We start from the raw sequence: 229,334 nt of genomic DNA, 5'->3' as shown, positions 1-229,334 counted from the left end.
AGGAGGTACACACAATCAAGGGAACATTTTCGTGCAGATCTTCCAATGTGGTGTATCTGATCATGTGTGTGCGATGTCCCACTACAGGCCTCTATGTGGGGGAAACAGGGCAGAGACTGAGTCAACATATGAACTCACACCGATTTACTATTAACAACGGCCGGACAGATCTCCCTGTGGCTGCACATTTCTCTGGAGAGGGACACACAGTAGAAGACCTGCGGGTTACAGTATTAATGGGACATTTTAAGACACAAAGAGAAAGAAGGGAATGGGAATATAAACTAATGCTCAAATTTAAAACTTTGCAACATGGTCTCAATATCCATGCCAGCTTCATGTCGGCCTATGTGTGACCTGTTCTGGCTATAAAGACCATTAATTACTATTAGGCCATTAATCTGACAACAATCAGATAGCAACAAGAGCTTACCATCCTCTTGTCACGCCTCATGAGCTATAGTTTATGGACCTGTTGTAAATAGCAGACCCTGTGTATATATTACATTTTGTTAATTCCAAAGTTTCCTAAAATCCTTTGATGAGTTCTGTTTAGTGTGTATATAAGTCTGTGATTTTTTTCAGTTCTGTATAACATCTTGTCTGACGAAGGGAGCTAGACTCTCGAAAGCTTACACTCAAATATACTCAGTTAGCCTCCAAAAGGTATCGCCTGATTTCTTCTCTATTCTACTGATTTCTACGGCTAACACGGTACAACAATACTCTACTAGCAACCATGGGTAAAAGGAGCAATTAATAAAGAGTTAAAAAAAAAAAGAATTGTTATTGGCTTCCAGGCCAAGAGTGGCAGTATTTCAGAAAGTGAGTAGTTTGTGAGCATCTCCTCCACCTGTGGTGAAAGTATAGAATTGAGTGGGTAAATGGCACCATTGCGATTAAGTCATGTGGAAACTGCAGAACACCACATGTCAGGGATGTGGGAGTGAAGTTCGGCTACAAATGCAACACTGCAGACCCTAGAGTGGAGCAGCTTACTACTAATACGAACCGGGAACTACCAGATGTCTCTAAATCAAGAGTTCTATGAATCCCACTGCATTTGGGGCTCCAAAAGCAGATGGATGGTCATGGCATCGGCTAAAAAGACAATTTCAGAATTGTACCTCCGTGAGGCTGCATTCACATGTTCTGTGTTCTGCAAGGCAATACAATACAAACATACAAAATGTAACATGCTCACAGCTGATGTGCCTCTCACATCCGGACGCCCAAGTACGTCCTCCTCGCGGACGTTTCGGAGGATACAGACTCCTCCTTCCTCATGCGCAAGGACACAAAGAACAGGACGGAATTATAAAGAATCGGCATTTAACCCTTTACATGTCACTATATTAGCAGTATACATATCTATAACACCTATGCTACAAATTCATTATAATACGCATGATAATTGGGTGAGATATAAGATATAAACATAACGTGCTTAAACTCACAAAATGCACTAAAACTGCACACTTCATTAAGACCATTAGGATTCAGTGTTTCTAATTTGGAAATCCAATAAGTCTCAGTGCGGAGTAACCTTTTACGGTTCTCCTCTCTATCCGCACGAATCTAAACCTGCTCCACTATTTGCCATCGTAAATCACATACATTATGGCGATTTTCAGCAAAACGTCTCGCAACTGTAGTCTCACCAAATGATTTCTGCGACTGGTGAGACTACAGTTGCGAGACAATTTGCTGAAAATCGCCATAATGTATGTGATTTACGATGGCAAATAGTGGATCTGTGAACCTAACAATGTAGATGCCAGCGTGGATCGGAGTCACAGTTTCAGAAGCAGTGGTTATATTAGTATTCAGTGTTGAATTGGCCCACCAGAGGACCGGAGGATCCTCAGACAGGCCCCTAGCTTTAGAACCTGCTCTAACACTGACTGACATGTTATTTCTCACTGGTTATTCATTGGTGGGCCCCAAGGATCATTTCCTCTGGTGGGCCCCAGTAGTAGTGGATCATAATAGGTCCATTTTGGGCAGCAGCCCGGGGCCCTAAGCTCCTGGGGGGCCCATGGCCACCCAAACAGACTTATCCTTTCATTGGTGTATTGTCTCCTGGCTAAAGTTCTGCCATGATTTGCAAACAATCCCTGCTTTTTTACCTTGATTTTGCACAAATCAGGGCATCTATTCTGTACTATGAACACCAAGCTAGTGCTGCTCTAGTTACAGTGGGGTGGGGGGCCCAGGCTTGGTGAACAGCCCAGGGCCTATGGTAAAGTTAATCCGCCCCTGGGCCCCAGATACCCCAGTCCAACACTGTTAGGCTACATTCACACATCCGTAGTACAGCCCGTGACCATGGACCCGGGGCCCGCACTATGAATGTGCACCTGTAGTGCTCCGTGCTTCATTAGCGTAGCGATCTGTGACGCAAAATGCGCTCCACATTACAGCATGTCCTTTTTTTTGCAGCACGGATTGCAGCCCTGTAGACACATGTACAGACATGTGAACAGGATTATTGAATACCATTGAGTCCCGCAATTGCGGACAGAACAACAAACATGTAAATATAGCCTTAGTATTTGACTTTCTTTTTTTTTTTCTCTTTTTTTTTTTTTTAACGAATGTCTCCCTTACGCATAATTGCTAAACAATACCCAAACGCTCATCAGATAAGCGGCCTGGACAAGTTTTAGGTACTTTCTGAAGGGATTCTCCCCACCTACCACACAGATTAAAACGATGATTGCAGAAAATTGAGTTTTAACACCAGGGTTCTCATATAGCACATATTGGAAGGTGATGGAAGATATCATGTTCTCAAAGAGTTGGTTAAAAAGCTAAACATATCTACCTTGCTGGCAGGTGTTGTGTGCATGAGGTTACAATGCAAAGTGCCGGGACTGTTCTAAAGAATGAATGCGTATAATGCGTTATACATACAGCGCTTGTGTTCATTTACTATGGATGGAACGTGATATTGTCTGCCTTTGTCCCAGGGGCAGGGAACAAACTGCTGCAGTTCCCTATGTTTGTTAAAGACTAAGGTGTGCTGGAGTCAGCGATGCCTGCATCCTGCCAAATGTACAAAGCTAGCATTGTATGTGACCAATTTAATTCTTTCTGCATTTCAGATGAGCCACATGATATCACGTGTGGCTCTATCACTAAAGCATGCACCCCCATGTTTGGCTTGGCATTTTAACTATCCTTTCTTTTTAAACATGAATTATTGCTTGGTCTGTCTGCTCTTCTGATAGTTGATCTTTAAGGGGTTTTCCTAAAAAATTTATTTTTAATCACTCCGCAATACACATTTATAGACATTTTGAATTCACTCCTGTTTGACCCCTAAAGGACCGATGACGTACCCGTACATCATTGCGCCCTGAGGGGAAGTCAGAGAGAGGGTTGTGCTTTAACCTTGCTTTGAACCCACGTGGCTCGGGACTGCGACCATTAGCGGGCATGGGCCAATTGCCACACCGAGCTAATTAGCCATTTAAATGCAGCTGTCAAAACTGTAATTGCTACTAATTCCCGATCCATGGTGGTCTAGTGGACAGATCCGCCCCCTCCCCGACGATGTGATCAGGGAGGGGCGATCCATGCTTCTGTCCGGGCCGCAATGATGCTGATCCCAGTTCGGCACTCGATTGCTATGGGCTTCAAAAGCCCATGTTAATAGAGCACTGATCTCATAGTACAGTATTGCCCAAACTATTAATTTATCACATTCATGATCTTGAAATGTAAATGGTGTAAGTGCAAAAAAACCCAAATAGCTAAATTGCGGATTTTTAGTCACTTCAAATCCAGAAAAATTGTAAGAAAAAAAAATACGCAAGCAAGGTACCGATAGAAAGTACAGATCATGGCGGAAAAAAATTACACCTCACATGGTGTCATAGACCAAAAAATAACAGAGTTATAAGGATGGGAATAGAGCAATTTTAAGAACATTTTCTTTTTTTCAAAAAGTTTTTTTTTTCACAGCATATTTTATGGAAAAATTAAGTCCGTCGTTGCAAAGTACAATTGGTGTCGGAAAAAATAAGGACTCATGTGGATCTGTATTTGAAAAAATCCATTCGCTATGGCCTTTTAAACACGAGGAGAAAAAAATGAAAGTGCAAAAGCAAAAATTGTGTCAGTGTTAGACAGCTAAGAAATTGAGTAGGACACGCTGAAAGATTGCACACTAAAGAATATGAACAAGGTAGGGCCTACTTATTACAGAGCATTAGGGCCAGTTCATAAGGAGTAAAACTGGCAGAATTCTGCAGCGGAACTCTCCGCCGCAGAATCCCGCCTGCCTCCATGTGAACTGGCTCTTACACAAAGTTCTGAACCCCTTGGGAAACAACAAACTTTAAACTATATGATGAAGTAATAAATGCTGCGATCAGATATTTGTTAGGCCTGGTTCACATCAAGATTTTGCTATTTGTTTAATTTATCCATTCTATGAAAAAAAAAGGATGCTGTTGTATGCCGTTTTGATCTGTTTTTTTTTGTTTTGTTTTGTTTTTTATAATGTAAGTCAATGGAAAACAGATGGATTGCAAAATCGTTATGTGAATCTAGCCTTACCTGCTTTATTTGCCTTTTTCAGAGCTCATTATGGTCAGTCCATTATAGCCAAAGGCCTATCATGCATTTTCCATGCCTGTTTGGAGCTGGCGGGAAGTGAGAGAAAGCAATAACTACATTATTGGGAAGATTAAGGCTGGGTTCACATGACGATTTTGCAATCCGTCTCACTTTATCCGTTTTGAAAAACGCGGTCAACCACGATTTTGTGTACGTTACGTTTCATAGAACGGATACATTAAACAGATAGCAAAATCGTCTTGTGAACCTAGTGAATGTGTAGTAATGAGAGGAATGATATATTTATTAGGAGTATCATGTGCGGCTTTGTGGCTGACTGGCCCTGGAGATCTCCTTTGTGAAGCCTCAATACCTTGGGGGAGATTTATCAAACATGGTGTATAGTGAAACTGGCTCAGTTGCCCCTAGCAACCAATCAGATTCCACCTTCCATTCCTCACAGACTCTTTGGAAAATGAAAGGTGGAATCTGATTGGTTGCTAGGGGCAACTGAGCCAGTTCTACTTTACACCATGTTTGATGAATCTCCCCCAAGGTGTTGAGGCTTCACAAAGGAGATCTCCAGGGCCAGTCAGCCACAAAGCTGCACATGATACTCCTAATAAATATATCATTCCTCTCATTACTACACATTCACTAGGTTAGGGCATAGATATTCTAAGCCCCGGCCGTTGGGCACGTTGCTGCAAGTTGCTGCAAGTTTAAAAGTTGTTTTTTAGGACAATAACCATATCACCTGCCGAACAGATCCCAGGACAGACCTTAGATTAAAAGCAGCTATCCGAAGGTACAAGTGGTTTGGGGGAGTCAAATTGTGGGTACAGAGTCACTTTAAAGATACCTTACCAGTAAGTGCCTGAATCATGGGAAAATATGGAGCTGGGTAGGTGAGAAATACCTTCATGGTTGCTATGCGGTGTCCAGACTGTTTCATCAGTTTGTCTCTGCGCTATTTCTTTTCATGTACAAAGTGCTCCGGGCCCATTACCCTACCTCATGTTACAGTATAATAGCCCTGCTGTGGCCTGCTGCCAGACAGACTTATGTCACCACATACTATTCTCAATTTTTTTTATTCTTTTATAAAAATGCTTACTTCATAGGGAATGCATTCATAAAATCAGCCAGGTTTAGATTATTCACCTCCGTGGTAATGTAACTGTTCCATGATAGCTGTCAGTGCAGTTTGGTTTTGGACCAAGACTTGATCTCATTTTGTTTTAATAACTGCTATCGCTTTACTTTGCTATAAATGAACCAAGAACAAATTATGAATGGAAGCTTCCTAATGCAAACTACCAGCGACTGTGGTACTATACCCATCAAAACAGAAACCTGCACTGATTCACAGTTTGAAATGCACCTTGTTAGGCTATGTTCGCACAATGTCTTTTTCTTGGCCATTTTGCTGCTGTTTTTTTTGGACGGCCATCATTTGGCACCAAAAAGTCAGTCAGTGTTATGCAAATGAGTGCCATCATTTGCATGAACAGCTATGTTTTGGCGCCAAAATGATAGCAATCCAAAAAAACTTCAGCCAAATGGCCAAGAAAAAGACATTGTGTGAACATAGCCTTAAGGGGACATGAGATTTACTAGTTATCATGTACAATATACTACTACTCAGAAGGAATCACTGAGAAATTTGATTAAAAAACAAACACTGTTGGTAAAATAGTGTGAAATTAAGCCATTGTTGGTACTATAAATGACTATTATAAGTAGAGACATAGGCCTAAGTTCACCATCCATCTAAGGGTCCTATTAGATGGCCCGATGATGGCCAAATAAATTATTCTGCTATATTGGCGCTCATTTACTGAGCCTATTACAAGGCTCCATCTTCATTTAGCAAGGGCTGCGCGAACATCGTTACAGATGTATGTGCAGCCCTTGCCCTAAACTGGTATAAATTACCTCTCCACATTCCCATTGTTCTTCTGCCCTCTGCTCGCTTCCCGTGGCGGTCCTGGCCAGTGATTGGCCCCTCAGTTCAGAGACCCACTCTAAGCTACAGCGATCTGTCAGTAGGTTTATGCTGCCTTATTTAAGGTTAGCATAAACTATTGATAGAGTAGCTGAACATAATGATGTATCACTTACAGTACATTGTTCTGTACAGCTGATTCTGAGATATCTTTCTGAACAACATGGACAATAACAAGTCCTCTCCATTATGTGTGTGGGCTCAGTAGTCCTGGATATTCATGAGCACCAGCATAGTTTGGTAGTTGGTATCTAGTTGTCTATACCTGGTAGTTGTCTATGTATACTGTGTATGGGCAGACAGCTGTCAAACAGCCACTGGGAGGCGGAGTTAATGGCTCAGCCTAAAGCCCACTCTCTTGCATATCAGGAGAGCGGCTAAAGAGAATGATTGTTCTGTTCAGCATTTCCGTCATAGGTTTATGCTGCCTTCATTTAAGGCAGCATAAACTTAGTGATGAATTCCCTTCGAGGTCTCTTTGCAAGATTGGGCAGGATATTGGTGATATCAATGTTCCCTTTATGAAATCAGCTGGGAATCTGCATGGAAAATTATATCAAAGGAAAAGCCAAAATCTGCAATAAATCTAACATTTTCCACCAAAATCAGTTCTCCAAATGATAGAAAAACCTAACAAAATAGAATTTTAAATAGGAACAATGTAAGAATAAATATAAAAGATACATTGTTGTAAATTAGTTACTAGAATAAAAATTGTGACATGTACAGGCTTACTTATATATACCTTCAGTTTAACGTATATTTCCTTCTTTAATGTTCTATGCAACATCTGTTTTGTAGCCTTAAAATAGAAGGATGCAGATAGTCAAGCCAAACACATTACAAATGACACATGTAAGTAAAAATAAGGAGGAATAGTAATATTTTTATTGGTAAAATATATGAATCCTAGAAACCAATAATTAAAAATCTTCTATTCCCAAAGGATAAATGGAATTTGATGTCTGTTCAATAAAACTATAATCAGCCAGGTGTTTTCCATATGTGAGTTTCCAACTAATGCCGCATTTAAAATACATTTATGCCTAACACATTTTGACAGGACACAGAACATTGACTATGTACTTACATCATTGGAGTGCTGATAAGTGCTGACCTGTGAGCTGGGGGGCTGGGGGGCGGGGATGCTTAGTATTGTAAATTATAAATGGGTGTTCCCAACATTCAAAGTTTTCCCCTATCCCCCTATCCACAGTTATAACAGTAATAACAGGCTGCTTATTAGATCTTGAACAGAGCAAATGAGTATTCCATTCATTCTCTATCAGGCTCCCAAAAAAGTTGCGCTCCATTCATTTAGGAGACTATTTTTCTTCTATTCTTGTGATTGGAAGGGGTCTGACCACTGGGACCCCCAGCAATCATGAAAATGGTGGAAACCGCCTGTGGATAGAGGACAAATGTAATTTAGGAAAAATACCCCATGGAGCCTCATTTAAGAGTCTTAAAACACAGGACTAGCCAGATATCGATCCGGGAAGGACCCAGCCAAGGGGCAGCTCCTGTAGGGAAACCACCAAAACCACCATATTAAGTGGCCCTATAAGTCAATGTATCGACAAGGGAAAAGCCAAGGCCAGGTATCCATCCACATACAGCTGTTCCGGGGTGTTGCCCCTCATTAGGGTTCTCCCTAGGTGGGAGCAATGCCTAGTAGAGCCATACGGGAAATAGATTACTGATCTCAGGCAGACCAACCAAAGATAACACTGTCCGCTGCCGGCTAAAGCGATAAATAGTATTTCACTGCACTGAGCACTTTAGCCGGCAGTGGACAGTGTTATCTTTGGTTGGACTGCCTGAGATCAGTGATCTGTTTCCTGTATAAGGCCCCATTCACACTGAGCAAAAACGGAGGCTTCCTCCCCTCTCTGCTTAAAGAGTTGACATGTCATTTCTTTGAGCGGAGAGTGGCAGGAGCGGAAGCGCACGCGCCCTCCCATTCACTCATTGCAGGACACTGAGCACGGCAATATTCCGCTGTTTTTGCTCAGTGTGAACTTGGCCTGACTGTAATTAGCATAGCATAGATCAGCACAATGGGCAATCTGTACATAGTCTGTCTTAGAGCAGACCTTATTCACAGATTGCCAATCCAACAGGACAGAGGTAAGTGGCCCCCCCCGCCTGTCGGTACAAGTGATCAATCGGTCAGTGACAGGTGCTGTCACTGACTTCCTTTAAGGGGTTAATGACGGGACTGCAGCTATCTATCATTATCTCTGGCCCTGGCTACCCTGAATGCTCGCATTGGAGCAGCCTACTGCACGGGGTATGTACAGTAGGAACGTACATATAGAGTACGTATTACTGACGTGAAGGGATTAAACAAGGTGTGAGGATGAGGTCAATGGCATAAACAACCCAGCCTTTTGCCTTTTACTGATGTCCTGGTAAGCTTGCGGTGAGCTTATAATCATTTAACTTACAGTAAGAACCAATCACAGCTCAGCCTCCAAATATTCATGAGCCGTGGTAAAATGAAAGCTGAGCTGCGATCATTCTTAATGCAGGAATGTTTGATACCCCCCTCCCCCCCATTCTTTCTACATGTCCCTACTTATGTCCTGATTCCATTAGTTTGTCTATTGACATTTATTAGGTATTGTTTCAACTTTTTCTGCCAAAATAGAAAGTGATCCTGATGCCTCAAGACCAATTCAATAATCCATCATGGATAAGCCAAAGTATTCTGCCTCCAGGGAAATGCATTCTTATGAGGTTGATTTCATTTTAAACATATGTATTACTTGAAACTCTTGGTTTACTTTCAGATCCACTTTAATTAGGCTGGGTTCACACTACGTATATTTCAGTCAGTATTGTGGTCCTCATATTGCAACCAAAACCAGGAGTGGATTGAAAACACAGAAAGGCTCTGTTCACACAATGTTGAAGTTTAGTTGATGGCTGTCATTTAATGGCAAATATTTGCTGTTATTTTAAAACAACGGCTGTTATATTGAAATAATGGCCGTTATTTACTGTTATATGGCGGGGCATCCACTCAATTGCAACATTGTGTGAACAGATCCTTTCTGTGTTTTTAATCCACTCCTGGTTTTGGTTGCAATATGAGGACCACAATACTGACTGAAATATACGTAGTGTGAACGCAGCTTAAAGGGGTACTCCGGCAAAAACAAATTTCTTTTAAATCAACTGGGGTCATAAAGTTATATAGATTTGCAATTTACTTCTATTTAAAAATCTCAAGTTTTCCAGTACTTATCCGCTGCTGTATGTCCTGCAGGATGTGGTGTATTATTTTTAGTTTGACATGTGCTCTCTGCTGCCACCTCTGACCATGACAGGAACTGTCCAGAGCAGTAGCAAATCCCTGTAGAAAACCTCTACTGCTCTGGACAGTTCTTGTCACAGACAGAGGTGTTAGCAGAGAGCACAGTGTCAGACTGGAAAGAATACGCCACTTCCTGCAGGACATACCGCAGCTGATAAGTACTGGAAGACAGTAGATTTTAAAGTAGACGTAAATTACAAGTTCCATCTTTGTCCATTTGTTTTTTTCTATATGAAAATAAAAGTCTGCATAAAGACTACATCGGTGAGTGCAACTCTTTCTACTTGTGTTGTTTTGAAACACATACTAACACACAGCACCAAATACTGCCATAGGCTATGTTCACGCAACGTCAAAAATAAAGAAAAGGCGGCCGTTTTTGCTATTTAAAATAACGTCCCTTTTTGCAATTCAACTGACTGCAATGGCAATGCATTGAAGTCAATGGGAAGATGGACGCCCCAATGCAAACAAAGTATTGAATAACGGACATTTTTACCGCGGACGTCAAAATAATGAGCATGAACTTTATTTTTAAACGGCTAAAAGACTCAAAATGAAGGACGTCATTTTAGACGGAGCTGAAAAAAACATTGTGTGAACACAACTTGACTATTTTTCAATAAAAATAAATTACACATTTCTGGCTCTTTCTGACACCATTTGATTTAAAAAAGAAAAAAAAATACTGGAGTTGCCCTTTAAGATAATGGGAACTTTATTCCATCATGAACTGCCAAAGTCCCTAAGGTTGGAGATGCATCAGGCCTTTGATCTTCGAGTGGTTAATAGCTGAAGAGGCAAAGCAGGTGTGTCTCTACAGAACACACAATGCGATCATGATGGTGCCACATACTTCCAAAATACATTTATGTGCAAGATTGTTATTTAGGATGTGTCAGTGCTAGACACTCTGGATTACACAAGTTACCTCATCGCAGGTGCTATCCGGTGCTGTGGGCCACACGCCAGTGCTAACAATGGAACACGCACTACCTTTTTTTTTTTACTAAATAACACAGCCTGGATCTGGAAAGGCTATTAATCTGAGGTAAAGTTGCTGATGGCCTCATTTAGAGAATCCCTGCCAATGTTATATAGTGCAGAAACAGTCAGCCTGGGACGCTAATTACATGCATTTAAATGAACCATCTTGGAAGGAAGGGGGGAGAAGGGGAAGAAGGAGAGACACACAGTTTTTTGTGTTTTTAGCAGTAAGCAGCAGACTCAGAAATGGGGGAAGGAGACTGAAAAGATAATAACATGTATGGAATGAATTGTTAGTCTTCAGGAGGGGGGATGGATTAACATATTGACTCCATGGCCTCAATGATGTAACTATGATCTTGTGTACCTGTCTTTTCTGGACATGGGCTGATGAAAACAAATCGATTAAGAATACTTCTCGTTATATATTTGGACTCCGTAATCTTCTTTAGTAGTGCACTTTATTCCCTAGAAAAAGGCTTTTATACAACGGAACTATTCCTAATGTTCTTGTAAGGAGTGATAAAGGGGTTATCCAGTGCTACAAAAACATGGCCACTTTCTTTCAGAGACAACATGACTCTTGTCTCCAGTTCAGGTGCGGTTTGCAATTAAGCTCCATTCACTTCAATGGAACTGAGCAAGAAAACCCTGCCCAAGCTGGAGACAAGAGTGGGGCTGTCTCTGGAAGAAAGTGCTCATGTTTTTGTAGCACTGGATAATCCCTTTAAGTAATTACCAAAGAACTGTAATGAAATTGTCATTGTAGTATAATGACACCCATCAGATACAAAACAATCATCCTATCATTCCATCTCATTACATTAATAGCTACATTGCCTCTGTACCATTGACAGTGTGGAACCATGGTGCCTTAATACAGTGTCAGTCACTCCATTGCCAATGATGGTGCTGCCCACATTACAGTAATAGCCACACAATATTCTTATGCCTCCCATGCTCATATAATTCTGTTCTACTTAAAGGGAATCTGTCACTTATTTCACCTTAAAACAGGGCAGCATAAACTAGTGACAGAAATACTGAACAGATCTGTGTTTTATTTACATCATTTTGTTCAGCCGTTCTCCTAATATGCAGCAGAATAGGATTCCCTCCAGCTCCTGACAGTTGACTGCCTATACACAGCATGGATAGATAACCAATCAGCAGCTAGTGGGCGGAGTTTTCTGCCTCTCATGAATATTAAAGACTGCTGGTCTCACACACATAATGGAGAGGACTATTTATTGTCCTTGTTATTCAGGAGGATATCTCTGGATCTGCTGCACAGAACAATATAAATGATACATTGTTCTGTTAAGCTTCTCTGTGACTAGTTTATGCTAGCCTGAAATAGGACAGCATAAACCTTCTGACAGAGTCTCTTTAAAGGGAACATGTCACCATGAAAATGCTACCTAAGCCATGGGCATCATGTTATAGAGCAGAAAGAGATATATTCTGAACTTTATGGGAAAAGATTCAGTAAAACTTGTAATTTATTGAATGAAGTTCCTGAGCCTTCCCTGCTAAGGAGTCCAGTGAGTGGTACTATCATTAAGTGACACTGTTCACTGGACTCTTTAAAGCGACTCTACAATCTGCCCCCTTCCCCCCCAAACTGCTTGTACTGTCAGATAGCTGCTTTTAATCCAAGATCTGTCCAGGGGTCCCTTCGGCAAATGATGCAGTTATTGTCATAAAAACTTGTAGCCTTGTGTCAAATTGGCGTGGCCTAGAGTGTCTATGCCCTAGGCTTGCATTGCCCCTCCATCCCTCTTCCCCGCCCTCTTTACCATTATGAACGCCCCTGGCAGGATTTCTCCTATTCATCACTTGTCTGAACACTGCACATGTGCTGGATCGTTAAGGCACCAGTGCAGTGTTCAGACAAGTGAGGATTAGGAAAGATCCTGCCTGTGGCATACCTAATTATGAAGAGGGCACAGAGGAGGGACGGAGGGGTGGTGCAAGGCTGGGGCCCAGACACTCTAGGCCACGCCAATTTGACACAGGGCTGCAGGACTGATCTTGGATTTAAAGCAGCTATCTGATGGTACAAGCTGTTTGGGGGGCAGATTGTGGGTACAGAGTCACTTTAACACAGAATGAGCAGGGATTTCAGTTTCACTTTCACTTCACTTACAAGTTACACAAATTTTTTCCCCACAAAGATGTATATGAATGCTCAGTTCTTCCTGCTCCATAACATGATGTCTACAGATAAGATAGCATTGTCTCGGTGACAGGTTCCCTTTAAACAGGAAAAGTATAATACAAAACACTTTGCCTACCCCTATACACAGCCTCTTTCCATAAACTTTGGTCACTGAATATCTGGCTGTGACTAATGGAATTCCCTGCCTGTTTCTTAAATAAACAGGATTTTCTTTCTATGGAACCACAGGGCAATTGGGCTGTAGATCATACTGGAACAGCAACAGAATCAGTGGTCTTATTAGACTTTGCTCCAAAACACTATATTTTTTTAAGTGTTAGCCATCATTTTTCTGTCTGTGAAATTAGTGTAACTACTACTACTACTACTACTACTACTGTACTGTTTGCACTGTATATTGACTTCCACCTGTCAAAATCTTCACATATTGAGGTATGTACACAGCAGGGTTGTGTGCTTAATTCCAGTGGCTGTACTGAAGAGCTGTACAGTATATAATTAATGTGGCAATACCATAGTTGCCAACATTTGGAGGAAAAAAAAAATCCAGGAATGCTTTGACAATAAGAAATGTGGCTTATTAAAGTGTGGTTTGCAGGGTAGCATATTGTAGGTGTGGTCTGGGTGTGGCTTGTTACTGATGTTTTTTCTTCTCAGAATCTTCCCTATACTGTCCTCATGGTATGAACCTTACAATTAGGACATTATAACGGAAACATATTTATGACCCGAGTATCGAACTGCCAGCATACACTATATCGACTTTAGTATCAGCTGCCTGCTGGCAGTGACATAGAAAATAGGGAGAGGAGGACAAACTCTTCTTGCTTCCAGTGATAATCAGTTAACGTATGTGGACAGAGAAGGTAACTCTGTTTGCTCACAGTAGCATAGTAAAGGATATAGGGAGAATGAAGAGGATGATCTCTGAAGCTGCTTGCTGCCAGTCATAATAAATTATGTGGACAGATAAGATAACTCTGTGTGTTAAACTGATTAAGATAAAAGATTACAGTGCAGTTACATCCAGTGACTCACAGGGGGGCATCTTCTTTAAGTGACTAACAGAAATGCGTTACTCACTTTTCCTTTTCTACTTGATCTGGCCCAGCCTTCATGAAGACTTCTACTGGTCACAACTTATTTCTGCAGAAACTACCTAATATTTTTGGCTCCTTGCTGCAGCATTCTCCTCACCTCTATACAAAGTGCCTATCTCTATTGATCCACACTGAAAATGTGCCCACTTTGTTGGTGTATGCCACTGAAAAAGGCCAAAATCTGTGCCTTTTCCATGGTATACGCTAGTGGTGCATTTTAATAAATGTTCCCCCAAGTGTTTTATGAGCCCTGGATAGGTCAGTTCTGGCAACGTCCTGGGTTAAGTGATGTTGGGCTTCAAGGACATCAATAGAGGTTAGGGGGGTGCTAGGCTCAAACCCTGGAGAGACCACTATCAGACCTTAAACAATGGTGGTTAAATAATTGTGAAATGTCGGGCCTTTCGTGAAGCCTAACATTTCTTAGATATAAGTGACTGTACAGATGAAACAAGAGGAGACCTTCTCATAGTATGTAATGTTTATATCCATATGTTTTATTTTTGTAACCTTAACCTCCACTGTCTAATAATACCAGTTCAGGGTGGATGGGGGATCACACATTGCTGACAGCTGTTGCACTGTAGTGTGATACTTGATCACGTGCCTATAAGGAAAATATATTTTTTAGTAACCTTCCAAGAAGTAGAAGTAATAAGAGCGGGGAGTTCTTTATCTGAACCCCAGCATTTCCATAGAAACATGTGGAAGATATAATGTTGATAGAAATTCATTAGGTGTAACTGGAAGGGAATGATTTTGGTTGGGGAATATTTCATGCTGATTGTGTAAAGAATTTTGGGCTGTTTCCAACAAAATTTTAAGGACTTTAAAATACACAGATATACAGTTCAGAACTTGCTGTATATAGATGTTCATTTTGGTTTATTTAAAGGGGTAATTTAGGCTTATGAAAATGGACGCTCTCTTCCTATTCCACATTTAGGTATATTTCAATACCTAAAAAAAAATCACATATAGGCTATGTTCACACTTAGTAAAAAAAAAAAGGAAAAAGGCATTTTTTTTTAAGTCTGTTATTGCATCAATTCAATTGATCTCTATGAATTGCATTGAAGGCTACGAAATAACGTATGTCATTTGCACACAGTGAATTAAATGACGGACGTCTTTTGAGGCGGACCTCAAATAATGCTCATGACAATAATTTTCTGACGTCTTTTGCTAACCATTGTTATTTTTTAGTTGTTCACACACAGTTCTTTTTTTACCGTCCTTTCACCGTTTTTACTATTAAATTCAATGGACTTGTCAATTAAAGACACACTGAAACACCAATCACTCCACCTAAACTAGAATAATTTACACACATCCGTGATTGCACTGACCGACGGCCAAATCGCAAAATGACAGACTTTGTTTTGGACTATCATTTTTTTTATTATTATTTTTAAAAAACGTAGTGGAAACATTGCCATATAATGCATAATACATAGGAACTTTATTGAGTTGTGTAATGTATTTCTTATTTGCAAAATATCATTATTTAAAAAATTCTGTGTTGCTTAATTTTCTTTTCTTTTTTTGGGGGGTCAAACATTTTTATTGAATTTTTGGCATTTTGACTAATATATCTGCTTAGTCCATGGTGCTTCATTTTGTAAAGTATCACTGTCATTGTAACTTTCAAAATCTAAATCAGCAGTAGATAGTGATATAAAGCAAGTTTGCAATTTACATAATTTTTTTTTTTTAGTTATCATGCTTTACAACAGAGCTATACTTACTTGTATCCGGGTCCAGTCTCCTGAAGGCTTGACGCCGAAACGTCCTGTTGCTGCTGTATTTTCTGATGAATTTTCTTAAATAAAAAGTTGTTTTTTTGAAGCATGAAAATGGTGAGTGCCGAGAATGGACTTTCATAATGCTATGGGAATTTTTTTCTACTATGAGCACCACCCCTGACACAGACATGCCACCTAAAAAAACTTTTGCAGTCTCCTGAAGGCAGCTTTTTAGACTTCTGGTTAAAAAAAAAGACCAAGCGCAGGAAGTCCCCGTCATCTGAGCGCTCACAGAGAGAAGACAGTCATGTGATTGATGGACACATTGAGCGGTGACTCTCTGTACTGTCCAGGACTTCTTGTGTTTGGTCTCGTTTTTTCCACCAGCACAAGACTAAAAAGCTGCCTTCAGGAGACTGGACCTGAATACAAGTAAGTATAGCATTCTTGTAAAGCGTGATAACTAAAAAAATAAAAAAATTATGTAAATTGCAAACATGCCTTATATGCCATCCCCTGTTGATTTAGAATTTGAAAGTTATATTGACAGTGTATTGACACATTTTAAAAACTACCTCTACTATTTCCTACACATAAAATTTCTCCTTTCCTTGAAAAACATTCAACTTATAATATATAGTTGGATTGGAGGAGATGGACGATTATGATGTAAAACGCCATGATCCTGGATACTGTAATTAGGAAGGGAACAGATTGCTCTCATTGCTTCTATATGAGCATATTTGTACATACTTCCTGTTCCACATTCTGTGAAGAGTTTCTGCAGGCAAGTTTACAATAACGCATACTTATTGCTCATTTGCATGATTCCGTCTTTAAGTAGCCAAGGATTAAGTCACAGGGGAAAGTAATGCTGCTGAAATAGCATCTAGTAATATTATATCCGTCTATTCATTTTATGGCAGTGTTAACATGCCGCTAAATTTAGGAAACCACAATTCCAGTATGCTTTGTGGGTTCTATCCAAACACACTAAATACGATGCAGCCCAGATAAGTAGGATTAGCACCAGCTGAGAAGACTATTATATGGCTCAGTGCTGATCAATAAACCAGTAACTCATCTGCTCGCCCTTTGAAGTAATTAATGGTGTTATTCATACTAGAGTTAATTATCCCATTGGGGCAGACTTCCTCTAACTTCTCCTAGAAGCTTCCGTCTAATTGATACTCAATATGATCTAGTTATGAAGGTATAGTAGGTGAGACAATTTGAAATGGTCTTCACTCCTAAAAGACGAACCCCGAAAAAAGGTTGCAGCAAAATCGGCATCCTTTATCAAGAGCTAAAAGATTATCAACCGCAGCGTGAAATGCGTCTGGTGAACTTCACTCTGTTACCTATAACTGGATATTGGGTGGATAGAAGTAAAGGGATTTGAATAATGATGCAGGAATCCTTTCTTTTCCTCTGGTATACAATTCTAAATATACACTTAGCTTTTTTCCATTGATAAAAAAAAAATGTTTATAGTGCTGAAATGTGCACTATAATCATTTTTACAAATCGTTTTGTATCTAAATATTTGCATGCTGCCAGCTACTCACAATTAAAAGGTAGAGGCGGAGATTGTTATCAAGGTTCTCCCCTGGTGTACGTCAGGGAGAAGGAGAAGGTTCTTGCCTTCTCCCTGACATATGCCAGATACACTCACCGGCCACTTTATTAGGTACACCATGCTAGTAACGGGTTGGACCCCCTTTTGCCTTCAGAACTGCCTCAATTCTTCGTGGCATAGATACAACAAGGTGCTGGAAGCATTCCTCAGAGATTTTGGTCCATATTGACATGATGGCATCACACAGTTGCCGCAGATTTGTCGGCTGCACATCCATGATGCGAATCTCCCGTTCCACCACATCCCAAAGATGCTCTATTGGATTGAGATCTGGTGACTGTGGAGGCCATTTGAGTACAGTGAACTCATTGTCATGTTCAAGAAACCAGTCTGAGATGATTCTAGCTTTATGACATTGCGCATTATCCTGCTGAAAGTAGCCATCAGATGTTGGGTACATTGTGGTCATAAAGGGATGGACATGGTCAGCAACAATACTCAGGTAGGCTGTGGTGTTGCAACGATGCTCAATTGGTACCAAGGGGCCCAAAGAGTGCCAAGAAAATATTCCCCACACCATGACACCACCACCACCAGCCTGAACCGTTGATACAAGGCAGGATGGATCCATGCTTTCATGTTGTTGACGCCAAATTCTGACCCTACCATCCGAATGTCGCAGCAGAAATCGAGACTCATCAGACCAGGCAATGTTTTCCCAATCTTCTACTGTCCAATTTCGATGAGCTTGTGCAAATTGTAGCCTCAGTTTCCTGTTCTTAGCTGAAAGGAGTGGCACCCGGTGTGGTCTTCTGCTGCTGTAGCCCATCTGCCTCAAAGTTGGACGTACTGTGCGTTCAGAGATGCTCTTCTGCCTACCTTGGTTGTAACGGTTGGCTATTTGAGTCACTGTTGCCTTTCTATCAGCTCGAACCAGTCTGCCCATTCTCCTCTTACCTCTGGCATCAACAAGGCATTTCTGCCCACAGAACTGCCGCTCACTGGATGTTTTTTCTTTTTCAGACCATTCTCTGTAAACCCTAGAGATGGTTGTGCGTGAAAATCCCAGTAGATCAGCAGTTTCTGAAATACTCAGACCAGCCCTTCTGGCACCAACAACCATGCCACGTTCAAAGGCACTCAAATCACCTTTCTTCCCCATACTGATGCTCAGTTTGAACTGCAGGAGATTGTCTTGACCATGTCTACATGCCTAAATGCACTGAGTTGCCGCCATGTGATTGGCTGATTAGAAATTAAGTGGTGACGTGCAGTTGGACAGGTGTATCTAATAAAGTGGCCGGTGAGTGTATATTCCCCACTCACCTGAAGGGTGGGCAAGTCAGGGAGGAGGTGTGGCAAGTGTAGATTTGGCGCAGGGCTGTCCGGCTTTACTAAGAGGTATACGCCTCTTAGTGAATCCGGTTGGGGAAAAGGGGGTAGGGCTTTATTTAAAGGGAACCTGTCATCCCCCATGCCGGGGCAGAGCCCGGCAGACCCCCTGCATGAAGTCCCCCTTATACTTACCCCATGCACGAAGTCCCGCTCCTGGACCCGCTCCTGTTGCCGAGCGCAGAGATGAGTCCGATGCTCATAGAGAATGACGGCTCCATTCATTCTCTATGAATGTCACTTCCGACGGCGATATCTCTGCAATGGGAGCAGGTCCAGGAGCTGGACTTTGTGCATGGGGTAAGTATAAGGGTCTCCACCGGGGGGTCGGCCGGGCTCTGCTCTGGCACTGGGGAGACAGGTCCTCTTTAAGACTTGAATACTCATATGCCAGTCTTCATAGATATCCCCAGGAGTGTTCTACTCCTTAGTATGGGACCGAGTGCTGTAGAAAGTAACGTAATTCCACCATGCTAGATCCTATACTGGAGACAGGAGCTAAGGTGACAGAGCAGGATGCTTTTGGACTTCTCCTTTTAAGGAAAACTGACAGCAGATTAGAAGACTCCAACCTGCTGTTATGTTCCCATTGGGCATGGGACGCTGAGGAAGAATGTCGTTTTCTAACATTTATTGTAGTTGTCATAAAATCTTCAGTTTAATAAATATGTAATTTTGGTGATTTGGCGCACTGGGGGCTGGACTACAAACCTCAGTCCACCGATCTGCCTTGTGCGCCATATGAACATTGAGGCGGCGCTCTGCAGTGACATCACTCTGGCTAATCAATAGTGCAAATGAATAGTACAGACAACATAAGAACGGTTTCCAATAAGTTCATGTGCAACATAGTGTTAATTCATCTTTGCTGAAAACAATGTCTTGACCGTCTGGAGTTCTGTAAGACTTTACCACAGCTCGAATCAAATAAGTTAGCAGAAATGAAAAGCCATCTGTCATCACATTCAGACACCACAGAGCAAGCCGGGGCCTGTCATGCTTCAAGCTTCTAATTACGAATCATGACAGATCTCTCGAGCTAACTTCAATGTGAAGACCAAGTTAGTAATTTTACGGATATCTACATGCTTGATTGTAAACAAAGGACAAGCAAAGAGCAAAGGAGAATTCATTGGTCACGGTAAATAAAGACATCAGTACACTCAGACAACGATCAGACTTCGTGGGTCCTGGCTGATACTAGAGAAAGAACAAAGCTGAGCTGGGTAAGGTGCAATGTTCAATAGAAGTTTATAGAAATATCCTAGTGGGGAGGTGCAATTTTTTTTTATGGGGTAGTTCATTTAAAAAAAATATTCTTTCAAATCCACTGCTGCCAAAAAGTGCCAGAGATTTGTAATTTACTTCTATTAAAAAATCTCACGTCTTCCAGTATTTATCAGCAGCTGTATGTCTTGCAGGAAGTGTGACACAGTGCTCTCTGCTGCCACCTCTGTCCATGTCAGGAACTGTGTAGAGCATCAGCAAATCCCCATAGAAAACCTCTGCTGCTCTCCAAACTGGAAAAAATTGCCCTAATAATTGGTTGTGGAACCAGTAGAAGTACGGCCAAGTGTCCCAAGAACCTTTTTTTAACTACTACAACTATGCCAGGCCAATGTGTGCGGCCAGTATGGCTCAAACATGCTACTATGGTCTGCAGTGTTTCTGGACTCCCATGAAGCACACCATTGGTCAGCAACTGCAAAGGGAGCTGCCAGCAATGGATCTTCCATTCAGCATGGCAGAAAATTCTTTAGACAGCCACTCACTGATAGCATGCCAAGGTTTCTAAGTGCTTGTATTTCTGCGTGTGGCATTCATACTCAATAATGAATAAAGATGTTTTTAATATTTTATGTCCAATTTTACATCATTTGCATAACTTGTCTATCAAATCTGTAATTTCCATAACCCTGCAACTTTTCTTTGTTGCAATTTTAATGTTGAGCTGTGTAGACCAAGATATATACTATAAATCGCTATGTTGACATGACTTTTTTCCTATGCGTTTACTATGTGTGCGTGTGTGGGGTTATAAGATTTTTTTTTTTTTTTAACACTTTTAAAAACAATTTCTTTTTAATTATACTTTTTTTTTTTACACTTTTATCTTACTATTAAACATGCAATCATTAGATTGCATATACTGATCTATGCTGTGCCATAGCATAGCATAGATCAGTGCTATCTGCGATCTGTCCATAGAGTCTGAATCTATGCTCAGATCGCCCATCCTACAGGATGGAGGAAAGTGTTTTACCCCCACCTGTTGGTACAAGTGATTGGGACCCCCGCATTATGGCTGTAGGGTCCTGATTAGAGATGAGCGAACCTGGTTGGGGTTCGAGTCTATTTGAACCCGAACGTTCGGCATTTTTTTAGTAGTGGCTGCTGAACTTGGATAAAGCTCTAAGGTTGTCTGGAAAACGTGGATGCAGCCAATGACTATATCCATGTTTTCCACATAGCCTTAGGGCTTTATCCAAGTTCAGCAGCCACCGCTAATGAAATGCCGAATGTTCGGGTTCGGATCGACTTAAGCATGCTCGAGGTTCGCTCATCTCTAGTCCTGATCCGTCAATGACAGGTGCTTAACCTGTCACTGGCTTCCTTAAAGGCTGTAATCGCTATGCTTCGCAGCATTAAAGGGGTTGATAACATTATCATTATCCTGGGTTCCAGGCACCTCTGACAATCAGGAACGTATATTTATATATACCTATAGCTGACGCAAAGGGGTTAATACACTGTGTGCATTGGATGTCCATCATTCCATTGAGTTTAATGCATTCCATTGGGGTAAATCAAATCACGGTAATAAGGGACGGCATTTTAAAAAGAAAAAGCGGGCGCCTTTTCTCTTTCTCTTAGTGTGAACATAGCCAATATATGAAAAGATCTGATCAATATAAATTGACAAATATGACCGAGAGAGATTGGTGAGAAGATGTTAGCTACCTTCCATAGATTTTCTCTCTTTATTTTTTCCGTACACCATTGATTCTATTTTGTTTTTAGTTTAATTCTATTTCCATCATACAAATTTTTAAAACACCCTTTATTGCATCTGTTTCACGTGACCCTACTGTCACATGATGTCACAACTGCTGGCAAAACACAAAAGGGAACATCAAAGAAACAGTCCAAATGGAACTGTTCAGAAAACGGCTAATTCTTTCTGAAGTGCGGGTCTATGTGGTATGGCTCAAGCTAATATAGCCAGGAACACAGTGTGCACATTTGCATACCCACTGTTGTCAGCACTGGGCGACTTGTGAATAGTCATAGGATTCTGTGTGATTTCCTACTGTTAAACAGAATGTGTCTTCACCGATACCAGTTTCATACAGAAGGTCGCAGTCTAGCAAGGACTGTATGAGTTAGCTACCAAGGCCTGGAGGAACCTCTGCAGTCTATGCTGGCACACACCACACTGGTTAAAAGCCAGACAGAAACTTCTAGAATAATATAATGAAAATTTATTAGTAACTGATTATTCTTTCCCATAGTGACAAATAGGGATGAGCGAAAGAGTCGGAAATTAGTTTCGCCAGCTTCACAAATGTTTGGGGAAACTCGGTAAGGTTTGTGAATCGAATCTTAACTAATTTAATTAAAACAGCCCAAACTATAGTAGCTACAATAGTTAGTGGGACTATTACAGAAGGGAGAATTTGTAAAAGCATGTTGTTGTAAAAGTGTAAAAAATTGGAAAATCACAATTTAAAAAAATGTCAATGAACCAGTCAATCATCCCATTTACAACATTCCTCTCCTAAATTGCTCTGTTAGGGCCCTTGCACACTATGGAAATCCTGTGGATAAGCTCTGCTGTAGTCCGTGTGCTCGCCGCCCCCCTTCTTCCCCCCCCCATCCTGCGTTCCTGCTTGAAGATCTGCCCATCCCATAGGCTCCATTCTGTTCAAGCAGATTCCGCTATCCGCCCAAAAAAGATTTGTAATGGAGCCTATGGGATGGCCAGATGTTCAAACGGGAGCATGCACAGAATCCACTGGAGCTTATCCGTGCAATTTCCGTAGTGTGCAAGAGCCCTAAGTCTCTCCCTGCTCTGCTGTAACTGCCTGCTGCCATCCTGCTCTCTCCTTCACACACAGCTGACTGGCCACTTCCGTTATTGAACCTCCTTATATAGAGGGAAGGTGCTGACACCACCCACAATCAGCCCTCCTATCCTCTCCTCTCTGTCCCTATATCACTCTGTTAGTCTCACCCTCTCTGCTCTAACTGCCTGATGCCACCCTGCTCTCTCCTTCACACACAGCTGACTGGCCACCTCCATTACCGAACCTCCATATACAGAGGGGGAGGTGCTGACATCACAGAGGGGCCTGCAGCTGATTGGACGGGCGTTAGGGATTATGGTTATCCCTATGATGCTCCAGAAAGTATGTGCGGCCGCCATTTTTTTTTAACTAGTGAATTCGCTTTAGAGAACTAAGTAAATTGACAGCGCAGATTTGCCAGATTCGCCTTGCTCATCTCTAGTGACAAACCTGGATTCTTGGAAGTCATGCTGGAAATGTAGGTTTCTACTCGGTAAACGGAACAGCAGTGATGCCCAGCAGTTCATAAACAGGATTATACTTATGACCCATTCCTGGCCAAGCAAATAGATAGCACATAGTCAAATAGACAATTTACCATCTCTATGACCCCAAAGGTCATGTTTTAGGCCATGATAATCCTGTAATGCTTTGATGAGTTAAAATTGTTCAACTATGCAAAAGTGACAAGTGTCCTAGGACCATCCCAATGCATCTTCATGGTTCTTATATTGCAGCAGCTTGATCTTTGATCTGACATTTTTACTGTTGGCACCGAGATAAATAACACTGCATTGAGTTGTCTCCAAAGGCTGTGAACTAAGTCTGCACCCCATAATGAGCTTGCCAGACATCATTGCTGGACTAAGCATTTACACATGCTGGGCCACATAAATAGTCACGGCTTGGACCAATTTATCACCTATCTTTTTATATTATATTAATTTTATCCTATATACAAAGACAGTCTAATGCATACGGATTACTATCTGTTTATGTGAAGGTCTCTGCATTGAGTACAACTACAGATGCACATCCATGGTGTGATCCACAATTGGGGGCCACATAGTAAATGTGTGAGTGAGGCCTTACATGTTATGGTTGCTATGGGCAACTAAGTCAGTTTTAGTATTAGACAGTTTTTGATTGTATACAGATTTTACATGTAAGGATTTTTTTGCTGTATAGTTGACATGCGGTGGTGTACCAAAAATTCTATAGGTCCTTAAGCAAACATTGGACCACCCCACCCATCCATTTACACCCTATTCCCCAGTATACGGTCAGCTGGCAGCACTAAGAAAAATTTTATTTATAAGAATGATCATTGGCTTCACTGGGGTACTCCAGTGAAAAACTTTATTTTACTATTTAACACATAGGGAAGGGGGCCATTCACTTAAATAACAAACATTATAATGTTGTATAACTTTGTAATGTGTGTTATTTAGTGAAATAACATTTTTCACCGGAGTACTCCTTTCAAAATGTTTTGCTAGATATTTAGCATTAAAGGTCTGAAAAGTAAACATAGAGGATAGTGACACATGGAGGGACATTTATCAAAAATGCCCTCCTGACCTACACCACAGAAAAGGCGCAGATTCTACCTTTTTCTTAGCGTATTCCAGCCGTAAGTCAGCAAAGGCTGGGAGGAAGCATGGCCTCCTGCAGCACCTAATGTATCATGGCTTTACTTAGAGGTGTGCGCCTCTTAGAAAATCTGCATAGGTAAATGGGGACAGGAGGCTTTATTTAAGACTGGAGTATGAGTGATAAACGTCCCCCATGATGTCTACGTGTATGTAAACATGTAGACACAACTCTGTATAAAACATATACACAAGGCACTAAGGCTGCTGTCTTATTCTGTTATATAGTCAAGGAGACTTTCAATATTGTTAAAATATATGAACTATATAATTATTTATAATAGTAATGAAAATTATTTTAGTTATATTACGGCAACATATCCCTGGACTCCTCCCATCAGAGCTGGGACAAGGGGCAGGTAGGGTAGCCACCCACCTAGGGCATCACCGCTGTATAATCATGCCTATCACCTGATATTCAATCATTACAAAAATACTACAAAATTGACCTGGCGCTGCCCGTTTGTTCATTAAATTTGTTTTGAGAGTGCACAGTCTAGACTCTAGGCCAATCTATGCCCTCATTTTTTTTGTTTACAGAGAAATCACCAGGAGCCCAATATACCCTGACAGTTACCTTTGGGGTTTCAGCTCCCTAGCAGCAGCACAATGCATCTGATCAGCTTGCTGTCTGGCCTGAGTTTCCTGAGGTGTTTCAGAAGCTTGGGCAGTAGCATGGTGCATCTGATCAGCTTTTAGTTGTGCCTGAGTTTGCTGAGGAGTCTCTGCAACTCGTGATGCAGTTTCCCTCATGGCCATGCGAGATCTCCTGCCAAATAAGCAAGTTTTCTTTAGAGGCATTTTGCCTTCTTAATGTTGGACCCTGAAGATGTAGTGTGGTCTTAAAAGCCAAGTACAATACACTTTACAAATGTAACATCAAAATCTCACAAACGGATTGGCTGTACGTCAGTACTGACCTTGGTTTAAGAGGATGTACCACCAGGTACATCCTCTTTTTGCTGAACCCATGGATCGAACGGCGCCGTCACGGGGAAGCCGATGCCGCAGTCCAGTCCGCACTGGAGGTAGGCCGGGCCACCCCCAGTGGGAGGGAATTCCCTCCCCTGTATGACGTGGCTCCCTTCGAATGAATGGAGCCGCGTCATACAGGGAAGGGAATTCCCTCCCACTGGTCAGTAACATCAGCTGTAGGTTGTCACCCCTCCTGGAGTAAGTGCCCAAAGAGCAGAAGATAGTATGGGAGATGAGGCAGTCGCCCCTAGCAACCAATCAGATTCCAGCTCACGTTGAAAAGGAAAATAGTATATATATTATATATATATATATATATAAAAAATCATATTGGTGTGTGTGTATAGGTGGTGGTGGTGGTGGGTGTCGGACACTGTGAGCTCTCACCAGGCCTGGCTGTCATATCTGTGATTGTGAAGCTTTGGATCTGCACATTCATGTCTCTATAGCCCTGGCTGAGGCTGAGGGTATGTCCACACTACGCCCCTGCTCGCGGCTGCCCACATCTCCGCTAGTCCTCCGTCCTCCCAAAGAATGAACCCACTTATTCTTCCGGAGAATCTGGAAAACCATGGAATGATGCCTATGGGACCAGCGGAGATGTGGGCAGCTGCGAGCAGGGGGAAGCTGCGGAATCCGCGAAGGGTGATCTTCTGGGATTTCGTAGTGTGGACATACCCTCAGCCCCTCCTCACCTGTGCATTGCTGGGGAGACATTGAGCTCTAATAATGCCACCTATGTGTGCAGTATGGAGATTCTCCCATTAATTTCAATGGGGCGGTCTTCCCAATCCCTCTCCTCTTCTGTACATCTGGCAAGGACAGGACCTTCCCAGGCACCCAATCTCTTGTCTATTTCGAATCCACATTTTGCGGACAATATAGATGCCAAAAGCTTACAGTCCGTAAAAAATGAAGGATCCCATTGACTTCTATTGGAGACTCTCACGACATCCTCCTATCTGCTTCTCTGATTCTTTGTATCTCTCAGCATGATACTCAGTCAGAACGAATGAACTCTCCACTATACTCCTATCACAGAACTGGATCCTGTATTATCAAGTGTACTACCGAGTGTATTATCAAGGGTTTTATCAAGAGAAACAGCTGTATATTCTGCTGTATGCCAGAACTTTCGAAGTAATCAGGAGCTTATTTATGGTAAAGAGACTCTGTGATTCTTCGCCCTACACCAACACAGTGTACACTGCATCCTTGGGACATTTCCCCTTTCTGTGGGTGGCGGTACACCACTCTGGCCCACTGTGATAACAACCCAAGGACCCCGTAGCAACCCAGCAGGTCACTGACGACAGGGGAACAAGGTGTAACCGGACCTTTAAAATAAAAGCAGGTGTGCCACGATACCTGTGTGTCCAACCGGCACTGGCGTAACTACACAACATCTCAGGGTCCGGCTACATCTCGGCCAACCACCAAGTGGCATTACACCTCACCACCTAGAAAGTGACCATCCATTCCTCCGCCATAGCACCTCCGGAGGCCACCCCATAAGGATAAAAAGTTGTTAGAGAAAACAATGCATGGTAAAAAGAGACTGTAGACTATAGAGAAACCTTTTTTGTTGTTAATTTATCAATCACAGTACAGTAGCTGTAACCAATTGCCAACATTTACAGGAGCTCCCTAAACTGCAAATACTTGCCATGCCTACAGGACTAATCTGACACCTGATCCTTGTGGGAAAATAAAGAGGGTAAACTTTTAATCCCTTAAGTAAGATATTAGCGGTTTCGTTCTCAGCTTACTGCGGATGGTCCTGTGGCTTTCAGAGTAAGATAGGCAGGATATCTGTGCGCTTGTGCATGCTATAGTATAAGAAAGCCATATGGTTACATTAATAATATTTAGCCATAGGATAGTCTGACCTCTTTGTTTAATAAATGGCGTGAACACATGGTCAGTCTGGAGCGCTCTCATAATACGGCTTCTAGAATATCTTAATTATCAGTAGTTTGCACCTGTCTTGCAATCCCATCTGCATCAAGTGGCAACTGCAACAGCTATTTAAAGGAGAGATTTTTAGGAATATCCTATCCTATGTTCCTATATTAGGGAAGGGATTCTCTTGTCAGCAAACCGTTCAAGCCCTTTATGTGCATTTCATTACATCCAGGGTAAATATAAGGCTCCATTTACATCAGGCTAAATGCTTCCTACACAACGTTCTTAGAGCGCTCCAACAATAATCTTATGCATTTGGGTTACTTCAGGTGCACTCATCAAAGGCTTAAAAATAAAGGGGTACTACGGCAAAAATCTTTTTCTTTCAAATCAACTGGTTTCAGAAAGTAATATAGATTTGCAATTTACTTTTATTTAAAAATCATAAGCCTTCCAGTACTTATCAGCTGCTGTGTGTACTGCATAAAGTTTTGTTTTCTTTTCAGTCTGACACAGTGCTCTCTGCTGCCACCTCTGTCCGAGACAGGAACTGTCCAGAGCAGTAGCAAATCCCCATAGAAAACCTCTCCTGTTCTGGACAGTCCCTGAGAAGAGAAGAGAAAAACGCCACAGAAAAAAACACTATGTATGTATGTATGTTATTTCATAAAATTCCACAGATTAAAAACTAACATCTGGCCACAGGTTTTTTGCTCAAAAAAACACCATGGCGGTTTATTTATTTATTTATTTATTTGGGGGGGGGAGGTCATTGTCAAGCAAAACCAGGAGTGGGTTGAAAACACGGAAAGTGTACAAATTTTGTATTATTTTGCCCTGTCAGCTCCGCTTCTGGTTTTGGTTGAAAAATATCTTCCCATTAGGTAAAAATAAGGGTAAATAAGCCGTTATTAATGATCATGATCATTAATAAGGATTCTTTTACACGGAGAGATTTATCTGATAGATTTTTGAAGCCAAAGCAAGGAACAGACTATAAACAGGGGAAATCTCAGTCTTTCCTTAATAACCTGTTCTCTATTTATAGTCTGTTCCATGCTTTGGCTTCAAAAATCTGTCAGATAATCCATCAAATAATCCTAACTGATGTTGTTTTGCAACAATAGCCGTTGTTTGCCCTCATTTTTAGTGGGAACATAGCCTAAGGGTATGTTCACACTGAAGAATAGGCAAGGAATTTCAAGTGGAATCTGTGTTTCATTTTACGTGTATTCTGCTTGAAATTCCGCCTGTAAAATATGTACAGAGCAATGTCCCATTCTGTCCAATGGGATTTGTGCTCTTTTGTTCACACAGCAGAATTGATGGCAAATTTATGTAATTATTTGGCAGATTCCGCTAGAGAAACTCCATAGCAGACATTGGGGCTTTTAATTTCTACATTGCATTCCGCTTGAATTCCGCGACTATTCCGACAGAGCTAAAAAACACGAAATTTCAGACAAAATTTTTTTTTCCTCTTTAAGGCTATATGCACACAGAGTAAATGTCGCTCCCCCTCCGCGCTCCCACTTGGAGTTCTGCCGATCACATAGGCTCCATTCTATGCTCAGGCGGATTCCGTCGTCTGCCCAAAGAATTGACATTCTTTGGGCGGACAGCGGAATGCGCCTGACCATAGAGTGGAGTCTATGGGACGGGCGGAGAGCCAAGTGGAAGCGTGCGCGTGCGGGGGCGGGGGGTGGGGGGTGTTATGGCGAGCAGCAGAATCCACCTGTAGTTATCCATGACATTTACTCTGTGCATATACCCTTAACCCTTTTGCCTATTCCTCAGTGTGAACATACCCTACAAGTGTAAAGTAAGCAACACAAGAGGTGGTGTAAGTAAATTCTTCTGCATCTCTGTTCCAGGTTTATGCTGTCTTTATTTTAGACCAGATTTATAAATCTGATCCAGTATTTATAATCAAATAATGACAAACTGCACACATTTCAAGTACTGTCACTTTAAAAGATACTGGAAGCTTAGGTCAGTTGAGGTTAATATTCTCCCAATTATGTCTGAGTAAACTGAGACCTGAGGAGCTAAATCTCATTGCCTGGGGTCACAGTGCGTGAATGGCAGGAAATCTTGTAATAGAGAAACCTGAACTCACCTGGTACAGCCTGTCCAATGGACCAGATCTCCTGATGGGGAAAACAAATAACACCATTTAATCTAAGCTATGCATGTAGGGTTGTGTAGGATCTTGGTGCAAGTATGTCATACAATACTCACAGAATATAGGAAGCGAATGGGTCTTTCAGCATTTAAAGGGGTTATCCAGAGAAAATCTTTTTCTTTCAAATCAACTGGTTTCAGAAAGTTATAAAGATTTGTGATTTACTTCTATTTGAAAATCTCAAGTCTTCCCATAGTTATCAGCTGCTGTATGTTCGAAAGGAAATGTTTTCTTTTCAGTCTGACACAATGTTCTCTGCTGCCACCTCTGTCCGAGACAGGAACTGTCCAGAGCAAGAGAGGTTTTCTGCTGCTCTGGACAGTTCCTGTCTCAGACAGTGGTGGCAGCAGAGAGCACTGTGTCAGACTGGAAAGAATAAATCACTTCCTGCAGGGCATACAGCAGCTGATAAGTACTGGAAGACTTGAGATTTTTAAATAGAAGTAAATTACAAATCTATATCACTTTCTGAAACCAGTTTAAGGAGTTAATGACAGGCTGCAGCACGATAGCTGCAGCCTGTCATTAACGGTAAGGCCTGGCTGCTGAATGCTATGAAGTGCACTCCGCTTGGGAGCGTGCTTCATAACCCAGGACGTACCTGTACGCCCAGGGTCGTCTGGTTACAGGCAGCCAGGGAGTACTGGTACTGTCCTAGGTCGTCTAGTGGTTGATAGCAGAAGACATCAATAAGCATTTGTAATTGAGGTGAATGTCCAGTGCGTAGTGCTACATAATAGTAACAGAATACTAAACTATATAGCAGTGCTTCTCAATTCCAGACCTCATGGCCCACCAACTCGTCATGTTTAGAGGATCTCAGATACAAAGAACACCTGTGATAGCAATTCACATTCATTGTCAAGTAACTGTTTCCGGGATGGAAAGTGGAGGTAAATGACTTCTGATACAAGAATTCTGAGAAGAATCTGTAAAAATTTACTGAACAGTCTATATGTAGCAATATAGGCAAAAACATTGAAGATGACGCAAGCTACACAATTTGTTTGGAGGCAGGAATCATTGCAGCAAGCTGTCAATCGAGCATGGATGGGGCTATGAGGGGGAGCGGGGAGGTGTTACAGCCCTCAGCACTTCAGGGTCTTGGAAAAGCTTCTTTTAGTGATGCGGAATCTATTGGCGCTATGTATAAATATATATTAATAAAAATTACCAGAAAATGGAAGCATTTTTCTATGTTCTGGAAGCACAGACAGATATATAAAAGGACACACAATGGCTTAATTATTTTTGTTTTGCTGCATTGATCTTGTTTCAAGTAACTGCCCTGCACATTTTAGAGAGGTTCCTGGCATGGACACAGTGTTCCCTGTTTGGCTTCTCTACCCTTTGTAGAGCTTAGCACTGCATATATATATATATATATATATATATATATATATATATTAGGGATGGTCCGAACCGAGTTCGGTTCGGGTTCGTACGAACCCGAACCATCCGCAATGATTACCGCTGTCTGCCCGCTCCGTGCAGCCATAGGCTGTATCCCAGTTTTCCAGGCGTTCCTCCCGCTGTATCCGCCCGCTCCACGGAGCTGGCAGACAGCGGGAATCTGATGCCGAGCGTTCGGGTTCATATCTCGGCACGTTCGGACCATCCCTAATATATATATATATATGTGTTATATATAGGACTGTCTCTCCATAAGAGGCACACTTGGGAGGTATGTATGAGTAAGGTCACTATACTGTTCAAATGTGGTAGTCATATTTATAGGCTGACTGAATGGATGTTTAAATAATCTACAATAGAGAGGATTATTAACCCATGTGTGCATGGGTGAGCTGAGTTCTAGGAGTTTTGCAGTACACTTGGTTGTAACAATTCACTTTAAGGGCATGAAAGGTTTGCTGCTTACAGTATACCTTAGGTGGCATTATATTTTAGAACACAAATATAACAGCCCTTTAAGCCAATAAACTTTGACTCCATGCAGGTCAATGTTAGACAAACAAAGCCCTCAGGTAGGTGTTATTCACACATACATCCTCTAATTGTCACAGTTAAATGTCAATTGTCAATATAGCTTGCTCAGCATGACCATTTGTTTTATCTAACAGGAGTAGGGTTACCCTCCACACCTATGGCTATTCGTGAGGATTCTTCTTGTGTGAACCCTTCCTACTGTAGGTTGGTCTCATTATCCCTCTAAGGCCCCATTCCCACTGAGCAAAAGTAGCAGAATTCCGCGGCGGAATTGTCCGCCGCGGAATGCCGTTAGCCTCCCGCTCATAATGGGAGTCTATGGGAGGCACGCGCTCCTGCCCTGTCCACGCTGAAGAATGAACATATCCGGGTGATTGCTAGATGGTCGGGGCAGCCCATAGCATACAGCAGCGGTCTGCTGCCGCCACTCCTATTCCTCAGAGCAATGGCATCAGATCGTTGCTGTATGAGTCATTTGTCTTTCAACATGTTTGAAAGACAAACGACGCAACGATCAACCGACATGAAAGATGTCGGCTGATCGTTGCCTTCTATTCCACGGGACAATTATCGGCCGATAATCGTTCCGTGGAATAGGGCCTTTAGACCTACTCATAGCCTTTCCCAAAGGTTGAAGTCACGTACTGTTGCGGATACCAGCTGTATCCAAGTGATTGTCTACCTGCTCTTGATCGGATAATGGAAAAGGTGTACGTGTACATGGAAGAATTAAGCCCTTATTACACAGGGAGACTGTGAGGACCAAACGAGCGCTGTCACGACACGCGGCAGCAGCGAGCGAGTAAGAGCCAGAGGGAGCCGCCCGGGTGATCGCTTGATCATCCGGGCAGCTAATAGCATATAGCAGCAGTCTGCTGCCACCACTCCTTTTCCACAGAGCGCAGGCAGCAGATCGCTGCTATATGAGTCATTTGTCTTTCAACATGTTGAACAGTAGATGTAAAATAAAGCAAATTTGTAATATCCATTCAATGTTTTTGTTGTTGTTATCATGTGAAACAAAGCTAAACTTACCAGAAGTCCAGGTCCAGTCTCCTGGAGGCAGATTTTCTGACTTGTGCTGGTTGAAAAACAGAGTCCACGCAATTCATCTTTAGATTCGCCAAAAAAATGAGCAGGAAACCTACTCCAGCTCTCAGCTGGCGTAGGTTTCCTGCGGGATTTAAGTCATTTCGCCTCTACATAAATCTCCGTAGTGCAGGAACTGCGGGGACATTTTTAAGTCCGGTGCAGAAAATGCCGGACTTAATAAATGTCCCCCATAGTCTGCTCCTGTTTAATAAATCTGGTTCATCATTGAGTTCAGATCAACTATGTGTCTCAGCTGCACTGCCCTCTAACCCCGTCATGGCCTCACTTCCTTCTGGCTGGGTGGTAGGAAACACTCAGCCGAGCAGATCTGAGCACAAGGAACAGGTTTCTACACAAAACATAGCCGGGCCCATGGATGCACACAATAGGCGTCTGCAGGGGAGCAGGGCCTAAGGCTGGAACTACTTCAGCTCTAATAACAATCCAGTCCCAGCTGCAGGGCGTCCTTTTTGCTGTGGGTACTGGCTTCTGGATGTCAATACATATATATATACACATATATAGTACTAGTTTGCATAGATTTGATCTGTGATCTTTGCGGACGTCACGGATGTGACATCCGTAAAAAAAAAAAAATAGACTCATAGACTTCTACTGGTAATTCGTACCGCAGTCACAATTCGCACCAGGACATGTCCTTTTTTTTTTTTACGGAACAGATTAAGAATCATAATTAACACGAATTGTGTGAAAAGTCCAATATAAATCAATGTGCTCTAAGTTGAATCGTGGTTAAGGATCTGCAATTATGCACAACTTTACGGGACGTGTCAATAAGGCCTAAGGGTGGGTTCACACTGTGGAATCTGCCCGGAGAAGTTTCTGCGGATTCTGTCTCTCCTCCCCCCCCCAGGCACATCTCCACCTGTGCCATAGACTGCATTCTATGCACAGGCGGATTCTGCCGTCCGCAGAAAGAATTGCCATGTCAATTCTTTCGGCGGCCATCGGAATTTGCCCAACCATAGAATTGTGCCTATCGGATGGGCAGAAGTGCGTGCGAGTGTGAGCAGAGACAAGCAACGGAATCTGCTGGAACTTCTCTGCACGGATTACTCAGCGTGAACCCACCCTAAGGATAGTATTACACCAGGCCAATGGAGGCCCGATAACTGTAAATAATCTGCCTATTACACGGCCCAATAATCGTTTAACAAGGGTTGCATGGACATCATTACCGTTGTCCTTGCAGCCCTTACTTAAACTGTATACATTACCTGTCCATGCTGCAGGGCTCCTCTTGCGCTCTGCTTCTCACCGGGTCCCGCACGCTCCAGCTTCAGAGCAGCCTGTCTGAGCTGACAGGCAGCACAGCCAATCCCTGGCCGCTTCGGTCCCGGCCAGTGATTGGCTGAGCGGCCTGTCAGCTCAGACAGGCTGCTCTGAAGCTGGAGCGCGCAGGACCTGGTGAGAAGCAGAGCGCAAGGGAAGCCCTGGAGCGTGGATAGGTAATGTATGCACTTTGCATATCGTCAGCCGCAGGCCGCGCACCGCTATTACACGTAGCGATGTGCGGTCGCCACCCGACAATTATAACTCCAATCCTGTATCAATGATCAGCCGATGATCGTTGTCATCGGCTGATCGTTGTGTTTATTACACGGAGTGCTAATCGTCTGGATAGGGCCCATTTGGCCGATTATCGTTCCGTGTAATGGAACCCTAAGAGTAAAAGACTCCTTGGACCCCTTCAAGCACAATGTTTGGGTATAACATGCAACCTTTGCTTTCTCTATAGCTACATCCTAGCAGCAAATGTGTATTCATGCTAAGCATAGCTGACATATCAATAAGCCACCTGGTGCCGTATTTATTTACCAAAAAACACTAGAGAAGTAGAACAAATGAAAATTTTTAATTACTAAAAAAAAAATTAAATAGCCAAAAAAAAAAAGAGAGAGAAATCTCTAATGAGGTCAATAAGAATCCACATGTACATAACAAAAGTCTTAGTGTGTCTGCTATGTGTTGAGAGGGCTGCGAATGATCATGATGGAGGCATTTGATAAAAAGGAAATGATGAGGATAAACATCAGTTTAGTGTTTCAGTATTTGCAATGCCACACCCGCTCCACTTGAAGAGGCAGGATGGCCCGGGGCTCTAGGTTTCTGACCTTTTCCCAGCAAGGACTTTGCTTTAATTTGTCCTCTCCTTTGGCTCGCTCCATACTAATTAGGCACTTGTGGTTTTACATAAAATCAAGATAAACTGACAGAATCCTGAGCCTTTAGGACAGACACTGTTAACCTGTTCCTGGGTGGATGACCACTATGTAAAGCATGCTGCTAGAGCACACAGCACACTTTCCATACATGTTTCTATATACTGCCTGCCTCATCGTGTAATCCATAAAGTAACTTTATAAAACTGGCGCCCGGTATGCAAATTGCCTCAGGTAGTCACCTGGGCGGTGTTCGGCTAGATGGTAGTCACGGTCAGTCCGGGTCCCCTAAGCGTTCTTCGGCGGTAATCACGCCGCTCTGGGCGTGATTAAAATCACCCAGTAGCTCTGACATCACTTGGGAGCGCGCCTACGTTCTTACGCCACCGCGCATGCGCAGTACTCCCGCTTCCATTCACGCTGTACTGCGCCTGTGCAGAATAGCCTCGAACTCAGTGTGAGTCGGAGTTCGAGGCTATTCTGCAGAGGTGTAGTACAGCCAGAATGGAAGCGGGTGTACTGCGCATGTGCGACAGTGTAAGAACGTAGGCGCGCCGACATCGTGCATGGCGCACTCCTGAGTGACGTTGGAGCTACTGGATGATTTGAATCACGCCCAGAAGGGCGTGATTACAACCGAGGAACGCCCAGGGGACCCGGACTGACCGTGACTACCATCTAGCCGAACACCGCCCAGGTGACTACCTGAGGCAATTTGCATACCGGGCGCCAGTTTTATAAAGTTACTTTATGGATTACACGGGGGAGGTAGGGAGTGTAACGCCTGGAGTAGTGGATCCACTGGACCATCACCAGCGATGGCACTAACCTCACCAGGGAGCGGAGTCTAAGGGGCCGCTGGTATTCACCAGAGCCCGCCGCAAGGCGGGATGGACTTGCTGCGGCAGGCGACCCCCAGGTCGCTACCCCTGGCTTGGTTGCTAGTGAAGGCAGGCGAGGCGTGGCAGGAGCAGTAGGCAGGAGATAGTGCTGGCAGAGGTCTGTAGGCGTAACCGCAGGTGACAGGCTGGACACAGGAGCAATGGAGAGACAGGGGAGCAGGAACCAGGAACAAGGACTAGGGACCAGGTAGCGGATAGGTATCAGGAACAACAGGGGGCTGGGCCAAACGCTATGGGAAGCATGTAGAGGCTCCAACACAAGGGACAGGGCATGCTGGGATTTATAGGGAGTGATAGGTGCAATTAACCAATTAAGGGCAGACTGGCCCTTTAAATCTGAGACAGCCGGCGCGCGCGCGCCCAAGGAGGCGGGGACGCGCGCGCCGGCCGGCACAGACGGAGACAGGAGCGGAGGAGAGGTGAGGAGCCCCCAGGGGCCGAACTAGCAGCAGCGCCGGGTCCCTGCACAAGGACCCCGGCGGCTGCATGGGGCAGGAGGAGGTCGCGGCGGCGGCCCGGAACACGGGACGCCGCCGCGGCCGTGACAGTACCCCCCCCCTTTGGCCTCCCACTCTTTCTTGCCTGCAGAAGGAGGCATCAGGCAAATCTTGGTATTCCGCCGGTAGGCCGGACAAAGGCTTGGCGGGCTCGGGTGACAACCTAGAATGCTTGGGCTGAGGTGACCTCAGACACTGGTTGGAACAGTCCTGACCCCAACTGAGAATCTTCCCGGTTCTCCAGTCCAGCTTAGGGGCATGTAATTGCAGCCAAGGGAGTCCCAGGAGGATGGTGGAAGAAGAATGGGGCAGGACGTAGAAGGAGATCTTTTCCAGATGTGAAGTGCCCACCTGGAGGACTAGAGGTGCGGTCTGGTAGTGCACATGGTCGGTAAGAATCTCGCCCGTGACCGAGGAGATAGTCAGGGGTCTGGCTAGTGGGGTCACGGGTAGCCGCCATCTCTGGACCAATGTAGCTGCAATAAAATTGCCTGCTGACCCGGAATCGAGAAAGGCAGTAGTCCGGTGAGTTTGTCCTGAGGGTATCTGGATGGAAACTGGCACAGACAAACTTGGAGAGGTGGCATTCACACTTAGGGAGACCTCTCCCACCGGGCCTAGGTGCTGGCGTTTCCCGGACACTTGAGGACGTTGGGGACATCTCAGCCGAAAGTGATCCGAACCACCGCAGTAGAGGCAGAGATTCAGCTCCAGACGACGAATTCTTTCATCAGGCGTCAGGTGAACCCGTTCCACCTGCATAGGAATCTCAGGAGTCGACTGGGACTCCGGAACGTCAGGATTCTGGAAGACCGGCGCCAGCTGGTGATGGCGATGAGACAGGCCTAGTCGCCGTTCATGCCAGACCTCCTCCTCTCTCTCAGAAAAACGAGTATCGACCCTGGTGGCCGGTAGGATGAGTTCGTTCAGAGAGGTAGGTAGATCTCGGGCGGAAAGCACGTCTCTCACCCGACTGGACAGACCCCTCTTGAAGGTGGCTATTAGAGCGGCCTCATTCCAGTCTAATTCTGCCGCCAGGGTGCGGAACTGGATGGCGTAGTCACCAACAGAGGAGCTCCCTTGAGAGAGGTTGAGGAGAGCAGTTTCAGCTGAAGAGGCACGGGCAGGTTCCTCAAAAACGGAGCGAAACTCGACTAGGAAGGTTCGGAGATTGGCAGCAACAGGATCATCTCGGTCCCACAGCGGCGTGGCCCAGGCCAGAGCTCTACCCTCCAATAGGCTGATGATGAAAGCCACTTTAGAGCGCTCGGTGGGAAACTGACTAATTAAAAGTTCAATATGCATGGTGCATTGAGTCAGGAATCCTCTGCACAACTTGGAGTCACCAGAGTATTTGCTTGGGAGAGCCAGTCGGAGTGTAGAAAAAGCAGCAGGAGGTGGTGTGCGCTGGGCTGTAGTATGCTGCTGTAAGGCAGCAGTGAGTTGCTGGATCTGCTGCGACTGTTTCTGGATTTGTTGCGCCTGTAGGGCGACCACTCGGGCTACTTCGCGGATATCAGGCACCTCGCCGGGATCCATGGTTGGAGCCTACTGTAACGCCTGGAGTAGTGGATCCACTGGACCGTCACCAGCGATGGCACTAACCTCACCAGGGAGCGGAGTCTAAGGGGCCGCTGGTATTCACCAGAGCCCGCCGCAAGGCGGGATGGACTTGCTGCGGCAGGCGACCCCCAGGTCGCTACCCCTGGCTTGGTTGCTAGTGACGGCAGGCGAGGCGTGGCAGGAGCAGTAGGCAGGAGATAGTGCTGGCAGAGGTCTGTAGGCGTAACCACAGGTGACAGGCTGAACACAGGAGCAATGGAGAGACAGGGGAGCAGGAACCAGGAACAAGGACTAGGGACCAGGTAGCGGATAGGTATCAGGAACAACAGGGGGCTGGGCCAAACGCTATGGGAAGCATGTAGAGGCTCCAACACAAGGGACAGGGCATGCTGGGATTTATAGGGAGTGATTGGTGCAACTAACCAATTAAGGGCGGACTGGCCCTTTAAATCTGAGACAGCAGGCGCGCGCGCGCACTAGGAGGCTGGGAAGCGCGCGCCGGCCGGCACAGACGGAGACAGGAGCGGAGGAGAGGTGAGGCTCCCCCAGGGGCCGAACTAGCAGCAGCGCCGGGTCCCTGCACAAGGACCCCGGCGGCTGCATGAGGCAGGAGGAGGTCGCGGCGGCGGCCCGGTACACGGGACGCCGCCGCGGCCGTGACAGGGAGTATATAGAAACATGTATATAAAGTGTGCTGTGTGCTCTAACAGCACATTTAAAAAGCTCTATATGCGTTTTTGGTGATTGGTTCCCTTTAAAGCGAATGTTCCATCCGATACATCGCTTTAAAGTTTTTACTTGGCAATAGACTGGAAACTGGTGCGGCATAAGTCTATTCCCACTGGCCCAGCCTGAAGCACTGAAGACTGTGTAAACCTGCATATGGTTGTGTTCGGACTGACCTATAGAGTAATGGTATCATGACGCTTTTACCTTATAGTACATTATGTAGTCACAGGAACCCCCTAAAAGTTATCATATTGCATTCTTTTCTTACGATTTCACCTATTTATATCTTCATAAATAATATTTAAATAATTAAATAATAATTAAATAATCATACATGTTATGTTAAAATGAAAGACGCCATTACAAAGTACAACTATTCCTGTAAAAAAACGTCTCCTTACATGGCCCTGTAGATAGAAAACTGAAAATGCTAGAGCTCTTAGAAGGGGAGGAGGAAAAACAAAAACGCAAAAATGAAAATTTGTGCGGCCCACTGGGTCATTTTGGGCTTGGTCTTTAAAGGGTTAAAGGGGCACTCCAGAGAACAAAAATAGTTTTTATATGAACGTGTGTTAAAAATTTACTTGTATTTGAAAATCTCCAGTCTTCCAGTACCTATCAGCTGCATTATGTCCTGCAGTAAGTTGTGTATTCTTTCCAGTCTGACACTGTGCTCTCTGCTGCCACCTCTGTCTGTGACAGGAACTGTCCAGAACAGCAGCAAATCCCCTCCTGGTTCCTGTTTTGTCACGGTTGTGGGGGAAAAAAAAAAAAACATTTGTTGATTCTTAAGAATGGAGAGTCGAGTTTTACCTTGCAGTGAAGAAATGGGTTGTACATGTGCGCTGCTGCTCCATTCATTGTCTATGGAGCTGCTGGAGATTAGAGTACAGATCTCCAGCAGTTCCATAAACAATGAAGTTGTAATTCTTTTAAATTTTTTTTTTTTTTCTACATTATTATGAGGGCTGCCAATTTTAACAGCATGACACGTATTAAAGCACGCCCCACGGGCCTTAAGTACAATAGACAGGACCTGTCATATTCAGATTAATGAGAAAAGCTTTCAGGCATGCTCAGTGACCTTTATTGAGGCAACAGCTATTGTGTGTCTATATACTGGTGTCACCTGTCACTGTACTCCTCCTGTCTGTGTTAAAATGAGGGCTGCTGGGAAATGATCTATACACTAGTGGAGAGAAAGAATCCTGCAAGGCATGAATGTACCTGGCCCTTTAAGAGCAGATCATGATAGTGTCCTCATACTACTTACCCTATGTGCTGTGATAAGCATTTACACATATCCTGGGTCTGATAAATCATTGTTTAGCAATGTCTGAAAGGGCCAGTAAATGCTAGGAAATTGCAGCAGTGAACTAAATGGTTATTTGAAAATGAATGAAATTGTTTGAAAATACTGTTAAAATGTCATGTTCCTACACGCAGACTATTACTCAGAACACAGAAACAGCGCTGACATCCTAAGTATACTGCTACAAGTGCCTTTATTTGCACAGAGTAAATTGTACGTGCCTGATTTCAGAAATATTAAGGGTTTTTTTTCTAGATAAGAAAAAGCATGCTTACTTTTTTGCAAAAACAGCACCACACCTGTCGCCAAGGTTGTGTGCGGTATTGCAATTCAGCTCCATTCATTTAAAAGGAACTGTAAAGGTGCTGTTTCTGGAAGAACGCTGCTATGTTTTTCTAAGCCTGGATAACCCCTTTACATAATGGAAAGTTAGAAAAACATAACCACAAATTGGTAGAAAATATACTTAAAGCGAATGTACCATCAGGTACATTTGCTTTAACATGACCCACGGACAGATCGGTGCCATCGCAGGTAGGGATGGTCCGAACCGAGTTCGGTTCGGGTTCGTACGAACCCGAACCCTCGGTAATGATTCCCGCTGTCTGGGGCGGATCCAGCGGGAGGACCGCCTGGAAAACTGGGATACAGCCATAGCCATAGGCTGTATCCCAGTTTTCCAGGCGTTACTCCCGCTGGATCCGCCCACTCCACGGAGCGGGCAGACAGCGGGAATCTGCTGCCGAGCGTTTGGGTTCATACGAACCCGAACCTCGGCAGGTTCAGACCATCCCTAATCGCAGGTACCGGGTAGGGCTGAAGCACTGGAGGCAGGCCGGGCCGCCCCCAGTGGGAGGAATCCCCCGCCCCTCTATGACGAGGCTCCATTGATTCTAATGGAGCCGCTCCTTATCTCCGTCCTGTCGGATCGGCCATCCATGTATAGAGTCTGCTCTATACATAGATCGCCGATAACACTAATCTATGCTATGGCATAGCATAAATCAGTATATGCAATCTATTAATTGCATCTTTTACAGGGTAAAAAAAAAAGTAATAAATAAAAGTATTAAAAACCCCTTATAAACCTCCCTCCCAATAAAAGTTTAAAATACCCCCTTGCCCTTTGTAAAAATAAAAATATAAAAAAAATAAAATTAAATAAACATAATACATATCGTAGCATGCGAAATTGTCCGTTCTATTAAAATATAACATTATTGTTCCCGCACGGTGAACGGTGTAAACGGAAAAAAAAAACGCACCAGAATTAATGATTTTATTAAATTATATATCAGAAAAAAAATAATTTCCTGCTACACCATTATGATATTAATAAAAACTAGGGATCATGGCACAAAAAAATGACACCCCAACTAGCCCTGTAGGTGAAAAAATAAAAGCGCTATGGCTCTTAGAAGGCGGTGAGGAACATTGCATTAATTCGGGCATCAAAGGGGTTAAATAACCGGCCATTGACAAAGTCTGACCAATATTATAAAGACATCCTTAACATCCTATCAATACACTCTAAATGCAGTTATATAATATTATTTTAATTAAAATGACATGATGTAAACCAAGCCTGAGGTCTACCCTGTCCCTCTCCCTCTGTAATAGCTGCTTGTCATTTTACAGGCACTGTTTCCAAAGACCACACAAAGAAGGCAAGCACTGAAGATGTCAGCTTCTATCTATCTAAACCCTTCCCACTAGATATGGGTGAGTGGGCACTGGAAAATACTTTGTTTCCCAATACCTCCTGGGCAGAAGGAGGAGGGTTTGAGCTTTGAACGGTCAAAGCTTGTAAATATGAGATGTCTCCCAGCAAGGATTACATCATTGGGATTGTAAATGGTGAAAGCTCTGTACTGGGGAATTATGTGACACTATTTATAGCAAATATTTCAAGGTGCAGTTACAGTAATTAGCATGTCTTGTTGATAGAAGAAGATTGCTTTGACAAGACAGGTTCAGATAGAGAACGTTTTACGGATTAAATAAATCTTTGAGAGATTTATTTTGGTGAAATGTCAGGCTTTCTTTTTAAACCCTAAGTGAACAAGTCACTGCTGTTCACTAACAATGTAGCTCTAATAAGTATAGGTGGATATTGCGTCTACTAACAACAACAGAACTATAGGAGCAACTAATAGGCAGTGTGTATAATGTGGGTTACATAGAATAAGTTGTCCCAGATGATTGAGATCAACAATACCAGGACAAAAACAAGGTTAGAAACAATTCACTAGCTACTAGAGATGAGCGAACCTGGAGCATGCTCGAGTCCATCCGAACCCAAACTTTCGGCATGTGATTAGCGGTAACTGCTGAAGTTGGATAAAGCCCTAAGGCTATGTAGAAAACATGGATATAGTCATTGACTGTATCCATGTTTTCCAGACAACCTTAGAGCTTTATCCAAGTTCTGCAGCGCCAGCTAATCAAATGCCGAACGTTCGGGTTCGGATCGACTCAAGCATGCTCGAGGTTCACTCATCTCTACTAGCTACTAATAATATTGATAAGTGTATTTAAACAGTTCCAGTAACTTAAAGGGGTTATCCAGCATTTCATTTTTTATATATTATGCTGGCCTGTTGGTAAACATAATAAACATTTTATTCTTACCTTTCTGTGCTCTCTTGGTGTCCTGATGCAGCCTCTCTGGTGTCCCCCACTGACTGCAGCTCCCCTGCTTGTGAGACGAACTCGGGAGGGAAAGCCTGCTCAGCCAATCACTGGTCGCAGGGCTGTCCCATCTCAGCCAGTGATTGGCTGAGCAGGCTGTCACTCCCGAGACAGGGATACCGGTGACACTGCATCAGGACACCGGGGGAGTGTGTAGAGGTAAGCATAACATGTTTTTTTATGTTTACCAACAGGCCAGCGATATATTAAAACCCCTTAAATGGGAATGTAGTGTAGTGAAGAACGGGTGGTTCTTCTATCTCTACACACCCAGGTAAAACTAGTTCTTTCAGGTGCCACAGTTAGTGCAGTTAGCTGCTGTGCCCTACTTCAGCCACTAGGTGTCTCACTCCCTCTGTGCACAGCTGCAGTGTAGGAAGGAAGGTTAGCCTGCTACACACACACACACACACACAAACACACACACACACAAACACACACACACACACTTACTGTGTAGCTCAGTTAGTTGTGGGTTAGCTAAGGAAGAGAAACGCAAAGTTAAGCAGTGTTTGAGTGGGTCATCTCTGTTGCCGCACCCTGCACCTCACACTAGTTCTACCAAAGGTCCGATGCCTGTGTGCCTGGGGGTGGGTATTACCACTCCTGGGCACCGTGACAAGTCGCCGCAAAACACCAGAGTCCTCTGGCTGGTTCAACACCAGTAGCCAGCGCCCGGGCCACGGCAGCAACCTTTCCGAAACAGGTATAGCTTCCTTTTACAAAACCAGCAATAGTTTACTCTAAAACGCTATGATGAGCTGGGAATGGGGTAAAAAGTCAAGAAGGTGGTTCTCCACCAGCTACTCTCTGCCTCTCTGGGCTTGATTGACAGGTCTCTCTCTATGTATTCAAATGGTACTTTGTATGGATTCTAATGCCGCACTTGCAAAATTCTGCATGGTCCATATACATTTGTATATTTTCTAGACAGGTACCTATGAGTTCTGTGTAAGGCTGAAAAAATACATCCATCTATCCATCCAGTCCAGCCTATTACCCTGCATTGTTAATCCAGAAAAAGGGAAGAAAAAAAAAACATGAGGCGGAAGACAATTTTCCTCATTGGGGGAAGAATAATTTCTTTGTGTCTCTAAATCTGGCAATCTGAATAAATCCCTGGATCACTGACCCCTCTCCAGAATCTAGTGACTATAACCTGTAATATTATTGCACTGCTGAAATGTATTCATTGAAATATAATGAGTTCACCATGACCTCTTCCTCTGGATAGAGTTCTATAGCCTCACTGCTTTTACAGTAAAGAATCTTCTATGTTGTTGTAGAAATCTTCTTTCCTCTAGGTGTAGAGGATGTCCCCTTGTTATAGATACTGTCTATTACATAAATAGATGATGGGAGAGATTGTTGCATTGACCCTTTATATATACATAGTTATCAGGTCCCTCCTCAGTTTTCTTTTCTATAAACCAGGCATGTCAAACTCTGGCCCAGAATTTTTAGCCCACTGAGAAAATCAGTAGATTTCCTTAATCTGGCCCTCAGGACGTCACAGCGGATTATAATAAATTCTTCTAAACTGCAGGCAGTTTTAAGCCTGCGGCCTAGAGGTGAGTTACGTCCTGGTGCAGACAGCATCACACACGTCCTGCACCAGACACATCCTGCAGCCATAGGAGCCGCATCGTAAGAGCCAGGGTGTCCAAAATGTAATTGTAATAAATAGTCCAAACATGAGGAGGTGGATCCCCTGAATTACTGAGGAGTGCAGGCATTTCTTCCCCAAGGAGCGAAGTCTGAGGAGCTCCTGGTTTTCCCGTCGCAAGGCAGGATGGTTTTCACTGTGGGAAACTGTCAGGTCGCTAACCTCAGGGAAGGACCTCGGAGATCACCGACTGAAGAACTAAAGGAGTGCTGGATTCTGGGACTAAGTACTCTTCCACTGTGGTAGAAGTGCAGGATGCAACGTTAGGACATAGTTCAGACTGAAGCTGAGCTAGAACTGGGAATGGACTGAAATACAAATAGCTAGAAGATTGCAAGGAAGTGGCGTAAAGCCAGGGAGTACAGAAGTGGTTTCTGAATGACAAACAACTGAGCAAAGAGGTGAGCAGGTGAAGACTATGTATACCCTCAGGAGAACATGCCAGAAGACTCCGGAGCCTATGGGCCAAGCTTATAAATACAGGTGGACAGGTGCATGCCTAGGGCAATAAAAAGATTTGTTAAGGGAACTAATACCCCATGGGAATTATTACCATTGGTAACTATGCATGGGAAGCTTGTATATAGGTGAGTACTAGCATGCTAGGCCGCAGCCCAGCCATCCCCATAGGATAACGGTACGTGTGTTATGGGCAGTACGTGTAGCAGTGACGTAGAAGCTTCCCTCCCTAAGGCTGCATTCACACGTTCAGTGATTTTCCTGGTCCGTGATTGTGGTCTGCTAGCTACCTCCATGATCCATGCAAAACAGTCCGTTTCGTCATGCCTTTTGCATTTGAAATTATATTGATTACATCACATCCATGTTTTTCGCGGATGAAGACGGATGTCACATGCGTGTACATCTGTGAAAAGCACGGATCTCTTTGATTTTTATGGGGAATCCTTTCCGTGCATCCGTTCCGAGTAATGACATGTCCAATTTCTAAACAGCACGGATCACGGATCCGTGAAATCACGGATGGTCTGAATAGCCCAATAGAAAGCAATGGGCTGTAAAGTTGACAACTTCACGGAACGTGTGAATGCAGCCTTAGTTTTCCTTCACCCTGTCTTCTAACTCCCTGTTCTTGTCAGGCCATAACAATATAGCATACCATAGCAAAGATGTATGCCGCTTTCACAGTGCCAGGAACATTGAATGTGCCCTTCAGTAGATTTTCAGGTGGGCCCATGACTTTGTACAAGTTTATTTTTTTGGCCCACTGTGTATTTCAGTTTGATACCCCTAAGTCACTTTATAAATAAATATACCTGCTTGTTACCCCTATCTTTTATATAGCGCTCTGAAATTAAGGACACTTTATAAATAAATAATAATAATTATAATACCACTCTGCAACGAAAACTGCACAGAACTGACCCGTGTGAACCTGTCCTTATGAATTGCTTTGTACCAAGACACTACAGTAATGTATTTTTGGTGTAGAAAGAGATCTTGCATACAAGTTTGTTTTGAATGAAACCTTCTCCAAATGTAATCAATATATTAATTATATTTAAATAATTATTCTATCATTATATAATTATATCATAAAATAACCAAATATTACTCACTCTATGTTAATGTTCTGTTGATGATAAGTACAGATGAATACTGGTGCCAGAAAGTGCCAGAGATTTGTAATTTACTTCTACTAAAAAACCTCAAGTCGTCCAGTACTTATCAGCTGCTGTATGTCCTGCTGGAAGTGGTGTTTACTTTCCGGTCTGGAGAGCAAGAGAGGTTTTCTATGTGGATTTGCTCCTGCTCTGGACAGTTCCTGACATGGACAGAGGTGGCAGACGAGAGCACTGTATCAGACTGGAAAGAATACACCACTTCCTGCAGGACATACAGCAGCTGATAAGTAATGGAAGACTTGAGATTTTTTTTAAAGAAGTAATTTACAAATCTCTGCCACTTTCTGGCGCTAATTGATTTGAAATATTTATTTTTTTGCTGAACTACCCCTTTAATTCACAAATCTTGGAAAATGAATAGGAATATAAATGGTATTTGTATTTTGTGATATAGCTGTTCTATTGCTTCTTCCTTCCAAATGAATGTCCTGACTTATAACAAAAAATAAATCATAATGTTATTGATACTGTAAAATCTATATCTCAAGTTTATCCTGGATCTGCATAAGCACCCATGCACTCAAAGCTAAAGAGAAATAGCTGAAGTGGAGTTCTCTTTCCAGTCTGACACAATGCTCTCTGCTGCCACCTCTGTCAGTGACAGGAACTGTCCAGAGCAGGAGAGGATTTCTATAGGGATTTGCTTCTGCAAATAAACCACTTCCTGAAGAGCATACAGCAACTGGTAAGTACTGGAAGGGTTAAGATTTTTTTTTAATACAGTAGAAGTAATTTACACACCTGCATAACTTTCTGAAGTTGATTTGAAAACACTTTTTTCTCCCTGGAGTGCCCCTTTTAAACTAGATGGATAAAAGAGAGTTATTTCTCTCTTCTATCCACTCTTGTCATAGTCTCCACTCTAATAGCTTCCTCTTTCCTACAATAAATTGATGCCAGAAAAAGATCACCTGGTTTATGTAGTCTACCCTTATATGATTTACTTCCTTAGGATAGGTACATGTTTATCCCAGTTATGTTTACATTCACTTTACATGTACCAGCCACATCTGCTGGAAATTTCCAAGTATCTACTACTCTTTCAGTAAAATAGTATGTCCCTTTACTGCTCTAAATCCCTCAAATTGTGGGATCTATTCCTATTTCTTATGGATGCTGTTTACAAGCTTCTAATATTGTTACAATAGTGATAGATGACAAAAATACCTATATCTGTATTTTCTTCTGCATATAAATGATTAGAAGACATGTGTGAGTGTAAATGTACCTTTATTATACTGGGCGATGCAGACATGCTTAGTGACCTGTAGGTGGTGCTACAGAGATCCCCATCATTCTGGAAATCAGAGGTGGTCTGAGATTACATACTGCAACAATGTCATCTTCTCACATGTATTTATGACATAGCAGAAGATCATTGACTGGATTTACCCTTTAAGAATATTGTAGAAGTTCTGTAACTTCCTGTTGGCATGGGAGAGGAAGAAGAAATTACAGCTACACAATAGAAGGATGGTTAGATTGAAGATATTTCTCACATACTTACCTACCTGTGTAAATTCTATTTAAGGCTATGTTCACACTGCGTATGAGTCCGGCCGTAGTGCGAACCGCGAATATATGCACGTAGTATACGAAAGTATACGATATAAGGCCGCACAATGCACACTACGTATGAGCTTACGGCCGGATCGTATACGGCGCCGTGAAAAATGAAGACCATTGTTTGAGGACGGAAATGTTCCAACTCACGGCCTTGGATTACCATGCAGTCCCGTACGGATTACTTATTTCAGCCAAATGGAACGTGATTTTTCGATCCAAAAGGTTCTGTGTGCTTTATTGGGCTGGGCGAAGATTTCCAAGTAAATGACCTGCCTCAGATCGCTTTGAAACAAGCTAGGGAAGCATAACTGTACTACGGGCGTATGTTCGCGGTTTGTACGCATCCGGCCGCATGTCGATTTTTCCCACGCCCGTAGTTCCGTAGTTTCAGCCGCACATGTACGGCGGCGTACGAAATGCGGCCGGACTCATACGCAGTGTGAACATAGCCTAAAAGTGTTTGACTTTTTATTCATTTTGCATACAATCTGACATATCAGAAGTTCATGAAAAGAAATTATATAAACGAGATTTATAAAATTCAGAAAAAGTGAATGTTCCTATCTGAATGGATGTGTTACATGTCGGCGTGCAGGTTCCCATGACCTGGACAGGAATGTTCTAGCATTGGTTCTGTTTCATACTAAACCAGCAGCTTGCAGGTTAATGAATCCACATATTTCCCAGCACACAGATTGACTGGTTTTAAATGTACCATGCCATTCAGTCTCCGGCACTCCTGTCTGTGTATTCTGTAAACCTTGATTTTTTTGCATCTGGAATCTGGGATATAAAACCAGAAGTAGAATTGTATGGCCGTGGGTAGCATGAAGCAGCTCTGGAAGTTGCCAGGCGATTAGCTGCAGAATGTCTTGCTGGAGAGGAGAGCCCTTCAGTGACTCCATGTGGTCGAGGAAGGCAGTGTCTTGCGTGAAAAAAGTCTGATTCCTCCCCTTGGATTCTCAACACCACCTCCTCCCCCCCCCCCTCCCTGTCTCTTTCTAATTCCTCCTCCCCATTCAAACATCTCTGTGATCCTGCCTCCAGGTTTTCAGTCTGCCTCACTCTGGCATGGTGAAAGCAGAGAGAGAGGCAGAGAAAATACATCCAAAAAGCAACTGGATGATCGGAGGGAAGCACGGATCCAGGGAAGCAGTGCACCACTGCCATACTTCCCACATTGTCACACATGGAGTGCTAACCATGGCTATGATCATCGCCAGCTACCAACAATTGGGAACTGCCAGGGGTTAAAGAGAGATCGGTGAATTTAACAATAATTGGACCTGTCCAGGAGTGGCACACTGGGTTTTTGGATTGCTACAGTATCGATTGCTTCCGCTCGGTGGATTCTCAGAGAGCTTGATCCTTTTCTGGGATATTTTTTATGTTGTTTCCTTAAGATTGGATAGCAAGGGATTTATCGTTGGTTAACGTGAAGGGCGGTCTGCAATGCCCTTTGCCAAGCGGATTGTTGAGCCCCAGTGGCTGTATAGGCATGCTGTCACCCAGGTAGAGGGAAGCTGTTGCCGGGACCAGGGAGAAGAGCAAAAGCAGCAGCAGCACCCCCGAGGAAATGCCAGGGAAGAATTGGTGGTTAGCACCGCACAGGTGCCCTCGGATGAGAGGGACCCTGTGCCCGTGGATGCCAAGGAAAAAGATGTGGCCACTCTGGATTTGGGCGCTATCAACAATGTTGCAATGTCACGGATTTTACGCCAACTCTCGGATGTAGCGCGGCATGCCTGCTCCATTTTCCACGAGCTGGAGGCAGATATTCAGGTTACCGCCCGGCGCGTCCGGGCGCTGCAAGGGAAAATTGGTTCTGTCCAGCAGGTTGTCAGCAGCTTGGATCCAAAGCAGGAGACAGTGCGTGAGTACCACATCTTGGATGGAATTTGCTGCATTTTTTTTTTTGTATTTAGCATCTGTCTTCCTTACCGTGTGCTCAGGCATAAGCGGCCAGGATTGGTACAGGCCCTTTAAAAGGCTAAATAAAAGAAAGCAAAAGAAACAAACAATTGTTCCAGAGCCGCCAATTTCCTTGCCTTTCTTTTGACCTCCTGGTTGTATGTATCACATTGCTTATCTTATGCTAACAAGTCCCCAAATGTTTCATTCTCACCTCAGATGCTACTAGAGAAGGGAGGGAAATCTGCAGTGCTGCTCCGACAGCAAAAGGAGACAGCAGCTGCTAATTGTGAAGAGCAAAGACGAGGGACTTCTCCCTCCTCCTCTGTCACCTCCAAATGTTGCCCATGATAAAGCAAAACCAAGTGTCCTAGAAGGAGAATACGCAACTTACTAATACAAGGTGTATAGGCCTCTAACCTTATCTGGAATTCTCCCTCATATGCATTATAGACATTGTAGCTATTGTTCGCGTAGTCTTATGCCTTAATACTATGTGATCTTGTCCTGTTAATGACTGCAATGCCAGCATGTGTATAGAGGGATTATACCATTAATAACCGTCCTTTGCGTGACTGGGTGTCATGGATTTCCCTAGTTGTATCCTTGCTCCAGCTACCGTAGCCATATGCAGTATCTTTCCATAAGTAGTCACAGCCTGGTCCATCCTTTTATTACCACAGTTGCCGGTTTCAGAAGCAGAACTGGTGGTGGATGTGGTTTTGGATGAGGCTATTGGTTTCAATGGGTTCACTTCGATTTGACAATGATTATAAAGGACGAGGAGCTATAGCCGTGTGCAACGTGCTGCCATAGATTTACATTAACCTTCCCTGTCACAGATGACAAATGCAACACTGAGACCTGCCCCCCCCCCTTCTCTCCTGTATTCTTTGGTGGTTATCATGGTCGGGATTGTCAATGATAGTTGGCTGTATGGGGGGTAAGTTTGGTGAAGCTGCTGCCGCCATGGTGAGGCAGAGGTGATGTCAGTGGTGTGTGACTTACATAAGAAACCTTCCCGAGGCTTCAGATTTTGCGGAATCACTGGGCAGATGCTGAGGACTGAAATCTCAGCAACATTGAGGTGGCAACGCTGAATGATCATTCATGCTCCTAAGCAACAGGAAGGAAGAGGGAATGGTTTACATGATGATAGGCTGGGAGCAGCCAATCACAAGGCGCTGCAATCCTGGTAATTCTGATATTAAAAGCAGTGCACTGATAATACAACATCCTGGGCGCTCACCAAAATAGAAAAGAGCAACCTGATCCTTGGCAGAAATTTTTTTGCACCATCACTTTCGTACAACTATTTTACTGCAGCACCCATGGACATTATGGCATGCTAATGTATGTCTGTGCACGGTATACTGTGCATGTAAATGCTGCCTAATACTGCAGTCCAGCCCTTGAATTGTGAGTAAGGGAGGCATGAAGCGTTGTCATCCTCTGGCTCCTAACATGTGACTGTAGCATCTTCAGAAATAGCTATACAATAACTCAGGAAAGGAATAGGCATTGAAGGATATTTGCTCATTGTAACATGACCTTGGAAATCTTACAAACATGGTGTAGTGGATGTGACATGATGTGCTGCTATGCACTGAGATATAAGGCTGCTTATAAATGGACTGGAGGAGGGGAGTTTTCACTGCAGTGTTCACAATGAGGGCAGTGGCCAGAGGCAGATCTCTTTCTATCGGCCATGTGCCGGACATGTGCACTGGTGTCTCGTGTAATATTACTCTGTTCTCACAGAAGGTTTGAGACAGGTTGATTGCAGACAGGTGATTCCAGCCTGGGACATGTCTTCTATCTGAATCTTGGTTGTAAAATTGATTGGAATTATCAGTAGTGATTTAAAGGGATTCTGTCAGCAATTCTGAGCCCTAGAATCTGCTGACATCACTAAAGCGAAGACGGGGAGAGCAGTAAAAAACATATTTTCAGTTATGGTCGTGCACATTGTATGACAGAGACGATCATGTTTTCATTTTCTTGCTGTTGCAATTGCTTTTGCCCATGACATGTTTTTTTTTTATTAAGGGATTCAGCTTTGAGTGCTTCCCTGGCCCTGCCTCTCAGCTTTGATTGATAGCTATAGTATCCAATCAGGAGATGACCAGAGCTTGGAGAAGAGGCCAAGGAACTTAGCGCTCAGTGCAAAGGAATCCCATCCCCCAAACAGTGGATACCGTCCGTTTTATGAGAATAAGTCCTTCCCTGTTGTGTCAATGAAAATGCGCCCGGTGCCTTGGTTAGGGTAAAAAAGTATACTTTTATCTACAGTAGCCAAGTCAATGTGGCATGGCCTACAGTGTCTGTGCCCTAGGCCTGTTACGCCTCTTCTTTCCCTGCCCCCCTCATCATTAGGAATGCCCTTGCAGGATTTCTCCTATTCATTGCTTGCTTAAACAATGCATATGTGCCGCTTTGGTTCATTAAAGGGTTATCCAGCGCTACAAAAACATGGCCACTTTTCCCCCTCTCTTGTCTCCAGATTGGGTGGGGTTTTAAAAAAAGTTCCATTGAAATGAATGGAGCTTAATTGCAAACCACACCTGAACTGGAAACAAGAGAGGGGGAAAGTGGCCATGTTTTTGTAGCACTGGATAACCCCTTTAAAGCACATGTGTACTGGTTAGGCAAGGAATGAATAAGAGAAATCCAGCTAGGGGTGTTCCTAATGTAAGGAGAATGGGGAGGAAGAAAAGAGAGGTGTCTTAGGCCTAGGGCACAGACACTGACTGGCCACGCCATATTAATTCAGCTGCTGCAGATTAAAAAATAATTTTTTACCCTAACCAAGGCACTGGGAACATTTTAAAAGACACTACTGGGAAGGACTTTAATCAAATGGATGGTACTTGCAGAATAGGGGAGTGGGTCGGTAAGTACAGTTTCACTTTAAATGGATACTGTTGTTTCAGACAACTTCTTTCCATTTAATAGCCAATATGAATTATAGCATACTTGTATATTACTTAATTTACCAAAAATGACTCTAAAAGTCTTTAGAAAAGCCCTGAAAGTCTTGGCCACTAGTGGTCACCCTTTTTTGCAATCTGCTGTCCACTGCCAGTTAGTGGATTTCTGTGTCTATCATTGGAGTGCCCTGAGACAAAACACAGAAAGTGAGGGTGGGGGTTATCTGCTGCTATGTGCAGGATAGGGAGAAAGCCTTAGAAAGCTGGGTCTGTATACCTGTAAGCTGAGCCTGTCTGCCTGCTAAAGATGATCCACATAGTTTCTCAAAGGTAAATCAAGGTATTGCTCTCTTGCATCTCTGGCCACCCATGATAAACCATCTCTGATTTGTAGCCATCGCTCATATGATGGATCTTTGTAGTTTACTGTACACAGCTAATATCTGATTTATTTGGATGTACTGGTAGTTTGGTGTCATTATCCCTTGTGTACAGCTGTACATATTAGTGGCTCATGGATGTACCATACTTACCAGTCTGACAAGTAGAAATTACTTTGCCAATCAAAACACGGAATGCTTTGTAACAATGGTCATTGTATATCAAACCAAGTCAGTTGCTTTAAAATATTTCCCAATACAGTCGACGCCTTCAATGACAATACATTCAAGACATTATTACTGCATATGTTATATGGCAGATCTATGGCAGCATTATGCAACATTGGTTATTTAATAAATAAGACGAGGATCCTACTGCACATGGACACTACATTTAGCTTATGTAATTAAAAATTCTCCCAGCACATATGTCTAGAAGCCGGCAATATCCAAAGATAATGGTGTGCTGAAATGGCCGATATGGGCTTTTTGGCCCATCATGGTCTGTAAATTATAAGATGCCAATTGTTCAATCAAAGTCTCTTATGTATAGCCAGACTATAAGTGGCCTTTTGGTTGGGATTGGTATACTTTTCCTCAACTGTAAAAAAAAAAAAGTAGTTGAACAAACTTTATGCAAAAGCCCCCTACTCTTCATACTATATATTATTTTTTCCAGTTGAGGTTAATGGCAGACCTATAACTGTGGAGAAACATCTGGGGCATACATTTGGTTGAATATTTGATCTCCGAGCCTAAGATGAAATAAATACAGATTAAGTAACTGAGACCGCTCTCTTGTCCATCAGTTATAAGGCGTATTGGAGCACTTTGAGTAAAGTGATGACATCATGGAATTAGGTCATAGGGCATTTTAGTCTGTGCACACCCAAATCTGTTTCTCTTTCCTCTCAGAATGTGGGACGTTTCTTTTTGCATTGTCTAAGACCAGTTTTTTAAACATCACTCTCTTTCCAAAAATAAGATATTCGTCTATTGTTCCCAGCTGCATCAACAGACCGAGCGCAGAGACAGAGCATTCTCAGGCAGCTTTGATTTATTTCAAATACAACGGTTCAAAGAAGCAAATACCTAGTTAAAGAATTGCCCAGGATAATTTTTCACCAGGGTGGAGATCACAGCGGAGAACGACTTCTCCAGAATTTCTTATGAAATGTTGACTTTGGTAGATGGGGGGGGGGGGGGGTATTTCTATTGTCAATGTGTCTTGTAAATAGGTTACTTTTATAATTAGAAGTCAGGATTGCTTTTCAGGTTTCATCAAAATTTCATTTGCACTTCAGGTGTTGTAAGAAATAACAGCTTTTATGCCAAGATGCAGGAACATAATCTGTTTTAAATGAGGTAGAAAAAACTCTATAGAACGACGTCTGAAAAGATGTGGAATTGGGTTTCACTTTTTTAAAAGTTGAAGAATTGATGTAGGGCTGTGGTCAGGGGTGTGCACGTTCACCCAGTCATGGAAGCACTAAGAATACTAAAGTATAGCTAACTTGGAGCCGCTTTATAGAACATATTGAAGAATGTCATTATAGGTAATTGCTTAATAACATAGTATTATTTTTATTAGAATCATAAGAAGGAACGGTCCAAATAATAACCCTCAATGTTGTGCTTTCCATTGTAATAATACAAGCTGCCATAAACAGCGTTTGAAAACCATGGACTGTGCCAGGAAATCAGGATTCTGTAGTACAGCAAAGGTATCATCAGAATTATACCTACCGTATTTTTCCAGCATACTGGGTGTATAAGACGATCCCCAACTTTTCCAGTTAAAAGTTTGGGATATATTCGCCGTATAAGACTAACCCTCTTCGAATGGACACTAAATAAAAATTTATAAAAAACATCAGATCTGAGAGGCAGAGAAGGAGTTACAGTAATACACGGGCAGCCAGACGGGTAAAAAAGGCGTGTTTTTCTGGGCACAGGACCACTCTACCGTATACCTTTTTTTCCATATATTTCCAGATATTCTTGGTGTTATCTCTGCATACTGCAAAAATAATAGCAAAAGACACTACTTATTTCTTTATCAATTTTTACTAGAAATGCCAAGTGGTGCTGCGGCAGTGGCTTTGGTTTTGCAGTTGTTGATGTGATATTTGCTATGTTTCTGGCAGGGTCTCAGGCCAGTGCTTTGTATTGACCATGTACAATAGCCCCTGGCCTAGCTGAATAGAATGGCACCTGGGTATGAGCAGTAGTCCTGGAATTGCCCTATTCTGCTATAAGGCCCCTTTATTAGCCAAACAGGTCAGGTCACTATTGACCCATGGAATAGTGCATCGTTTAAGCAGGTTTAGAAATCATCATTCATTGCCTGGACCTCTTACTATGACTTATGCTATGACTTACTTCTATGACTTATGCTTATACTTACAGCATGGATCAGTTGTGACCTTGCTTAAGGCTGATCCTAGTTGTGTACTGTAGTAACCCATTATCTCCTACATTGCTTGCTCCATTTCTGGGCAAGCAATGCCTAAAAGGACAGGCCGCTGAAACCATGGGCATCATGAAACAGAGACAAGCTCTCTTATTATAATGAACTGTCATTCTCTCTGATATGCTTTGACATGACAAAGAAATCATATGTGTACAAACAGCCGAGAATGGGACTTTAAACCAGCTTTATTTAGATCTGTCAATAAAGCACAACATGGCAAATAAAAGCTTAGTGTTACTGCCCATGTCACTCAATGCCCCATTTCTGTCTGGTTTCAAACTAGGATTCCTCTAAAGGCCGTATTACACGAAATTCTTATCGGCTGTCACGGACGATAATCGTCTGGTGTAATGGAAGACAACGATCAGCCGACATTAACAATGTCGGCTAATTGTTGTCTGTCGTTGTCTTTCAATATGTTGAAAGACAAACTACCTAGAGAGCAGGGATCTGCTGCCGTCGCTCAATGGAATAGGAGCGGCGGCAGCAGGCCGCTGCTATCTGCTATAGAGAGCTGCGGAGGGGCTGCCTGGGTGATCGCTTGATTGTCCAGGCAGCCCCCCCCCCCCCCCCCGCAGCTCCCCCTGCTCTTACCAGTTTGCTACCGACGCATGTAATAGCTGACAGCGCTTGTTTGCTCCTCTCCATCGCCCTGTGTAATAGGGGCTTAAAGCACTGCAGCGTGGTTCAGGCAACATGAAACTTTTGATAGGTTCCCTTTAAAGGGAACCTATCACCGGGGACGTGGGCACAGAGCCCGCCCGACCCCCTGGTGCAGACCCCGATACGTACCCTTTCCGACGAGTCTCGTTCCTGGAGCCGGTCCCGGGACGAAGATATCTGCGGCCGAAGCCGTGCGTGCGACACTGAGTGGAGCCATCATTCTCTATGGGCATCGGACTCATCTCAGCAGCACGCATGATAGGAGTTGTTGTTTTGCAACAGCTGGAGAGCCAAGATTCCCTATCCCTGCCTTTACTAAGGTACATTCCTAAGCAATACCATACACAGAACTTCAAGGACAAAGGGTGTGCCTAAACATTGTGCTGCCTGGGGCCAAAACAGATACCGTGCCCTCATCACTTCTTACCCAAACATACATGGTCCTGTCCCTGTGGCATAGGACATGCTGCAATTTAGAGAGCCTGAAAATGTGGCTCATATTTTACATTATTTCAGCAAGTAAATGGAGAATCCATCAATTCATCATTCCATCGTATAGCTATAGATACTCTATGTTTATGCCTATATGTCTCTTTCATTGTGTGCCTTGTTTTATACTAACCATAAAAAAGTGCCTTTTAATGACTTGTGATGAACATGTTTGTACGTTTGTACGAACATGACGCTAATTGTTTGTGTTCGCCGATCACAATTTATTCAATGATCGGAATGGTTATAACGATAATTTTCAAACATATTCGAATATGCGATCGGTTACCTTGCGATGCACGCAACTGTGCAATTTACGTTTTACACCTGATAATCTGTACGCACGTGGATAACTCTAGACTGAAACGAACGCAGCTGTGTAATTTACGCTTTGCACCTGATAACCTGTATGCATGTGCGTAGACCGAAACTTATGCTTTTACTCTACGTTCGTTATTTTTTGGTGAATGTTCGGCGAACACGAACCGATCTTTTTTTTTTTATGTTAGTGTTTGAGATCCCAACCAAGCATCAGGATTTTTACTCATCACTAATAATGGCATAAAAGAGATAGCAATAGTCGTTTCACATAAAAAAACAGAAGTGGCCTACTTCGGTGCAATGTACTATGTTATGACCAGGTTCACACCTTATGTTGGTCATCTGGTCCTCATTCACTATGATTATGACCTGATCCTGGGGATGACATGGTGACCTCTGAGTAACAATGCGATGAGGTAGACAGCAACAGCCTGCAGTAAGTAATATTCTGTCTCTTGTATCCTATGTAGCTGCCACCTGAATCAACCCTTTTGTGAATCATCAGATTTCACCCAATATCTCAAGGACTCGGCAGTTCCGAGCAAGGGAGAGGGTCATAAAAGATGCCGTTATTTCACAGCTTGTAACAATGAGCCGAATGTTATCAAAATCCTCAATAACACTGGATTTATTATTTGTGTTGCAAAATGAGAACGAGATGTTCTTCTCCTGAATGAAAAAAAAAAATAAAAATCAGCATTCAGTAAGAGTTGTAGACTAGAAATACGGAAGTTCATTTTTCATGGCATTTTAATTGCTTGTTTATGTCAAATTATTGATACATTGTTTTTCTTTTTTTTTAATGGGTTTTAAAGGTTTCTTTTTTTTTTTTTTTTTTTAATTCAGCATGATCTGGGTATGCCATTTTTTGTTCTTTTTTTCCCATAGCCTTTTTTTAGGACTGTCATCTACATAACTAGTGTATGTGAATAGAACTAAAGCTGTGACGCCATTTGGTGGAGAAGTCAGTGTTGACTTTACCTGACCTAGGGCAAGGCTGTCCGGAATAATGGCAGATTTCTGCACTGATAACATTTCATCAGGGGACCGTCCATAGATGACATTTCCATTATCTGCCTTCTCTGTGTGTATACTACAGTGGTCATTGTGCACAGACTATAATATGGTCACTTCTCCAGATGCAAAGCATTGGCTACTCATAATAATGGACTCTGGTGTTGAAGAGTTACCCTTGCATGGTGTCACTTTGAGAGGTACAATGGCAGAAGCCTTATTGTGATGAGAACAGTAGAGTAAGGTCAGTGAGTTGCACTCTCCCCTTTATCGTTAAATCGCATGAATGTAAACACTAATCGTCCTGTGTAATTGCAGGCAAAGATTGAAAAATCGGTTATGTGTGGTTGATCGTTGATTTAGATCTGACCCCTAAAATCATTGTTAATCGTTCTCTGTAATTCCACATTCGTTCACTAATCGTTCAGTGTAATTCCAAATCGATCATTCTTTTGCTGGGATCAGATGGAGTAAACCATTGTACTAACGATCGTAGTAACGATCGAAACTAACGACTATTGTTCTGTGTAGTATGGTGAACAATTTCAGGTTAACAGTCTCGTTTGCAATAGTTTTATCGTTAAAAATCGCTTCGTCTAATAGGACCCTAACTATGTAGATGTGAGATCACAATGAATAAATGTTATGGAATAAGTGGAGGGAGAGTAGTGCCGCCCATTTACAATAACCACAACTTTATATTGTTACTGTTTTGTTAGCATTGCATTGACTGCATTGATTACAATATTGTATAGAACATCATAGGATGGCATTATAGTTGTTACCAATAACCTGTATGTCAAACCAAGGCTGCAAATGGTGAATTTGTATAAATTGTCTATGTGTACTGTACATGGGTTATTACTAAATATTACACGTTTCATACACAGTCGGAAATATACTTTTTTTTTTATATATTTCTGGATAGACGGGACAATCCCCTATAGACAGCAAGGAGACTTGTTCTGAAATAGTTTGTCTCCCAGCTGCTGTATTCCCATTTGGTTCTCCCATAGCATTGGAATCCGTCTATGACCTGTACTCCTTTAAGACTTCAATGATGCCTTTTGTATCCTTTGCACCCAACCTTTGTAGCCAGCTTTACAGTAGATAACAACAGAAGTTCAGCTTCTCACAGTTGGTGTGGGAAAGAGAAGCAAACACAACAATAGTGCCAGCTATGTGGGACGAAAGAGGAAGGAAATATAGGCAAAGCCGAGAGACGTATTGTTATTCTGTACAAAAATCACCATTCTGTATATTTATAGCTATTTCTAGACAGCCCGAAGATCATGTCAAACTATTAGGAGTTAAACATTTTCTTATACGGAACTTTTTTTCCCCATTAGATAATAGCTAATCCTGTGCCTTTTACTACATAGGGCGGACAAGAACTAAGAAATGTAATGGTAAAACAATTGGAATCATTATCTGACCAGTACAAAAATTCTCTGATATAATTGCTATTATATCTACCATGTGTACATGGTGCTGGCACAGAGAACCTTATATTCTATATTGAATAGAAGGAATTTATTTTGCTACGATAGCCCATATTTTATCCTATTTTCTTCCCTGCAGAATTTTCCTGTATACTGAGTAGGTTAGGATACGATATGTTATTCTGAAGCAGTATAGTCAAGAAAATGTTTATGTTTCCAAAGATCTAAATCTTTTTGAATTTTGGAACGTTCACGCCATGAACCATACACTTTGATAATATAATATTTAAATTTATATATTTTAACCATATTTTTTACACATTTTTTTTTAAAAGAGGAAGGGGGGGGGCTATAAAATTTTATTATGGAATTGATTTATTTATATTTAAAAAAAAATTAAAAAAACATATCTGAAGCCCCCCTTTAAAAGCAATAACTTGATTGCTAATAGATATTACATAGTTACATAGTTAATACGGTTGAAAAAAGACACATGTCCATCAAGTTCAACCAAGGAGAGATCAATGCTGTACCTATATACTGCACTGATCCATCATCTATAAGGCCTAACAGAGGCTGCTTCCATACACTGCCAGAGAGTTCTGGCTGCAGTGATTTTCCATCACATCCGACCCGTCTCCACCGACATCATTTGCTGATGGGCAGTCAGAAGACAGACAGATATACGATATACTGACAGCCAAATTGACTGTGAGCAGCTGGTACGGCTAACAAAAGTATGAGTTGTATGGAGACCTTAAAGTATATGTGAAGTATATATGATGTCGGTGGAGATAGGGGTCAGAGCTCTCAGAGAAATAAGCTGCTGCTGGAGTTGTCTTGCTGTGGCTTACCCCTCCCCATAGAGAACACATAAACGTTTGGCACACGTATATGGAGAGGACAGGAGAGATAACTGTCATCAGTTATTGAAGGTGTACAGGCACCTTGGAGGGGCTAAAAGGAAGTTTTCAGCTAAAAGCTGTTGAATATGTATAGGCACCACAGATCTGCACATAGATATCTTATGTTTATGTCCAGTTTAAGGACAATGAAGGTGTTAAAAGATGTAAAATAATTGCAGTTGTGGCACATGTCAGCCCTTCATTAGGAGGTGTCCTTTGTTTGTCTTTATCTTCTTGGAGGATAGCTGCAAAATGACCTTAACTCTTTCCGTGCCGGGCCAGCTTCCTGTGATGTGCCATCAGAATGCTGCCTGTTCTGGGGAGATCAAAGCCCTGAGAAGGATGAATAGCTCATTCAGACATTTATTGTTAGACAAGCATTGTGTCATTAGATATTACAGGAAAGTGGGTGTGGGATGATGGACATTTCTGTGGAACATTAATGTTTTTCTGCAATTTCTTTAAATACCAGAGTAGCGGAGAAGGGGTAATTTTAAAATAGTGAAATTCTTTGTACAGGTCTCCTTTTATGTTGCTTATTACCCTGGGGCATTTTATTGGGTAAGCACAAAATACCCATCTTTTATCCATCGTGTACAGTAAATTACTGTGTCAGAGGATTTACCTTTCTCTTTGATGACTCTCCACCCAAGCGGCCTAGTATAAACTTCTTAAAGCTGTAGTAACCAATTTGAATTCCTCCTCCGAGACATGCTGACAGTATGACGGAAAGATTTGAAAAGCCCGTATAATAGCACCTTTAGGACTAATTCAAAGCTTTTGATCACAGTGTACTGAGAGTTAACGGGGTATTCCATTAAAATGTTGCTGCCCATGGTGAGACTAACCATTCATTCCATCCATGTTATTATCTTTACAGTCTCCTTCCCCCAGTTCTGAGCTGCTGCTTTCTGCTGAAGACACAAAAAACTGTGGGAGAGCCTTTCTCTCTTTCTCTCTCCTCCTCCCCCTCCCTTTTGAGATGGCTGATGTAAACACGTCTATGCAACTTCGTAGCAACTGCAAAACTAGGAGGGTTAATCTGAGGTCAAGTTACTGATGAACTCACTGTGTTATCCCTTCCGGTATTACAAAGTTGTGAAAAAAAAAGTTGCAGATAAAGACAGCCAGGGACTTGTTTACAACTGCTGTCTCAGACGGAAGGGGGGGGGGGGACAGAGAGAAAAGCCCACACACTGTTTTTGTGTCATTAGCGGAAAGCAGCAGCTCAGGACTGGGAAAAGGAGACTAGATAATAGCAAGTATGGAGCGAACTGTTAGTCTCACCATGGGCAGCAACATATGGAAAGTTATGTTTGAGCGGAATACCCCTTTAAATGCAAAGATTGGTCACTAAACTGGGAGTCTGCAGCACACAACCTGCAAAAGAAACTCTGTAGGAGCATTTAGTAATATGTGCTGACAAATTACATATTCCACAAAAAAGAAGTGGTTGATTTTTGGCAGAAATGACCTGTGCTACCAGCATACCATGTAAACATTACCTATAACACAGTACAGCATATGCATTTCATTACTTTAGATGGACAGTTGTCCTTCCCAATTATTCCAGTCATTCTTCTAGAGAAAACTGAATAAACACTAGTTATCCTGTTACCTGATCTAATACCATGTACCGTAATACTCCAGATCTGCTTTCACGATTCTGCATGCTTCAAAGTTAAAACCTGAAAAAAAGATGATGTCAGAGAGAAGGAGCGGGCGCACTACCTGTATCTATTGTTCTTCAACAATGATAAGCTGCCACCAGAGGAGTTTGATAGTAGCGTACCCCTCTAGCATATGAACGCTCGGCTGAGCCAAGTGTTTATGTGTGTGGAGGGATTGGGACAAATGAATTTTTGGCCGACAGCTATCACATGTGTATGGATACCTGAAGATACTCGTGGTCCCAATGTAGGGGCTCAATGCTTACGTTAAGATTTCTGCTCTCTCTCCATTGCCTGCTGCAGTAGTCTATAAATGAGAATACACTGATGCAAATATACGATTCCATTTGTATTACTTTCTGCAGGTTGTTGCTGCATGCTCTCCTGTAATGAACTGTCTGTGACCTATCAGCAGAGATCCTGGATTAGCAAACGTTCTTCGGCCGGTCACAAGCTGATCTTATTTCATTTGCAATTGGCAGAGTGTTCTCAAGAAAAGAAAATAAAGAACATCTTTATTGTGAAAATCAGGCTTGGACATCTCTAACTTCAGCTTTCCTGGGGCAGATTATTCTGATCACTTTGCTGTGGTAATCTATGGAAAAGTGATACACACTGGGCCTATACCAGGTTTGAACAAATGAGATACTTAAAGTGAATGTACTACTAGGTACATCGCTTTTACTGAGCACTGTCGGGGTATGACGCACTGAATGCAGGCCTGCCTGCCCCCAGTGTGACGTTCTCCCATCTGTGACGTGGCTCCATTGATTCTTATGGAGCTGCATCACAGCGGGGAGGGGGTTTCATCACACTGGGGGCCAGTGGCCTGGTGCTCAGTGCCCAGCCACAGGGAAAGGGCGGCGATTCTAAAAAGGACCACAGTATCGTCATCCCTGCGCCAGTCTGTTCATGTAAAAAACAAAAAAAACGATGAACCTGGTAGTACGCAGCTCAAACCCACTCACGGCCGCACCTGTCCCATAGATTCCATTCTATGCACAGGCAGATTCTGCCGAATGAACCCATTTATTCTTCAGGTGGACGGCGGAATCTGCCTGACTATAGAATGGCATCTATGGCACAGATGGAGATGAATGCAGCCGCGAGCGGGGGTGAGCTGCGGAATACACGCTGGGTAATCTGCCCGGGTTTCATAGTGTGCACACACCCTAATAAGAAGAGTTTCACATTTTTAGCAATCTAGCTAATTAAATGAGGGTCATGGAAGATATCCCAAATACAGAACCTTTAGGCTATGTTCACGCTGGCCGTTTGACATCTGTCTTAGGACGGCCATCATTTTGAGGCCAAGTAACGGCCATTATTTCATAATGACAGCTATTATTTGTATAATCATGGGAGCCAGCTCGCTAAACCAGGTTCCTATACCACTGTTGTGAGTGGTGAGCACCTGGTGTTTCCCCACCATCCGCCTCCTGCTCTTTTGCTGGTATTCCGGTCCCAGTTTAGTGAGAGGAGGAGACAGCACAGTGATATCACTAACCTGTGGTTGTCAGTCCCTTTGAGAAGATGAAAAAACTGGTCACTGAAAATCTATGGCACACGATGGTGTTTGTTTTTGTTTTTTAAAGAACCCAATGCCAAGTTACAAAGGTATTGTCATCTACATGACTGCCTCCGAGGGGCATTCTAGATATGATTTTATAGACTTTTATTGCTTATCAACTTAAATAAAAAAAAAAAAATCATATGACAGTCATTTTATTGGACAACTACTGTTCAGTAACTTTGTAAGATATACCAAACAGCTAACACAGAAAGTATATAATGTCCTACGAGTTTCCATGGATTATGCATATGTGGTATTTTCATATAATTCCGCAGTCTTGTGGCGTGCCACCCATTTAGTTTTTAATGACACAATACTGCTTACTTACGCTGAAATTAGATCTTTTTTGAAAGGTTTTCACATGGTTTCTGCATTCTTTCTGGTTTCCTTAGTTATATACCTTTGAGCTAATAACATTTTGTGGTTCCAACCATATACCATATAATCAGTGTTCTCCTGGGTGGGAATATATGACATGCTATAGCACTCCTAGACCTGTTCTGTTGCCACTGTTAATCTTTTTGTAGGACGTTTCACTACTTTCTCGACACTTTACTTTGAAATCAGCAACTGGACAGATTTTCTAACCAATGTATTATGCAACTTTCCATTATTTGCTGTATAGGAATGACGAAAAGCTTTTCCTAATGCTAATATAACTTAAGCCTCTATTACTCTGGGCCATATCGGGGAACAATGAGCGCAACCTGTCAGGTCAGCGCTTACTTTCTCCTCGTTCCCCGCTTGCTGCCAGCTCTATTAGACTTGTTAACAGAGAGCGGGTAAGTGCGGTTAGGGGGTGTGGGGAAGTGCAGGAGGGGCTTCTCAACCGATCTTCAGATTGTCTGGGGAGCCCAATGGAGATAGCGGTGGTCTGCTGCTGCCACTCCTATTGTGTGGGGCGACGGCAGCAGATTGTTGCTATACTAATCGTTTGTGTTGCAACACGTTGAAAGACATCGTGCATATCTGCTGATCGTTGCCTTTTATTATACTAAGCGATTATCTGCCGTAATGGTCACCAAATACCACCAATAATCGTTTTGTGTAAGGTTGGGTTTACACTATGGAATCCGCACTAAAATGTTCCTGCGGATTCTGTCACTTGTACCTGCTCGTGGACATTCTTTCGGTGGAAAGCAGAATCGGGCCGGCCATAGAATGGTGTCTATAGCACGGGTGAAGATGCGCACTTCCACGAGCGGGTACGAGCAACGGAATCCGCTAGACCTTATCCATGCGGTTTCCATAGTGTGAACCCACCCTAATAGGGCCTTTAGGCATACAGGAGTTCCGGTGGGGGAGAAAGCGACTGTGAGATTTTATAAATGTCAAAGTTTTCTGTACGGGGCTTTGTCTGGGTTACTATACATAGGGTGTGAACACGGTTTTGAGTTGCTCTTTGCTCCTATAAAAAATTAGGTTGATATATACCATGGATTAAAGGATTTGCCTGTTTTATATTAGAAGACATGATACCAAATTCTGAAAAAGTTTCAGATGATATTTTCGCGTACACTAGAAATCACCGTAATCTACCATTCTCCGTGAACATGTCTCACCAGGTTTTACAATGTCACCAGATTCGAGGATCACAGACAGAAAAATAAGAGAATAAATTGTGAATGCAGCGCTGGCTGGTTGGGAGTGCACCATTGTAATGGAAAGTGTGGGAGGTGGGGTCTACTGCAATTCAATGCCATAATGTCTATCGGCAGAGAAAGAAAAGAAGCTTATAGAATGTTGTACATTAGCATTCTGAAAAGTAAGCCGGAGTCAGCTGAAAAGCATTGTAGTCACAGCCTATTTACACGGTGACCTGTAAGTGACCTGTGAAATGCTATAGACCATACACCTACTGCTCTAAAATGACAGAAAAATGGGAATGATGCTTAAAAGGCCAGTCAACGATACTTATAAAAAGATGTGTACAATGTGCGAGAAATACCTTCAAGTTGCAGCTTTTCAGTGTTCACTCCATACGATCAAGGAGAATACTCACACAGATGCAGACTTTTGCGTTATTTTTATTTTTCATTACACCGGTATCTCGTACAGGACTAAATCCAATGCTCACAGGCTGGCGTGTTCCAATCTCAGTCCAAACCATCCAACCTCGCGGCGGACGTTTCGGAGGACAGGCTCCTCCTTCCTCATGCGGGGACACGATCTACCACCCCAGTAAGGGGACAAAAATAGATGTAAGAGGATTTTTTACATGCAACGATCGCAATTTAATTTACCTGCTTAAATGCCCATGTGGGCTTGGCTATGTCGGCCAAACAAGCAGACAAATTAAAATTCGCTTGAATGAGCATAAGTCAGCAATTAGGAAGTTCAGCGACAATAAGGATAAAAAAGATACTAAGGAATTCGGAGAAACTACTGTGGCACGTCATTTCTTTGAAAATCGCCACAATGTATGTGACCTTAGATGGCAAATATTGGAACAACTTGAGTCTTGTAGCGATGTGGAGGAGAATCGTAAGCGATTGCTCCGGAGGGAAACATGGTGGATTCTGAAGCTGGAGACTCTCAGTCCTGTTGGACTGAATGAGGTATGCAGCTTCAGAGCATTTCTTTAATGCGCATGCGTATATCTTATAAAGCTCAGTATTTTCCTCCATTATGCATCATGCGTCTGTATTATGTATATTATCATAAAGTTGTATACATATATTGGGTATTTCACCTGTAATGATCCAGGTAGTGTTGGATCACATGATCTTTGTCTAAGTCTTAAGGCGTTCCTCACCTGTACGTCCTCGCGCATGAGGAAGGAGGAGCCTGTCCTCCGAAACGTCCGCCGCGAGGTTGGATGGTTTGGACTGAGATTGGAACACGCCAGCCTGTGAGCATTGGATTTAGTCCTGTACGAGATACCGGTGTAATGAAAAATAAAAATAACGCAAAAGTCTGCATCTGTGTGAGTATTCTCCTTGATCGTATGGAGTGAACACTGAAAAGCTGCAACTTGAAGGTATTTCTCGCACATTGTACACATCTTTTTATAAGTATCGTTGCTATATAACGGATTTGGTGGAATCCGCTTGATGTGCATGGACTATTATATTACTCGAGGAGTGCGGTGTTGGTTATTCATTGTTAAAAGGCCAGTCAATGCATGTATGTTCTGCCTACCTGCTGGCTTTATTCACAGGAGATCTGGCTATTAAGATTTAATATTCATAGGTGCAAAGCAAAGGTTTATGGGGGATCTAAATCCCCCATAAAAGACACCCCCACTATGATGGAGGACCAACAATGTGATATGTAGCAAGCGTTATATAATATACCGTAAGATATTTAAAATCCATTAGAATTTCTTAGAATCTCTGGAGATCATTATGTATAGAGTTCTCAATTTTTCCACAGCAGGTTGGAGAATAGCATGATTTGTCACATTTTACCTGCACTACTTCTTAGATGTGACGAGCCATCAGTACATTATTTTTATCTTTTAACACAGCCTGGCCACTTATTAATTAAATAAGTTAAAGGGGTATTCCAGTCAAACATTACTTTTGATATGTTGCTGCCCATGGTGAGACTAACAATTCCTTCCATCATTGTTATTATATATTCAGTCTCCTTCTCCCAGTTCTGAGCTGCTGCTTTCCGTTGAAGACACAGAAATCTGTGTGTGAGCTTTTCTCTTGGTCTCCCCCTCCCTTCTGAGACAGATAATGTAAACAAGTTCCTGGCTGGCTTTATCTGCAACATTGTAGCTGCTTTCTAATGCTGGGATGGATAGTCACAGTGAGTTCATCAGCAACTTGACCTCGGGTTAACCCTCCCAGCATTACAGAAAAGCTACAATGTTGCAGATAAAGCCAGTCATGGACTTGTTTACATCAGCTTTCTCAGAAGGGGCATAAAATCAGGGCATAAACATGTGTTCCACAAACACAGAGCGACGTCTGTTTCACATCATTACGCTACTTCTGGCTCACATGTGAAAGAAGCCTTAAAGGGGTTGTCTGGTCTTTTCTGCCTGGTCCCCTTCCCCCCACCTCTTTCTGGTCCCTGCCTTTACATAAGGAATTGCCCCTTCAAACAATAACTAGCTGAGGTAGGTCACTTCTATGACCAGTGACTGGCAGAGCGGACCAGGGACCAGGAATCGGTGAGCAGCAGGGACTTGGCACTATCAGAATGTAAATGGCAGGGAATCACTCCAATACAAGTTCCTTGCCAAAAAACTCAGTCTATCTCCTGGGGCTTCTGTGAGTGTCTCATGGGGGGAGAGGGAGTCAAATACTGCAGTCACACCTGATTTACCATGGTATGTTTGCAGTTAAAGTAACCACAAACCAAGGACAGCTTCATTGTCTATTCCTATGTCATGCAGTTTATTGCCGGACAGTATTGCGAAACGTAAATGAAATGATATTATGAGATTCTTGCTGTATTTACCCAGGTGAGTGGCCAGTGATATTTACCTAAGTGAGTGGTCGGGGATCTGTACAGTAGCAGGTGATTGGTGGAGGCTGCTGGTGGTTAGCATAGTGGCTATTTGGCTCCGTGAATGGATCTTTGCAAAACCAGAAGACATTAGGGCCCTATTACACAGGACGATTATCGTGCAAAAAATCGTTATATCGTTCAAATTTACACGATAATCGTTCTGTGTATTTACAGGTAACGATCGAAAAATCGTTCCTATGTCGTTGATCGTTGATTTAGATCTAAACCTAAAATTGTCGTTAATCGTTCGCTAATAGTTCACTGTAATTCCACATTCGTCCCACTCAAGTTCCGCATTTTCCACTAATCGTTCTGTGTAATTGCTTATTGTTCATTGTTTTGCTGGAATCAGAAGGAGTAAATGATCATAGTAACGATTGCAATAAAGATCATAGTAACAATCGTTTCTAACGACCATCGTTCTGTGTAATATGGTGAACGATTTCAGGTTAACGATAAACAATCTTGTGTGCGATCGTTTATCGTTAGTCCTTATTCGTTAAAAAACGCTCCGTGGAAAAGGACCCTTAGGGCCCTATTCCACCAGATGAGCAGGACCCGATCAACGATAGGCGCTCGCTTACTGGGCCTATTCCACGGCCCCGATGATCGTGAAACAAGGGCTGCAGGGACATCGTTACCGATGTCCTTGCAGCCCTTGCTTCATACATTACCTGTCTTCTTCTCCCAGTCCCGCGAGCCAGTGATTGGCCAGTGATTGGCCAGTGTTTGGCTTAGCGGTCTGTCAGTTCAGACAGCCCCGCTCCGAAGCCGATGCTGCCGCGCGGGACCGTGAGAAGAAGACCTGCGGCCCTGACAGGTAATGTATGGTTCTGCTTAAATCATTGGTCGCCGCACACCGCTATTCAACCATAGCGATGCGCTGGTGGCGAACCACGATTTTAGGTCTGAACCTAAATAAACGATCGGTCGATGACACGATCATCGGCTGATAGTTCTTTCTATTCCACGGAGCGACAATCGGCCGAATCGGGCCGAATGGGGCCGATTCGGCCAATTATCGCTCCTGTAGAATAGGCCTCTAAGGGCCCTATTTCACTGTACGATTATCGTTCGCATAATCGTTAACGATTAACGATCTCAATTGACCGCTATTGCAAAAGACCTGAAAATGTTCACTCATTTCCATAGAACGATAATCGTTACTTATGATCGTATTTGCGATCGTTTTTTCTTCGCTATTTCTTCGCTATTGCGTTTGTATCTACTGCGAACGACCGAACGACGTCTTATTCAATGCGAACGATTTGCGAACGTTTTGCGAATGAGCAACGATAAAAATAGGTCCAGGTCTTATAAAGCGATCAACGATTTCTCGTTCGGTCGTTAATCGTTAACTGCATTTCAACCGAACGATTATCGCTTGGATTCGAATGATTTAACGATAATCTGAACGATAATCGTCCGGTGGAATAGGGCCCTTAGAGTAGTCAGCTAATACATGAAGCTCAAGTTTGCTTAGTAGATGATTCCGTTCTTCTAGAAATGACAATTTACATATATTTTTTCTATGGAGCCTTACCTGAATATAAGTCTCCATAAAGCGCCTGGGTCTCCTCAGTGAGAAGCAGTGCCCCCTTAAATCAAGTGCATGTAAATGCTGGGTAAACTCTATTCATTATATCATTAGCTGCCTCACTAAGCTCCTTGTTGGGACCACCCAGGGCTTCCCACTATTTATCTAACCCCAAATTAAAGGGAGGAAAGTGCAAAGATAAACATATCTCCTCCCTTCGTAGGTCTTGTCAGACATGCTGATTTCTCCTCTGTTTACTTACTGCAAACACATTTAACCGCTTACCTGAGGAAAAAAGCAAAGAGACTGCAACTAGACGGTCAATGTGCACTTGTGGTCTTTAAAAGTCTTTACCTTATTTCTGCAGTCTTGTCTACATTATACTATATAAGCCAGCAGTATACAATGTATAAGGGTATGGGTTTACACTTACTGTACGTGCAGAGTAAGACTAGTAAGGGCTTGTCACAGAGTCTGTAGAGCGGCACATGGAGTCCTTGTATGTCTGTATTGTGTCTCCATGATACAACATGTGATGCAGTATGGCAGATAATGAGAGGTGCAGAGCTTACTCCGTGGGTGATGTATTACAGATCCGTATCACCCAGAATCTTAAAGGAGCAAAAAAAAAAGAAAAAAAAATTAAAATTTGTAATATAATTCTATTTGAAAACCTTGCAATACTTATCAACTGCTGTATGTCCTGCAGGAAGTAATATATTCTTTCCAATCTGACACTGTGCTCTCTGCTGCCACCTCTGTCCATGTCAGGAATTGCCCTTAGAAGTAGCTCTGTATTTTGTGTCAAAGAAGCGATATCACTTTTTTTTCCATAATGCAAATTTCAGCTCCCCATCAATAGAGATTTATAGTAATTTATAGTAAGAATGGAGCGAAGCGCTTTATTATCTCTGCAATCCGCCGATCAGCCGGCTGCCTTTGAACTAAGTGCTGCTCCTCCGCAGGTGCCCGGAAAGCTGGATCCAGTCTTGGGAAATTCCTCCCAGTTTCCCAGGACTGGATCCAGCTTTTCCCAGCACCCGGGGAGGAGCGGCATGGAGCGGTAGCAGACCAATGAGCGGATTGCAGCGATAAAGAAGCGCTTTGTTCCATTCTTATTGTAAATTCGCTCATCTCTACCCATCACTCTGTGTGAACCGAAAGACAGCTTCTAATTGGAATCAATGGGAAGCTGATTCCACATTGTATTTCAGCAGATACAAATACTCCAAGTGAACATAACTATAGTCAAAGCACGACAAACACAACTATTCAGATTCTTAGATGGCCAAAGCCAAATCCCTGCCACAAAGGGACACATAACCTCAAGCTCAAACTCATCTTAATACCCATACCATACAGGTAATATCATTACTGGAAAGTGATTTGGATATTCAGCTCTGTTGTATCTTCTACCTATAGAAAAGTTTACCCCTTTTTTGTTCTTGCTGTTGTTATTGGATTCAATGTGCAATCCTACAGAATAGATAGGTCCTATATAAATAACAGGCATCCAATACATTATAAATAAATTCCTATTTGATCTCCTATGTAATATAAAATGACATCAGAGCTAGAAATATTCATATTCCTAATGGCATTTCTCCTAGTTTTTCCCATAGAATCTACTGTCAGTTCAGCGGTGCTGCAGTGTACGGCCCTGCCTCTACTCAGTAGTCCTCGCCTGATGGTGACGTCCATCCCTCCATATTTAGTAACACTGTGGCCGCCTGCATTATGTCCCCTGTCTGGTAATCACAGGCCTCTGTGCAGCACATCATAGCACACGCTCTCAGACTAGTCATGATGTAATGATGGGATATTGCTCTATATAAGAGAGCACAAAGATCTATAGTATAACTTGCGTCTCTCACACAAGACAAAATCATTGTACATACACAGTCATCCCTGGCGCTACCAAAAAAAAAGGCACATACCCATATGTACTGATGACTGGTTATATAAAACACCAATGACCGTAGACTTTAGGTACCCATACATTTCATATTAAAGTCGGCCTACCCTGACACTAGCAGTTGGATTGGTCGGAAGTATAAGATGTATGGGGCCTCCTTACTCTCCACTAACAGATGATGATATCATTCTTTGGGGTAGGGCAGCACTAGGGCTGTCTGGCTTTGACTTACCCCTCCCTTCACCATAGGGAACACATGAACATCCGGCCATGCGTATATATATGAAGACCAGGAGAGATGACTGTTAGGTTACTCTTCACACTGTTTGAAAAATCTGTGAAAAAAATCACAAGGCCTTCAAAGACGGCACACACTTCACTCTGCCCAGGGCAGATAAAGGAGGACAACATCCACAGATATGCATTACACAGTCCGGCGAGGGGCAAAAGTATTATTTCGGTCTGGGGGTGGGGGAACATAAAAAAGCGGTCATACTCACCTGTCCCGGGGCCCCGTGTAGTCCTGCTCCTGGATCCCAGCCGTCTGTCATCTTAGCTCCCCTCCGGCTATGTCATGACTCGGCTGACGGATGCCCTGCTCAGCCAGTCAGTGAATGGGGCGAGAAACTGCTGCATTCACTTATTGTCTGAACGAGCTAAATCCCACCCGCTTGTGACATTTCAGCCGGGTCATGACATAGATGATAACAGACAGGTGACACCCGGCGGATATGGGGGCCTGGTCATGCGGCACAACGTGGATGCGGGGACAGGTAAGCTTAGTGTCTTTTTTATTTTTCCCCCACAGCCTTACCATAATGATTTTTGCCCCCCCCCCCCCCCAGCGGAATTCTTTTTTAACTCGTGTGCTCAGCCAAGAACATTTTTTTTCAGTGCATTGTAAATACTTATCTTTTCATAATGGAGTATATGCACTCTTCCATCATCATACTAGGGGTGGCAGCCCAGGTGGGTACATACGCACAAACCATCCCTGTGCACTAAATGTTTGCCAACTTTTTTTTTCTTTAAGGCACAAATATTCAATCACATTCATAAAAACAGGTGCGTCAAATAGTGACCTGACCAACCTGTGTATTCAGGGAGTGTAGTATATTTAGAGAGTTTCTATTTACCATCATTGGAGTATCATTAAGCTACTAATTCCACAGCTTTGTGTGTGCTGTCTGCGGTCATGCTAAGATCATGTCATGGATTGTGAAGTATACAATGAGATTGGAATTTTCTGTGATATGCATTTGTAGTTTTCTATCTATGGTCCTCAAGAAGTTAGAAACTACTATTCTAACTACTAAAGATGAGCGAGCACCAAAATACTTAAATGAGTCGAGTATTTTTCAGGATTCGAAAGCTGGATTCGAGTAATGAGCCCCATTGACATCAATGGGAGAATCGAGTTTTTAACCAGGTGCCTCCAGTTCTGCAGAGCGGAGGGTACCTGGGTAATCCGAAAGCGACTGTCTGGCCCCTAGGGGTTAAGGTTAACCCCCTGAGGGCGAGACTGTGCTCTGTTGGTGGGAAGGGGAGCGGGGACATTATACTTACCGCTCTAGTCTTCCATCTGTCTTCACTATTGCTGGTCAGCCAATCAGCAGCTGAGGCAGTACACCACTGCACTTGCTGATAGGCTGAGCAGACTCCGCTCAGCCAATCAGTGGCTGAAGTCTTGCCTCAGCTGCTGATTGGCTGAGCTGAGATAGTGAAGACAGCAGTAAGACTGCTCAGGTGAGTATATCCCCCCCCCCCCCCTCTATGTCTCGGCAGCCTTTCAACAAGCGTTTTGTACACAAGCACCCAAGCAGCATGGAGTACTCGCTGGAGTATCAAGTACTTTCTAGTAGCCTGATACTCATCTCTACGAACTACTAAATACTATATACTATATAAAGTGGTCCTGTCATTTTTAATAGAAAAGTATACGTCATCCTGATGTATCCAGCCTGTTTGGATGGAACGAGGAGCCACTAGGAAGAATCCTGCTGCAGTGGTTGAGTATCTAAGATGGTGTGACTGCATAGACTGTGCAGTTCCAATTTATATTTTAGTCTTTTATTACATAAACACAAGTCTTAGGAGAGGAAGTCCTATAATTAAGCAATAAGGCACAGCAGGCACTGCAATTATAGGAGATTATTATGTGCCTCATTAGAATTGTATGGTGAGAGGCTGAGGACCAGATCACACGTACATTGAAGCTTAGAAACGTGTACCGCCATGATGTAATAGCTTTCCTAGTGCAAAGCCAAAGACAAGGGTTTTTTTACGCACAGCTGCGTAAAGCATACACCTCTACTATACTATCATTACTGATATGGCATCTGCGTAAGCAAACAGCGTAGTCCACTAATCCTTTTTTATATACTTTTTCCCCCATGGAGCAATAAATGGCTTATAAGACTCCATAAGTCAATGTGACAGTCTCCTCAAGGAGATACACTTTCAGTCTCAATTCCAATTTTGTAAAATACGAAGCCTAATTATTACAGACTCTTTCAGGTACATTTTGAGCCACGTACAGTAAGTGTGTCTGGTGTCCAAACTAGCAGCGTGCTCTACGTTAAAGTGAAGCTCCAACCTTAGAGCCTCTAAACCTTACATTGGGGGCAAATATATATCTATTATCACAGCTAAGCAGCTTAACTTGTCAGTGTCTTTAGCAGAATACAGATGCCATTCCTTACAGACAGTATTGTGTGCATGAAGCAAGCAGAAAGGCTGTGGAATTAAAGGGGTATTCCACTCAAACATTTCTTTTTTATATGTTGCTGCCCATGGTGAGACTAACAAGCCCCTATCTGCAAACAAGTCCATATCTGCAACTTTATCATGCTGGTAGAATTGACCACAGTGATATCATCAGCAGTTTAACCCTACCAGCATTACAAAGAAGCTACAAAGTTACGGATAAAGCCTGCAAAGCTCACCAACAGTTTTTGTGTCTTCAGCAGAAAGCAGCAGCTCAGAACTGGGGGAAGGAGACTAATTAGATAATAACAAGTATTGAAGGACTTTTTAGTCTCACTATGGGCAGCAACATATGAAATGTTATGTTTGAGTGGAATACCCCTGTTGAAACACAGGGATAACTTTTGTCCTCTTCTCCCTGGATGTGCTACTATTTTAAAGGCATTACACTAACTTTTTGAATGCCAGGTTCTCATTATCAGATAAACATTTCTTATTCTTGCATATTAGTTTCTTCATCATCTGTGGTCCTGCTCATGAGGAGCATATCCATCTAATTGGCATTGTGTTCAGTGACATATACCTTTTTATTAGCTGCACTGTTATAGCTTATCCTATATGTGCTATGTTTTAGCTTCAGGCATTTCACTTGTCAGGTTTTTCTTGCCTTTGTCTGTTAATTATCCATGATGTTCCATCATATTTGACAGCGAATGGCAATTTATAGCTACAGTAGATCACATCAATGTATGAAAACAGTTATTATCAACAAAAGCTAAGTGACACAGAACCAAACGTAGGCAATGTAATACATCTCCAGCTTATTATCTGCTAAAGTTCTGTTCTATATATCCGTATATTCTATCCGTATAGTTCTGTTCTATATATACTAAGTTCTATTAGTATATTACACTCTTATTACAACTCCACAAGTGAGAATATATTAGAATTGTATAAAATAGTATATATACGTGTGTGTGTGTGTGTGTGTGTGTGTGTGTGTGTGTGTGTAAAAAATCATGTAAAAAAGTTATTATGGCTCTCTAGCATAATTCAGAAGTGTACTGATTTCTCCGGTAGTTCAAATAGTTAGTGATTTTGAACTATGCAGCTCACTTGAATAGTCCCCTATATAGTCTAATACAGGGGTTCTCAGCTCCAGTACAACCAACATGTCATGTTTTGAGAATTTCCTTAAAGGGGGGTGGATGTTTTTAAATCAACTGGTGTCGGAAAGTTATATAGATTTGTAAATTACTTCTATTAAAAAATGTCAAGTCTTCCAGTACTTATCAGCTGCTGTATGTCATGCAGGAAGTGGTGTATTCTTTCCAGTTTCACACAGTGGTCTCTGCTGCCACCAGTGGTCTCTGCTGCCAGTTTTCTGTGGGGATTTGCTCCTGCTCTGGATAGTTCCTTTCATGGAAAGAGGTGGCAGCAGAGAGCACTGTGTCAGACTGGAAAGAATTCATCACTTCCTGCAGGACATAAAGCAGCTGATAAGTACTGGAAGACTTGAGATTTTTTTTTTACAAAAGTAATTTACAAATCTGTATTACTTTCTGACACCAGTTAATTTGAACCATTTTAAAAAAAAAATCTGGAGTACTCTTTTAATATTTCACAGGTGATATAGCCAGTGTATCATGTATTGCCACAGCTGTTTTCTGTATGAGATATGCTGAAATCATGACCTGTTGGGGTTATTTCAGGACTAGACTTGAGAAATATTGGTCTAATGGATATAAATAGAGGTAACATTGATCCAGGCCTACTGTGCTCCTGCTCAGAGTGCTATGTCTACTCCTTTATCAGATCATACTAAGCAGATTTTATTAAAAATATTATTTGTATGTTTATACATAATGTGACATCACATTCCTGATTTTAAAAAAAATATCCGCCAAGTTCCATCTGTGTATATGCTGAGTGTTTAGCAGACAACTAAGCAGCACGCATGACTATCATTTAGAAAGACGGCTGAATTCTGGCAGCTTGTATAACAGAATGTGAATGTTGTGTTTCCATTAGCCTGCCAGACAGAGAAATATACTGAACATGTTGGTGTGGCTGCCGGGTGTCCATTACTGTCCGTAATTGGAGGAATAGTCTGAATAGTCTTATTTTATATTATATTTATTTTATTTGTTTATAAATTCAAGAATGACCGGCTATTTATTCTAATTATTATGTGTTGGACATATTGGTTGTATTAGTAATTATTATGTGTTGGACATATTCGTCGTATTAGTAATTATTATGTGTTGGACATATTCGTCGTATTAATCCTTGACCTTATTATCTTATTTTTCGAGCATGTATTCACACTTCTGGGGCCAATTTCATAGTAAATCAATTACAGTAAGCATGGATTTGGAGTGAAGACCTTATAGTAAAAATCAGATCTGTATTTAGAAATACTAGAATAAAATGAATATCTTGATATCATTTCAAGCTAACAGGGCAATCCATTCGAATACTAGAGGTTTTGGTCATCTGAAAAGACCAATTTAGACCGTCCATGCTTGACAGAAACCAGTATGACTGATCCAATTCTGACCAATGGCAGATACTATATACTGAAAAAGTTGGGCTGCATTATTGTTGTTTTTTTTGTCCTTTTTGTCCTTGTTCATGCTGTATAGCAGGTCTGCTTCACACGAAATTAAGCCTGAACTCGGCCTCAGATCATAGCAGAGATTTGTTTTAACTAATGTTGAAATCCCTATGTATGTATGGTCTTCCTTACAGTTACTCAAAGACTGGTTCTGGTTCTGGTTAAAATGTGTTTTCTTAGATTGGGTTATAGAAATTGTACTGATTTTTATTAAAGAGAAACTATGAGAAGGCTAGATGAATGTAACCTGCTGATATCACCCTATAATGCACGGGCATACAAAGGTATGTCTTCAACCTTCATCCTTGGCCCATTCCTGTGCAGTTTACAGTTTAAGGCCATGTTCCCACTGCATAAGTTTTGTAATAATCATGGCCGTGATTACTACGGAACTTACCTAGTGCTGCCTTCTAAGGAATCCCGGCCAGAGTGTATACACATAGTATACACTCCGGCCAGGATCCCTAACAGTGCCGCAAGAAACTGACATGTCATTCAGTGGATAGCGGCTGCAGAAAACCCTGTCAGTTCACACAATGGAACGTGCGGCACCAGACGCACGCTCCATTGTGTGCAGCGGGGAATTCGAATGCGGGCACGCATCTGAATTCAGCAGAATTCAGCAGTTCCAATAATCGTCTGGTGTAATAGCTTCTGTTAAAAGGCAAGGATCAGCCGACATGCTGCTGACATATCAAAACAGCTTTCTCTGCACACCCCCACCCCTCGCTCTTACTCAGTGTTTGCCATGTAATAGCAGCGGAAGTGACCAGGGAATGAGGTACAAGCAAGAGCTGACCTAAAGGGTTGCAGGTTGGTGCCCACTTGCTCCTTCTGATCGACCCACCTTAAGAGACTATCATCAGGATAGATTCATCTAACCTGCTGTTTAAATGAGATGTGACCACAGATGACCTCAACAAAGTTTGAAATGTTCATCCCCATTTACAATATAGGTGACAGTAGAGATTCATTAGATGTCCAAGGGGTACGTGCCATCAAGAGAGAACTGAGATCCTATCATGTAGGTAATACGAAAGGGAGAGAATGGGAAGCAGTGGGTTGCTGCCCTCTCGGAAAACTTCTTTATAGCCACTAAACAGTACCCATGGGTTATATCACCATATTACCCTTAATTATTTTCTAGCTATAAACTTTAATATCACTTTAATAAGTTATAAATATAATAACACTACTGGTTAAAATACAGATAAAAAAGACTAACGCCTCGCGCCAACAACAGAAAATACATACAATATCAAACCCAGTAAAATATCAAAATCTGTAATAATCCGAGAATATATATATATATATATATATATATATATATATATGTGTATATATATATATATTTATGTGGGAAAACAAAAAAGAATTTGCCAACCGGGGAGGGACATCTGAGTAACCACAAGGCATAAGACCATGTATCGCCCACAGCTTCCTTCAAGGGGACGGGATTTATTTATCAGTCAGACATATTGTGTCTACCGCCTCCAGAGCAGTAAATCTGCTCCTGTAGCTCATCCTTGGCCTGCTAATTGTTGGCAGCCATGCTGACATTCTGTTCAGGCTTCCTAGCGATTGGTTATTGTGTGGGGATCACAAAGGAAAGCCTATGCTAAGACTAGACACAAAACACAAGGCTTAATTCATAACAATAAAATTTGCATAATTTTGATTTAGTCGGCATAGTGTCTGACCTACTACAGGCTAGATAAGGGGGGCACATTATGGTTGGTTACTATGGTATGTACTCAATCATAGATGTATATATATGTATGTATAATAGGTTACGTTCTATCATTCCAGTATGAAATACACAGTAAAAGTCACAATAATCTATGTGCTAGCAGATTGGTATTTGCTTATTCTTGAGGACTTCTTTCTTATAACCTGAGGGACTGTTTATTGTGTCACCCAAGTTTAACGTGACCCAGATTCCATTGTCACAAACTATTTCCTAGCATGCCCGTGCTGTACAGTCACACTGGAGCTGACTGCGAGCCTTTCGCTATATGGCCTGCACAATGGTTGGGTGGAGCTTTTCACATGAATAGACAGGCACGGTCTTTTGTTTTCCCGGATAATGGTCATTATTGCACAATGATTGGGCCTTTGGTCTGAACTAGACAGCAATGCAGTAAAATCCTTGTCGTATTTTATCATCGGCCATAAAGTCATTTTATCCAACCATTGTTTGAACGTTCTTAGTAATCGTTCATAATGGAAAATGAGATGTGTCTTGTGGAGGGTTCTTTTTAGAACATGGTTGGTTGGAAATAAGCACAAAAGCCAAATTTTACGAATCAATTGTCACTGTGGCTATTTTCTTTTTTTTCCACATGTTTTTATTAACTTTTTGGACAACAATGGATAGGGTAGGGGAGGGGGTGGGGGAACAGGCAAGGGGGAAAGGAGAGGAACTCGGTGGGGGGCGTGGCATAGGTTGCCAAAAATAATAGATACATCGACCAGTAACATACAGTAGTCATACAGAGCACATTCATGAGCCAGTAACAGTGCAATGTCAAACTTATAAACCAGTTTTGTACATTGTGCCAAGTTTGGGGAGTTGTAGTGAAGACGGCAGCTCAAGATAATATGTCTTAAGTATAATTCTGCCACCCCCAGGGAGGCTAACAAGAAGTGTTACAAACTGTCAACCAAACAAAAACAGAGAACCAAGAAAATGCAGGCCAAGTAGTGTGGGAGCAACAATAAGGGCGCGAGCCGCCCTCCAAGGCGTTGAGAACAGAGAGAGTAATGGATAACATCAGTCGAGTTATCTGTGGCTATTTTCTTAACTGTTGCTTGTGGGATTGATCGATTGATTGATTGTATCAATGATCCCTAAGATAATTCATCATCCACATTCTGCCCAATCAAAATTTGATGTGTATGAGCCCTATTACAGTCATGAGATTACATGCTCCTTGTTCCCTGCTCTCTGCCGGCGAGCGAGCAGGTAAGTGCGGGGGGGGGGGGGAGACAATCTTTAGATCATGCGGGGAGCCCATAGGAGCGGTGGTCTGCTGCTGCCGCTCCTATTACACAGAGCGTCAGCTAGCAGATCGTCGTTATCGTTGAAGTTTTTTTCAACATGTTGAAAGCCAAAGATCAGCCGACATTGTGCATGTCAGCTAATCATTGCTCTTTAACACTAGCTGTTACACCAAGCGATTATCGGCCGTACCGGACGATAATCAGCCAAATACGGCCAATAATCGATTGGTGTAATAGGGCCTTTAGAATACTCTGAATAATACCATAAGCAATTTCTTATATTGATAACACGTACAAAAGTTTCCTTATATATAAAAATAACAAAACATTACACAAAATTCCTGGATGAATCTACAAACTTTCTAAGCAAAGCCCATTTAAAGCCATTGGGGGAGCTGCACTTTATGTAATGTTTATAATGGGTTTTTTTTTTTCTTACAACAAAGTTTACTGTCAATTTTTAAAGTGATTGTGTGTGATGCCTTGTTATATTTTGTAGGTGTGTTATTTATTTTAGTTGATTCCCTATGTGTCTGTACTACATTTGACACTTTGGTGGGGTCCCATGCTGGCTATTGATGGCTGGATACTAAGGTTTTACTAAACTTTTGCAGCCACACTAGAAAATTATCTCAATTACTGACAAAAAAAGCCTAAAAATAAACAGGTTGAATCATAGACATAGTTAGAAAATGACCTGCAGTGACCTTGACTGCATTACTGGAGGTCATACTGTGTGTGGTCAGTTTTGAAGTCCTCCAAAAGGCTCCTGTAATACCAGGGTTCACCAAACTGCCAGGTCTTATCCAATTTGGTCACCTCTATGTGTGGCCAGGAAACATCAGTCCTACTATTTGGCCACAGGTGGTTTTTTGTTTATAATTCTGAATTCTAAGGACCCAAAGTCAAAGGAATTTTAACCCTCCACAAAATTATGATCAGTCATTAGGATGACAATTCTCAGCTGGCCCCATATTGCACCAAGCTGCAACTGATGCCGTTGTTCTGATTAATGTGTAATGGCGGATTTACACGGAACGATTTATCGTTCGAATTTGCACAATAACGATCGAATTCGAACGATAAACATACGTGTAAACGCAGCGAACGATCAAGCGACGAGCGAGAAATTGTTCATTTTGATCTTTCAACATGTTCTCAAATCGTCGTTGATTGTTCGCAAAAAATTCGCAGATCGTTCCATGTAAACAGTCTTTCAACGATTTCACCTATGTGTAAGATCGCATAACGATTTTTACGTACGATGTATCGTTCTGTCTAAACCCTGATCGTTATAAAAAAAACATTGTTCATTCAAAATCGTTAATCGTGCGATCGGGCGAATTATCGCTCCGTGTAAAACCACCATAAGTCTGCCATAGGGCAGAAGTTTTTAGCTGCCACAGTGCCTCCAAATTAAAGTTAGCCACAATGCTCCCAAAATAAAGCTATCCACAATGCCATCAAAATAATGCTAGCCACAGTGCCTCCAAAATAAAGCTAGCCACAATGCCTCAAAAAAAAGCTAGCCACAGCGCATCTAAAATAAAGCTAGCCACAGTTCCCCCAAAATAAAGCTAGCCACAGTGCCTCCAAAATAAAGCATGCCACAGTGCCTCCAAAATAAAGCTAGCCACAGTGCCCCCAAAATTAAGCTAGCCACAATGTCATCAAAATTAAGCTAGCCAAGATGCCATCAAAATAAAGCTAGCCACAGTGCCTCCAAAATAAAGCTAGCCACAGTGCCTCCAAAATAAAGCAAGCCACAGTGCCTCCAAAATAAAGCTAGCCACAGTGCCTCCAAAATAAAGCTAGCCACAGTGCCTCCAAAATAAAGCTAGCCACAGTGCCTCCAAAATAAAGCTAGGCACAGTGCCTGCATAATAAAGCTAGCCACAATGACTCCATAATAAAGCTAGCCACAAAAACTATTTAACAAGTTTATTAGCAATAAATCACTCAAGCAATGTAGCAACTAAACACCATCCAATGACACCATTGGCAATGAACTACATGAAATCCAGCCTCCCCTGTCAGTATTCCTGTTATCATATAAAGCAGGTAGGGGACATTTACTCGGTGGTATCTTGTTAACTTGCTGTAAAATAAAATGCGACTTCAAAAGCAAGTTGCTATGAGGCAGTTTACTGCTGTTATATGACACTGGATGTGGGTGGAAAAGAAAGATCTAGAATTTAGTCCTACATCATTCCCGATGGTCTATTTTGCAAACATGGAGACCATGTGTTGTACAAGGTTAATAAGCACATTCTGGAAATAATACTATGCAACTCATAAAAACAGGGCATCTTATAAAAAAGAAAGAAACGGAATAGGTTTACAAGAAATTTACAACTGAACACGTGATGGAGAACTGCTTGTATAAAGGTGCTTTGTGTACCTTCCCATGTCTATCCAACACTTATAACCAAATATCTGCTAGACCAGGGGTGTCAAACACAGGCCCTCCAGCTGTTGCAAAACTACAATTCCCATCATGCCTGTATTGCCAGAGCTTGGCTGTCCAGGCATGATGCGAATTGTAGTTTCATAACAGCTGGTAGGCCTAAGTTTGACACCTGTGTGCTAGACCGACGGCTTTTCCCCCCAACTCCCTTGTATACATGCCCACTTGACTTTATCAGAAGAGAATCAGGAAACCCCCCCATTACCATCATAAAGATAGCTGGACTTGTGTGAATGTAGGAAAGGTTAAAAGGGAACCTATCACTAGTTTCCTGATGGCTGAAGCACAGACTGCATGAAATACGGAAAGGCTCATTCTCTCTCTTCAACATTTCAGAGGAGTCATAGCTTTAATGCTGGCAGGAAATAGGACCCATCAGGTAGTCACTATCCTGTGTCTCTACTCCGCTGACCCTAATTGATCAGTTTCTCAATCCCTTAAAGGGGTTGTCCGTCAGTCAGCCTTAATATACTGCTGCCCGTCCTGTAAAACAATAAACATGTCATCCTTACCTGTCCATACTCTCTCTGTGTACTTTTCTGATGTCACCAGTGTCCCCCGCTGACTGCAGAGCCTGCATTTCTGAGATAAACTTGTCTCGGGAGTGACATCCCGCTCAGCCAATGACTGACTGAGACAGGACAGCCCTGAGGCCAGTGATTGGCTGAGCAGGCTATCACGCCAGAGACTAGTTTGTCTCAGAAGTGCAGGTGACACCAGAGGAGGACACCAAGAGAACACGGACAGGTAAGTATACCGTGTTTATTGTTTTATAGGTCGGGCAGCAGTATATTAAAAAAGACTTACCATCAGACAACCTCTTTGAAGTACAGAGGAAGTGTAAAATATATTCCTATATTCCAATAAAACTCTCTATCACTTTTCAACCTGCAGTAGCTCTTAGTCCTAACATGATATTATCTTTCCTGGAAGAGTGCCGTTCCTGTCTACAAGCCCCTGGAGTCGCCACCAGGAGGGTCCATGCACAGGATTCACCATACAGCACCCACGAGCTAGATGCAAGTCAATCCTACTGTACTTTGATATTTTGTCAACTTAAATGCTGTTCACAGATATTCACTTCCAACTAGTGAACAGTTAGAGCTGTCACCTGGCAGCAATGATACTTCTAATGTGGTCTGGAAACTTCCTCCTGTTGGCTAGAGATGATCAAACAGGGACGAGATTCAGGTTCGTACGAACCCGAACCATCGGCATTTGGGTTCCGCTGCCTTCCCGTTCCATGGGGAAGGTGGAGACAGCCCGAGTACCGCCTGGAAAACAGGGATACAGCCTATTACCCTGTTTTCCAGGTAGTACTTGGGCTGTCTCCACCCTTCCCATGGAACGGGAAGGCAGCGGGAGCCAAATGCAGATGGTTCGGGTTCATACAAACCTGAATCTCGGCCCTGTTCGATCATCTCTACTGCTGGCTGCAGGGACCATTGGGACAGAACTGTCCATTAGATCAATAATTGGTGGTCTGAACGTATGGCATGATTTCACATAGATAAAATCCAGGATAGCAGTGATGATCTGCTTCATATTTGTAGAATAAACACCTATAAATAAGAATCTACTTACTTACCTGTACACGAGATATGCCATTGTGGATACTGGCACGTATCCAGAGAACGGTGTGGACTTACATCCCTCTGATTTCTCATCCTTCCCTGAATATACATAGCTGTAAATAACCAAACACTCCCATATTTTTCTAACAACATGATGTAATGAAAGCAATCTAATGGCGGGCAACCTGAAGGAAGTAGTCACATGGCTTCACTTCCTGATAGCTCACTAGGCAAAATTCTGTTTTTCCATTTCGTGTGCAGGAACTGAGACAATGTGAACAGGATATACGGTATTTTCTTTATGTTTAAAATCCTTATGGAACCTGAAAAGATAATATAATATATGGCACTGTAGGCTCATAGTAATGACAATAACTTTCTCTATAACTTATAAAAACAGGAAAACCTTGGGACTATGGTTTACATGAGAAATTATCCTGAAACTTTTCCCATAAAATGATATATCAACCTGCTCCTTCTCTGACTGTATGGTATGCTGCTTGTTGATTGGACTACATTTTGTAAGACACAGGTTTCCTTAAGTGTATCTATCATTTAAACGAACTTCTGACGTCATAGAAACATGTCAAAGGTTTGTATCAGTGGGGGTCTGGGTGCTGAGACCCCTGCTGATCACTAGAACAAAGGGGAAGATGCGCTCAGCAGTGCTCGCTCTGCCCCTTCATCTCCGCTCTCACTGGTAAAGTAGCATTGGACGGAATTATAATGGGAGTCTATGGAACTTTTGGTAATTACATCTACCAGAAGTTCCATAGGCTCCATTATAATTCCGTCCACTGCTACTTTACCAGTGAGAGCGGAGATGAAGGGGCAGAGCGTGCACTGCTGACCATGTCTCCTTCTTTATTGTAGTGACCCATCTTCGTTTTAGTGATTCACGTAGTGCCAGACAGATCTTCCTTTTCTAGCAATACACTGATGTCTCCCCCCTGTGCCTGTCACTGCACTGGTTGCCCATTAAGCATAGAATTCAATACAATCTCCTTACCGATAAAGCTCACCACAATTCTGCCCCCTTATACATCTCCTCCCTCATTTTCACCTACCATCCTATCCGTGCTCTACGTCCTGCTAATGGTGAACCTCTCACTCCTGCCTCTAGGACTTCTCTCGTGCTGCACCAGTTCTCTGGAATACCCTACCCAAAGACCTCAGACTCATATCCAACACTCACAGCGTGCCCCAAAGACTCATCTATTCAGGCATGCTTATAACATTCCCTAAACTTTGTTTCCCCCTCTGTTGTCCCCTCACATTCTACTGTATATCTTTGACGGTTCCATGCACTTGTCACTTTTTACCTGTACTCAGAGGTTGGCGGGCGGCAGGCTCTCCCCCCACCCATAGGCACTTTCTAATTCTATGTACAATGGCTGAAAGGACCATCTGCAAATGGAGCTCTTACTGCATCTTGTGTCCCCCCCAGGAAAGAAAAGTGGAATCTGATTGGTTGCTAGCGGCAACTAAGACAATTCTACTTTACACCCGTTTGATAACTCTCCCTCTTAGTTTACACATAAAATTCAGATGCAACACGTTGACATATTATGGCTTTGCCCTGTTTGACATAGCTGTGAGTTAGTAAGACTTATTTACAATATATAATACAAGTCTGTTTTATAATACTGTTGGAAATTCCAACAGGCCCAAATCCTAATAGAGATGGATTTACTAGGAGACTAATTTCAATGCATGTCACTTGCTACTCCATACACCTATTTAGGTTTACAAGGTATAGCTTATTTTTCTACAGACTTTTTCTCCAATTCTACATCCTGGGTGTCTCTAGTTGAATATTGACATTCCCCTTGACCCGCTGTCATAAAATGTATTATCCACCATGTACTATTTTATTCTGTACATTGCCACCTTTGTTTTTAAGGATCAGATAAAGGACTTGATGTCCTGCCAACATATTATCTGTACATATGATTTGTGACACTACAGCTTTTAACCACTGTACGTTATATAGCAGCTCAGTAGTGCTGATGCTTTTAATAGCAACAGCTATTTACTGTTCTATTTCCCTCTGGAATAAAAAAAAAAAAGGGTCACCTACAGCAAGGTTGCCTCTGAGTCAATATAGATATGAATGAGCAGCGCATAAAACTACAGAATTAAATGTAGTCTTTTTCATTGCAGAGACACATATATCTATCTATCTATCTATCTATCTATCTATCTATCTATCTATCTATATATATATATACTGTATATATGTGTATATATACAGTGTATATATATATATATATATATATATATATATATATATATATATATAGGACCTTCAGATAAAACAGGATTGTTGAGAACATAACACATTTAAAGGTGTCACTCAAGGGTGCAAAACTATTGTAACAATTTCTTCGAGTTTTATCACCAAGTAAATTACACGTGAAACTGACAATTAGTCACTTTGTAAATGTTAAAAAACAGGAATTGAGATAGATTGACAATGGTGATTATGTTAATTAGATGTTAAAGGGGTACTCCAGCGGGGGCACTTTTTTGCTGGGATCGGGGAGGAGGTGGCTGAGGGAAAAGACGTCCACTCACCTCCCCGGTTCCAGCGGCGGGTCCCGCATCACGGCGCTCCGGTGCCCGGCCGCTTCCGGGTGTCAGACGCGGGCCCGAGACGTGACGTCTCAGGTCCACTCAGCGAAGGAGGCCGGTGCCGGAGCGCCGCTGCTGGAATCGGGGGGGGGGGGGGGGGGGGTGAGTGGACGTCTTTTCCCTTGGCCACCTCCTCCCCGGTCCAAGCAAAAAAGTGCCCCCCCCCCCCCGCTGGAGTACCCCTTTAATACTTGTGGACTTCAATCGTGCTTTGTCACATGCCTGTAAAGAGGAGGAGGAGCTTTACTACACTGTTGTAATAGGCCGTATCCATGTTTTCTAGGACTCCCAAGGGCTGAGCCATCCGATTTGAGCATGCGCTCATCTCTAATAGTGACACTACTAACATTTCTATTCTAAATTGTAGCATGATCTTAGGCCATCCATATGGCACAATGAAACACAGAACCTTGGGTCATAGTGCAAGGATATGCCTTCTCTTTCTGATGGGGGCATCTGACTGCCGGCCAGAACCCCAACCAATTCCTAGGATTGAAGGAGCCACACTGCTGGTTTAGTAATGTGGAACCTTGGAAAAGGAGCTGCAGTGCTAGTTTACTGCTTTACGCTCAAGGGTCCCAAGTGATATGACATCACACTGTGTGATAGGAAACCACCCAAAATCAACCGACTAGAAATCTCTTGCATAGCCATGCCCTAAAGCCACCAGATGCAGAAGTCAGGCTAATATTTATACCAGAATTTGTACATCTTTAAAGACTCTGAAAGAACTTGCCAAAACCATTGTCGACTTTTGTTATATTACATCACTATAAATACTAAGTACACTAAGTAATTTTTGCAAGCCTAATAATAAAGCAAAGGGAAGGAGGGCCGTCTGTACTAAGGAGTCCATCGACTGCCTACCACAGATTAATTATGCAACCATATTGAAATCCCGAGCTACATAGACTTAAACATGTACTTTCCTACATAAGACAGCTAAACAATACGTGCCCATTTTTTGACTGGCATTGTCAATTGTACATATCAAAGGGATTCTTGAAATTAAGGACCCCAAAATGTAAAATTTGGAATAAATTAAAGGGAACCTGTCACCAAAAACAATGCTATTTCATCTATCAGCATCATGTTATAGAGCAGGAAGAGCTGAGCAGATTGATATATATCTTTGTGGGAAAAGGTTCAGTATAACTTGTAACTTGTTGATTGAAATCCCAGATCATTCTGTGTTAAGGAGTCCAGTGGGCGGTGTCACTCAATGGACTGGACTCCTTAGGGTCCTATTACACAGAGCAATTTTTAACATCTAACGACTAACGATAAACAATCACAAACGAGATGATAAAATGCGGAACTTGAGCGAACGAATGTGGAATTACAGCGAACGACTAGCAAGCGATTAAGGATAATTTTAGGTTCAGATCTAAATCAACGATCAACGACATTCAACAATTTTTTGATCGCTGCCTGCAATTACACAGAACGATTATCGTTTAAATTCGAATCATATAGCGATTTTTTGCACGATAATCGTCCCGTGTAATAGGGCCCTTAGAATGAAAACATCACAGATTCAGTTATAATGAATATTTTCCCATAAAGATATACATCAATCCGCTCAGCTCCTCCTGCTCTATAACATGATGCCAATAGCTTTGGTAGCATTTTTATGGTGACAGGTTCCCTTCACTTCATGGCAAGAAAAAAACAAAGAAGACAATCTAAAGAGTAGAGATGAGCAAACCGGCCGAGGTTCGGGTTTGTATGAACCTGAACTCTCGGCTTCTGATTCCCGCTGTCTGCCTATGGCTATGGCTGTATCCCAGTTTTCCAGGCGGTCCTCAGGCTGTATCCACCCTCTCCACGGAGCGTGCAGACAGCAGGAATCAGAAGCTGAGAGTTCAGGTTAATACGAACCCGAACCTCGGCCGGTTCGCTGATCTCTACTAAAGAGAACAACAGCAGCTTATAAAAGGAAACCCGTGCCCGACACAAGCTCTGATCTAGCGGACCCTATGTCAGATTGCTGGATCATTGGGGCAGCTCTATATCACAGTCACTCATACTGTCCCATCACTGTCCCACCCATACATCCACACATTTACACAGGGAGATGTGGGGCCAAACAGTGATCCCACTGATCAGCCAGCTAACAATCAATGCCTCGTTATTCAGCTCACCACTTGGTCTATTAGGGCCAGTTCACACTGAGCAAATTTGGAAGAGAGCTCCGCCGCGAAATCCTGCCTGCCTTAATGTCTATGGGAGGGCTCTCGCACCTTCTCTCTCCTCCACTCTTTGCTCAAAGAATTGACATGCCAATTATTTGAGTGGAGGGCCACGGAGAGTGGAGAGACACCGTTTGACACTAAAGCAGGTGGGATTCCATCGAATTTACTCAGTGTGAACTGGCCCTTACACAGGGCAATGATTAGCCAGTTTAGCCAATATTCTCCTTATTTAATGGACCGTTTAGTCTCATACTACATAATGTAGTTGTCTTACCTCTGTGCCATGATCCTGCTTCACAACTATAAGAACATGTCCGGATACTCTAATATTGCCTAAATTCCATACTACAAATCCTTTCAGCTCCTTGCTTTTCCCTAGTTACAGTTACCAAGGAATTTAGGCCTTTTAAGACTCGTAGATGAAAAACATAAAAATAAAATTTATGCAATTAGAAGCCAACGCTTTTATTGCTATTTATTGCATAGAAAACTTGCAATGTGATTCCGGAACGTACTGTACGCTGCACTAAATGTATGCGCCACGTCAGGAGGAGATTAGCTAGATTCCTGTTACAACTCTCAGCTTTCTATTAACTGTCAGGTTCAGTGAAGTGAAAAAGCGAACTTCCACCAGCATCAGCACGACGGTTTGTAGTTCATGTACGTATTAAAGGGGGAATGCAAGGTGATAAGCAATGACTTCCTCACATCAGGAAATTTCCACAGGACAGGTTATAAACAATGTAGATAGGGATTTGGTTAAATATATAATAATATTTCAGGTTCATGTTTTCTTCTTATAGTATTCATGCAGCAGCTTAGAGGAAAGCTGCCCCTGTATCTATAATCTAGGCCCCACTTACATTATCTTTGGGGATGGGCTGCCAGTATACTACTGAATGCAGTCTACCAGTAACTATGTTTCACCTATTTACAACGCGTTGAAAGACAACGATCAGCCGACATCGTGCACATCGGCCGATTGTTGTCTTTACACAAAGCGATTTTTGGCCGAAGTGGTCGGTATCGGCCGAATATGTCCGATAATCACTTTGTGTAATACTGCCTTAGGTACAGTGTAGTTTGCAAAAAAGAATTGAAAATAGACTAAACATAGTTACTAGGAGGCTATGTTTGATCAATTAAGGTCAAAAAAGGATATACTGGCATACCTTTTTGCTGGCATCCCGATATATACCAGCAGTGTATCTTAAAACTATGATAACAATGGGTCTTGAATGAAACCTATTGGGGGTAAATTAGCAATGTATTACTGAATAGTGCACTGTTGAGAGATTTTAAGGACACGTGCCCTTCTGATATCTCTTCCGGTTAAGGTGCATGGAGCCGTTTCGAACAACCAGACAGATGTCGGTGAATATACAGGTCGTGCGTGATGGAAAGTCATGGCCGACCACTTTCTTCAGAGAGGGATAAGCCGTAGCCAGTGTGCTTTTGCTCACCATGAAAAAAAAACACAAGAACATTCAACTGTGCCGTACATTCCTGTGTATGGGGAGGACGGAAGGTGTATGGGGACCTTCAGAAGCCAAAACAGATAACAGGATAACAATGGATGGGGAGTTATTGAAATTCAATACGCTGGGTCCAGATTGTTGGCTCTAGACATAAATCTGTTGTTTTTGGTTATTTCTTAAAGGAGAGGTCCAGTGAAATGAAAGAAAAAATCTAAAAGACAGGGGGGTGCAGGAACATAATAAACAAATTAAACTTACCCATCCCTGTGCCATGTAGCGCTGCTCTCAGGTTCCGCTGACGGTCGCCTGATGTCATTTTCAGACTGGTGTCCCATCCCAGTCACTGATTGGCTGAGCGGGCAGTCAATCACCCAAGTATGTGATGTTGCAGCTGGAAGAGCAGGACCCGGGAGGGGCAGGAAAAGTTTACTTTGCTTATTATTTTCCTGCACCCCTTTGCCTTTCTGATTTTTTTTTCCATTTCACAGGACATCTCTTTAACGTTATTGCTATTGTAATGTCATATATTTTTGTAGTAGCAGAATGTAGAAGGCAGCACATACATCCATAAAGATTTATTTTGGTCTTACTATGTCTGTATTTCCCGTTATGGGGCAATCATTGACTTTTCTTGTTTTGGTTTCACACTGACTCTTAGAAACTACAAAGTAGATCTGCACTGTGTTGTTTTAATTTTCAGGCCACCGATTAAATCCAGATTTCCCTTTGGTGGCTTAGCGATACGCGCTGTTGTAAACTGGGTAACAGTCTTCAGTGTTTAAGTAAAACTTTGGACAAATCCCCCTCTCCATTCCCACATTTGAGCTAATGCTTGGCTGAGCAATCCTTTCTAGCTGCTTTCATGTTTAATTCACTTTGATTCTGTGTACAAAAACATCAAGTGCTTCGACTGTAGGCACGTAAAGAGTCCCCACTGGAAAAAAACTTCCAAAAGACATTTACACACAAAATAGTAAAGGACTGCTATCTTTTTTTTATTGGATTGCTCACAATTTTGTAGAACAATGGCGGATCACATATAGGCACCAAAACCACAATTCAGAAGAAGATGCTGTCAGGCTCTTTGCACATTAGTATTCTTCTTTATTGTATAGATGTGATGCGTTTCGGGGGTCCATTGCCCCCCCCCCCCCCCCCCCCTTCATCAGACGTTGTTGTCTGATGAAGGGGGCGGTGGACATCTGAACATTTGTTCTGTTTTTTTCTTTCTTTGTGCATTTTTTTGGATTACTGTTATATATTTTACAATACCCACAGAACCCAGTGTTATGTTTAGCCTGGACAATCCAACCTGGAAGGATGTCACAAAGGTAATCTGTTATCTCTTCCAACGGATATAGAACCATTGCCCCCATTAAAATGAATGGGCAGATACTGACCTCAGTGGTCACTAGCAGTTTTCTAGAGCAGACAGCCAAACCTGATCTGACTTTTGATTTTGGCACAATGAGGGCTATGCAAGCAGACAAACCCTTTAAAGTAAATATAAGGAAGTTGCTTAAATATGAAGAAGTTATCAAGTTATTTAGTGTCCCAGTGCACCGTTCATCCCACCCACCATCCCTGATGCTCTCCCCTACTGATGCATATTGTAGCCTGTCTGCTTATGCATTCTAGAATATTATAGGTAGGCATGAGCATCTTAGGCAGTGGGCGGCCAGAGGCTGAGGAACACCCCCAGTGCTCCAAAGGACATAATCTACATATTTTTACAAGGTTCAATATCTCAGAAAACGGTGGGTCTTACAATGATTAGAAAACTGGTGCCAGAAAGAGGAGGTTAGTGGCTACCGGGAACTATCGGCAGGTTTCTGCAGGTTTCCTTTGAGGATGTACAAACAAATGACATTTTTAGGGTAGCATTAAAAATAAAAAGGCTTATACTCACCTCAGGCACCCCTGCCCCCCAGGGGACTGGCATAGCTGAATGTGATCTTTTTTATTTTGATTACGGTTGAGTCAAAAATTTAAAAAAATTTACTTCTTGATATGACGTATAAAAACAGGTATTCTAAACCTGACATACTCTTTCAACACGATAAAATTATCTAAACCGTTCTCTCCAACAGTAACCTGCAGGGTTGCCAATCCGTCAGTACATTCTCATGTATAAAAAGAGCTTAATTAATGATAAAACTATATTAGGCACCTGCTATACAATTTCTATAGTAAGCCAACTCTTAATATTTTCATTAGTGGCTCCCAAGTGGTTTTTCACTATAAGGAGGAAATACTTGTGGTATATTCTAAAACAAAGAGGATTGGCCCGATGTCAATAGACTAAAAGCCAGTTAGACAGGACCTACTAAAATGCATGGATTAGGCCAAAGTTAATACTCATTAAGGTCAGGGAAGGATTTAATCTATACGGCTCTTTTCTTATGCTTAACGTTTACTGTTTTGCTTCTCACCAGTTATTGTCTACATATAATCTAGGAATTGTCATAGAAATAAAAAAGACACCAGTCACATTCTTGTGGTTACTGTCTCCAGCCCGCCTGGTGCCTGGCGTCTCCTCAACAATTGATAAAAAACCTATTAGTAAAAAAAGTTTTAAAACTATGGGGGGAATTTATGATTGAATCTTGAAGTTGTGATTTTTCTATCTAGTTTAAAGGGGTTGTCCGGCGCTAAAAAATTATTCACAGAATAACACACATTACAAAGTTATACAACTTTGTAATGTATGTTATGTCTGTGAATGGCCCCCTTCCCAGTGTCCCACCACCCCCACCAGTGTACCCGGAAGTGTGGTGCGCTATACATACCTGTCACGTGCCGACCACGGTCTCCGATCCTCAGCAGTGACGTCTTCTTCGGGCGGCCGGCGGATCTTCCCGAGTGCCGGCCGCCCTCTGCAGCGTCATCCGTAGCTCAGCCGCGATTGGCTGAGCATAACTGTGCTCAGCCAATCGCGGCTGAGCGGCTGATGACGCGGCCACGTCATCAGCTGCTCAGCTGCGATTGGCTGAGCACAGTTTGCTAAATCTCCCCCTTTGAATTTCTCCCTGTGCTTGTTGAATTTATCAATTCAGCATGTCCTAAAAAAAATGGGACACAGTATTTTTTTTCTAAGAAACAAATGAAATTTGATCCCCTGATCCAGCCCAGAAATAGGCCTTTGCCAGTAGGTGTAAATGTAACATTTTTTGCGCACATGAGAAGTAAGGTGCAATTCCGAAATTATGCAAACATTTAGGTGAATACACAAAACAGACACGTAGCAAAAAAAAAAAAAGAATAGAATCTGATATTTATTTACACATCAAATACTGGCTCATAAATACCACCTAGACCAAAAATTGGGTGCAACCAAAACATTTCACTGAAAAAGTGAACACATAGGGGGACATGTATGAAAAGGCGTAAATGCCTTTTTTAGGCACAGATGCGGCAGATCGGGTATTTTTGCGAATATTTTTTTCGCATCTGCCCCATCTGCGCCACCTTTGCCAGTGGGGCGGAGAGGGAGCGTTACGGGGGTGCGGCAGCTTGCAGAGGGGGCGCGGCCTCTGTGTGCGCCGTAATTATCATTTTTCCAGTGGTAAAATTATACTGAATCCTGTGCCGTCTCTGAGCTGGCGTAGGTTTAAAAATTTTCACACGGACGGGCTCTGTCCGATCAGGAGTTATGTAGAGGCAATGCGCCTCTACATAAATCCCATGAGCTCCGGAGCTGCGGGGACATTTGTAAGCCCGGCATAAAAAACGCTGGACTTCATAAATGTCCCCCATACACTTTTTTTTTTATTGAAGTTGTAGAACATGACAAAACTATATAAATCTGAACTGTGTAGAAAAAAATACAAAAACAATGTTGGAATTATGTTTTTATTTGCCATTTCACCCCACAAGTAATTTATAGAAAAATAAAAACTTGTGGCCCTTGGAAGAAAAGAAATAACAAGAACTGTCCCAATAAATCAGAGTGGCATCCTCCAATCCAATATGACTTGCTTTGTTATAACTTTTTGCATTAGCTTAATTAAACGGATTTTAGGTTTGACACAATGTGAAGGCATTCAGACTTTCAACATGTTTTCTGCTGCCTTAAGTCACTTTATGAGAGATGAGACTGTGTTTGATGGAGTCTTCCAAAGCCTAGTGCTATTCACCCATTCACTATTCACTCTGGCTATCCAGAGAAGTTATTGTTTAAGCTTTCTGATTTGGGACCAAAATGAGTTCTCCTTTTTTGCAGAGGACATGTTTAGGCTTCTGATTCTCAATCTGTTAGTGCTGCTATATAAGCCTAGAAGAAACAACAAATTCATTCCTACTGCTTAAATTTAGTGGATGGCCATCAATTAACAGCACATAACGGCCATTATTTCAAAATAATGGCCGTTGTTTTGAAATAATGGTAATTATTTGTCTTTAAATGGCGGCCATCCACTAAATTTCAACAGTGAGTGAACATAGCCTTTGTGTTTTCAGTCTAAATACTGAGCCAGAATACTGTGTGGGAACCTAGCCTTAGGCCATTTTCCCACTTTGTAAGACATGGGCCGTTCTATGACCCTGCCGGGTCACAGAACGGCTGGTGTCAGAGAAGATCATCCGGATGTTCTTCACTCTTGATGAATTGGGATGCGGGCACATCTGTGCGCACCTGCATCCCAATTCTCCGCTGCACACAATGGAGCGTGCGGCCGGAGCCGCATGCTCCATTGTGTGCACTGACAGTTTTTCTTCGGCCACTATCCAATGAATAGCGGCCGCAGAAATATGACATGTCAGTTTTTTGCGCCGCTGTTAGGAATCCTGGCTGGAGTGTATATTATGTATATACCCTCTGGCCGGGATTTCATGGACGGCAGCACTAAGTAAGTTCCGCAGTAATCACGGCCATTGTTGCAAATCGGCAACAACGGCCATGATTATTACAAAACTTACATAGTGTGAACATAGCCTAAAACTGCATGTATCTGTATTAGGATTGGCATGCACAATACATGGTTGGATGGATTCTGTAAATTCTCATCATGACTAGAGATGAGCGAATCGGGTTCGGGTTCGAGCCCATCCAAACCCGAACAATCGGCATTTGATTAGCGGTGGCTGCTGAGCTTGGATAAAGCTCTAAGGTTGTCTGGAAAACATGGATACAGCCAATGACTATATCCATGATTTCCACATAGCCTTGGGGCTTTATCCAACTTCAGCAGCCACCGCTAATCAAATGCCGAACGTTCGGGTTCGGATCGACTCGAGCATGCTTGAGGTTCGCTCATCTCTACTCATGACTTGTTTATTGGATAATGTGATTATACTAAACCACTAATATTTCCAAGTAGAATGAGACAGCGTAATAAAGCATGGTGTTGCTTTGTGTTATCACTTATCTGCATAGCTTCATATTAAAGTCTATAGTTCCCCATGGTAGTTACTGGATATCCTAAGCCCAGCTATAAGTGACTGTGCAGAATAGAATACATGCGCGGCATAGTACTAGTCCACATTTAAATGACTGTATGTCAGCCACTGTGTCTATGACAGCTTCTTCCCTACATGGATATACAAGGTCCATGGAAATGTATACAGATATGGACAACTTTGCATATACCATCTGTTATTGATGGCTTAACACTGACTCTGGGGATAGTCTCATCATGTCAACCAGAGACAGTGAATAGAAATCCACTTCCTACCAAGGGTGAATTGCAAGCAGGGATACAACAGGTGGCCCATTCTTTTCTTATGGACCTCATGCAGTGATAATCTGTGATAGCAATTAAGATGGATCTCAATCTTGTGGCTTTCTTCTTCATTAAGATACACAGGTCGGATTGTATGCGGGTCATCTGTATGGCATCTCACTTGTTATCAAGCTGCTGCTGGGATTGATAATATGTTTAATAATTTTCTCATCTGCATTTATCACTCTATGTACTGTATATAGAAAAGCAAGTCTGTCCCTTCCATGAGCTGTTTCTAAATACCCGACCAGCCATAGAACGCCATTTGTCTTTATAATCTCATTACTGTATAAACAGAATGCAAAGGCTGAGCGGCAAATTGCTTTTTGGCAAAAAAAAGTTCAGTCCAGGAAAAAACTATTAAACATGAGTTTTATTATATCCATCAAAATCTGTTCACTCAGAGGACCCTTTAATGTTAAAATAAATTCTTAAGAGATATGTTAGCACCGATATGGATTACTCTTAATCACAGTTCCCCCTTATGAGTTGTTTGTTGCCATAGCATATATGGGGAGGCCAAATTGCTCTTTAGATAACTTAAAGGTGAAATGATACTCCAGTGAAATGTTTTATTCTTTCAAATCAACTTAAACGTTATATAGATTTGTAATTTACTTCTATTTAAAAATAATCTTAAATATTGCAGTACTTATCAGCTGCTGTATGCACTGCAGGAAGTGGTGAATTCTTTCCAGTCTGACACAGTGCTCTCTGCAGCCATCCCTGTCCAGGTAAGGAACTGTCCAGAGTAGTAGAAAATCCTTATAGAAAAACTTTGTTGCTGTGGACAGTTCCTGTGGCAACAGAGAGCACTGTCAGATTACAGGGAAAGCACCATTTTCTGTATGACATACAGCAGCTGATAAGTACGGGAAGGCTTGAGATTTTTAAATAGAAGTAAAATACAAATTGATATAACTTTTGATTTGAAAGAAAAAAAAAAATCACAGGAGTACTCCTTTAAGAGGTAAGTTTATGAAATCAACTGTTAGTTGCTCCAGGTTACTTAAGATACTGTATTGTATTGGCTTGAGCATTGATTATTGCCAATAGAAGAGATATCTGCTTATTTCAGTGTTTTGGTTTTTTTTTTAGTTTTTTTTTTATCTTGTTACAGTATGTATTATTATTGATGATTCCTGAGTTAGTTGACACATATAGACGTAATTCTTGTAAAACAATTGTTTCTAGGCCAAGGATATTTTAGGTTGAAATCTCAGGGATCTTAATAATAATAACAATAATAACAACAACAGAAAAAAACAGTAATTTTTTATTATTATTATTATTATTATTATTATTATTATTCAAAGATTGTATTATACTCTTTTAGAATATTATAACTGTTACAAGTCCAAAGCTTTTTCACTGTAGTTGGTGTCACATGTTTCACTCAGCATGTTGAACAGACAGATGGGGACTACAGATTTAATTTACTTTTTTGGTCAGACAAAGCATTTGTAATTTTAATTATCTGACAACATTGTGACTGATTATACTTAAAGCCACAGGACACAGTCCGGCCTCCTATTAAGAGAGCAGGGATGGATAACATTGACGCCCTGGGAGAAGCTGAGTGAGACATAAATGTAACATTTATTAAAAAGTTTTTTTTTAGCTAATACATGATTGTTTAAATGAGTAGTCTGTTGACAACAAGAATTTTTTACTTTGTTTTAAAATCTGATTTAGTCTAGGTTTACGCATAGTTGCTCAGTCAGTCTTTTTTCAACCAAAACCAGGAGTGGGGTGAAAAAAACAGAAGCTGTGTAAATCTTCCATCTTATAATTTTGCCCTATCAGTTCCACTCCTGATTTTGTTTGAAAAAAGACTGAAGGAAATACTATGTGTAAAGATAGGTTTATTGAGATTTAAAGGGGTATTCCACTCAAACATAACTTTTCATATGTTGCTGCCCATGGTGAGATTAACAATTCATTCCATACTTGTTCTTATCTATTCAGTCTCCCTAAGCCAGTTCTGAGCTGCTGCTTTCTGCTGAAGACATGAAAATCTGTGTGTGAGCCTTTCTCTCTGTCTCCCCCTCTCTTCTTAGGGCCCTATTACACCAAAAGATTATCTGACAGATTTTTTTGAGCCAAAGCCAGGAATGGACTATAAACAGAGAACAGGTAACAATGGAAAGACTGAGATTCCTTGTCTTTTCAAATCCACTCCTGGCTTTGGCTTACAAAAATCTGTCAGATAATCTGTTGGTGTAATAGGACCCTTAGACAGCTGATGTAAACAAGTGCCTGACTTGCTTTATCTGCAACACTGTAGCCTCTTTGTAATGCTGGGAGGGATAATCACAGTGAGTTCATCAGCAACTTGACCTTAAAATAATCCTCCCAGCATTACAAAGAAGCTACAATGTTGCAGGTAAAGCCAGTCAGGGATTTGTTTACATCAGCTGTTTCAGAAGGGAGGAGGGGGAGACTTTGTGTTTTCCGCAGAAAGCAGCAGCTCAGAACTGGGGGAAGGAAACTGAATAGATAATAAAAAATATGGAATAAATTGTTAGTCTCACCATGGGCAGCAACATATCACAAGTTATGTTTGAGTGGAATCCCCTTTTAAGGATTGTAAAAGCTGCAGCATTCTCACACATCAGCACCATTTATAGAAACTACTGAAAAAGCAAGCACAGCTGTTTCCATAACTCTCACAGAAGTGAACAGAGCGAGCTGGGTATACAGTACGTGTGGCCAACTCTCCATTATCTCTCTGTCTGCAGCAGTGTCGGACTGGGGTATCTGGGGCCCACCAGAGGAAATGATCCTGAGGGCCCACCAATGAAGAACCAGTGAGAAACAACATGTCAGTCAGTGTTAGTGCAGATTCTAAAGCTGGGGGCCCACCGGAGGATTCTCCGGGCCTCTGGTGAGCCAGTCCGGCACTGGTCTGCACCTATCAGATCAGAATACCCCTTTAATAATGTTATTAAATGAAAAACATTTTGTTTTATTAAAGGGTAGCTATTGTTTTTAAAAGCTTTAAACACATTATAGTGATATGTCAGACATTTTGATAAGTTGGGGTGTGGGAGCCTAGAGCCGTACCCCCTTAGTTTCTCATCGGTCTTTGTACTCCATAGACTTTTGATGAATTTTTACACTGCACGCTCAAGTATTAGTTCAATAAAGCATCTCTGGGGAATTCATTATCCGGTGCAGATGAATCAGCTATGCAGACTAAGCAGAAGAGCAATGGCTAAGTCCAGATACAGACCTGTGATCTGCAAACTGCAATAAAGCATGCTTCAACAGAGCGGCCTCCTTCCCTTACAAGGACAATAAGCATCTGCTCCACTTTCTAGGTTGTCTTGACGATTGTAGACTAATTATAATGTAAGTTCACAACAGCTGTGAGTTAATACTTCAAAGCATTCATCACACCATTGCAGGTGATACAGGAATGTTGTTACGGACTGTGACAATACCATTAAGTCATTTTCGGCAACGGTTTTCTTTTCTAAGAATTTTGTAGGTGAGTTAATCAGAATGCATTTCTGCATTTCATTGTAGTAATTAATCATATCACTGCTATCAGGCCGTTATTGCCTTAAAGCGTATGCACCATCAGGTACAATCGCTTTAAGAGTTGCACATGAATAGAATGGCGACGGTCCAGAGAAGCCGATGCCGCTCGGGTCCCCCGTGCAGCGCCGGTCTATTACCGAGCAACGTCCCAGGCTCAAGCACTGGAGGTGGGCCAGCCCCTCCCCATGGGAGGAAACCCCCATTCCTCTGTGACTTCATTAGAACCAATGGAGCTGCGTCATAGAGCCTTCAGTGCTTCAGCTCGAGCCTGTGCCTTGTAACAGACTGCTTTGCGCAGGTACCGGGTCACTGTTCGAAAAAAGGACCGCGGCACCGGCTCCGTTCTATTCATGTACAACACTTAACATGAATGTATGAGATGGTACATTGGCTTTAAAAGGGTTTTCCAGGAAAAATGGACTTTTTCCCTATCCACAGGATAGGGGAAAAGTAGGAGATCGCAGGGGGTCCAAACCCTGAACCCTCCGGTGATCTCAATTTTGGACCCTGCCGACTCCGTTATGAATACAGCCCCGGGTTGGCACGTGACCCGCAGCCCTATTCATACTTATGAAGCGTTGGAAAGAGCCAAGTATGCCGTAAGAGCGCTGTACTCTTTCTGTCATTACATAGGAATGAATAGAGCCGTGGGCCTGTCGCGATCTCCTACTTTTTCCCTATCCTGTGGACAGGGGAAATTTTTTTTCCCAGAATACCCCTTTAAGGCATCACCTAACATTTAGTTTATTGAGCATGAGTATTATATTATATTTCCCAGAGGTTAGCGTCAGATATTTATATAGATCTATAAGGACACACGCATTTCTTCTATGCGTCTGGTGAGTGATGAGGCACAGGTGTATGGTAATGCCAGTGTCCTATAATAAGAAACAATAATAATCTCGGCATACATTACAACACATGTGCATCTATGTACAGATGTATCTTATTGCTACGAAGCCTCCTAATCTGAACCAGACCAAGAAGAACAAGTATAGGATGTGTCAGTGATAAAACACAAAAGATGTGATTTCCTCGTTGCTTGTTTTAGTAAATGGTCCTATTCAGAAATGTTGTTTTTCTCTATTTTTTATCAAATAAGTAAAAAAAAGCAGGCGTGAAAAGTTGAATTTTCAACTGCCAGATCCTTTACTGTTATAGGGGTACCCCAATGCTGAATCAAGCGCTCTCCCATTGAGTTAAGGAAACTCAAGCCTAGTAGTAGCCTGTATGTAACTCTCATTGTAGCCTGTATGTAATTCTCATTGTAGCCTGTGTGTAATTCTCATTGTAGCCTGTGTGTAACTCTCATTGAAGGGTACCTGTCATAATGTTTCCTCTCCTGATCGGCATACAGTAGTTCCTGTTGCCTGAAGTTCAAGTAACTTTGGATACGACCATGCCGGGTTGTATCTGATCCAATCGCATGGTCATATCCATAGTCACCCAAACCTCTGGCGGCAGGAGCAACTGCACACCAATCAAGTGAGGGAACAGCATGACCGGTACTCTTTAAAGGGGTACTCCGGCGCTGATTAAAAAAAAAAAAATCAATCATAAACATGAATCATAAACAGTTTTTAGATTTACCACCCCTCCGGAGTCTGTCTCCGTTTGAATTTCCTGCTGTTTGACGGTCCCTGAAGTTCCAGTTGGTGGCTTCATTTTTTCTTTACTTCCTGGTTTGGGCTTTCCCATGATGCACTTTGTCTCCTGTGATGTCTAACTGACTCTGTAGAACTGTTAGATGTTACATCTTGTTCAGCCAATCAGAGCTGAGCAACCTGAGTCATCTGACAAAGGGAGACTGGCTCAACAGGGCTTAGACCCGCCTCCCTCTTGATGATGTCATTGTCACAAAATGGCTGCCACAGAGCAGCCTGGGGTCAACAGTCATTAGATAAGAATAAGTTTAATTCACTTCCTGGTGGGGGGGGGGGGGGGGGTTGAAGAGGGAAAAGATAGGGAAGGGGGGCAGATAGGTGATTGAAGCATATTACAAAGTTATATAACTTTGTAATGTGTTTCAATTACTAGGAAAAAGCTTTTTGCTGAAGTACTACCCCTTTAAAGTCAATGGAAGTTTAGTGAATTACATAAAATAGTTGGCTCAGCTGTTTTTGGCTTCGCAACCACCTTGGGCAGCCGCAAGCAGACCAGAGGGGGCAGGTAACCCATGATCTCAAGATGATGGGACCCACATCTAGGGGATATTTATGGCATATCCTGTGGGTGACTTGGACTCTGGACAACCTCTTTGTATAAGCTGCAGACCTTGTACAGATATTTTCTAGTCAATGGAACCCGAGATTTGCCAGGTGTAATACATTCCTGACCTAAAGGTCATCAGCCTTAATAACAGAATCAATTGTAAGATATATAATAGAAAACGACTTCCAGTAACTGTACATGTTGATAGGTTAAATATTCAGTTTTCAATTGTGACTTTGGATTTAAATTAGTCATTTTGGGAATATTTTTATTGAGTATCACTTCCGGACAAAGAGCATAGTATCCAGTAAACTGTATGTAAACCCAAGGAACAGATGTGTTTTACTGTAGATTGATATTGAGAAATTTCTGGGAAGTTTCTAGGCTCAAAGCCATGTTCTGGGGATTATTAATGTGTACCTCACCCAGACTATTAATGAGCAAATCACAGGGAAAAGAGAACAAGAAGACATCTTGCAGCCGCTCACATGAGGTATAAAAAGATAATAAAATATTGTATATCCTATTAACTTTTGAGCGCTATAAAATGTTGCCATTCATCATAAAGAACAATACACAGATTTATGTCATGTGTATATGCCTTTAAAAGAAGTGTTTCTTAATGTTACTCTGTCATATATGTACAAACCCTATGTTGTTGTGCCCCACAGAATCAGTTCACTTATTAGCGAGGGGTTTAGGGTCTGGCAGAGGACTTCAAGCAATGGTATCACCAATTCCTGGTAGCATAGTATTCTTTAGATGCCACCTTAAAGGAAAAGTTGGTTTCAGTAACTAGGGGCCCTAAACTGACATGACAATGAGGCTTGCAAGTTAGACACAGGCCAAGTGTGGGTATTCAGAGGTCCAGGCCTGAAACAGCCACCAAAGCTTTATCCGGTGGTGCTGACAGAGTGTGACAGAGCGTCTGGGAAAAGCTTTGAGAGGTCAAGACCCAGAACTGCAGTTGTGGTAAGGTGAGATGTATACTGACATTGGAACCCTTGGACTATTGGAGGGAGAGCGCACATTGGGCAACATGGAGGCATCACTGGAAGAAGTCAGAGAGCTTTTACTGTAAGTCTGAAAGAGATACCATAATATATGGGAGCCAGAAAGCTGAATTGCTGAAAGCTGAGAATCATACTGCTTCTTAAGTGAAGGTGCATAGTGCACTGGTTTCCCGAGAGCTTGGTCAAAGGACATGGTGGAGTACACCAGAAGTGGGAACACCATCCTCAGTAGAAAATCTAACTGAAAAGACAAGAGTTGGTGATGTGCACATCTGTAAGTCTGCATTTCTTAGTTGTCTAGAGGAAATCCTTGAGATAGGTAGCAGTCTAGCAGCTGTGAGGCACCAGGGCCATTGAGTAGATAAGGTTGGTCCAACCTTGGAAAAATATGCCTAAGAGGACCAAGCTATAGTAAAGGGTTGTCCTCCAGAAGCCCATAATGGCACTATTTGTTTGGAGATCACACTGAGGGCGGGCTTGCCTCCAGTGCTTCAGTCCGTGCCCAGGAATAGACCGGTGCCATGTGTGGGAATCAGGCCGCAGTTAAAAGAAAAGGACCGTGGCACCAGCAACCCCATAGCAGTCTATGTACCTGCTGGTACATTCACTTTAAAGGCCTCGTTGTCACAAGTAAGCTTTACATTCAAGAAGCCGAGGTAATACATATTCTTTTTGTGCATACAAAGTACTTCCATATGAAAACTGATGGGTTTAGACATGTCAGTGTTAAATGTTACGGCAAAGACGTGAAAGAATGATTACACTGTATATTGTATTAGGAAAGACATAGATGTATATGAACAATAACTGCTGGCATAGATACAGTAAACAGATTTCAAATATGTAGTTTGTGCACTTGATGTGAGGATCGATCTCTTGGTGGAGATGGCGGTGTTTCTAAATGCAGCAGACGGGCTGAACACTTTGAGAATGATGTGAATGTAGAAACAATGTCCAAAAATGGGTGCAGCTGTCTGCGTTCTGTGCAAAAGCATGTGAAGCCAAAGCACTGGTAATAGTATACGTGCCAGGCCCTGTCTACTATATGAATCTATTTCATATCTCATTACCGTCTGACTGCCAGCAATGTGTAGGACAATATACCAAGTCTAAAGACCTAATAACCTGTAACTGTATAATAACCTATAGACTAAGATGTTCTACAGAGTAACTGCACTAAAGGCCCTATTATACCAAGTGATTATCCACCGTTGCGGCTGATAATCGCTTGGTGTAATGCTGCGTTTATAAGGAACGATTATCGTGCAAATTTGCACGATAACGATCGAGTTCAAACGATAATCGTACGTGTAAACGCAGCGAACGATCAAATGACGAGCGAGAAATCGTTTATTTTGATCTTTGAACATGTTCTCAAATCGTCGATCATTCGCAAAAAATTTGCAGATCGTTCCATGTGAACAGTCGTTCACAGATTTAACCAATGTGTGAGATAGGCTTAAGTGATCGCAAAACGATTGTAAAACTAAGGAGCAAGCGATTGCTTATCTAACAGGTCAGCGCTCGCTTGCTCCTGCTGATCGGCTGTAACATGGGCTTTAGGGCCCTATTACATGGGACGATTATTGTGCGAAAAATCGTTATATCTTTCAAATTTAAACGATAATTGTTCTGTGTAATTGCAGGAAACGATCAAGAAATCGTTCGTATGTCGTTGATCGTTGATTTAGATCTGAACCTAAAATTGTTGTTAATCGTTCGCTGTAATTCCACATTCGTTCACTCAAGTTCCGCATTTTTTCACTAATCGTTCGGTGTAATTGCACATTGTTCATTGTTTTGCTGGAATCAGAAGGAGTAAACGATCGCAATAACGATCGTAACTAATGGCCATTGTTCTGTGTAATATGGTGAACGATTTCTGGTTAATGATAAACAATTTAGTTTGTGATCGTTTATCATTAGTCGTTAATCGTTAAAAATCGCTCTGTGTAATAGGACCCTTATGTTTACACACCGTTGAAATGACAAAGTTTTTATTGGATGGATGTAATTTAATGGAAAATAACGGCACTCATGTCAATACTTTTAGCGGGGAGCCACGGAGAGCGGGGGCACCCTATACTTATCATTGAGACTTCCGAGAATCCCGAGTGGAGTCCGCGGCAGGGATTCCGCTTGGAATTTCCGCCTGTTTTCCGCGTTGTGAAAGGGTCCTCTACAGGGCCAGGTGGACACCCGCCCAGGATTGCTGGGTGACAGCAATGGCCCTGATGATGATGGTAAGAAAAGTTTATGACCTTCCATTTACAATTACAAAAAATTGTCATTTTTCTCTTTTAACAATTCCTACCAAATTGATTGAAAAAAAAAACTTGTTATTTGGTTTACACTCTATTTATTATTACCATTGGTAGACATTAAAATTCTATATATACAAATGCTGGAAGCGAGGTGGTGAGGTCTGGAAGGAACAATAGTATATTCCTGTTTAGTTTTAGTGAAAGTGACTATGGCTTCCGCTTTCCTTATTTTATAAACACAATAGCGCATTTTCTATGGTTTACTGCAATAAGTAATGGCCCATTTTTTGTTCTCTTTCCTCTTCTGAAAGCTTGAGGGATTTTGGGAAAGCAGTGTATGATGTCTTCAGAACTCGGTTACAGAAAACAGCCCGGGGCTATTCATCGGCACCAGAAAGGATTCAAGCCTTCAATAGGGGGTTACAACATAGAGTTCAATGAAAGTCTGTTCCTTTTGCTTTTCCTAAACTTAGCTTTTGAAGTAAGTCAGCTATGTATCCTTTAAACATAACAAGCTCTTGCATGTAAAATGAAAACAGAATTTCACACGTGAAAAGTGAACTTTTTTTCACTTGGCTTACTTAAATTCTTCCAAATTACATGCTTCTATAAGGTGAATTGGGTTTGGCATGTCATATTGATAAATATTGCTTGAATTAATTGTTACGATTAGGGATGGTCCGAACCCTCTGAGGTTGGGGTTCGTATGAACCCGATCGCTCGGCATCAGATTCCCCCTGTCTGCCCGCTCCGTGGAGCAGGTGGATACAGCGGGAGGACCGCCTGGAAAACTGGGATACAGCCTATGGCTATGGCTGTATCCCAGTTTTCCAGGCGGTGCTCCCGCTGGATCCCCCCGCTCCACGGAGCAGGCAGACAGCGGGAATCATTACCGAGAGTTCGGGTTCGTATGAACCCGAACCGAACTCAGTTCGGACCATCCCTAGTTACAGTGTGATCATGGGACCCGAGGACATTAATTCAATGGCATACGTTCCATTGCAGTAGCCCATACAACCTGCTGACAGGAGCAAAGTAATTTGAGCCCTTAGTACTTTCAATGGAGATGGCTGTCCATTATGTTCTTAGAGTGTATTTGTCACTTTAAAAAACTTTTGGCAAAGTCAGAACATTTAAAAAGTTTTGATTGGTCAGGGTTGAAGTGTTCAGACCCCAACCAGTTGCTTGAATGAGCAGGGAGAGAAGCGTGCAGTTGAGGGTTTCTCTTAACTCCCTCTGTCCTTGCGACCATGATGGTCCCATTGACTTGGGATTCTGTTTCGGTCATGTGACACACCAGTCAGGAAAGAATTCACTTAGGGCACTATTACATGGGCCGATGTCGGCCCGATCAATATTGTGCTAGATCGGTGCTTGTTTACTGGGCCTATTACACAGCCCAATAATTGTTTTGCAAGGGCTGCACAGACATCGTTAGCGATGTCCGTGCAGCCATTGCCCATATAGTTAACATATTACCTGTCCATGCTTCTGGTCTTCTCCTGCTTCCTAGTCCCACAGCTGCAGCTTCAGAGCGGACTCTGAGCTAACAGCCTGCTCAGACAATCATTACATAGGACAGCCGCGGCCAGTGATTGGCTGAGCGGCCTGTCAGCTCAGAGAAGCTGCAGCGCGTAGTGCCGGGAAAAGAGCAGAAGGCAGGAGAAGACTGGGAGCATGGATAGGTAATTTATTAGTTCATTTATCAGCTGTCGCCCACACATAGCTGTATCATGTAGCAATGCGTGCCCAACGATTTTAGTTCAGGGCCTAAAGAACTGATCAGCTGATCATTGTCTCTATTACATAGAACAATAATCGTCCATATCGGCCCAATTCGTCCGATTATATTTCCTTTGTTATAGGGCCATTCTAGAGATTGGTAAAGTCTAAACATGTCAAAAGTTAAGCGACAGTGCCTATGTAATGGTTTTTGCTACCTTGGTATAATAAAGAATAGTATCCCACTACATAACAGGGTATGAAGGTATCTCTCAATGATAAGAGGTTAGTAGGCTAAGGGCCCTATTCCACCGGACGATTTTTGTTCAGATTATCGTTAAATCGTTCGAATCTAAACGATAATCGGTTGAAATGCAATTAACGATTAACGACCGAACGAGAAATCGTTGATCGCTTTATAAGACCTGGACCTATTTTTATCGTTGCTCGTTCGCAAAACGTTCACAAATCGTTCGCATTGAATAAGACATTGTTCAGTAGTTTGCAGTAGATAAGAACGCAATAGCGAAGAAAAAACGATCGCAAATACGATCATAAGTAACGATTATCGTTCCATGGAAATGAGTGAACGTTTTCAGGTCTTTCGCAATAGCGGTCGTTTGAGATCGTTAATCGTTAACGATTATGCGAACGATAATCGTCCGGTGGAATAGGGCCCTAAGTTGTGGACATTCCAATTAATATAAGACAGCGTGATCTAATGGCTTTAATATGGAGAAGCGATATGGGGCAATGTACTGGGCGAGCTCACGGTGGTCACAGGCCACAGGCAGCCGCTCGTCTGATCTTATTATTAATGATGTTGTTTCAATCCTCTCATGGTTTGAATGAGGGACCTCAATGGAGCTTTTATTCGTCATGTCCCGAGCTTCTGTGAAAGTGTGTTATAATTGTTTCTTTTGTATGTTTTTGCTGAATCCAACCAGCTGTCGGCTTGCAATAAAGTTAAGTCCGAGTCAATGGCTCCCAATGGGATGACAAGTAGGTTGTGTACAGTTGAATGGGATGTTGTGAGCCCTGCATTGATCCTTGTAGCGTGGGTCTGGATTTAGGCCACAACTGCACAATAAATAAGGGATCATTCTGTTCCTGTTAAAGAGGCTGGAGTAGAGAGATTCGTGTGCACGGGCCAGACATACATTCACTAAACCAGACAGATTTGCCAAGAAGACCTGTTGGGTGCATTTAACTCAAACATAATGCCTGATTTTCTAATAAAGGAAAGTCCATGCATTTTTGTACATTGCATGGGGATGGACCACCATGGAGTTCTTACTGAAGATCAATATGTAAAATGGATGTATTTAGATGGTTGTGTTTGCACAGATGTGATGGGATAACCTATAAGGATTGTGTAAGCATGTAAAATCCGAGATTAAATCCAGTGGAAACATTTATATTTTATAAATAAACGTCTGCGTCTGTATAAGAACCTCAGGCAGTATATACTAATGTGTATTAGACACATGTCTGATGTCTGTTTAGCAGTTTGTCAGAGGGAAAAGAGCTGGGTATGCTGAAGTCTGACATGCCTAGTCCTTTGTTCTCAAGGGTATAAGCTGCCACCAGAGGTACATGGCAGTGGCTTATTCTCCTTTCCCTATCACATATGCATGCACATATGGCCAAACTGAGTGTCCATGTGTATGATGTGTTTTGGCAAATATTTTTCATTAGTACTGTATTTCTAAACCAAAATCAGGAAGAAAACCTACATACAGAAAGACTAAAGAATGAACCAACTCATAGTTTGGGCTTAAAGGGGTTGTCCAGCAAAAATATTTTCTTTCAAATCAACTATTGTCAGAAAGTTATACAGATTTGTAATTTACTTTTATTAAAAAATTTCAAGTCTTTCCATACTTATTAGCTGCTGTATGTTATGCAGGAAATGTTGTTTTGTTTTCATTCTGACACAGTGCTCTCTGCTGACATCTCTGGCCGAGACAGGAACTGTCCTGAGCAGGAGAGGTTTTCTATGGGGATTTACTCCTGCTCTGGGCAGTTCCTGTCATGGACAGAGGTGGCAGCAGAGAGCACTGTGTCAGACTGCACCACTTCCTGCAGGACATACAGCAGCTGATAAGAACTGAAAGACTTGAGATTTTTAATAGTAATTTACAAACCTGTAAAACTTTTTCAGACACCATTTGTGAATCTGTACAGTTTGGAGGAAAGAAGGGAAAGGGGGGACATGATTGAAACCTTTAAGTATGTTAAAGGACTAAATAAGGTTCAGGAGGGAAGTGTTTTAGTAAAAAACTGAGCTCAAGAACAAGAGGACACAGTGAGAGGTTATTTGGGGGAAAGATCAGAAGCAACGTGAGAAAATATTATTTTACTGAAAGAGTAGTAGATACTTGGAACAAACTTCCAGAAGATGTGGTAAATCTACAATAACAGAATTTAAACATGCCTGGGATAAACATATACAGTATCTGTCCTAAGATAATAAAAAAGGAAATACTAAAAGGGCAGACTAGATGGACCCAGTGGTCTTCTTCTATCGACAATCTTCTATGTTTCTATTTAAAAGAAAACCATTTTCACTGGAGTACCCCTTTAATGTGTTCCGGTCATATCAACAAACTTCTGACATGTTATAGCCATATGTCAGAAGTTTGTACTGGTCGGGGTCCGGGTGCTGATTGGTGGGAGTCCCAGCACCCGGTCAGTTGACTACTTGACTTCCTCCTTGCTAAGTATTTATGCAGTGTGATATCCCTATGGTAATACTTATTACTTCTGGACCAGATTCCAAGGCACACTATGGTCTTGGGAGACCTAACCTTGTCTTTAACTCTGCGGCCCACCTTTCTTTCATTAGGTTGGGGGGTCCCAGTAATGGATCAGACGTTCATGGCATATCTTCTGGATACCATGGGCCTGTCGCACCCAGGCGCTAATCCCATAATGATTAGGTAAAGATCTAGGTAAAGATTTTTATGCAGCTTTCAATCTGTTGTTGTGGAGACATTTCAGAAACAATTTCATGGTCTGAAGCCAATGACAAATACAAACTCACTAACAAAACGCTCATTCTAAGACCTGTGCTATGTGAAATCATTGAGACATAGACAGTATTTCTGGTTCATAAGCTCTAAAAGGCTTTTCTGCTCATGTATTGTTGACAAAGAGGAGCAGCTAGTAAAGGGCTTGTTCCAGGAACTCCGGTGCAGCTTCGGAGATACTATGCAAATATTCAGCACAGTCAGGAGCTTAGCGTGATCCTGCACACGGACACACATTTCAGGCCATCACTCCGCTATAGAAAGCTGTAATGGGTTATGTGTTGTAAAATATGATCAGTGTCTCTACTATTTCATGGCTTTTATTAATAGTCATGTTAGAAATGTAGGAAGATTTGGGCATGTAATGGGAGATCTGTAAGAGATGTTACACCCCATCATAAAGCATGCACCTACTGTGTTTCCTTGAAAATAAGACATCCTCCGAACATAAGGATTGGTGGAGGATTTACAGGATAGCTTAAAATAAGGCATCCCCCCTAAATAAGGCATCCCCCAAAATAAGACACCCCCCCTGAAAATAAAACATCCCCAAAAAATGACACCCTGACGCCCTCTGCCACCATTCATGGTCCTTCCCTGCTGGTACTGCAAGCATACCGCTGGTTCATGGCCCACACGTCCTGCCGCACATCCCCCCCGCATGCCCAAGGTCACATCCTGCCCACACGTCCAAGGTCACATCCTGCCCGCACGCCCAAGGTCACACCCTGCCCGCATGCTCGAGATCCTGCTGCTGAGTGACATCACCCAGCATTGCTCCTGCCTGCAGAAAGCACATACTGAAGACCCAAGACTTTGGTGAGTATTCTTGAAGGGGGAGGGGAGGGCAAAAATAAGACATCCCTTGAAAATAAGACATAGTGCATCTATGGGAGCAAAAATTAATATAACACACTTTCTCATTTTCTGGGAAACAGGGTATGTGAACTGCGATAGATGGATCATTTCTGTTTTTTTCAACTTTTTGGACTGCCATCATTTTGACTCCAATACACAAGCATATTATGAAAATCTTAAAGAAGGGATGGGGAACCTTTAGCTCTCCAGCTGTTGGAAGACTACAATTCCCATCATGCCCATTAAGCTTTGGCTTTTAGGGCATAATGGTAATTGTAGTTTTCCAACAGCTGGAGGGCCGAAGGTTCCCCATCCCGGTCTTAAAGGGAAGTAACAGCAGCGTACAGGGTATTGAGGATGAAAGTGAGTTTCTTACCTTGATCCTCAGCATCCTCCTATTTGATATGCAAGTTAAGCAGTTTGGTGTACCCCTTCAATACCAGAAGGATATTCCTGTTAAGGCCTTTGATATAATTAGAAGTAGCTACTAAGGAAAAACTTCATAGAAAATGTACAAAAAATAAAAAAAAGTTTTCCAGCTCTTCTTCTCTCAATGTCCTCTTTTTCATTCACTCTATTCTGTCTTAACGCAGCAGAGAGCACTGTGTCAGACTGGAAAGAATACAACTGCAGGACACACACATAGAAGTAAATTACAAATCTATATAACTTTTTTAAACCAGTTGTATTTCTTGTTTAATTTCCTCTTTCTAGGGTTAGCGTTCCTTTATATAATACCAGTGGCCCTTGGTAAATTGCCCCATGAAGATAAATGCTTCGAGTATTTATCATCTCAAACATCAGTACAAAGAAACATTGCTCCCATCTATTCCATTAAATGCTTTGACGAAGTCTTGGTTTATAATGGAAAGAAAAAATAGTAATGGAAAACAGGATATACTGTACCAGGACTAGAACTATGTCTAGGCAGCTAGTCTACAGGGCTACTTACTAGCTAAGTTCAATAAATGTTAGTTTTTGGATGAAAAGTGTCCTACAAGCGTTTGCTTTTAGGTTTAATGTCATGATCTGTTTGAAATCAAAATCACCTCATTAACCACCAGATAAAACCAATATAAGACTAATAAATGTCATATGGCAGGAGCAGAGAAACAGATGGGGGGCTGGGGAGAGCCCAGGATGGTCTATAGTCTCTTCCTCCAACTATAAGTGTGAATATGACGAACTGTGTGACGAACGACGAGGCTGAACAATTGTTGTGTAAATATTTGACACTGAGGGCCACATGTATCATCCGGCGAACGGATGATTTTCGGCGGAAAGTGGCGATTTGCGTATTTTTTTATACGCAAATGGCCGATCTGCGAATAAAATATTCGCAAATCGGAACTTTCCACCGAGTACGCCAGGGGGGGCGGAAAGGGGGCGTGTAGTGGGCGGAACGGAGGGCGCAGACTCAGAGTCCGCGCGATTTACCATCCGTTCCGCCCAAATATACGCCGAAAACCTACTCTAGTCCTCAGCTGGCGTAGGTTTTCGGCGGTGCGCACTGGCGCGCACGGGATTTATGTAGAGACAGTCCACCTCTACATAAATCTCCGTAGCGCCGGAGCTGCGGGGGCATTTTTAAGTCCGGCGTAAAAAACGCCGGACTTAATAAATGCCCCCCTGAGAGTTGATTTAGTGAGTATACAGCGGTGCTGGATGTGTCACCTTCCTGTTATCTGTGCACCTGTTACCTATTGGAAATATACACTGAAATGTCACACCACATCTATTGGCTCTACTGTATACATCTGCTACATTTGTATCTCATAAAATAGTTACATACCATCTTTCCCCGAAAATAAGACATGATTCTAAAATAAGGGTATGCCCCTCCCCCTCTATATAAGGCGGTTCGGTAATGGAGGCGGCCAGTCGGCTGTGTGTGGAGGAGAGAGCAGGATGGCAGCAGATAGTTACAGCAGAGCATGGAGAGACTAACAGAGTGATATAGGGACAGAGAGGAAAGGAATGGCGGAAATTGGATGAGTAGCTGATTGACTTTTTTTTTCGAATTATAATTTTCAAATTTTTGACACTTTTACAACAACATGCTTTAACAAATTCATCCTTCTGTAATAGTCCCAGTATTGTAGCTACTATAGTTTTGCCTGTTTTAATAAAATTCGTTAAGCTTCGATTCGCGAATCTTTGACTGAAAATTTGCAAAGCTTGATAAACGAATTTCCGTCTGCTTCACTCATCTCTATTTATAACCATAATAAAAACATGCATGAGAAACACAAAAGACTAAGCTTTTTCCTATTAGAAGTTGTATATAAATTCTGTTTAAAAGGACTACATTCTATTCATAGAATATCTTAATAAATCTGAGCACACTGAATTGGAAGGACAGCCTGCTTTTGTCTTATAATGATGAGCATTTGGCTGTCCTATCTAGAATATAGTCCTGCTTCCCAGACTTGTTGTGCATAGTTATCGGGACCACCCCATATTCTTTCCCCCTTGTTAAACTGGGAGCCTGCAATCTTTTTTTTTAAGCAGCTGTTGCTTGTTACTGGACAGAGGCAAGAACTACTGAATATTCGGTGACTCTCCAATACCACCATAGAATACCACCATGAAAGAGTAGAAGAATAATTGCCCACGACAGCTTATTTGTGGTTTATTCTAGAAACCACACTCAGCTGTCTGGGTATAGGGCAGTAAAGGCTTTATACTATCTTGTTTAAGCAAACACATGTAAAATAAACATTTCCCTTTCAAGCCTATACTACTGCTATATTACTTTTAGTGTGTATTTTGATTGATTAAGACCCCCCCCCCCCAAATGCCAATAAATCCTTCCCATAGTCAACACATCAGAGATAGCAGCCTGCACTATTTATGTTACTGTCATTTGTAAATGGAAGGAATTAAACTATTAAACTGGGTTAAAGATGAGGCGCATTAAGATTAAAGGGTTGTCTGTTTAGAATCCTTTCTTTTTCTTTTCTTTTTCATATTCTCCATTTAGGGACCCATTCGGAGACCAGCAACTATAGTGACTCTTTCCAAATGGGTGGCCTATTGATTACTAGGAGAGATTTAATACTTTGTTACCTGTGGTTAGTATAATGATTACAACATTGATTTTGCCCTGTTCTTATGATATAGGGGTTTTACTATTTGGTTGACTATGTATACTTTTCATTAAATAGTCATGATCAAATCTTGAGCACACTTGGAGTCATCCAAACCTGAGCGTTCGGCATTCAAATACCAAGATAGGGGGAAAGTAGGAGATCACGAAGGGTTCGGCCTCTATACCCCCTGCCAATCTCCATATCGGGCACTGCCGGCTCTGTTATGAATATATCTGCAGGTACGGCGCGTGACCCGCTGCTCTGTTCATTCCTATGGAGGTGCCAAAGAGAGCCGAATAAGCGGGAAGAGCGCTTACTCGGCTCTCTCCAGCACCTCTATAGGAATGGATAGAGCCGCCAGTCACACGCCGTACTTGCAGATATATTCATAACAGAGCCGGCAGGGCCCGATACTGAGATCGGCAGGGGGATACAGAGGTCAGACCCCCTGCGATCTACTACTTTCTCCCTATCCTATGACTAGGGATAAAGTGAATTTTTCCTGGAATACCCCTTTAATGGTTTATGTCAGGAACTGCAGGTCCCCCGCTGATCCGGAGCTGCCAAACTGACAGCGCTATTGATACAGAGCAGGGTGTGTCTTCCCCTTGTCATACGGTATATTCTTATTAGAATATACAGGGGGGAAGTTGCCTGTCAGTTTTACATTGTGCACAGCTTCCGCACAGAACATTGCCGAAATAAAAGAAAGTATACATTTATTTTATTGAATAAAGTAAATAAATATATATTAAAAAAAAAGGTAAAACTAATCTTCGTAGTACCCCTTTAAATCTTGCAGTGGAACATTAGAATATTTTTGTACTAGTTTAGAAGGTTAGTGTCCTACATAACATGTGCCGTGTACGTACACATTTTTTTTACTTTACTATTGTAGTAGATAGGGGTCAGCTCTATCTTGACATGCCGTACTATCACTACCAAGCTCATGGAATTGCTGGCAGACAGATCACTCCAGAAATTGTTGCTTAGAAACATTTGGATGCCGCAGCAATTGTTTACTATATCCAGCCACGCCGTAATGAAGCCGGTCTGTGCATTACCAGTACTGGTCACTATTACATGAATGGCTCCTGCCAACTAATTTCTCCAAATCCTCCCCGCTCCTGCGCTCAAGCCTACCAGGCTACCATGCTATTTATAATCTGCTCATTTACTAAGTGACAGACATAGGAGGTCAGTGGATGAATATTTCATTCAAACCAAACAAGTTTCATGCTTCATTACTATTAAATCACCCCTTAGGCCGAATTCCTAGTACCACTGACTATGGTATAGAAAGACAGCATTGATGACAATCCATTATCCCTATAATCTCTTCTCAGTCACCAGATACTGACAGAAAATGCTACACAGCAACAATATGCAGTAGTTATGGGGATAATCTCCACGGCTGACATGCAGGACTGATTTTTATGTAATTTATTTTTTTTTCAGTTGTACTTCAAAAATTCACGTTGCCTCATAAGAATTCTCCGCTGTAGGGAAAGCTTGGGCAGTGAATCAAATTGGCCGTCATTTATAGCTTCCAAAAACGGTATGCCACAGTTTTCCCCAACTCTTAAAGTTAAATCTTTCTAGTTGTATAGCACTTTGTATAGATAGTAAATCTACCTAAAAGCAATAAAGGCCCTATAAAGCAGTGCTTCTCAAACTGTGAGGCGGGCCTCACCAGTGAGACACCCCCTAGTTGTTGGTGAGGCCCAGCTGAGGAGCCAGCTTTCACAAAAGTGACTATGATCTGCACAGTCCTTTTGCTGTTTGCAAAAATATAAATTTTAGCAACAATATTAACTTTTTTGTACTTGCTTTATTAGTATATAGAGCTTGGGAGATGGGTGAAAGGTAGCCCCCTAGCATTATTTTCAGCTTTTAAATGGACTTTCACCACAGATGGTGAGGCCCAGGCACCCTCTTGGTCAGTCTGGTGAGGCTCAGGCATTGCCTTGGTCTGTTGGGTGAGGCTCCAGTAGAAAAAGTTTGAGAAGCACTGCTATAAAGGGCTATGGGGGATATACAGGAGGGACTTCCAATCAACCCCCCTGTTCTATTAGACCAGAGAACAATTCCCACTCTGGTAAAATGATCTCCTATCCATTAGAATGGGTTCTGGGTAAGAGCATGTGCACATAGGCAATAACCTCCCCTGTGTGCAGTGCTATGAATGGAATCATATCCTAAAGCTCCCATTGTTTAAAGGGGTTATTCAGCGCTACAAAAACATGGCCACTTTCCCCCTCTCTTGTCTCCAGATTGGGTGGGGTTTCAAACTCAGTTCCATTGAAGTAAATGGAGCTTAATTGCAAACTACACCGGAACTGGAGACAAGAGAGGGGGAGAAGTGGCCATGTTTTTGTAGCACTGGATAACTCCTTTAAATTAGAGATGGACCATGGGCCAGTTTTTGTTGTCTGATTGTTGTCTTTCAACATGTTAAAAAAAAATTTCAGCCTCCGACTGTGCATCGCTACACTTAATAGCAATGCGCAGCTGATGTAAAAAAAAGATAATAAACTTAATAAATACATACCTGTCCATTCTCCCCAGTGTTCTTCTACCTTCTGCCTGCTCCCCGCAGCCATCGCTGGAGCTTCTAGGCCGGTCTCTGAAGTGACAGGCCGCTCAGCCAATCAGTGGTTGAGACAGGACAGTGCTTGGGCCAGTCATTGGCTGAACAGCTTGTCATTTCTAGACCGGCTCTGAAGTTCCAGCGGCGGCTGTGGGACCAGGAGAAAGAAAGGAGAGCACAGGGGACAGTGGACAGGTATGTAAAACGGTTATTATTTTACACTTGAGGCAAGGGCTGCACGGACATTGCTAACAATATACATACAGCCCTTTTTGCGCTATAGTCGAGCTGTGTAATAGGCTCAGTAAGCGAACACCAATCTAGCAGATCGGGTTGGGCATTGGCGCTTTCCACTACATGAGTCATATATGGGAGTTATCTGATCTTTAGCCCTAAGCACTATAATGGAATCCCTTGTATTTACTGTATTGCAAAGAGTTGCTCATTATGTATATAGAATTTGTACAATATAAACATATTATCTCCTAATTACTGATATACTTTGTTATTTGAGTACATCTGAAGGCTTTATTGATATTGAGACTGCTAGAAAAGTACTTTGAACTAACTAAAAAGTGTAATTTAAATAGCACAGACTGGAGTTTCCATCAATGAGAGGGTTAATAAATTTATCATATAAACATCTCTTCTGCCCACAAGACAGATGTGCTGCTGATTCTCAAAGTCTTGAGAAATATGTCAACAATATGCATGATTAACCGCTAATGAAAATACAGCCTTCTGAGACTGGGATGTAGCTTCATTGTAACTGAGGTCAGTAAAGATTTTCCCATGACTTATATGTGGACACTTCCGACTATTATGTAATAGCAAAGCAGTGACAGACATTAAGGCAAGGAAGATATATACATATGTATATGTAAATCATTCTCAGATACCTCATGTTTTCCCTGAGTTTTTACCTTTGAATATGCATTATTTTTTATTATTGTACTTTTTTGTTGTAAAGAATATTCTACCTGTTGGCTTCTGATTTGGTCATAAATCAGCTTGAGGCTACGTTCACACAATGTCTTTTGTCATCTCTTTCATGGATGTCTTTTAGGACTGCAGTCATTCTGAGCTGAAAATACAGGCGTAATATGCAGATTACTATGCTGGGTTCATACTATGTATATTTGAGGCTGTATTTGGTCCTCATGTCAGGTCCTCATAGCAACCAAAACCAGGAGTGGATTGAAAACACAGAAAGGCTCTGTCCACACAATGGTGAAATTGAGTGGATGGCCGCCATATAACAGTAAATAACGGCCATTATTTCAATACAACAGCCATTGTTTTAAAATAACAGCACATATTTGCCATTGAATGACGGCCATCCACTCAATTACAACATTATGTGAACAGAGCCTTTCTGTGTTTTCAATCCAGTCCTTGTTTTGGTTGCTATACTGCCTCAAACATACAGCCTCAAATATACGTAGTGTGAACATAGCCTACGGGTGTAATTTTGCATAATACACCAGTATCTTGCCATCAAAATGACAGACCTCCAAAAAGAGGCAACAAAAGATGTTGTGGGAAGATAGCTTAAAGTGTACCTGTCATTTCACATGTCAAAAGAGACATGTCAAACGTTCTGATGGGTATGGGCAGTGCTGGATTAAGGTTGGTGGAGGCCCTGGGCGACAATCTTGTTGGGGGCCTCCCATTCCCCCCCCCCAAAAAAACTATACCGTGATCTATACAGATGCCCACTTACTATAGGCAAGTAGGTGACTTAGCACAGACCCCTCCTCGCTCCTGGCTGTGTGGCTCAGCATCCTTCTCTGTTGTGAGCGCTGTGCATGCAGGCCACATCAGATGTCGGGGGCCTGATGCGGCTCTTGGAACTGAGTTCCCCACCCCTGCCATAGATCCACCAGCCTGAACTTGGAACACTGCTTCCGGGTTCGGGCTGGTGGGGGCCCCTGGGTGATGGGGGCTCGGGGCACGTGTCCCGGGTGCCCTCCCTTTAATCCGGCCCTGGGTACGGGTCTGAGTGTTGAGAACCGTCCCGATCGGGAGATAGAGCCAGGAGAAGACCGTGATTAGCGCTGTCCTCTCCCAGCTCTGTGTCACGTGATCAGTAGAATGGAGCTCTATGGAGCCTGACTGATAAGTCCAACTGATCACATGACACTTAGCGCTTAGCACGGTCTTCTCCTGGCTCTATCTCCCGATCAGTACGGGTCTGAACACTCAGACCCGGACCGATCAAAACTTTGTCTCTATGACTTGTTAAAAGTTTTGTGAAACGACAGTGACACTTTCAGAGATCAGTTTAGGAGAGGAAAGGGAGGGGCTGGAGATCAATGCGTCAGACAACTTTTATGATGGATTTTGCTCTGCAGTCTGCAATATACAGTATGTTAGGCAGGCTAAATAAGAAAATCTGTACAATGTAATAGGAAAATATGTCCTCTGTAATGTAATGCATTTGATAGTGCCTATAGGCCTGAAGCCCTTTTCTCCTGGCCTCTTGTTGTTGTGAAGCCGGTGTACTCAGCACTGCTCGCACTATCTTCTCCTCCATGTACAGTTCTGCTGTGATTTAACCTTGCGGTCACCTCTGCAGCTCTCCTGCTTTCTCATTCAATGGCTGTATACACAATATGCATCATTGCACAACACTTTGGACTCAAACTGAAAGAAAAGTAAAAAATGTTAAAAAAAAATATTTATGTGTTACTGGAACAAAACAAAAACGGGACCATTTGCTTTGTATGAAGTTCAGACATTGTATTTGGCCAGACACCCAGCTTTCGGCACAGAACGTATAACAGTGAACACTTTACAATGTTTAGTGTATCTGTCCTGACCTGGCTTCATAATAACAAAAGAAACAGTAGAATTAGCTGAGGAATCCCAATAAATCCTAACGTCTGTTTGCTCATTCACCTTTGCTTATATAAGGATGGGTTATGGTGCCGCTTCCCACGACCCACTTAAGATGACATGCGGTTCTGGATGACCTCTCATCCATTCTGCTTAAGATTTATAGGACCAAATAGATAGTTTGGAAGCCGTAGATGAGGCTAACAGCGGGAGAGCAACTTTTGAACTGTCGAATTTTGGCTGAGATTCTTGTTTACAGGCTAGAGGAGAAGTGCTCTGGAGCGACAGGTGTGACAAAAGGGGGCTCATAAAAAGAACATTTACAAGGACCTCAAATGGATCTTTACAGACTATGTACGAAAGGCTTCATGACATTAATCCTCACTATAAGGAAGCATGAGGAGGACAATTTACTACTCAAAATGTTCAAGATTTTAGGCTCAAATTGCTTAAAAATCTTTTGTACAAGTTGTGCCCTACATTTATTATGTGTTTGAGATACTTTAAACAGCACAGTAGTTTAAAGGGGAACTATCAGCAGGTTCCCGTTCAGTTTTAGGCTAAGTTCACCCAACGTATAAATTCATTAAACAACGGCCGTTATTTAGTGAAGTGGCCGATCACAGTGAAGTCCACGGAATTCCGGCTGCAGTGTATACACACTGTACACACTCTAGCCGGGATTCCATGTGGCCGCATAGAAAATTGACATGTTAGTTTTCTGCGGCTGCTATTTATTGAATTGCGGCACACAAAACTTACAGTGCAGGCAATGTAAAGTGCGGCTTGGGACAACTTTACATTGTGGGCTATGATTAATTAGAATGCGGGTTCACCTTAATGTGCCTGCATTCCGATTAAAAAGAAATGAAGTTCATCCGGCTGGTACAGCAGTACGAACTTCACAGACAGAGGCCGTGTCACAGAACATCCACTGTCAAACACTCTGTGAACACAGCCTGAATGTAATCCTGTGTCTGGTAGGGCCGTTTGCAGCACTGCCCCACCCTCTTCCATTCCATATTATAGAAAACACTTCCAATTACAATCAGTATAAGGATAGGCAGGACAAATTCCAAATTGATATTTTCATATACATATGAATTTTCAGGGTCGACCCTATTCTGAAGGTCGATGGGATGGTTTGATGGAACCATTTGGGAAAGAAACACATTTACTTGGCACCTGCAGTATTCTCAGGGGGATGAATGGTTACATTTTTACATCTGACCAATGAGAACAATAATTCTTGTGTTTTTGCTCATCTATCATCACTAGAGATGAGCGAACCTGGAGCATGCTGGAGTCCATCCGAACCCAAACTTTCGGCATTTGATTAGCGGCGGCTGCTGAACTTGGATAAAGCCCTAAGGCTATGTGGAAAACATGGATATAGTCATTGGCTGTATCCATGTTTTCCAGACAACCTTAGAGCTTTATCCAAGTTCAGCAGCCCCAGCTAATCAAATGCCAAACGTTCGGGTTCGGATGGACTGGAACCCGATCCCGGTTCGCTCATCTCTAATCATCAGTGATACTTTAAAATTCCATAATTAAAAACTCAGTTTCCCCTGATACTTTCCCCCCATCATGTCTATCTATGTGAGGATAAATTTTTAGTGGCTATAATACCCATTTAAAGCTGCTCATACACATCACAAAAACGGCAGCCAAAATGTTAGGTCAAGGAGACTCCTGGTACCTTTTCATATATATAGTCTGTGCTTCCAGAACATAGAAAAAGCACTGTGTCAGACTGAAAAGAATACATTTCCCGCAGGACATACAGCAGCTAATAAGTATGGGAAGACTTGAGATTTTAAATAGAAGTAAATCATAAATGTATATAACTTTCTGACACCAGTTGATTTGAAAGAAATAGATTTTATATAATCCCCTTTAATTCTTGGCCACAATGTTGCATGAAAACCAATAGTTGCACGACAACAAACAATCTTGACATGGTTGTGTGCATGGAAATGATTTTTTATATTGGTTGTCATTAGAAATATTACTCCTGAGTATTTCAATAGAAAGACTGATGGCAAAGGGTAAGCAGCAGGCCACAGTGGTAGTAGTACCTTCAGGATTGTAAGTGCATTAGACTCATTGGTCTGATCACAATCTGTGTGTAAAACATGCAGAACTTCCGATTTCGGAATATTTTGTAGTCTGTATATTTGCATTGGAATCTTCCCAAAACACAAGTCTGAGTGACTGCACCTTGCATCTGCTGATCCATTATTAATGCGATTCCTGTATAGCACCCTAATTCAGACAGGTAACAAAATTGTAGAATTAAAGAATGTATAAGCTCCTAAGTTGTGTAAACAGGATTTCAAAAACAAGCCATTAAGCACAATATTTGTCCTGTCACTGACATCTTCACCGCCCACGATTTGATAACAGCTAAAAGGATCCTAACATTATGTTTTCTCAGAGCTACAGTTCCCTTTGATCAGGTGATTTCATATGGGAAAATTCCTCAGCCTCAGATAATTACTTGGCAAGTGTGCAATAAAAAAAACAAAAAAAAACAAAGCGAGCTGTAATTCTCTCTGTGTGCTTCAGTCTATTTTAGAAGGGTAACTTACATATAAGCCATACTTAAAGGCAGATTAACACTGTACAAATTCAATAAACTTATTACCAATAAAGTGTAGTGTTACTTAAAGGGAACCTGTCACCCCCGTGCCGGGGTGAAGGCCGCCCAATCCCCCGCTAGAGCTCTGGATACTTACCCCATCTTGCCAAGCCGATCCCGGGATGGAGATATCCTTGTCGGAAGCCCGGCATGCACGCTGCAGAGATGAGTCCGAGATGGAGATTGACGGCTCCATTCGTTCTCTATGGGCATCGGACTCATCTATGCAGCGGGCTTCCGACAAGGATATCTCCGTCCCGGGATCGGCTCCAGGAGCGGGACTTGGCCAGATGGGGTAAGTATCCGGGCTCTAGCGGGGGGTTGGGCGGCCTTCACCCCGGCACGGGGAGGGGTGACAGGTTCCCTTTAAAGAGAAGTCCGGCAAAATTCAAAACGAAACATAACAAAGAAAGTATAACTACCAGACTGCATGCTCCTGCTGGGTACATCCCGACTTGGTCGAAAGAGCTGAAAAGGGTGAGGCATAGCCCACTGGGCCAATCAGTGATGGCAGTAGTGTCCCACCCCAGTCATTGACTGGCTGAGAGGGGGATCAGAAAGCCGTGTCGTGACGTAGATATTAAGATTGTTGGAGCTAGACATGGCACATGGAATGTTAAATTTGTTTAGGGCTGCATCCAACTTCTTCAGCCACCAGAGAGTTCCAGGTTAAGATGGACTGAAATCCTAGACAAAAAGAAAAGAGCCTTAAGGCCCCCTCACAAGATAGTCAGCCAAACATTTGTAGGAGATTTCATTCCCAGTTATAGCCCTATGTAAAAAGTTTTTACGCAGCCATAAAAATCATTGTTTGCTGGCAGCAAATCTCCTTGTGTAAACAGGTGATGTAATGCTGACAATAATAGAATTCTTGCACAAACTTTCTAGTGCATGTTCCTATGGCTAGTCACTCCCAAACTGGGCTATGCGTATGGTCCTTTCATGGCCCAATAGACATGTATATACAGTAGACATGTATATACAGTAGTACAGTAGTAATAATCTGCTCATGTAGAAGGGTCCCTATGATTAAAGGGGTCGGCCACTTTATAGTAAAATTTTTTAGTGTACAGTATTAGTAAGTGTACTCACTGTATATAATGACAGCAGCTCCCTGTGTACCTCATAGAGCTAAAATCACACTCCCCTCATCCAGGCTGTGCTGCCCTGCTCTGGGGTGAGTCTGTCCATAAGATGGCTGACATGGAGGAGCATGGGACCATGCTCCGCCCCCAGTTTCCACCACTAAGCCTGTATTTGCCAATGGAAAACACTGAGGGGCGGGGCATAGTGAGATGCTTCTTCATGTCGGCCATCTTATGGACAGACTCACCACAGAGCAGGGCAGCACAGCCTGGAGGGATAAACAGTACAATATTTAATTTAAATTCAGTTGATCCTGGGGCTGTCTGCCATTGTCTACCAACACCTATTGATAGTTGACTCTGGTGGTTAATTATATTTTTAGTTCATGATGAATGTTAATTCTGTTTTCCTAAGGGAACAATGAGGTTTTTCTTTATGTAGCTCAGTCTTATTAGGAATTGTATTTGTTATGATTACGGATGAATCACAAGAAAACTCCCTGATTGTTACTTGTTATATGAGACGTAATAGTGTCGGGATGTTTAGTGAACTATTTCCTATCCTGTAGTGGATGCGCTGTGAATTACTTGGGGGTGTGCAGTAAATCTGCAGTTTATGCGCACAAGGATTAGTCAGTTTCTTTTAACGATAAATTACAGCCTACTTGTCTACAAGGCAAATTTTCCATTGCATATGTATATGTCCCCGGATGACATAGCATTCTCAGTCCGGATTGGCTGAGAACGCTAGAGGCCATCTGATCTTAGTCGGCCTATGAAAAGGCTTCTGGCGCGCATGTGCATCAGTAGTCTTTTCATTCTCATAGAAAATAGAGGGATCTTGCTTATTGCCCCTGCGTAGCCTGCAGTAGCCTATCAGCTTCTAGTAGGGGCGTGGAAGGAGAGAAGGGCGTACATACTAAAGTAGGGGAGTGTAGTGTGGGCGGGTAGAAGGGGAGGTATGATGAACGGAGGGACGGCATAACCAGAAAGTAGGGGGAAAATGAAGAGGCGGAATGGCACACGGCGGGGTCCCGGGATAGCGGGATTTTCAATTGCAAACACCATCAGCAGGCTCCAGAGGTATTAAATATACGTTGGGGAGGGTTTTTCTTTGTTTTTTTTTTAAAGCACCGGAGTTGTCCTTTAAGCTTCATTCACTTTAATAGAACTAAATTACAGAACCTACACTCAAACTGGAGACAAGAGTGGTGCTGTCTCTGGAAGAAAGTGACTTTTTGTAGCTCTGGAAAATCCCTTTAAATAACATCAATGGCAATCACTTCTAAGCACTATTGTATAGGTATGGTATTATTGGCAATAAGTAATGCTGCGTTTACACGGAACGATTATTGCTCTAATTTTCGCATAAACAATCGCATTTGAGCGATAATCATACCATGTAAACACAGCAAACGTTCAAACGACGAGCGAGAAATCATTCATTTTCATCTTTCAACATGTTCTTAAATCGTCGTTTGTTGAAAATTCGCAGATCGCTTCGTGTAAACAGTTTTTCACCGATTTACTCTATGTAAAAGATGGGCTTAAGCGATCTTAAAAACGATCGTAATAACGATTTTTCCTATGAATTTTCAAACGATTTTTCTAACGATTTATTCGTCTAAACGCTGATCGTTTTAAAAAACAAATTGTTGCTTCCAAATCGTTAAACGATCGATTGGGCGAATTATCGCTTCGTGTAAATGCAGCATAAGTTTAGAAGGTTTTCTCAGCTGAAAGGAGTTTCTATAGAACAACGCATGTTAGCATATGAGATTCTGAAGAGAGCTTCGGAATGGCAGCAGTATAGAATCCAGGGGTTTCTGTAATCATAGTTCTGATCAACTACTATACTGGTGGCCAGCAACATTTTATTATTACAGACAATATTGGTTCTACTTCTTTTTAAACTGAAAGGGTTAAGGTTTATTAAGAAGGAATGGATTGTTTTGTCTTAGGAACATCAAAAATGAAAAAGATAAAAGAAGCCAGTGACCAAAAATGTTTTAAGCTAAATTCCATGCATGGAAAATGCAGACAGGTCTCTTATCCACTATCGGAGGTTAGAGGGCAGAACTGATGAAGTCACTCATTGTTATCAATGCGGTTAGCTGAGTATATCAAGTAAGTCAAGTGCAAACTACTTCAAAAGAGACGGAGAAAAGAGGAAAGCGGTGGGATGTGTGATTGTACTGTATATAGCAGGCATTTTGTTAATGATTCTACATAATGTGGAGCGAGCAATGCTGAGTTAGGTATTTGGCACATCCCATGGTGATATCAGAATGTTTTCATCTGTGGTTTCCAACAGAACGGCTCATAATCCTGGAAAATTTTAACTTCTTAGCTAAGTTTTGCTAAAATAATGATAACTAGAAAACTTTGACAGTTTTTACAAAATATTCAGAAAAGCTCAGTTTATTGGAACAAATTGTTATTTCATTCTAATCACATGTGTAAGGCTAGGTTCACATCGCGATTTTGCTATCCGTTTAATGTATCCGAAGAAAAAAAAAACTGATGGTAAAAACCGATGCTGTTGTGTCATACTTTTTGATCCGTTTTCCTTTTACTTACTATATAAAAAAAACGGATCAGTTTTTTTTTTACATTTTGTGTTGACCATGTTTTTCTGTACGTTTTTCAAAATGAATACAGTGAGGCGGATTGCAAAATCGTGATTTGAACCTAGCCTTATATTATTTATAGAGATGAGCGAAGCTGATCTGGTGAATCAAGATTCACTTCGAACCGCGCTGTCAATTCACTTCACTATGCTAAGCCAATTCCCGCCGATTCTTGAAGGATTTTCGCAAAAAAGAAAATGGTGGCCACATGTACTGTCTGGGCGGAAGAAAGGGATTAACCATAATCCCTAGCACCCGTCCAATCAGCTGCAGGCCCCTCTGTGATGTCAGCACCTCCCCCTCTATATAAGGAGGTTTGGTAACGGAGGTGGCCAGTCGGCTGTGTGTGGAGGAGAGATCAGGATGGCAGCCGGCAGTTAGAGCCGAGCAAGGAGAGACTAACAGAGCGATATAGGGACAGAGAGGAGAGGAATGGTGGAAATTGGATAATTGTAATTATTATTATTATTATGTCTACCTCCCCTATGTAACGCTACAAAGTACTAAAACCTGTCATTCTTTCTTCCATTCATTTTGTGGTACATTTTACTGCATCATACCCTAAACCTATCCCTCCTCAATCCACAAATGTGGTTATATCAGTCAAATGAAAGCTTAGTACATTGAGGAAGACACATAAAACTGCCTGTGCCAGACAAATCTGGTGCAATCTGTGTCTGGCTTACATGACATACAATACGTTTCACTGTGTTTTAGACACGTCTGCTCCTTGCTAGATGAGGGGATGTGGCTTACCACAAAGTGGGCATTGCTTTGCTAGAATGGGAGGGTAGATTAAGTTCTAGGCAGTACGCCAGATATGAGCCAAATTTTTGTGCACAGTTTTGGCCTAAATGTCAGCCAGCCAATAGACGATGCAAGCTTAAGACTAAACAGTCTAGTCTAAGTTTACACAATCTAAGAATTGGAGAGCTTTTATTTATATCACTCTATTTATTTATATGGCCATGCAGTTTAGATAGTTTTGGGCCAACCAGTCATTTGGGCAGTAACTATTTCTCCCAACAACAGTGGTGGGTATACCCCCACAAAAATGTCAATGTCTCCATAACTTGTGTGTCCTTGAGCATCAATTACAGCTTGACTACAATGTTTCTAGGAGACTTAACATAAAATATTAACATAAAATATTGAAAACCAAGGAATCCTTCCTGGTATAAAACCGATTTTAAGCACCCTAGGGGGAGATTTATCAAACATGGTGTAAAGTGAAACTGGCTCAGTTGCCCCTAGCAACCAATCAGATCCCACCTCTCATTTTCCAAAGAGTCTGTGAGGAATGAAAGGTGGAATCTGATTGGTTGCTAGGGGCAACTGAGCCAGTTTCACTTTACAACATGTTTGATAAATCTCCCCTCTAGTATCTATAGTAATATTGATATTATGGTGCATCGTTCATCACCACAAGGTTAGGATATGTTCACATTGAGTAAGACACCGGCCGTTCTGTGACTCGGCCTTGTCACCACAGAACCGCTGGTGTCTGTGAAGATCATCCCAAACGGTACTGCAGTACCGGCCGAATGAACTTCATTTCTGTTGAATTGGAATGCGGGAGCACCTGTGTGTGCCCGCATCCCAATTCACCGTCACATACAATGGAGCGTGCGGCCAGAACTGACTTGAACGTGTGTGAACTGACAAGTCTGTGCGGCCGCCATTAAATGAATAGTAGCCACACAAAACTGACATGGAATAGCGGACGCACAAAACTGACATGTCAGTTTTTCGTGCGACTGGTTGGAGTATACAAGCTCCGGACGGGATTCCATTCATTTACATACAAGGTATCTTTTATAAATCACGGATTTTGTTGCAAATTGCAACAGCGGCCGTGATTTATGCATGAGATACGTTGTGTGAACATGGCCTTAGAGTGCTTTTTCGGATCATCCTGAAATCTTACCCTCAAACCAAATATCCATGACTATTTGTGAGTACTGTATATTAATGGGAATACCCTAATAATAATAATAATAATATCATCAAGAGTACTTGATGAACTCAGAAGGTCTGGTTGGCTACCATCTACACAGTCTTATAGAGCGGTACATGTTGGTATATATTTTTTCTGTTTGTAGACGACATTAGGGTTGTCATCTGACATGCAGAGCTTAAGCTTTGTGCTTCTAATCCTGAACCTGATTATTACCTTACCCTCAGTGCAATCTTTCAGTGAAATGTATGTATGAATTAGCACCTGGGTAACTCAATGGCATCAAGATATATATAGCTTTTTAGATATAAGTAAATTCCAACTCTTCATTTTGGCACATTGTTATTTATGACCTAAACTTTTATGGTATATAGGGTTTTAAAGAGCAAAGTGTCTAATGCCAGAATTTCCATCCCCCCATTTAAAACAGGTCTTCTAAACACTGCAATGGAAGGTCTGTGTAAGGTCAAACTAAATGGCCATCTGCACAATAGATTTCTAACCTAGGTTTGACAGCAGGGCTAAATAAAAGTAAAAGTCGTCAATCAAGCAATTTTTTTGCAAGTCTGGTTATCCTGGTCTTAGGAATCATGTAGATCACTGGTGTCAAACTCAGGCCCTCCAGCTGTTGCAAAACTACAATTCCCATCATAGCTATAGCTTTGGCTGTCCAGGTATGATGGAAATTGTAGTTTTGCAACAGCTGGTGGGCCTGAGTTTGACACATGTGATGTAGATGAACTTATGAGCAAATTTTAGCATCTAGTCAAATCTTTTATACACAGTAAATTCTTTTGGTCCTTTTACAGGGGCAACGAGTTTTCCTAGAGACACTCATTCGCGATAATTGACGCATGTAAAAGTGACAGCAATGAGCCGACTGATCGCATCCTTTGCGCGGTGCTAAAAATGTATGGCTATTGGCCACACATACATCTCTGTAAACAGGAGACGTGCGGCCGATAGCTATATATTTAAATGGCCACAGGGATGGGCAGTAGCTTAGGGCCCTTTTACACAGAAAGATTATCTGACAGATTATCTGCCAAAGATTTGAAGCCAAAACCGAGAACAGATTTGAAAAGAGGAGAAATCTCAGTCTTTCCTTTATAACCTGTTTATAGTCTGTTCCTGGCTTTGGCTTCAAATCTTTGGCAGATAATCTGTCAGATAATCTTTCTGTGTAAATGCACCCTAATGCTGGGTTTACACAGAATGATTATCGTGCGAATTTGCACAATAACGATCAAATTCGAACGATAATCGTACGTGTAAACGCAGCGAACGATCGCACTACGAGTGAGAAATCTTTCATTTTGATCTTTTAACATGTTCATAAATCGTCGTTCGTAGTTTGCAAAAAAATCGCTGATCGTTCCGTGTAAACAGTTGTCGCGCGATAGTCCGCCCGCCCGCCGCCCCCCCGCTCGCAGCCCGCCCCCTCATCCACAGCCCCCTGCGCCAGCTCGATCGCCGACCCCGCCACTCCGAACGCCATCTCCCCGCCGCCGCTCCGATCGCCACCCCCGCCGCCTCCGCTCCGATCGCCCCCGCCGCGACCATACTTTACCCACTCCGCGTAGCAGGTCTTCCACATCCCCGGCTCCCCTCTTCAGTGCACTGATTGGCTGAAGAGGGGAGCCGTTTGAAATTTCCGTCTCCCCTCTTCAGCCAATCAATGCAAGGCAGCACTGATTGGCTAAAGAGGAGCCGGGAATTTCAAACGGCTCCTCTTCAGCCAATCAGTGCTGCCGTGCATTGATTGGCTGAAGAGAGGAGCCGGGAATTTCAAACGGCTCCCCTTCAGCCAATCAGTGCTGAAGAGGAGCACTGATTGGCTGAAGAGGAGCCGTTTGAAATTCGCGGCTCATCTCTTCAGTCAATCAATGCGCTGAAGAGGGGAGCCGGGAATTTGAAGACCTGCTACACGGAGCAGGTAATGTATGCTCATGGCCGGAGCGGCAGGGGCGATCGTAGCGGGGGGGGGGGGCAATCGGAGCGGCGGCGGGGAAGCGATCGGAGCTGGGGGGGGGCGATCGGAGCGGCGGCGGCGGTGGTGGCGATCGGAGCGGCGGGGGTGGCGATTGGAGCGGCGACGGCGGGGGTGGCGTTTGGAGCGGCGACGGCAGGGGTGGCCATCGGAGAGGCGGCGGCGGGGGTGGTGATCGGAGCGCCGGGGGTGGCGATCGGGGCGGCGCAGGGGGCTGCGGTTGAGCGGGGGGGCGGGCTGCGGGCCTCGTGTAAACTTAGCATAAGGCACTGCAACCTAGTGCTGATCTCGCTGATCAGTGGTCACTATTGTTAGTCATAACCAGGAGTGGAACCGACAGAGAAAAACTATAATGGAAAGACTTGTACCTTTTCTGTGTTTTCAAGCCACTTCTGTGATCAATCCTTTACCTACATTGTGCTGTAGGCTAAGGGAATCCCGGCCGGAGTGTATACACATAGGGGGACATTTATTAAGTCCAGCGTTTTTTGCACCAGGCTTAAAAATGTCCCCGCAGCTCTAACAGTACGCAGATTTATGGAGAGGCGCACTGCCTCCGCATAAATCCTGCACGCACGGAGGGAAACCTATTCCAGCTCTGATCTGGCGTAGGTTTCCTTATCATTTTTCTGTGCGCAAAATCATAAATTCAGCATACCTAGAGTCTGTTCCCCCCGTTCTGCCCCCTCCCCACCCGTTCCGCACCCCTCTGGCGCAAACGGCGTAAACTGGGCTGATGCGAAAATTGTATTTGAAAAACAGGCTTTTGCAAAATAATTCATTCGCAATATATTCAAAATATAACTTTTTACGTTGATAAATCCCCCCTGATAGTATACACTCCGCCCGGGATTCCTAGCGGCGCCGCAAAAAACTGACATGGCCGCAGAAAACCTGTCAGTTCACACAGACGAGCGCACGGCTTCGGCTGCATGCTCCATTGAGTGCAGCAGCGAATTTGAATGATGGTACGCACGGATGCGCTCGCATCCGAATTCAACTTCAGTGAAGATCATCCTGGGATGATCTTCTCTGACCTCGGCCGTTCTGTGCCGGGGCCGGTGTCTTATGCCATGTGAACATGGTCTTATGGTCAGTGGGAATCAAACTGAAGAATGAATGTAAAATAATATAATAGTTTCATCAGTTTGCAATTGAATGTTATAAACGAATAGAAAATTGAATTTTGAAGGACTCTTTTTGTTACTTTAGATTAAATTTGTTAAAAATAAAAATACTCGTGAGAATTCCCTCCCCCCCTCCCAAAAAAAAAATAATAAAAACAAAACTATGTGGTATTTATATCCTTCCTTTCTCATTCTGTCAGGCTATGTTCACACTGCGTATGATTCCGTCCATAGATCGTACGCCGCCGTACATGTGCGGCTGAAACTACGGGCGTGGGAAAAATAGACATGCAGCCGGATGCGTACGAACCGCGAACATATGCCCGTAGTACAGTTTAGCTTCCCTAGCTTGTTTCGTAGCGATCAGGTCATTTACTTGGAAATCTTCGCCCAGACCAATAAAACTCACAGAACCTTTTGGATCGAAAAATCAAGTTCAATTTGGCTGTTATAAGTACTCCGTACGGGACCGCATTGAAATCCACGGCCGTGAGTTGGAACATTTCCGTCCTCAAACAATGGTCTTGTTCATTTTTTACGGCGCCGTATACGATCCGGCCGTAAGCTCATACGTAGTGTGCACTGTGTGGGCGTATATCGTATACTTTCAAGCGAACGCATCAACCTCAAAACTACGTGCGTATATTCGTGTTTCGCACTACAGGATTCATACGCAGTGTGAACATAGCCTCAATGTGAAACAATGCACACACTAAGGATAATGTATAAAATAGTAGTGGTGTCCATTACACTCCATCTCATTTCAGGTGTCATTAACCAGGTAATGATTACATGTTTGAAAGTATCTGGTTAGGAGCAACTGTTTTTTTTTTTTGTCAGGTCATAAAAGATGTTCAATATGACACATTGATCCAGATTTTCTAAAGCTGTTGCATCACGCTTTTGTCCTCAAATACACCAGAATTGTGACACACAGCAATTTAAGACTTTCATATTTATTAAGCAAGATGTACCGAAAAAAGTACAGACTGCTCCTTATTTAAGTGTGGCTTATTAGAGAAAGGGTGTGGCATGGAAAGAAAAAGTATGTCCTAAATAGTGATGAATCTCATTTGTTTAAAAAAAAAAAAAAAAATCTTTTTCTGGATCAACACACTGGATGGTAATAATCTGAACTGGATGGACATAGGCCTTTAATTATGTTACTATGTTAGCTTCAGCTGCATTAGCATACATAAATAGTGGCCAGAAGTAATTTATTTTCATAGTAAATCTATCAAATCTGCTGATATTCTTAGAATTAGAATCCTATAGCAACTAGCACCGACGGTAAGTTGCTTAGCAACAACATACATATATCCAAGTAACCATCCAGCCTGATTAATGTATACTTGAGGTAATTGAACCTTAAAATTTATGTTCTGTTTAGACGAACAAAGCTCTTTATTATCTTTGTTTTCTCCAGTAATTGATTGTATGGGCCGAGCAAATGGACTTCTACATCACCCGGCTGTTGCCATTAATAGGAAGTCATCCTATAGATTTGTATAGCGGGTGTACATATGCACTATGCAGGTCAATATAACCACACACAATGTTTACAGTCTTGTATTTTAAGCATTTTTTTACTGCATTTTGTTGGTATTTTTTATTTAGTAATTTTGTTTTGTGTCTTAGACTATGTTTATACAACGTCTAAGGCTATGTTCACACTATGTTTAACAGCGCTGTGTTAAACAGCGCTGTGGACACAGTGAGCAACATTGCATTGACGGACGCTGATTAGATTGCAATCAGCATCCGTTCTTTACATAAAAAGAACATAGTGTGAACATAGCCTTAAAAAAAGAAAAAGGCTGTGTTTACACATCATAAATAGAGAAAAGGCGGCTGCTTTTGCTATTTAAAAGAATGTCCGTTATTGCCTCAATTTAATTGTGGCATGACGGACATCTAATGCACACAATGTATTGAATAACGGACCCTATCACTGCGGAGTCTAAAATAATGATCATGACAGTTTTTTTCAGACGTCTTTTTCAAACAGTGGGCGTTTTTTAATTAGTTGTTCACACACAGTTTTTCTTTTGTCGCTGTTCTTTCTCCGTTTTTACTATTCAATTTAATGGACTTCTCAATTAAGACACAGCCAAAGGCCAATTAGTATCCCAAACTAGAGTAATGTGCCAACAGCCGTCACTGCACCAAGGGGAGGCCAGGCTGCTAAATTACGTCCGTTATTTTAGACTTAAAATAACGGACGTAATTTTAAACGGAACTGAAAAAAACATTGTGTTTTAAAAAAGACGTTTATTACATAATTTTTAATTGATTTCCATAAATTGCATTGAAGTCTATAGAATAACGGACATCTGAACACACAATGAATTGAATGACAGACGCCTTTTGAGGTTGACGTCATTCAATACACTGTTAGGCTATGTTCACACTACATATGAGACCGGCCGTTCCGTGCTCCCGGCTGGGTCACAGAACGGTAGGTCTCTGCCCAGATAATCCCGTCCGGTACTTAAGTACCGGCCGGATGATCTTTCCGCCCGCAGTGTTCTGATGCGGGCACATCAGCGCGCGCCCGCATCAGAACCTCCCACAGCGCACAATGAAGCAAGCGTCCAGAGCCGCTCGCTTCATTGTGTGAGCTGACAAGGTTTCCTACGGCCGCAATTCACTGAATTGGGGCTGCAGAAAACTGACATGTCAATTATTTGCGGCGCCATATACGATGTGTATACGCTCTGGCCGGGATCCCATAGATCAATAGGCAGTGTTTACAGGCATACAAAGTGCGACCGTTGTCGCCGATGGCGAATATAGCCTTATTCCGTTCCATTAGTCCTTTATTCCATAGACTTCAATGCAACCTATTGAAAAATCCTGTACCAAAGCAGATTGTATATAAACCACCAGCCTAAAGTAGAGGAAATTCCTTCTGGGTTTATGGCCAGGCGGCAGGAGATGGCGGGCAGGGACTCTGCTATTGATGACTGCTTATTCCTCTGGACTGGTTGGGAACAAATACTTCAAAATGCTTTAATAAGCCAGTTCTCTTCTTTCACTCTGAACAAATGAGAGCTCCGCCGGGACTCCCCATATGATTTCATGCTTCCCTTTCTGTGAGAGCCACGAATAACCTTTAGCCAGCGGCTGGGTAATTCCCTGCATAGCTGTTGCAGGCGCTCCATAGAGAGTTCCTGCTCTGGGTCTGGAAATGGAGGTGGTGCCGTCAAGGGAGCCATGGGAGTTTGGTTAGATTAACTTAACTGCCTGGTGTTTTACATTGTTTGTTTTCTCTAGAAGTGTCAGGAAATGTTAATTTACCAGAGCTTAGGATGTAGAGGAGGGAGGAGGAGGAAGCAGCAATCAATGGACCACCTATCATTCCAGGGAAGAAATCAATACCACAATCCCAGTTCTTCAAAATATAATATATTCATCCAGATGGTTGTTCCTATTATTTTATAGGCTGCTATAGTTACTATAGCAATGTGTAGTATTAACATTCATATTAGGTTATTATAAAGTTTATCATAAGTAAAATTGTTAAAAATTGTTATAAGAAAAAATCTACAAAAAGCTACAAAGGCAATTTTTAGCAGCTTATTTAAAGGGGTTATCTAGCGAAAATCTTTTTCTTTCAAATCAACTGGTTTCAGAAAGTTATATAGATTTGTAATTTGTTTCTATTTAAAATCTCAAGTCTCCCTCTACTTATCAGCTGCTGTATGTCCTGTAGGAAATGTTTTCTTTCCAGTTTGACACAGTGCTCTCTGCTGCCACCTCTATCTGAGACAAGAACTATCTAGAACAGCAGCAAATTCCCATAGAAAACCTCTCCTGCTCTGGGGGTAAATTTGCTGTGACAGCTATTCAGGTTCCAAACTGCTGTCACTATTAGAAGATGTTAGGTCAAGAAGACAAACTGTACCTTTCATATATACAGCTGTACTTCCAGAATGTCGAAAAATTTAAATTTTTTTTATTTTTTTTTTATTTTTTTTGTTTGCATTCGGCTATATTCTGAAAAAACTATTGCTTCAAACTGGGACTTTTTGGGAGTTATTTACTTCCCAAAGTGCATTTTAAAAAGTGTCAAGATAAACCCATAATTATAAATGCCTATTTTCACACTTTACATATGTTTACTACATTCAGGGTATAAGTTGACATACTGGCAGAACAATAACCCAACATATACCATGGAGTACTATGCTGGATCCATCGAGTTCAATGAACTGAACATACTCTATTTATGACTATGTGACCATTTGTTTGGAATCCAAAGTGCAGGCGGCCGTGCTTTTAAGTCGCAGAAAGTAACAGCTTATGCTCGGAAATGGACCAAATATAGTCACTTGTAGACTACATTCAGTCCACTTAACTTAATGGATCCTTTACAGGTATGTTGCAAGATACATATGTCCCTAGTATGGCAACCAATACCCACAACAAAAAGTATCGCATATCATATGTAAATACAGCCTTCCTTGCATTGTACTTGCCTTTTGTAGATTCTTTATTTGAAGTCTGCAACAATTACACTGTAAAAAGTTGTAACGTGAACTGTGATCAATCTCATATAGTCAATAGGGCATTAGTACAGCCTGAAATGAACTGAGTAAACATAGATAGGGGAGTTGTTAGGTAGTCCAAGCAGAGAGCCCCCCTGCTGTGTGCATGTATATGTAGGTATGTGTTAATGTGCTTGTTTTCCCAGGAAACATAATGACCACCAATACTACAGAGCAAATTTTATCCATTCAAGCTGTCTGTAGTTGTATTGGTGACGTAGAGTAGAAACTACGGTAGCTTCAGGCTCCTTACAGATCAGCAACTCAGTACTCTCTCTTGGCTTATTGACTCTGTTTTGTGAGTGATGGGCCAATATTATGTCTCCTGGCCAATGCCAGTTCATTCATGGTATAGGGTTTCCACTGGGTGATTGTGACACGCTTTGCTGTATCTACAAATAGCAATGGGCATCGGTCCTAAATAACATGAGCTGCAGATGTCACTGGGGCCTGCTGTGTTGCCAGATATTCAGCTACTTGACAGGACAGGTCAGGGGCATATTTATTGCTGTCCATTGAACCAATCCAAAATTAGCATTATCAAAACAAAACATTTGATCTATAAGGTATATAAATATTCCACCATGGAATCATATTATCAGAGCTGTCCATTATTGACAAAGAATAGGTTCCCATCAAGTTCTGGGTCAACAATTGATATATTCAAATGGGAAAACCTTGTCTAACACGGGGGTGGTGCTTTTTGACAAAAGTTTAGCCAGTTTCAGCATAATTTTTTCTCAGTATTGAAACATGTAGTTGACTATCCTTTATACTATATAATGATGGGGACACTTTTAAGTGAATGTACCACTAGGAATTTCTCACTGCGCCATCAACTCCTCTGACAGCCGCCCAGTTCCCGAGATCTCCTCTGTTATATAAGTATGCAAATGTGCTAGTTTGGTGCCCTGGAGGCGGGCCCAATTCCCCCATTGCACTGATATCCCTTTCCCTAGGTGACATGGCCATATTCTGAAGGAGGCGTGTCACCGAGGGGAGGGGATATCGGTGCACTGGGCGAATTGGGCCCGCCTCCAGGGCACCAAACTAGCACATTTCAATACTTACATAACAAAGAAGATCTCGGGAACCAGGCAGTGGTCCGAGGAGCGGCAAGCACAGTTAGAATTTACTCATGGCGCTGATAAGATTGTATAGAAATCCTATTTTGAAATTCCTAGTGGTACATTCATTTTAAATTCTAAAAAAAAAAAAAAAAAAGTATTCTCTTTTACTTATTACTTCATTGGTTTGAGCAGTTTGATCACTGGAAGGATGCCCAGCATCTTGGTTTTTATTCTAGCACCTTAATACACTCAGTACTCTACTTGAAAGGACTCCACTAAAGCATCAGTTGCTCATTTATCTCTTCTCTTCCTCGTATATGAACTCTCTTTCACCCCTTGTCTTATTTCTATTTGAATTTTTTTTTTAATACATATAAGCAAACTACAGCAAATATGATAACAGAATAACAGATAATGCTATTAGGAATGTGCGACCATAGACAGCACGGGGTGATCTGCATTGTTGGAGTGAATATGTGTGCAAAAAAAAGTACAATGCTTTGTCCAATTATGCTTATACTGCTAACATTTTTCTTTGTGTAGTGCATTTTTTATTATTATTTTCATAAAAATGCTGTTATTGCAGCTGTAATAGTGTCATGAAGGCAGGGCCTAGAGTTATTGGTGCCCTAGGAACATTACGCCTCCCTGAGTCTTTCCCACCCCTGCAGTGTCATCAAGTCCCAGAGTTCAGCTGACCTCAGTGAGCACTTGCAATATCTTGTGCATGCGCTGTAATATATAGTATCGGTGCCTGTGTTATTCTTGCAGTGCACATGCAGTGAGTGGTGGATGTCAAGTAATCCATGAATTGTCTATAGCAGCAGGGAGCCAAGCTCTGGACTTGATGATGCTGGAAGGTGGCAGGAGTAAGGGCCCTATTACACGGGACCATTATCGTGCGAAAAATCGTTATATCATTCGAATTTAAATGATAATCGTTCTGTGTAAATGCAGGCAACGATTGAAAAATCGGTCGTATGTCATTTATCGTTGATTTAGATCTGAACCTAAAATTATCGTTAATCGTTCACTGTCATTTCACATTTGTTTGCTAAAGTTCCGCATTTGTTCACCAATCGTTCAGTGTAATTGCAGATTGTTCATTGTTTTGCTGGGATCAGAAGGAATAAATGATCGTAGTAACAATCGCAGTAACAATCATAGTAACGATCGTAACTAACGACTATGGTTCTGTGTAATATGGTTAACGATAAACAATCTCGTTTGCGATCGTTTATTGATAGTTGTTAATCGTTAAAAAACGCTCCATGTAATAGGACCCTAAGGCCCAGGGAGGGCACCATTTGGGGTTTGAACTGGTCATGCTTCTTTGGGCAGAAGATCTGCTGTATTACTATATAACCTACCCAATGCGCGAGCAAAAGTTGTAATACCACTATATACATTACTATTGTTCTGCTTACTGTCCATAAGATGGGGGCTTAAGCCCCTATGTCTGAGCGTGTGTATAGACTTTCTTTTAGACAATACAAACCCTACATGAAGATATTCTTACACATATATCCATGCACCAGTTAGAGGAACCTTCCATTCAGATGATTCTTTTAGATTAGATTTTAGATGTGTCTTTTACATTCACTGCCTTGCAGGAAAACACAAACCCGACTGACCACCCAGCAGTAGACCAACATAGTTTCTATGGAGTCAAAACGCCAGTGTGTAAACCCAATGTAGTTCACAGCCAAGGCATTTAAGTTCTGGCATTGTCATCTCTACTGTTAAGATATAATATTAGTTTATGACTAGTTTATAAGGTATGGATAGTTTTACAACACTTCAGATCATTCAAAATGTATTCAGAAACTGTGGGTGGCCCCCAAGCTTATTCCAGCTATGTGGTGTTCCTAAACTATTGGGTGTAGCTTGCCATGTTTGCCTAAGAAAATCACAATTTACATAATGTTTAACAGAGGGTTAAATTACAAATTCAGCCCACATTGATACGCTGGTTAACCTCAAGCTACAGCCATGTTTTATAAGAGCATAGAGAATAAAGCATAGCGCCTTACTTTTCATGCTGCAGTATTATTGTGGTTCCCGCTGTCTTCTTTTCTCATATGAATACACTCATAGCATAAAACGATGCAGAAAAAGAATGGTAATTAAGGACTTTTGTAGCTGGAAAATTAAAGGTTTTAGGAACACATAGCAGGAATGCCGATATAGAACGCATTTCTTTCATGGCCACCATTAATGTGTGCTACAATAGATAATCAGACAACCTACCTCCACTAACCCATGTGCATCGTTGAGTCTTGGGGGCCAATGACCCTGTCGATAGTTCATCCTTTGTCTTTATTTAGACCAGTTTTAATATGTAATAACTGCATAATATGAACATGACACTGCTCCAACCCAGTTGTCTAGCATCACAATTCGGCCTTTGTAAAAGTAGCTTAGATTGAGATGCTTGTCTCTATCCCTGATTTCAACACATCAACTTCAAGGACTGACTCTTGCCTAAGGTCAGGGCTACACTGGGACTTTTTGCAGCGCTACAAGATTAATGTGACGACTGCACTCTAAGGCTATGTTCACACTACGTAAAAGTACGGTACTTTTGGCGCGGTGGAACAATACCTTACTTTCAATGGGATCCCAGCCGGATCGTATACACATCGCATACGCTCTGGCCGGGATCCCATACGGGGCCGCAAATAACTGACATGTCAGTTTTCTGCGGACGGAATTCAGTGAATTCCGGCCGCAGAAAAACCCTGTCAGTTCACACAGTGAAGCAAGCGGCTCCGGCCGCTTGCTTCACTATGTGCTATGGGAAGCTCTGATGCGGGCGCGTGCTGATGCGCCTGCATCAGAGCTCTGCGGCTGGAAAGATCATCCGGTCGGTACTTAAGTAAAGATGATCCGGCCAGAGACCGGCCGTTACGTGACCTGGCCGGGGTCACGGAGCGGCCAGTCTCTTACGTAGTGTGAACATACGTAGCCTGAAACTGTATAGAATTATGCATACTGCTTTGGACTGCAGCTGTAGTTCGAAAGTTAAAATCAATCTTGTAGCGCTACAAAAAGTGGCAGTATGGCACTGACCTAATATAGTCCTACCTTGACAGACAACTTTGTCACACATTATAAAAAATGTTATTTATATTTTCTCTCAGTAGCTTTAGCCTTGGATCACACACACCACAATTATACCAACATATGGCTGTAATTTGGATTTACTAAGACTCACTAGATATTATTAAGATATTACTGGATTTACAAAGAGGTATTTGCCTCTTAGTAAATACAGTGGGGTAAAAGGGGGCGTGGCCTAATTATAGACCGGCATATGAGTACGCCAGTCTTAACCGGGCAGGGGCCTTTTTTAATATACACCCAGGGATAGGTCGTTTGAAATTTTTTAAGTGTACTTACCTTCCTGGCTCCTGTGGCATCACCAATACCTTCCCAATCTGTCCTGCTGTTTGGCTGCTTCTGGGTTCTAAGGCTTTGACACTGCAGGGCCACCCAGCCAATAAGCCTGCTCATTGGATGAGCGGGCCTGCAACATCACAACACCAAGTCTTGGAAGCAACCAAACAGCAGGACAGGTTGGTAAGATAACAGCAATGCCATGGGAGCCAGGGAGGTAAGTGTACTTTATTATTTTTCAAATGACCTATCCCCAGGCATATGTTAAAAAAGGTCCCTGCCCGAAGGACTCCTTTGATAAAAGTCCCCCCCCCACACACAGTGTGGAATAATGGACGGTCATTAATGTAACGAACATGCTCATTATTTACCACCTGCTTTTGCAGAAAACGCCTGTTTTTTTCACCAGTTCACAGATTGTTTTATTTTCACTCAAAATTACAGCCGTATTTTAGTATTATATTACTGTGTGTGCACATATTCTTAATGGTATAGCTGACTGGTGTATATGTGTTTTTCCACCAAAGAGAAAACATGATTTAGAAACAAATCAGCTTATGTTTTATCACTTTCTATGCCTTCAGGGACATAGTTCTTCTGTGACACAGCACAGGATTTCTTAAACATGCTCTGGCCTCAATTCACATCCAAATGACACTAAATTCCATGTAATAAACCCTTTTGATCTCCCTCACTGTGTATCGCTGCAGTGTCATGAGAAGCAAGTGTCCTTTGTACTCCCCAATTATGAAGCTGTTAGTTCACAATAATCAATAAGTAACAAAGAACCATGCAAAAATAAACTATACCAAAGATTTACTTGTGATTTGTGGACTCTTTTATATTTTATGATTGGACTGCAAGAGTTGATCCCTCAAGGCAATGGAATCCCACGACCCAATTTGGCGGATCATCCAGAAAAAGATTAGTTTCAATTATTCACTCATTTCTTATTAGTCACAATGTATCACTGAAGAAACCGTTACTGTATAACTCCTTAGGGCTCCTGCACACAGCGGCTTTTCTTGGCATAGACAAATCTGAACATCTTTCTCATCTTTAGATTTGTCTTGTATAAGTTTGCATCTTCTATAAGTTGACTTAGTTTAAAGAAAATGGTGCCAAATTTTTGCACATTTTTAGTGCATTTGAGTTATGTCAATTTTCATGCCCTTTTCTGACAGGCCACACCCCTTTTCTAGTACAAGGCACAAAAGTCTCAAAGACACATTGAGGCTATGTTCACACTGCGTATGAGTCCGGCCGCGTACGAACCGCGAACATATGCCCGTAGTACAGTTATGCTTCCCTAGCTTGTTTCGAAGCGATCTGAAACAGGTAATTTATTTGGAAATCTTCGCCCAGCCCAATAAAACACACAGAACCTTTTGGATCTAAAAATCAAGTTCAATTTGGCTGAAATAAGTACTTCGTACGGGACTGCATTGAAATCCATGGCCGTGAGTTGGAACAGTTCCGGCCGCAAACAATGGTCTTGTTCATTTTTCGCGGCGCCGTATATGATCCGGCCATAAGCTCATACGTAGTGTGCACTGTGCGGGCGTATATCGTATACTTTCAAGTGAACGCATCAACCTCAAAACTACGTGCGTATATTCGCGGTTCGCACTCTGGCCGGACTGCCATCAAAAATAGCAAATTTTTCACAAAGCCCCGGCTTTGTGTCATGTTTACACCGCGTTCACCATGTGGACAGGGGGGGGGGCACAGCGTTGCGTAAGGGGAGTTGTGTCCTCACAAGATGGCCACCTTTACCTGATATGTTCCCAAAATGGGAACATAGCCTGGTTCAGCAAAAATAAGGCATAAAATCGATGCCGTTTTGGACACTCTAAGACTCCTTACAGTCTATTCAAGCATCAGAATATTTTTTACTTCTCAAATTTTAGCACACATTTTTTTTCGTTAACAATCAGCAAATTTCCATCCACATTGCATCCATATTTTTTGCTTATCTGCAAAAATAAAAATAGCCACTATTTGTATGGATTGCGGATCCATATTTTTGCGGATCGCATCTGCAGAAATACGGAGCCCATAGGATTTTATTGGTGTGTCCGTGGAGGAATTTCAGTCTGCCCTTTTTTTGGTTAAAAAGTTCGCGACAATGGCAATTTTTTAAGAGAAAAAACAAGAAAACCAATAAGAGGTAACAAAAAAACGATGCCAAAAGCTGAATATACTCAGGCGCTGAGATGCATTGTTGTAGTTTAGTCTTTTAGATTAGTGGGAGGTTTTCACTACACGCGTCCCTTGGTGAACTTGGTCTTTATAGGATTTAAGGATTAAAAATCAATAGCACATCTGGATGCAATATTGTTTCATACTAAAAATCCTTTAGCATATAGCAGTTTTATATAACATGAGGCTGTGTCATCCTTTTGGAATATTCCTATAACAAACAGTTTGGACTGACATTATGCAGAACAGATTATTGCACTAGAATTTCTTTTAGAATTTATTTTTCTAACATTGTAAATTCCACTGCACGATTTCTGGCTCATTCCATCTTCACATTGTAGCCTGTTAACAGCCATTCACTATTCCCCATTGATGATGAAATGCTAAAAATATGATACGTGGACAACCTGCCAAGGGAGAGGTCACAAGTCATAAAAATAATGCTGTGTTTTAAAAGGAATTACCGGTTGCCATGCATACATGTGTGTGCGCATCATGTTGTTTCATCGCAGCTATTACCGTGTGCAGAATAGAAAGGGATTTCAGTCACTTGGCTTGCTGTACTGTAAATCGAGCTCCTCCTCTTCTTCTACACAAACAGTAGACATTCTGTTCAGGCAATGGACAGTACTAGTAAACATGATGAAAAACTTGGTTGCCCCATTACACAGTAGCTATGCAATTGAACATGATGATTATTAAAAAAAAAATGTAATTATAGTTCATTAACATAAGAGGTCAAAATTCCTTGTAATTTACCAAGATATGACCAAGGAACAAAGACTTGTCTGTACAGACGTCTCAGATCATTAACGCATAGAAATATTTGCTAAGCCTATCAATGCATTCCTGTCTGAATAAGGAAATAACACAATGCTGTGTAGATCAATCAATATCTGGGACATCTATAAACTTTAGCCTTATGAGGCTGTGTCCACAAATGCTTCATTTTTAAGGCTCAAAAAAGGCAATTTTTAAGCTAATTTTAAATTTTTATTTTGTCTTTGAGACTTTTTTGTCCTGTTTTACAGCCAAAGCTAGAGGCAGAAAAAAATACTATTTCCAATTAAAGAAAAACAGGACAACATTCTTGGGCCGATTTACAAATGTGTTTTCGTCATCAAATTAACAGTTTTTATCAATTTTTCTCTGTTCCCTTGTTTCACCATATTTACTAACATTGTGCCCCACAAAAATCTCTAAAAACACTCATACCCATCATTTTGTGCTCTGAAACTGAAATGTTACTTTTAGAACCCACCATAGCCGACAAATTTATAAAGCAATTTGTCGTTTTTTGAAGGGTTTTCTATTCTCAAAATCAGTTTTTTTTTCACCACCAGATTTACTAAAGGCATCAGACACATTAATACATCTTTGGGAAACTTAAGAAGGTTGTCCAGGAAAAAGGAATACTTTGCCAGGCTGCCAGGGCTGCTGGAGACATGGTGCTAATGTATACTTACCTGTTCAGATCCAATGCCGATGCTGTATCCTGGGCCAGACGTTCTGCACCTCTTCCTGTGTTTTCAAAACACCCAATGACCTGCTCCCATAAGAAATGGACGCTCAGTATAGAGACTATGCTGAGTGACTATTTCTGGTGGGAGTGCAACATCTTTATATGTTATGAAAGCACAGGAAGCGTTGCAGAACTGGTGGCCCAGAATCTGGACAGGTAGGTATACATTATGGACATATTGCCCGCAGCCCCAGCAGCCTGGCCAAATATTCAATTTTCCCGAAAAAACCTCTTTAAACCCTGGGGTGTAGGGTTCTTGAAAATCAGACAATCTTATTAAATGAGAGCCACTTTGTGCAAATGTGACCTTATATACATATATATCTGGCATCTACTTTACCATAATACAGGCTACATGCATGTTGCAAGAAATCTAAATGTTTTATTCCTTTGAAATTATTTCTCCTATAGAGACATGATGTTGAGCAAAGATTACAGAATAAAAAGTATGTATACACTAGAACCAATAGTATAGGAATAGAAATACTGCATCATGGGTTGACTACACTGCCAATAGAACAGTTGAGTTATAGACTGCCGATAATGTATTCCCATGCACATTAGCAGATCTTTCATTCACAGCTAGAACACTATTAATATAATTTATAGACAATACTGTCTGAGCTCTTACACAACTCAAATTGTTTTTTTGTGCTGTCTAAAAGTGAATAAAAGTAATAATAATTGAAATACAAATGAAAAGTTCAACTGTTCTACCTGTCTGGGTGATGTCATCAGGATTAGCTGGATCTATGGGTTTTGTTAGATGGGATTGGCAGGCTGCTGCAGCACAATAACTGGCTAGAGGCTGGAGTGAGAATGGAATATGACTGCTGATTCTGTTAAGTGGCAGAGCTTTTCCCTGGCTGATGGGATCAACCAGGAAAACAAAAGTAAAGCTGCTCCCAGCACATTGATGAAAGGAGTGGAGAATGATGATCTAAGGCCTATAAAGAGCATCGGGAACACATTGCTGGAGGGAGAGGATAAAAACTGCACATAGTAAAAAAGCTATCATCCGCCCTAGACAATCGAATTGGCAGGGTTGATGAGGACACACCATGAAAATGTGAATAGCCTTAGTTTAATAAGTACCATGACTCCTAAAAGGATTAAATCAGATCCACGTTTACTATTGTAAGACCCTTAAACGTCCCATATACAACATGTTAATGCGAGATGTATATTGTATAGTAAGGAAAATGAAATTCATTCTGTGCCCTAGTCAACGTACACTATGGTTTCTGAACATTAAGGCCCTTTTTCACAAAGCGATTATCACCATACTCGGCCCATAATCACTTATTGTAATAGAACACATTGCTCAGCTGATATGCACGATGTTGGCTGATTGTTGTCTTTCAACAGGCTGAAACGGCAACGATCAGCCTAGCAACGATCTGCTGCCGTCACTCTATGTAATAGGATCGTCCGCGCCCTCCCCCCGCACTTATCTGTTCGCTGTCGTGTAATAGTGCCGGCAGTGAGCGGAGAACGAGGAGCAAGTGAGTGCTTGCTTGCTTCAGCTGATCACCCCGTGTAATAGGGGCTTTAAACATAATATAAGCTTTCTTATAGGAAATCAGGTATCTGAGGCATACATGTGGATCCACATAAGCCTTCATGACACAATTTTGGCAACACGTTACAAGAAGAAATATCCAATAGGATTGGCTGTATCCATTTTCCCAGGACTCCCTAGGGTGGCATCCAACTTCGTCAGCCACCGGTAATCAAATGCCGAGCAATCGGACTTCAGCATGCTCGAGTCGCAGACATCTCTAATTGTGACCTAAAAAAACAATGCCATCAAAAACAATGGAAATTACTGGCTTTGAATCCAACCAAAAGCTTTATTAACTATTATTCACTTGTTAGTTACTTTGTCTTTATTGTATAAGACGGGCACATAAATCTGTTTGGGGGTGAACTTTGATAACAGAGTGTTAACTGCTGGTTTCTTTCACAATCACATCTGTGGATTATAGGAACAGTTCATAGCATTTCGTTAGATCATTCCAAGTCTTCAAGGAATGCACTAGAGATGTTTGTGAAGGGCTTTGCCTTCTCTTCTTCTTTAAAAGGCTATCCAAATAAGAAGCTTAGAGGGGCCGAAGAACAGTCCAGCATTCTGGCAAAAATCAAAGGGAGAACAAGCTCATGTTTGCTCATATCAGCTTTCGGAACGCAGCAAGAGTCTTAGCAGCTACCAAATCTGTTACCTATATGTTAATTTTTTCTGAAATACGCAGCTGTTATGTATGCATTTGTAATTCCCTCCATTTTTCAGGACTGATATACCTGTTGGCAGTTAAAAAAAATCCTCATTCATTGGCCACACGTCTCCCTTTTAAGGGTGTGTGCACACATTGTATAACACTGGCCATTCTGTGGCCCGGCCGGGTCACACAACGGCTGGTGTTACTGAAGATCATCCCGGCCGATACTGCAGTAACGGCCAGATGATCTTCATTTCTGGTGAAAACAGATGCGGGCACAGCCGTGTGTGTGCCCTCATCCCAAAGACACCACTGCACACAATGGAGAGTGTAAACTGACATGTTCTGTGCGGCCGCTATTCAATGAATAGCAGCCGCAGAAAACTGACATGTCAGTTTTTCATGCGGCCGGATGGAATCCCGGCCGGAGCGTATACTATGTGTATACGCTGCAGCCGGCATTCCATTCATTTAAATACTATGGATGTTTAGCATAAATCACGCTCATTGTTGCAAGTTGCGACAACGGCCATGATTTATGCAAAACATAGTTTTTGTGTGAACATGGCCTAAGGGTTTGTGCACACTACGGAATCCGTGCGAATAACTTCCATCGGATTCTGCCGCTGATGTTGTCCAAGTTCAGCAATTTCCTTGTACATCTATGAAGCTTAATTTTATATATTGTCTGTTCTATTATTCTGCCAGCCTAAGTATAAGGAGAAAAGGCTGATAAAATTGCTTTAATATGATCCCAGATAGAAACCATATTCCTTATACCAATTTCTTTTAACTCTAGAATTCCATCCTGCAATACTTTTTCATGAGCCAATGTGTATTTTCTGGTTGGCGGTCATTCAGTGGCAGCTTTTGCAGCTCCTATATGTGGTATGACATTCCTCCGTTACATAACCATACTGTTCTGGATTCGCTTGAGAAGAACTAACTTTGGGAATGTGCGGCTTTAGTAGACAGATGTTGACGTGCCTAGATCCCACAATATCTTAGCCAAACCATAGATTGGCATCAAATAACTTCTGGAAGCATTGTGTTCTATGCTACTATGGTCAACTTTTGGCATGCAATTCACATGCTATGTATTCACCAGATTTCAGGATGTGATTCTTCTTTAACCTTATTTCTAGCATAATAAGAGACTTGGTTAACCAGCCCTACATACTGGGCCAGGTTTTAAGAGTGCACAGATGTAGATAACATGGTCAGCATCATAAGTGGTGATCTGTAACAGATGTATTATAATGTAACATATGTTCTATTTAAGACTTTCTTATAAAATTATAATACTCTCTCTCTATTATCATGTTAACAGACCTTTAGAAACCAATAATATCAATTCTTGCCGGAATGTCTGTTATGTAATTTGTATCATGACAAGAGAAAAAAGAAGTTGGTTTCAAACGGCACTCTTGCCCAGCTTCAGTGTCCGCCTGGTACTCTCAGGCACCTAGGCTTGGAGTCACGCCCAGAGAGGAGGGATTACAGCAATGAGGGGAGTGAATACAGCTCGGAAGCTGTGTCTAGATACAGGATAGACGCTACCCAAGTGCCAAGTTAGCGCTCATTTGCATATAGGAATATAGCTATGTTTATGGGGAAAAAAGAAAACGGGAAACGATCAGCACACATGGTAAGAAACACTGCAGCATGCTTCACTAAAACATTATTTTAACTCGCAAACCCAAATGGCGATGATAGGTTGGTATTGGCAACTGAGACAGTTCTTCTTTACACCAGTTTGATAGATAAGTCTCCCACCGCCCTTACTTTTTTTGCAGCAGTCAGTATAATACAAAACGTGTGCTGGAAAATCTCAGCCATTTACTTCTATCCGCTGCTACTTAACAAACATGGAAATCTCTTGTGGGAAAGTTTGATAAATTCCCTGTAAGTTTTAAAACTGTTACAGCCCTTAATTTTCCCATGAGCTCAAGGTTCCAGGCAAATGTTATTACTTCTTCTTCTTCGGCTATGGATATTTATGCAGATTTCTTTCATTTCTTAGATATTCTTAGGTTCTTGAGCCCCACACGTTTGCAGATACAGATATAATATTACACTACTTATCCTTAGGCCCTATTACACAAAGCGATTATAGGCCGTATTCGGCCGATATTGGCCGATACGGCTAATGATTTCTTAGTGTAATAAAAGACAACGATCAGCCGACATGCAGGGTGACTTTTGTCTTTCAACATGTTGAAATGTCAACGATCACGATAGCAGCGATATGCTGTTGTTGCTATAGGAGCGGCGGCAGCAGACCACTGCTACCTTCTGTGGGCTGCCTGGATGATCTAGTGATCACCCCAGCAGCCCCCCTGCAGCTCCCCGCAGCCCCCCTGCTCTTACCCGCTCACTGCCGATGCATGTAATAGTGTCAGCAGCGAGCAGGGAACAAGAAGAAAGCAAGCGCTGACCTGACAGCTTTAGTGTTTATTCATACTAGCAGTCTTTATCACTTGTTGTTCTTAACATATTTAGCACTGGACAGGTCTGCATAGGACCCACCAGAGAAATTGAAGGCTTAAAATGTACCTGTCGTTTCAAAAAACTTTTGACATGTAATAGAGACATGTCAAAAGTTTTGATCGGTCAGGGTCTAAACGCTCCAGGTCTGTACCGATCGGGAGACCGAGACGGGAGAAGAGGCACTGCAGCGCATCCTCTCCCAGCTCTGCGTTGCAATAAAAAGTTGAATCTTTTTTCCTACACAGAGCGAGAGAGGACGCGCTGCAGTGCATCTTCTCCTGGCTTGTTCTTCCGATTGGTATGAGTCTGAACATTTAGACCCGGATCGATCAAAAATTTTGGCATGTCTCTATGATATGTCAAAAGTTTTTTAAAACGAAGGGTACACTTGAACTTACATTTATAGATCTTACATTGTAAGCCCTTTCAGGCAGGGTCCTCCCTCCTATGCTTTTAGAGCAGAGCGGTCTGTAACCTAAACAACAATCTGTTGACAGTGGGAAGGAAAGAGCGGCCATATCAAATAAAAAAGGGCAGGTTTGCTAAATGGATGTATTTAAAAAAAAAAATCAACAAGTTGAACAATGTAGAGATGGGAATACCTCTTTAAGGTCAGCGGGTCAAGTTGCAGAAACTCTCCACCATTTGACAGTCAACTATGTGTGTGTGTCAAACTTACATATATAAGATCCCTATATTTACAGGTTGACTTTGGCAGAGAAGCCGGGACACATCACTCTGGGGCCTGCCTCCCTGTTTCTTTCAACTGTCAGGCTGCTTCTTCTCAGAGCTGGCCTTTGGGAAGATGCCTTTGTAGCTTCTATGTCAGTGACTGCTCGTTCCCCGAGAGATTTATATACTCTGGCAGAAGCCTTACATTTTCCTCTACTTCACAAACATACATTTTTATAACAGAATAGGAAGGAAGCCAACAACATTCTGTATTCTCTCTATATTACGCTAGGATTGGTTTTATGGTTCTCAAAAGATTAAAAACAACTGTATCTCGCAGCTACTCTTGAGGACTTGTCTTTTCTTTACTAGAATCTACAGAGAAAATAAATCCATAAAAGTATGAATCCAAATTTCCATAAAATTGCCATTTATAGTAACCCTTTTATTGCCCCAGATTATGTTTTTGATATGAATATTTATGTATATTTATCGCTAAATGTCTATTTCCTTCATATACAGCAGAGGGACAGAAAAAAAAATAGCTTCAATGTCAGGTTTGATCTCCAAAAATAATCTAATACATAGAGATAAGGAGGTCCAATAACAAAGAGGAAAATAAGCCCCTTGTTCTGGTGCGGGCTGTCACTACCATGCCCCTCACTACTGGGAACATGAGGATTTAGTGCTTATTCCCACTCTCCGTGAAGCACAGAACCTATGGATGGGTAAGCCCTGTAGTGGGGCCCGGCATCATGTTTCAATATGATGCTGGGAGGGAGGTAAGTGTTTGAATCTTTGCGGCACTGTAATGAAGCAATGAATGTGTCTTTACAGTGTTGCTTAGATTCAAACATTTTCCCCACTTCTGGCATCAGGGCTGGTATCAGGGCCAGCACCAGAGAGGGAGAGGGGCAAGACAGAGAAAGAGCAGGACATGCGCAGAGAGAGAAAAGATTGAAGGACCAGATCACATGACCCAATGGTCCTCAAGCTTACAGTGTGGACAGCAGCCCAACACAGAGGAAAAGTGAGAAGACTTAGCTGTAGGCGTTATGTGGCGGAGTCTGAATGTGGAAGTGTCTGTGTCAGTCTGTCAGTCAGTCAAGGTCTCAGTCAGTCAGTGTAATTCAGTCAGTGTCAGTCAGTGTGTGTGTCAATAATGTGTTTTTGTGTATGTCAGTGGTGTCTCAAGTGATTGTACATAGTGTGTGGATGAGGGTCCCACCGAGGCTCTGTCGGCCAAAGGCCACAAAAACCTGGAGCCTGCTCTGCCCGGCATCATACTAATACATAATGCCGGGCAGGGAAAAAATCCACTACAGAGCTTCTGCGTCTATAGGTTCTGTGTTTTACAGAAATAAGCCCTGAAGTTGGTCATATATATTAGAAGAGTGTCGGCCAAACCCACTAATTTTGGAAGGGCCAGCCAGTTGCATAATGTGTATTGAGGCTTCTCAACTCTCCTGTAATGGCAGACCATCAGGCTGGATTTGAACTGGTCCATCCTATCATTTTTGGAGAAATAAGCCAACATCAAAGGTGAAGAATGAGAACACATGCATGCATGTAATGTTATGTTAAAAATATGATTTTTTTTAATATAAAAATATGCTTTTACTTGTTCCAAACATCTACTATCAGCATCTTTGTGTTCATTCTTTCGCGTCAGTTGAATAAAAATAAGTGAGTAGTGTCTTCACAAGACAATGTATCTTCTTGGGATCACCCGATTCCTGCGCCGTCTGTTAATTAATACGCAGCCTCTTCTAGCCCCCTCCCCCCCTCGAGCTCCAGACCTTGCTGGGATTTAATTATATTCTGCCTGCAGTAAGTAACATACATTCATTTCCTAACTGGGGCAGCCATGCCATGTGTGATGCCAGGGAATTCCTACATTTGTGGCCAGGCAATAACGCTGCTCTAATTTATAGTATTACCATGTGTGTAGCCATTTTGGAACTGGAAGGAAAATCATAGAAATAAAATGTTTATAAAGGAGCAGGAAAAGCGAGCCGGTCCGCGCAACTGTCTGTTATCATGTGACTGCGCTTCAGTGAAGAGTAGCTACCCTCACAGGAGGTTATCGTCATGTTTCAGTCTCCATGGAAACATGAACAGAAATGAGGCTTTTAAAGGGACATTTCCTTCACTTTCTGAAATACTTTTTACTGATTGGGCCCTATTCCGCCGAACGATTATTGTTCAGAATATCGTTAAATCGCTTGAATCTAAATGATAATCGTTCGGTTGAAATGCAGTTAACGATTAACGACCGAACGAGAAATCGTTGATCGCTTTATAAGACCTGGACCTATTTTTATCGTTGCTCGTTCGCAAAACATTCGCATTGAATAAGACATCGTTCGGTTGTTCGCAATAGATACGAACGTAATAGCGAAGAAAAACTATCGCAATTACGATCATAAGTAACGATTATCGTTCCATGGAAATGACTGAACGTTTCCGGTCTTTCGCAATAGCGGTCGTTTGAGATCGTTAATCGTTAACGATTATGCAAACGATAATCGTCCGGTGGAATAGGGCCCATTGACCTTATCATTACACCATGTAACCCGGTGTAGGACAGTGGCATCAGTGAAAACATCACAGACAAGAACAATTAGACAATAAAACTGGTGTCAATGACCTACCTGCCAAAATAAAATTTGGAATATGGAATATGTTTTACTATATACAGTAGATCAGTGTACCTACCCAACCTGTGGCTTTCCAGCTGTTACCAAACTACAGCTTTAATCATACCTATGGCTGTCTGGGCATGATTGGGGTTGTCGTTTTGCAATAGCTGGAGGGCAACATTTTGGGAAAAACTGCAGTAAGTAATCTGCCATGTAACAGTGCCATTAATCTATGCCCTATGCACATCCATCTTTGCTATGTTTTCACTGTCTTATTGAATACATTCAGAAAGTCTTTAGACCATTTCCCTTTTTTTTATGTTTAGCTCCCCCCCCCCCATCATTCTTCACTCAATATCCCATAATGACTTTTAAAATTTAGCCCTGGGGGCTTCCATTTCTCTTTATCATCTCTGAGATGTTTCTGCACCTTGCTTGGAGTCCTATTACACAGAACGATAATCACTCCATGTAATAGAGACAACGATCATCATCAACTGATTGTTTTTTTAGGGTCAGACCTAAAATCATCAGCCTCCAACTGTGTATCGCTATGTCTAATGGCCGCAGATTAAACAAACAGTTAATACATTACCTGTCCACATTCCCAGTGTTCTCCTGCGCTCTGCATGAACCTACAGCTTCAGAGCGCAGGAGAACACTGGGAACGTGCACAGGTAATGCATTAAATGTTTGGGCATAGGCTGCACGGACATCACTAATGATGTCCGTGCAGCCCTTGCTTAACAATTATCAGGACATGTAATAGGCACAGTAAATTAGTGCCGATCTGGCAGATTGGCGCTCGTTTTGGCCTGTGTTATAGTACCCTAAGCAATGAGGAGTAAAGAACTGCCTGTAGAACTCAGAGCTCCCTTTTTCATTGAACACTCAAAAGGCTTAATTTACATAACAATCACTGAGTGTCTACACATAGACAAACACAGTGTCAAAAAATCATGTTGTTATGAAGGAGACACCTGCACTTCATGTATTATGGTTTTTGGTGACATCATGGATTTGAATAGGTTCCACTGTCTGTCTTTTGTATTAGTCCTTCACCCATTTGCATTGCAACAAATGCAGTTTTATTAGATAGAAACATAGAAGATTGTAGGCAGAAAAAGACCACTGGGTCCATTTAGTATTTCCCTTCTTATTATCTTAGGATAGATATATCATTATCCCAGGCAGGTTTACCTTCAGTTATTGTGGATTTACCAACCACATCTGCTGGAAATTTGTTCCAAGCAAATTACTGACATTTTTTTTCTGAAAGCTCTCCAAATTTCCCGTTATCCAATGACCTATAATGACATATTCTAAGTGGGAGATTAGGTAAAGACGCACTTTAAACCATTCTATTGTAGATATCTGTTTATGCTGGCAATACCAATGTGCATCATGAAGTTCTAGTAGCAGAGTAAAACAATAGCATGGTTGGATATTTGGCATGTTAACTGTCCTACTTTTACATCTGAGGACTTGACTAATGAATTCTTAACTAATTGACTTGATATGTAATGGTAGGAAGCCAGGAGCTAAAGTAGGATTAGAAACTCCTAAGTATGTAAAGCTTTGATGTGGCTGAAATCCTATTAAAGTTTGGATAGTATAAGATGGTTGACGAAACGCAACCCTCCATCCACGAATACCTTAAATGGTAAAGCGCTTAACAGAGAAAGCACGCAATACAAAGAGGCCAGGGAAGGTCAGATGGCGTCATGCAGGACAACATAAAATATATGGCAATAAGTATACCAGAATATTAGAAAATCAGGCTGTATGGCATGTCTATAATAGTTTCTAGATATAAGTAAACCAATGAACCGTTAATACACATACATTGCCAAATATTGTTTTATAAAATGGGGGAGGACGCCAACCTTGAATTGTGCCACGTGGAAGATCTGTTCCTAAAACATCAATACTTTGTTCCTACTGGAAGAGAATGATTGAATTCTACACTATAACAATTATTAACTTACCTCTCCCCATGCCCACAGTGAGCAGCGGGACCGGTCACGGGACCCTCACCGGAAGACTTAGGAGGATAAGGCCTGTCCAGGCTGACAGACTGGCTGCCCTGCCAATGACTGACTGGAGTGGCGTCCTGTCCCAGTAAATTACTGGCTGAGTCCATCAACTGGGTCGTGACTTGTGGGCTCCAGAGATCCTGGTGGGGGTCCTGTTTCCGGTCCCACCACTCACCGTGGGCATGGGGAGAGGTAATTTAGTACTTGGAATCAATATCCCCCTGCCAGCTGCCGGATTTTATAATATACCGGGCTTCTCCTTTAACATTTTTTTAACACATGCTAGGTACATAGAGGATAAAGCAATCAGACACAATGCAGCCTATTCAAGAAAACTAATGGAAATTAGTTACTATCACAGCAGCTAGTCACACCACAAGGATGCGTCACCATTGGCACCAGCACAACATTGATTATTACAAGCCGGCATTCATTTATTGAGGTTAAATGCATAAAAAGTAATAGTAACCTTCCTTAGGCAATAAACCCTTTTTATACCCTCTTTCCTTTCTACCCAAGATGTGCAATATTAGAGAATTCTAGAATTCTAACAGTAATAAGATTGCTTGTCGTGAATAGGATTGCTTCCACGCATCTCTGAGGATAGTTTAGAGCACAAGATTTTTTTTTTATATGTATATATTATTTGTCTTATTTTCCAGTCAGCTCACGGGCTGTTGTTTTTCTTCCATTTCATCTAATACAGTGACCTAGATGGGACAGGCAGCTCCCTCCTGATATGCAAATAGGCAGTGGTGTTGGGAGGTCTGGGAGGTCTTCATGTGCAGTAAGAAACAGTTCATTTGTGTTTTGTGCCTTACAAAAGGAATAATTCACTAATAACATGTCACATGTTCTAAAAGTGTATACAGCTAAAAAAAAAAAAAAAAAATCTTGCCAAACCCATATCCTTATCCCTTATTGTACGTTTCCATGCATGTCTATCATACACTGACTTCAGAACACTGGCGCACAACCTGAGGCCCTCCCGCTGTTGCAGAACTATCATTTCTATCACGCCTGGACAGCCAAAGGGTGCCCAGGCATGATGGGAATTGTAGTTTTGTAACAGCTGTATGGCTGCAGGTTGTGCACCATGGTTTTAGAGCATTATAGAGTCTATAGGGCGTCTAACCAGTAGGCACTATTAAAGGGGTACTCCAGCGGGGAGGCATTTTTTTGCTGGGACAGGGGACGAGATGGCTGAGGGAAAAGACGTCCACTCACCTCCCCGGTTCCAGCGGCGGGTCCCGCATCACGGCGCTCTGGTGCCCGGTTCCCGGCCGCTTCCTGGTGTCTGACGCGGGCCCAAGACGTGACGTCTCAGGTCCGCTCAGCCAGTCAGTGAAGGAGGCAGGATCTGAGCGGACTTGAAACGGATCCCGCCTCCTTCACTGATGGGCTTGGTGGGCTGTGGTTATTTATGGGAAATGCTTTATTCTTGGTTCACTTCGATCATCCAAACAACCACTATCCCCAAACTCAGTTAGCCTAACATATTATATGTGCTCTATTATCTCCGGTATATTTATAGACAGCAATATTTCAATAACTGAACATTATCTATCTATATATATATATATATATATCTGGTGTTAAGCAGAGAGGCCGAACTGTTCGGGTCTGGCAACATTCTCCGAACCCAAACGCTTGGGCTTCAGCTTATGGCTGTATCCATGTTCCAAGACTCCCTAGGGCTGCATCCAACCTCTGCAGTAACGGGAGTCCAATGCCGAGCGTTCAGTTCGGCTTCTCCACTCAACACTATAGATGAAGAATCGCCGTATAACTGGAATGTCAGTTGCCCTGTAAAGAGGTACACCTACCCAAAAGAACTTCAAGCAAACAGAAGACAACTTGGTATTGTTGAACTTTATGAGAGTTCTTGTCCTGTGATTCATGAGGCATTTAAATCCAGGATATAAAGTACCGTGACTGCTGTTGTGCTTAAAAGAGTCAACAATAAAAGCGCCGTTCTACTGAATTTACATTTCCAAGGATATAGTAAAATAGAAAATAAACTAGTCTAAAATAACATTGTAGGGTTATTTGGTTGCCATGTGGATGCATTCACTATCAAGCATTTACTTCTATTAACCCTTTCTATGGGTGGTCAGAGAGCAAAAGAAAGACCACATGGTCCATCAGGTCTGACTTTATATTATATTACAGGTTAAGTATAAACCTGTATAGGATCACATTACACTTCGATATGTATACTGTATCTATACAGGATTATTGGGCACATTAACACCTTTAGGGTCAGGCCTTACAGGGCAAGGCCTATTTTTTTTAAGTTTGAGGAAGTGCAGGAATGTTAGGGATTCCTTTCATTTAGGCTGGAAACATCCACTGCAGTTCTTGTGCTAAAGCCAGAAGTGGGTTCAAATGAGATGAAGAATATAAAGGGAGGACATGTACTTCTATTTCCTGTTGGATCCACTTCTGGTATTGGCACAAAAACTGCAGTGGCAGCTTTCGATATTTTCAAGGCGTGATTCAAGTACAGAGGCCTTGAGTTACCAAAATTGTTTTCCAAGCAAAGTGACTTTTTCATTGGTACTATTCTAAGGAGCATTTTATGCTCTGATGACTCTTTATTCCAATTTTGTAAAAAATGTATATATATATATAGCATCCTGCAGGACGGTACAATTAGGTAAATACCCAATTTATAAACCTTTTTGAGTGGAATTGTAGCAGAATGCAGGTGGAATTCAAGCAGAATTCAAGCCCCATTGACTTCTTTACGATTTCTCTAGCGAAATCCACCCAAAGAATTGACATGTCAATTCTTTGGGCAGAAAGCGGATCCATGGCAGAACAACACAGCAAAAATCCCATTGAATACAACGTGACATGGGTCTATTAATATTTTACGGGAATTTTAAGTGGACTCCCCTGGAAATAAAGGGCGGATTTTACTTCAAATTCCTCGCCTATTCCTCAGTGTGCACATACCCTTAGGGAACGTGTACACTACGGAATCCTGACGGATATCGTAGTGTGCACTTACCCTTAAACAGGAACCCAGAATGTAAAGTCTAACTTCAGTACAAGAAAAACACCCCATTTATCATAAGTGAACAGCTTGGAATAAGGCAACATTTCAGATCCGCAACTAAAGAAAACCCAAGTTATCTCCTGAAATCCTTCCAAATTCTCAATCTGTGCTGTTTCTATGACTATTTCCGTTTCAAACATCTTATCAGATCTCTGTTCCATGGACCACAATGATGCAAGCTCATACGCCAGACCATACCTGCACTGTACAGCATAGAAAAGGAAATAAAAAAACATGAGTCTAAAAGCGCTGAGAACGCCGTCTCGCCCATGCATGTTGTGGGTTTTCATGTGAGTTTAAAGAGGTGAGACCATGTGAATGTAAACACATTAACATCAGTATAACCAGAAACATCCAAACCACAATATAGCAAAAAAAAAGTTGTGTTAATACCACATGATAGAAGTTCTGGGTCAGGTTACAAAATACACTTCCAGCATTTCCAAAACCGAGGTTTCAGAAACACATACACACGCATATAGATCCGGTTTCCCTCCAGCATATTCTGGTGGATAATGCTGTGATTTTATATGGATTGAGGGAAATTTATTATATTACAATTAAACAAACAAGTCTGAATAGCCTCCAGGTTTCCCCTTTAACTGCAGTAACTGGATGAAAGGACTTAATGGAGCCCTTTTATTTTACACAGGAAAATGACAAATGGCAAGAAATGGGGGTTTTGATTGAAATGGCCTGACATTGGCTTATCGGACGTATCCCACCGGCCATATATTCGTTTCTACATTCTTATGGCTAGGTTCATATTCCATTTGGACTCTGTGTACATACTGATATACATCAGTAAATTCTATTAACTTATATATCTAATGTTCCCATGAACTGCTAGTAAGCATATGTGGATAAGTGCCCTTTTGGCATATGTTTGGACTGTACTTGTTGCTTTTTTATTTGTCTCAACTTAAAATGAGAGCAAAAGTCTCTGCTTTTCTATATAGTTGTATATATATTCTGAGTCAATGGCAGATGTGTGCAACATTATAGGTATCTACATTAGCCTAGGGTAGGGATAGGGAACCTTCAGCCCTCCAGCTGTTGCAAAACCACAATTCCTATCATGCCTGCACAGCCAAAGCAATGGGCAACCTGGACAGACAGGCATGATGGGAATTGTCATTTTGCAACAGCTGGAGAGTTCCCCATCTCTGGTCTAGGGCATAACTGGCTGCTAGCTGCAGGATTTTATAATTCGACGGACTTCTCCTCTAAGTAAGTTACAATATTTAAGTTGCAGATACATGTAAGGATGAGGGGCCCGAGACCCCGCAATGGTGTAGGGGTGGGGGTAAGTATATGTCCCTGACATCTTCCCCGCAGCCCTGGCCGCATAGTAAAATATATTTTTATCCTGGTAACCCCTTTAAGGCCATAATCAGCCAGGTCCTGAAGGGGTTAATGTTTTAGGCAAACACATGTGTTGTCAATACCATTACGCTTTTCTATCATAAGAGAACCATTGGCTTGTGTTTAATACAAAGACTGACAGGCATTCCAATAAGCTTTATTTAAAGGATGCAAATGAAGTGGTCTGTTGTAGTGAGTGGTGGGCGCACCTTATCTTCAAACTCTGGAAATGTGATAACAAGAACCAGTGCCTGCTGGGATAGTTTCCATATGATTGTGTTTAGGCCGGCATGTTCTTTACATTTCTCACTCACTTATTTTCAACCTCTCTATGGGATTTGGCTTTGAGTCACTTTGAGTGGTGGGAAAAAGAATAATATGCTCTGCTATTCACTTGTCAGGAAGCAAAACATAACTTTTGTGAGATTTTTTTTAGAGCGCCAATACTCTGCCTCCGGCCTTTTTTTACTTCCTTGCTATGAGGACAGGGCTGAATTACCAAGGGCCGTATTACACAGCCCGATCACAAATGTAAGTGAGTGCTAGATTAGCGTTTGCTTACTGAGCCTACTACATGGCTCAATAATCGTGCAGCAAGTGATATATATATATATATGTGTGTATATATATATATATATATATATTATATATATATATATCATTAGCGATGTCCGTGTATCCTTGCAGTAGTGGAAAATAATAAAGTTTACACATACCTGTTTACGCTCCCAGTGTTCTTCTAGCTTCTGCCCGCTGCTTCATGCAGCCGCCACTGGAATTTCAGAGCCGAGTGGCTGTCACTACAGGGACCGGCTCAGAAGAACACCGGGAGCATGGACAGGTATGTATAAAGCTTTTTACTTTTTACACAATCATCAGCTGTTGGCCGCATATCACTATTACACGTAACAATGTGTGCCCAGAGGCCGACGATTTTTAAGCTGGAATAGACAACAGTGATCAGCCGATGATTGTTTCACCAGCTGATCGTTGTCTTTATTCGATCATCTGTCAATCGGCCCGATTTGGCAGATTATCACTCCATGTAATAAGTCCCTAAGAGTATTTATTCGAAAGACACAAACCTCAATAATGTAAGCAATAGCGATTGGAAGCCTCATTGGTACCCTATCTAAAGAATTCCAAATGAATGAATATTGAATAGAGTGTGTATTATTACAGCTGCTCCGGTGCATTCGCATTTTTGTAAATCAAAAATCTGAGCTGCGACTACGTATAAAAGTTGGTGTACTGAGTTTGAAGTGTGGAGTATGAGGACGCTATTTTACAACATAGTTGCTAACTTCATGGTAGTAAATCTTCTCCCTTAACGTTGTCTTCTCAATGACCCATGAAATTGTATCTTGACTTTAACACATGTCTTTACATACTGTTGTTAGGCTATTAAAACCTACTGCTTTCCCATCAGGTCTTTAAGATTAGTGACACATGTACACCACTGCCCTAAAACCAAAGGTGATGCCCTTTGTGTTCCGGATTAGCGGTATCAGTATATTAAGTAGATACACTTGTAGTGATGGACATTCCAGACAGTGATTTTTTTTATTGTCCTTCTGGCTACTGCAAAGTGACACCTGACTTCTTTTTGTATCCTATTCCTCATGAACTTTTTTGTCTAATAGTATTTTAAGTGTAGTAGAGTTTAGTAACCCCATAAAATGGGTATGTTACCTTAAGTGGTTCCTTTAGTCAGTAAATTCATTATTCCGAATACTTATATATCTGTTTATGAGACTTGCTGTGTTTTCAACTTATTAACAGTATTATTCATGTTAGGGCTATGTTCCCACACAGTATTTTGCCTCCAACCAGGAGTGGATTGAAATCACAGAAAGGCTATGTTTACACTTAAATGATGACAATCGACTCAATTTCAGCAGTGTGTGAACATAGCCTTTCTGTGTTTTCAATCCACTCCTGGTTTTGGTTGTAAAATACTGAGCAAAATTACTTTGTGGGAACATAGCCTGAGGGTATGTGCACACTACGGAATCCCGACAGAACACCGCTGCAAAATTCGCACCCGCTCGCGGACTCTTACGCATCTCCGCTGCTCCCATAGGCTTTATTGTATGGTTTTGCAGATTTTTCGGGTGGATGGCAGAATCTGCCAAACCATAAAAAGAAGCCTATGGGAGCAGCGGAGATGTGCGCGGCCACCAGAGTCCGCAAACAGGTGTTCTGTCAGGATTCCGTAGTGTGCATACACCCTAGGGCTGCCTTTGCAATAGTTTTTCCAAACAGTTTTTCCATTGTGTTTCATTCTAAAAGAAAAATGAAAGCATACACAAAAACATGGGGGGAGATTTATCAAACATGGTGTAAAGTGATACTGGCTCAGTTGCCCCTAGCAACCAATCAGATTCCACCTTTCATTCCTCACAGACTCTTTGGAAAACAAAAGGTGGAATCTGATTGGTTGCTAGGGGCAACTGAGTCAATTTCACTTTACACCAGGGTGATACATTTCCCCCCTCATAACCCTATTACACATACTGTCCACCTACTTTTGGACCAGCCTGAATATATATATATATATATATATATATATATATATATATATATATATACATAGCTTTGCCTGCAATGTACAGCTAAACAAGCCTGCTCAATGGAACCACTTCTACCTGTTTCATATAAGGGGACAGAATGGCAGCAAGCTTTTAAATGCTTGAGCAACTTCTAGCTTGTAACCTGCTGCTAATTCTTTTACTGGGGAGGGGACCTCCCTGGTCACATGTGAGGACTGAATGGAAGAAACTATATTATATAGTGGCCCTCCTGCAATTTTGTTTAACCTAGCGACAAAAACAAAGAAACAGAGGGTGTCTCAAAAATAAACCGGTTAATGAGGTGAAGGTCAATTGCTGCGAGCTCTGATCTTTTCATTCTTGGCTCAAATCAAAGAAAAGAAGCCATTTTGAAACATGATCCTAAGGTCATAGTTTAGAGGTCAGCACCTTCTCCATGAAGCTAATAACCCAGGTGTAACTAGAGGTGCTAGTTAAAAACAGTTGTCACTGGGAAAAGAAGGGGAACAGTCTGCCGGGATCAAACATTTGCAACACTTTTTTTTTTCCGTATAGAAGATTGGAGACTATCTTAATGTTCTGGGTAATGTCAGACTAAATCGATAACACTCAGTATAATAGCTAGTTGGGTTATTCTGCTATTATAGCTCCCATAGAATGACTAGAGAATAACTGGATGTTTGGGGTAAAAGTCTAAATTAAACATTTTATTGTTAATAACACAATTATGTAAATATTAAAGGGGTTGGCCAATCTATAGTAAAATTGCTTAGTGTACAGTATTAGTAAGTGTACTCACTGTATATACTGACAGCAGCTCCCTGTGTACCTCATAGAGCTAATATCAGACTCCCCTCCTCCAGGCTGGGCTGCCCTGCTCTGTGGTGAGCCTGTCCATAAGATGGCCGACATGGAGGAGCATGTGACTATGCCCCGCTCCGAGTGTCCTTCATAGGCCTATACAGGCTCAGTGGTGGACACTAGGGGCGGCGTATGGTCACATGCTCCTCCATGTCGGCCATCTTATGGACACACTCACCACAGAGCAGGGCAGCCCAGCCTGGAGGAGGGGAGTCTGATTTTAGCTCTAAGAGGTACACAAGGAGCTGCTGTCAGTAAGGGCAGTGAGTACAGTTAGTAATACTGTACAATGAACAATTTTACTATAAAGTGGCCAACCCCTTTAACGAAAAGCTTATTTTATCATTTTTATGGAATTGGACATTGATTTTTTTACATCTGCTGCATAGTAGGGTTACATGTTGTATCAGGCATGACTTGGCACTGTCTATGCTGTCGATGGCACCGCACTTGTTGACACTAAAACAGGAACCATTTTTCAGGAAGCAAGATAATACCTGTATAAATGTTTGTCTATAGCACTAGCTTATTAGTTGGGTCCATCTTTTTAATACAGTCATGTGTCAGTACCTAAGGTATGTGTGTGTTACATAATGAGCCATAAATGCATTAAAATAAATGTCTCTTTTAAAGGTGAAGTCCGGGCCAATTTTAAAATCTGGCAGCCAGCAGGGGGGAACTTGATCAGGAATAGGAACTTACCTCTCCCCATGCCTTCTATGAGGGGCGGGATCAGCTTCTGGACCCCCGGCGGGCTCCGGGATCTCACAACCCAGCTGATGGACTGGCTGCTCAGCCAGTCAGTGACTGTGGCGGGACGCTGCTCCAGTCACTGATTCGCTGAGCGGCCAGTCCATCAGCCAGGACAGGCCCTTTCCCTGAGTAATGACGTCATCATAACACTGGGGGAAATGCCTTCCGGTGGGGGTCCCGAGGCCGGTCCTGCCGCTCACCGCAGGCACAGGGAGAGGTACATTTGTACTCCTGATCAAATTCCACCTCTGTCAGATTTTTAAATTGGCCAAACTTCTCCTTTGGGGTGCGTTCACACGTACAGGATCCACAGCAGATTTCATGGTGCAGATCTGTAGCAGATTTGATACTAAATAACTGAACACAACATCAAATCTGCTGCAGATCTGCTGCGGATCCTGTACCTGTGAACGCACCCTGTCAAATACAAATTTAAATATATTTGCAAGTCCCCAAATTGTCTAGTGGACAGCACAGATAAGAAATTGCTGATAAAAAGAGTGCAAATAAAGTTCAGATAGGTTCACACATTCTTTATTAATCAATCCAGTCCTGTTACAGTGATGTAGTGGATAAGAAACATATCTCATTCATATATATTTAGATATAGATGTTATGAGCTACACGAGATAACTCACATTTATTACAAATTGCACATATAGGGGTACAAGAGCAATATATATTATTTTCTTTATTATTAAAAAGTGTGACTGTCATCAAGGTTATTTCAGAGCACCACTAGCATTTAGGCCTGTGATAATAGCACCATCTATAGGTGCTATCTGGAACTGCAACCCTAGTTTTGCAATGTCATGTATTAACATTGTAGTTATTGAACTAAGACTCTGTACTAAGGTATCTATCTATCTATCTATCTATCTGTCTATCTATCTATAATGGTATAATTTGTGTGTTTTATTTCTTCCTTAACAAAAAAAATTGTCAGAATACCTTTTTAGGGTCAGTTCACACATACAGACTCACAGCGTAAATCTGGCAAGTCTGTCAGGTCCTGGCAGTTCACTGTCACTACATACTTGCAGCTGTCTGAACGACCGCTGCGTGCATGTAATTCTGCCGGCCCCTTAACCCCTTCTGCTGCCGCACCTGCTCTGTATACATTACCTCTCCTCGCTGCACGGGGTCCCGGCGTACTGCTTTCCCGCCCGGCCAATCAGTGGCTACGGCTGGGCAACACACTGATTGGACGGGCAGGAGAGCAGTACACCGGGACCGCGTGCAGCGAGGAGAGGTAATGTATACAGAGCAGGAGTGGAACGGGAGCCGGACGGCAGCAGAAGGGGTTAAGGGGCCGGCAGAATTACATACTCGCATCGGTCGTTCAGACAGCTGCGAGTATGTAGTGACAGTGAACTGCCAGGACCTGACAGACTCGCAGTGAGATTTACGCTGCGAATCTGTACGTGTGAACTGCCCCTTAATGGTGCGTTCACACCTACAGGATCTGCAGCTGATTTTCTGCAGCAGATTTCATTTAAATAACTGAACACAGCATCAAATCTGCTGCAGATCCTGTAGGTGTGAACGCACCCTAACAGTATTTAGTCTGTATTTTCTGGATCTGGATTCTAGACTATTCTGTCACGTGTTCCTTAGGAATAATGCCACAGCATAAAAGATAGGAGTTTCAGTAATGTTTTTTTTTTTTATTGCTTTATTCATCAGAAAGATGGTGGGCAGCATGCAGTAAGTAGATAATAGACTAATCCTGTTATAGGCCGCAGTTCGCATGTTCCTATTAGAAAAAGAGGTTGAGTGGTTCAGTTTCCCTACAGAGAACACTTGCCAAATAAAACATTTATAGTGGTTCTCTATATAATTTTGTTTTTCAATAAATCTTGGGAGTACATTGAAGTGAGTGTGCCCAAGTTGCTTCTGTCCTCTGCTGGCTCCACTGTGGCAATACCTCTTTAGGCTATGTTCCCACACAGAAAAACAAAACAGTCTTAGGTTGCCACTCTGCACATCCCCAGCATGCATAGTGTCTCATATTGCTGAAGTATTTTGCTTAACACTTTACTGTCAATTAAGGGCAGAGAAGAGTTTGGAAGCTGTGGTGTATGTTCGCACACAGCTTTTTATTGCGTTAACGCAATAAAGAACGGCTGGACGGCAATTAAATGATCAATTACTGCAATGAAGTGATGTATTCACATTGCATTTTCATTGTGTTACTGCATGTGTGAACACAGACTTAAACACATTCTTTGTAAAACAATGTGATTCAGAACACACCCCTACTGGAAAGTATCCTGATGAGAATAAACCACTAGACAGGGCAACAACATGTCAAGTCCTCAACATGTCAAGTCCTTTGTAATGACATTTTGATCTGTACGGTATGAAATACATTGGCGCTATATTAGAAATAGGAAATATATACTGTATTTATGCTATGCTCAAGACTGATCTTTCTACATTTGAATACAGGTGGTTGAAGAACTTGGATGCAGCCCTAGGGAGTCCGGTAAAACATGGATACAGCCGTAGGCTGTATCCATGTTTTCCCAGACTCCCTAGGGCGGCATCTACCTTCTTCAGGCTCCTGTATTCAACGAACGATCACGAATTGCGCTCATCTCTACCTATGTCTATTTTTTATAAATTGTGACTTGTATTTCAGATCTATGTCCTTTTGTAGTTAAGGTTTATGACTGGTTACACAGGAGATATTACTATTATAACAGGTCATGCATACGATCCAACATTCCTGTCTGGAGTTTGGGCTGGAAGTGTGCCCTACCTGCTTCGACACACCGCAGAACTGGCTGCAATTCTAATCCACTGTCTAATCTAGAGACAAAATACATTTACATTGGTCACTTTATGGCAGAACGTATTTGCTATTGTATAGGTCTTTGTGTATTTGACTCCTCCAGGATCCAATCCTCCTAATGACTGAAGAGGTTTACTGTTCAAAGAAAGACTGCCTAAAAGTAAGGCCGTGTTTCAGACAGTGCAGACAAAGGTGGATTTTATTGCGTCTCAAGCGATTAAATAGATTTGACTGCTTGCCTCAGGTTGGCCAATATACAATCATCTCAAAGGATGGGGTAAGCTTACTGGTATTATCTGACTTACTATAATGGACGCTCAGGAACTACTATAATTGACCTAGAAAGTCTCTGTTTAGACTGACTGCAAAAGGTGCATAAAGTTCACTTAAACCTACATATTAGTCACTTGCTAATAGAAAAATTTTTAGGAAATTTTGAGGATTTTTTTTATTTTCATCCTATGATGTGCCTGAGGTAACAGTGAATTATTTAGCATAAGGCTGGGTTTACACAGAAAACGGATGCAAAAAGGTATGCCTTTGAGTTTGGACCCGTTTTTCCATTGACTTCCATTTAAAAAAAAAAAAAAAAAGAAAGGATCAAAATTGATTTTGGCTGACCCTCTTTTTTGTGTGTATTAAAAGTAACCATTTGAAAATGGATCTGGTAAACAGACAGCAAAAACACAGTGTGAACCCAGCCTTAAGCCTTTTACACACACAGATTATCTGACAGATTGTTGAAGCCAAAGCCAGGAAAAGACTATAAACAGAGAACAGGTGATAAAGGAAAGACTGAGATTCATCCTCTCTTCAAATACATTCCTGACTTTGTCTTAAAAAATCTGTCAGATAAACTGTGTGGGTAATAGGACCCTTAGGCCTGCTTCATGTGGTGTATTCCAGATCCATTTTTGTGTCCATATTAGAGTCCTGGCCTGACCATAAGTCTAATGACCCAAACTGCTACCTGACAAAACAAAATGTGCCTATTATACATTCATGTATCCATACCATAAAATAATCCTGAAATCTTGCGGTTTTAATTCTAACCACTAGGTCTAAAACTAAGCTGAGACTTCCTGTTCCGTCTGTGGTGATAGAAAGGAGGCTGCTGTAAAGTAATCTATACAGGATTGCAGCATCATGTGACACCAGTAGACAGAGTAGACAATAACCCCCCCCCCCCGTATAATGACCTCATCAAAGGTCACAGAGTACGTTCAGTAATGTCTCACATTCACTTCAAAGTTTAAAGTCCTGTCTTTTGTCGTCTATATCCATGGGTTTTGCTGTAAAGCATATCACTGAATTCTCAGACAACCTAAATAAAAAAAATAAATAAAAAAAATTACAATCATAAAATAGTGACAGTTTAGGGAAAAAAAGAAGTGAGTTGCCATGCAAGGGACAACCCCTATTGGATGTAGGGAGTTGTGCCTGGTGAGAGATAAGGAGGCTGCAGTGACGCTATGGCCTCTATGGCCGCCGCTACCCTTAAAGCGAATGTACCACTTCCCGACAATTTTTTTATTTACATGACCTGGTCAGTGCCAGTGCATAGTTTGTGGTTGTGCACTCCATTTTTCGAATTGCACCGATATCCCCTCCCCTGGGTGACGTGTCTTCTTGAGAATCATTCCTGGCCGTGTCACCAAGGGGATATCGGTGCACCATGCGGCCCTATTTACATATCAAGAAACCGTTGCAGATGGCAGGATGTTCCCACAACACCTTTTTTAGGCAAAAAACTGCTGTTTTTTTTATAATGACGGCTGTTAAAAATTATCGTGATTAATTTGTGGCCGTGACATTATTTTAAATACGACGGCCATTATTTCACCTAAAAAGAAGGTACGGGAACATAACCTTCATATGTGCTTGATCTGTCAGTTTAGTTTGGAATTTTGGGGATCATTCTTATCAACTGTTATAGAATTAGTTAGCTGCATTGTGGCTGATCATAATCTTATTTGCATGGCCAACTCTAAAGCCTGTAGACAGATTTTTAAAGGGACAGGTAGGAACATGGATTATGCTAACAATTGTTTTTCTTTTCTTTTTTTCCTTTTTTTTGGAGTTTGTACTAGTTTTTGTTCTATGGTACAGTACAACAAATAAAACTAGTGTCATTAAAAAAAGAGCATTTCATGGCTCATTTAACATTCACAACGTGTTAAACCTGAAGAAATGTGTTGTTTGAAATAAAGGAGCAAAAATGAATACAAAAGCTTTTACACTTTATAAGCTCATGAGAAATCCTGCAATCTTTGTATTGTCTATCAGATGTAATGACAATAAGCACAACTAGCTTTGTATATACTTAGCAGCCATGATGGTTGTCATCACAGACGACTAGGTCAGTGGAAGTTGTCATTCAGTCATTATGTAATTGGGTAGGCAAATAATCAACTAAAGGGTGGTCTATGAGCTGAAAAATTGCTTTCACTGCTTGACGTTGGGCTGTCACGTGTATGGACATATAATAGTGCAATGTATATACGTACAATTGTTCTACAGCAGATTGGAGGTATTTGTTAAGAAAGTGTCATTGTTAGGAACATATGTGGGAGAACCCTTAAATGTCTTCACAAAGATTAATACAGAAGACCTAGGAGTAGGAGTCCAGTGGGCAGTCCTACTCTGTCAATCATTGATAAGGGCCACCCACTGGACTCCTAGGCCAAGACTGAGCAGATGTTTAGATGGATAAATGAGTTATACTGAATATTAATCTACTTAGCACCTCCTGCTGCTTTATAACATAATGCCTATATATTGTACTGCATTTTCAGTGTGAGATATCCCTTTCAATACATCCAATACAATAGTAGAGATAGCGATCAGCACTAGGTGAACCCCTAATAGTCCAAAGTGTCAGAGTGTGCAACTTATAAAGTGTGGTACTCTCTTTTTGACAGTAACAGGGCAAATCTTCATATAAATAGAAAATTGAAGGGCACTCACCATAAAAATTTGTTGCTTTATTGAAGTCCTCGCCGACTGCTCTTCCATGTGAGGCGTTTTTTTAAGAATCTTCAATAAAGCAACACATTTTTATGGTGAGTGCCCTTTAATTTTCAATTTTTCTATTTATATGAAGATTTGCCCTTTCAATATGTGTTACCAACCTAACCTTTATTTTATATCATTAGATCTTAAAGTGATATTGACTCTATGTGCAGTCCCCCCACCCTTCACAAGCTTAGATGCTCCACATTCGATATATACCTGTTGGGCCCCAGGAGAGGGATCCGAACTGCCATGAAGCCCGACCTAGGTGACACATATCACCAATAAAACAAATCGATTTTAGAGCAGAAATAAAACACATGGAAGGTGCTAAGAGCTGCACTCAAGGCCATGTTACACGGGACAATATTGAGGAGGAAGGCCACCTGTCAGGTCACTACTTACTTGCCCCTCATTCCCCACTCGCTGCCTGTGGTATTACTTGTACATACAACAGTGGGGAAGAGCGGAGGGGGGGGGCATGGAAAGCAGCGGGGGGGGGGGGGGGGGACCTGAAAGATCCTTAGGTCATCCATTGAAGACAGCGGCGTCACTGACATGATCGACCCATTTCAAAATGTGCTGTTACACCATACGATTATCGTCTGAAACAGCCGGTAGTTGGCCAAGTATGGTCGATAATCATTGGGTGTAATAGTGCCTATAGGGTAAGGGGGTGATAATATCGTTTAAAAGGGTTATTTAGTATCATAGGGTTTATACACACCAAAATGCAAAGCTTTTGATTGGTGATGGGTTTTGAATTTGCTTTGTGACATGGATAGAAGCTGCTTGCATATTTACCTACTTTATTTTTTTTTCAATGTCTATGAGCAAGTATGCTTTGGTTTGATGCTGTTCATTAAGCGTTGCTAGCTCCTGGTTTATTTCTGGCATGTAATACTAGCCTACATTAATAAATCCACCAGAAATATAAGGCTGTAAACCGTGTTAGTCAGCTTTCAGGCTCTCTCAGGAGCTTATGGATAAGAGAATTTCCCGTCAGGAGTTTCTAATGCACACTAGTCTTCTCTAAGTCATTTCTTAGTTTTTAATTTTTGGGGAATTATGTTACTAAGACTCACATTCTGTAGCCATCTGTCATTTGACTTCCTGTATTGAAACCAAACTATTAGACCTGTCAGGACATGAATGCTTCCTCGAGTATTTATGTGCTGCGACAACCCATGAACGCAGAATAAAACGGCTTTTAAGAGACATATTCCTAATCTACAACATGTTTGTGTTATCTTTATGTATATTCATTTATGTGCATTAATATCAAACATTGAGAAATTGGTTGAATCGAAGCAAACCTATATGTGCACATAATTTTGGCCCACAATTTTGGCAAAATTTTGCAAGCATAGGCTCAATTTTCCCTTTCTCTTGTAACAAAAAGTAAAAGTGACCATACAAATTAGATAGATGTCTGCTAAACCTACATCAACCCACTATCTATGTATATGAAGGTCTGCCAACTATCACTTGAAATGTTGGATTTCAATACCTCCGATCCTTTGTTTCCATGGATGGTAAGCTTTTGCAAGAGAAAATTGCCAGTAGCTGTAGGGCCCGACCCCCTGCTGCTGCCATTCTCATGGCACCCAGTCCCCAGTTCTTTTTCCTGCTTCCGACCAGGGATGCTGCCCTACCCCATTAGGGTAATTCCACAAGCGCCTAATGACAAATACAGCCCTGCCTCTGACCTGCTCAGCCAGTTAAGGGGGAACTCCAGCAAAATATATATATATATCTTTTAAAACAACTGGTGCCAGAAAGTGCCAGAGATTTGTAATTTGTTGTAAGTCTTCCAGTACTGCTGTATGGCCAGCAAGAAGTGGTATATTCTTTCCAATCTGAAGAACAGGAGAGGTTTTCTATGGGTAATTGTTACTGCTCTGGGCAGTTCCTGTTATGGACAGGGGTGGCAGCAGAGAGCACTATGTCAGAATGGAAATAATACACCACTTCCTGCAGGACATACAGCAACTGATAAGCACTGAAAGACTGGAAATTTTTAAATAGAAGTAAATTACAAATCTCTGGAACTTTCTGACACTAGTGGATTTGAAAGAAAACATTTTTAACTGGAGTACCCCTTTAAAAGGGGGTGAAAAGAGTTTGTCCCAGAACAAGACATTTAAATTACTGTGGGTGGTGTTTAATCTCCCAAAATGATTTGCCAAGTAGTTTTAGCTGACACTAAATGACAGTAAGTCTCTTCAAAATCATATAATTACAAAGGTATTAAACTAAACCCCTCTACCCTAAGCTACAGTGGCTCAGCAGGTAATAGGAGTCCTGGGTTTCAATATTTCCACCATGTACTCCAGTGGCAACACGGACATATGTAAATGATGAAAATCTCTGTACTGTATTGTGGAATATGTTCACACCATATAAAAGTACTAAAAGGAATTAATAAGAATAAATAAATAACAATATATTAATGAAGTACAATCAGTTCCCTATACAATTTCACACTATGGGGGAGATTTATCAAAGGGTGTAAAATTTAGACTGGTGTAAACTGCCCACAGCAACCAATCACAGCTCAGCTTTCCTTTCAGCACTGCCTAAAGCTGAGCTGTGATTGGTTGCTGTGGGTAGTTTGCACCAGTTTAAATTTTACACCTTTTGATAAATCTCTCCCAATGTTCACACACCATAAAATAATACAAAGACACCACATACTAATGTGCTCCATTAAAGTCAATGGTAAATTGACCATCAGTGCACAAACCATATAGAATAACGTCTGTAATTGAGTATGACCATCCAAATAATGAACATGCTCATTATTTACCACTTGCTTTTGGCCGTTCTTTTTTAATCAGTTCACACATTGTTGTATTTTAGCCTCAAGCTTAGAACGGTCTCTAAGAAGCAAAAAACAACTAGCAACCATGGTAAGTAAGAATCAAGATACAGTTCAGGTTCATTGCATACAACACCTAGTTACGGCATCTGTGGAACATCATCTTGTATACTTTCCTGTAAGGACTGTGAGGACGCAGTGCACACCCATTGCTAAGGATCAAAGACTAGCGCTTATTACCAGCAGGGAAAATGACTACTCTTATTCCTAAAATAATGGTTGCAAGGGTTAGACACATAATCATTGTCCTGTGTGACTGAAATTTTTGTTTGAAGAGTAGATTCAGATTATGCCGAGGGTATACAAGACAATCTAGTTATAGTTTCTAAGCCAAGTCACGTTGAATTTTTTTTTTTAAATATGCCTTTTAACTTTGGATTTTAGTCATCTATAATGTAGTTTATAGAACATTTAGGGGCCTATTCCACGGAGAGATAATCGGCCGAATTGGCCCGATTTGGCCGATTATAGCTCCGTGGAATAGAGAGAACGATCAGCCGATGATGGTGTCATTGGCTGATTGTTCATTTAGGTTCAAACCTAAAATTATCGATCGCCACCCGCGCATCGCTACATATAATAGTGGTGCACGGCGGGCAACCGACGATTTAAAAACATCATACATTACCTATCCAGGCTGCAGGTCTTCTCCTGCGCTCCTTCTCCCGGTCTCGCGCACAGCAACAGCTTCGGAGCGGCCTGTCTGAGCTGACAGACCGCTCAGCCAATCACTAGCCAGGACCACCGTGGCCAGTGATTGGCTGAGCAGTCTGTCAGCTCAGACAGGCGCTGCGAAGCTGCTGCTGCCGCAGGATCGGAAGTGGGAGCACAGGAAAAGACCTGCAGCCTGGATAGGTAAAGTATGATGTTTAAACAAGGGCTGCAGGGACATCGGTAACGATGTCCCTGCACCCTTCGCTAAACGATTATCAGGCTGTGGAATAGGCCCAGTAAACGAGCGCCGATCTAGCAGATCAGCGCTCGTTTACATTGTTGATCGGGCCCTAGTCAGCCCATGGAATAGGACACTTAGTTTTCCTGTTTTCCTAACCTTTAGATATCTAGATTTCAAGAGTAGCTGTTATAAAATATTTAAGAAACCAACAGGGGCTGTGATTGCAAATAGTTTTGCAATATACTGTACTCGCTTTATTTTTCCTTTAGTTTTAGTTTTCAGTTTTCTATGTTTAAATCAGTGTTATACATGTGGCCAAACTGTGGTTGATGCTCCCTCCGTGCCTTTATTTGGTCTTTTCTCTGTTGAAAAAAAGAGACCAAACATATGAAGCCCCAGTCCTTTGCGCGCTCACACAATGAAAGACGCCTGTTCATCATGCAGGTTGTATATCAACTGAGGACAATTAACTTGGGCTAATTATATTATGTACTTTTGCTAAATATATTATCAACTATGCATGCTTATCAGAAGATAATGCCACATTGTTATATCACTGTGTGGTTACAGAGGTTTGGTGCTGTGTGACAGGAGAGTTGACCAGACAATGCGAGAACCCTCAGGATTCTCTTCTACTGAATGTGTATGCACAGCAGCTGTATACATGTGCTTTGAAGGGAGACACCTAGTGGCCATATGTATAATGTTGAATAAAACATAGAAAAGTAAAAATAAATTTAAAAAAATTGTATATTGCAAAACTGCACAACCCTGTTGATTTTTTTTTATTGTCACCTAATAGTAATTCTTATAAAAAGTCATCAATGAATTATGTTTGTATGGAGTTAATGCTATGTGTATGCAAAATGTATGAGATGAGGCATCTATCAGCTGTATTCCATTGAACCATCCCCCCGTACCTGAGCAGGGGCTTCTATTTCTGCTGATGAAACAAGAAGGTGGCAGAGATGCGGCATCCATTATTTATGTATACACTGCCGTCTGTGCTTCAGGGGACAGCATTAGCCCAGCCACACATTTCCAGCAAACTTATAGAAGGCTTTTCACCCAACTTTTTACTCAGCTCTCTATGGAATAAAACAGGTCAGTTGTGAATATTAAATTAACATCTTGGCCACTCTCCAAAGTGATCTGGCCTAGTTAGGATTCATCCATGAAAGCTTTGCTGCTTTATGCCCTGATAATGTACAGAGGCCCACAGGAGTGGAAAACAGATGCTATTAAGACAGCACATTCACACATATGCCTGATCTGTGAGTTCTTCCATTTCTTCTAAAGCAGACAAACAAGCGCATTACTATGTGTCCCGATCTTACCTCGCTACAGTCACATCTAAGACCGAATGGCTGCTAATTTGGTGGCCTATATGATGACCGCCTATTGCTTTCCCCTCTTGTCCATCACATTCTAAAAACCTTTTAATAGAGACTTGATATGTGAATGTTAGTTCTTTAGTGATAATACTTATAAATAAGGCAATGTGCAGACAAAGGAGATACCCACCTTCTTAATAGGGTGGGCTCTAACTATGAGGTTAGTTTTTTCCTGTGCAAAAGTGATCGACAAAATAAAGCTGGGTTCACACTACGTTTTTGCAATCTGTTTTTTTGTGAAAAACGAATGCATTGGATCCGTTTTTCCATTGACTTTAATTATAAAAAAAAAAATAATCAAAATTCATCCGTTTTTTTAACAGGTACAAAAACCTGGTTGATAAGAAATATACCAGTATAGTAGGCTCTCCAGAAGTGGGTGATCTAATAGTAATAATATGATAATGTATGGCTAAAATGACAATTGTACGTCCAAATGACTAGATATCAATATTTAGTACTTAAATTTATTAACAACAACAGTCTAGATGTATATGTGAAACAAAATAGAATAAAATAAAATAAATATACATATATAAATCTAATAAAACGTCAACATGGACAGTAAAATTATGTACTCAATAAATAAGAGCCAAGTGATGAGTGCTGCGCCGGGCCCAGCGCAGACACCCCACTTAAATAAGAAAGTAGTAGTGGTTGATGCCATTTTTGTGTAGGTTAAAAAAACAGATGTCTTTTGATCCTTTTTTTATAGAAGTCAATGGAAAAACGCATCAAAACAGATGCACACAAATGCATCCGTTTTTTGCAAAAACAGATGGAGAAAAAACAGGTTGCAAAAACGTATTGTGAAGCCAGCCCAAGAAGCAAGAAAGGGAACATGCAGTTAACAGGTTATCCAGTGCTACAAAAACATGGCCACTTTCTTCCAGAGACAGCACCACTTTTGTCTCCAGGTCAGGTGTGGTTTGCAATTAAGCTCCATTCACTTCAATGGAACTGAGCAGCAAAACCCAACCCAAGCTGGGGACAAGAGTGGTGCTCTGGAGTGGAGTGGTCTCTGGAAGAAAGTGGCCATGTTTTTGTAGCGCTGGATAACCCCTTTAGGTATCAGGTCAGAAAGATTCCAATTGAATTCCTTTCCTGAATTCCTGTTGATTTCTATAAGCTAAACATACCTAAAAGAGTCCTAGCAACAAGGACTAGTCGCTGACCACCATCAATGATAGAAAAAAGTGGCCACACAGTGCATACCATAGAAGGCAACATTCATATTTCTATGTTGATGGTAAAATCATCATATCTGGGTAAGATATCTTGTTTTGCTGTGCATATTTTACCTATTGTTATCTATCACAATACTATTGCAATCGTTAACATGATGGTATCATTCTAGCACTCCAGGTTACATTTTCCATGATGGTGGTTAGCGACTAACCTTGGCATTAGGAATGTATGTAGAAATCAACATTTATAAGGCTCCCCGAGGAACCTGTTATATTTCACAGGGGAAAACGCACCAGACCTATTTCCTACTTTACATCATACATGCTCTGATTTTTCTCCAGATGTAATCTATGCCACCTGATATTTCTTGCATATTTTATGCACGTTTCCTTTCCTGTTGTTTATTTTGTCCGTCACTTTGGCACACGCAGGGACTGTCCCCATGGTTAGGCCCACTCTATTACAGAGGTGGGTACTCCAAAGGGCAGGGATAGAGTTATTGGGAGGGAGATTCATGGGGTCTGCTCTTACCCCATATTCCCTATCTCTCTTTTCGTTGTGTCCGTTTTTTTCTGGGTTGACCACTTGCTGCTCTTATGTTTAGTCCAAATAAAGTGAAGTTTTATTATTTTCATATTCAGTGCACCTTAGGCTGCATTCACACGTCCCATAAAAAATATAGCCCATTCCTTTGTATTGGGCTATTCACACGTTCAGTGTTTTCACGGATCTCCAATCCATTCCATGTAAAAATAGGCCATGTCATAACTTGGAACGGGAGCACAGCATGGATTCCTCGTACAAATCAATGAGATCCGTGTTTTTCACGGATGTACACGGATGTGATGCAATCAATGTAATTTAAAATGCTTTAAACAGATCCATGAAAAACACGGACACGGATGCAAAACGGAAGAAAAACTGATGTAAATACGGACGGTTTTGCACAGATCAGGGAGGTAGATCACTGTTTAGTTCTTGTTCGGGATGCTGGAATTCCCTAGATACATTATCCGGGCTCTGTGATCTATGGTCAGACTGCTGAAATCCATCTAGCTAGATGCATTTAATAAATTTGCCTTTAAAACTTTATAGGCCCCCTCGTTCCAAGTTTCCACCCTCTTCTCATTTATTAGGCTATAGAACGGCTATATTATATTGCTATATTACTGGAACCTGAATAACAAACTCTTTTACTATGTGTGGGAAAGCCATGCAGGATTTATATTGCTGACCCACCATGCACAGAGAATGCCACCAATTGGAGGTTTCCATTGCTCCGTTATGGATGGAGCAGCGGTCGAGTTTGGTCACTGCTACTCTATTTAATTTCTATAGGACTGATGGAGATAGCCATGAACTGTACTTGGCTGTGTACACATTGGACTACTGCCCTTCTGAAACTCAGAACCATACATGACCAAACACATCATCTATCCTGTGTTTGGGAGATGAGTTGTCATTATGGGAGCGCCCCATTATGTTTACCTCTGGTACCTCATAGAGACATGCTGAATGTGCTTTTGTATTGAGCAGGAAGATAAGCTTGTTAGCTGAGAGGTCTTCAGAGATGCTTAAGGGCCCTATTACATAGAGCAATAATCGGCTGAATCAGGCCAATTCGGCCAATCATTGCTGTGTGTAATAGCGAGAACGATCATCCAATGAAAAGATCATCGGCTGATCCTTTCTTTAGGTCCATCAGGCGTCAGGCACGCATGGCTATATGTAATAGCTGATGATTGTAATATAAAATAATTAAGTAATAACTCACCTTACCATGTTCCCTGGTGTCCTCGGAGGCCTTCCCTGGGTCTGCAGCTCTGCCTTCTATTCTGGTCTCTGCACTGAAAGGCCGCGACAAGTGATTGGCTGAGCGGCTGCTGCCGGTGAGTGCAGGGACCGGAACAGAAGGCAGAGCTGCAGACACCAAGCAAAGTCTCTGAGGACACCAGGGAACGTGGTAAGGTGAGTTAATACTTTACTATTTGACACTAAAGGCAAGGGCCGCACGGACATCACTAAAGATCGTCGGCCTGTGTAATTGCTCAATGAACGAGCGCCAATCTAGCAGATCGGCGCTTGTTTCCAGTTTACAATCGGGCCATCTAATAGGACCCTAAGACTCTAAGCTAACAGCTTAGCATACAATGGTTCTTTTTCTCTAATAGTGGGTGACAAAGTTTGTTTAAATGATGTGTCAGCATTTTTGTAAAACTTAAAGTTATCCTTTAATCCCTTATTTTCATAGCTAACCATGAGATTTCTTCAGTGCATTTTTCTTTTTGGGATAAAGAATTTGACAACAACCAGCGAAGACACAACAATATAGAAATTGCCCATGGCTTCCCGAGAGAAGCTTGCTTCTACATTGTCCCTTTCCTTACTCATCTATTGAGATCTGACTAGTTGCAATTTTTTATACTCAGTTCAGAAAAACTGTGTTGTTGCTTTACTCCCCCCTTCACTTTGCACCTTGTTCCCCTTTGCGTTGTTTCCCCAGTGGTCTTCAATGGCAGGTTACGTTTTCAGGCTTCCCCGTAATGGCCGTGGTTACAGCTAACTGTGGGAATCCAAGCACAGAAATTAAAAGTGCAACCAAACCAATCTGTCTCGTCAGTATATCTCGTTTCTCATTTTAATCTGCCTTCTGGAAATAAGAGGTTATTAAATTGCTGCTATATGATAAAGCCAGATATGAAATACTGCACAGAAAATGTGGATTTAGCCACGGCTGCTTGTTTTCTCTGACCAAATGTCATTAGTCTTTGGCTGCTATAGACTAGACAGATTGTAGAAGGGAACATGCAAACACGCAAATCTGAAAACTTCTCCATAAGCTGTAAAGTCAGCGATTTTATTAACATTTAGGGGCACATTTATCATTTGCTTTTTTTTGTTGTTTTTTTTTTTTGCGCTTGCAGTTTTTTTTTTTTCATGCTGCACAAAAACTTACAGACCTTGGTCAAAATTTATCATTAGACGCACACAATTTTTGAAGCAAAAAAATTACACAAAATTGTCTCACCCTAAGCATCGATTAAAGCCAATGTACCACCAGGCACATGCTATGAGCTTTTTAATCAACAGACTGGCGCCAGATGCTGGTGTCATGGTCCTTATTTTTTAATCAGTTCCTGTGCATGGGGCCGGTCTATTCCTGAGTACCATCCTGGCATGAAGCACAGGGGGCGGAGCAGCTGGCGTCCAGTGTAATGAAACCCCCTTCCCTTTGTGATGCAGTTCCATTAGAATCAATAGAGCCGCATTACAGACAGGAGATTGTCACAATGGGGGCCAGCAGACCTGCCCCCTGTGCTTCATACCAGGCCGGTGCTCAGGAATAGACCGGCACTATGCACGGGAAAGATGAGGCAGTTTAAAAACAGGATCATGCCACTGGTATCCCCGCACCGGCACCAGTCTGTTAATGTAGAAAACCCATACGGATTTAGGCTGGGTTCACACTACTTATATTTCAATCAGTATTGCAACCAAAACCAGGAGTGGATTAAAAACACAGAAAGGCTCTGATCACACAATGTTGAAATTGAGTGGATGGCCGCCATATAACAGTAAATAACTGCCATTATTTCAATACAACAGCCGTTGTTCTAAAATAACAGCAAATATTTGCCATTATATGGCGGCCATCCACTCAATTTCAACGCTACAAAAACATGGCCACTTTCCCCCTCAGATTTTCCCAATCTGTCTCCAGATTGGGTGGGGTTTCAAACTCAGTTTCTTTGAAGTAAATGGAGCTTAATTGCAAACCACACCTGACCTGGAGACAAGAGAGAAGGAAAAGTGGCCATGTTTTTGTAGCGCTGGAAACCCCCTTTAAAAAAGACAGGAAAACAAAGATGCATGGTTAAACTCCTTCAATAACCAACACAAGTACCAGACAGGAAGTTTTGCCGCCATTCAGTCAAACTAATTTTACTTACCTATTAACATGTAACAATTTCTATTTAGTTTCTTAATTTCTCCAGACTGTAAACTGAAACCTGGAGCTGTCGCTGCTGTCGCTGCTCTTTATTGTTCTATTTACTAGGGCATTGTTAGAAGCTAATTGCCATTGTGTGAGTTAATTAATAGTGTAATGCAATGCATATCTAATGATGGTGGCCAACCCCATGTGACCACATGAACCAGGCTTGATAGTAGAGCTCTCCACAAAGTACAGGAGTGAGTTAACAGCCCTGAGTGATTGAGTGTAAAAGCTCCAGGATTACTGCTCAGTGTTCTGATTTGCCATTCTGCTGGACTGTGAAGAGATTAGAAGGACCAAATTCTTGGGCTGAACCATCTGGATATCTGGCAGGGGTATCACTAGGGTTAGCAGATGTTTGGACACAAGCGTATCATGTGTATCCTAGCAGGTAATTCTGCATGACCCCTTCTGCACTTAAAACGAGTCCGCCTGTATGCACAAACAGAATCTCCCTGGGACTTAGCCTATATTATGGATAAGAGAAGAGAAGCCTCTTGGGCATTGGAATGTTTCCTAAAAAAGCAGAACTGAGATCTCCGCCATGGCCCTAGGATGCTGTTTGCTGAGGAGTGGAGGTATTTGGCTTTAAACGCTTACGTTTTGTATTTTAAACTGTTGATTTTGTAAGACTGCTCGGAATTATCCAAACATTTACATGGAAATTCTGAAATTGAGACGTTGCTTATGTTCTAATGAAAAGACTGCAAAACAAAACCATAGGGAATAGAAGGGCAATACTGGTGCAGCTGGCACACATGGAAAAAAGCAGAGGTGGGGTGGTATGTACTGCGGCATGGCTATAAAAGCGGACAAATCCTTGTCCATCATTCCTGACCCGCAGATAACTCTGTTCTCATTCTGGGTAAACAGCAGTGTGCTACTTTCCCTGTTACATTGGGCTAAGTGCAGACTTTCACGGCAAAATTGTGAATTCTAACTTGCCATAGCCCGAGTTTTTTGCTATTCTGTATTAAGGCCCCATTACACGGAGCGATTATCGTTAAAAAATTCGCTATAACAATCAAAAATGAACGATTATCTGACCGTGTAATGACACCAAACGATCAAACGCTGATGGAAAATCGTTAATCGTTGTCCAACATGTTGAAAAATTATCGATGGTAGTTCGCTGATCGTTCGCAAATCTGTTCATCTAATAAGTCGTTTGCAGTTAAAACATGCTGTGTGGGTTGTCCTGAGGAACGAAAAACGGCCTTAAAAATTATCGTTTATATCAATTATAATAGCAATTGGTGAATGTAATAACATTAGAAACGCTCGCTACTAAATTGCTAGTTTTTACTAGCGATCGATTGTTATAGCGAATCTTTTACACGATAATCAATATGTGTGATAGGGCCTTTAGTAAAGGGGTGTTGCTGGAATGCTGTAGTCTTTGCCACGGGTTAGGGTAGTAGGTAAGTTCAGAAACTACACACTTTCAAAAAATACTGCCAATAATCATCCCTGCCTATTCTGAAAGTCCTGGAAAACATGGCTACAGCCTTAGGCTATGTTCACACAGTGTATTAACAACAGCCGTTGTTTTGACACGGCTGTTGTTTGCAAGCAACAGCCATTGTTTTATATGTTCCTGCGGCCAATACTGCCAAATCGGCAGCAGGACCATGTTTTTATTTTATTCGGATTGCGGGCACATTTGGACGTGCTGGTAATCCAAATCACTATATACAATGCACGGCCGTCAGAGCCGCCATACATTGTGCGAACAGAGCGGTAGTTGTTCGTGCTCTAACAGCCGCAAATAAATGAAAAGCCAATTATTTGTGAGGCCGCAGGCCGCTGTTTGCGTGAACTTCTATGCAGTGCATTATTGAATTTTATTATTATTTATTATTATTTTAAGGACGGCCGTTGTTTTAATCGCCAATACCAGCCATTCTTGTCATAAAAAATACACTGTGTGAACATGGCCAAATTGCTGTACCTATGTTTTCCTGGCAGCCCTAGGACAGCATCCAACTTCTCCAGACGCTGGGAGTCAAATGCTGAATATTCAGCAAATCTTCTCAACACTATTTATTAACCATTATTTATATAGCGCTCACATATTCAACAGTGCTGTATAGTGAGTGCATTTACGCTAGTTTTATAATGAAAATCACCTACTTTTAAGCCTAATATTTGATCAAATTTAAAGTTTGATGACCCAAATATGGTACCTGGATCTATGGTAATATGAGTAGTGAAATCCTCTTCTAATAAATGTCATCTATTGTATCCTATTCCCTTTACAGAGCTAGGTGTCCCAATTTGGATTTTTTGCATTCTAGTAAATGTGAATTCCCATGATAAAATCTGCAATTTATTTCTGATGTCTTGTCAGCAACCAATACAGGGTCAGGGGACACCAGCTGATGCCTTGGGATGTATTGCCATCGGTTTCAGGATTCATTGCAGTGGCTTCCACATTATGACATGAAGGTGGAAGTAAAATATGAGGTCAAAGAGAGAAAAACCATACTAAAATGCTTTATTTGTCACGTTATTCCTTCCGATACAGCCATTGATTTGGCAGTGGCACACTTTAATAAGGGGTATTCTATTTATATTCCTTAGTGGAACGGCTTCAAGCAATGTTGTATCTGGTATGTTACATCCAAAGTTCTAGTTCAGCATCCCCGACACTGCAGGCTCCATGCCAGCCGTAAAAATGAGGCCAAGAAAAGGCATGTGTACAAACCGCAGCCCCTGGTTCTTGGTGACCTACGAAGGTGAACCTACTGCCTCTAGTAGTCACACTCAGACACATACAATAGTATTTTTAGCCAGTTCACAAAGTGTTCATTATGGTTAAAGACACTAGATTCTGGAGAAGGCTGGTTGATCCAAAGATGTATTCTGATTTGGGGTCAGGAAGGAAAATTGGCTTTTACCATATGGGGGCTTTTTTTTGCCTTCCTCTGGACAACACTATAGGACAATAGGCTAAACTGGATGGACATGCAACTGTGGAGTAACCAACCCCATCTCATCAGTACCATGCTATTAATTGTTGAGTTTTATGTGCTGGTAGACTGACATAAAGGGGGACATTTATCAAGACTCCATTAAATAAAGCCCCATCCCCATTCACCCCACCGAATTTACTAAGAGGTGCACACCTCCTCTCCGCGCTTGTCGCAGCCCCTGCCCGGCCATCAGATGACTGAGGTGTACGGCACAGAAATTGTGCGAAAATCTGCTCCTTTCCTGTGGTATACACCAGGGGTGCAATTGATAAATGTGCCCCATTGTCTTCTGCCATTGAGTGTTAGTTGGCATGGGTGAGCCTCTGCAATGGCTTACAATGAGTGTAGAGCCAAGGACGGTTTGGTGCATACCAGATTTATGCAATGGCAGGCTATGTGGCAGAGGGCAGCTCCTCCATGGCGCTTTGGCAACACTAAAGCCCCTATTTCACGAGGCGATCATCGGGAACAAGTGATCGGTGACCTGTCAGGTCAGCGCTTGCTTACTCCTCGTTCCCTGCTAGCTGCTGGCACTATTACATGCACCGATAGCAAGCAGATAAGTGTGGCGGGGCTGCGGGGAGCTGGGGGTGGGCTTCCCAGACAATTTTTAGATTATCCAGGGAGCCCATAGGAAATAGCTGCGGTCAGCTGCCGCCACTCCTATTACACGAAGCGATGGCAGCAGATTGTTGCTATGCAACATATTCAAAGACAATGAAAGACAACGATCATCCGACATCATGCATGTTGGCTGATCGTTGCCTTTTATTGCACAAAGCGATTATCGTCCGTATTGGCTGATAATTGGCCAAATACAGCCGATAACCGACCCGTGTAATAGGGCCATAAGGCAGGTTTTGGTTTCTGCACCTACACAGATCTACTGGCACAACTGAACTCCTGCGTAGCTGAGATCCCAGACCCCAGTTCCCACCACTCCCAGTACGCTCCCAGTTGTATACAAATACAGACACTGCTACGTCTCCAACGTAGAGATTTCCAGATGGAGCACTATAAATGGACTATCTACGCGTGCTGGTGCAATTCCTCCACAGTGGCTGCTGTTTGAACTGTTTCTTTTTCCAAGGCTTGCAAAATATGCCTGGGGTGTGTGTGTATGTCTACTGTCTGAGCTTATACTGCATAGTTTCCTATCCAGACCAAATGACGACAGTGCTGAACTTTCCAGCTCCAGACCAACCTGAAAATATCAAGTATAAGCCACAATTAAAATCAAGAGAACTGAAAGCATCAAATTCCTTTCTCCCACAAGCTGCTGCTGCTTCTGGCGGCCCAATCCATCCACGACTGCCTGAGTGCTCTGTGTACTGGCAGACACAGCGGGGCATGGAACAGAGAGGGGGCATGGAACAGAGAGGGGGGCACTCCACAGCCGCTGCACATGGAGGGAAGAGATCATTTCCAAGTCTCTCTGGAGTCAGAACAGAGAAATGGACATCAATGTTCTGGGCTCTGGGAGACTTGTCTAACATAGGAAGCGGCTACGAGCTACCATCCTATGGATATGGGGGGGGGGAGATTTATCAAACATGGTGTAAAGTGAAACTGGCTCAGTTGCCCCTAGCAACCAATCAGATTCCACCTTTCATTCCTCACAGACTCTGTGGAAAATGAAAGGTGGAATCTGATTGGTTTCTAGGGGCAACTGAGCCAGTTTCACTTTACACCATGTTTGATAAATCTTCCCCTATGTCCTATGGGGAAATAATCGTCTTTTTACTACAGTACATTTAATGACTTGCAATGTATTTCCATAGCCCATTGCTTCTTTTATGTTACAATCAGCGGTCCATGGAATTATGCTTCACAGTCCTCCAAACCATCATTTTATTGGAAACATCATACAGTGTGTGTTATAGGCTATCTTCACACAAACAACGGCCATGGTTTAGCATGTTCTGATGGCTGTCACTGCAATAATGGCCGTGCTACTTCATAGTCTAGATTTGATTAAAAGGTCTATTGATTTTAATACAGAGGATGGTGGGAAAAAAAACACTATGGGGGAGATTTATCAAACATGGAAGTGAAGTGAAACTGTTTTAGCAGCATTTTAACAGTGTATGCTCTATGGAGTAGTGTAAATGTCTGTGTTATTCCATCAAAACAGAAACCATGATGGACAACGCCTAAACTTGGCAAACAAACACCACAAACATGAGGAGAAAAGGGCCATATGCTTCAATGTAAAAAAAAAAAAAAAAATCTTGCCCATTAGTAGTAAACGCTACAGCCATAGCAATTAGTTAAGTCATCTAATAAAATCATCTGTCTGTGGTTGTTAAGGACGTTCCCATCTACCCTAGATTGATGGCCAAACCCGCCACGAGCGGTGGGTACGACCACCATATTTTCAATATAATAATTCAATGGGCAGTTGGCAGCAGTGCACACAAAATAGAATAACAGCCATCACTTATTACAACCATCCAAATATAGAGCATGCTCATTATTTACCACCTGATTTTGCAAAATACGGCCATTCGTTTCTGGTTTTTTTTTGGGGGGGGGGGGGGGGTTCCATCTGTTCAAACATTGACTTGTTTTTGCTCAAAATTACGGTTATATCTAGCTTTTATTTTACTGTATGTAAACATAGCCTAAGGCTGGGTTCACACTACGTATATTTCAGGCTGTATTTGGTCCTCAAGTCAGGTCCTCATAGCAACCAAAACCAGGAGTGGATTGAAAACACAGAAAGGCTCTGTTCACACAATGTTGAAATTGAGTGGATGGCCGCCATATAACAGTAAGTAACTGCCATTATTTCAATATAACAGCCGTTGTTTTAAAATAACAGCAAAAATTTGCCATTAAATGACGGCCATCCACTCAATTACAACATTATGTGAACAGATCCTTTCTGTGTTTTCACTCCACTCCTGGTTTTGGTTGCTATACAGCCTCACAAATACAGCCTCAAATATACTGTGTGTGAACCCAGCCTTATAAAACTGTATGAAAACAATGGAGAGGTTGTAGTGTGTTCCAAACTATCATGGCCTCTTCAAATAACTAATAGAATAAAATTCAGGATGAGGTAATTCAACAAGGCCTCATGGAAGTCCCAGTATATATATCCCATTATATTAGTCCCAGTATGTATGTCTCAGTATGAATGTCCCAGTGTGTATGTCTAAGTATGTATGTCACAGTATAGATATGTATATCCCAGTATGACAGATTGAGACATGTATAGGGAAATATTGATAGCATAAAGATTGCATACAAAGACCCTTGTAATCGCCTGATGGTCTCATGTAGAACATCTGCCCCATACAGATGCCTTCACACTAATCCTCCTTCCACATTTATAGCTTTCTTCCTATTTTGCAGACGTGATTTATCATAAGATGCCTGTCCATAAAGCTGTGTGTGACCATGGACCATCACGTCCCATGAAGTACGACCTATTAAAAATTCTTCCTGTATGTCTTAGTGGAGTCCTTTAAAAGAGAATGTTTCTTTTAAGGAAATGGTTGGATTGATTTCATGTCACTAGCTGTGATCTATGCTCCTAGCGAAGCCATGGGGGGGGGGGGGTCCGAGAGTTTGTAGAAAATGATGTTTCCGATAGCAAACAAAAAAAAATATGTTGAATGCATCCATGTAGAACTGGCAGGATTTCCAATCGAATGATTCACTTACAAAGGAATTTACATGTGATTGGGTTCTACATTGGGCGTCTTTGGTATGTGCTAAGCTGCCAGTTTGAGCGATCGTGCTGTGGCGTGAAGCAGTGCTGTGGAAAAGGCAGTATGGCAGCGCATACATTATTCAATGCCTCTGACTTCTTCCTAATACATGCGTATTGTGTGTTCTCTAGTGCTGCCTGTCACAACACATTATAGACGGCATCCCAGTACTAGGACGGGGGCTGAGAGGAGCTTAGGGAAAAAACAAGGAACGCTAAAAGAGCTGACGGTACAGCAGCATTTTACTTTGTTTTGTTTGCAAGAAGACGCACTTCATGTCCTATGGGGAAATAATCGTCGTTTTACTACAGTACATTTAATGACTTGCAATGTATTTCCATAGCCCATTGCTTCTTTAATGTTACAATGAGCGGTATATGGAATTATCCTTCACAGTCCTCCAAACATTTATTTTATTGGTAGCAGCATACAGTATGTGTTATAGGCCATGTTCACACAAACAACGGCCATGGTTTAGCATGTTCTGACGCCTGTCACTGCAATAATAACCGTGCTACTTCATAGTCTAGATTTGAGTGTGTCTTTAATTAAAAGGTTCATTGATTTTAATACAGAGGATGGTGAAAAAAAAACCCACTATGGGGGAGATTTATCAAACATGTGGTAAAGTGAAACTGGCTCAGTTGCCCCTTCCAACCAATCAGATTCCACCTTTCATTCCTCACAGACTCTTTGGAAAATGAAAGGTGGACTCTGATTGGTTGCTAGGGGCAACTGAGACAGTTTCACTTTACACCATGTTTGATAATTTTTTCCCTATGTGTGCAAAAACTTAAAATAATGGCCATTCAGTTGCGAACCACTTTGAACAGCGGCTAATATTTTATACATTGTGTGTTCCAACGGCCATTGTTTCTATAGACTTCAGTGTTTAAGGAGAAGTCTGACTTTTTTTAAAAGCCAGCAGGGGGGAAATTGATTTCAAGTAACAACTTACTTATCCCCGTGCCCGGTCAGCCACAGGACCCCCACCGGGCTCTCGAGGCTATTGAGATCTCGGGGTGTGCAAGTCACAACCTGGCTGATGGACGCCGCTCCAGTCACTGATTGGCTGAGCGGCCAGTTCAGCAGCCGGGACAGGCATTTTCCCCCAAGTCATGACGTTATCATGGCGCTGGGGGTCCTGCGGCTGCTCAAACCACTCACAGCGGGCACAGGGAGAGGAAAGTTGTTCCTTGAAAATAAATTTCCCCCCTCCCCCTGCCAGCTGGTTGAATGAAAACGGTCATTATTCTACATTTAAATGGTGGCCGTTATTTTACAGCGTGTTAACATGACCATATAAAGCAATGTATTGCCCATTTACCATAGTGTTATAAGAAATCCGGATCCTACGGCTGTGTTCACATATAGGGGGACATTTATTAAGTTTGGCATTTTCTGCATCGGGCCTAAAAATGTCCCCGCAGTGACGACAGTACGCTGATTTATGTAGAGGCGTACTGTGAATACATTTATTCGCATCTGGCCATTTTCCACTGAAAAATACACATTTTTCGGATGATAAATGTCCCCATAGAGTTTCGGTTAGTATTTTCTGCCAAAACCAGAAGTTGGTCCAAAACAGAGAAAAGGGTGCAAATCTTTCCAGGGCAATTTTTTTCTATGCCGCTTCCACTGGTTGTGGCTAAAAATACTAACAACAATGCTACATGTGGATCCAGCCTTAGGCTAGGTTGATACGTTTTTGCAGTACGTGTAACGTATTTGTTTTATGGGGGAAAAAACTGATGAAATTGTGTGCCGACCATTCGGATCCATTGCTTATAGCTGGATGCAAAGTCAGTCAAATTCAGACTAGAACTAGATGTTTGTAGTTGATAACAACATTCAAATCATTAAAATGAATGTATTTTTATGTCAACCTAGTAAATGGGATGCTAATGTAATAATAGGCGAAATACAAAGAAAACAACACGACTACCAGACAATGCTGTGGGGGGAAACCCATGAAATATAGCAAAATAAATAGAGCAGAAATACTTCTTGCTTGCCCTTTGTATAGTTATTATTAGAACAAACACGCTTGAATGATCTAAGAAGCCAAACTACCTTCCAGCATTTCAATGTACTGCGAGGCCGACATGAGGGTTTAGTGCTGCACCTCGCACAAGCCAAACCTATTCTCACTGAATGATATTGATCCGATCAGGGACACAGCTACATAGCATTCAGTATATGGAGAATGACATACATTCAGCATTGGTATATTTATTATAAAGGAAAGCTTGGTATATGTTAGTCATAGGATACTAGATGTGTCTGATTTTATAAAGGGAGCATATATCATCAAATTTATGGGTGGGGATTTACATAAAAGGGGTGTGGCCTAATTGCACACCATATTTATTATAGTATATGCCAGAGAGCTAGTGTATATGGTAGCTAAAATCTATAAAAACATGGTTCATGGGGCAGCACATTTATCATGTGCCTCTTCAAGAGGCACTGTCACAAGAGAAACAAATTCAAGGAATCAACAGGGGTTGTGAGTGCACGCAGTTTCGCAATAAACTTTTTTTAAAAAAAAATTATGTTTAAATCAATATTATACATATGGCCACTAGGTGTCGCCCTTTACAGTGCATATGCTTTGAGGGTGCTTGCATTGTATGGTCAGCTCTCCTGTCACACAGCACCAATACCTCTGTAACCACAAAGTGACATTATACTGACTGAATTGTTGCATAACAAAGAGCATTGTGTCCTGGTAAAAATGCAGAGTTGATAACAGAATTAGGGAAAGTTAATAATATTATTAGCCTATGTTAATTGCTCTCAGATGATATACTACTTGCATGGTGAACAGGTGTCTTTCCTTGTGTGAACGCACAAAGGACTGGGACAGAGAAAAGACCAAATATTATCACGGACTGCAGTATGGTCATACGTATTATGTTGATTTAAACATAGGAATTTTTTTTTTAAATAAAATGAATATATTGCAGAATATATTGCAAAACTGTTTGTGATCACAACCCCTGTTGACTTCTGTATCAGATGATGGATTAAGGAATCCGATTAATCCTATGGCTACATGATTTTACTAAAGGCTGGTGTGTAAGTTTAAGTAAGTGTAAGTACTATAACGGCTCATATTAACACTTCCTATTTTTCAAAAGTACCAATAAACTACAATAATAATTCATAAGAAGCAGTTGGGTTAAGGCGCAGTGTTGTCCTTCATCAAACTGAACAACTCTTCTCTTTTTGGCTATTTTAGCTGAAACAGTTTGGCGGGATACCACCTAAGCATGTCAAAGCACAGAAAGTCAATGAGCCATTCTGTCACCATGGCATTGACAGGTGCAATGTATTAATCACCCTCCATGTGGTGACACGGGTATGTAACAGTGAAATTCTTAGGAATCCCTCCTCTTGAGGTCTAATGAGGCGTGATGGGAGGCCAAGCCAGACTTTTTGTAAATGTCTCTAATGAAGACAGGCAGACATGTAATAAATGGGAGAAATGTACTAAATGTATGTTTTCACTATATCATCAGCTTCATATATTTTAATAAAACAAAATAAGATACTTTTCAAGTTCTCTCATATTGTTACTTAAAGGGAATCTGTCATTAGATTTATGCCACCTCAAATGAGGGTAACATAAATGCTGACCAGATCAGTGTATTATTTACATCATTCTGTTTAACCGTTCTTCAGATATGCAGGAGAATGGGCTTTGTGCTACCCCACTCCCTCCACTGATTGACATCTGTCTGCCTATATACAGTATAGATAGACAACTGCCAATCAGCAGCTGGTGAGTTGAGTGTGCTGGTGTTCATGAATATCCAGGACTACTTAACACATGCACGTAATGAAAAGGATTAATGTGCGGTGCTCAGAGTAGTTGTTATTCAAGGGGATATCTCCGATTTAGCTACACAGACCAATATGTGTAGCTACGATTAAGATCATAGATTGTTAAGACCGAAATGTGTCAGCTGGTATTATCGGGTTTTATTGTGCAATACTTCACCGTTCCATGGAGATGTTGACTGGCTCCTCATCATAGCTCTTCTCTATCTGTAATTCTACTATAATACTGATCTCCTGGGAATGTAATGCAGTAACATAGTATCCTATAGCTCTGTTATGGCAGTAGTTGTCATGTTTTCTATCTAGCTTTGTATTTATTGAGGTACTGTACTTCATCATGTCTAGGCAAAGTTCTTTGATGTTGGATGATTGTTTCCACTTTCACGGTTCGTTCTGGCATTCAGCACTAACAGGAGACACCAGACTGGGAATAGTCATCAGTTACAGCTGTCATAGCATTTTATCTCTTAGGCTCTTTTCACATTGCATCTCCCAGGGAAGCTCCCAGTCTTATGGTAAATTATTACATAGGTTGTTGCCTAATGGAAGCTAAAACAGGGTTATTGTGATACATGCTGTAGTATACATTTATTCAACATAAGAGTCTAGTACAGTTGAGCAAAGCGGGACGAGGTACGAACCCGAACCATTGTCATTTCACTCCTGTTGTCTTCCTGTTCCATGGGGAAGGTGGAGAGAGCCCGAGTCCCACCTGGAAAACAGGGATACAGCCAAGGTCATCCCTGTTTTCCAGGCAAGAGTTGGGCTCTCTCCACCTTTCCCACGGAACGGGAAGACAACAGGAGTCAAGTGCCAATGGTTTGGGTTCATACAAACCCAAATCTTGGCCCGGTTCGCTCATCTTTAGAGTCTAGGTATGAAAGATGCCACTAATTTGCATGACCCATAGGTATATATGAGAGGTTCATGTGAATTCATAAATGTAATATTACAGACATGTGAATAATATAAAGTACTTCCTAAATTGTATACGATACTACGATACTCCAAATGTCCTAAATTAGTCCTCAATATTGACATTCCATTCTTTTCTTCACAGCGGTCTCAAACCTGGATGCAGAGAGCAAGCTCAATGTTTATTACAAGACCTCCTGGCATCAGCAGAGGAACATTTTCTTGCCCACCACTAGACCCTCCTGTGTGGAGGAGTTACATCGCCATGCCAAGCAAAGCCTGCGTGCCCTCAGGAGGGGTGAGCTACTGTTGTTTTTATGTTAGATCTAAGTAGTAAGAACCTGCATTGTCCGAAATTTGTGTCCACGTTTTGGCGTCCGCAACCTGCTAAAAACCATCTGTAGTGCGCATCCGTAGCGTCCGTGTTTTTTTTTTTTTTTGCTGATACCCAGAAATTGTACAATGTTATCAACTAGTTGTGTTGTGTTCAGCACTTTTTGTGGACGGTTTGCAGATGATTTGCGGATCGTGGAGGCACGATCGTGGATTTCTATGGGAAAATGTGCTTCAATTGTGGGGAAAATGTGCTTCAATTGCGGTTCGCGCTACAACATGGCCTATTTTTTGGCGAAACACAAATGCGGAGACACTTTTTGTGGACGTGTGAATGAGACCTGGGCTGGGTTTACATTTTTTTCATCCGTTTTTTTTTCCATATGTTTTTGCAAAAAAAGAATGGAAAAATGGATGCATGGATGTGCGTCCATTTTCATCTGTTTTTCCATTGACTTCCATTATAAAAAAAAAGTAGCAAAACGCATTCGTTTTTTTAATGTACACAAAAGTATAGCTGACCATGTTGTGTACGTGATGCTTTTTGATCTTTTTTTTTTTTTTTTTTTTTTTTTTAATAATAGAAGTCACTGGAAAAACTGGGTTCACACTGCGTTTTTGCAATCCGTTTTTTCATCAGTTTTTTTGCATTTGTGTGCATCTGTTTAGATTAGTTTTTCCATTGCCTTTTATAGAAAAAAAAAAACTAAAAAAAGATCCTTTTTTTCAGACAAAAAACTGAGGTTGACTATGATTTTGTGTACGTTTTAACAAAAACTGATAAATTTTGATCCTTTTTTAGGCTATGTTCACACCACGTATATGTCCGGCCGCATATTTTCGCGGCCGGACATATATGTGTTAAACTCCGGCCGGGAATTTACGTAAGTTGCGGCCGGCTACGTACGGACCGCGAACTTTTGCCCGTAGTCTACTTACGCTTCCCGAACGCCCTACGTAGTGATCTGACAGCGGTCTTTTACTTGGATATCTTCGCCTAGCCCCGGACACCCCACGGAACCTTTTGGATCGGCAAAGAAAAGTGCAAAAATGAAGAAATCACCACTACGTACGGGACCGCATGTTACGCTATGGGCGTAAGTTACGGCATTTTCGTCCTCAAACAATGGTCTGGTTCATTTTTTATGGCGCCGTGTACGATCCTGGCGTAAGTTCTTACGTAGTGTGAACTGTGCAGCCGTACATCGTATACTTTCCATTGTACGCAAACTACGTAAATCTCCGGCCGCTACGGCTGGAAACTTATGTAGTGTGAACATAGCCTAAATGGAAAAAACGAAGTCAATGGAAAAACGGATCACAACGGATGCATACAAATGGATCCCTTGTTTTGTTTTTTTTCTTCCATTTTTTGCAAAAATGATGAAAAAAAAACAGATTGCTAAAAGGCCTACGGCTGGGTTCACACTACGTTTTTGCAATCCGTTTTTTTTTTCATCCTTTTTTTGCAAAAAATGAATGAAAAAAATGGATGCATTTGTGTGCATCCGTTTTGATCCGTTTTTCCATTGACTTCCATTATAAAAAAAAAGGATCAAAACGGATCCTTTTTTTAACATACACAAACGTAGCGGACATTATTTTTGTCCGTTAAAAAAAACTGATCCGTTTTGATCCGTCTTTTTTACAATGGAAGTCAATGGAAAAACAGATCAAAACGGATGCACACAAATGCATCCGTTTTTTTTCATCCATTTTTTGCAAAAAACAAATGAAGAAAAACGGATTGCAAAAACGTAGTGTGAACCCAGCCTTACTCTGTTATTCCTCCTGGAAATTTTTACATAAATTACCAGCAGTGTTATTATTGCCCTTGTCAAATGGGTAGGTCCCTACAAACTCTGATACTGTCAGTGCTAGGGATGCAGTGAAAATGGCCTTTCCTCAATTGGCTAACAAATTTTCAGGAGCGATAATAGAGGAACAACATAGAGAACTATAAAGGAAAGCCGCTCTAGAATGAAGAGTTCCTGGAGGATCCATCTATTTACTAAAACTGACAATATCCAGAGAAACATTAAAGGGGTACTCCAGCGAAAATCTTTCTCTTTCAAATCAACTGGTTTCAAAAAGTTATATAGATTTGTAATTTACTTCTCATGAAAAATCTCAAGTCTTCCCCTACTTATCAGCTGCTGCATGTCCTGCAGGAGATTGTGTTTCCTTTCCAGTCTGACACAGTGCTCTCTGCTGCCACCTCTGTCTGACACAGAAACTGTCCAGAGCAGCAGCAAATCCCTATAGAAAACCTCTCCTGCTCTGTACAGTTCCTGTCTCATCTGCTGTATGTTCTGCAGGAAGCGGTGTATTCTTTCCAGTCTGGAGAGCAGGAGAGGGTTTTCTATGGGGATTTGCTGCTGCTCTGGACAGCTTCTATCTCGGACAGACAGAGGTGTCAGCAGTGAGCACTGTGTCAGACTGGACAGAACACACCACTTCCTGCAGGACATACAGCAGCTGATAAGTACTGGAAGACTTGAGATTTTTAAACAGAAGTAAATCACAAATGTTCATAACTTTCTGAAACCAGCTGATTTGAAAGAAAAAAGATTTTTGCTGGATAATTTCCTTTGAAAAAAGCACAGGTTTATATAAAGGTCAAAAGCAAAGGTCTTCCATACACAGCACTGGTAGCATAAGGAGGAAAAAACAATAGATGCAGTATTTTAGAGATTTTCTTTGACCGTGTCATAGTGTCAGGTAATGCGGGATCCACTGTGAAGTCTCCACCGGCCTGTACGAGTAATTAGATCATAAATTGGTGGCTTCCCTGCCTGGGTTATAGCTGCACTAAAAGCTTTATGTAGCAGAGGCGTCCTCCTCCTCCTCCTGCTCTCAGAGAAGTCATCCAGAAGGTGCACTGTCCTTTTGACACTGTAAATCTCCCACCAGACTATTCTCCTGTCCATCATACAGCCATAAATCAAGGCTAGAAGGGAAAAAATTAGATATCTGTACAGCAATTTCTGAGAAATAATAAAAAAAAAAAATTAAACTGACATATTTCATAAAAAGAGAACAGTAAGTACTTGTAGAGATGTCGGATAATATGATGAGAACATCCTGCATGGCATCCATTCTATTCAAATGGGTAGAGTTATATAGATTTGTAAATTACTTCAATTTAAAAATCTTCCAGTACTTATCAGCTGCTGTATGTCCTGCAGAAAGTGATGTATTCTTTCCAGTCTGACACAGTGCTCTCTGCTGCCACCTCTGTCCGTGACAGGAGGAAATCCCAACAGAAAACCTCTACTGCTCTGAACAGTTCCTGTCAAATACAGAGGTGGCAGCAGAGAGCACTAGAAAGAATATACCACTTCCTTCAGGACATACAGCAGCTGATAAACACTGAAATGATAGATATTTTAAGTAAATTACAAATCTGTATAACTTTCTAACACCAGTTGATTTTAAAGAAACATGTATTTCTACAAAACAAATTTTTCTGATTGCCCATCAATTCCTATGTTTGATGTTGGTTTTTAGTTTGTATATTTAGTGGTTTGCAGTTCTTTTTTTTTTTTTTATTACAGACTAAGGGTCCTTATCATGTGTCTAATCGCTCTTCCTAATGCATCTCAGTCGGCCATGTTTCCTCCTGCCTGCAGGACATGCAATGACTGTGATATTGCCAACATATTCCGCAGTGCTGCACACATTGGTTTTTGTCCCCAAGGAATCCAGTCAGTGTTGGATTGAGGTACCTGGGGCCCAAAAAAGGAAATGATCCCAGGGGCCCACCAATAAAGAACCAGTGAGAAATTACATGCCAGTCAGTGTTACTGCCGGTTCTGAGCTGGGGGCCCACCGGAGGATTCTCCAGTCCTCCGGTGGGCCAGTCCGACACTGAATCCAGTGTTACAAGGCAACAAAGCTAACCATGGGCCACCATACATATAGAATTACACTATACATATTTACAAACCTTACGGCTATGTTCACACACCATCTAAAATGACATCCGTTTTTATTGAATGGCCATTATTTTATAACGTTCATAATATATATTCGTATATTATTATTTGCCATTACATCACAGTGGTCCAGTAAATATGGCCGCTATTTAATATGTGTAGATTTCTTAAGAACAGACGTACCCACGGGGCACCTGCTCATCTTTCACACGTAAGAGCAGTATATGAGCAGGACAAAATCTAGAGATACAATAAGCTACTGGTGAAGTGCAAACAAGCTACAGCAGGAAGATCACACCATTCACACCTACCCCTGCAGTTAATCCTTTTTCTGCCAAGAGTCCTGTTTCTTCCCAGGTGTAACAGTGTCATACGATCTACCGGCTTTAGATATTTTGTATACAGCTAATACTGATGGACATGTTAATATCATTCATCTATATAACAGATTAACCGTATCCATTCTGTTTAAAGGGTCCTTCCAATATTAACATTTTTATAGAGCTGGAAAAGCTTGACCCTATTACTTTCATACGTTACTTAAGGTATTATTATCCAGCAAAAATCTTTCTTTGTTCAAATCAACTGGTTTCAGAAAGTTATATAGATTTGTCATTTACTTCTATTTAAAAATCTCAAGTCTTCCCATACTTATAAGTGGCTGTATTTTCAGGCAGTGGTTTTTTCTTTCCAGTCTGACACAGTGCTCTCTGCTGCCACCTCTGTCCGAGTCAGGAACTGTCCAGAGCAGCTGCGAAACCCCATAGAAAACCTTTTCTGCTCTGGACAGTTCTTGTCTTGGCCAGAGATGTCAGCAGAGAGCACTGTGTCAGACTGGGAGAAAAAAAAATTCCTGCAGGACATACAGCAGCTGATAAGTATGGGAAGAGTTGAGATTTTTAAATAGAAGTAAATTCCAAATCTATATAACTTTATGAAACCAGTTGAAAGAACACATTTTTTCGCTGGAGCACCCTTTAGCAGACAACAGAACCCTACACCCTTCTGCAGCCATTCACTAAGCCCAGACTGTGCCAGCCTTGTTTCATGCGGCCTCTATTGATATTGGTATCCTTATAGACAAATGAAAAAGCATAGTAGTTTTATTATAGAATGTATTATGCTGCTTTAGATTACATTCATTACTTCATTTACATTTTCTTACAATAATTTCTTGTTTACTAATAAAATATCGTTAAAAAAAAAATAATAATTTCTTGTTTGTTTGGTTGTTTGTTACTTTAAAGGGGTTGTCCACTAAATTATTTTTCTTTCAAATCAACTGATATCAGAAAGTTATTTAGATTATTTATTTACTTCTATTAAAAAATCTCAAATCTTCCCATACTTATTAGCTGCTGTATGTCCTGTAGGAAATGTTGATTTATTTTCAGTCTGACAGTGCTCTCTGCTGACATCTCTGGCCGAGGCAGGAACTCTGTCTCTGTTTTCTATGAATCCCCATAGTAAACCTCTCCTGCTCTGGACAGTTCCTGTCTCGACCAGAGATGTCAGCAGAGAGCACTGTGTGAGACAGAAAATCAAACATTTCCTGCTGAACATACAGCAGCTGATAAGTATGGGAAGACTTGAGATTTTTTAATAGGAATTAATTACAAATCTATATAACTTTCTGACACCAGTTGATTTGAAAGAATTTTTTTTTCGCTGGACAACCCCTTTAAGGGTGTGTTCACACGTACAGGATACGCAGATTTGATGGCGCAGATATCAACTGAATAACTGAACACAGCATAAAATCTGCTGCAGATCCTGTACGCTGAACGCACCCTAAAAAGTGAAAGACATTCAGTGTTAACCAGGGGCGTAGCTAGGGGTTCAGCCTAGGGGGGGCGAGCGAGTCTCAGTGGGCCCCCAACAGATTATGTTACCCATAGGGAACCTCAGTAGATGACGATGCTTTCCGAATAATAAAGGGTATTTTCTACTACATTATTTATAGTGAACAGGGACTGAGAACAGTGGGAAAGACTTTCTACATGTCACATATATAACCATGTACAAATTAAAGGGGTTATCCAGCATTACAAAAACATAGCTGTCTTTCTCCAGAAACAGCGCCACTCACCTCCAAAGCTTGGATGTGGTAGTGCAGATCAGTTCCACTAAAAGAGAATGGAACCAAGTTGTAGTACCACACACAACATAGGGGCAGCTATGGCGCTGTGTTTGTTTCCTAATTAGCCATCCTTCCATCCATCCATCCATTCTTCTATCTCTTTATCTCATATCTATCTGTCTAATTTCTATTGGGCAGCATGAGGACTACACCATAGCTGATGGTCAGTGACCAAAGAGGCAACACCTGAAGGGTGAACCCGCAGTACCAATAGTGTAAATGTATAGTACAAATGCAAGGTAATAATAAATAGTCCCATGAAGTCTAAGGCAACTATACTAAATAACCTATATACAAAAAAGCCAGACTACTGCAACATAACTAAATGGTATAATTACTGTATGATATCTATTTACTATAGATTATTAACCATTGTTGATGGGCCTGGCATGGGGCACACACAACAGTTAAAGACTGCAGCAAATTTTAGGATGTGTAAAAAAATAATATTACATATATATATATATATATATATATATATATATATATATATATATATATATATATATATATATATATATATATATATATATATATATATATTGTTAACATAAGACAATTTTACGAGTAATACCTTAACACCACCATCGCACCATAATGACTAATACCAGGGGGGTCAAACTCACCGCCTTCCAGATTTTTAAAAATTACAATTCCCATTAGGCTTGAATAGACAAAGCACTGGGGGCGTATTCTCCGCATGAAATGTAATGATGTGTTTGTTAGGTGGTTTGCTTTTCCTTTTTCCTCTGTCTGGCTCGACCATCATGCAGACTTCTCCTGGCGATGCCTCGTCTCTGCCAGACAAACATTCTAGGCATCTCAACAAGGCACCATCCCTATGTGTATTGCTCTACACTGTTACCCACTTTATGCCCTCATGTAGTATTTAGACGCAGTTTTAGCCCTCATATACTGTAGTTCCCTCTATGTTCTCATATAGTAAAAAGGCCACCATTTATACCCTAACATATTAGATTATCCCCCCTTTACCTCCATGTAGCAGACAGAGCCTCCCTGTGCACCCCCATATAGTAGTCAGGCCCCTCTGTACCTTCATGTGAAATTCAGCTTCTCTGTGCATCCATATGGTAGTTAGACCTTCTGTGGCCCAATATAGTTATTATTTCCCTCAGTTACCATATAGTAGTAGTTAGGGCCCTCTGTGCCTTCATATAGAAGGTATTATTCTCCATGTAGGCATCCCCTCCAGCACCATCTCATGTAGGTAATCCCCCTAGTATCTATTCCTCATGCAGCCACCCCCTTCCCCAGCGGTAATCTCCCTGGTAATCCTCCTGGTGGTTAGACACCCCACCACCACCACCAAATGTACCTCAAAATTAGGTACCCTCTTTTCAATTAGCCAGCACATCCCATACCACAACCCCCATAGGTAACATCCTTTCCAGGAGTTAGCCCCACCCACCCACATAGGTCTCCTCCTCTATAATTAAGGAAAAAAAGCCATACTTACCTGCTGTGCAGTTGCAGTACTGTAGTCTTCTGATGTCAACTCTCTCCCTGCTCTGTAAGCACACAACTGACATCACTGAGGTCCCACAGCTCTAAGGGAGGGAACAGCCTCTTGTGGCCACAACAGTGATTGGTAGGGTGGAGAGCCTTTTTAATCACTGTGCCTCATTTAACCCTATGTTCTCTTCGAATGAGGCACAACATTCGGTAGCCGTGTGGGCCCCCCAGGAGCTCTGGTTGCTGGCCAGGGGCCACCTACAGCCAATAGACATTTGTTAAGTCTGTCTGCATAAGCAATAGCTTTTGCGGACAGCATTAACTGGTGAAATCATCAGTGGGCCCCCTGCCTGTGTGGGCCCGGGAGCGACCGCCCCCTCTGCCCCCACCAAATTACGCTACTGGTGTTAACTAATAAAGTGATTTATAGATTTCGCATTGTAACTACAGCTGGCAAGCCATCAATAAGAATGCGTGACTGCCATCTTGTGGACATCAGGAGCAACATCAAGCAGAAGTAATAATGTAGTCAATAGGCCATAGTTATATTTCAGCTTCAGCTTGTCTTTCTATTATCTTATTGGGAAATACATTCTCTGAAGATTTTTCATACTAACTCCTATTTTTTTCTTTTTCCATAACAGAGCAGCGGGCCCGAGCAGAAAACAGAGAAAAGCGATTCACGGGCTCCGTTTTTGCTGCACCTCCATTTCCTTCATATCCGGCAGCTCATACTATAAAGAGACGTGAAATAAAAGAAAGACATCTTGTACCGGTAAGGTGTCTCGTGTCATGCTCATGATAGTTTACAGATCGGGAACATAATAACATTGGTCTGGGTCACTTGGCTGTATGGAACTTCTGGGAAGCTGACATTATAGGGGCAAAATATATAGAGAAATTGGTTTATTAACAAACATAGAAGACATTGGAATGTCCTACCTCTGGGACCCACACCTATGTGAAGAAATTTGGGGGTCTTCTGACCCACAGACAGGCACAGAATATGTGCACAAGTCTATCCATCTACTTGTATAGGCATTATAGAAACAGACAAACATGCTTACATTGGCATTTCTGTAAATCCCATAGAAGTAAGTGGATATTGATGCATATATGCATCAGCCTTACCATTCATACTGTATATAGTGGTCCACAGCCAGCTCACCAGGTGGGTTAGGAGAGCCCCGTTCTTCAGATAAGTGTGGGCCAGACAGGTGGAACTTGCATCTATCAGACATTGATGGTATATCCTGTGGATATGTCTAAGTGAATACCGCTTCCTAACAATAATGATGTAACAATAAGAAACAATTTCATATTTCAATGCTATATTTAGAGGAACACTCCAGGTAAAATTGATACACTGTATTATGTCTATTGGAGGAGCTGTAAGCTGCCGAAATTCCTTCCTTGTTCTTTGAATCTACATGTCATGTACTGCTCTGTGTTAGGCTCTGCATTTGTCTTAAAGGGGTAACTCACCATTTCTTTCAAATCAACCAGTGCCAGAAAGTGACAGAGATTTGCAATTTACTTCTATTAAAAAATCTCCAGTCTTCCAGTACTTATCATCTCCCGCCCGCTGTATGTCCTGCAGGAAGTGGTGTATTCTTTGCAGTCTGGACAACAGGAGAGGTTTTGGATAGGGATTTGCTACAGCTCTGAGCACTGTGTCAGACTGGAAAGAATACTTCCTGCAGGACATGCACTGGAAGTACTGGAAGACTTGATGATTTTTTAATAGAGGTAAATTACAGATCTCTGTTGACCAGTTGATTTGAAAGAAAAAAAAATTGGGGTGAACTACCCCTTTAACACAATCGCCCATATTTACTTAAACTGTCTAAGGGTGGGTTCATACTGAGGAATTCTCGCGGATAATATCCGCAGAATTCCGTCGGCTGTCCGCGCGCACGGTTGCGCGCCTTTCCGCCGGCTCCATAGACACCATTCTATGGGCCGACGTATTCCGCTATCCGCGGAAAGAAGTGACATGTTACTTCTTTTGGCGGATAGCGGAATACGCCGGCCCATAGAATGGTGTCTATAGAGCCGGCGGAAAGGCGCGCAGCCATGCGTGTGGACAGATAGCGGAATTCCAAGGATATTATCCACGAGAATTCTGTAGTGTGAACCCACCCTAATTCTTAGACATTCATCAAAGTGTATCAGGCTGATTGATAAATCTAGTGCATCTGAAGACTATCCAGTCTATTACACCAGCTATTAATTGCCTTACTTTAAATCAGAACCTTGACCCTTTGAACCAATTCCACACCCCTTTACGGAGGCCACACCCTTTTTATTGTACCTCTTGTCTCATAATAAATGTGACACAAGCCATGTAAGAAAATGTTGGTCCAAATTCTGCCATCAGTCTGGTGCATTTGCAATAGTAAATCTAGGCCAGTGTTATCAGTTTTGTTTGAAGACAATAAAGCAATAAGCTCTGCTATATATTAGTGGAGCTGACTGCTGTTTGGCAGGGGTGCCTATCTTGTGGAAATGCCCAGAAATACCCTTTAAGGGTACGTTCATACTTACCGGATCCGCAGGGTATTTTCTGCTGCGGATCCGCAGCAGATTTCATTGAAATAACTGAACACAGCATCAAATCTGCACCATCAAATCTGCTGCGGATCCTGTAGGTGTGAACGAACCCTAAAAAAAAAAAAAAAAAAACATACTCACCTCACCCGATGTCCCACTGTTCCTGCTGCTCGGCACTTTCTGGTTTTCTCTTGGACATACAGAAAATGCCTCTGAAGCCAATTGCTGGCTAGAGTGCTTACCAACCTCAGCCACTGGTAGGAAACATCAAGGCACCATGGACGAGAAGTGGCAGGGGATCAGGTTAGGTGAGTATAGGTACATTTTATTTTGAAAACAACCTGCAGCAAAAGAAAATAGGGGGGAATGATGCTGGATAACCTCTGTAAATAGGTTTAACTACTCTACCAAGAAGAAACTCTACCTATATGTTTGACACATATCAATATAACCTACAGTGTGCATGACTGAAAGCCACCGAGTTTAGATATGCTAAAGTATTTACTGAATATTTAGCTTAAAGCTTTCTACAATTAATTACACATCATTTGATTTATGATCACTTTATTTTGTTCATTTTATGCATGCTTTTTTACTTTTCAGTTGTAAGAATTTTTTTATTATGTGCTTTATCATTTATTTATTTTTTACCATCTATGCATGTTTTTAATGTTTCCCACATTTTATGTTCTTAGTTTAACAGAACCCGTCCGCCCTCCCCCACTGAATGTTGCCATTTGACCCCCTGGAGTAGAAAGGTATTGGAAAGATGAAGTGTCCTTCTATTCTAGTCCTACAGGCTTTACTCTGTCCCTATTGTTATTACTTCTATCTGTTTCTTTAACTACTTATACTTTCCCACTAATCCTTCTTCAACTAATCAGATCAGAAAATGAGACTCCAAAATGATTCTCAGTTTAAGGATATGAATGTTTCCCATTAGCCGCGGTGAACCTTGAGCTTGACCATGTGTTTTATTTTAACTAGGGATAGTCCGAACCCGCCGAGGTTCGGGTTCGGCTGAACCCGAACACTCGGCATCGGATTCCTGCTGTCTGCCCGCTCCGTGCATCGGGCGGATACAGCGGGAGGACCGCCTGGAAAACTGGGATACAGCCTATGGCTATGGCTGTATGCCAGTTTTCCAGGCGTTCCTCCCGCTGGATCCGCCCGCTGCACGGAGCGGGCAGACAGCGGGAATCCAATGACGAGCATTCGGGTTCGTCCGAACCCCGTCCGAACCAGGTTCGGACCATCCCTAATTTTAACCCATCACTTAGGGTTAATTATTTGGGGATTAAATTTTAATTATACAGATGTACCACCCTTACAACCTGCCTGGGGTTCTGACGGACCCTCCTTAAGAAGTCTCACCATATGGTTTACCTCTGTCCACCTATTACAAAATATAATAGGAGATATATAGTTTATTACTATTATTATGTTAGGTAACATAAGTTTATTATATGTCTTTATGGCCTACTCTTTGGTTGATACAACCAGCCATGGCCAAATATAACAGAAATGAGTAGATGAGTTTCCCTAAAAATTGCTACATAGGCGACCCTTTCCTGAAAATAATCTCTTGCTTATCTGGTCACTCTTAGGCTATGTTCACACTAAGTAAAACTATGTAAAAACAACGGTCGCTGTTTGACATGTTCCTGCTGCCAATATTACCATATCGGCCGCAGTTACATCATTTTATTTTAGTTGGATTATGGGCACATTTGGGTGTACCTGCGCTCTAATTGAAGTCCATACAATGTACGACCGTCAAAATAGCCACACATTGTGTGAACAAAGCGGGAACAACGGCCGTTGTTCCTGCCTTAGCAGCTGCATGTAATTGACATGTTAATTATTTCCTAATATTACCATATCAGCCGCAGGTACATAATTTTACTTTATTTGGATTGTGCGCACATTTAGGTGTGCCTGCGCTCCAATTAACCATTGAAGTCTATACAATGTACGACCGTCAGAACGGCCATACATTGTGTGAACAAAGCGGGAGCAACGACCGTTGACCCTGCATTAGCAGCCGCAAGTTATTGACATGTTAATTATTTGTGCAGCTGTGGGAGAACAACGGCTGTTGTTCAATACAGTGTGTGAACAATGGCCGTTCTTCCCATACAGTGTAATGCAGTGCATTTTTTAAGACAACAACGGACGTTGTTTCAATCGCCAACAACAGTTGTCCTTGCCTTACAAAATACACTGTGTGAACATAACACATTTGTGGGAGATTTATCAAATATGGTGTAAAGTGAAACTGGCTCAGTTGCCCCTAGCAACCAATCAGATTCCACCTTTCATTTTCCAAGTAGTTTGTGAGGAATGAAAGGTGGAATCTGATTGGTTGCTAGGGGCAACTGAGCCAGTTTCACTTTACACAATGTTTAATAAATCTCCCTTATACTTCCCCTCCTTGTTTTGGTTGAAAAAAGACTGACGGAAATACTATGTGTGAACACAGCCTATAAGTGCACAAATGTTTGTGGATCTGACGGGCATATAATATCAGTGGAAGCTTCTCCGTGGTGTTGGCAGCTTACAGACACGCCAGTGATATTAGATGTCAGATCACTACAGACCCGTAATCCAATGGTCCTTTGTAATTCAGAGGAGGAATCAACAACGAATTCCAGCCTTTTCCCTACAGTGTGCGGCAAACTTTTTTCCCCATGTTACCTAGGAAACAACGTCTTTTGTACTCGAAGTTTTTATGAGCTATTCATGTCTGCTGGGAATGGACACAAAAGCTGCGGCTGCAGGAGATGTGGTCTTCCAGCAAAGTTAGCTTCAAATCCCATTTTATGTGCTAGTTAGTTGGTGTGGCCTGGAAATATTGTGGAGGTAAGTGTCAGTGTGGACTGTTCTACTATCCCTGGGTGTATGCCATCCCTAATCGGTAGGGATATTAGTCAGGACTATCAGCAAACTACAGAGAGACTAATAAAATACATCACTGCATAGGGATGGAGATAAAGAAGAGTAGTTACAATGAACAGTAGGGCAATTACATTGAAAAGCTACTTAAATATTATAAGAATTAGCTCAAAAGAAGAATACTATTATATAACATTAGAATATAGTATACTGTGCTTCCTGCATGGACTGTACAACTACTTTACTTTTTTATTTTGTTTGCCTTTTCTATTCTTTCTCATGTTTTTCATGTTTCCCTATACTTCTGTATGCATTTATACTGCTGTGTTGCCTGCCGTATGACTTAATTCCTATTCTATAAATTGTATACGGTGTATAGGTTTTCTTTGCATTTCCTTCTAACATATAGTATAAGTAGCTTATGTATGTAAATACTGCCTATATCATTGAATTATTGTGGACAGTTGATTTCGGTGTATGTTGTTTATTCTGTACCTCCTCCCAGGATTGAATCCATTTCGAACCTTTAATACTCCATACTACAAAGTACAAGACCCACTGTCATGGAGATCTGAGCTGAGGAGCAGAGTGGGGAGTATTTCTGTTTCTTCACTGGTCTATACTAGAGATGAGCGAACCGGCCGAGGTTCGGGTTCGTATAAACCTGAACTCTCGGCTTCTGACTGCCGCTATCTGCCCGCTCCGTGGAGAGGGTGGATACAGCCGGAGGACCGCCTGGAAAACTGGGATACAGCCTATGGCTATGGTTGTATCCCAGTTTTCCAGGCGGTCCTCCGGCTGTATCCACCCTCTCCACGGAGCGGGCAGACAGCGGCAGTCAGAAGCCGAGAGTTCAGGTTCATACAAACCCGAACCTCGGCAGGTTCGCTCATCTCTAGTCTATACCTCCAGCATAGGATTAAGTTTTTAACAATGATAGGAGTTTAAAGCGACTCTGTACCCACAATCTGACCCCCCAAAACCACTTGTACTGTCGGATAGCTGCTTTTAATCCAAGATCTGTCCTGGGGTTTGTTCTGGAGGTGATGCAGTTATTGTCCAAAAAAAGCAACTTTTAAACATGTCAAATTGGCGTGGCCTAGAGTGTCTGTGCCCTAGGACTGCACTGCCCCTTCGTCCCTCCTCCCCGCCCTCTTCATTAGTAATGCCCCAAGCAGGATTTCTCCTATACATCACTTGTGTGAGCACTGCACAGGTGCTGGACCGTTAAGGCACCAGTGCAGTGTTCAGACAAGTGGTGCTTAGGAGAAATATTGCCTGGAGCATTTCTAATGAGGAGGAGGGCGGGGGAGGAGAAATAAAAAGGCGGTGCAGGCCTGGGGCACGGGTACTCTAGGCCACTCCAATTTGACACAGAAATGCAAGCTTAAAAGTTGTTTTTTAGGACCATAACTGCATCACCTGGACAGATCTGAAGGTACAAGCGATTTGGGGGGTGCCAGATTGTGGGTACAGAGTTGCTTTAACATGGCCTCCTGCTAGGTTTCTTACTTATGATCTTCGCCACCGTTGACATTATGAATAGAAGAAATGGGAAACTAACTGGAAATAGAAAGATGACTTGATTGACTTACTAAAAATGTTTTGTCTTTGAATGTATTGCCCACATCTGTGATCCTTTGCTTAGTACAAATACGTTTATTTTACAGGCCCATCCACCTGAGGATGAAGATGAGATGGTTTTAAGCCAGAGGCCGAAAAATCCAATCCCTAATGTCCCATCTACACTGGATAAACAGACTAACTGGAATAAGGTGTTACCTCTCCCCACCCCGGAGGAGAAGATGAAACAGGAGTCCCAAGTGATTACTTCTTGCATTATCCCCATCAATGTTTCTGGTACGGTACACAATAAGTACTGCTTTTTATGGGTTTATTAGTGGAAAGCATTGGGAACATTACAAAATGTTCCCAAAAAACTCCCTCCAACATATATTTTAATCATAGTAAATTTTATCCATCTTGTGACTGGAGATACCAGTAATGTCACTGTGAAGGTTGGCCTTTTGACAAAGTATAACAGATCCCATGTTGCTAGATTAAAGGGGTTGGCCGCTTTATAGTAAAATTATTCAGTGTACAGTATTAGTAAGTGTATTCACTGTATATACTGACAGCGGCTCCCTGTGTACCTCATAGAGCTAATATCAGACTCCTCTCCTCCAGGCTGTGCTGTCCTGCTCTGTGGTAATTCTGTCCATAAGATGGCCGACATGGAGGAGAATGTGACCATGTCCCGCCCCCCCAGTGTCCACCATAAGCATATAGAGACACAATGTTAGACACTGGGGGGAGGGCATGTCACCTGCTCCTCTATGTCGGCCATCTTATGGACAGACTCACTACAAAGCAAGGCAGAACAGGGGGGGGGTCTGATTTTAGTTCTATGAGGCACACAGGGAGCTGCTGATCCTTTTTCCATTGACTTCCATTATAAAAAAAAAAGGATCCTTATTTTTTTTTTAATGTACACAAGAATAAGGTCAGATCCTTTTTTGTGTATGTTAAAAAAAACAACCGATGCATGTTTTTTAATGGCAGTCAATTGAAAAATGGATCAAAATGTCTACACACAAATGCATCCGTTTTTCCATCCATTTTTTCATCTGTTTGTTGCTAAATTGGATGAAAAAAAAACGGATTGCAAAAACATAGTGTGAACCTAGCCTTAATGGAGCGCTGACTCTACAAACGTGGTGCGCACCATTTATTCTTGGGACAATTTTAGGTTTCAGCAGAAGGATAAGGGATAACATCTTGAGATGTGAATACCCCTTTAATGCATAAAAATTATAGTGTCAAAATAAGTTTTTCTGGTTCAGACCCTTTGTTATACAACCCATTGAACCACATGCAGCATATAAGGGGAATATATTTGGGATCTATTGTATATATACTGTATATTGAAGTTTTGATACCTGGCTCTGGAGGACTGCACACATCCACATCCTATATACTGTTTTCAGGAATATTTTGTACCTCTAATAAGAAACACACACCCTATATTTCACAATGACATGTTATGAGGTCTTGTGGTGTTTACAACCCACTTTTCCAGGTCATTCTATAAACAACACAAAAGCAGTCCTATAAATAGGAATTTAGCTTACCAAATCACCTGGGTGTCACCTGCCCGCTCCTAACAGGATGGTGCCAGCAGTCTGCCAGCAAAAGGTTGTCTGCTCCCGTATAAAGGTAATTGTATCTTCTGTTGACATCTAAAAGCTAGGGAGAGTACTGTACACCATCTTCTAGCAACCTGCTAAGGGTATACAGGCAGAATAAGTTCATGTAGACTCATTTGTACTGTATAAATTATTTACAGGGTTTCTCACTTTAAGATCTTATTTTCATTGTCAATCTGGCAAAATGTGTCATTGTGTAGACCCACATATGTATAAAGCTGAAAACATGGCCTAGGAACTTTGTTACTAATATTTGGGAAAACTGTGACATGAGGTTACAGAAAATATATACTAGATAAGGATTGACAAATATAAAAATACAGGAAAGCTATGTGGTGTGTTATTTTCAGTCTGACACAGTGCTCCCTCCTGCCACCTCTGTCTGTGCCATGAACTGTCAAGAGCAGTAGCAATTCCACATAGAAAGCCTTTCCTGCTTTTCAGACTGAAAAGAATATACCACTTCATGCAGGACATACAGCAGATGATAAGTACTGGAAGACTTGAGATTTTTTTAATAGATGTAAATTACAGTTGCTTTGAATTATTTATTTATTTTTTTTGCTGGGAAAACCTCTTTAAATTTACCAATAATAAAAGGTAGACATGTGATGATCTAAAATATATACAAACAAATATTCTTATTTATTTAATTAATCATTATATATGGTATAATGTGCTCCTTATATTATACATTCATATTATAAACTCTATTGGTCAGTAGAGTTTGCAGGGTATTATAATTACCCATGAACTCAGGACCTATACATCCATAGCTGTCTCCAGGTTAGAGAACATATCACTCAAATCATTGGTATACTTCTTTAGAATCTCCACTTACTAATAAGTGCCAGGAAGAGACTTCAAATCTGCCTTTAGGGTAGCTACACACGTACCGGATCCGCAGCGGATTTCACGCTGTAAGTTTGCAGAGCAATCCGCTGCGGATCCTGATAGTGTGAAGTTGAATGGGTCACATACCCGCAGCGGAATTTTCATCCCACTGCCAGTATGTGACAAGGCAGCACTGATTGGCTGATGGGGACAAACGGGAGCCGGGAGACTCACACACAGCCGCGACGCCGAGCAGGTAATGTATGCTCCGGGCCAGGGCTGCGGGGGGGGGGGGGGGGGGGGGGATTAAAGGGGCCGAGTTACATATCCGCAGTGGCAGGGGCGTAGCTAGGATTCATGGGGCCCCATAGCACAAAACTGTACGGGGACCCATAAATCCTGTACGCCCCATTCCCCACCCCCGCCAAACACACACAATGACGCACATATACACACACAGAGGCACCATTAACATATATACAGATACGCCACTGACATACACACATATATACGCTGTAATGTGATTACACTAGTGCTGATGTATACACCATGAATAGACTGTATACAGGGAAATCATCTCAGTGTAATAAGAAATACTCAACCAGAAATAAAAGAAAATGCAGCAGATATTAATGGTGGGTTCTTTTATTAGAGCCCAACATTAATAGAAGCTGCTGCAGAACATCTTTGGGAGCAAACACACACATATACACCAGTGCTACAGACATTGCTGACATACACACACACACATACACCAGTGCTACAGACACTGCTGACATACACACACACACATATATACACCAGTGCTACAGACACTGCTGACATACACAAACACTCACATATACACCAGTGCTACAGACATTGCTGACATACACACACACACATACACCAGTGCTACAGACACTGCTGACATACACACACACACATATATACACCAGTGCTACAGACACTGCTGACATACACAAACACTCACATATACACCAGTGCTACAGACATTGCTGACATACACACACACACATACACCAGTGCTACAGACATTGCTGACATACACACACACACATATACACCAGTGCTACAGACATTGCTGACATACACACACACATATACACCAGTGCTACAAACATTGCTGACATACACATACAGATAGCCACAGATACATACACATACTGACATATAAATATATACACAGATACATATATACACACACTGACATATACATATACCCACAGATACATATATATACACTCACTGACACACATACACAGCACTTACAGCTCCCAGGCTTCCCCCTCCTCCTCCTGTAGTCCGGGCTGATCTTCACATAGGTATTGAGGACCTTTGGGTCATGAGACCCAAAGGTCCTTCATCCCTCTCCTGTGCCGTCTGGCAGGTCCTGCTCCTCTGTTCAGCCCGCTCACCCGGCATTACAGTGAGGGGGCTGAACAGTGCAGTGGGGGTCCCTCTTCCTCTCTGGACCCCTGGGGGAGCGGGGTACCTACCATGAAGGCAGGTCAGGCTTCCTCGGGCCCCCTTCCTGCAGGGGCCCCATAGCAGTCGCCTTCCCTGCCTTCACTGTAGCTACGCCACTGCGCAGTGGAATGAAAATTCCGCTACAGATAAATAACCCTTCACACTATCAGGATCCGCAGCAGATTTCACTGCAAACTCGCAGCGTGAAATCCACTGCGGATCCGGTACGTGTTAAGCTACCCTTAGTTTACCTTTAAACTTTGTTTTTCTCATTTTGGGATGACATTTTTTGAACCAATTACTAGTTTTCTATACATTGGTATCGAGATACAATATTTCCAACATACAATGGTCGTCATAGAACCAATTCGCACTATACAAACAGAGGCAGGAGCTGCTATAAATCTACACACGGGATGCTGCCTATGTTCCAACCACAGAACATACTATAAATAGGCACAGAGAAACAGTATATGGCGCACCCACAAATGTATGACAAATGAATCAATATCTGAGATATTGATTCTTTTGTCATACGTTTGTGGATGCGCCATATACTGTTTCTTTGTGCCTATTTAAAGTATGGAACCAATTCGTAACACTGGGACTTCGTAACACTGGGAGCCAGCGGGCCTGCCTCCAGTGCTTCGTGCTGGTGCTCGGTAATAGATCGGCACTGCTCGCAGGAATCTAGCGTTGGTTCAAAAATAGGACCGTACCACCGCCATCCCCGCACTGGTGCCAGTCTGTTCATGTGAAGAAAAAAAACAATGTACCTAGTGGTCAATCAAGAATTTCAGTATTTCTGTTTGTTTGCAGGTGTTGGATTTGACAGAGAAGCAAGCATACGCTGTTCCCTGGTGCATTCACAATCAGTTCTGCAGCGTAGACGGAAATTGAGAAGAAGAAAAACCATATCAGGAATTCCTAGAAGAGTTCAACAAGAAATAGGTTTGATTCTGAAATTAATATTTTAAAACTGGAGAGATAGCTGTCGACTGAACAATCGTTCACTGCACATTCACTGTTATTTAAGGGGTATAGGCACCTTGAGGCCATGTTCCCACAGTGGAAAAACAACGGCCGTTCACGCTACTTGCGACCGAAATTAATAAACATGTTTATTATTTTCGGCCGTAGTTAGCATTGTACAGCCAATGTTCACGCAAAACGGCCGTGGTTGTTGCTCTGTGGAAACATAGAAGTCTTACATTAAAGTGTCACTGTCACCATAAAAATTTGGATATGTTATAGAGACATGTCAAAGGTTAAGATCGGTCTGGGTCTGAGTGTTCACACCTGTACTGGAGAACGAGCCGGGAGAAGACTGTGCTAAGCAGTCATAATGTAAGTCTATGGAGCCCTACTGATTATGCTGACACAGAGCAGGGTGCGGACATGCTGCAGCTCGATCCTTTGCCCCATCGTTCTGACAATCGGTACAGGTCTAAACACAAACACGGACCGAACAAAAATGTTGACATGTCTCTATGACATGTCAAAAGTTTTCTATGATGACAGTGATACTTTAGGATAATGCCTTTTTGTCCATAATCTCCAAACAAGATAATCCCATGGGGTAAAGGAACACAACAGGTAGATACTACAGAAAGATACTGTTGGCTTGACATTGTATGTTTTAATAAAGAAGAGATCTAGTGACTTTTTTTCTCTTACAGATTCAGATGAGTCTCCTGTAGCACGTGAGCGGAATGTTATAGTCCATACCAACCCTGATGTTGCAAATTCTGCAAATAGGAGATGTGGAACTCGAGATACAGAGTGCCAAACTGAAGACATTCTCATTGCTGCTCCCTCAAGGAGACGAATCAGAGCTCAAAGGGGCCAAGGTGTTGCATCACTGTCACATTCTGCAGGAAACATCGCTGCCCTCACTGAGTCTGGAGATCAAATGTTCGCCACAACAGTATCTAATCGAATTCGTTCTCGTAGTCTTCCTAGAGAAGGTGCAAGAGCAAGCAACGAACATGACTGTGCTCAGTCGACAACTTATAAAGACGATTGCTATATTACAAGCTCAGAGAGGTCACTAAAGAAGGAAGAACTCTTAATTGGTCAGAGTTCCCCAGAACACCCGTCTCTAGGGTTAGCATATTCTCAGCATAGTCCGCCATTAGAGAGAGGTAGGTCAAGGCTATCAAGAATGCCTGATTCAGGCAGTTGTGACATTTCCTCGAACTCCGACACATTTGGAAGCCCTGTTCACTGCATTTCTACTGCTGGGGTGTTACTGAGCACGCATATGGATCAGAAAGATGATCATCAATCATCAAGTGGTAACTGGAGTGGAAGCAGTTCTACATGCCCCTCCCAGACATCGGAAACTATTCCTCCAGCAGCTTCTCCTCCACTGACCGGATCTTCGCATTGTGATTCGGAATTATCTTTGAACACAGCTCCCCATGCTGGTGAAGATTCAAATATCTTTACCATTGAACAATACAACGATGACCACTTGGATAGCATAAGAGCGCACAGGGCCAGCTCATTTACATCAACAGTTGCAGATTTACTTGATGACCCAAATAACAGTAATACGAGTGACAGTGAATGGAATTATCTTCACCATCACCACGATGCTTCATGTCATCAGGATTTTAGTCCACAGCACTTAAAGGGAGATGGCCTAGGCTGCCCAAGTTTTAGTAGTATGGGTACTTACGATAGTTTCCTTGAGAAGCCAGCATCGGAGAAAGCAGATACGGGATCTCATTTCTCTGTGGACAATGAAGGATACTATACCTCCATGCATTTCGACTGTGGTCTTAACAGTAACAGGAGTTATATTTGTAGCTATGCACAGTCAGGGACTGAGAATGACCAAGATACAGGTGTTTCTTCCATGAGTTCAGACTGTGTTTGGCAACGTTATGTAGATCACAGAAGACAAGGAAGACAGAACATCTCATTTAAGAAACCAAAGGCAAAGCCGTCACCACCAAAACGATGTTCATCTTTGAGAATTTCTGATAACCACGCAGATGTTTCTGACATGAAAGAACCAAAGATAACCAGTGTGCAGCAAGCGCTTCACACCTCCAGGGAAATGATGCTGCCACTTGAGATTTCAAATACACCTTCAAGAACAGAGAACTTTTCTCCACCAAATGAACAAGACATTTCGTGGGTCAATCAGGAAGACAATGAATTAAAGAGTACTCAATTTATCGCTCCGGAAATTCCATCATATAAAGAGGAAGGAGGTGAACAGCATCACTATGCAGATCTGTGGCTCATCAATGACTTGAAATCAAGTGATCCTTATCGGTCTTTATCGAACTCAAGCACTGCTACGGGTACTACCGTCATAGAATGCATCAAGTCACCAGAAAGTTCTGAGTCACAAAATTCACAGCCTGAATCTCGTGCCACCACTCCTTCCCTTCCTTCAGTTGAGAATGAGTTCAGATTAGCGTCACCAGAAAAGCTGGCAGGGTTAGCATCTCCTTCAAGTGGTTACTCAAGCCAATCTGAAACGCCTACTTCATCCTTTCCTACCCCTTTCTTTTCAGGACCATTGTCACCTGGGGGTAGCAAAAGAAAACCAAAAGTCCCAGAAAGGAAGTCCTCCTTACAGCATCCATCTAAATGTGGAAATATTTTCTTAAGCAAAGAATTAGAACTTCCAACGATACCTCCTACACATCTTGACCTAAGTGCTCTTCACGTGTTGCATAAACCTTTGCCATATAGACCACAAGTACATGCTTTCAGTCATGTCAATCAAAACCTGTCAGAGGATGAACTTAATGCAAATTCATCGCCTGCCATTGCCATAACACCTTCAGTGCTGAAATCTGTCCATCTAAGATCAGTCAACAAGCAAAACAGGGAGTCCAGACAGAAAGAATGCTCTAACATATTATGTACACAAGACCCTACAATAATTGTGGAGACCTATCCCCCTGAAAAAACAAGTGTGCCAGCACCTAGGAAATCAATATTGCGCCAGTTCTCTACGGAGGAAGCCATGCTACCATATATTGATGCATCACCAGTTGACACAAGCCCGGAAATGTTTTTTCAAGGAAGTGCCCTCTTTACTGGTCATGGTTTATACAAACCAGAAGTTGTGACACCTTTGATGACCAGAGCTAAAGAAGCTGAACCTGAAAAACATCAACAATATCGGGCTGAAGATATTATAGAAGAAACGATTTTCACAGCACAACCGGAAACAATTACGAAATATGTACAAGATTACTCGGCCAGTGTCAGAGATTCTGCTCCTGAAAAAAGGAGTCACTCTCAAAAGGAAGGGCAACTCAAAACAGAACAAGAGCCAAAAGTACATTGTGACCCATTAACCATATCTGTCAAAAGAACTAACACTGAGGTTAATGTGAGAGAGAGAACCGCTGAGGTGTCTCCATTGACCGGCAATGAGCCTGACATAAGCAACAATGACAAAGTGCCTGCAAATACTCTCAGCTTCGAAACGGAGAACATAACTTTAAATCCACTCAGTGACGAATGTCCAGTGCAGGAATCTGAAACTGTATCAGGTATTCCAACCAAAAGTGCCTCAGAGGACAGCCAGATGGATGACACATTGGAAAACATAGAAGACATCCCATGGAAAGGTTAGTTTTTAGCATGTTTACATGTAAAATAACTTAATCACATAAAACTCACAAGAATGCTTAAGATTACCATGTAGTGCTTCCTGAAAAATCTTGATCATTAGTTTTGGTAAATATTACATCTACTAGCCTTAAGTTCTGACATAGGACTCCAGTTGTGCTTAACTTATAAATGAAGGCTAGAGATCAGCGAACTTCGAGTCTTGGTTTGTCCGAAACCAAACTCTCTGCATTTCATTAATAGTGGCTGAAGAAGTTGGATACAGCCCTAAGACTGCCTGGTACACATGGTCCATGACTGCCTAGGGCTGCATCCAACTTCTTCAACCACCAGTAATTAAATATCAAGAGTTTGGGTTTGGAAGAACCTGAAAGTACTCAAAGTTTGCAGATTCCGCCATCAGGCCAAAGAACTGTCATGTCAATTCCATGGGCAGACAGTGGAATCTGCCTGAGCATAGATTGGAGCCTATGGGACAAGCGGAACTTCAAGCGGAAGCGCTCATGGAATCAGCTGGAAGTTATCTTTGCGGATTCTGTAGAGTGCACATACAGTACCCTAACATTAGTCATTAAGACAGAGGACCTAGAATAAGGTGACCAGGTCTCCTGTGGGGCTGTATCTAGCAGGAACAGAGAAACCTCCATTCCTGGTAGATAAACCCTTTACATGCTGCGGTCACATGGAGACTACTACATGTGAGGAGCATGCTGTACTTATCCAACAGCTTCCCGGATGACACAATCTCCATTGCCATGGATGTTTCCTGGAATTTGACTCCCAGCGTCTGAAGAAGGTGGTTGCAGCCCTATGTCTGGAAACATGGATTCAGCCATAGGCTGTATCCATGTTTTCCTGGCAGCCCTAGGGCTGCATGCAACTTTTCCAGCCATCAGAAGTCAAATGTTCAGATTCGGATGAACGCGAATGTTCATCCGAAAGTTTGTTTATCGCTAGTCTAACATATATCTTTTACAATATATCTCTGTTATTTTATGGAAGGTTTGCATCTAAGACAAAAGCTTATGCCAAGTCAAGCCAAGAGAACTAAAATATTTGCTCCTTACTCCTACTTAAACTTGACTGGCCAAAAAGAATTCAATTGGCCTTAGTTTGAAAATGACCTGCCTTATAGGTGATCACATAGCTTGACTGTATCTTACAAAATGTGCACTCTATGTAAAAGGCATGTGCAATGAATTAACATCAAAATATATATATTTGATTTATGCAAAACGCCCTCCTTTTTATCTTCAGAATCCTCTATGAGCGATGACTCACTTTTGTCACCCATGACTGAGGATTCCCAGGCTGACACTGATGATGTCTTTGTATCTCCAAACAAACCCCGCACTACTGAGGATCTATTCGCTGTTATCCACAGGTAAAATACATTATTATACAATAAAATCAGACATTACATTGATTAGATTAAATGATCGATGCATTATGGGTAATTTTATTTGTCCTGGTGGCAAAAAAAGGACAAACATTTTTGTAGCTTGTCATAATAACTTGTTATATCAAATAGACAAGGACAAGTTTGCTGCCTTTGGGCCAGTTCACACGGAGTAAAACTGGCAAAGCAAAGGAGGCAGCAAAGAGCTCCGCCGCGGAATTCCACCAGTTTTACTCCATGTGAACTCGCCCTTTAGCTAAGAACCTTGGTTTAGCAGAGCTGCTATGTGACTCAATAGTGCTACCCTCTGCTCCCAAAAGGCCTGTGATCCATATAAATATCCTTGATCAATAAGAGTAACTTCACACATACTTAAAAGAGAAGTCCGGGCAAAGCTATTTTTTTTAACAAGTGTCGGGAAGGGTCAGGATCAGGATAAAAATAATAGCATGCTCTTGCCTCCTCCGCTAGTACCGCCACTCCGGTCCCTGGCCGCTACCTGGTTTGAGTCGGGGCCCGGGTCGTAACGTGTGCGGTCCGCTCAGCCTGTCAGTGACTGTAAATTGAGATGAGCAAACCGGGTTTGGGTTCGAGTCCATCCGAACCCGAGCATTCGGCATTTGATTAGCTGGGGCTGCTGAACTTGGATAAAGCTCTAAGGTTGTCTGGAAAACATGGATACAGCCAATGACTATATCCATGATTTCCACATAGCCTTAGGGCTTTATCCAACTTCAGCAGCCACCGCTAATCAAATGCCGAAAGTTCAGGTTCGGATGGACTCGAGCATGCTCCAGGTTCGCTCATCTCTAACTGTAAACTTTTTACTGATTGATGTAGATATAGATGTCACTCCCATCATCTAGTTCAATTATAACATAAAAGTGGTTGTAATTACTTAGAATAGCACCATTCACTGTTACTGCTGAATACTTTCTTACTTTACGTCTATTTGTTTAATATTAAAACTCTATACTCAAAGTTGTTCCTTTTTTTTCTGAAAACATTTAAGTGAAAAAAGCTAAAAAAACAAACAACTCCCCCCCCCCCCCACAAATTGAGGCCTTTGGAAGGTGTATGGATGGATCACTTTACTGCTGAAACCCTCTGTGATCAATAACTTTTGACATGTCTGATATTTATATATAGTTATAACATTATATATTATATTAACTTTAATCTTCACCTTCTTTAATACAGATCCAAAAGGAAAGTTTTGGGCAGGAAAGATTCTGGAGAAACCAGTGTAAAAAGCAAATCAAAAGCTTTACCTGCACCACCACCACCCCAACCGCCCACACCTGCAGGTTCTCAGAGGTCTGCGGGTCTTATCTACAGGAATGCCAAAAAATCAAATACATCAAATGAAGAATTTAAGCTACTCCTCTTGAAAAAGGGCAGCAGGTCAGATTCCAGTTATCGTATGTCAGCTACTGAAATACTGAAGAGCCCAGTAACTCCCAAATCGATTGGAGATTTGCCCCTTGATTCTTCTGGCTCTGAAGAACATGGACAGTTGTCTCCTGGAAGTGATGCTTTCTCACCATTATCTCCGTGCTCTCCTCGGGTAATATCTGAAGGATATTCAACAAAGACTATGTCAGCTGCCTCTAGGGTTGGAAGGTCCCGAGTGCCTCCGGCTGCAAGCAGCAGCCGCTACAGTGTTAGGTGCCGGCTATACAATGCCCCAATGCAGGCCATTTCTGAAGGTGAGACAGAGAATTCAGACGGCAGTCCTCACGATGACAGATCTTCACAGAGCTCAACGTAGGGTCACAATTATGGTTTCTTGTCACAGATTGCCATAAAGCAAAAACGGAGAAGTTGTGACCATTTACTAATAAATAAGGGATGTCTACACACCAGGTGTCGCTATTTTATGGAAACTTATAAAAACATTGGTTTGTATTTCTTTTCCAATGAACTTTTTGTGAAGAAAAAAAAAAAACTGCCTGATAAAAAACAATATTAATTTATCAAAAAATATTGCAGGGTGCTGCAAAGGACATCTAAAAGCACTGAAATAATAACAATGGACAAAAGAAATTTACTAGTGCAATTACTTATCATTTAGAATTCTGGAAACCTGTGTTTACCTAAGCTATTGTTTTCTTAAAAAAATGTAGTTATTGCATATCTAACAAATCCACTTTAAAGGGGAAGTCATAGGAGAGTGTTGCTATGGAGACTGCTCATAATGTAAAAAACAAAAAAACATAGTGAAATATATAACTTTGCTAAAGTGCTTCCCTGGGAAATAAGCAGAAGAAAAGAAGATGAAATTCTTGAAAATAACTATTTTTGTATATTAGGAATTCAAATAATAGAGCAAACTTTCAAAGTAAATAAAAGGATGTAAATAAGATATTTTTGATAAAATTGTACATAGGATTATTAAACTTTAAAAATTGGATATGCAGCCAATGAATAAAAAAAAAAGGCATTAGAAATCATGGAAAGTATGCGGTAGCTCTCCGAAAGAACGTGTTGCAGCACACATGAGGAGATCAATAAATTCTGAGGGTTAATAGGGGAATTGTATTCTGTGAATACCATCGTCCTGTTCTGCATCACAGTAATACTTGACCATGACCATTAAAATACTCAGCAGCCTCAAATTTCTTTTTTTTTTTTGTACATTTTTAAAAAATTTTGTATATGTTTTTCTATTGTAAAAAAAAAAATTTGAAAGTACTGTAGCATTCATTCTTCTTTTCTTACTCACTAATATGTTGACTGCAAGACCAATCATATCCAGAGGGGCAACGCTGGCTCTTGATGGTATCCCTCTGTGTTGCCATCTGGAACATAGGCAAAGTTAGGGTCGCTGATGACTAGGGGGGACAATGTTGTGCGAAACGTGACCTTCTCAGCCATCGTTTTCCAAAAGGGACAGACGTAAGTTTTGCGATGAGAAAAATGGTAAATTTTTTGCATTTGCACATAGATATCCATACTATATGAGGTGTTTTCTGTAAAGTCTTTTAAAAAGTAAAAAAAATAATAATAATAATTGTTGATGCCCAATATACCTGATGGAAGTGCCATTATAAATGAAACTGTGACAACTGCACGTGAGCACAATATAATATTGTAGACCAACAAAAAAACACCTTTTGTACTGTGCACTAAATCTCTGAATAAAAATGGGAAGGATCACCCTAGTATACAGAACAATGACTACTGTTAAAGATGCGTAGCATGGGTGGGTATAGGCAGAAGAAGGCTCCTGTGAAGAATTATACTGACCCCCTTGGTTGCCAACAGCAAGTTAGCGTTCCATAGCTGTCTGGCAAACTCTTCACTAATGTGCCGGTTTGGAATATTTTACTTTACCAGTCATTCTAAGTTATGGAGATCATTAGAACAGCCCTAATGTAATACAATATAGGTAGCACTGTTTTTTCCTTCTAAGGTGGAAGGGTCTGTTTAGTTTACAGGGCCACTATGCAGCTGTATAGGCTGTGCATGTGGTACATTCACCCTTGATATGGACACTTGTTAATAAGTTGTTTGTTCTTTGTTGTTTCTGTGGCTTTGACTTAATTTATTATTGCTGTTATGGGGAAAAGGAGTAAAAAGTTATATCTATGAATCTATACTTAAATACTAAATAGGGTTTTCATAGCATCTTGCTGTAAGTAAATATATGGCATTATGAACCATCAAGCTATTATAGTGATAGACCCATCAAAACCTAGAGAAATTTAACATTTATTAATGACCAATATTACCTTATTACCTTTAGGCGGAATCACCACTGCAGACTCGGCTCGGAGTTCCGCATGCCTCAGTGTTTCAATGTAATGTGTTGCGCGCCTCCACTCTCTGCTCAAAGAATTGACATGTCAATTCTTTGAGCCGAGAGCAAAGGCAGGCAACACATTACATTGAGACACTGAGGCAGGCAGGATTCAGAGCAGATTCCACGGCAGGGGTTTCTGCTCGGAATTTCGGTCTATTTTACTCAGTGTGAACGTACCCCTGGGCTCACAGCACGTTCGAGTCATCCATCGGTGTAATGAATTTGTGTACTTGCTAAAACTAGCGTAAGCCCAAGTTGTAGACTCTTGCTTACACCTTTATTGCCTTATGTTTTTTTTTCCTGTTTTTATAAGGGCCCTGAAAAGCAAAAGCATAGACTATCATTCTTTTTTGTCTGTTAAAAAACATTCACGTCTGTTTTTTAATCACTATTTTCAATGGGCAGTATGTGCGGGTGACATGTAGGCCCCTACTGTACATTTTACAGCCAATTTTTCTGCTTGTACAACAACTTTACGGTAAAACGTTATGCAAACCTAGTCTACCAGCCTTTCTTAAAGATAGGCCATCAATATTGGGTGGGGGTCTGACTTTTAACCCTGCCAATCAGCAATTAGAAGGGGAGCTGGGGGGGCAATGCAGCCTCTTCACTGTTTACATCGGTGTCATGTACACCCAAGCACTACAGCCCTTCAAACAGCTAATCAGGAGTCACCCCACCAATCTAATATTGATGACCTATCTTGAGTATAGGCATCAATTGTGGAAATCCCTTTAAAGCATACCTGTTGTGTTCAGAAGCGTGTTCAGAACGTCACGTATGTACGTGTACGGCTGTCATTTTTGGACTTGAGTAACAGTAATTCTGGCCATTATATGACTTGCCTCTGGCAAGTTTCAATAATTGTCCCTGCAGGCTATATTGCTAATTGTCAGTTTTCTCTGATGTCTTCTCTTCCCTTCCCTGCCATTGATTTTTATGGGCAGCATGTAACCTGATCCCTCAATGACCTAATCTGTCTTGTTTATCAAGGCAGAGTATATAAGTGAAATGTGTCTAAATAACACAGTTGGTAGGAGAAGGAGAAGATCTAACCCTGGGGTAGGGAACCTTGGCTCTCCAGCTGTTGCAAAACTACAACTTCCATCATGCCTGGACAGCCAAAGCTAAATGTCCAGGCATGATGGGGGTTGTAGTTTTGCAACAGCTGAAGAGCCAAGGTTCCTTACCCCTGCTCTAACCCATAAGTAGAGAAAGAACCCTTTCTCTCAAAATCCTATCATTTTCTAGTATATATCTTAAAAAAAACGGCACTGTAAGTGTAAATGAAGCCAAAGGACTGTATTCACATGCAAATTAAAGGTGTAGGCTGGGACCTTAAATTGATACTACCAATCAAGTGCAAATAAAGCCCCTTTATTGCCCCTGAATGGGGCAAGTCCCTCTGATCATACATTGAGAGAACACTAGTTAGGTGAAACGTTTTATGTCTTACTGTAAAAGCACAATGGCCCAGATATATCAAAGTGAGCAAATCTGCTCCTAGCAACCAATCACAGCTCAGGTTTCATACCTTAACAAGCTCTGGTAAAATGAGAGCTGAGCTGTGATTGGTTGCTATGAGCAAGTTACACCGGTTTCTATGTTACACACTTTGATCAATCTGGGCCAATCTTTGTCTTCTTTATTTCACTTCTAGACATAGAAAGACCTATTCCTAATCTTGTCAAGCATATGTGAATACAGCACTGTCAGTCCCGACGTACAATATTAATAAACTGAACAATAATTAAATAAACCAGTGTAAAGCTAAATACATCTCATTATTGTTCTGACCATGCTTTATTTCCCACACCTGACCATAGAGAAATCAAATAATTAAAGGGGTTATCTGGCGGAAATATTTGTCTTTCAAATCAACTGGTTTCAGAAAGTTGTATAGATTTGTAATTGACTTCAATTTAAAAATCTCAAGTCTTCACATACTTATCAGCTACTGTATGTCCTGCAGGAAGTGGTGTATTCTTTTCAGTCTGACACAGTGCTCTCTGATGACATCTCTGTCTATGTCAGGAACTGTCCAGAGCAGAAGAAAATTCCCATAGAAAACCTCTCCTACTCTGGACAGTTACTGTCTCGGACTGAGGTGGCAGCAGAGAGCACTGTGTCAGACTGAAAAGAATACACCACTTCCTGCAGGACCTACAGAATCTTATAAGTACTGGAAGACTTGAGATTTTTAAATAGAAGTAAATAACAAACCTATATAACTTTTTGAAACCAGTTGATTTCTAAGATTTTTTATTTTTTGCTGGATAATCCCTTTAAGATCTAGTCCGATAAATCAAATCTTGCCGAGATGCACACTACATGTATGAAATGAAATCTATTTTTATTTTTGCATAGATATTGACTTTAAATAAAGGATAGTGACCATGCAAGCAAAAAAGAGATATGCTGAAGAAATAATACTTGAAACTTTTTTGCAAAGAATAATAATGGACATATTACGAAAGTGATTTGCACTTTTGGTCATATTTAAGATAGATGTCAGTGAGTAAGAGAGATAGCTGAGTAATGTTTACACGTCTAACAAAGTACTATGAATGAGACAGTAAGTGGTGAAGAAGGTATAGGGCAGTCTGCTAGCGGCTGGCCCGGAATTGCATCATGACAATGGCCTCCAGCAGGTTTACTGAAGGTTGGAGAAGTTGTTTTCATGTATGATCATGTTGTTGAATCAGTAGGAGGGTTTTCAGGTATCTGAAGACCCTTGATCTTGGGAACCGGTTAGTGAAAATACATTTGTATAGAAAATGCTGGTAAAGAGTATGTATAATAGGCAAAAAGAGTGGCTAAATATAATGGTTTTCCTAGTCTTAAGATTTCAGTTGCATGAGTGTTTGAATCCAATATGGAATATACTGCATACATGGGGAGGGGCTGTGTAATTTTCTGTATTCCTGCACTTATACTTATAGAAACTTAGAGAGTTTCTTCTTGATACATTTTTAAAGTGCCCAGTCGGACATGAAGAGTTTACGTGTAAATGCACCACATATTAAAGATAGGTTTTATCACTACTGATTGCGGTACTTATCATGGACATAAGCCTCTATGGAGGAAACATTCTTCTCATCTTTTTCATTCAGTAATAAGCAGTAATGTAGCTCCCACTTACTACAAGATCAGCATGTCCACGTATTTAGTAACGCATGAAGGGAAGTGTTTCCGTCTTATGAGAAGAGGGGTTAGAAAGAGCCAAAGATTCCTACACAGAACACATGCATGCCTAACCTCAACAGGTTGTTTGTACTATTGTTTGCCCAGAATTGTAATAAGGCTTTCCTTTAACTAGAGTTAGGGTACGTGCACACTATGGAATTTCCAAGGAGACTTCAAGCAGATTCCGCCGGGCGGCCTCCGCTTTGGGTTCTACCTGTTCCATAGACTCAATGAAATTTGATGTCGAATTCCACCCAAGGAATTAATACGTCAATTTTTAGGTTCTACCCGTTCCATAGACTCAATGAAATTTGACGTTGACGTCCACCCAAGGAATTGATACGTCAATTTTTTTGGGCGGACGGTGGAATCCGCTGGCAAATGTCTATTGAATGGGCGGAACTTGAAGCTGAGTCCACCCGGTAGAATCCACTTGATGTCTCAGTGGAAATTCCGTAGTGTGCATGTACCCTAAGGGTCCTATTAGACGAAACGATTTTTAATGATTAACGATCGCAAACAGGCACTACCTGAAATCGTTCACCATATTACACAGAACAACTGACGTTAGTTACGATGGTTACTATGATCGTTTACTCCCAGCAAAATGAATGAACGATGTGGAATAACGTTGAACGATTACCGAATGAATGCGAAATTGTATGATTAAAAATTATTTTAGGTTCAGCTCAAAAGATGGATCAACGACACACAAACGATTTTTCCATCGATGCCTGCATTCAAACAAAACGATTGTTTACATTTGAAAGATATAACGATTTTTCGCACGATAATCGCCCTGTATAATAGGGCCCTAAGGATTCAGTATACTGTCCTGGCCATATAACTGTAAGAAAAGAATGAGACCTGGATAAGGGTGTATTATTTTATCACATTTGTGCTGGGGGTGTTAAACTATCACATTAACGCTGCAGGGCAATCATTACCTATTGAATAGAGTGCATTAGTGTCATAAAGTTATGGGCAGATGGTTCCCCCTATAGTCCTGTTATTACTATGCACATTTATGGCTTTTTCTTTTTATATATTTATATCTATATTATTATGTTCAGATCAGAAATGTTAAAGTATTACCATATCTACTCAACTCATAGCCCGTAAATTTCCTTTAGGTCCGCAATGCACAATAAACATAATGACCCAGATTTATCAAGGTGTAAAATAGCAACAGATGTAAACTGTGCACAGGTCTGAGCTGAGTTGGGATTGGTTGCTGGGGGCAGTTTGCACTTGTTTGTATTTTTCACAGTTTCATAAAGCTGGGCAATATTGTTCCGTAGTCAGGTTAACAATGTGAGCAAGGCTTTGTAGTTCTAATATAGTTCCGATGGCTATATGATGGTATTTAAAGGGGTACTCCAGCGGAAAAAAAATTCTTTTAAATCAACTGGTGTCAAAAAGTGCCTGACATTTGTCATTTACGTCTATTAAAAAAATCTCCAGTCTTCCAGTACTTATCAGCAGCTGAGTGTGTTATATATATCAGTGTCTATGACCTACAGCAGCTGGAAGTACTGGAAGACTAGAGTTTTTTTTTAATAGAAGTAACGTAAAAATCTCTGGCACTTTCTGATACCAGTTGATTCCAAACAAAGAAAAAATTCTTAGAGTTGCCCTTTAAATGTAATAGGAAAATGTTTATTGTCAGATTTCCATATTTTTTCAATCAAGAAATTTTAATGTATAAAAATCCACACTAATCTTGGTATAAGCCATGCATGCGAGATATATCTAAACCCCAATAACTGAGGTAGAAGCTAAGGCAGAAAGTTATCGAAGAAGAAGAATAAAATGTATATGGTCTAAGAATGATTGTAGATGGACTCCTTCAGGAAAAATTTATTTTCCTGATTAGTCAGTTACAAATACTGATGTCCATTTGCCACTGGAAATTTAAATTAAAAAAAAGTTGGCCCAGATTTATTAAAGTATGTAAATTACAAAATAGCGTAAACTGCCCACAGCAACCAATCACAGCTTAGTCTTCAGCGCTGATAAAATGACAGCTGAGCTGTGATTGGTTGCTGTGGTCAGTTCACACCAGTCTCCATGTTACAGTAAATAAAACTGAATGATTAGGTTTATCCATGAAATACATATGAGAGCGAACTATTCATTATCGGACGCGGCATATAATACCAGATATTTATAGAGTATCTGATATCACGAGAATTTATCTCTATCCCATGCTCAATGTTAGGTGATCAGACAAGATACTGTATTTAATGTGACATTTACCATATTTTCACTGCACTTTTGTTTGGCAATTTTCTATAATCAGATAAAATGTGAAAATTCCGTGTACAAAACTTTTTTGATTTAGTGCCGCTCCAAAGGCTGAATATTTTTCTTTTCACATTAATAGCAAATGAGAAATCAACCATAATAAAAGAAATCTTTAAACAATTTTAACATACAATAAAGCTAAATAATTTATTTTATCTGTTTCTGAGCCATTAAAAATTGACACATTGAATTGGAACCATGTACATATAAAATGTAATGGACAATGGAGGTTTTAATTATCGCTATGGTGTGGAGAGGGCTCATTGCGCTAAGGTAGAGAGTAAAAAAGTGCTCATTGCTTGAAGGTGAAGTGTGGAGAGTACTCATTACTCTAAGGTGGACAGAAGAGAGTGCTGATCTCATTGCTCTAAGGTGGAGAGAAGAGTGCTCACTGCTCTAAGGTGGAGAGTAGAGAGTGCTCGCTGCTCTAAGGTAAATAAAAGAGTGTGCTCATTGCCCAAAGTGGAGAGTTGAGAATGCCCATTGCTCCAAGGTGGAGAGTAGAGAGTGCTCATTGCTCTAAGTGGAGAGTAGAGAGTGCTCATTGCTGTAAGGTGGAGAGTAGAGAGTGCTCATTGCTGTAAGGTGGAGAGTAGAGAGTGCTCATTGCTCCAAGGTGGAGAGTAGAGAGTGCCTATCGCATTGAGGAGAATACACCATGCTTATTGCTTTACGTTGGACAGCAGAGAGTGCTAATTGCTTTAAGGTAGAGAATAAAGAGCACGTATTGCTTACAGTACAAAGTAGAGTGCTCATTGTTTTATAGTAGAGAGTGCTTATTACTCCAAGGAGTGGTAGTAGAGTGTTATTAGCCCTAAGCTGGAAAGAAGAAAGTGCCCATTGCCATCCTTCCAACTGCTTCATGTGTCTGTGTGCTAAGGGAAGCATTGTATCTCTAGCAGATTAGGAATAGTGTAGTATGACAATGCTTCTTTGCACCGCCCCTCCATTGTTTATGCAAGAACTTATAATGTGTCAAACAATATAGAAAAGTCCAGGTGAAATGTGCCAATCCTGATAGAAGGACATTCATATTATTACTAGCGGTTGCATATGGATATTTTATAGCTCATTATAAAACTATGTTCCAAATTGCCAAAAGGGCATTCCTTATATTTACTGTAGGGCGATTTTGTGCATTTCCTAAATACTATGAGATGAATATACTGATGATCACGGTGGGACTGATCAAAAAGCTAAAGTTTGGTGCACAGATATATATATATATATATATATATATAAAAGAAAAAAGGTAAAAAAAAAAAAGTAACCTCACTTACAATATGTAGCATAGTAATACTCCTGCTTATACTGGTGATATTAGACACAAAACAATACTTACCCATCTGCTATAGATAACCTCAGAACCCTATAAATCATTCTGCTTTGTTTACACAGATTTTTGGTGGTCGTGGTCTTAACCTTTAAATAAACCAATATAACCCACTGTTCTAAGTCTCAGTATAAGCAGGTAAATCCTGATATAAGAAGCAGCACTGTGTAATTGCGAGGGTAGCTACGTTTCTCAACTTTGTTCACCAGACTTCCAAATTATTGTTCTGTTTGCACTGACATAACCAATTTTGTTTATTATGCAACTTTTTTGTTTTCTTTTTCCTTTTATCATTTATGCTAAAACTTAATGTAACATTGTATATGACAGAGAAAAAAAAATGGAAAATTTGCCAAACCATACTGACTTACTGCATTGCTGCAATATAGGTTTGGGCTTGTGATGTTTTCTTTTCTTTGATGAATTCCATTGCCAAATGAATAAGCAATGCTTTGTACCACTATTCGATCCTGAGCAACCGGCCAGGATAATAGAAACTCAACAACTAACCCTATAACTGAATAAGGAAACTCGAGTAAGGTTACAGTGTTACTATTTTGGTACTAGCGCCAGTACTTGCTGGCCGCCATGACGACGACAATGGTTAATGGACTTGCATCCATTTTGTATTTTTTTGTAATATCTGTAAATATGAACTTTTTAAATTGTTGCAAAAATGTTTTCTTTTGTAAAATGTTTTCAGAGTTTACATTAAATCTAAGCCTTTGTATATTTTAGAGCTGTGCAACACTTTAAGTCTTGTATTTATTTTTTAGTAAAAATGGTGACAATTTCATTTTGTGAACCCCTCTAAAAAATGTGTCCGAAAAGTTTGAATACATAGAAAGTGTGTATAGAAGCTGCAAATAAACGTGACTGCAATTAAAATGTTCTCTTCTGGTTTTCTGTGACTCATCTCATTGCTAAGATTTACTTAAAATGAAGATTTTTAGTGGTGTCCTTATATTATCATGAATATACATTCACGATTTATCGGACTCAAGCATCCGCATCCCATCGGTCAAAGCCCACTAGGCCACCAGATGTTGTGCCTGGCTTTTTAACAGTGCTGTGATTGACAGAGCAAGGGACCATTGGCTCCCTGCCCTGCCAATCACTCTTGTGGCCACAGAAAGCATTACATCTCCAGCCAAAAGAGGCCGCTCTCTCCCCTCGATCTACTGGGGGATACTACCTACTAAAACCATTGGCTCCCTGCCCTGCCAATCACTCTTGTGGCCACAGAAAGCATTACGTCTCCGGCCAAAAGAGGCCGACCTCTCCCCTAGATCCCCAATGCACTCAGGGAGTATGGCTATTTTTTTTTTAATCACACAGGGATGTCTACATGGGTGGGGGCTACCTACAGGAGGAATGCCTAAATGGAGGGGTCTGCCTACTATGATGATTACCTACAGAGGGATGTCGACATGGGGATTACATACATTAGGGATTTTATTTACTGGGGAGGGGGAAACTAACATAGGGACTACCTACAGTAGGACTAACTACATTGGAATATTATTAACTGGGAGCCAACTACCACAAGTACTACTTATTTGGGGGGGGGGGTACACCTGCAGGAGGATCACCTAAATGGGGGACACATTCCACTGGGGGGGGGGGGTAACTACTGGGGGATACTACCTACTGAAAGGAGTACCAAAGGAGACGGGGTTGCTACATATTGCATACTATCTATTGGGGGCCTACCTGCACAGAGTGCACAACTATCTGAGGAAGAAAGCTTATGCTTTTGAAACGCGTAATACTCTGTACGTATTCTAAATAAACCTTTTAAATATTACCATCATCGTTCCTGTGATTCCTCTGAGGCAGCGCTGGCATCTAGGAGTTTGACGCACTTTTTTTTCCGCTATTTGCCTGTTAATACTATATGGGGGTACAGAGGGGGCCTACCTACTATATAGGATACAAGGCGGCTGTCAGGGTTGTGCAGTAACCTGGTGTGAACTGGGCCTGTTGTGCTTTTGTGTGACACGCCTGCTTGCTTCTCAGCTTCCTGGCAATGCAGAAGTTAAGCTGAGAAGATGCTGGATTTGATTTACACTGCTGAGTGGTCTGTTTGACTGACTGGTTTCTCTGCCTGTCTGCAGCCTGGAGGATCAGAGTGCCTGTCCAATGAGGATCTGGACCGGGCTCTTAATCAGCATAAAACAAAGCTGAGGCAGTCTCTCAGCACTGGCTATTTAGGTTAATACCCTGGTCCCAGCTCCCCCTGTCTAACTCCCTCTGCTTTCTCGACTGTGTTACCTGACCTCTGGCTTTGACTTTTCACTATACAATTGTTACTTGTTTTGTACTGCACTGTCCCTTTGATTTTGATCCTGCCTGTTCGACTATCCTATATTGTGTTTGTCCGTCTGTCTTGTTCTGTGTTTTGCATACTCAGTATATGTAACGTCTTTGTGGTTGTCCATGGCCAACTAGGGCCGATAGAGGCAAGTAGGTAGGGACAGAGGGTGGGTTCAGACCTAGGGCCCACTGTCGTGTCTTGTCCCTACTTGTCCCATCCTGACAGAATAGCCAGCCAAACTGGTTTTGCCTTATGGTCACCATGGACGCCATGACCACCATTGTGGACCACATGCAGCAGCTCAACATCATGGTGCAGGAGCTAACAGAAAGGGTCCAAGAGCAGGAGACGGCCCTCCAACAGTTTAACATGACCTCCCCGGTACCTCCTGAGCCTCCAGTCCAGCTCCCAGAGAAATTCAAGGGGGACAGAAGTTTCCACACCTTCTGTTTTTTAGGCTATGTCCTCATTCCTCTGGAGACGAGGCTCAGAGAGTGGGCATAGTTATGTCAAGTTGCAGACAGTTAACAAGTTTTTCTCCGCATTGGGCCTGCTGTATGATGACACTGCAGTCAATGCTGAGCGACAATTGACCATATTATGGCAGGGTAAACGTCCGGTTGAGGACTACTGCCCCGAGTTCCGGCATAGGAGCAGCCCTTCCACTTTAAACAACTCCGTCCTCCGGTTCCAATTCCAGGCCGGGCTGAGTGACCAGCTAAAAGACCTTTTAGTGGCTTACCCGAGTCCTGACACCCTTGAGGAAAGCATGACCTTGACCATCCGGGTGGACCGACGGTTGAGGGACCAACAGCGGGAGATGGGTACCCCAGACCATACCAGAACCTCCTTGTCTCCGACCTCCTTCCCTAAACCTTCCCCTCCTGTTTCACCCCCTCTGGAGAAACCCATGCTAGTGGATGCCACAGACGCCAAGGCCAGGTGGACACACCATCTGCATAACAACCTCTGTCTGTATTGTGGCAAAGCTGGGCACCACGTAAGAGGATGTCCTTCCAGACCGGAACAACCACCAGAAAGCTCCAGGCGCCTGAGCGACGATCAAGGGGGTCACTCAGGCGCACAGGTAACATTCACTCAAAATAACAAACTGTTGCTTCCTATTTTTCTGGTCTTGGGGGATAAATGTATTTCTGGGTATGCCCAGATCCATTCTTGGTCTTCTGCGTATTTTATTAACCCCATGTTCTAGGTTAGAGGTATGTCCCCTGTGGCTCAGGTGTCCAGTATATGTCACCGGAGCAGACTCTGCCACCTTTGCCCAAGGGAACGTATGGTATATTAACGTATGCCTTGAACTTAAGGTGGGGTCTGTTCATGTTGAGACCCTTGATTTTCTTCTCATGCATAATTTGTCTTCCGATGTGATCCTGGGGTTACCCTGGCTGGAAGCACATAACCCGTGTTTGATTGGTCCAGCAGGGAACTTGTTCGTTGGGGGCCTAAGTGTGCTTCCCATTTTATTGCTGTAGCAGATGAGGAAAACAGAAAAAACGCAAGGCAGAGCGCCTCATAGCATGACACTGTGTAAATAGGTAGCAATCATGCAGCACATATAGGTATAGGCTCACCTGGTGTGGTTGTGATAAGTCACAACCACTATAAAGCACATTCAAGGTAGCAAGATAGAAGATGGTCGCTGCTGGGGACTCTCCACCGCAGACTCTAGGTGTGCGTAATCAATGGCAAAATCCAAAACAGTAAAAAGGAGATATTGTCCTCGCGCAGACCAAGTGTAAAATCTCTAGTTTATTAATACATACATATCCATAGGTAACACGTTTCGAGAGTCCTATGCTCTCTTTATCAAACCTCCAGGATTATTAAAAGCAATACATAGATCCAGTCCATATATACCCTCATACATATGTCAGGCCTGCCCACATGCGGGCCGCAACGGAAGTCCAAACATAATCTGTAGTATACCAGGCTACATTACAGTCGCGCAACCCAACTGTCCATCATATAGTGTAACTCTGACGTATCACATAATTCAGAATGCATAAATAAATGAATAAATAAAAGCAAATCTCGTAAACTCACCATGCGCTCCCTCAAGGGCTCTGCGTCTGTCAAGGACCTTGGCGCATGCGCACTCTGGTCCTACGCACCTAGGCAACCGAAGACGCCAAAGGTCCTGTGTGTGTTGATCGCAGAAGGGAAAGGAGGTTGGATTAACCCTTATTGATCTCGAGAAGCTCAAAAAGAACAGTATATAGTCCTCTGTGTAACTATACTCTGCTTAAGTGTTAGATTAACATTCCGTATTATCTTTTACATGTTAAAAGCCTTGTAATAAACTAGATGAATAGTACATCCCCCCTGACTGACCTGCGTAAAATACATATGTAAGGTGCATATATAAAT

The 229,334-nt window shown here is 41.8% G+C and overlaps 1 protein-coding gene across 1 annotated transcript; it reads left to right on the top strand.

The window, feature by feature from the left end:
* Window positions 1–48,532: 48,532 nt before the first annotated feature.
* Window positions 48,533–217,797, top strand: NHS (NHS actin remodeling regulator). Its single transcript, XM_069971240.1, has 9 exons — window positions 48,533–49,329; window positions 189,298–189,450; window positions 197,681–197,811; window positions 200,285–200,347; window positions 204,155–204,344; window positions 208,814–208,945; window positions 209,674–212,598; window positions 213,857–213,983; window positions 215,199–217,797. The coding sequence occupies exons 1-9, from the start codon at window positions 48,909–48,911 to the stop codon at window positions 215,767–215,769; spliced, it is 4,713 nt and encodes a 1,570-aa protein (XP_069827341.1). The 5' UTR covers window positions 48,533–48,908; the 3' UTR covers window positions 215,770–217,797.
* Window positions 217,798–229,334: the final 11,537 nt, after the last annotated feature.

Source organism: Dendropsophus ebraccatus, chromosome 5, assembly GCF_027789765.1.
Source record: "Dendropsophus ebraccatus isolate aDenEbr1 chromosome 5, aDenEbr1.pat, whole genome shotgun sequence".
Lineage (NCBI taxonomy): Eukaryota > Metazoa > Chordata > Amphibia > Anura > Hylidae > Dendropsophus > Dendropsophus ebraccatus.
This window is presented reverse-complemented; position numbering and strand designations above follow the sequence as displayed.

Bases quoted from the DNA above. Each gene is read 5' to 3' on its own strand.
- NHS (XM_069971240.1), top strand. From the start codon at position 48,909: ATGCCCTTTGCCAAGCGGATTGTTGAGCCCCAGTGGCTGTATAGGCAT. The intron at 197,812-200,284 runs GTAAGGTGTCTC...TTATGTTCTTAG, and splicing joins AAGAAAGACATCTTGTACCG to TTTAACAGAACCCGTCCGCC. The intron at 200,348-204,154 runs GTATTGGAAAGA...TTTATTTTACAG, and splicing joins TGACCCCCTGGAGTAGAAAG to GCCCATCCACCTGAGGATGA.